This window comes from Pelobates fuscus, chromosome 3 (assembly GCF_036172605.1).
Source record: "Pelobates fuscus isolate aPelFus1 chromosome 3, aPelFus1.pri, whole genome shotgun sequence".
Taxonomy (NCBI): domain Eukaryota; kingdom Metazoa; phylum Chordata; class Amphibia; order Anura; family Pelobatidae; genus Pelobates; species Pelobates fuscus.
In genome coordinates this window covers 317,025,056-317,313,413 of record NC_086319.1, presented here as the reverse complement: position 1 = coordinate 317,313,413, position 288,358 = coordinate 317,025,056, and the positions used below count along the sequence as shown (strand labels likewise).

At 40.9% G+C, this 288,358-nt stretch overlaps 4 protein-coding genes and 4 non-coding genes across 11 annotated transcripts; 3 read left to right on the top strand and 5 right to left on the bottom strand.

The window, feature by feature from the left end:
- Nucleotides 1-81,514: 81,514 nt before the first annotated feature.
- On the bottom strand, nt 81,515-90,349 carry LOC134601184 (ras-related and estrogen-regulated growth inhibitor-like protein). Its single transcript, XM_063445639.1, has 4 exons — nt 90,082-90,349; nt 89,501-89,554; nt 85,710-85,786; nt 81,515-82,263 (listed from the first exon to the last, which is right to left on the bottom strand). Exons 1-4 carry the CDS (start codon nt 90,227-90,229, stop codon nt 81,835-81,837), a joined length of 708 nt encoding a protein of 235 aa, XP_063301709.1. The 5' UTR covers nt 90,230-90,349; the 3' UTR covers nt 81,515-81,834.
- Nucleotides 90,350-107,057: 16,708 nt separating this feature from the next.
- Nucleotides 107,058-150,521, top strand: KIF7 (kinesin family member 7). Of its 3 annotated transcripts, none has more exons than XM_063448900.1 (19): nt 107,058-107,137; nt 109,819-110,160; nt 113,776-113,976; nt 114,914-115,328; nt 116,658-117,201; nt 125,093-125,239; nt 129,375-129,578; nt 131,765-131,859; nt 132,006-132,130; nt 133,110-133,265; nt 140,761-140,963; nt 142,098-142,295; nt 142,748-142,873; nt 143,049-143,225; nt 145,290-145,505; nt 146,511-146,717; nt 146,990-147,188; nt 148,619-148,783; nt 148,892-150,521. In XM_063448900.1, exons 2-19 carry the CDS (start codon nt 109,836-109,838, stop codon nt 149,290-149,292), a joined length of 4,104 nt encoding a protein of 1,367 aa, XP_063304970.1. In that variant the 5' UTR covers nt 107,058-107,137; nt 109,819-109,835; the 3' UTR covers nt 149,293-150,521. The 3 variants fall into 3 exon arrangements, with proteins under 3 accessions (XP_063304970.1, XP_063304969.1, XP_063304968.1); XM_063448899.1 differs by having other exon boundaries at nt 131,717-131,859; XM_063448898.1 differs by having other exon boundaries at nt 131,654-131,859.
- A 5,926-nt stretch (nt 150,522-156,447) lies between these two features.
- TRNAR-ACG (transfer RNA arginine (anticodon ACG)) lies at nt 156,448-156,520 on the bottom strand. Its single transcript has one exon. It is a non-coding gene; the product is annotated as a tRNA-Arg (tRNA).
- A 427-nt stretch (nt 156,521-156,947) lies between these two features.
- Nucleotides 156,948-157,020, bottom strand: TRNAR-ACG (transfer RNA arginine (anticodon ACG)). The gene has a single exon. It is a non-coding gene; the product is annotated as a tRNA-Arg (tRNA).
- Nucleotides 157,021-157,362: 342 nt separating this feature from the next.
- Nucleotides 157,363-157,435, bottom strand: TRNAR-ACG (transfer RNA arginine (anticodon ACG)). Its single transcript has one exon. It is a non-coding gene; the product is annotated as a tRNA-Arg (tRNA).
- Nucleotides 157,436-160,199: 2,764 nt separating this feature from the next.
- FANCI (FA complementation group I) lies at nt 160,200-212,237 on the top strand. The gene is made up of 38 exons (XM_063448895.1): nt 160,200-160,301; nt 160,979-161,068; nt 165,612-165,684; nt 166,899-167,029; nt 168,191-168,344; nt 169,299-169,356; nt 169,502-169,543; nt 172,704-172,827; nt 173,921-174,006; nt 174,565-174,697; nt 175,628-175,720; nt 175,849-175,985; nt 176,573-176,753; nt 177,105-177,192; nt 184,843-184,973; nt 185,538-185,608; nt 185,764-185,878; nt 185,996-186,118; nt 186,330-186,398; nt 187,898-187,999; nt 188,975-189,154; nt 189,259-189,380; nt 191,254-191,418; nt 192,162-192,341; nt 193,111-193,277; nt 193,962-194,035; nt 196,835-196,951; nt 199,421-199,472; nt 200,145-200,272; nt 202,371-202,439; nt 203,361-203,454; nt 204,428-204,615; nt 204,993-205,049; nt 205,136-205,195; nt 205,628-205,702; nt 210,648-210,743; nt 210,840-210,953; nt 212,048-212,237. The coding sequence occupies exons 2-38, from the start codon at nt 160,985-160,987 to the stop codon at nt 212,105-212,107; spliced, it is 3,993 nt and encodes a 1,330-aa protein (XP_063304965.1). The 5' UTR covers nt 160,200-160,301; nt 160,979-160,984; the 3' UTR covers nt 212,108-212,237.
- A 5-nt stretch (nt 212,238-212,242) lies between these two features.
- On the bottom strand, nt 212,243-240,583 carry POLG (DNA polymerase gamma, catalytic subunit). Of its 2 annotated transcripts, none has more exons than XM_063448896.1 (23): nt 240,293-240,583; nt 238,967-239,579; nt 238,673-238,868; nt 237,377-237,544; nt 237,019-237,165; nt 234,217-234,296; nt 232,512-232,694; nt 231,164-231,312; nt 230,448-230,574; nt 230,119-230,343; nt 229,884-230,001; nt 229,717-229,803; nt 228,176-228,292; nt 222,760-222,920; nt 222,611-222,664; nt 220,520-220,637; nt 219,027-219,162; nt 218,156-218,402; nt 216,902-217,024; nt 215,954-216,119; nt 215,185-215,393; nt 213,000-213,160; nt 212,243-212,385 (listed from the first exon to the last, which is right to left on the bottom strand). In XM_063448896.1, exons 2-23 carry the CDS (start codon nt 239,545-239,547, stop codon nt 212,324-212,326), a joined length of 3,615 nt encoding a protein of 1,204 aa, XP_063304966.1. In that variant the 5' UTR covers nt 239,548-239,579; nt 240,293-240,583; the 3' UTR covers nt 212,243-212,323. The 2 variants fall into 2 exon arrangements, with proteins under 2 accessions (XP_063304966.1, XP_063304967.1); XM_063448897.1 differs by lacking the exon at nt 240,293-240,583 and adding an exon at nt 240,210-240,264.
- A 41-nt stretch (nt 240,584-240,624) lies between these two features.
- TRNAR-UCG (transfer RNA arginine (anticodon UCG)) lies at nt 240,625-240,697 on the top strand. The gene has a single exon. It is a non-coding gene; the product is annotated as a tRNA-Arg (tRNA).
- Nucleotides 240,698-288,358: the final 47,661 nt, after the last annotated feature.

Genomic DNA, 288,358 nt, shown 5'->3' with positions numbered 1-288,358 from the left:
TTCCTGCTTCGTTCTGAAGGGAGATAGCTGCAGCCTGCGGTGCTTATGGTGTCTGGTGGAGTGCTTGGAGTCCTCTGGAAGCGCTAGGAGCATCTTTCAACGGAGGTACCCAGTCGGGGTGCCAGGGGATCCGTTACAATTATATATTAACATCAAAAAACATTTAGAAAAAGTAAATATAAATATAACATTTCATCTAAGTGTATTTATATGTAATTCTATTATTTTATTACATATATATCAAAAGACCTGCCTGACAAAACAGGCAGAAATACCTGATAATTTAATTTGCAAGCTCCATACTTAACCCTGTAACTTTCCAAATCCCTATAAAAACCTGTACAGGGAGGGTGAGGGGGAGGGGGATGGGGTACTGTTATACTCGTGAGACGTCACGGAACACAAATTTGAGTGTTTCAAAACAGTAAAACCTATAATGAGGATTTTATCATGGGTGCGTTTTTTTGTATGAAAAATCCCCAAATATGAACCTTAACTTTGGCCAGGGATTGTGACTATTACAAAGCCTAGACATACCCCAGTTTGAGTACCCTGGATTGTCTACTTTTGCAAATAGTATGAGGATAATTCTCATTGCTTGGCTGCCATACGATCTCAATGGCAACATGGACCCAGCAAACCAATCTGGCAAATTTCAGTGTGTAAATCTGAAACTGGCAAGCTCCTTATTTGACTGTAACTTTCCAAAACAGCATAAAACCTGTACAAGAATTGGAACATCACAGCATACTAATGTGTGTGTGCTTTATTGCTGTAAAAGCTAACAATGTATGACATTCACAGTTAAAATGCCATGCAGAAGTTGGACAATAACAAAATGTCTTTATTTCTCATACTTTTTTTTAGATTGTATTTTAATATGTTTTATATATAAATATTTGATGATAAATAAAATCCCTATTTCTCCTGTACAAAATGATATATAAGTTTTGGTGCACCTAATGTGAAAGAGGTAATTTATGTTCGAACAAGCAAAAAGCTCAAATGCCGTTTTGTTTTGTTTTTGGTTTAGAACTCGGACAATTGCCTCTTACCTTAAGGGGTTAATAATTGCAATGTGTTGAATAGAAGATCATGCTCAGCCACGTTTCTCCCACTAGAGGTCAGTGCACATCAAAGTCTGAAATATGACATTTAAAAAAAAAAATGAGAGAGAAAAATCGTAACAGACGTAACAGAGTTCGGAATTTGCTTTGTTTCTGATAGCCAAAGTAGATAAAATATTAAATGGTTATCAATGTGACTCTAGTTAACAAACTTTCACTTCACATAGATTTTGGTCTGAAAGGTCAGCTGAATTGCAATGACAACTGTAGCCTTTTGGCATCCAAATTATAAACACAATGCTTGTGAATCAACCTGCCCTTTTCTCATTGTTATTATGTTAAAAGGGCACTTATCATAAGAACCACGAATTGGAATAAAATGTTATGTATACATTGTGCATGGAGAATCGAAATATAATATTTAGTAGAAAAGGTTATTAAAGGGTCACTCCACACCCCTAAGCAAAGTATTGCTAAATAACCTGCACCTTTTCTAGGATTTTGCTTTGACAAGAAATATTAATTTTGACTGTTTCTTTCACTTTTTTTGGAGCACATTCCATTTATTATTATTTCTGTCATTTTTTCTCTAGAAAGGTACCATATTCTCTATGGAGCAGTGGTGAACGGACAAGTTACAGAGCCCCGGGCAATATGAGATCAAGGATCCCCATTGCTTTGTCCACCCACATATATGCTCACATGTGCATCCTTGTGTTATAAGATTTCTCTGCACTGTTTTGTAATAGGTGAAAATTTAACCATATTACTCTAATAGAGGACATTCAATACGTCAGACCATTGTAATCTTGGTGAGAACCAACATTTATTTTACAGAGTATTGGCTGAATGTGATGGCCAATACGCAGGGCCGGATTAACATAGGGGCTGATGGAGCTGCAGCTCCAGGCCCAGGCCCATGGAATAGGCCCATTAGTTTAAAAAAAAAAAAAGAAAAAACATTTTTTTTTTTTTTTTTTTTACACACTACTCTTAGGGTTGCCAGGTATTTCTCATGCATTTCTTAGGGTTGGCAGGTATTTCTCAGGTATTTGAGGCTGCCTAGCCGGTGCCGGTATTGCAGTAATACCGGCAATACAAATGTCTGTCTCAGTATAAACATAGATTATTCTGCAATACCAGCGCCGGCCAGTAGGGGTCGCTGTTTGTGTGGCGAGAGGCAGTGATAAGAAGTTACGGCATCTCCCTCCCTGCCTCTCTCTACTCACTGATCCGCGGGGGAGCAGCTCTGCACAGAGAGTCCAGACAGCAGCTCCAAGACATGGGGACGCTGAGACACTGGGGAACCTGGGGACCCTGAGCATGGACGTCCGCAGGATTTTTTCCGGGGGTTGGGGGGGAGCATAATTGTAATGACATCCATGCTTGGCCCCTTTTTTACAGTGTCATGAAAGGGAAGGAGCATAGTCATTTTCACATAAAGCAAGGATGAATAGCGTTTTCACAACTATGGTGTCAGGAATATATGTTTGTATTCCTGACACTATAGTGTTCCTTTCATCAAATTACAGGAACATTCTGGTCACCATAACAACTTTATCTAAATGAAAATGCTGTGATGCAAGGAGGCCCCTGGGTGCTCTTTCTTTGAAGGGGTGAAACCGCTCTCAAATGGTTTACCCCCAAAGGCTTCCTTCAGCTCCAGATCTCCAGGTCGCTCAGTGGTATTCGACTTCTGAAACAGAGTGTCAGGAAGTGCAGATTGACGTTGGGCATGGGTGCCGCTTATTGGCTAGAGTGATCAGCTGACACTCTAAGCCAATTGCTAGTTCCCGATTCATAAAAAATGTTTTACGTTTTTATGAATGGGGAGCTACTGATTGGCTTAGAGTGCTAGCTGACCCATCTAGCCAATCAGCGGCACCCCTACCCAGCGGCCCTCTGTGTTTCCTGACACTCAGTACATAAAAGTGAACACATTAACACTGATATTTTTTTACCTGGGGAGATGAGAAGGTCCAAAGTTTCCCTGCCAGGCCCAGGTACCAACGCCTTATGATGTGGTGTCCAGAATGAAGTGCTCCAATCTCATTTTCTTCTCCTTCATTTAACACAGTCTTCTTTGTCTTCTGAGGTTTCTTCTGCTCCTTTACCTTTCTGCTAATTTCTGCTTATTTTGCGCCCTTCTGCTCCTTTCTCTTTCTGATCCTTTTCTGCTCCTTGATGGCTCTTCCTGCTCCTTGATGGCCCTTCCTGCTTCCTGCAGATCCTTCCTGCTTCTTTCTGCCCCTTCCTGCTCCTTGCAGACCCTTCCTGCTCCTTGCAGACCCTTCCTGCTCCTTGCAGACCCTTCCTGCTCCTTGCAGACCCTTTCTACTCCTTTCTGCCCCTTCCTACTCCTAGCAGACCCTTACTACTCCTTGCTGGCCCCTTTCAGACCCTTTCTACTCCTTGCTGACCCCTCCTGCTCCTTGCTGCCTCTTCCTACTCCATGCTGCCCCTTCCTGCTCCTTGCAGACCCTTCCTGCTCCTTGCAGACCCTTCCTGCTCCCTCTTCCTACTCCTTGCTGCCTCTTCCTACTCCTTGCTGCCTCTTCCTACTCCTTGCAGACCCTTCCTACTCCTTGGTGACCCCTCCTGCTCCTTGCAGACCATCCCTACCCCTTCCTGCTGCCCCTTCTTATTCCTTGCTGACCCCTCCTGCCTCTTGCAGACCCTTCCTACTCCTTGGTGACCCCTCCTGCTCCTTGCAGACCATCCCTACCCCTTCCTGCTGCCCCTTCTTATTCCTTGCTGACCCCTCCTGCCCCTTGCAGACCCTTTCTACTCCTTGCTGACCCCTCCTGCTCCTTGCTGCCTCTTCCTACTCCATGCTGCCCCTTCCTACTCCATGCTGCCCCTTCCTACTCCATGCTGCCCCTTGCTGACCCCTCCTGCCTCTTGCAGACCCTTTCTACTCCTTGCTGACCCCTCCTGCTCCTTGCTGCTCCTTCTACTTTACCCTCCTGCTCCTTGAAAACCTTTCGACCCCTTCCTGCTTCTTGCTGCCCCTTTCTATTCCTTGCTGACCCCTCCTGCCCCTTGCAGAACCTTTCTGCTCCTTCTACTTTACCTTCCTCTATGCGGTCTCCCCCACCCCCGATCCCTCACTTACCTGCTCTGTAGGCTGCCTCTGTGCTGCTCCCCTGCGGTTTCAGTCATGAGAGAGAGGCAGGGATAAGCTGTAGCTTCCTGCCTTTCTCCATTCACAGCGCCACCTACTGGCCAGCACTGGTATTGCACTGTATTCTCACACTAAAATGAAAAATAGCAGCACAAGCTGAAAAATCCAGGGGGGGGGGGGGCAAGTACCCTCCTTTACCCCCCCCCCCATTCGGACGCCCATGACCCTGAGACACTAGGGACACAGTGGCCCCATGTCTCTCAGTGGCCCCTAGTCTGTGTCCCCATGTCTCCCAGCCACTGTCGCTAGTGTCTCAGTGGCCCCATGTCTCCCAGTGTCCCCATGTCTCTAAGTGTCCCCTAGTGTCCTAGTGACATCAGGACACTGGGAGACATGAGGACACAGACTCTAAGGGACACTGGGAGACATGGGGATACAAACACTAGGGGACACTGGGAGACATGGGGACACTGAGAGGCATGGAGACATGGGGACACTGGGCGACTTTGAGACATAGGAGACATGGCAGTGTCCCCATGTCTCCCAGCCAGTGTCCCTAGTATCTCAGTATCCCCATGTGTTCCTGGTGTCTCTCAGTGTCTGTAGTGTGCCAGTGTCCCTAGTGTCTCAGTGTTCCCTAGACTCCCAAAGTCCCCTAGTCTCCCAATGTCTCTGTGTCTCCATGTCTCCTAGTGTCTCAGTGTCCCCTAGTATAAAAGAAAAAATCTCAGGCACTCACTGTGATAGATTTAGGCAGGTTTATTGGACACCGCAACGTTTCGTCCTGTACCCAGGTCTTTATCAAGTCTCCAATGTCCCCTATGTATCAGTGTCCCCTGTGTATCAGTGTCTCAGTGCCCCAGGTCTCTCAGTGCCCCATGTCTCTCAGTACCCCATGTCTCTCAGTACCCCATGTCTCTTAGTGCCCGTAGTGTCTCTGTGCCCGTAGTGTCTCTGTGCCCGTAGTGTCTCTGTGCCGTAGTGTCTCTGTGCCGTAGTATCTCAGTGTCCCCTAGTATAAAAGAAAAAAAATCTCAGGCACTCACTGTGATAGCTTTAAGCAGGCTTATTGGACACCGCAACATTTTGACCAGTACCCAGGTTTTTATCAAGTCTGCAGTGTCCTCTATATATCACAGTGTCTCAGTGCCCCATGTCTTCCCGTGTCCCCTCGTGTCTGTCACCCAGTGTCCCCAAGAGTCTCAGATTTCCCAGGTCTCCCAGTGTCCCCTAGTATCTGTGTCCCCATGTCTCCCAGTGTCCCAATGTCTCTCAGTGTCCCCTAGTGACATGGGGACACTGGGAGACACGAGGACACACACACTAAGGGACTGGGAGACATAGGGACACAGACATTCCCCCTTTTTGTGTATGTTCGCCCTTTCGGCCGTTCTGGTTATGTGATTTGTGTCAGTAGCCCACCCTTTTACCGCATCCATAGACTTCCTGCTTTACTGGACACTGCTGTTAGGGGGTATGGGTTTACTTGAAAGATGAAAGCATGAGATTAGCAAAGGGTATGTGTTTTCTCATAGCTGCATCCTATGAGTTTCCCTACAGCATCATCTCCATCAGATACATGACGCTTAGGAGGTAGGACTGTTTTTGTGTTTTTGGTCAATAAGATTTTGTAATTAGGCCCATCATAATTATCAGCACCAGGCCCACTGGGCTCTTAATCCGGCCCTGCCAATACGTAAGGCATCCAGGGGTGTATTTTAAAAAGAATACATTGACCTTTGTGACTTTACCTCCATCTCACCCTACACTTGAGTATCTACCTCCCTCCTATCCCTCATTGTTCCTCACTTATGTCTCTCCTTCAACCCCACTTATCTATATTTACACTCCATGTTCCCCTGATGTCCCTCCTTCCATACTATGCCTCCCACATGCTCTTCCTTCTATCCCATGTGTCCTGCACATCACCTGTCCCAGATATCAACATGACAAACAAGATTTTTTTTTGTCTAACACACTTATCATTAGTCCTCTCGAATAAATATGACTTTTTTTTTCCAGCAAACACTGTGAGAGAGAGGGGGAGACTGCCCCCACCTGCCCCTAAGGGCCTATCTATATATCTATGTATGTAAATGCATGTTGGCAATGGCAAACCTTCTTTTGAAATGTAAACTTGTTTGTTTTGTTCTGTGTTGTTTCCACCCTCTTTGATTAAATGCATCTCTATTAGAGGTGCTGATTGGCCCAGCTCCCTTGCCAATTTTAGCCAATCCAATGCTTTCTCCATGGGAATCGGCACTTCTGATGATGCCTCCAAGGGGATGGGGCCAGTGCCGGCAGACACGCACGGCGCTGGCAAAAAGGTTTTTCATGCTTTTAAGGGGCGTAAGGGGGGTCAAGCCACCTTAATGGTGGGTTTTGCACTATAGGGTCAGGAATACATGTTTGCGTTCCTGACCCTATAGTGTTCCTTTAACCACTTTACCCACATACCCAACATACTTTCACAGTCACTTGTGTGATGCGTAGCAAAATGTGTTGATATTCCTGATATCTTGTACAAATCAGTCAAATTATTTTTGTACAACCAAGTATTCACTTTATTAATACATATATCCCATGTTCCTCATATTGCTGCCTTGTTACTCAGGATTTCTGCAGAACTGCAGGTTTTGCAAGCTGAAAAGACAAAACTTAGAGCTGCTGCGGGGGGCGGGGCCCGACTGCAGAACAGAGCAGACGTGTGTTGCTGAAGCTCCTGCAGCCCCATACAAACTACGCTGAATCCCACTAAGCTGAACCTGTAACCCGATTCATTCTGGCTCCTAAGTGACTCGGGACACCGAGACCTACGGGATGACACCCTTCCCGAGGTTATACGCCAAGGTCCCGATCACTCAGCCACTGAGGCCTACACACGAGGCGGACATGGGGGAGACGGCCGCTCTCCCGTCATCCCGCAGCACTGAAAAGCACTGCTCAGACCACCGTCCCCCCCCCCTATGGACTGGCGGGGGTTATCCTGGTCCCCACCAAGCTGGCATGCAAAGTTACGCGGACTGCGCCTTACCACCCAGACTGGGCCTCTGAATATCCTGAACCCAGCAACATGGCGAATACTATATTCAGGCCTGTACTCACACTACCCCAGCCTACCAGTCTGGATTTAATTTTCCAAAAATTCTGGGCCCGTCTGGAGCAACACCTAATCGGGTCCTCCCCGGCTCACGGAGCGGGGACAGAGGAGAAAATGAGGAGGAAATGGAGGGTAAAGCCTGTTCTCCCACTCCCGCTACTACCAATGTATAACCACTCGGGCCGGAGGTCCCATGGAGACGTCCTCCGAAGCTTCAGCCACCACGGCGGAAGCCCGCCCGCCGCTGGCGGCGGCGGCGAAACACCGGGGCCACTCACGGCGCCCACACGGGGCAAGACCCGGCCCCACGTAGAAGACCAAGTCTGTGGCAAACAGAAGCAGACCCGACATGAGGCCTGGGGCTGGGGAGAAGCCCCCCCTTCCTCAAAACTACTCAGCACCATCCACTGCACCCACGCTCCGACAGCCACACGACCCGATGAAGGCATTGGCTGATGCGGTGACCTGAACACAGGCTTCGCACACACGACCGATCACTGGCATGGACTAACAAATGGAGAGAAACTACACTACTACGGATGAGTACTGCTTACTACCCGAGCGATCAGTGACTCTCAGTGACAGTATCATTTGACTCAAAGCTGTACCACTTCGAACACCATTTACTACACTGTGACCCATCTCCACACCTCAGATATACCCAACTCCTTTAGCTTAGAGTTGTATCTGCATATTAGCTAACCCTATGATGATCTAATACCAGCAGTTGCCGGGATCATAACGCCACATGTGTGCCTCCAGTCCATAATAATTCGCAGGGGACTATCCCCCCCATACTTGCTGCCTAATACATATTTGTGTGAAAGCTTAAACTACCCAACGCAAACCAATCTTATATCAAAGCTAGTTCCAGCCTGTATTACCTAGTTAGCCTGTTACCTAAGGACAAGCACACTGTTTAACTAACTTGTTTCAATAACGCTCTCTCTGATATAACTGACCTAGCCTGTTAATATATTAAAAAATGTGCACGTTTCTTGTAAGGCCTGCATGTTAAGCGGGAAGAAATGCCTGAGGATTGCTATTGGGGCACCTTAAGCCTGCTTGTACTATTATTATGCACCGCAAAAATAAAAAATTATAAAAAAACAAACAAACAAAAAAAAAACTTAGAGCTGCCCCTTAGAGCACATTACATGCAAAATATTATTTTATATACTAAACCTCAGTGTAAAGCAGTGGCGTACTAAGGGGGGGGCGGGGGGGGCGGCCCGCCCCGGGTGCCACTGACTAGGGGGGTGCCATGACATCCAGTGTCATGTGTCACCCCCCATCATTACGCTGCGGCGGCTGCGCACAGCCGCAGCACCTTTGCGCCCAGCGGGACTTAATTCAAGGAGAAGGGGGAGGAGTGTTGCGGGCCGCGACGTCGCGCAACATGATGACGTCGTGCGCAGCGCCGTCAGCCCGCCTTCACGGATATTCAGGCGGTCAAGGCATCATCAAAATGTGAGTAGTCATTTTATGTGATGGGGCTAAATTAATTAAAGGGGGGGGGGTGGATAATGGATTAATTAAAGAAGGGGAGGGAGGTTTAATTAAAGGGGTGAGGATTAATTAAGGGGGGTGTATTAATTAAGGGGGGGTGTATTAATTAATGGGGTGAGTATTAATTAAGGGGGTGTGGATTAATTAAGGGGGGTGTGAGGATTAATTAAGGGGGTGTATTAATTAAGGGGGGTGAGGATTAATTAAGGGGGGTGAGGATTAATTAAAGGGGGTGGATTAATTAAGGGGGGTGTATTAATTAATTAAGGGGGGTGTATTAATTGGGGTGAGTATTAATTAAGGGGGTGTATTAAGGGGGTGTGGATTAATTAAGGGGGGTGTGAGGATTAATTAAGGGGGTGTATTAATTAAGGGGGCTGTATTAATTAAGAGGGCTGTATTAATTAAGGGGGGAGTGAGGATTAATTAAGGGGGGAGTGAGGATTAATTAAGGGGGTGTATTAATTAAGGGGTGAGTGAGGATTAATTAAGGGGGGTGTATTAATTAATGGGGGTGAGTATTAATTAAGGGGGTGTGGATTAATTAAGGGGGGTGTGAGGATTAATTAAGGGGGTGTATTAATTAAGGGGTGAGTGAGGATTAATTAAGGGGGGTGTATTAATTAATGGGGGTATTAATTAAGGGGGTGTAGATTAATTAAGTTAAGGGGGTGTGAGGATTAATTAAGGGGGTGTATTAATTAAGGGGGCTGTGGATTAATTAAGGGGGCTGTATTAATTAAGGGGGGTGTGGATTAATTAAGGGGGGTGTATTAATTAAGGGGGGAGTGAGGATTAATTAAGGGATGTGTATTAATTTAGGGGGGTGTATTAATTAAGGGGAGTGAGGATTAATTAAGGGGGTGTATTAATTAAGGGGGGTGTATTAATTAATGGGGGTGAGTATTAATTAAGGGGGTGTATTAAGGGGGTGTGGATTAATTAAGGGGGGTGTGAGGATTAATTAAGGGGGTGTGGATTAATTAATGGGGGTGTATTAATTAAGGGGGAGTGAGGATTAATTAAGGGGGTGGATTAATTAAGGGGCAGTGAGGATTAATTAAGGGGGTGTATTAATTAAGGGGGGTGTGGATTAATTAAGGGGGGTGTATTAATTAAGGGAAAGTGAGGATTAATTAAGGGGAGTGAGGATTAATTAAAGGGGTGCATTAATTAATGGGGTGTATTAATTAAGGGGGGAGTATTAATTAAGGGGGGTGTATTAATTAAGGGGGAGTGAGGATTAATTAAGGGGGTGGATTAATTAAGGGGCAGTGAGGATTAATTAAGGGGGTGTATTAATTAAGGGGGGTGTGGATTAATTAAGGGGGGTGTATTAATTAAGGGAAAGTGAGGATTAATTAAGGGGAGTGAGGATTAATTAAAGGGGTGTATTAATTAATGGGGTGTATTAATTAAGGGGGGAGTATTAATTAAGGGGGGTGTATTAATTAAGGGGGGTGTATTAATTAAGGGGCAGTGAGGATTAATCAAGGGGTGTGTGTATTAATTGAGGGGGGTGTATTAATTAAGGGGGGTGTATTAATTAAGGGGGTGTGGATTAATTAAGGGGGGTGTATTAATTAACGGGGTGTATTAAAGGGTGTGTGGATTAATTAAGGGGGGTGTATTAATTAAGGGGGTGTGGATTAATTAAAGGGGGCTGTGGATAAAAGAATTAAAGGGGGAGGTTTAAATAATGCAGTATTCTATTTATTAAGGGAGGATGTGCACTGCAGATTTTTGTTTTTTGTTAATGGGGTGTGCAGGGTTTTTATAAGGGGGGTGTGCAGGTTTTTTGTTATTAAGAGGGGTTGTGCACGTTTTTGTTTTTTATTAAGGGGGTGTGCAGGGTTTTTTAAGGGGGTGTGCAGGATTTTTATGTGTAGGGAGTGAATGAAATTTATGTGATTGGGGTGCAGGGTTTTTATGTGTAGGGAGTGTATGACATTTATGTGATCGGGGTGCAGCGTTTTTATATGAAGGGCGAGACAAGGGGCTTTGTAGAAAGGGGCAGGGCAGGAGTTTTCTATAAGGTTCTCACCAGCCCCTTTCTACAAAAGCACTGGTCTTCCCCCTTCTACAAAACTGGCGCATTTTACAAATTTTACAAGCAGTTTACAAATGTGAGCAATAAATATTATTGAAAACATTGAAAAAAATGTGGGTGTTTTCTTACATTTTTATTATGGGGGGGGGGGGGGGGGTGCCACACTCAGGGTCCGCCCCGGGTGCCAAATGCTCTAGGTACGCCCCTGGTGTAAAGCACATATTTCGTTATGGTTTCCGATGGATGAATTTAGTAATCAGTAATGTATACCACTATGGAATATGTCAGATCTCCAATAATAAATAATATTATTAATAATAAATGAATAATAATAATAATCAGTGTTATGGTACCAATGCTTACAGTAGTTTCAATATCAGTAGTTTCTTTTGGTTTTCTCCAAGCGACAGCACTAAATATGTCTGCAGTTCTTCACCTGGTAATGAACCTACAATCAGTGTGTTGTGGAAAACAATTTGGACAATATTGTTCCCTTGAGTATGACTTTAGCTCTTTCACCTACTCTGCCTCCTTAAAGCCAGTTATAAAATCCTTAGCAATCTACTGAAGTGGTCATAACTAAACACAACAAAACAGAGTTTGTTCCAACAATCCATCTCACTTTTATCTGGTTCTAAATTTAAAAGGTGATTAATGGCAAGGAGTAAAAAAAAAATTAAAAAAAGAACAATCTGGCTGGAATGTGCAAAAGCTTAAAAAAAGTACACAAGTCAGAAAGAAAAATATCCAGAGGAAATGCCTATATGGAAAAAATAATAATTTATTCACAAGCTTGCAGAACTGTATTTTTTAGTGCGTTTCTACCAAAATATGCTTTTTGTTAACCAAATAATGACAGAGTGACTGTGGCCATTCACAAGTTGTTTTCATTTTGTTCAAGGCCAGATAGAAGCACTAGTTAATATGGCCTATTACATTACTTCAACTGCATTACAAGAAATCATTTGCATGACTTAAAGGGACACTATAGTCACCTGAACAACTTTAGCTTAATGAAGCAGTTTTGGTGTATAGAACATGCCCCTGCAGCCTCACTGCTCAATCCTCTGCCATTTAGGAGTTAAATCCCTTTGTTTATGAAACCTAGTCACACCTCCCTGCATGTGACTTGCACAGCCTTCCATAAACACTTCCTGTAAAGAGAGCCCTATTTAGGCTTTGTTTAATTAGGATTGATTAAAGTTCACCCGTATGTGATTAAAGTTCAATTTAGAGATTGAGATACAATTATTTAAGGTAAATTACATCTGTTTGAAAGTGAAACCAGTTTTTTGTTTCATGCAGGCTCTGTCAATCATAGCCAGGGAAGGTGTGGCTAGGGCTGCATAAACAGAAACAAAGTGATTTAACTCCTAAATGACAGTGAATTGAGCAGTGGAATTGCAGGGGAATGATCTATACACTAAAACTGCTTTATTTAGCTAAAGTAATTTAGGTGACTATAATGTCCTTTTAATACTCTTTTGCATTTTGCCTGTGGGTGTGTGGAGATTCTGATTAGCCAGCCAGATATGATCATGATTTTGATGTCAGCCAAGGAGGCAGATTGGGGGCAGGGCAGGAGTAAATGTAAGTTTAAAGGGGGCATGATGTCAAGATTCATAAATATGTAATAATAAGAAATTCATCATACCAAAGAGGTCTTAAAGAAACACTTCCAACCCCATAACAACATCTTCTTGAATAAGTTGTTATGAGGCAGGAATCTCTGGGCATCTGTCTCACCTACAGAGGTAATATTGCTTTCCAACGGTCACTCAACACATCTGCTACCTATCTTCCTTACTCTGGCTGCTACAGTATCAGGAATGTTTGTGGAAAGACCATTAATGGACTACATGTCAGCTGATGCCTTGGCCAATGAGTGGCTGCCTATTTAAAATAATAGTAACATTAAAATGAAAAGTCGATACGACTATAAGGAGAACATCTACCACAGGTAGATTCAGAAATGTGGTATATGGTTTCACCAGGAGCTTAAGATGGACAATTCAATTAGGGCTCTGTATGATTCCTATGTTTAAGTCACCCTGTGTTCATTGTGGGTGCCGGTTGTGTGTGTAATGTAGTTGTTTGGGGTCAAATGTTAGTGTGGTCTCCTATCTTGCTAATGCTTGCAATCAACTAGGTGGATTTGGCTGTGCAGCTTGTACAGCGCCACCTTTTGGTTGCAAGGATCTAGCAACAGCTATATGCACTACCTGAATAGCAAGCCTTGCTAATTTGCATATTGCGAATTCTGCAAGCAGGATAGATATTTCGTGTTAGTTATTGTCTTCCCCACCCCTTTATAAATACGTTATGTCATTATAAATTCCTGGATGTTTTCTCATATGATTTGGTTAATTGCATTTTTTTTTTAGTTTGTTACAGCAAGGTTGATATAATAAACATATGGGTTAGTCCCAAGTAAAATGTGGATTTATAGGGACCCAAATAACAGTCTTCGGACCTGTTTTATGGCTGCACAATCCCTCTAGCCCTGGGATAAATCAAAAGAGCCACAATTGCCTTTTGTAAAGGCAAAAGCTATAATCACCTTATAGGATACTTACCTGGAAGAAGGCAATGATTCCTCCTGATGGTAGACTAACAGCCTATTTTTCGGCAGCATGAGTGGCAGGTTCACACCACTGGTATACCCCCCTTTTACCTCACCCACCAGCTTCCAGCTTTTCACCAATATTGGGAGGCACCACAACTTAGGCCTTGTTTTTACAAGCTTTCTATATGATTCAATACTGTTAGAAAAACATTCAAATGATTTATTACAAAAATTCCCATAGATTTTAACCCCTTAAGGACACATGACATGTGTGACATGTCATGATTCCCTTTTATTCCAGAAGTTTGGTCCTTAAGGGGTTAAAGGTATCTTCTGTTGATAAATCATTTAGAAAGTTTTCTAACAGCATTGAATCATTTGAGAAGCTTATTAAATTGAGACCTTTGTAGGAACATCAAGCAAAGGAGAAAACTGCCTAAGAAAAACAAACCTGAGGACTAAAATACTTTAATTGTCAGCTGGGCACTATCACCAAGAAAACCAAGACAAGCTTGCACTTAAAACCTCTTATGGAACTTGAAATTGTGTCCGTGGGTACATGTAACAGGCAGAGAAGAGGGACAGGTGCAATATTTTTCAATAAGTGGAGAACACACAACAAATGTATTAAATGTGTCTTTAATACAAATGTATATTTAAAAAATTGGATATAAAAAATAAAAGTACATTTTATATTTTCCATACTTTCCATTTCCTTTTTACTTGTCTTTTCTACTTTTGGGTTTACTTTTAACTACAGATTTTGAAGGTACACTATAATCACCAGAACAAATACAGCTTATTGCATTTTTTCTGGTGAGTAGAATCATTCCCTTCAGCTTTTTGTTGTAAAATGAAGTCTTTACATTAGAGCCTAGTGATAACTCCACTGGCTATTCCTCAGATGACTGTTAGAGGTGCTTCCTGGGGCAGTGCTGCAGAGTAAGCAGCACGGCCATTTAGTCTCTCCGCCCTCTGCATGCAGACACTGAAATTTCCTCATAGAGATGCATTGATTTAATTCATCTCTATGAGGAGATGCTGATTGACCAGGGCTGTGTTTGACTTGTGCTGGCTCTGACCCTGATCTGCCTCCTTGAAAGTCTCAGCCAATCCTATGGAGAAGCATTGGGATTGGCTCAGAATAATACTTCTGATGATGTCAGCAAACAGAAGCAGTTCAGGGGCAGAACCTGCAGCTTCAGACTTGAATACAAGTAAGATTTTACTATATTTAAGGAGGCAAGGGGGGGCTAGATGGTGGTTTTAACACTATAGGGTCAGGAATACATGTTTGTGTTCCTGACCCTATAGTGGTCCTTTAACTATTTGATATATTTACTTTAAAATCTTTTCTTTTACATTTTTGATGATACCTACTTTATTATACTTTCATATCTATAGCACTTAGCTGCTTGTTATTTTTAACCACTTACAGCTATTAAGATGTTTACTAGATGTGACCAATCTCGTGTGCAATGGTAAAGGCCGAGCCCAAGCCAATAATAATTGGCTTGGCATGTGACCTGGCACGTGACCTGCAATTTTGTCCCCTTTACTTCAGTGCTGCATTCACCTCCTTGCCTCCTCCTGTTTGGAGGCTTCTCCACTCTGTATTAAGGCCCTCTTAAAGTAAAACTATTGGGCCAGGAACACAAACATGTTTTCCTGACCCTATAGTGTTCGAAACACCATCTAGTCCCCATGGTCCCCCTTACCCCATTCTCACCACTTCTAATGATGTCTGCCAAGGAGACAGATCAGGGACAGAGCCAGCAGCAGCTGGCTGCTCTTACATATGTGAGTACGGTTCCAATATTTATAGTTTACGCATATAACAAAGAGCACTATATTGTGTCTTTTTTTCTTTCATGTTTACATTTACACTGTTAAAGAGACTGTGACAAATTCACATTCCTCAGGAGGGCATTGTACAATCATACACTTGAAATAGTGAGTTTGAGAAGGAAGGTCCCTCCTCGTAATTGTATCTTCTATTTGTTATACCACTCACTTCAAATTTATAATGTCACATTATTGCATTTTCTTTTTTCCTCTGTCTATTATTGCATATCACTGAGCACCACCAAAGTTATTAATTAGATACACATATGCATAAGTAGGGATTATACCACTGCACGCTATTGAAACTGGAGCTGGTTTGAAGTTCTATAACATTTGAATGGGCATTCACACTTTTCTTGTTGTGTATTCTCCACCTATTGAAAAATATTGCACCATTGGTTCTCTTCTCTGTCTTTTTTAATATTTATATTGTATTGAAGGTTTTAACATTTTCTTCCATTACATAGCCATGTTGTTGATACAATGTGGTACATTTTAGCAATTGACGTAAGGTCACTCTTAGGTGTCTGTAGCGTACAGTGTAGCATATAATGGAATACATTGGTATAAACATTACAACGTTACGTTACATAAACATAATAAACATACTGGTCTGAGATGATAGTGGTCTAAAGGACAATTACTATAGCGCTTAGGCTTTAGCTCCTGAAGGGTCTAGATGGCCTCGATGTCGGTCCCTAAATGTGAAGCTACGTGGGCGTAGGCACTGTTTTAGAGGGGAATATCCCCCCACCTGGTTGTGGAGATCTGGCAGGGAACATCAGTCCGTCTAGAGTGTCTTAGCGATTTTGTTGGCGTGGAAAACTTCGGAAGTGGGCACACCGGGTGCAACTGTCAAAGGATTTCAAATCGTGTACAGAAGGAGAGGGGTTAGAGAAGGAAAACTGGGGGGGGAGGGGGAGGTGAAGGGCCAGTAGGTCCCCCTCCTTGTGTTGTGGCTGAGGAAGGCGCTAACCACTGCCATCATCAGGATTTGTTAAAGTCAACCATGGAGCCCACATTACCTGAAATTTCCTAGTTTTTACTGGGGTGTCAAGGGACATGCGCTCGTATACATAAAATTGATTAATTTTGTCTCTGCGTTGTGTGAGGGATGGGCATACTGGGGACTTCCAGTGTGTCGCAATCAAGTTTCGAGCTGCTAGTAGGGTAAGGGCTATCAGGTAATGGCAGGAGTGGTGTCTGGTAGTACCGAATATCAGCAGAAGGCAAGTAGAGAAATTCATTGGTCATCCCCAATTTCCCTAGTAATGATTGGACGTTGTTCCACAGTGGGCTATGTGGAGTAAGGTCCCTTCATCTACCATACATCTCCAGCATTTCGAGGACATAGATTGATATATTTTGTTTAGTTTGTGAGGTGTCATGTACCATCAGTAGAGGAGTTTCCTGTGTGCCTCAATGTGGGTATGGCATTTTGTCCACTTTGATAACCAGTTAAGTGCCCAAAGCCATGTGGCCTCCGGTAGCAATACTCCACTATCCCTCTCCCAATGAGACCTACAGCCCTGCTCTATAACAGAGGGGCAGGGCCTTTGGTTTTGTCGGGGTTGACAGTCATCTTTGCAGCACCAGCTGGGGATTCAAAGGCAGGTGATCTAATGTATTGGGGTAGCCTGTGCAAACGTGCGATGTCATGATACTTTTCACTTGTAAATAGAGAAAAGTGTCTCGGTCAGGGATGCCCCATGTTGTCTGCAATTCAGGAAATGTTTTCACTGTCTGCCCCTCTAGTAAGTGGCACATCTGTGTTAAACCCAATTTTTTCCAGTTGTCTAGAGATCCTGATACCGGAGAAACTGACGGAAGCCAAGCACAGAGAGATGGACACAGGTTTCTTCAGGAAGGAAGAGATTCTTTATTGGATCACCGATCGGGACTCAGAGGGACTAGCGTCACCAAAATACAGCAAAGTCTGAGTACTGAATACATAGAGTACATTCCTTATATAGCACTGTAGCTCCTCCCACAATTAACTACACCCACACATACCCTTAACCTATTTAATAAATAGAGTCTAAACTCATCCATCCGGTCTAACCACGTGGCTCATCTGATACAAAGGAGAGGGACGCGTAATTCCAGTTCTTACATTCCTGCACCTGGTCAGTACAGTGATAACAGTATCTTAGCTACGTGTAATTAACTAACTGATACTACAAACACATATACATACATATGCCTTGTGGCAATCTTAGCCTGCTAAACTTGTATTTTACTGGAATTACATCACATTCCCCCCTTTGATGCCTCTGATATTTCACAATTACTTGAGGCATCACTTAACCTTGGTTTGCATATACCTCAGGTTACCATGAACCAGACCAGACTTATCTTATGATGTGAATCTTTTAACACTCATCTTCCTGCATTGGTTCTCCTTGATCTAGAGCCTTATACTTATATATCGCCATTATCTGTGCAGCAGCCTTCCTCTCTGCTATACTTCCTATCAGGCTTTGCACAGACCTAACTACTAAGGGTATAAGACACGGTAGGAGTAGACACAACAGTAAAATCAGTAGGACTCCACCTACCACTGCCTTAAGCCCTCCAAACCACTCATACCAGCTACCAAACCAACTACTTGGATTGTACCCTTTCCATACCTGAGTAGGCACATGCACTAGTTTAACCATATGGTGTCAGGATCGGGACAGGGATCCAACACGCAGAGTACAAAGAGTGGAAAGGTACGTATACCGGGCCTTAGAATGGCCGGACTAACGTACCGAGAGTAAAGAATAGTCAGAGGCAAGCCGAGGTCGAGAGAACGAGAAGACAGATAAGCGAGAGACAAGCCGGGTCAAGGGATAACAGAGAAACAGGGTAGTACAACGAGCCGAGTCAAAACCAATAGAGCAAACTAGAATACCAGAGCACTGAGTGACTAGACAAGCTAGAACCACGACAGGGCAATGAGCTGAAGAAAGGAGTAAGCTTAAATACCCTGGCTCTGGATGGAAATCACGCCTCTGAGAAGTACCGATTGGATATCGGACACTTGAGTGACAGATTGCTCGTGCTAGCGTCATGACGTCACGTATTGAGCGTCCTGCTAGAAAAGGACGTGGATTCCTCGCGGCCGGTGTTTAAGTGACTGGATGAACCGCGAGGAACGGAGGAAACAGCTCGCCTGGATGGATACACCACCAAGTCTCTACCTCCCTTAGAGGTAGAGGCCTCAGGTACCCTGACAGTACCCCCCCTCTCAGATACGCCCACCGGGCGGAATGAACCGGGGCGAGATGGGAAGCGAAGGTGAAATGCTCTGCGAAGGCGAGAAGCATGGACGTCCTCCTGAGGTACCCAACTCCTCTCCTCAGGACCATAACCCTTCCAGTTGACCAGATATTGCAACTTTCCCCTTGAAATTCTGGAGTCAATGATGGAGTTGACCTCGTACTCCTCCCGACCCTCCACCTGAACAGGACGAGGCGAGGAGACTTTAGAGGAGAATTTGTTGCAAATGAGGGGTTTCAACAAGGAGACATGAAAAGAGTTAGGAATGCGTAAGGCAGGAGGCAGAGCAAGGCGATACGCAACCGGATTGATACGAGTGAGAACCCTGTAAGGGCCTATGTAACGAGGAGCAAATTTCATGGACGGAACTTTTAGGCGAATATTCTTAGTACTCAACCATACCCTATCCCCAGGAACAAAAACAGGAGCCGCTCTTCTATGTTTGTCAGCGTGTTTCTTGAACAGCGAGGAACTATGTAATAGAATTTGTCGAGTCTGGTCCCATAATTTCTTCAGGTTGGCGACATGATCATCAACCGACGGTATCCCCTGAGAAGAGGAAACCGAAGGAAAAATCGAAGGATGAAAGCCATAGTTCATGAAGAAAGGGCTAGAGCGAGTTGAATCGCAAACAAGGTTATTGTGTGCGAACTCCGCCCAAGGAATCAGACCGACCCAATCGTCCTGGTGTTCGGAAACAAAGCAACGCAGATACTGTTCGATCTTTTGATTAGTACGTTCAGCAGCTCCGTTAGACTGAGGGTGATAGGCAGAGGAAAAGTTCAATTTGATGCCCATTTGAGAACAAAAGGATCTCCAGAAACGTGAGACAAATTGAGAACCTCTATCAGAAACAATCTCTGAAGGAATCCCATGTAGACGAAAAACTTCTCTCGCAAAAATCTCCGCCAATTCAGGAGAAGTCGGAAGTTTGGGTAGTGGCACGAAATGGGCCATCTTAGTAAATCTATCCACCACCGTGAGGATAACAGTCTGTCTTTTGGAAGCAGGCAAATCAACGATAAAGTCAATGGACAAACAGGACCAAGGTTTCTCAGGAATGTCCAAGGGGTGTAACAGGCCACATGGGGATGCATGAGATAGTTTAGTCTTGGCACAAGTCTCACAAGCTGCAACGAACTCCTCAATATCCTTACGAAGTGAAGGCCACCAGAAATCCTTGGATATCAGAGAGTGCGTTTTGCGAATACCAGGATGACCAGCTATTTTACTCTCATGAAAACATTGTAAGAGCTCCAGTTGAAGTTCAGGGGGAACAAAGTTTCTTCCCTCAGGAGTGTTTCCGGGAGCTAGATGTTGTGATTTCAAGATCTGGTCAAGTAGCGGGGAATGAATTTTGAGACTGGTATTAGCAATAATATTGCATTTGGGTACAATGGAAGACAAAAGTGGTTCAACTGAAGCAGAGGGTTCATATTGGCGAGATAGCGCATCGGCTTTAGAATTCTTAGACCCAGGTCTGTAAGTCAGAACGTAATTGAAATGGGTAAGAAACAACGACCAACGAGCCTGCCTGGAGGACAGACGCTTGGCCTCTCCGATATAGGACAAGTTTTTGTGGTCTGTCAGGATGGTAACAGGATGTAATGTACCTTCCAATAAATGTCTCCATTCTTTCAAAGCCTTGATAACCGCTAGTAATTCTCTGTCACCAATGTCATACCTGCTTTCAGTACCGGTCAATTTTTTAGAGAAAAATCCACATGGATGTAATGGTTTATCAACACCCAACCTTTGAGATAGGACAGCACCTAAACCAGTCTCTGATGCGTCTACCTCGAGCAAAAATGGCAGAGAAGTGTCAGGGTGAACTAAAATTGGAGCGGAAGCGAAAAGCTCCTTGAGAGTCTTGAACGCAAGGAGAGCTTCAGTAGTCCAATTCTTAGTGTCAGCCCCCTGTTTGGTCATGTTAGTGATGGGTGCAATAATGGAAGAATAGCCCTTAATAAAGCGCCTATAATAATTGGAAAAACCAATAAATCTCTGTATGGCTTTAAGACCTGTGGGTAAAGGCCACTCTAGAATGGATTGGAGCTTATCCGGGTCCATCTTAAATCCCTCCCCAGAGATCACATAGCCGAGAAAGGTTACCTGGGTTTGATCAAAGCTACATTTCTCCAACTTGCAGTACAAGCCATGCTGGAGAAGCTTGTGCAAAACCCTCCTGACTTGTTTGTGATGAATCTCAATGTCACTAGAATGAATGAGTATATCATCTAGGTATACAATGACGCACTCTTGCTGAAATTCCCTAAGAACCTCATTAATCAGATCTTGGAATACTGCTGGCGCATTGCATAACCCAAAAGGCATGACAGTATATTCATAGTGGCCATATCGAGTATTGAATGCCGTCATCCACTCATGTCCCTGCTGGATTCTCACCAAGTTATATGCCCCTCTGAGGTCCAACTTGGTGAAAATTGTAGAGCCCTTCAAACGATCGAAGAGTTCGGTGATCAAGGGAATCGGGTAGGCATTTTTAATGGTTATCTTATTCAAGCCTCGGTAATCAATACAAGGTCTCAAAGAACCATCTTTCTTTTTAACAAAAAAAAATCCAGCCCCGGCAGGAGAGGAGGACCTCCTGATGAATCCCTTGTCTAAATTTTCGTGAATATATTCCTCTAGGACTGAGTTCTCCTTTATAGATAATGGGTATACATGACCTCTGGGAGGCATGGTACCAGGAAGTAGGTTAATTTTGCAATCAAAGGACCTGTGTGGGGGTAAGGTATCGGCTTTCTTTTTGTCAAATACTGCCTTTAAATCTAGATACTGAGACGGAATTTGTGTCTCTGTAGGATTGTCAGAGGTATTCGATGTATTAGTTAATCCAAGAGGTAAGACCTTCCGCAAGCATTTTTCTTGACAATTCTCTCCCCACGAAACTATCTCCCCTGATTCCCAATTAATAATAGGGTTGTGTCTCCTCAGCCAGGAGTACCCCAGAACTATGGGAATAGACGGAGAAGAAATGAGCATCAAGGATATATCCTCTTTATGCAGGATGCCAACAGTCAAGTTAATCGGTATGGTTTCATGAAAAATAACAGGCTCAAGTAACGGTCTACCATCGATGGCCTCAACAGCCAGAGGTGTCTCTTTTAACTGGGATGGAATAGCATGCTTGGCAGCAAAACCCTGATCTATAAAGCTCTCAGCAGCTCCAGAATCGATTAGTGCCATAGTCTTAACTACTCCCTTCTCCCACTTTAAAGAAACGGGTAACACAAGCCTGAGCTCCTTGTAGTTGTGAATAGAGGACAAAGTAGAAACACCCAAGGCCTGTCCTCTAGAGGAACTTAGGTGCGAGCGTTTCCCGAACGATTGGGACAATTTAGGCGTAAATGACCCCTGACTCCACAATACATACATAAACCCTCCCTTCTCCTGTACTGTCTCTCCCTTTCAGTGAGATGAGTACTGCCTATCTGCATAGGTTCAGGAATACGTAAGTCTTCGAACTCAGAGATTTGAAAGGTAGGCGCTAGTTTAAAGGAGGGTCTACGGGTCCTATCTCGAGTGTTCTGCCTCTCTCTTAAGCGTTCATCAATACGAGATATAAAAGAAATTAAATCCTCCAAATTTTCAGGGAGTTCTCTAGTAGCGACCTCGTCAAGAATTACATCTGATAACCCATTCAGAAACACATCTATATAAGCCTGTTCGTTCCACTTAACTTCTGCCGCCAAGGATCTGAACTCTAGTGCATAATCCACAAGTGTTCGATTGTCCTGTTTAAGGCGCAACATTAATCTAGCTGCATTGACCTTTCTGCCAGGAGGGTCAAAAGTTCTTCTAAACGCAGCTACAAAGGCATTATAATTATAGACGAGTGGATTATCATTCTCCCATAAAGGATTGGCCCATCTCAAAGCTTTTTCAATGAGCAGAGTAATAATAAATCCAACCTTTGCTCTATCTGTAGGATAAGAGCGGGGTTGTAGTTCGAAATGGATGCTAATCTGGTTTAGAAAGCCACGACACTTCTCCGGTGACCCGCCATAACGTACTGGTGGGGTAATACGGGAAGAAGCACCTACAGTGGCTACCTCTAGACCTGAGACTGCAGGAGAGATAGAAGGAGTACGTGTCTCCTCAGGTGGATTACTAGCACGAGACAAAAGTGCCTGTAGTGCCAAAGCCATCTGATCCATCCTATGTTCCATGGCGTCAAACCTGGGATCCGAAGAACCAAGCTGACTGTTTGTACCTGCAGGATCCATTGGCCCTGTCGTAATGTCAGGATCGGGACAGGGATCCAACACGCAGAGTACAAAGAGTGGAAAGGTACGTATACCGGGCCTTAGAATGGCCGGACTAACGTACCGAGAGTAAAGAATAGTCAGAGGCAAGCCGAGGTCGAGAGAACGAGAAGACAGATAAGCGAGAGACAAGCCGGGTCAAGGGATAACAGAGAAACAGGGTAGTACAACGAGCCGAGTCAAAACCAATAGAGCAAACTAGAATACCAGAGCACTGAGTGACTAGACAAGCTAGAACCACGACAGGGCAATGAGCTGAAGAAAGGAGTAAGCTTAAATACCCTGGCTCTGGATGGAAATCACGCCTCTGAGAAGTACCGATTGGATATCGGACACTTGAGTGACAGATTGCTCGTGCTAGCGTCATGACGTCACGTATTGAGCGTCCTGCTAGAAAAGGACGTGGATTCCTCGCGGCCGGTGTTTAAGTGACTGGATGAACCGCGAGGAACGGAGGAAACAGCTCGCCTGGATGGATACACCACCAAGTCTCTACCTCCCTTAGAGGTAGAGGCCTCAGGTACCCTGACATATGGCTAGTAAGCTCAGCTATTGCTTGCCCTTCGTCATCTATTTGAAGACAGCAATTGCTCAGGTTAAACTTCCCACATACACCTCCCTCTACTGCCAAAAGGTAATCCAAGGCTAATCTATTTTGGTACACTGCTGTCCTCATCCTGGTATTATGCTTCGCTAGAAGATTGAGTGCTTGTGAGGTCTCATTAGTAATAATCTCAACCACCGCCTGTAATCTTATAATACGGTTGAGCATATAAATTGGGGTTCTATAACCAAAGGTACCATCTTCTGCCCACGTGGCTGGCCCATAATAATCTATGATACGCTGGGGAGGCCATTCATTATCTTCCCAGGTGCCTATCTCTAAGGGTCCCCTTTTCTTCCTATGATTCACATCATACACTTTAACACCTAAAGTCTCACCTGTTTCAATCGGTAACAAGAAGAAGGATGGTTTGAGCATACCCAACACACATGCCCCTTCCCAGTCCTGTGGCAACTCCGAATAGGCTTTCTTACCACAGATCCAGTACAAATTTGCTGGGGCTCTCCAGGTAGATGTGATGGATAAATCAAACCACACATCCTTTAAACTGGCATATCTAGCAAACGGGTTAGATGGTTCTGAGACATTTGAAGCCGACCACCAAGTTGTATTTTTAGTATCATCATCATAAGCTTTTTGCCCTAGACAAGTTAATTCTCCTACAGAAGTATTATACATTATTCCTTTCCTTGCTATGCAAACATAACCTATGATGGAGGTCTTTAATCTCCACTCAGATTTACCTCTAACACTCAAATGATAATCGGCTTGTGTAGATATTAGTTGGTCAACTGCCTCAGAACCGGACATTACTTCCTTTGCTTCCCAAGGCCATTGGTCTCCCATGTTAGTACCTCCACACACATAGCAGTTGGTAACATTAAGACTACCGGCAATACTTTCAGCTAGGTCAATGAACAGGTTTTTAGCGTTATGGGGGATCTTATTATCTATACTCATCTCTTCATAAAAGGAATGGTATACTTGATGAGTCTGGGAGGATACCGTATCAGTCTCTATTCCTATAAACAATAATGTCCCAGGATCTAAACCCGTCCCGTATATCTGAAACCCAAATAAATTTCCATACTTATCTAGGAACTTGTCGGGGTTATTAATAAGTATATGGACTGGGTTGCATTCCATAGACTTACAATAAGGGCTAGTCGGCAACTTAGTCACTATCATGTCTTTATCTACTGTCTGTCCCCAAGTCGCCCACCCCACACAAGACCAATATGGACAAAAGTTATAGTCTTTATTTGGGCATCTAGGACTCACATATTTATTTTTACTACTGGGACAAATATATTTATCATTAGACCCATACGTCCTCTCCCATCTAAGATCCCCACATACATTCCACGGTTTTCTACCACTTGATATCGCCTTACATGCATCAAATAGCAGAACACCCGAAGAATGTACGGATTCTAACACCGTCTTATTAATTAGGGTCCCCTGAGGATCTCCATTCCTGAGAGTCAACCAAATTGTACGAGGTTGATACTCTGGACTGAAGCACTTAGGTTCTCCTACTCCTAAATGGCACACACTATAGTCTATATTTAGGTATCTACATCTTGATACCTCTCCTTTACATTCGTATTGTGAATGCCAAATTAGGGTTTGGGAAATATGGTTACCTGTTCTCGTAGTCTTAATGCATACCTCACAGCTAGGAGTGTCGGTACCTCTACCTTCCTGAATATAAAAACACATATAAATAAACACAATCAAAAGCACATCTTTCGCCGTCATCCTCAGTCTTCGTCCGTGCGATGGAACCTCAGCTTCCAGGATGTGAGGGCTGCAGGGAATGGAGTTCTGCTCGTCTTCACAGGTGTCCCTTCGAGACTTTCCTGGCTTATACACTATGTGTTGGTAAGCGGACAGGCTTTATTATGGCCTTCTCACTCACACCTGTAACAATAAAATTTGTAATCCACAATAATTCCTCGTTACTCCGACTGAGTAGTGCGTTTCAACCGGATCTTGCAGGGATTATCTGGATCTGCTGTAATTTGCCAAGAATCGACTGCTGCTGGTTTAACCCTGGAGTGATGTATCCACGGAGTTACTTCGGCTACTTTTATCGCGTATGAACTTATCCAGATAGGATTGGATGTTCTTCTTAGCCTTCTGCGGAATGTGATATTGTCTTAGGCTCACTGGATAAACCCCATGTTTCAGTTCAATTTTTATTGGTGGAATATTGCGGGCCAGTCCTGGTGGGTTGTTCTCTGCCCAAACTCCTGGTATGTTAAACAATGTCTCATCACTCCTAGGGTTTTGGCTAGTCAACACTGTATAAAGTCGCCACTCTTCTTCCTTTGGTACGGATAAAGTCATAATACCTGAAGGTCCATTAAACTTTAAGGATGTTGTTCCATTTGGTAGGAACGTAATCTGCGCTTGTAATTTTGATAGCATATCACGTCCCAGCAATTGGACTGGACATTCAGGCATATAAAGGAATTGGTGTTTTACTACGTGGCCTCCCAATGTACAGAGTCGACTTTTAAGAACCGGTTTTTCAGCACTTCTTCCAGTTGCTCCTATCACAGTAATAGTCCTTCCAGATGGAGGAGCAACTAGATTAGTCACCACTGAATGTTCAGCACCAGTGTCGATCATGAACGCACTCCTTTTCCCCCCTATTGATACATCGACCATAGGCTCCGCTCGACCAAGGGGGAAGGAGCCCGGTCGGTATCAATAGTCCTCCATGACAGTGTCAGCCAATCCTACAAAGTCCCTACCTTCTCTATCGCGGGACCTTTGCGCTGCTGGAATATACCTGTCTTCCCTAACACTTCCTCTGTTCCCATTACTCCCTCTATAACCATTACTCCCTCCGGGGCCTCCTCTACCTCTCGCTCTACCTCTAAAGTTTCCGTAGCCTGCCCTGGGTTGGTCTCTCTCGTACTGCTCTCTTTGCGGACATTCGTTCCTCCAATGCCCTTCTTCCTTGCAATACGCGCATTGATCCCTACTCAAAGGCTCCCTACTCCATCTATTATTGCCTCTATCTGGGCCCCGTTTATCTACGCCTGCGATCGCTACCGCTAGCATATCAGCCTTTTTACGCATCTTGCGCTCTTCCTCTTTCTTACTTTCTGTATCCCTGTTCATATAGACCTTATTTGCTACCTTCATTAGTTGGGTGATGGACATACCTGCAAACCCTTCTAACTTTTGTAGCTTGCGCTTAATATCTCCGTATGCTTGGCTGACAAAGGCGGAGTTAACCATTCGGGAATTGTCTGCGTCTTCCGGATTAAAGGGGGTATACAAGCGGTATGCCTCCAATAATCGGTCATAAAAGACACTGGGCGCTTCATCGCTTTTCTGGATCACCTCAACTGTCTTCGACATGTTAATGGCTTTCTTTCCTCCGGCTTTCATGCCAGCAATTATAGCGTCTCTATAGGCTCTGAGTTGAACCATATCAGCACCATTTACGTTCCAATCGGGATCGGTGTTGGGATAGTGTGTCGCGGCCCATGCTGCTGGATTGGCTTGGTTCAAAGCACGGGCTCTATCCTCTAATGCTTTAATGGCTGCTTGATTTATTCTTGTCCTTTCCTCATTGTTAAATAAAGTCATTAGTAACTGCTGGCAATCAGCCCATGTCGGATTATGCGTCTGTACTATTGAGGTGAACAGATCAGTCATAGCTTGTGGTTTCTCAGTATACGAGGAATTATGGGTCTTCCAGTTTAAAAGATCGGTTGTGGTAAATGGGACATATACGAAGACTGGGTCAGCGTGTGCCATTTGACCTGCGGCATCGATATAAGCTGACCCGGGATTCAGACGAAGAGGCATCTGATAGTGCTTTAATTGTTGGGCACCAGTCAACTGTCGGGTTTGGATGGGGCTACGTAGAGAGGCGTCAGTCATGGGTTCCGGTCGGGGAGAGATAGGGTATGGGGATGTGGGAGGTCGGTTTTGGGAAAAGGTCGTAAATAAAACACTTCGAGCCGAGCTAGATGAAGCTTGACCGGAAGTCTGAAGTGGCGCCAAATCAGGATATTCGTTTCTAATGGGGGTGGATTCTGGTTCCGGAAGGGGAGATTTAGTACGAGGGGGGGTGGATCCTGTACTGGAGGAGGAAGCGGAAGTGGATGAGGGTAATGAGGGGAGGGGTGCAGGACTTCCTGCGTTTGCGTCACTTCTTCTTAACGGAAAGTAAGGGGGCGGCAAAGGGATCTCGGACTCAGGGGGCGTGTCCAAAATGGGCCTAACACCAGTCCTAGTGGACGAGCAAGTCCTAGCTACCATGAGGCGACACTGCTCCTCGTGGCATGTCTGGAGCCATTTTGGCGAGTCATTTACGGCCTGTCTCCAACAGTCAATATAAGGAAACTGGCCGTAAAGTTCAGGCCTACCCGATACAGCCACGTGTAAGCGCTGTACCAGAGTTGGATCCAAACTGCCACGTGGCGGCCATGCCGCAACCAAAGTAGGCCACTCCCTAGTACACAAAGTGACCAAACGTACAGGAGACATCTTTACCCCAAAATCACAAACTTTGAATCCCTTTTTAAAATTCTTAACCATACATCCTAAGGGATCCGGAATCGTTGACTGCGACGCACCCATACTTAACAATGGAACGTCGTCGACAACGAATACTATACACGCGTACTATTCAACAGTCACACCCGTTTCCTCTGGCAACAGCACCACGTGGTACGGTTACCAAGTGAAACGTACACAATAACAATAAACACTCAGGGAATTCCCGTACACACACAGCTGTTACACCAGTCACTATATAATCAATATTATGCCCTTTGGCGTAACTATACAGTCACCCACGCTATAATTCTCTATATACGAATTACCCGTCTATAACACACCCCAGTAACATCGTCTTTTACAAATAGCGGTTACAGTACGGTTAGCATAGGTCAAAGCACAAGTTAAGGTCACAATACAATTATTAGTGGTTATGGTGTTAAACATGCAATGGACGACAATGATTAGTACTTATTATATAATGTCAGTAAATATACAGGGTTATGGTACCGTGCACTATAATACAGCAACACACTATTAACACTCTCGCTAGACGGCTGAGCTCGCGCTATCTAACAAGATATACACTTTACTAAAACAATCGTTAACACATTTACAATTCCCAACTAAACTATTGGCCAGTACCTTGAATGGACTACCTAAAACTATATACACCCGTTTTGGTTAGCCACACTGCCCAATCACCACATATATAGCGAGCTAGAGAACCGAATTTACACAGGCGCCTCTTAGTCGCACTATCAAAAGTCTAGTGGGTTCCAAATTTACACGCCTTCCCACTTAGCCCAGATAGGATGAGAACTAGCGAACCGAATTTACACAGGCGCCGCTTAGTCTCCCGGTCCCTCCGACCTAGCGAACGTAATATACACCCTAGAACGCTAGTCTAGACAAGACACCGGTGTCCGGCTAGGGCTATTTACACCAGGACCCCGCCTGACTAACCAAATCAAACGGTCTGACTAAAGAGCGTTCGATCGAGCGGTGCGCCTTCGCTCCTTCCCTCCGACAGAGGGGGCAGATACACAGATTCAAAACCCCTTTGGGCCTACCGCACAATCGGTATACCCCTAGTGGGTCCTGCCGTCTAAAACAGCAGTTGTCTTACCTCCTCGTTCCTGAACCTGAGTTCACACTCATCGACGGGGACACCCCAGCACTTCTCACGTAGAGGCCGATGATCTCCTGGACAACAGACCAGTGGCGCCGAGACGAAGGGAGGTCCACGCAGAAGTTCAGGGGTGCAGCCGTAGAGAACGTGGGCAAAGATAGACCGTCTCACGCCTCTGCCTCTCAGCTACCGTTGAACGATGAGCTTCCCGGCCAATGCACCAAATGATACCGGAGAAACTGACGGAAGCCAAGCACAGAGAGATGGACACAGGTTTCTTCAGGAAGGAAGAGATTCTTTATTGGATCACCGATCGGGACTCAGAGGGACTAGCGTCACCAAAATACAGCAAAGTCTGAGTACTGAATACATAGAGTACATTCCTTATATAGCACTGTAGCTCCTCCCACAATTAACTACACCCACACATACCCTTAACCTATTTAATAAATAGAGTCTAAACTCATCCATCCGGTCTAACCACGTGGCTCATCTGATACAAAGGAGAGGGACGCGTAATTCCAGTTCTTACATTCCTGCACCTGGTCAGTACAGTGATAACAGTATCTTAGCTACGTGTAATTAACTAACTGATACTACAAACACATATACATACATATGCCTTGTGGCAATCTTAGCCTGCTAAACTTGTATTTTACTGGAATTACATCACAATCCCACTGGGGATATGGTCTCTTCTCTGTCTTTTACATGTACCCACAGGCATAATTTCACATTCTATAGGAAGAAAGACCACTTGGCAACAAGAGAACATTTTGGACTGTGTCTCCTGCACCTATATATATTTTTTTACTCTAATATATTATCCACTTGCAACTAGGCACAATTTGTTGTATTTGTTTTATTGTGTATATCCTTTAGGGTATTAATGGAGTCCCCTCTCCCCAGTGTTTTCTACCATAGGTAATCTATTGTCTAATTATTTAGCACTTGTCCACTTTGTACTTGCTTGTTTTCTATACTTTTTTTGCATGCTTTTGTTACTAGCAGGAGTGTGATCACAAAATTCACACACACGGTTATTCAGTAAGTCAATATTTTTGTGAATGGAACAAGTATTTATATGTTCTGACCAATTAGCTGAACTGGTACGTCAGCTAAATTGGAGATCGTTTAAAAAAAAATAATAATCTGGCTGTTTTGCCCTAAAATGATCATTTTCCTTGCCAATACCTGGCAATTCTAGTTTAGTCAATATCCCTGCAATTGCGCCTGCTGATACAAATTAAATATCCTAATGTTCTTGAAGCTAATATAACTTTCACACAAACCTGGAACACAAATGTGCAGTAATCTGTTTTTCCCAGAGAAAACCAGCGTGCTAAATGTTGCTATGTTTGTTAAGCTATCACTACAAAACAGTCCTTGCAGGTCAACAGTTTGAAAAGTTGTTTTGTCAAAGTTGCCATGTTTCACAAAGAAGATTTGTAAAATGCACTTAAAATATCACAGCTGTGCAACTGGTTATCAAGAGCTGCTTGGGTTATAACTGGAGCTCTTTCAATGCAATTTGGTTTTAATGTAGAAAGTTGTATTTTATTGATAAGTGCTCTCATATACTTTTGTGGGTTCTAGTTGAACAACTATGAAATATGTTTTGATTTTGGCAACCTTTATTTAAAGGGAAACTCCAGTGCCAGGAAAACAATCCGTTTTCCTGGCACTGGAGGGTCCCTCTCCCTCCCTACCAATCCCCGGTTACTGAAGGGGTGAAAACCCCTTCAGTCACTTACCTGTCCCTCGCCGCTGTCTCCTCCTCCGCGACGCTCCTCCTCTGTATTGCGTCGGCATGCGCATTACGTCCCCCCTTAGGAAAGCATTAAAAACAAATTTCAATGCTTTCCTATGGGGTTTTGAGCGACGCTGGAGGTCCTCACACAGCGTAAGGACGTCCAGCGACGCTCTATTTCCTGTGCTATAGAGCAGGAAGTTCCCTCTAGTGGCTGTCTAATAGACAGCCACTAGAGGTGGAGTTAACCCTGCAAGGTAATTATTGCAGTTTATAAAAAAACTGCAATAATTACACTTGCAGGGTTAGGAGTAGTGGGAGTTGGCACCCAGACTACTCCAATGAGCAGAAGTGGTCTGGGTGCCTGGAGTGTCCCTTTAACCCCTTAAGGACACATGACATGTGTGACATGTCATGATTCTCTTTTATTCCAGAAGTTTGGTCCTTAGGGGTTAAATGAAAAAAAAAGAAATAAAAATACATTTAAAAAAAGAATAGGCAAAAGGGACATTCTTGGACCAAACACATTTTAAGCATTTTCTATATTTTAGCCTATTTAGTTGCATTTTTGCATGGTAAATGTTATAGTTTTTTTTTTTTTTTTTTTTTTTTAAACAAATGTTTTGCATCATTCTGCATCCTAGACCAGCCTCATCTTTCTCTCTTCCACCATTCTAATTATTTTACCTGCGCACAATCCATTTTCATTCCTCCCGTCTAACCTTCAGTGTCCTGGTTTTCTAGTGTGTAATTGAGCTAGTGAACTGAAAACTAAACTACAAGTCCCATAAACAACTGCCCCGCGCAGAATTGAGCCTCTGCAAAAAGAGCTATTCAGCTCCTCACCCCTTACATTTAAAGCCCTCTATGCAGTACTTGAGTTAAACATGTCCAAGGGTTCAGATTCCATAGATCAAAATGATTAGATCATTTTGGTCACAACTGGCTGCTAGAGTGAGCAAATCTGAAGGCTGGAGTTGTAATATGTGTGGCATTGCAGAAAAGGAAAGAACTTAAGAGAATTTCTATTTGTCACGGTACCCGACTCAAATCAGCATTGAGCTGCATCTAGCATTGACACTGTACGTTCCAATGAGCGTTTGATGTTCCAATGAGCGTTTGACGTTCCAATGAGCGTTTGAATCCTGGTACATAGAGACTTGCTACTTTGTTTGTTTCTGGCACAAATTCTGGAGCTGATCTCCATCCCAGGATATCCTTTTATATTCCTCAGGGTTTGCGTCAAAACACTGAGACGGACGTTTCTGCAAGTATTTGGAGACAATGTGCAATATGTTCTGGTGCCAAAATTGAAACTGACCTTGGCCTGTTCTTTTACTCTCCTTTACTAACTTGCTGGTGAATTATGCTTTTCTGGCTCTGCAATAAGTGTGGCCACCCCTAAGGATGAATAATACATTGCTATCCCATTTGATCTGTTTTTTGGGGGTAGAATTTTGACTAATATGTAGCTCTACGTGTTGGGTGTCTTGCCTCAACACGTTTTATCTTATATTATGGATTGGTTGCTCTTACATATTTTGTAATGCAGTATCTATACCAGGGGTAGGTAACATTCGGCACTCCTGATGTTGTGGATTACATCTCCCATAATACTCTTACATCAATAAAGCAGGCAATGCATCATGGGAAATATAGTCCACATCGTCTGGAGTGCTAAATGTTGCCTACCCCTACATTGTACAATGCAATTAAGAAAAATGTTGATTGAGCCTGGGGTGCCCCTCTTAGGGAATTTTCATCTGTAACTAATGAAGACAGACGGCTGCGTCACGCAGCTCTACGACCACAGAACATAAAGATTTCTCCCAAACCAGCATGAATATTACATTTAGTGTATGTAGGTGATTGGCAGATATAGGGGGGGGGGGGGCGTATAAACTCATTTCTATTGTGGTTGGCAATCAGTTAGCTTTGTGAGAAAAATCTGTATGTGTGTGGGATGTGCTAAATGCAACAAAGGCCACAATTTCATTAAGATTTTTTTTTTTAAAAGGAAAATTGTCTATATCTACCCTCCTGCCCACAGAAAAAGAATCATTTCTGAATCTGCTCAGCAGTTTCCCTCCTACCTAAGGAACGAGTCTGCTCCTTTCTTCTTAATACTTATTGTCCAAAGGCTACTTCAGGATATTAAGTATCACAAGCTGTACAATAGGCAATGATTTAAGATCCATTTATTACTTGAGTTATTTTTAAATCTATTTAAACTTATTACCCCGTGGTCTTTTCATGTTCTCCCTGTGCATCTCATAAATAGATCTGGCCTCTAAGATTTATTACAAATTTGTTTTCCCAAACAGAGGAGGAATTCTTAAGAAGACAAAGGAGAAATAGATTGGTGGATGTCTGAAGCAGTTATCTTCACATTCACATTTACTTTCTGGGACTGGCAGTCTTTCCAGCACTTAATAGATATCAGATGGCTGGAAAAAAAACTGCTTTTGTAATGGAATCTTTTTGAAATTTAAAAAAAATGAATAATTTTACCAGTATGGTTAAAATGAAACTAACAAAATGTAATCATAACAAACGCAAACATCTTTTCAATGCCTGCCGTAACTTTATATAAATGTGGGGACTAACTCCACAGATGTTTTATGAAACGTTACATATGAGCAAACAAAAAAAACATCTATAGACCAGACATCGGCAAAATACCCCAGACTGCAAGACAGGTCTCAAATTAAGATGGTCTCACCAGACCCAGAAAAGGACACCCAGTGCTATTCTATCTAATATATATATTTTTAAATAGTAAGTTGGTCCAAGGATAAATCAAATTGTCCATTTGGAGTCCAGAATGCTTTCTTCCCTTTTAGTAAATGATGGTCACAAGACTGAGACTTGTGTGGAGGATAACAAAAGAGTCATTTATTAGGTTAATGTTCTTAGTGTTGTATTAAAGAATCACTATAGTGTCAGGAAAACAAAGCGGTTTTCCTGACACTATAGTGCCCTGAGGGTGCCCCCACCCTCAGGGTCCCCCTCCCGTGGCTAACAGCTAACCTTAATCCATTGCCGGGCTCCCTCGGCGCTGGTGACCTCTCCTCCCCCGCCGACGTCAGCTCCCCCGTCTGACGTCAGCGGAGCGCATGCGCAGCAAGTGCCGCGCACGCATTCAAAGTGTCCATTGGAAAGCATTTCTCAATGCTTTTCCTATGGACCCTCTGCGCGATGGAGGCATAATATGCCTCCAGGTGCGCCTCTAGTGGCTGTCTGGCGGACAGCCACTAGAGGCTGGCTTAACCCCAAATGTAAACATAGCAGTTTCTCTGAAACTGCTATTTATGCATCTGAAGGGTTAAAACCTGGGGGACCTGGTTTCAGACCACTTCATTGAGCTGAAGTGGTCTGGGTGACTATAGTGTCCCTTTAAAGGTGAACTGACCATATTCTGGAATACTGTACACCATTGAATAAAACATTCCAAATGACCTATAACTTCTGTGTGATCATGTGATGTTCAATTTTCTTTCATGAAAATGTGATGCTCTCAAATTAAAAAAAAAAATTACATCACAACTCAGTTCAGACAAGGCAAAGTCTGGACAAACATTGCAAATGAAGAGTAGAAATAGAAACATTGTTTCATTTCTCCTCTTCTCTGTATTCTCTCTCAATGCTGACTGCCAGGTGCAAAGGACAAAGCATTTAACAATGATTGACAGGGAGCTAAGATTCAGGGTAAAGATCATTTCTGAACAAAAAGAAAAAGAGAATACACAAAAGACACTCACCACCTAATAATACACACACACAAAAAAAAAACGTACAAATGGTTTAATAAATATAAACAAAGTGCCAAGTAGATCTATTTCCCGGGTAATTTAGAAGTGGTGTAAATATAAGATTTCCTATCCAGTGGACGTATTTACAAGCCGACAGCAGAGGGGCTATACCTGTTGTCGTGATGCAGATTGGTGATGCGAATATTTTTATATTTCTCTTGTAAATAAATTAATATTTTTATTAAATATATTGGTTCTGAATGGTATTGTACCTATTTCTCTATTTGCCTGTACTATCTATACATGAAGGTATTATAAAGAAGTTCTGGACCAGACATATTATTATTATTATTGTTATAATAATTTTAATTTTATTATTATTATTTATTTAGCGTCAGCAAATTCCAGAGTGATGTACAGTGGGATACCCCTAAGGGGAGAAAGGCATTTTGAAATTTTGACATTTTGTAAGGACATAAGTCAATTCCTGTGTTTTGTACTATATTACGCTATCTCTGGTTTATTTTCATTATTATGTTTCCAGTGTCACTCATCCTCCAATCAGGTTTTTCTGGACTATGGGAATAGATGTATTTCACCTTTTTTTTTTATATTTATTAAGGAATTTGTAAGGATTTTTTTCTGTATAATTAGATAGAGCGTGTCTTTTTCAATTCTCTTTTCCCCTTTTTGTTCAGTTCTCTTAATTTGAAGTGTTGTTGGTGAGCTCATCCATTAGAGAATGGGACTTTAAGTGCGGTGTATATTGATAGTAACTTTGTTATATAATTGTGGTTTTCTACATTGGATTTTAAATTCACCCCTCACAAATACACATCTTTTCATTAAAGAGATATACATAGTATTGAGAAACTTGTTAAATGGCTGTTCACCTTTAAGATCTTTTAATTTTTTGTTATTTTTTCTGCAGCCTTCCAGCAAGCATATTTAGAAGTTGTAACTTACCCCATCTTTCAATTTCTAAATTCTGTTCTAAGGGTTTCACCAGATTCCCAGAAGTACAAAAAAACAAACAACAAAAAAAACAAGTTGTTCTGAATTCTACAAAGTCCTAATGATGTAATGTTTTGACAATTGTTCACTTCTAATACAGCGTTACCACGTGGGGTAGGATTGGACTGAAGCCCCACTGCTTAGTGAGGTATAAATCTGTCCCTACAAACAGCAGTTTATGCATTCCACACTATTCACTACAATATAAGGAAATTCTATATGTACCAAGTTTACAAGCCCTCTATATATAAGCCTGTATTCAAGGTGATAATCTTTACCGTAGACAGAACAAACTGTCTACGGGATTTGTAATATTATAGCGTTGCTCATTAATTCTGTAAAGTTCAAATGATTGAGCAAAGCCATGCTTGCAAACACTAAATGCTGTTTCGGTTTGTTTTTCTAACTGATTCAACCGTGAGCACTGTGGTTCCATAAAACATATTTCCCATTTCATTTCTTACATAAGAGCACTGCCAAGTAGTGTCTCATTCGGCCTATAACAGATCTCAAGTGTTTACATTACGAGAAAGGCTTTGCTATTACGTGATTGTAACACTCAGTGCTTTAAAAAATATTGAAAATATTTCGTGTTATTTTTACCACTTACTTTAATTCCTTTTAATTAACTCTTATACTCCCACAAAAGAACTAATAGGACTATGCTCTGTGGAAATGAGACCAAACGCGAAGAGCCACAGGCTGCACACCGTAGAAGAATAATCAGGTTATTTGTGGAATCAATGACCAAACAGAGATACAACATTTCAGCCGTGAGGCCTTAATCATATATACACGTTGTATCTCTGTTTTGTCCTTGATAACATTATAATCCCTATCTAATTATTCACCCTGGGACTCTTCACTTTTGGATTTATTTTGGAGGTTAGCATACCTCTACCAAGGAGCTCTGGAATCAGTGGCGGGTCCAGAAGCTAATCTCAGGAGGGGCACTGGCAGATCATTTTAAGAAACAATCCAGGCACAATAACCACTACAGCTCTCTGTAGTGGTTTTGGTGCCAGAATTTGCTGTGGTGCCCTCCCAGTGTAAGTAGTCAAACTGTTTAAAAAACAGTTTAATAACTTAATAACTTAATCGGGGTCTGCCGGGATAGGGGCAGTTGTGTGTATGTGTGTGAGGGGTGCAGTGTGTGTGAGGGTTGACAGGGTTGACGGACTGACAGCAGTCTGGACCCCATGGCAAAATAAGGTCTCAAGCCCTTTGAGGGCCTATATATATATGTGTGTGTGCTTGGATATATACCTTCATCCTTTGAATGTGTCCAAGGAGTGTGTTCATTGCTTTTGCACCCTCAGAGCCCCCCTCCCCTTCAGCCACTTAGCCACTTACCTCGCCAGCGCCGGGCTCCCTCTGTGCTGGGGAACTCTCCACCCCCTGCCGAAGTCAGCTCTGAATGTGCATGCGCGGCAAGAGCTGCGCACGCATTCAAACAGCTCATATGAAAGCATTGCTCAATGCTTTCCTATGGACATCCAGCGTCTTCTCACTGTGATTTTCACAGGGAGAGTCGTGGAAGCACCTCTAGCGGCTGTCAGTGAGACAGCCACTATAGGCTGGATTAACACTCAGTGAAACATAGCAGTTAATCTGAAACTGCTATGTTTTTAGCTGCAAGGTTAAAACTAGTGGGACCTGGCACCAAGACCACTTCATTGAGCTGAAGTGGTCTGGGTGCCTGTAGTGATCCTTCAAGCAGATGTTACATTCAAGTGTAGATGCATTTGCAGTTGTATAGTACCAACCTATACGCATGTGCAGATGTGTGAATTCATTATAGAGATGTTTAAGAATGTGAATGCAGTAGTGAATGAAGGGATGCATTTGTGTAGAGCATCATAGTTTATATAAGCAAGGGAGACACTTGTGTGTAGTGTCGAATGCAAAAGCATACATGTATGTTGTATGTGGGCTCAACACGGCAAAGCCTCTGAAAATGTGACTGAATATCCATCTAATACCAGCATATTAAAATACTGCTGCGTGTTATACATTGTCACTATTACTTATTTTATAGGTTGTTTTATTTAACATGTTGAGAGGTTCTAATTAATTAAAACTTTGATATAATATTTCAGCCTTGTACTTACTCACACTGTTTGAGATTTTTGGAATGAGCAAAAAGAACTGTGGGCTCACTTTTACATGTTCGGACAACAGAACCAGCATCTGCACTTCCATAATGTATAGATTAAATTGTATTTAGCCGTGAGCAGATTTATGAAATACAGACTCACATCAAATACTCTAGAAACAGTGATGTCAAGAACAGTCAGTCCAGTTTTATTAATAGTAAAGTACAAAACATAAAAATGTGCACAGAGTGAAGGAGGTGAAAACCTAGTTCCATTCTCTCAAACAAAACAGCAGGAAAATCTTTACGTTGTTTGTTTTTTGTTCATGCGCTGGTGGTCATTTTTTCAATATGGTCTATAATGACAGCCGCACATCAAGAATTTCCTTTGCCTAACTCTGGGGAATGCTTGCTGATTGTAGTACATGCTGTCCTGGGACTATGTGTCCCCTCCTGAAGCAGTAGCTTGTGTTTCAGTAACAGAACGTGGCTAATTACTTTCAAGATTCTGAGCATGTTATTTCTATGCTATTTTTTCCACAGTCAATCTGAGTACAGATAGATTCCTATCTTTTTAGCCTTTTTCCATCTGAGCATTAGGAAACCTAAGATTTCTTTTTTATGACCTGTTTGGGGAAAGGGACATCGGTCACAATTACATTTTTTTATTTTATTTATTTTTTAAATCTGCTAACAATATCTCCATTTCAAGGAGTAGCATTAACCCATTTAAGATTACATAAATGATTGCAGATAAGTGACCCTAACAAACAGGCTTTTCTTTATGGCCTCCTATGACAGATGCCACTACATATATCAGCGTATAACTGGGTTTATCACAGACAGAGCCGGGTTAACATAGGGGCTGATGGAGCTGCAGCTCCAGGCCCATGCTCATAAAATAGGCCCATTGATTTGAAAAAAATTAAAATCATGTTTTTAATTAATTTTTTTACACACTACTCTTCACATACTCTTGCTTATGATAATTTAAGAGGGATGTAGGGGAACACAACTTGTGTGGACTGACTGACAATGAAATTAGTTAAGGTAATGCTGACTTTGGTCTCTCTAACACTGTGGCATGTCCCCTTTCATCTAAACTGCATGATTGGCAGGCAACCTGACATGCATTCACGCCAGGCTGGCCTTCCAATTCTTTGGGCAGACATGCCCCCTTTTTGGGCATGTTTGCCCCTTTTGGCAGTTCTGGTTAAATGGTTTGCGTCAGTGGCCCACCCTCTTACCCTGCCCATTTACATCCTGCTTCACTGGACAGGAGGTATGGATTTACTTGAAAGATGAAAGCATAAATTAGAGAGAGATTAGCGTAGGGTATGTGTTTTCCTCCAGCACCATATCCATGACATTTGGTAGGTATAACTGCTTTAGGGTTTTCTGTCGATAAGATTCTGTAATTAGGCCCTTCATAATTGTCAGCACCAGGCCCAATGGGCTCTTAATCTGGTCCTGACCACTGCTAATGGCCATCTTAATTTGGGAAGAAACACAAGGAAACTGCTATTATCTTTAAAAAAAATTCTATTATTATTCTAAATTACTCGACAGAGACCGGGACCATGGGACAGACAGCCTGGGCGCCAATTTCACCTTTTTGCCCCTTGCTTTGTCCAAGCTACAGTGATTGGTGTTCTTTCCAAGCCCATTTTGGTGAATATCCTCACATTAAAATAAATATGAAAGCATTATTTAATAAACATTTTTTCAAAAAAAGAAGACCCAGAGCTGGATTAAGATTGTCCAAGGCCCTAGGCAGTGTGTCAGATTGGGACCCACTCCTGGATCCCTGTGCTCTTTTACTGTGAGTGCTGTGTGTGTTTGTGTGTGGTATATGAGTGATGTATGTGTGTATTGGGGGCTGAGTGTTGTATGTGTGAAAGTACAGTGAGGCAAGCTGCCAAACTGTTTTCAACAGTGCCGGAACTATCAGGGCTACCATGGTCTCTTTTGAGAATTATTGGAGTGTCACCTGTCATGGTGGTGGAGGCTAGAAAGAGGTCAAAACTTTTATTTAGTATACTGGCAATTTGGGAATATACTAAATGATCACAGAAAGCACTTTGCTTGAGGACCCAATGCTCAGAGAATGAGTCAGGATACTGCACCTCCGTTACCATGACCACACTGCATCATTAAATAAGCACCTGACCAGAAGAGCATTTCATGTGGTCTGTACCTGCTGCAGGTGTAGACCTCATGCTTCCCCAAGCATGTGACCACCAGGGATTATATCCCTCATTCCAGCAAGGTAAGCAAAAGGGGGGTTCAAAAAATGTTTTGTTGTTAAAATTTCACATGCACACACACCGTCACACCTACAAACAATCACAACCAGAGAGCCTCACAAACAATCACATTCGCCCAATTCCAAACTCAATCAAACTTAGCCAAACACCACAAACAATCACACTTCCATATACAATCAAATTCAGAAAACTGCGCACACAATCACAATCAGCCAGCCAGCCCTCACAAACAATCACATTCAGCCAGCCCCACACACAATCACATCCAACGAGCACAAACAACAAAATGTAAATAGGATCCAAGTGTACTCAAAGCACACAATAAAAAAAAATTGAGAGAGGTTTCTGAACGAAAAGTATGCATAATACAGGTACAGAGTATTTTAGACCAAATTATACATTGGGTGGAGGTCATAAAGCAATATATCAAACACTTTAATAATAGCTGTCCATGCTCAGGCAATCACCACAATTACACCCGCCTTACACACAACACTCAGGTGCATTTCTTACGAAGAACAAAGAGGGGCGATGACGGAAGCTCTTATTCTATTCTTGCACAGAGCATCAGTCGTTAATAGTTATGCATGATTCTTAAATGACTTCACTGTTTACCCTGGGAGGACACCAGAGCACCCCCAGCACCATAACCACTACAGCAGACTTTATGGTGTGTGGTATTATTATTGTTATTTATTAATCACCAACAAATTCCAAAGTATTGTACAATAGGTTTACTAACAGTCATGTAAATACAACAAGATAAGTTGGACGCACAGGAACAGAGGGTGTTGAGTGCCCTGCTCAAACAAGCTTACATTCTAGAGGGAGTGGGGTACAAGAGGTAAGGGTAGGATGTATTTCTTGTACGTGAAAAATTTAAGTTACTAGAATAGGGTACAGTGAATGGTTCGTTTTTTGAATGACACAGTTATAGGAGAGGAAGCAAAGTGGGCTACCAAGGTGTGAGGAGCAAAAGCTATTAACAGTTTAGTTGATGTTTTGAAAGAACTGAGTCTGGATGAGAAACTAACAGTGCAGGGAATGGAATTTCACTGGAAAGATGCAATCCCATAGAGGTCTTGAAGGTGGGCGTCAGAGGTGCGAGTATGAACAGAGAATAGATGCAGATATTCGGCACAGCGTAGGGGCCTGGGCAGGACGAACTAGTGTATTAGGGAGGATAGGTAGGTTGGAGTAGCATTGTGCAGAGATTTGTAAACAAGCACCAGAATTTTAAATTCAGCCCTAAATCTTATGTGAAGCCATTGTTAGGACTGACAGAGTGGGGAGACATAGAAGGTGCGTGCAGACAAGAAGATGAGCTTCGCCAAAACATTCATAGAAACATAGAATGTGACAGCAGATAAGAACCATTCGGCCCATCTAGTCTGCCCAGAACAGTAATTTCTCCCGCTGTGAACAGGATTCATTATAGACTGTAACGGAGCATGCTGGGAAACGCATAAGACCACTGAGAAGTGGATAGCAACAGTCAAGGCAAGAAAGGATAGCAGCATGGACCAGCACCTTGTGTCACATCCTGTTCCTGCTGCGGATCATTTCTGGCTATGGCTTCTGGTATCCAGTACTCTTTTTTCAATTCTTGTTTAGTTTTTCTTGTTTAATCTGGTTCTTTATTCCATGTCTGGTTTTCTTTATGCTGGGTTTTCTGTATTCCGTTCCTGGAATTCCCAGTCTCTTGGATTCCTTTAAATGTTTGTTTTATGTTGTCACACCCGTTCCTTTTCCATTAATCCTTTTGTTTCAGTTGGTTCCTGCCGGCAGTTGCTCCAAGTCCTCTGCCCCTTTCTTGCAGGTAAGTGCTGTGTGTGTTTTGTTATCGTTTATTAGGACCCACCGTAATTGGAGTACTTTGGCGCAGTGGTGGGCTGCATACATGTATGTCTAAATCTCCAATGTTTTACATATATAGTAATTAGTTTTGGCTACTCTTTTTTGCCTTATATATCTAGTCTTGTTTTATTTTGTATTCCCAGTCCATGTACAGTCCTGTCCTGTCCATGTTCTGTTAATGTTTCCCTTTTTTATTGTGCACATGTTCTGGGTTCTGCTTTCTATCCTTCTCCAGTTCTGGGTTCTCCTAGTTTTGTCTTGTTTTCTTGTTTGGTGCCTATTCTAGTCTTGCCTTGTTTCTAGTACTGGATACATACCTGCTGCAAAGCCTCACTATCCAGATCAAGGAGGTCTGCATATTTTTTCCTTGTTCCTGGGATCCACAGAAGCTGCATCAGGGCCCTGGTATGTGGTCACACAAACCTTGGTGCTCAACACCAGGGGGCGTATGGTTACCCTGCACCAGGCCCTGATTGTTCATTTCCACGAGGTTGACTCCGATCATCATCAGGCACACAGGGGTCTCGGTCTCCCCGTGACACTTTGGCTGCATCAGATGTTAGGGTGGATGCGAGCTATGTTTCTGAGATAGAAGCGACAGGATTTGGCAAGGACATGAAGGGTGAAGAAGAGGTTGAAGTCGAAAGTGAACACCAAGGCATTGAGCCTGCGATGTAGAGCTGATGGTAGGTACTTGGAGTGTTCCTTTAACTGTTAATCATTTAAGTTCCAGACTGAAGAGAAAATATTTACTTGAATATATATTGTCACCTAGCCTAATATTTAACATTAAAACTTGAGAATTCCATTGCTTGGAAAATCAGAAAATGCTCCAGGTTTCAGATTAATAAAGTAAAACTATTTGTACAAAATCTCTGTTTAAAATTTTCTTGTCATGGCGCATAAATGTTTAGCTAAAGTAAGAGATCAGAAAATTACATCTATACATCTATACATTGTGCTACTGAATTGCTTAAAAATTAATAGGTTTTTCAGTAAATGTAAAAACATAGGTTTCCTCCCATCATCTGTCAATCAATTCTCAACACACAGGGCTGTGTTGACAGCATAACTCTTTGCAGAGAACTAACTTAAAGGAACAGGGTATCATCATGGGGAGATGAGCCCTGCTTGGGGATGCATTTTCAAACAGGGGCATTTGTATGGGGGGCAGGAGGAAGGAAATGTGTTTATTAGTTTAGAACCCATGAACCGGTCTTATGGTGGCACTATCAATGCTAGAGATGAGGTTTTAGCTTAACGTTGAGGATACAATACATTAAAGAGAACCTGGTATGACCGATAAAATGGGCAGAAGTCTTGTCTTTCATTTCTCTCCCTTTTTCAGCCGCTAGTACTGTGATTGTCTGTACTATTGTTAACATAGCTCCAGCATATTCTTCAGCATTGCACAGTGGCCATATATGAAATAGTAATACATTACAAAACATGCCAGTTAACAGAGTCAGAGGCTGAATAGGGCCCTGTAGGCACCACAACCAAATTAACTGATTGAAGTAGTTGTGGTGTCTGGAGTACATGGCCACCCTGTCCACATCACTGCTAAATGATTTATTTACTGTTCAGCAAAGATGATTGGTCCCAGTACCCTGCAGTCCAGCCCCCAATTATGATATGGCGAAAGCAGAGCTATTCTTCCATCTCTAGTGCTATAGCAATTTATTTCAGGGATTTGGTCAGTGATTGGCTGGGAGTGATCAGCTGTCCGCCTAAGTTTATCACTACCTGCTACATCTATTATGACATGAGCTATACCTCCGCTATATTGTAAACAGTTTAGCAGTAATGCAGGACCCACAGACTCTAGGCACCATGACCACTTCAAACAGTTGACGTGGTTATGATACAGTGTCACTATAAACAATTGGTCACCACAAACTAGGTTATAGAAGTCTGTGTTGTCCCTGTAAACACAGCTCCCAAGTAGAAAAAAAAAGAAAATACATTGCCATCTGGTGGCAATTAAAGCACCCCACATTATCTAGTAGATGTTATACTATACGTTATGAACTCTTGTCCATTTATTTATTTGCATTTTTGTAGTTAAATATAACTTTTCTGTGGTTTCTCTATTTCAGTTGTTTCTTTCTGTCTTGTAATAAAAGAGCATTGAGAGTGCTGTGCACACAGGAAGAGTCTCTTTCAATCACTGCTATAGTAATGCTTTATATCTACACTTTTATTATTGTTTTTTTTTGCGATTGGGGAAATGCATGAGAAAGATGAATTATTTTTAGCCTGAAATAATGACAATAAAAAAGGGGAAAAAAGGGAAAGGAATTTTTTTCCACTGGTTTGAGAGCTTCACATGTCACCGACTCCCCCTTCCTCGGTCCCCAGTATACAGGAAATCAGTTGTACTCCCACAAACAATCAGGGATCGTTTGACAGTTCTATTTGCATCCTTGTAGAGAGCCTCACGTGTTACCAACCCCTAGAGGGGCCTGTGAATTCCATGTCTCCCCATACGGACTTCAAATTGCGTACATATCAACAGGAGACAGAGTCGCTGTAAAAATATCCATTAAAGTTAAGCAACCATTAACTGTGACTGATTATATAACCAGGAACCATCACATGCAGCCAAATCACTGTATGTTATTCACTAAACAGTTATTTATGCTGAAATGCGTCTTGATAACATAATTACAAAGTGTAGGTCAAAAGGTTTGGGTTGTAAAAAATAGTTGACGGAGAGATTTCATTCCAATGGTTCTATCTTTTATGGAATATTTCCCCTTCATTATAATCTGATCCTATAGCTCAAGCTCTGTTAAACATACATTACACGTATTGACACTCAGTATATATTACACAGAGCATCGGATCATACATATATTCAACACCCAGGCAGCACTATGCGAGCACATCATCGGACATGTTGACTATGTGCTGTGGGCATTAGGACCGTGCAGAGAGCACTTCAGCAGCATTTTGTGCATGGTCCACCCTGAGTAGGAACTTCTTGGAAGCGGTCAGCCTGCCATGCGTTCACACCAGGCTGACATGCAATTTTGCTGAGCAGTCCCATCTGCTTTCTAGATGGGAACACCTATTTTGGACATTGCCAGTGATCCAATTCAGGATTTTGCAATAATCACAATAGTTATATAGGTGTGGTACATTCACAATAGAAAAAACTTCAACACAAGCATACCATCGAGCTGGATCTACCTGTATGTGCTTCAAATCTTGCCCCAACATTTTGGCATCAAGTGATGCATGAATGGGAAAGCTGTACATCTCTGTAATGATGTAGTGATGTTGGTTTTGGGCACTGAAGATTTTGCTAAAATATTTGTGTGTAGGTAGAGGGGATTGTGTATGGGCATATACCAGTAACCCAACCGCTGATCCCCAACCACTTTGCTTGCCCGAAATAATCAACCATAGACTTACGTGGTGAAAATAGGCCACGGCTTTATTAAATCTTTAAGCTTTCAGCAAATCCTCAAATGTACACATGTACGTAGACGACACAGCAATCTATGCAAGCAAATCCGATTTACCGCAGCTTGAGGCTGTGCTCCAACACCAGTTCACAGAGGTAGAAAAGTGGATCACAAAAAAACAAACTCTTCCCAAACACTGACAAAACTGTCACAATGGTCTTTGAAACAGTACCTAAATTATACAAATTACAAAATTCCCATCTATGCATCAAAACAAGAACAAATAGCACACTGACCGCAGTCCACTCTTTCAAATACTTGGGTATGTTGTTAGACCCCAGTCTATCTTTTGGCCTTCACATAGCAAACTTACATCTACACTTTATCCACAACTAGGGGCCCTGTACAGAAACAAATGCTGCCTAAGCCCTACAGTAAAGGAAAATATTGTACAGCAAATGCTGATGCCAATCATTGATTATGGGGATGTAGTATATGCACCTGCACCACAAACCCAACTTAATAAACTAAATACATTGTATAACTCGTTCTGACGATTTGTGCTACAATGTAATTACATGACCCACCATTGTGACATGCAAAAATAACTAAATTGGCTGTCGCTGGAATCCAGACGCACCCTTCATCTTTCCAGCCTTGTGTTTAAGCTTTTCTGGGAAGCTCCCACCCTACCTGAGCAGAATGCTCTCCCCGGCTGTTCCCACCTCCTATAACCTCCCATCCAGTACCAGAACTTTATTTAGTCGACCTCAATACAAAAAGAAAGCAGCTCGATCCTCCTTTTCCTGCAGAGCACCGCAATTATGGAACGACCTCCCGCACACTTTCAAATCTTCCCCAAGCCTAGACTCCTTTAAGAGATCCCTCTCTACATATCTCAAAACAAAATGCACGTGTCATGGTTGATTATATATTTCCTACCTGTTCTATGTTAAATTTTGTATATGTTGTGTATTAATATTGTTTTTGTATGAATTGTACCCTATTGTATCAATGCAATGTTTTGTGCACCCAGGACATACTTGAAAACAAGAGAAATCTCAATGTATCCTTCCTGGTTTATATAAATACATATAAATAAATATTCTAAATATAAAATATGTAGAAATCTTTTGACTTCAACTTTATAACATAAACATCATATATACATAACTTACTCAGTAAATATATACGTCACTGAGTACCACCTTGCCAACCTAAAACAATCACTTGGGCAGCTGCCCTCCCCCCTCGTCCCAACCAGCACAAGGCCTTTTCTGGGCCTTCCATTCTCGTAATGCTAACCACTAGCCGATCATTTTGCTCAGTGGGCACATCTGTTATCTATACCTGTACCTGAGGTTAGGGGAGGGTCAGCCCTACCCATACACTTTCCACGGACTTGTGGTGCAACCCTCTGTTGACAAGGGCCATTTACCGCCACGCTGTGACAATAAAACTAGACACAAACAACAAATACAAAACAGAAAAAATGTTTTTTTTAAAAAGGGAAGGGAGGGCGGAAAGCTGTTACTAACTGATAATTAAGATTGCTGCTTAGCCTGCAAGATGCCCATCCTATTTATACTTGTAACGGAGCTCACTGTACCCCTGGTTGGGTACCTCTGCCAAGGACCGCTTCCTAGCTAGAACAGGGGACAAACCGCAGCACTTCTGCCTGAACCATACAGTCCAAAAACACGAACGGAGACTTTTACATTACATTTTATACGGTCCATAGTGTGGGCAGGAGGCTGCCAAGCATGCTCCTCCAGGAGCTCGTGGCAAACTCACTTGGAAAGGGGGGAGTTTGTCACAATACTGTCACACTCCTTTGCCCCTAGGCCTCGTCCCACCATTCTAAAGACCTCCTTACCATTCCATCTATACACTCCCCCTCACTACTCATGTAGTTGTGCACACAGAAGGAATGCACATAAATCACAATGAACACTATAGTACAAGGTGATGGTTATTGTCCTTTTATTGCCCCTATTTGATATTCTGCGCCTATTCTGACTCTTTTTTTTTTCTGGCATAACAGAAAGCCAGAAATAGACTAAATTTTGGTGCATAAAAAGGAATTTATATTAATAAATGGAACGCAGTCCACAAGAAGTAATTTAAAAATGTTGTTAAATTAGAAAAAAGGCACACATATATTAAATAGTGATAAAAAATGTCAGAATTGACAGTTTACAGCAGAAAACAATTTTTAAGTAAGGTGCAGATTAAATATTGACATTCTAATAAGTCTCCCGTTAGATGTGCGTTGAGGGTTGGGTGCATTTATGTTTTTTTAGGTTCCATTGGAAGCCACAATAGAGAATCCAGAGCTTGAGCACAGTAAGTGGGAATGACAGCCTGCACCTAAAGCTACTACAGTATTGACATTACAAGCAGTGCAGGATTTAAGATGATCTGCCTGTGAAATCCCAGGGGGTCATATATGATTGTCTGAATAGCAGGAAATATTATCCAGTAAAGGCCATTCGTTTGCATTTAGATGACTGTAGCTAGGAAGCAGTAGCTAAGGAAAGGAAATAGTAAGACGTAAAATCAGATAAGTCTAACATTTCAAATCAACATTACCACTAAGCCAAGTCAGAATATAGCCATAACCATTCACTTGGACTATTTGTCTTTGAGTTGGTATTTCCTCTTCAAAAGTAAATTTGGATTGTAAGAGCTTACTCTCTAGAAAAAGGGCTCAACTTAAACATGAATGTTATGATTTACTCTTGAAACGTTCAACATTATCTCATCTTTTACTGACACCACGAACCTCGCGGTATTCATCCTCTGCAGACACTCAAGGTGCTTCTCTGTTTATAGCTAAGTGAATGCGTGGTTTTAGAGCAGATCGTACAGATATGATATAATCCAGAAGCAAATACCTCGTAGGCATGGCAATAAAGTGACCAGGCTATTGTCGAACATACATAATATAAGTTATTTTACCTAATACCTCCACGAAGTAGAGTTTTTATTTTTTTTGCTTGGAAGTACAGAAAACACAATAATTAAATGAAAACGGAAAAACTAAATTAAAAGTATGGCTTAATCTGTAACAAATCGCTTAGAATATTTTTGAAAGGACCAATCCAAACACCATAACCACTACAGCTCGTAGCATTCCTTTAAATGCCATGTGGTTTAGACTAAATCAGACTAGAATATTGTGCTACACAATGTGGCCAACAAACATACAGAGTCCAGCATTGTCAGGGTACCTGTTGTCTCTACCTCAGAGGAGGTGAGATACTTAGACGTTCATCCTCTCAGAGGGGTTGACTCACTCGTTCCTCGCAGTTCTCTCGGCCGTTTACATGCCGGCCGCGAGGGATCCGCTTCCTTTTATGACGCGGCGCTCAGTAGCCGACGTCATGACGACAATCCGTTCCGACCTGTCAATCAAGCCCCGACCACGAATCAGGACTCGTCGGGGGCGTGATTACCTATCTAGAACCAGGGTATAAAGTAGGGCTTTATGCATTTGTTCTTTGCCCTGTCGTGGTTCTAGCTTGTCTAGTCACTCAGTGCTCTTGTTATCTATTTGTCTCTTTGGTTTTGACCCGGCTTGTTTGTTCTACCCTGCTTACCTCTATTACCCTTTGACTCGGCTTGTCTCTCGCTTATCTGCTCTCTCGTTCCCTCGACCTCGGCTTGTCTCTAGACCATTCTTTGCCTACTCCTTACGTTAGTCCGGCCATTCTAAGGTCCGGTATACGTACCTACCTCCTGTTTGTACTTTGCGTGTTGGATCCCTGTCCCGATCCTGACAAGCATGTACAGGGAGTGCAGAATTATTAGGCAAATTAGTATTTTGACCACATCATCCTCTTTATGCATGTTGTCTTACTCCAAGCTGTATAGGCTCGAAAGCCTACTACCAATTAAGCATATTAGGTGATGTGCATCTCTGTAATGAGAAGGGGTGTGGTCTAATGACATCAACACCCTATATCAGGTGTGCATAATTATTAGGCAACTTCCTTTCCTTTGGCAAAATGGGTCAAAAGAAGGACTTGACAGGCTCAGAAAAGTCAAAAATAGTGAGATATCTTGCAGAGGGATGCAGCACTCTTAAAATTGCAAAGCTTCTGAAGCGTGATCATCGAACAATCAAGCGTTTCATTCAAAATAGTCAACAGGGTCGCAAGAAGCGTGTGGAGAAACCAAGGCGCAAAATAACTGCCCATGAACTGAGAAAAGTCAAGCGTGCAGCTGCCAAGATGCCACTTGCCACCAGTTTGGCCATATTTCAGAGCTGCAACATCACTGGAGTGCCCAAAAGCACAAGCTGTGCAATACTCAGAGACATGGCCAAGGTAAGAAAGGCTGAAAGACGACCACCACTGAACAAGACACGTCAAGACTGGGCCAAGAAATATCTCAAGACTGATTTTTCTAAGGTTTTATGGACTGATGAAATGAGAGTAAGTCTTGATGGGCCAGATGGATGGATTGGTAAAGGGCAGAGAGCTCCAGTCCGACTCAGACGCCAGCAAGGTGGAGGTGGAGTACTGGTTTGGGCTGGTATCATCAAAGATGAGCTTGCGGGGCCTTTTCGGGTTGAGGATGGAATCAAGCTCAACTCCCAGTCCTACTGCCAGTTTCTGGAAGACACCTTCTTCAAGCAGTGGTACAGGAAGAAGTCTGCATCCTTCAAGAAAAACATGATTTTCATGCAGGACAATGCTCCATCACACGCGTCCAAGTACTCCACAGCGTGGCTGGCAAGAAAGGGTATAAAAGAAGAAAATCTAATGACATGGCCTCCTTGTTCACCTGATCTGAACCCCATTGAAAACCTGTGGCCCATCATCAAATGTGAGCTTCACAAGGAGGGAAAACAGTACACCTCTCTGAACAGTGTCTGGGAGGCTGTGGTTGCTGCTGCACGCAATGTTGATGGTGAACAGATCAAAACACTGACAGAATCCATTGATGGCAGGCTTTTGAGTGTCCTTGCAAAGAAAGGTGGCTATATTGGTGACTGATTTGTTTTTGTTATGTTTTTGAATGTCAGAAATGTATATTTGTGAATGTTGAGATGTTATATTGGTTTCACTGGTAAAAATAAATAATTGAAATGGGTATATATTTGTTTTTTGTTAAGTTGCCTAATAATTATGCACAGTAATAGTCACCTGCACACACAGATATCCCCCTAAAATAGCTATAACTAAAAACAAACTAAAAACTACTTCCAAAAATATTCAGCTTTGATATTAATGAGTTGTTTGGGTTCATTGAGAACATGGTTGTTGTTCAATAATAAAATTAATCCTCAAAAATACAACTTGCCTAATAATTCTGCACTCATATTCTGTATACATATTTCTAAAGAATGCTGCAAATCTCCAGAAGTGACTGTTGATTTCCTTGATTACTGGAGATAAACCAGGAATGACTGAAAGGTTCTAAGCGCACCCAGTAATCTGACTGGAAAACAGGTGGGCAAGTAGTACATTTTCAGATTTATCGGGATAACAAAGAAATTTGCAGACCGCAGATTTTCAAACACACCCGACATTCTATTCTAGCAAAATCTAAAAAAAGGTCAAATAAAAAAAAAAAAATAACCGACTAATGAAAATAAAATTAAGTCCGATTGCAAACAAAAATAGACAGAGAACAAAACAAAAAAAACATGCAAAAAAATGAATCCAGGGAGCAGGGCTTAACCGCGGGTCGGAGCGGACGCCATTACTCGCGGCTCCCGAGGCAAACGGCACAATCCACCTTAAATCAGGGGCCGACCCGACCATCCGACCCGCAGACCGACACCAGCACGACACAAGGAGCCGGTACATGCCATTTTTCCTGAATCCGGGCTGAAACGGCGGAAAACAAGGCTTGCGGCCTACCACCTACCCCCAGGCCTCAACCTCGAGGAGTGGCAGCACCCGTTCCAGATCCTGGACGCACGGACAAAGTCAGCCACAACCACCACGCCGGGGCACCTACCTGAAATGGGGAGGAGATCGCAAAGACCCCCATAGGGGATGCCAGGAGACTCCAGAGACATCGGCTCCATGCTTCAGAAGCAGGCCCAAAGCAAGATGGCGACGCCAGAAGCAGGAACAGCCACCAATACACCACAATCAACCACACAGGAGGAAACACAGCCCCAATTTGAACAACAGAGCTGTGAACAAGCAGCCACACCTTACCCTGACTTCTCCAATTTAGCCACCAAGCAAGACATTAAGGCACTACTAGCGGACTTCAGACAGATCTGGGCAGCAGATATAGCTGTGATACAGACAGATCTGCAGATGGTGACAGACAGGGTCCGCGCCACAGAAGACGACATCATAGATGTAAAACAAACAGTGTCCACTATGGGTGAAACACTCCAAGAAGTGCAGAAAGTCCAACAAACACTTTCCTTACAGCTTACTATGCTGGATGATCGCTCCAGACAAAACAACCTGAAGATCAGGGGGGTGCCCGAGACCATCTCAAAGGAGGAATTGCCCCACTATCTGAGGCGCCTGGTGACTTCACTAGTATCATCGACACAAGCCAAAAAAGTAACAATCGACAATATATTCCGCCTACCCAAATCATCCAGGGCCCCATCTCAGGCTGTCAGCGACATCCTTATCCACTGCACATCTGCTCAAGACAAGCGGACACTCCTAGCGGCACTACGAGACCGCACACCCTACCGGTTCGAGGGCTCGGACCTGTCATTTTTTCAAGATTTATCACGGCACACCCTGCACTGGAGGCTCACAATGGCTCCAGTGACAAGCCGACTCAGAAACGCCGGAATAGCGTACCAATGGACGTCACCAAGACTACTCAGAGTGCTCCACAGTGGGAACGCACACACCTTATCTTCAACAGAAGAAGCTCCAGCTCTATTTAGGAAACTGGGACTATCCGCACCGCCTGATGACCTAGCAAGCACCCACACTTGGGACCCGGCGACTGTAGTCCCCTTCACCCCGAGACGCCAACAGGAACCACGGAATGGAACTTGAAAGACTGCCAGACAAGGCCCACACACACAACCAAGGGCCGCATCCACACTACTTTGGCCCCAATACTACTGTTAAGAGTTATTACTTCAATTTGATCTGCTTACCTAGGCCAGCCTAAAACCAGGGTGGTCATGAGCCAGGAAACACAAGAGTGGGGTTTTACCCCCCCCCCCCCCACCTCCCTGCTTCCCCCATGGTTAGGGGAAAAACACGAGCCTAACTACTCGCACTCAGACACATAGGCCCCCAACGAGCCATACACCTGATTTCCAGCCACCACGGTAATACAATGCCGGTACATTTTTGTTCTATATACTGTACCAAGCCCATAGGCAGTGCTGTACCCTACTCTACCGTATCATACTCTATGCTACTATAATACTCTTAAGTATGGCACACTACACACAAACCACACTCCTGTAACCTCAAGAGCGACCATAGAGTTCTACCATATGCAAAGTTCGCCCAACAAGCTAGGCCATACAAATAACGCCCACTTGACTGATAGCCCCATACAGTACATCAAAAAGGTGGGCTGATAAGCGACGGTCCGGCCACACTTATATAAAAAACGTGCATTTCTTCTCATGTTACTTAAATGTTATAACCCACTTGATGATTCGCTTGTGTTTAACTACTTTACTTTTAACAACTTCACTGTTAGTACGCTAAACTTGTTGGTAATATTCTAGAACGTTACAAAAATATAAAAGGAGGCAGACACTCATAGGAGAGGTTGCACTATGTTAGCATGATCCCTATCTGTATGAAGAACGTACATCCCCTTCATTCTATTCTGTATCCCATTTAACATGTGCCTCAATAAAAGAAAGAATAACAAAAAAAAATTAAAAAATGAATCCATCTTCGTCCTGCGAGGGATTTCTGCAGACTAAGCTCTGATAGCGGGGAAAGACCTAACATAGGCTTTCTCATTCTACGTCAGGCTTTTCCCACTCTATGTAATATCAGTAAGAGCGCTCTGATAGGTTGGCTTACTAGCGAACCAATCAGAGCACTCTTACTGATATTACATAGTGTAGGAAAAGCCTGACGTAGAATGAGAAAGCCTATGTTAGGTCTTTCCCCGCTATCAGAGCTTAGTCTGCAGAAATTCCTCGCAGGACGAAGATGGATTCATTTTTTATTTTTTTTTTGTTATTCTTTCTTTTATTGAGGCACGTGTTAAATGGGATACAGAATAGAATGAAGGGGATGTACGTTCTTCATCCAGATAGGGATCATGCTAACATAGTGCAACCTCTCCTATGAGTGTCTGCCTCCTTTTATATTTTTGTAACGTTCTAGAATATTACCAACAAGTTTAGCGTACTAACAGTGAAGTAGTTACTCCCATGTGATGAAATAGCCTTTTAAAAGACTTTCTTCGCTATGAGAGCTCACTCTGTGGCGAGCTATTGCGAAGCGAAGGAGGAATCATTTTATTGCATTATGGTTTTTATTTTTTTTTATTCTGTCACGGTGCTCATGGAGACTGGCGCTGCTAAAGAGAAAAGGCAAGTAAAATATATTTTTTTATTCCCTGTAGGTTGGGACTGGGGACCTAAATGGCCACCAGGGAACTATAGCATTAGTGTTTCTTTACGGTGTCAATTACCAAACAATAGCCTGAATTACCTGAACATATCAAGCAGCTCTCTTACATGATGTTGTGATTTTCCAAGATTTCATATTTCAGCTAGATGATTTAATGCCCTCTTTCTGTTTTAAGATGTCAGCAGCTGTTTGGACTGGATTGATGATGCTAGGGCTGCATAAATAGTATTACAATAAACGTTATGCGTCTCGTCTGCTTTGGATTTCTCTCATGTAAATATTAAGGATAGTGAACTTCAAATGGAATCTCCAAGCCTTTTACTTCAAGATCGTATAAAGGGTGGAAATTTACCAGCACTGTGCACACTGCACACATATTTTCATTAAATCACCGCGCAATTGCTATCTACAGATGGATGGATGCAAGGCTAATTTTCCAGCTAGTTAAAATAAAATGGATGTGTGCAGTATTTGTAAAACATAGGTGTGTGGCTAAAATATACAGACAGGTTTCCTTGGCCCATCCCTGTGTTTAACGTTTGTATGCTACTCATGTCTGCCACCATTATTACTACTAAGCATTCACCAGTTTGCAAAATAAACAAACATAAAGTATATAATTTTCCTATTCGTTGCCATAGCAACTTCCCATAACTCTAAGAAAGATGGTGGAGTTACCATACCAATTCTACCAGGACACTATATACATTGCCATGGCAACTCCACCAAGACTCAATAAAACATGGTGTCAGGTATTACGGTATATCCTGGTGGGAACACAGAGTGCTTCATTTCTATGCCTTGTGACTTACAAAGGGCGGTAGTACTAACTACTTTTAGCTTGGACCTGAATCCTCCATTCATGGACTGGGCCCCTCGGCCGTGTTCACACTCTAAACTCCCCTTTTTTAAACCTCACATCAAATACCACGTAATACAATAATTCTTCAAAAGGAATTAAAGAGCTTTTAATTTTAAATGAAAATTGTACCATAAAATGAGATGAACCTTGATTGCTTTAATAAGGTATGTAGTAATTTCAACAACCATTCTTTTTGATGTATGCACGTATTAATAAAAATAGAAAATTAATTGCCAGATTCCCCAATGGAATGAATGGACACCACAATTACAGATAATTAACCAATTAACAAATGACTACAAGTATTTATCTTGGCTGTGGGACCATTAGTCATTAAAACTGGGAAGGAGAAAAAAACCTACGGTAAATAAATTTTATATATATATAATGTTCTAGTAGCCCACCTGTCGTCAGATTTCTAAAAGATTTGTCTAAATAGTACTATAAATTAAAATTGCAATTTGTTGGTATGCCTTGAGAACTGGGTTGAGATCCACTGCTGTAATTGCAGTTATTGTCTTGCTATGGTGTCCCCACTCTAAAACCAGCAACACACATAATATTTTATGTTATGATAGTCTCTTTAGTATAATTGTATTATCTTTAATGTACCTATTATAAAAGAGGTAGCTTCTGCTATGACTGCCTGAAGATTATACACATTGCATAATTCCCACACCAGCAGAAACTCATATATTGCCCCTCGTCTTAAAAAAATCAACATGTGAGTCAAATGTACAAGCTGTACTTTTATTGCAACTGTTAATCTAAGTTTTTAAGTAATACTGGTTTTATAAATAAAGGATTTCCAAAAAAATAAATGTGCGTCATTGTTAATAAAAGCCATCTCGTTAGAACGATCTGCAATCAGGACTGATCCTGTCTACAACAGTTCAGCCTTTAATTAGAGACACTTCTCCCTCCAGATAACAGGGAATTTATATTGTGAACTTCCTGATGTGCTAAAGCTTCAATTAATCACACAGGAAAAAATAAACCTTAATGCAACGGATTTATACAAAGTTCAAACGCACATCATTTTCTGCAAACAAGGGAATATACAGCTGTTCGATTTTTTTAACCCATGGAATGTAAACGGAAGAAAACAACAAAAGAGTTTGTGAAGGACAGAATTATCACAGTGTGTGGAACTGTGTTACCAGTGGGCTACCATGGTCAATGACTAATGTGTCAAAGGCATTTATATCTGATAGCTTTTCCTAACTCGTTATAAGTTTGATTGATTAGGGTAACATTCCAGTTAAAGGACCACTCTAGGCACCCAGACCACTTCAGCTTAATGAAGTGGTCTGGGTGCCAGGTCCAGCTAGGGTTAACTAATTGTTTTATAAACATAGCAGTTTCAGAGAAACTGCTATGTTTATCAATTAGTTAAGCCTTCCCCTATTTCCTCTAGTGGCTGTCTCATTGACAGCCGCTAGAGGCGCTTGCGTGATTCTCACTGTGAAAATCACAGTGAGAGCACGCCAGCGTCCATAGGAAAGCATTATGAATGCTTTCCTATGTGACCGGCTGAATGCGCGCGCAGCTCTTGCCGCGCGTGCGCATTCAGCCGACGGGGAGGAACGGAGGCGGAGAGGAGGAGGAGAGCTCCCCGCCCAGCGCTGGAAAAAGGTAAGTTTTTACCCCTTTCCCCTTTCCAGAGCCGGGCGGGAGGGGGTCCCTGAGGGTGGGGGCACCCTCAGGGCACTCTAGTGCCAGGAAAACGAGTATGCTTTCCTGGCACTAGAGTGGTCCTTTAATGTACAATACTATTAAGAAAATCCATGACTCCTTATACCCCTTAACTCATGTAGGCCACAAGAGTTGTCTTCCATAACCATTAATGAGGTAACCAAATGCTGTGGTCTAACTGCAAGTCCAATGATGCTTAACCATTGTTAAAGCTGACTAAGCATCATGGGGGCTGTAGTATAACCGGGGCCTCTCTTACACGAAAGTAAGAGAGAATCTGGAAAGGGAAGACAGAGTGTGCTGCTGGGACCCCTCTGCAGTGTGCAGGTAGCTGGGGCCCACATTGCACATATATATCGCGGAAATCGCTATATATATATATATATATATATATATATATATACGTGCAGAGAGGGAATGTGGGCCCGGACTCCCACAGGATTCCGGGTCCCCCAGGACCGCTGGGCTGAAGGTTGTCATGCCCTGACCTCCAAAAAGCGCTGTATCTCCCCTTTGTTTTTTCTTATAATCACATCCACACACACACACAGTCACAGACACACACAAATGCCATCACAGACATACAATCACACAAACACATATTTACTGGCATACACACACACAAATCAAATTCAAACACACACATTTACTAATTAAAAGGTCCACTCAGCCTCTCTACCTTGCTTTGGGGGGGCCGGAGTGGATCCTCTCCCTCGTGGCCAGTGGTTGTTGATGTGATAGGATTACTGTGGTCTTCTTGCACAGGTTCCTCACATGCCCAGTAGTGATGTTGAAGCCAAAATTTTAATGACCAATCACAAATACAAACTTAGTAGAGTACTTCTTTCAAAATCCCAAATGTGGATTTTCAATATGTTAAAAGGCCTGAACTTGTGGAGGCCTGAATTTGTGGGAGGAGTAAGTCCCCTACTTAAACTCCCAGCCCCTACTCACCTCTGCCGTTCAGCTGATTGTTTGGTCCCCATAGCAACCAGCACTTCCGGTTCCCGCCAGAATTTTTCTCGTGTTTCCAGCAGACAGACGTTCAGAACAAGCCCTCCGTCCGTTCGTAGCCTCCAAGCCGTTTTCCGGTCGAGGTACCCGGCTTCCGGTCTCAACACCGGCACGTACTCGTGAGTTAGGCGAAGGAAATAGCGTTCCGCTATTTTCCCGCCGTTCGGGCCTAAAAACGTGGGGGTAGGCTCCCTTTAAACGTAATCACACTATTACATGCTCGTTTAAACTAATCTACACTCGCACCGGTAATTTTTCTCATCGTTTACATATCGTTTACATATCGTTTACATATCGTTTACTTATCGTTTACATATCGTTTACATATCGTTTACATATTCATACGTTATTCACGACTTAGCTTATGATTCCATGTACACAATAATTTTACCGGTATACCCCTCTTTACATGCGGTCACCCAGGACCACCTTATGTCATTTATGTTAAGTACAAACACGACGCTCCTACACATATGCGATTAGATCTTATTTAAATAGGCTACTGTATGCATTTAGGTCTATTTTAAATAAATCTACATCAGGTTACTATTTAATACCTACTCGTCTGTTTAGTGTTATATATTTTACTCATTTTAATACCAGCCTTTTCGATTTTCTATCAATGTTAGACAGCAATATGCATTTTACTAACCTTAATACTCCCACTACTATTATAAAATATACGGCTCGCTACCCTAAATTTTCTGTAAAACGACACATATACTAATAAATACTTTGTCTAAACAGTAAATACACCCGGAACATTAAAACACATGTGCTAAAGCATTTCTCATATAATCACGCCGCCACATATTTTTGACTTTACAGAATACTTCGGTTTCTCACTTTCTGAGCTAAAGTTGATAGTTTCAAGGCCTTTTTCTTTACAGGAACAGGTACGGTATTTTATCACTCTTTGTCTTCACGGTCTAAGTAAAATTCATTTGAATATATAAAATTAAAATACAAAATTCATTACATACCATTGCACCTGTTGTTAACTATGTATATTTTGTTCAGTCAATCCTTAAGCTCCTGAATTTAACCTAGGCTTCCACCGGTCTACACTGGTAACCTACTACGTCCATACGAAATTTCTGTACGTCCTACCAAGGTATAGTCCTCTAATTTCTACTTACAAATCTTCATACAAGACCTCACGTAGTCTCATCATCTCCTTTCTGCTTTTTCAGAAGCTTACGCCCACGATACGTTAATCTCGTTATTTTATTTTTTCTATCCAGACATACGGTCATACGGCCTCCAGGCTCTGGATCATACACCAAATCCTGACCCGGTACTCAGCCATACCTTCAGGTACTTACGCCCTTCCCAAATACGTCCATTTTCCAACCCTAGGCCTCATTCAGCCTTCTCAAAAAATAGAAAAAAATCATCCCAATCAAACTCCATAAACATTCCAGATCCCTCAACGCAGGATCACGCATGCCGCCCCTATCAAAAAGAAAACAAATCATACGCCACCACGATACGTATAAATACATCAACATCTTTCTTAAATTCCCAGGATTCTTCAACGAGGACAGCTAGACGACAAGACTCACTACACTTAATCTGCCTAAAAGGTTCCAGAAACCATTTGCGTCCAGTTAAGGTTGGTATCCACACACCACTCCAGGCCACGCATTATACCCTTAGTATACAATCGAACTGGCTACAGGGTCTAGGCCTTACGCCTTAAGCTCACCCTATTAGTCCTAATCCTATCCTGCAAGGCCATCCATCCCCGCCCCACCTCAACACGGAGGTACGGCCCCACGCCCAAATCATAGTTAGAAGCCTCGCATGCCCTACTATAGGGCTCTAGTCAGGGCCTCACCCGTCACGGCCACACGTTTTGATCTTTCTTTACTGTCACCGAGAGGCCAACACCCCGCCACCACGTCTGTGGCAATCACGTCATAAGCCAAATCATAGGTAGAGCCTCTCACCGCCACTTGGCATTAGCAGGGCCTCACCTACCAAAACATTCAACAGTTAAACTCTTCGCTTCGGCATCTAGCATTACAGTCCAGTTCTTCCATTTACCTCACCCCCCACACACCCCAAACTTCCGTACTCCCTCACTAATGTATCTTCGCATAATCATTTCCTTTTTAGAATGTCCCAAGAACCCATGCCAACCGAAGAACTGACTGAAGATATACCATTCACGCCAACCAGACCCGAGTCTCCAAGCGATTCTCTCACCCTTTCAACCCCCACGTCCTTGAGAGCATGGACTATTCCCCAAATTACGGCCGAACTTAGGCTCAGGGGAATCCCCTTCCCGGCCACAGCCAGAAAGGCTGAACTTTATAGGCTACTGACCCACCAAGCCCCCGAGCCTAGGCCAGGCACTAGCTCTCAAGGACTACCACCAAGTTACAGCACGTCCAACCAGGATACCCTGGCAGAGATCTTGGCCAATCTTCAGGCCCTCAATAACAGACTATCCAAGGTGGAGAGCACCATCTCCTCCCCAGGTACTACTGCGGTAGTCCCAGCTCCTATCACGATAGTCCCAGCCCCTATCACGATAATCCCAGCTCCTATCACGGCTGTACCCATCATACCTACATGCCCTCCCATGCCCCCCCCCTAGCACCAGGCACAACCATTACACCATTTGAGTCACCAGCACACTCCGTCCCTGACTCTATCAAGAAAGATATCTTAGACGGGAAGGACGTGTGTCTGGTGTCTCTGCTCATAGCCTCCCAGGATGTTCTTGAGAACAAGGCCTTCAACTATGGCGACATTTCTGTGGTACTCAAGACGAGGGATCCCAGGCTTAATAAAAAATTATCAATCCCACAGTTTGTGATAGCCTTCGGGATATATAGAGATGTTATTTGCACAGTGTACCCCCACAGGAGAGAGGAGTTAGACCTTTATCTGCACAAGGTGGTGGATCTAGGCATCAAGTACGGGGGCTCCTCGTTCTATGACTACCACAAGTCAGTGTCAGCGAAGGCGGCGACCCATCTAAAACAGTTCAATATCAAAATGAACTGGGGTCAGATGGACACTGAATTGTTCTGTCGCCACTTCGCTGGACTCAGGCCCCCGGCTTGTGCCATATGCAACTCGACATCCCACATGGCGGACTTATGTCCAGTCGAAGCAGATCCCACCACCTCCACACCCACCTCTCACTCTTTCACACCTCACTCTACTTTCACCCCCTACAGCAAGTCATCAGGTGGTCTTCGGGATAAGCTAGGTAGGCCCATCTCCTTTCTAGGGAAGGCGCAGGTGTGCAATAACTTTAACGCAGGCTCCTGCAGTTTCAGCGCCTGTAGATTATTGCACATCTGCTCCATATGTTTCAGGGCACATACTAAGACCATGTGTCCAGCCAGGTTGTCACCAAACAAATGACTAACCGACATAAACATCGACAACCTGGTTTTTTATCTAAGGTCTCACCCTAGCAGGCATCTGGTAGATTATCTCACCACAGGGTTCACTAAAGGGTTTCTCACGGGTATAGTTGCCATTCCCCCAGGTACATTAGAATGCCCTAATCTACAGTCTGCACGTTTAGACCCAGTCTCCACAGACTCCCTCATTGCCTCAGAAATCACCAACGGGTTTATGATAGGCCCCTTCACCTCTTCACCATTTTCCTCCTGGCGCACTAACCCCATTGGCATCGCTACTCACAAATATTCTAATAAAAAACGTTTAATTATTGATTTATCGGCACCGCACTCCTCTTTTGTTCCTAGCATAAATGCACTCATTCCAGCAGACGAATTTTCACTTCAATACGTAACCATCGACGACGCCATACATTCCATAATTTCATCTGGTAACCGACCCTGGCTTAGCAAAACGGACATTACTAACGCTTTTAAATTACTACCCACGCACCCCTCACTCTGGCACTTACACGGTATTAAATGGCGTGATCTATACTACTTCTCTACACGACTCACTTTCGGTTCTCGTAGCAGCCCCAAACTGTTCGACATTTTCGCAGAGTCGTTGTGCTGGCTGCTCCTGAACATCACCAGGTGTCACTCCGTTATCCACTACCTCGACGACTTTTTACTTATAGAGCCAGGGTCAACATCACCCACATCAATCAAAAGCACTACTGCACTATTTGCCACACTTGGAGTCCCTTTGTCCCCAGCCAAAACTATAGGCCCCACTACCAAATTGACCTTTCTGGGGATAGAACTGGACTCGATTAACCTCAAAGCTAGCCTCCCTCACGACAAACTGACACGTTTGAGAGGGGAAATAGACTTGTTCCTGCGGAATGATGTTTGCACTAGGAAGGAACTTCAGTCCCTTCTCGGATCCCTGAACTTTGCCATGCGCATCATTCCGCAGGGAAGATCTTTCATATCCAGACTTCTTTGCCTGATGCACGGAGTTCCGGACTCTGTCACAGTTTCTTTGGACCCCCACGCCAAGGCTGACCAAGCTATGTGGGGGAAGTTTTTGAAAGACTGGAATGGAATCTCCATGTTTATTCCCCCTCTCTCCACCTCTTCACCCATCATCCACACAGACGCAGCAGCCAATACCGGTTTTGCAGCCATTTTCGGGAACCACTGGTTCAGGGGCCATTGGCCCACTGAGACGGATGCCTTGCCAGGATTCAGAGAGACCTCAGCTTTATTTGAAATCTATCCCATTGTGGCGGCCGCACACACCTGGGGTCATCTCTGGTCTGGCAAGGCAGTCAAATGCTACTCTGATAACTCGGCAGCTTGCGAAATCGTGAACAAAGGGCGATCATCTTCCCTAACCATCATGCGACTGATTCGCAAGCTGACCTGGTTGGCAGCATCCGGCCAGTTTCACTTAGTTTGTTTTCACATCCCGGGGATTCACAACACGACCGCTGACGCTCTTTCTCGTTCTCAATTTCAGGCATTTTCTCAGGCACTCCCAACGGCTCACCTACAACCATCCAGGACACCACGGTTCCACGAGCTAATCCTGGATTAAGCACACTCTTGAACCACGCTAGAGCACTCACTCACCAAGCATTATCACCAAACACGACTATCACTTACAATAGGGCACTTAATATATTTAATAAATTCACTGCAGAGTTCGGTCTACAAGGTGACTTCTCTATTCAAACCATGGTGGCTTTTGCCTCCTTTTGCCACCTACACCTAAAACTATCCCACAACACCATTAAACTCTATCTCACGGGGGTCCAGCACCACAGCCTCACCCTTTTCCCTAACAACACGCCTTTCCTTTCTTCATATCCCATCAAAAAGGTTTTGAAAGGTATAACTAAGGTTTCACCTCCACTCTCTACCATTAGATTACCTATAGATGGGCCTATCTTCAGGTCACTTAGCAATCTCCTTGACACAGCCCCATTCGACATCGGCACTAATACGGTGATTAAATCTGCTATATATCTCGCTTTCTACGGTTTTCTCAGACCTAGAGAGTTCACCGTAATTTGCCAAGGAGATATAAAGCTAAGTCTTAAAATATCACACCTCACTAAGATAGAGGATCACTACCAACTTTCGATCCCTACAACTAAAACCAACCAATCACTACATCCTACTATAATTCCTCTCTTCCCTACTGATAATGCCTGGTGTCCGGTAAAAGTATTAGATCACCTACGGTCATCTCTGCACGATCACCCACAGGACTCTCCGCTCTTAACACTACAAGGGCACCCGTTAACCACCGCTAAATTGATGGTTCATATCAGAATTTTGTTAGCTAAGCTCGGACACAACCCGACGACATTCTCTGGGCACTCCTTCCGTATAGGAGCCGCCTCTGCAGCCTCTAGCACTAACACACCGGTCCATATCATCAAGAGACTGGGACGGTGGAAATCCTCCATATATACGGCATATATTCCACAGCCAGAGAAAGAGCTTCGCCAAGCTTTTAGGAACTTGGTTTGATACCGGAGAAACTGACGGAAGCCAAGCACAGAGAGATGGACACAGGTTTCTTCAGGAAGGAAGAGATTCTTTATTGGATCACCGATCGGGACTCAGAGGGACTAATGTCACCAAAATACAGCAAGTTCTGAGCCCCGGACAATAGTGCAGGCTCCTTATATAGGCATATAACTCCTCCCATATTAAGCTCCACCCGCACATTCTCTTAACCAATCAACACAATAAGAATTAACTTCCTGTTTGACCGCATGGCTTGTCCAGCACAATGGAGGAGGGGGAATACTATATCCTGTATTCTTGCACATGCTCCGTACACTACTGATCGTATCTTGCCTCGTGCAACCAACTGATCGATACGTCAGCATATGCACGTACACATGCCACGTGGTAATCTCGGCCTACTAAATTTATTTTTACCGAGATTCCACCACATTCCCCCCTTTGATGCCTCTTGATATTTTACAATTACTTGAGGCATCACATAACCTTAGTTTTGCTTACACCGCAAGTTACCTTGAACCAGACCAGACTTATCTTATGATGTGAATCTTTTAACACTCATCTTCCTGCATTGGTTCTCTTTGATCTAGAGCCTTATACTTATATATCGCCATTATCTGTGCAGCAGCCTTCCTCTCTGCTATACTTCCTATCAGGCTTTGCACAGACCTAACTACTAAGGGTATAAGACACGGTAGGAGTAGACACAACAGTAAAATCAGTAGGACTCCACCTACCACTGCCTTAAGCCCTCCAAACCACTCATACCAGCTACCAAACCAACTACTTGGATTATACCCTTTCCATACCTGAGTAGGCACATGCGCTAGTTTAACCATATGGCTAGTAGGCTCAGCTATTGCTTGCCCTTCGTCGTCTATTTGAAGACAGCAATTGCTTAGGTTAAACTTCCCACATACACCTCCCTCTACTGCCAAAAGGTAATCCAAGGCTAATCTATTTTGGTAGACTGCTGTCCTCATCCTGGTGTTATGCTTCGCTAGAAGATTGAGCGCTTGTGATGTCTCATTTGTGATAATCTCAACCACCGCCTGTAATCTTATAATACGGTTGAGCATATAAATAGGGGTTCTATAACCAAAGGTACCATCCTCAGCCCACGTGGCTGGCCCATAATAGTCTATGATACGCTGGGGAGGCCATTCATTATCTTCCCAGGTGCCTATCTCTATGGGTCCCCTTTTCTTCCTATGATTCACATCATACACTTTAACACCTAAAGTCTCACCTGTTTCAATTGGTAACAAGAAGAAAGATGGTTTGAGCATACCCAACACACATGCCCCTTCCCAGTCCTGTGGCAACTCCGAATAGGCTTTCTTACCACAGATCCAGTACAAATTTGCTGGGGCTCTCCAGGTAGATGTGATGGATAAATCAAACCACACGTCCTTTAAATTGGCGTATCTAGCAAACGGGTTAGATGGTTCTGAGACATTTGAAGCCGACCACCAAGTTGTATTCTTTGTATCATCATCATAAGCTTTTTGCCCTAGACAAGTTAATTCTCCTACAGAAGTATTATACATTATTCCTTTCCTTGCTATGCAAACATAACCTATGATGGAGGTCTTTAATCTCCACTCAGATTTACCTCTAACACTCATATGATAATCGGCTTGTGTAGATATTAATTGGTCAACTGCCTCAGAACCGGACATTACCTCCTTTGCTTCCCAAGGCCATTGGTCTCCCATGTTAGTACCTCCACACACATAGCAGTTGGTAACATTAAGACTACCGGCAATACTTTCAGCTAGGTCAATGAACAGGTTCTTAGCGTTATGGGGGATCTTATTATCTATACTCATCTCTTCATAAAAGGAATGGTATACTTGATGAGTCTGGGAGGATACCGTATCAGTCTCTATTCCTATAAACAATAATGTCCCAGGATCTAAACCCGTCCCGTATATCTGAAACCCAAATAAATTTCCATACTTATCTAAGAACTTGTCGGGGTTATTAATAAGTATATGGATTGGGTTGCATTCCATAGACTTACAATATGGGCTAGTCGGCAACTTAGTCACTATCATGTCTTTATCTACTGTCTGTCCCCAAGTCGCCCACCCCACACAAGACCAATATGGGCAAAAGTTATAGTCTTTATTTGGGCATCTAGGACTTACATATTTATTTTTACTACTGGGACAAATATATTTATCATTAGACCCATACGTCCTCTCCCATCTAAGATCCCCACATACATTCCACGGTTTTCTACCACTCGATATTGCTTTACACGCATCAAATAGCAGAACACCCGAAGAATGTACGGATTCTAACACCGTCTTATTAATTAGGGTCCCCTGAGGATCTCCATTCCTGAGAGTCAACCAAATTGTACGAGGTTGATACTCCGGACTGAAGCACTTAGGTTCTCCTACTCCTAAATGGCACACACTATAGTCTATATTTAAGTATCTACATCTCGATACATCTCCTTTACACTCGTATTGTGAATGCCAAATTAGGGTTTGGGAAATATGGTTACCTGTTCTCGTAGTCTTAATGCATACCTCACAGCTAGGAGTGTCGGTACCTCTATCTTCCTGAATATAAAAACACATGTAAATAAACACAATCAAAAGCACATCTTTCGCCGTCATCCTCAGTCTTCGTCCGTGCGATGGAACCTCAGCTTCCAGGATGTGAGGGCTGCAGGGAATGGAGTTCTGCTCGTCTTCACAGGTGTCCCTTCGAGACTTTCCTGGCTTATACACTATGTGTTGGTAAGCGGACAGGCTTTATTATGGCCTTCTCACTCACACCTGTAACAATAAAATTTGTAATCCACAATAATTCCTCGTTACTCCGACTGAGTAGTGCGTTTCAACCGGATCTTGCAGGGATTCTCTGGATCTGCTATAACTTGCCAAGAATCGACTGCTGCTGGCTTAACCCTGGAGTGATGTATCCACGGAGTCACTTCGGCTACTTTTATCGCTGTAGGGGTAGACAAAAGAACAACATAAGGACCTCTCCACTTGGGCCCTAACGGTACATTATTCCACTCTTTAATCCACACTTGGTCTCCTGGATGATAACTATGAACAGGGGGATAAATATTCACAGGTAATCTATCTTGTACCCATTTCTGTACCTCCTCCATAGTCTTACCCAACTCTACAACCTGCTGCCGGGTAATTCCTTCTCCCAACTGACTCAAATCCCCCCTTAAGTTACCAAGTACGGGAGGTGGTCGCCCATACATAATTTCAAAAGGAGAGAGGCCCATCCTTCTGGTAGGGGTACTGCGGATTCGCAATAGAGCTATAGGTAAGAGAACGTTCCACTTAAGTTGGGTTTCCTGACACATTTTAGCCAACTGGTTCTTAATAGTTCTATTCATTCTCTCTACCTTACCAGAACTCTGGGGTCTATATGCAGTATGAAGCCTCCACTTTATACCAAGCATATGAGTCAGTTGTTGTAGGCACTGATGAACAAAAGCTGGACCATTGTCCGATCCTATAGAACAGGGTAGTCCATATCGGGGTATTATTTCTCGTAGCAGGAATTTCACAACTTCTCCTGCTTTCTCTGTACGAGTAGGACATGCTTCTACCCAGCCTGAATAGGTGCACACAATTACCAGCAGGTAACGATGTCCACCCGATTTAGGCATCACTGTAAAGTCTATTTGTAGATCGGACATGGGGAGTCCCCCCATAAACTGGACTCCTGGTGGCTTTACTGGTCCTTGTCTTGCATTATTCTTAGCACACGTTACACGTCTTCGTACAATGGCCTGAGTCAAGTTGGACAATCTTGGTATGTAGAAATGTTTTCTGAGAGATTCTTCAGTACTGTCTCTCCCAGAATGTGTCCCGTTGTGATAATTTTGGACAATTTCTACCGCTAGTGATGCTGGTATGACTATTCTTCCATCTTCTAGCTGATACCACTTATTCTCCAAATACTTTCCCGATTCAGTCTTTAACCACTCCTCTTCTTGAGCTGTATAAACTGGAGTCCATTGGGACAGTGGGGTTGGTATTAGAGCAGCTATATGCCCCACATACTCCTGTCTTCCTGATTCAGCAGCACGCTTAGCTGCACTATCTGCCATCCGATTTCCCTTGGTTACATCACCATCTCCTCTCAGATGCGCTCGACAATGTATGATACCGACTTCTTTCGGCTCCCACACTGCTTCCAATAGTTGTAGGATTTCGGCTGCGTATTTGATTTCTTTGCCTTCTGAATTCAGTAGTCCTCTTTCTTTATACAAAGCTCCGTGGGCATGAGTGGTTAAGAACGCATACTTAGAGTCCGTATAGATATTCACTCTTAAACCTTCAGCCAATTGTAACGCTCGTGTTAGTGCTATTAATTCTGCCTTTTGTGCTGATGTTCCTTTCGCCAGTGGCCGAGCTTCTATCACCTTGTCTATTGTTGTTACTGCATATCCTGCATAGCGGATCCCTTCTTTCACATAACTACTGCCGTCGGTATAATATTGAACATCGGGGTTCTGGATGGGAAAATCACGAAGATCTGGTCTACTTGAAAATACTTCATCCATTACTTCCAAACAATCATGTTGACTTTCAGTAGGTTGCGGCAAAAGGGTAGCTGGATTTAAGGTGTTTACAGTCTCTAAATGCACTCTTGGGTTTTCACACAACATTGCTTGATACTTGGTCATACGGCTGTTACTAAACCAATGATTTCCTTTGTAATCCAACAACGTCTGTACTGCATGTGGGACTCGTACATAAAGTTCTTGACCCAGAGTGAGTTTATCGGCTTCAGCTACTAGCAGGGCGGCTGCAGCTACGGCTCTTAGACAAGGTGGAAGTCCGCTGGCCACTGCATCCAGTTGCTTAGACATGTAGGCAACAGGTCTTTGCCATGATCCCAAGTACTGTGTCAATACTCCCACAGCCATTCTTCTTTGCTCGTGTACATATAAGTAGAATGGTCGTGTGTGATCAGGTAGACCTAATGCTGGGGCACTCATCAAAGCCTTCTTCACATCTTCAAATGCCGTTTGCTGTTCTTGGGTCCATAAGAAGGGGTCGTGCTCTGTACCTTTGATGGCTGCGTACAGAGGTTTTGCTAGTATCGCATAGCTGGGAATCCATATCCTACAGAAGCCTGCTGCCCCCAAGAATTCTCGCACTTGTCTTCTATTCTTGGGTATTGGTATTTGGCAGACAGCTTCTTTTCTCTCTGGCCCCATAATCCTTTGACCTTCAGAGATATGGAATCCCAGATACTTGACAGTTGGCAAACACAACTGAGCCTTCTTTCTGGACACCTTGTATCCTGCCTTCCAGAGAATGTGTAGTAGATCGTGCGTTGCTTGCTGACAGATTTCTTTTGTAACTGCTGCTATCAACAAGTCATCTACATATTGTAACAAGACACACTCTCCTGGGATGGACTCGAAATCCAATAGATCTTGACTTAGGGCTGAACCAAATAGGGTAGGTGAATTTTTAAACCCTTGGGGCAGTCTTGTCCAAGTCATCTGGCGTTTTGAGCCCGTTACAGCATTCTCCCATTGGAAAGCGAAAATACATTGACTTTCTGCGGCAATTCGGAGGCAAAAGAAGGCATCTTTGAGATCTAAGACTGTAAAGTAAGTAGCCCCGCCCGGAATTAAAGCAAGCAGGTTATATGGATTGGGTACAACTGGATGTATACTAACAACCGCATCATTGACTGCTCTCAAGTCCTGCACAGGTCGATACTCATCTGTACCGGGCTTTTGAACAGGCAGCAATGGGGTGTTCCAGGGGGAAGTACAGAATTTTAGGATACCATACCGTATGAACTTATCCAGATAGGATTGGATGTTCTTCTTAGCCTTCTGCGGGATGTGGTATTGTCTTAGGCTTACTGGATAAACCCCAAGTTTCAGTTCAATTTTTATAGGTGGAATATTGCGGGCCAGTCCTGGTGGGTTGTTCTCTGCCCAAACTCCTGGTATGTTAAATAATGTCTCATCACTCCTAGGGTTTTGGCTAGTCAACACTGTATAAAGTCGCCACTCTTCTTCCTTTGGTACGGATAAAGTCATAATACCTGAAGGTCCATTAAACTTTAAGGATGTTGTTCCATTTGGTAGGAACGTAATCTGCGCTTGTAATTTTGATAGCATATCACGTCCCAGCAATTGGACTGGACATTCAGGCATATAAAGGAATTGGTGTTTTACTACGTGGCCTCCCAATGTACAGAGTCGACTTTTAAGAACCGTTTTTTCAGCACTTCTTCCAGTTGCTCCTATCACAGTAATAGTCCTTCCAGATGGAGGAGCAACTAGATTAGTCACCACTGAATGTTCAGCACCAGTGTCGATCATGAACGCACTCCTTTTTCCCCCTATTGATACATCGACCATAGGCTCCGCTCGACCAAGGGGGATGGAGCCCGGTCGGTATCAATAATCCTCCATGACCGTGTCAGCCAATCCTACGAAGTCCCTACCTTCTCTATCGCGGGACCTTTGCGCTGCTGGAATATACCTGTCTTCCCTAACACTTCCTCTGTTCCCATTACTCCCTCTATAACCATTACTCCCTCCGGGGCCTCCTTTACCTCTCGCTCTGCCTCTAAAGTTTCCGTAGCCTGCCCTGGGTTGGTCTCTCTCGTACTGCTCTCTTTGCGGACATTCGTTCCTCCAATGCCCTTCTTCCTTGCAATACGCGCACTGATCCCTACTCAAAGGCTCCCTATTCCATCTATTATTGCCTCTATCTGGGCCCCGTTCATCTACGCCTGCGATCGCTACCGCTAGCATATCAGCCTTTTTACGCATCTTGCGCTCTTCCTCTTTCTTACTTTCTGTATCCCTGTTCATATAAACCTTATTAGCTACCTCCATTAGTTGGGTGATGGACATACCTGCAAACCCTTCTAATTTTTGTAGCTTGCGCTTAATATCTCATCATGCTTGGCTGACAAAGGCGGAGTTAACCATTCGGGAATTGTCTGCGTCTTCCGGATTAAAGGGGGTATACAAGCGGTATGCCTCCAATAATCGGTCATAAAAGACACTGGGCGCTTCATCGCTTTTCTGAATCACCTCAACTGTCTTCGACATGTTAATGGCTTTCTTTCCTCCTGCTTTCATGCCAGCAATTATAGCGTCTCTATAGGCTCTGAGTTGAACCATATCAGCACCATTTACGTTCCAATCGGGATCAGTGTTGGGATAGTGTGTAGCGGCCCATGCTGCTGGATTAGCTTGGTTCAAAGCACGGGCTCTATCTTCTAATGCTTTAATGGCTGCTTGATTTATTCTTGTCCTTTCCTCATTGTTAAATAAAGTCATTAATAACTGCTGGCAATCAGCCCATGTCGGATTATGCGTCTGTACTATTGAGGTGAACAGATCAGTCATGGCTTGTGGTTTCTCAGTATACGAGGAATTATGGGTCTTCCAGTTTAAAAGGTCGGTAGTGGTAAATGGGACATATACGAAGACTGGGTCAGCGTGTGCCATTTGACCTGCGGCATCGATATAAGCTGACCCGGGATTTAGGCGAAGAGGCATCTGATAGTGCTTTAATTGTTGGGCACCAGTCAACTGTCGGGTTTGGATGGGGCTACGTAGAGAGGCGTCAGTCATGGGTTCCGGTCGGGGAGAGATAGGGTATGGGGATGTGGGAGGTTGGTTTTGGGAAAAGGTCGTAAATAAAACACTTCGAGCCGAGCTAGATGAAGCTTGACCGGAAGTCTGAAGTGGCGCCAAATCAGGATATTCGTTTCTAATGGGGGTGGGTTCTGGTTCCGGAAGGGGAGATTTAGTACGAGGGGGGGTGGATCCTGTACTGGAGGAGGAAGCGGAAGTGGATGAGGGTAATGAGGGGAGGGGTGCAGGGCTTCCTGCGTTTGCGTCACTTCTTCTTAACGGAAAGTAAGGGGGCGGCAAAGGGATCTCGGACTCAGGGGGCGTGTCCAAAATGGGCCTAACACCAGTCCTAGTGGACGAACAAGTCCTAGCTACCATGAGGCGACACTGCTCCTCGTGGCATGTCTGGAGCCATTTTGGCGAGTCATTTACGGCCTGTCTCCAACAGTCAATATAAGGAAACTGGCCGTAAAGTTCAGGCCTACCTGATACAGCCACGTGTAAGCGCTGTACCAGAGTTAGATCCAAACTGCCACGTGGCGGCCATGCCGCAACCAAAGTAGGCCACTCCCTAGTGCACAAAGTAACTAAACGCACAGGAGACATCTTAACCCCAAAATCACAAGTTTTGAATCCCTTTTTAAAATTCTTCACCATACAACCTAAGGGATCCGGAATCGTTGACTGCGACGCACCCATACTTAACAATGGAACGTCGTCGACAACGAATACTATACACACGTACTATTCAACAATCACACCCGTTTCCTCTGGCAACAGCACCACGTGGTACGGTTACCAAGTGAAACGTACACAATAACACAATAAACACTCAGGGAATTCCCGTACACACACAGCTGTTACACCAGTCACTATATAATCAATATTATGCCCTTTGGCGTAACTATACAGTCACCCACGCTATAATTCTCTATATACGAATTACCCGTCTATAACACACCCCAGTAACATCGTCTTTTACAAATAGCGGTTACAGTACGGTTAGCATAGGTCAAAGCACAAGTTAAGGTCACAATACAATTATTAGTGGTTATGGTGTTAAACATGCAATGGACGACAATGATTAGTACTTATATACAGTGTCAGTAAATATACAGGGTTATGGTACCGTGCACTATAATACAGCAACACACTATTAACACTCTCGCTAGACGGCTGAGCTCGCGCTATCTAACAAGATATACACTTTACTAAAACAATCGTTAACACATTTACAATTCCCAACTAAACTATTGGCCAGTACCTTGAATGGACTACCTAAAACTATATACACCCGTTTTGGTTAGCCACACTGCCCAATCACCACATATATAGCGAGCTAGAGAACCGAATTTACACAGGCGCCTCTTAGTCGCACTATCAAAAGTCTAGTGGGTTCCAAATTTACACGCCTTCCCACTTAGCCCAGATAGGATGAGAACTAGCGAACCGAATTTACACAGGCGCCGCTTAGTCTCCCGGTCCCTCCGACCTAGCGAACGTAATATACACCCTAGAACGCTAGTCTAGACAAGACACCGGTGTCCGGCTAGGGCTATTTACACCAGGACCCCGCCTGACTAACCAAATCAAACGGTCTGACTAAAGAGCGTTCGATCGAGCGGTGCGCCTTCGCTCCTTCCCTCCGACAGAGGGGGCAGATACACAGATTCAAAACCCCTTTGGGCCTACCGCACAATCGGTATACCCCTAGTGGGTCCTGCCGTCTAAAACAGCAGTTGTCTTACCTCCTCGTTCCTGAACCTGAGTTCACACTCATCGACGGGGACACCCCAGCACTTCTCACGTAGAGGCCGATGATCTCCTGGACAACAGACCAGTGGCGCCGAGACGAAGGGAGGTCCACGCAGAAGTTCAGGGGTGCAGCCGTAGAGAACGTGGGCAAAGATAGACCGTCTCACGCCTCTGCCTCTCAGCTACCGTTGAACGATGAGCTTCCCGGCCAATGCACCAAATGATACCGGAGAAACTGACGGAAGCCAAGCACAGAGAGATGGACACAGGTTTCTTCAGGAAGGAAGAGATTCTTTATTGGATCACCGATCGGGACTCAGAGGGACTAATGTCACCAAAATACAGCAAGTTCTGAGCCCCGGACAATAGTGCAGGCTCCTTATATAGGCATATAACTCCTCCCATATTAAGCTCCACCCGCACATTCTCTTAACCAATCAACACAATAAGAATTAACTTCCTGTTTGACCGCATGGCTTGTCCAGCACAATGGAGGAGGGGGAATACTATATCCTGTATTCTTGCACATGCTCCGTACACTACTGATCGTATCTTGCCTCGTGCAACCAACTGATCGATACGTCAGCATATGCACGTACACATGCCACGTGGTAATCTCGGCCTACTAAATTTATTTTTACCGAGATTCCACCACAGGTTTTGTAAAAAAAATGCAATAAAGTGTGTATTTCTCAAATTTATCTTTTGCCCTCTTTTATTTACAGGCCCACTCGTACGTTGGTTTTTCGGCACACCACAACCAACTTTGCTCACAGTTACTATTCATTACGTATTTAAATTCCGAGCACAAATATATATATATATATATATATATATTGTTTTTTTATTAAGGACCATTTAAGATCAAGCAGTTTGACAATAGTTTCTGAAAGGAGAATTCCTGCAAGCAGATACAAACTGGTCCTGGAGCCATTGTGGAAACATTGGATACTTCCAAGATGAAGATGATCTCGGAGAGATGTTCTTTTATAAACTGTTTTTCCATCCACAATGGAATTATCATCCATCTACGATTTGCAGAATAGAAAAAAAAATGTAAAAATCAACTGCATATTAAAAATAAAGAGGCACCAGTCTCTTGGCAGCATCGCCATGCAGCATTAGGGTAAACATACAGTCAGAATGCAGAGCAGAAAGCATTGTAAATAAACAAGGCTGTTACATAACAAAGGTTATTAATTCACAAATGGGTAAAACTTTGCATACGTATACACACAGTTGGATTTTACACATGCCAGACCTAAAAGTCCTGTCGAGACAGAGCAAGTTTCCAGCTTAAAGGTAGATAAACATTACTATCATGGCGAGCATTTGTTGATTTTGTTGAGGTTTAAAGAACCAGATTTAACAACTCATTGTCACGGCAACTATGAGCCCGAAAGTAAAACAGATTTTTTTTTCCCCCAAAAGCCTTTGTACTATAGGCCTATATTTACAAATTCTGCTGGAGCTGCTTTTTTGAATTTATAAGGAACTGTCAAAATGCCTGTTGAATCCAGTAGGACTGAGGCATTCTTTTCACGGTGTGGTTCTGCAATAATGAAATGAAAAGCAAACAAAGTTCCGTGCTTCCACATGTAGGACTGAGGTTTTCACGTGCGAGAAATGATATACAAATCTGTGTACAATTCAGACACGAGATTAAAGAGAAATGATAGCAACACTAGATGTTCCCGTATTAAAGATTATTTTATGACATTTTCAGATATGTATGTAAATATTTCCATAGCATGACACAACTTGAAATATTTGAAATTACTGTGTTTTGGGAGACAATTATCCAAAACCCATAAACCAGTGTTGCGCTCAAAATATACTTAGCATACATTGATCAAAGAAAATCTGTAAAAAAAATTGTAAAAAAACACAATCTAGTGCAGATTATCCTTATTATAATACAGTGTGCTTCATATACATATATGAGGGTCACACTCACATTAACCAGAGCCTTATCAAGCCTGGATCTGGATGAGAACGGCTCCACTTGAGAGGGAATAACTCCCACAATGCTCAGGCTTGAAGACTTTAATTCCCAAAAGATGGCACTTTTAGTGTGAAATAGCTGCAGGGATAACCATACTATGCCATTGGGGTTTCCTGGTTCTGTCATCCCTGCAGCCGTTCTCACCCAGATCCAGGGTTGATAGGGCTCTGGTTAATGTGAGTGTGACCCTCATATATGTATATGACGCACAGTGTATTATAATAAGGATAATCTGCACTAGATTGTGGTTTTTTTTCAATGTATGCTAAGTATATTTTAAGCGCAACACTGGTTTATGGTTTTTGGATTATTTTGTCACTTTAGGTGATTGCAGCTTATTTTCTCAAGCACAATTTATTTATTTTTTAAGCGCTATCCACTTTTTGGTTATTATAGTGTTGTTGAGATAATTATGTTCCTATCTGGGAACTTTTTCAGTTCTTTTTGCCTGGATATTTCCTTGAGGAGACAGTAAGGGTTGTAACGGACCGTTTCAGCATAAAAGGGGAAAAATCCGTTTAGGCGATAATCCCCTTTTCTAGAGACAGGCACAGCTACTGCAGAACACCAAACTCCCGATCTGGATACGAAATAACACTCCGAACTGGAACAGCTGAACAAGAAAAGCATACAATCCGCTTACACTCTTGGCAGTCAGCTTACAATCCAATTCCCCCCAAGAACGAGACGACACTTCATTTTGAGGGTTAAGCAGGAACTCAAGACTGGGACACCCAGTCTGGCTTTTATTACCAACAAGTACATACAGGACACTCCCAGGGGGAGGATGAAATTAACCAATCACATGGATGTACCTCCCACACATTTCCTCCCCTTAGATTAACACTTAACACAATTATACTGTACACCTTTTTCCCCAATTCCTGGATGTACCCCAAATACATATGCTACACCTCCAAAACAGGTATCCCCTGATAGCCCTTATTCAGGGGGACAACATATGCAAGAATCAGCCCATTCGGATAAATGGTTCAGGAGTTATGGAACTTTAAAGTATTGACCGACCGCATGGGTAAAGTATCCGAAATCAGTTCCATGCATTTTGGCCCTGCGGTCGGTCACAAACAAGGGAATGAAAACAGACGAATTGCCTGTGTTATAGAGCCTGGAGAGGGTTTGAATGAATTCCCTTGTTTGTGGGGTTCTTTCTACCGAACGGGGGGTCATTCGGTAGTTTCCATACGAATTTCTGGAAGTATGGAGGTCTCAGCGGTGTTTGCCTAGTCAAGTGTCCGATTTCAGTTCCAGACACTCGACGGCAAAACACCGCTGTTCGGTAGTTAAAGATGGCCGCCGCCACGTGTTTGTTTCCCGAATGGCGGCCACCCAGAGGACAAAGACCACACTGCACTGATTGCCAATTACCCGTTTGCAACATTGTTGCAAACGGTAATTGGAGGCACACTCAGTCCTGGGTGGTCTGGTTGTTCGGTAGTTTCCTCAATATAATGAATGGAGTGATTCTACCGAACAATCAGACGAATACTGCATATATATATAACCCAGGTTAACTGCATACATAAATACATACATGACATTAAAGTATTAAAGGCAGGATTACTGTAATACGCTCCACAGTCTTAAAGGTACAGTATCCCAAAAGTCACCATAGATCCACGGATGGCCCTTAAAGGCCCAGTAGCAGTAATATACATTATTACCTGCCCAAATATAGTCTTTAAAGTGTAATGTGTCCAGGGGCCATAGTCAGCGGGCAGGAGGCTAGCAGCCAGGCTTCTCCAGCCCACAGTGGCGAAGTTGGTTTCGCCACAATTCTCCCCTTTACCAATTAGACTAACAGGGTATCTGACCTCCTGCCGGTCAGTGCCCTGGTTAGTCCAGCAACCCACCCACAGAACAGAAGTAGTAGAGCAGCCCACCCATAATAAACAGTTACCACACCTGGGTGAGGGAGAATTTTGTCCAAGTTCAGGTGCCTCCCCACGGCGGGGTGAGAGACTGATAGGCTGCCTTGGTGGGTTGCTGAGGGGGCAGAGACCAGCGGTACTCTGTCCTGTTGCCAGCACTACCACGGGAGTAGTCTGGTGGGAGCCTGGCTGCTGGAGACCGACTGTCTCCCCTTTAGATATATCGCTCTGTGGCTGGGGGACAGGACCGACCGTCCCTACCCCTGGGGCTGTAAGTGCAGAGACTACGGTCCCATCTGCACCGATGTGGGGCTTAACATCTCCCCTTGGTGGGTTAGGCTGCCGCTGGAGAGAGGGTGTAACAAGCTCCTTTCTCTGGACGGTAAACTGCCGCTGGGGAGGGGGGTTAGCAGGCTCCTCTCCCTGCCACTCTCTCTGCTGGTGGAAAGGGGGACCAGCTGTCTCCCCTTTCATTCTCTTGTCCGGCTGCTGGGGTGCGAGACTGACTGTCTCTGCTCCCTGCAGGACACACTGCCGCTGGGGAGGATGGACGACACCATCAGCTCCCTGGGATAGACACTGCCGCTGGGGAGGATGGACGACACCATCAGCTCCCTGGGGCACACACTGCCGCTGGGGAGGGAGGACGCTGCTCTCCTCTCCCTTCGCTTCACACTGCCTTCTTGGCATCTCACTTTGCTGCTGGGGGGCAGGAACAACAACCTCTGCCCCCTGTAACTCAGCCTGCCGCTGGGGAGGAAGGACTGCACCTTCGGCTCCCTTGGACACACACGGCTGCTGGGGAGGATGGACGACACCATCAGCTCCCTGGGGCACACATTGCCGCTGGGGAGGGAGGACGCTGCTCTCCTCTCCCTTCCCTTCACACTGCCTTCTTGGCATATCACTTTGCTGCTGGGGGGCAGGAACAACAACCTCTGCCCCCTGTAACTCAGCCTGCCGCTGGGGAGGAAGGACTGCACCTTCGGCTCCCTTGGACACACACGGCTGCTGGGGAGGATGGACGACACCATCAGCTCCCTGGGGCACACATTGCCGCTGGGGAGGGAGGACGCTGCTCTCCTCTCCCTTCACTTCACACTGCCTTCTTGGCATCTCACTTTGCTGCTGGGGGGCAGGAACAACAACCTCTGCCCCCTGTAACTCAGCCTGCCGCTGGGGAGGAAGGACTGCACCTTCGGCTCCCTTGGACACACACGGCTGCTGGGGAGGATGGACGACACCATCAGCTCCCTGGGGCACACATTGCCGCTGGGGAGGGAGGACGCTGCTCTCCTCTCCCTTCACTTCACACTGCCTTCTTGGCATCTCACTTTGCTGCTGGGGGGCAGGAACAACAACCTCTGCCCCCTGTAACTCAGCCTGCCGCTGGGGAGGAAGGACTGCACCTTCGGCTCCCTTGGACACACACGGCTGCTGGGGAGGATGGACGACACCATCAGCTCCCTGGGCCACACATTGCCGCTGGGGAGGGAGGTCTGCAAACCCCCTGGCCCACTCTGATTCCCGCGGCAAGTACTCTTGCACTGCTTTCTTCACACACTGTATTAGCTCCTCTGAGAGGTTGGGTCCGCATATAGCCAGCACCGCGGTGACCTCTCTGTCATACGCCTCTTGAGTGTAGCTGGGTGCCATGCTTGCTCTGCTGCAGTTGGTTCCTTGTAGATAGGGGCGCTGTACGGGTACTGGCGTTGCCCTCACTTTGTAATCCAGGAATGGTGTTGTCTGTAGCTGTCCCTCTGGTTGTAGGAACGATCCCGCCGCTTGCCACCAATTGTAACGGACCGTTTCAGCATAAAAGGGGAAAAATCCGTTTAGGCGATAATCCCCTTTTCTAGAGACAGGCACAGCTACTGCAGAACACCAAACTCCCGATCTGGATACGAAATAACACTCCGAACTGGAACAGCTGAACAAGAAAAGCATACAATCCGCTTACACTCTTGGCAGTCAGCTTACAATCCAATTCCCCCCAAGAACGAGACGACACTTCATTTTGAGGGTTAAGCAGGAACTCAAGACTGGGACACCCAGTCTGGCTTTTATTACCAACAAGTACATACAGGACACTCCCAGGGGGAGGATGAAATTAACCAATCACATGGATGTACCTCCCACACATTTCCTCCCCTTAGATTAACACTTAACACAATTATACTGTACACCTTTTTCCCCAATTCCTGGATGTACCCCCAAATACATATGCTACACCTTCCCTTGTTTGTGGGGTTCTTTCTACCGAACGGGGGGTCATTCGGTAGTTTCCATACGAATTTCTGGAAGTATGGAGGTCTCAGCGGTGTTTGCCTAGTCAAGTGTCCGATTTCAGTTCCAGACACTCGACGGCAAAACACCGCTGTTCGGTAGTTAAAGATGGCCGCCGCCACTTGTTTGTTTCCCGAATGGCGGCCACCCAGAGGACAAAGACCACACTGCACTGATTGCCAATTACCCGTTTGCAACATTGTTGCAAACGGTAATTGGAGGCACACTCAGTCCTGGGTGGTCTGGTTGTTCGGTAGTTTCCTCAATATAATGAATGGAGTGATTCTACCGAACAATCAGACGAATACTGCATATATATATAACCCAGGTTAACTGCATACATAAATACATACATGACATTAAAGTATTAAAGGCAGGATTACTGTAATACGCTCCACAGTCTTAAAGGTACAGTATCCCAAAAGTCACCATAGATCCACGGATGGCCCTTAAAGGCCCAGTAGCAGTAATATACATTATTACCTGCCCAAATATAGTCTTTAAAGTGTAATGTGTCCAGGGGCCATAGTCAGCGGGCAGGAGGCTAGCAGCCAGACTTCTCCAGCCCACAGTGGCGAAGTTGGTTTCGCCACAAGGGTGTTGTCCCAGAATAAACAAGGGGCATAAAAAGGGGTGAGACAAGAGAGAAAGGGTCAGTTTCACCAATGAAATGTCTAAGCTAGCAGACTCTACGTGAGAGTAGGTGGTGCTACTCTCCTCTAAGAATTGTTTCATCTGGAGCCTAAACCTACATGATGTAGAGCATACCTTACTGATGGTCCTACTGAGCCCTTTCAAAACAGGTGCAAAACAGCCCAAAACAGGGACCGCTTGCCTGATAAAGCTAGTGCACCATTTAAAACATTTTCACTACAAAAATATGTATGCATTGTGTATATTTGTGTATATTTGTGCCTCAGTGCCGGCCCCTAGACAATGTCCTGCCTGGATCCAAGGATGAAATGCTGCCCCCCGCCAAAAAAACAAGCCCATATGTTTATGCAATGGTAGTGTCTCTGTGTGTGTGTGCTGGGGATAAAATGTGTGTCTGTTTGATTACTGGGGATCAAGTGTTTGTCTAACTGTGTGCTGGGGATGATATGTGTCTGTTGTGGATGAAGTGTGTCTGTGTGCACTGGGGATGAAGGGTGTGTCTGTACTAGGGATGTAGTATGTATCTGTGTGTGCTGGGGATGTAGCGTGTGTCTGTGTGTGCACTGCAGCCAATACACTTACCTATGCACTGTGTCTGTGTACATGCATGTGTGTCAGTGTTTGTATCTGTGTGTCTGTATCTCTGTCAGTGATTGTATCGGTTTGTCTATGTATCTGCATGTGTGGCAGTGTTTGTATCTGTGTGTCTGTATATCTCCATGTGTATCAGTGTGTCTGTGCATCTGCATGTGTTTCACTGACATACATGCAGATATTGACATACATACAGATGTACACACACACACACACTGATACGCATGCAGATACACATACATACATACAGATGTACACACACACGCACACGCACACTGATACGCATGCAGATACACAGACATACACACACATACTACACACAAACACACATAGATACACACATTTAAAAAATTAAACCACCTAGCAATTTCTTACATTCTGCTGGCTGTGGTTGGTGGGAGTTGGGGGCCTGCTTTCCTCCTCTGGCCCCATCCTTGCGGCTCCCTCCTCCCGCACAGCTTGGTCTCGGTGTGTGAGCTGGGAGTAAGAGGCTGTCACTTCCTCCCAGCTATCCCTGCCAATAGGACGGGGCCCGGCCACGCTGGTAAAGCGCTGCAGCACACGACCGGTCCCCTCCTTGCATATGTCCATCGGGTGGCCCTTAGGGCATGGGCCACCTGATGGACTTTAACACAGGTTCCCAACCCGTGCGGTGCACTTGCACCGTCGCCATGGGTTGGGAACTCTTGTTTTAGATGATGACATTTTGCCGCCCCTGTCAGTGTGCTGCCTGAAGCTGTGGCTCCAACGTGGTCTATGGACGGGCCGCCGTGTTGTGCCTAAGACATGGACTATAATGTGGAAGAAACAGTAGTGCACAAGTCCAAGGTTAGTTAAAATGAGGTATACCGTCAATAAAAAGGAATAAATACAAGCACTAAGTCAAGCTAGCAGAACATCATATGACAAAGATACGTATTACAGGAATTTACTGAGAACATTTATTTTTCTACAGAATAACTCGTACATACAACTTTAATACAGACGTGTTTATGTCATTATTTACAGATGCACCCCAAAAAAGCTCACTAAGCAAAACAACTACGTTTGCTCATGTTTAGTGGAGGGACATAAAACAACTTACAAATATACAAGCAAATATGTACATATTTTACATTAATGTACACGCTACATCACAATGGAAATGAAAGTGCAGAAGGGATTGCACGGTACATTGGAAAATTAAGAGCAAACATTCTCCTTTCTTGTTGATTAGAAAATACAAACTGTGATTGTTTTGCAGAAATAATTTTAGTAGTCATGTATAGGACAAAGATGTTACAGTGTGCGGTCACTTTGGAGGTAATGGCACATTCTAAAACAAAACATCTTTAATTTTATTTACATTTTTCACTTGCATTGAGTGCAAGGAATACATAGGTATTTTATTTTAATATGGAACCACCTTAACCCCTTAAGGACACATGACATGTGTGACATGTCATGATTCCCTTTTATTCCAAAAGTGTGGTGCTTAAGGGGTTAAAGGAATACTATAGTGTCAGGAACACAATCACTGGTCAAAACAGAACAATGAAAATGGAAACATTTTACAATAATAAAGCACTTGTGGCAGTTTTTAAGTGGAATCACAAAAATGTATTTAACTAATGCACCCCGAAAGAAGAACTTCAATGATCAGTGTAGTGAACTGAAGACTATACAGACACAGGTATCTAGGTGTAGCACTATATACATATCCAAATGGCATAGAAGTCTATCCACATAGACAGAATTTTGCAATATAAAGTCACAGATCCCAGATGTTAAACTTGTGTTTCGCATCAACAATGGCAAGCCAATTTTATTTAGATATTAGAGAGAGTCTGTTCTTCTCCTGGCAAACACAGCTGACATGCTCTTTACGATACCTCGTATTCCTGTTCCTCTCTTTGTAACAAGCTTTGACTCTTTAATCTTGTCCACCAAGCCATGGAAAACCATCAAAACACCATGATAAGCTTCGGCTGCTGAAACCTCATAAAAGTCGCAGTCCATAGACAGGGCCAGAAGCCTCCCTTCCTCGCTTGATACATTGCGTAAGTGATGCAGATCACGCTTGTTGCCTACAATCACAATAGGTAGCTTCTCTGGACCTATACAGTCTTTGGCAGCCTTGATAAGCTGAATTGTTTGACAGATGACATTGAAACTTGCTCTGTCACAGATACTGTACACAAGAACAAATCCATCGGCCCACTGGATACGTTTTTCTTCTTCTGCGCAATTTTCATCTGTCGGATCCTAGACAACACAAGAATAGCAAGTGAGAAGCTGAAAAACCTAATTCTGCAATTATACTTTTATTTTCTTAAAATGGCCAAAGACAGGCATTTTCAGTTGAGGAGGTGAGACAAAAGGGAGAACATCAAATTAATTTATGACCTATAGAAAACATATATGTTAACGGACAGTATAATTTAGAACAGTGGATCCCAACTTTTTTTATCTTGCGTACCCCTTTTTATCTTGCGTACCCCTTTTTATTGGCAGACCATTTACATAAATTGTACCCCCTATATTAGCAAAATGTTATTAATAATAATGTTGTTTTTTCAAATGTATACATTTTAATCTGCCCCATCTCCCCTGTTTCTCCTCTTCCACAGGCTTTTCCCCTGTTTCTCCTCTGCCCCAGGCTCCCACTGCTTCTCCAGACTCTTGCTGCTTTTCACTTTGCAGATAGACACACACACAAAAACACACAGATACAAACACTGACAAACATACATACAAATACACACACAAAATCACAGATACAAACACTGACACAAAAGCAAACACGGATACATATACACACTGATATAGACTAATATACAGACACACTGATCCAAAAAAATTACACTCACAGAGATACAGATACACACACACAGATATAAACACACTGACACACATAGCGATACATTGATAGGTACATACAAACAATGACACACAGGAACAAACATTGACACATGCAAATGCACAGAAACACATACAGTTGCACAGACAAACTGATACACACATGCATGGTCACACACATACATATACACACACTGACACATACAGATACATGCATGCTGATTCACATATTGACACAAACACTGCCACACATGCAGATGCACACACTGACATATATATATATATATATATATATATATATATATATATATATATATATATATAACACACACACATATACACTGACACACATACAGATACACACTACATACAGACACCCAAAACACACATAAAGTTTAAAGTTCAAGTCTCCAGTTTCCTACCTTTGTGGTACTGAGGGGGGAAGGGGTGGCTTCCACTGGCTGGGGCTGTTTGGAGTTGGAGGCTTGCTCCTCTCCTGTGCTGGCCCCCGACCCCTGGCTGTATCTATATCAGCTGGGAAGAAGTAACTGGCTCTCACTTCCTGCCAGCGGACTAGAAGGGGGCCAGTCGAGATGCTAATGCACTGCAGTACACTACTGATCTTGAGATCACATTCTCCCTTTCATCCCAAAAGCATATTTTTCTTTTCATTTACCATATCATTCATACAAATAGATTTTTAAGCACGTTCTGATACAGGTGTATAGTTCTCAGAAGCAAAGTTAACAACAGTCCTGAAATTTACAATACATAAAAAACATCATAAAGGACAACTGTCGCCTTAAAGCATTTTTTAAATATAATTCATTAAGTAAATTTTAAAGGAAATAGTTTAGTTGTTTTTTTGTTTGTTTTTTTTAAAGGAAGTTTATGTAAACAAAAGTAGGAAAAACGTATCCCCACCTTCAGTATCGGAAAGGATCTTTCAGCCATATAGATATACCTTGGGTCAGACAATGTTTGAAAACAGTAATTTAATCTCTAAGGGGTTCTCTGCTTCACTCCCTGCATAGGAGCAGGAAAGTCTATACAGGCCCATGGTTTTCAAGAGTTATCATAAAATGACCTTTATAAACAATACATTTTTAGTTGTAAGTGCAGCTGTACTACCGCCGGTGTGGCTACACCAGGCCCTGCTGGCATTGGGGGCCCATCTGGTAGTCAATAAACGAAGAGCAAACCTGAGAGGCAGGTCTGAGAAGGGCCCTGGTTGGGTGCTGCAGCCCTTTAACAATGTGACCAGTTTCCTATAGTATCGGCAGTGCTGGGAGGAAGTGACTACTTGTCACTTCCTCCCAGCTTGCAGACCCCAGGGGCCTAAGGAGGCACAGAGGAGAAAGAGCAAACAGAGATCCTGGACAGCCTCAGGTTCCCTTCAGTCTCAGCCAGATCCCACTGGAGCCCAGGGAAGGCACCCTCCTGCACCCAAAAGGTACAGAAGCAAAGGAATGGCTAAAAATATTTAAATTGCATAGTATTGTGTATGTATAGGTATATGTAACTGTGGGTGTCTGTGTGTGTGTATATATATGTCTGTATCTCAGTGAGAATGTGTATCTGTGGACATGTACATACATTCCAGCATTCAAACATCAACACAACCCTTATAGTACTGACCCCTCTTCTAAACAGGTGTGCGTGGTCCACCTTACAAATAGGTAAATGTCCACAAAAGAGGCTAAACAGATCAGTATCTCATTCACTCACAATGCTCTCTCTTCAGTACTTTTGAATATCCTGCATCACACCTCTGAATGTCAAAGCACAATAAATTTGTGTAACCAGGAACTAAATGTTTTAAAGTTTGTGTAACCACAAACTAAATACAGCATTGTATTCTAATAGATACAGAAGGATATAAATATAGACAATAATAAAAATACAATATGCTTATAGGACAGCAGCTTAAAACCTTTATCTTGAAAAAAGTAGTTTTCTTTGGAACTAGCAAAGTCAGTGATTATGGCTAAATAGATGTATTAACACTAATGTGACAATTTATGCAGTCAGTGGTTAAGTATGTAATTTGGGCAGCTCTTAGAGAAAAAATACACTCATGTTATATAACTGATTGTATCAATTATGTTCTTATTTCCTCGTCAATGCTCGCACGAACATACATGCTGGGTGTTGCATAAAAGCTGTTCCTTTTTAAATAGAACGACAAAATACAAGTCCCAGCTTGCATTGTATGCAGGTATACATCAGTTTCTTTAAGGAAGGAAAATGTTATTTTGCTATCCAAAGTAAGAAGAAGTGATGCAATGGTGGTATGCAGAATAGACAGGGGCCTTATTAGATGTGAACAACTTTCGCCTTTCCAGCAACCAAAGCTGATTTCATGTTTCAATGTTGGCTTTGAGGATGCAATAATTACAATGTATGCAAATTATGGCCAGACCAAGATACACATTTTACAACACATACAGTGAGTTAATGATATGATAGTGTTTTGTTCATTTTAGAATGTGTTTGTCATGTTAAATCATGCTGTGTAGCTCAACCTATGTTCACCTTAGAACAGATACAGACTTACGATTGCAAAAAGTATCTTGCTTTGTGGTTCTTGTGTGTACATAAACTAAATATAGCACAAGATTTTAGTAATTGACACAAGCAGACCCAATTTAAGCATGCGTGGGATGGGAATAAGGCTATCCTAACTATAACATAAGGCCAGGGACTAATGAAAGTATTTAGAAAATCGGGCAGACTAGATGGGCCGAATGGTTCTTTCTTATCTGCCGTCACATTCTATGTTTCTATCAAACAGTATGTTAATCAAAAGCCTTGGTCTTTAAAATTTGGTAATTATGTAAAGAAACACTCACCTTTAAATATGGATAATCCCAAATATTAAATAGTACTTCCTTTCCATCAACAGTTACATTATGGCTATATATAGATTCTGCAAGAAAAAAAGTAGTAGAGTAGTCAGACTTAGTCGCAATTTCTTGTTGCATCAAAATCAGCACAGCCAACCACCTAAAAAGTATAGGAACATTTCAGGCACCAAAACAACTTCATCTAAACTAAGTTGTGATGGTGCCAGGTGGCCTCTGGAGGCACTTAACACAGTTAAAGTGTTCTCGAACAGTGCTCCAGAGGCCTCTTGGCACCATCACAACTTAATTTAGATTAGGTTGTTTTGGTGCCTGGATTGTCCATTTAAGGAAGCCCCTTATCTAAACTAACAATTAATTATGGGGCTTATTCGTTAAACAGTGAGTTGCTATGAATTTGCAGAATTTGGAGATCTTTTCAAAGTCAGCTTTTTAAATATTCATTTTCACACGAAGACTCACAATTGAGTGAATATATCCCTATGTAAATAAGTGGTTAGCCCAAAAATAAATAAATAATAAATAACATTTTAAAAAAAGTGTGTGGTTCTTGCTTTTATAAACTTAACAGTGAAACACATGTGTAATATTTGTCAACATGTTGTGGTCCCATCCAAGAATTTAGCTGCATCACAGGCCACATCTGCTTTTGATCACTTTAAAAGACTGGCTTTATTTCATTAGGATGGCTGTCGGTTTCCATTTGGAACCTGGATAAATTATGTTATCTTCCAGTGCCCAAGTTAATTAGATATCATCTTTAAATTGCATGAGCTTCATTGTCTAAAAATAGCGGTATTATGACATGAATATCAAACGCCATGAATGATGGGTACAATTAATTTAACACTATGATGTCAGTAATGGTTTCTGGCAATGGTACAGTAACAATTCCAAAACTTTATTGTATATCATGTTACTATGATGCTGCAAATAATTTATACATCGGCTCTAACTGAGGTTAATTCAGTAAACACCAAATTCTAGTCAAAGCGCCACTGACATGGTTTTTTCTTTCTTTCAGTTTTCCTTTCTTTATGCTTCTTGTATCCTAATTGTTATACTCCTTCATTGTCACATGCTTTTATTTCTAATAACTATATTTCCTTTATTGAAACGGATTTCAATACCAGGACTCCTCCATTTTGTTCTTATCTGCCCTTGAAGTCTGCAGTTTGTTCTTCTGTGGCATTCTTTTGACTAATGGATTGTGAGTTAATTAGCTTAGCAACAGAAATGAAACTTTATATCAGCTCTGCCCATTTAAGAAAAATTTGTAATACCAAATCTGGATTTTTGTATACATTTTTAAATAGTGAATAAACCTCTATTTCTGACAATGAAGGTAGTGGGTATTGTTCTGAGCATGGAAACGTGGATAATAGGATTAAATACACACGCGCTCTGAACATCGGTTATATAGACCACATTATCATGAACAGTTGGGCTATACACAGAGAAGAAACTAAATTCAAACAGATATTAACAATGCTTGTAAGGCTCAAAATGCAATCTTTTGTGAGCGCTTCAAAAGTATTCACTTAAGGCGGCTTCTGTTATGATTTTTGTTCCCTTTCATCCACATGTGAACCCGCAAAAACAGATTCATCATACTGACAGACAGAAGGCCATTTAGACAAAAGTAAGAAAGAACCGTGGGTGTATACTTTTCCAGCACCATACCAGGAAATACTATGGAATCATATAACCGCTATACATTTCATAGTCCCTTTACAGTAACAGGGAAGACACGTTGGTTTAAACATTAATTTTAAACAAAAATTCCCTTAGACTCTAACAGGGTTTTTCAATAAAGTAAGGAATTTAGTGAATTTCATATTTAAGGCCAAATTAGAAAAAGTCTCCAAGTCAGCTGTGCTTCCAGTTGTGCTACTTTTGCCCTAAATTGGGAATTGACTTTGAATTCTTTGCGTTTCTCATTGTAGTGAATAACCCTGTAAGGTTTCAGTCAGATAAGTGAAAGCCCCTAAAAAACTGCAAAGTCTGGTTACAATACTCTTCAAAAATGATCGTTCTAGAGTGAGGCCTACTCACTAAAAATGTTGGTATACACTACCCTACATAAAACCTATACCTTCTAAGCAACAGCACTTTAAGATTCCAGAATTTAACCAGCTCCTAAGCGTAGCTTAAAGGGACACTATAGGCACCCAGACCACTTCAGTTTATTAACCCCTTAAAGGACCACTCTAGTGCCAGGAAAGCATACTCGTTTTCCTGGCACTAGAGTGCCCTGAGGGTGGCCCCACCCTCAGGGACCCACTCCCGCCCGGCTCTGGAAAGGGGAAAGGGGTAAAAACTTACCTTTTTCCAGCGCTGGGCGGGGAGCTCTCCTCCTCCTCTCCGCCTCCATTCCTTCCCCGTCGGCTGAATGCGCACGCGCGGCAAGAGCTGCGCGCGCATTCAGCCTGTCACATAGGAAAGCATTCATAATGCTTTCCTATGGACGCTTGCGTGCTCTCACTGTGATTTTCACAGTGAGAATCACGCAAGCGCCTCTAGCGGCTGTCAGTGAGACAGCCACTAGAGGATTAGGGGGAAGGCTTAACTAATTGATAAACATAGCAGTTTCTCTGAAACTGCTATGTTTATAAAACAATTAGTTAACCCTAGCTGGACCTGGCACCCAGACCACTTCATTAAGCTGAAGTGGCCTGGGTGCCTAGAGTGGTCCTTTAAGGACCAAACTTCTGGAATAAAATGGAATCATGACATGTCACACATGTCGTGTGTCCTTAAGGGGTTAAAGTGGTCTGGATGCTGTGTCCTTGTCTCACTTAGTCCTGCAATGTAAATCACTGCAGTTTTTGAGAAACTGCAATAAATCCATTGCAGTACCTAGACTGCCTCAAGTGGTGGCCTACCAGACAGCCACTAGAGGCGCTTCCAGGATTTCACTAGACTTTAGGTCGCCTAACTGACACTGGAGATCCTCACACTCTGCATGAGGACGTCCAACATCAGTGAAATCCCCATAGAAAAGAATTGATCCAATGCGCATTAGGCCCCCACCCTCGGATGAGACGGAGCACTGACCCAGCGCCGAGGGACATCAACGCTGGAATCAGGTAAGTGTAAAAATTGTTTTTTTTTTTACCCTTTCTGTGCCGAGTGAGAGAGTGGGAAGAGAGAACTATAGGCACTATAGTATGCCTTTAGTACAACTACCACATGGATAATTGGTCAAATTCCAAATAAAAGTAGATGTTTTATAATTTTAGTAACTGTACATTTATCCCCGCAGTATTGCTTCTGAAATGTTCCTGTGTAAAACAGAGGCAAGTGTGTGAAAATCTGCACATTATTTTAATAATATTATGATTGCATTAGTCATAATACAACTAACTAATACATACGGTGCATTTTTTGCATTGGATTTTCCCCAGAAGAACCAAAGTAAATAACGATCTTTTGGGACATATTCACTGAAAGAGAGTTGTGGTGTCTTGGGAACTGACTTGCAAAACATTAATAAAAATAGAATAAAAATAAGAATTTTGCAGAATTAGAGATTATGCTTCAAACTGGCTGTCTTTCCTTATTGCATAAATGCAGTATTTGATCCCCGACATGTGTAACCCCACTGTAATTGCAGAATAAATGATGTCTAACTAAATCAACAGAGAAATGAAGCCATACAGTCTCCCTGTGCTGCTGGGCTGATGTGACTCAACCCACAGTATAACATAGCTGGAGAGACCATGTTATGTATAATAGCAATTTGACTGCAAATTACATTATATTTTGTTTATACTCACCAAGTTCCCCGTATTCGCCAATAAACCGTCTGGTTAAAAAGCGAACAGTTAAAGCTGAAAAAGAAGGTAAAAAAAAAAGGTTAAAAAAATGTTGCAAAGCAAGCTATGCAACGATGAGATCAACAAGTGTTGGCAGCAATTTGAATCATTTCTATAATTATCACCATACAGTAACAAAAATCCTCCTGTCCAGCCAAGACAGCCAAGTACATAGTACACATAGCAGTCCCATTTCTTTTGCATTATGCATACCATAATATTTTACAACTCACACCATGCTCAGCCAGACTGAGGAAAGTAGCTTTAGTATTGAGAAAATGCCTATATGATAAATGTCTGGCAATATATTAAATACCTACAATTATTATCACAATCAGTTAAATAGCACCCACATAGTCAGAAGTCATGCACAATGGGATGGATGACTGCAATACAGGAATATTTGGCCAGGGTTTTATAGGTGTATGTATTAATGTGTGCTGGCTATTTCAAACAACATCTTTTTTGTATCAAAGCTGGATTTTTACATAGTTACAGTATAGAGGCATAAACATTTTGGGGAAGGGTAAATGATCACTCACCTGATTTACCTACCCCATCTGCACCAAGGACCAAAATATTAGCTTCCATTTTTAGTGCAGTGGGTCCAGTCATCTCTGCTGGACCTGTAGAAGGCTGATGTTCAGGGCTTAGGCTGAGAGATCTCCGGAGAGGAATTTTTAGAACCATTTGCAGAGATCAGACCTACAGCAATCCTGTGCAGGTCCTGCCCCCGTGTGTGCTCTCTGTGAATGAGCCCTTACACAGTCGCTCAGCACAGGCATTTCAACAGAGCATACCATTCTGCGTTAGGCATGGGGTCCAGCTACAGTGAAAAAGGGAGGGGTGGAAAGAGGTTTGAGCTATTCCTGCTGTAAAAGTCATCTAAGGTCTGAATAAAAACACAAGAAAGGAATAAAGGAAGCAAAACACGAACAAGAAAATTAATATAAAATATTTTAATTGGTATCATCCACAACTGTATTGACATCTTGCCATACTTTGCTACATTCGGCAGAGCACTGCTGTTACATTTTTTTTTTTTTTGTCAATCTTTCTTTTATTGAGACATGCAGAATACAGGGTACAGTATAAAGAAGGGAGATTGCATTTTTGTACAGAGTGGGAGCAAGACAACATAAGAAAGCATCTCCTTTGAGTGTCGGTCTCATTTTATATTAATAGAGTGAAGTACATTTATGATAACAAGTTAAACGGTCAGTAATGAAACATTAGCTGGTCGTCGTATTCGCTGGTAGATCAGAAGTATTATTACTTTTTCATTTATATGGTGTTTAGCTCAGGTTATGTCTAATGCGATAGTGTTTATGCATCTCTTGTCTCACTAGTTGGTCACGATTGGAGTATGTGTTCTGTATTACAGAATGTGCACAAAATATGACTGCTGTTACATTTAGACATAAGAGATCTGTAATTTTGTTTCGAAGAATTTGTCTTTACTAATCAAGAACTAAATTAAAGATTTTTTTTTTTAAATGTACTAATGAGTGAAAAAATGTTATATCAGGATATCAGGATTTCGATAGTTTTGTTGCCTACCATCAGGTAGAAGTAGTCAACATGGGTCACTACAGAGATAACCATACCACAAACAGAACTGAGAAAAAATAGAGATAGAATATACAGAGTTGGGCACAGCACAGCGTACACAGGGTTAAAATATCAAGATATTGATAGACCCCTTTTTACTTTTGCAGCTGGCAATATAATTAATCTGCAGTGGTAATATCGAGCCAAGAGGTAACTGACAGGGTTAACAGAATCGACAATCATTACAGATTAAAACAGATTGAAATCAGAAGCAGATCAGTCCTCAGAGTCACAGCCTCAGTTCTGTAGCGGTACTTACCCTTTCCAGGGACCGGCCGGGGTCCTCTGTTCAAGCCGCGCGCGGTCCTGCTGCTGCACGAGCCGCGCGCGGCTCATCCGACGGCTGCAACAGGAGGGCGGGCAGTGACCGCGAGAAGTCTCCTAAATTGCCTCCTAACCGTTTGCTTCTCCCTGTTTCTTTGCATATGGGAGAGAGTTGCATAGCTGAGCACATACAAGCCCTGGTTGACTCCGGGGCAGCTGAAAATTTCATAGACTCTGGTTTTGTTAAGAAAAACAAAATTTCCATCAGAGAGAAGGAGATACCCTTGGTCGTTGAGGCCATAGATGGCAGACCATTAAGTTCTCCAGTTGTTACTCATGAAACTGTACCGTTACACATGTATACAGGGGTTTTACACTTTGAAACCATTCTGTTCCAGGTCATCACCTCCCCCTCTTCACACCTCGTGTTGGGGTACCCATGGTTACGTGCTCACAATCCTATTTTCGACTGGGAGTCAGGGCAAATAAAATCATGGAGCGAAGTCTGCCATGAGTCTTGTACTATGGAAGTCACCCCTTTGAATTCTATTAATGTTCCTACTACTCCTCCTTTGTCTACTGTTATACCCCCTCAGTACTTATTTCTCAAGACTGTCTTCGATAAAAGGGAGGCTGACAAATAACCGCCTCACAGACCCTACGATTGTGCTATCGATTTATTGCCTGGCACTATACCTCCAAAGGGCAAGGTGTACCCTTTATCTGTTCAAGAAAATCGTGTCATGGAGGAGTATATTAAGGAATCACTAGAAAAGGGGTTTATTAGGAGATCCTCTTCTCTGGCTGGAGCGGGGTTCTTCTTTGTATCGAAGAAAGAAGGTGATTTAAGACCGTGTATCGATTATAGAGGTCTAAATAAAATCACCATCAAAAATGCATACCCTATACCTTTAATCACGGAATTATTTGACAGGCTCAAACATGCTACTGTATTCACTAAATTGGATCTTAGAGGTGCATACAATTTAATACGTATTAAGAAAGACCACGAATGGAAGACGGCATTCAACACTAGATCTGGCCATTACGAGTATACTGTTATGCCATTTGGTCTATGTAATGCCCCAGCAGTATTTCAAGAATTTATTAATGACGTCTTAAGAGACTTTATTCACACATTTGTAATTGTGTACTTGGATGACATATTAATATATTCTACAGATTTACACACTCATCACAGACATGTTACAACAGTTCTGAAGACCCTTCTTGCTAATGGTCTTTATTGTAAACTGGAAAAATGTCTATTTGACCAATCCGAAGTCCAGTTTTTGGGGTATTTGATTTCCGCTAAAGGTTTTTGTATGGATCCCCAGAAGCTTTCTGCTGTATTAGAATGGCCTCTACCACAAGGTTTGAAAGCCATTCAGCGTTTTCTTGGTTTCTCTAACTATTATAGACGCTTTATTAAAGGTTTTTCCTCTATTGTAGCGCCCATCACCCGTATGACAAAAAAGGATGGCAATACTCGTGTCTGGTCTCCCGAGGCACTTCAGGCTTTTTAATTTCTTAAGATTACGTTCGCCTCTGCACCTATTTTACAGCATCCTGTCCCCTCATTGCCCTATATTCTTGAAGTTGATGCTTCCGATATCGGGGTAGGTGCTGTCTTATCCCAAAGAGAGTCGCCTGAAAAGCCATTGCATCCTTGTGGCTTCTTTTCTAAACAAATGTCCAAAGCAGAAAAGAATTATGATGTGGGTAATCGCGAACTCCTTGCTATTATTTTAGCACTTAAAGAATGGAGACATTTGTTAGACGGAACGAAGGATCCCATCCTCATATTTATGGATCACAAGAACCTATCCTACCTTAGTGAGGCTAAAAGATTGTCTTCTAGGCAGGTTAGGTGGTCACTGTTTTTGTCTCATTTCAATTATATTATCACCTATCGGCCATGTGATCGCTACACTAAAGCAGACTCTCTGTCCAGACAGTTCGAAACTGCTGACAAACAGGAGATTGATGTTACTCCTGTCATTCCCCCAGACAGGATAATAGCTACTACTATTTTGTCTATTTCCTCGTCCCTCTTGCAGGCCATGCAAGCGAAACAAAGCTTGGCACCTAGCGAGAGGCCTACTGATAAACTATTCGTTGATGTTCCCGAGAGACGGGATATTCTGTCATTGTATCATGACACTAAGACTGCTGGACATCCTGGTATTTCCAAAACGGTGTCAGCTGTTTCTCTGTATTTTTGGTGGGATTCCTTACGCAAGGATGTCACCGACTATATAGGTGCTTGTACTACTTGTGCCTGTATGAAATCTTCTCGTAAAGTTCCTTGTGGGCTGTTGCATCCGTTACCCGTTCCCGAGAGACCTTGGTCTAACCTGTCCATGGATTTTATTGTTGAATTACCCCCTTCGAATGGTAACACAGTTATCCTAATGATAGTAGATCGGTTTTCCAAGATGGTTCACTTTGTGTCTCTTCGCAAGCTGCCCACGTCTAGGGAATTGGCACTTATCTTGGCTAGAGAGGTGTTGCATGGCATTCCCGGATCTATTGTGTCCGATAGGGGTAGCCAATTTATTTCCAGGTTCTGGAAAGCCTTTTGTTCGGAAATGGGTATTACTCTCTCATTTTCTCCCACATACCACCCCCAGTCTAATGGAGCTGCTGAACGTGCCAATCAATTTCTGGAGCAGTACCTTCGTTGTTTCGTATCCCACCATCAGAACAATTGGTCTGACCTTCTTCCTTGGGCTGAGTTTGCTCGGAATAACGCTACTCATGATTCTTCCGGCAAAAGTCCTTTTTACGTTGTCTATGGCCAGCATCCCGTTGTTCTTCCGGCTGCTTTCTTCTCACAGGGCATGCCAGTTCTGGATGAGCATTTGGCTGGTTTACGTAATACTTGGGAGCAGGTTCAGCGTTCTTTGGTGGATTCTGCTGCTCGCCAGAAGGTGCAGGCTGACAAGCATCGCAGGCCGGCTCCTTCTTATGTTGTGGGGGACAGGGTTTTGCTTTCCACGCAAAATATTTGCCTCCGGGTGCCTTCTATGAAACTGGCTCCCCGCTTTATTGGTCCTTATCGTATTTTGCATAAGGTTAATCCTGTTTCATATGCCTTGGGTCTTCCTAAGAATCTGCATATTCCTAATGTCTTTCACACTTCGTTGTTGAAGCCTTACGTACGCAATCGCTATACCCGGCATACTCCTCCTCCCCCTCCTGTCTCTGTGGAGGGTCATGAGGAGTTTGAAGTTTCTGCCGTTCTTGACTCTCGTTTCCTTAGAGGTCGACTTCAGTACTTGGTGCATTGGAAGGGCTATGGGCCTGAGGAGCACAGTTGGATTTCCGCTGACGCTGTTCACGCTCCTCGCCTTGTGGCCTGGCCCTCCTCACCCGGAGGACGTGTCCTGGGGGGTGTACTGTAGCGGTACTTACCCTTTCCAGGGGCCGGCCGGGGTCCTCTGTTCAAGCCGCGTGCGGTCCTGCGGCTCATCCGACGGCTGCAACAGGAGGGCGGGCAGTGACCGCGAGAAGCGGTCACATGTCCCACCTGACTAAGAGAGCGCTGCGGGTCTCGGGCGTGCTCTTAAAGGAACGGTGGGAGCCTAAATTGGCAAAGGCCTCCCATTGGTCCCTGTCATGCCACACTCCACATACACTTACCTTTTGGGGGCATGGATGTGACAGGGACCATTTAAAATAGATGTTAAGGCATATATACTCACCTTTTTCCCTTAGCTCGTTGCCCTATCGTGGTTTCTGTTTCAGTTCCCTTTAGCGCTTGTTGTGTTCAGTTGTGTTCCTTCGTACTTGACCGTGGCTTTGTTTCTGACTACATTATCTCTTTATCCTTATCTGTCCTGTTTGCCGGCTTGCTGTTTACTGTGTACCAGACTCCAGCTAGTCCTAGTTTTACGCTGTCTCTTTGTGCCCTTGACCTCGGATCGCTCCTGACTTTGTACTCCTACATATACGTCGAGTCCGGCCATTCTAAGGTCCGGTAGACGTATCTCGCCTCTGTGTTGTCTTCTGTTGAGTTGAATCCTGCGTGTTGGGGTATATTTTCGTTACAAGTTCGAGGCTTCACAACGTTTCAACAAGCCACAACATACGTGTCTCAGACCTCAGAGTGACTGGGCACTTTAAATAAGCTGGTAGGTATGTGGAGTATGAGTATGAGTTATTAAACCTATTTGTGGCAGTGCTCATTTATAGGTATCTCAAAGATCAGAGCCTTCTGCAAGTATATATATATTTAAAAGAACACTACAGTCACACTTCATCTCATTTAAGTGGCATGCATGCAGTGGTCCTGTATGTTTGACCCTGCAAGGTGAAACATTGCCGTTTTGCAAAAAGAGCAATATTAAAATTGATTATCATACTAACAGCCATTAGAGGCACTTCAACTGCAGTGACCGAGTAAAACATGGACAAGTGATGCAGCAGCTCATGTGCATTAACCTACACATCAGGTCCCCAATACTCATCTATGAGGAACATTGGATTGGGCCATTGCCAGGAGAGGCAATATCTCCTCGATGACATCGCAGGAGGTGGATAGATGAGCAGTGCTGAGGGAGTCTCAATGCTGGAGAAAGGTGATTAAAAATCTTTTTAAAATTATTTTATGGCAAAGTAGTGGGGGACTCTCTAGACAGTGACGCTATAGCATTAGCAATACAGGTTTGTATTCCTAACTCTATCGTGTTCCTTTAATGAGAGCTGGGGCAGAAGTCTCTCAAACAAGAACCAAATAGTGATGCTGAGAGAGCCAATCAAATAGCTGAGCATTTTGGTAAAGGTTGTTCTTAAACATTTGGAATTGAAAAGTAAGACATAATTTTCTTAGGGTTATGTCTAAAGTGCTGTGTCGCTGGAAATCCGTCACAAATCGTTTGTTATGGTTTGGCAGGTCTGAAATTGGGAGAGTGGTAGGCAGGGAGAGGACAGTGGGAAGGCATTTTAGTGGCGCAAGTAGCATCACCTGTGTATCTCGAAAATTGGCTGCCCATATGCTGAACACTGCTGAAGCCCTTGAATGTGACTTTTTAAAGGGAAACTGGTACTGTCACCACTTACCTGGCCCTCCGCTCCCCTGCCGCGATCTGAGTCAGTACAGATGTGGTTGTTACACTCTCTCCTGCCATGCCTCTACTCTACTCTTTGATGTTTTTCTATCCAAAGCAGAGCAAACCTCTTCCATGACACCGACATGCTAGCTTTGCTGCCAGTGTACCAGCTTCTGAACACAGTGACATCACGTCACATCACTCCATTCCTAAACAACTAAGCCAGTGCTAGCAACACCGGGCCGGCTAGGGGGTTGTCATAGCAACCACAGCAAATGCTCTGTGGTTGCTAAGGATGGAGAGCAGAGTGACTTTTCTGCTTTTCCTGTCTCCAAATTCCTCAGCATTTAGTGTCTGCCCAGGAATTAAGAGACAGATATTTTTTTTTCTCCAGAGGTATACAATGTAACTAAAAATGGAAGTTCTTTTTCAAAGAGTTAAAGTAGTTTTGACCTTGATAGGTTCCCTTTAAGGGACAATCTACGCAAGATCATTTAATCTTAATGAAGCGATTTTGGAACATAGATGCTTCCCCTGTAGCCTTTCAAATAAAAAGTGTTGTTACTGAGAAACAGCATATGTTATGTTTTCACGCTTAGTGGTAGCGGTCAGACAGACAGACAGACAGACAGCTAAAGCCCTCTAACACACGTAGAATAAATGAACACTCCAAGCACCCTAACCCCTACAGTGTGCTGTACTGGTTCTGGTGCTAAGGGAGCCATGGCACACACACCCTCTTGTGTACATTGTTCTTTAGAGAAATCAGCTGATGCTATCATCACTTGAGGGCATGGCTCAGGACCAGTGGAGTACACACAATCCATGGGGCCCCGGTGCGAAACTAATCTGTGGCCCTCCCTCACCCGATATGCCCCCCCAGACACATACATTCAGACACAGACATACAGACAGACACACATACACTCATACAGAGACACATACACACACATACAGACAGACAGATACATAGAGACAGACACACACATACACACACCCCTGACAGACAGATACATACATACAGACACACACACACACAGTCTGTCTGTATGTATGTATGTGTCTGCATGTGTGTGTGTGCGTCTCTGTATGTATGTGTCTGTATGTTTGAGTCTCTCTCTTTATGTATGTGTCTGTATGATACAGACACATACATACAGAGACACACACATACATATACAAAATGTTTAAGTCACCCTCCTGTTTCCTACCTTTTGCAGGAGGGTGACTTTCCCTGGGGTCCAGTGGTGGCTCAGCCTGATGTGAGTCAGAGTTCCCACTCTGAATCCCTCCTTCTTCCTCCCGCGCGGCTCTCTGATAGCTGGGAGGAGTGACCGGGGCATTCACTTCCTCCCAGCTCTGTCTGATGTCATCACAGGGGGCAGATTGTGCTGTTAAAGCGCTGCAGCGCTGACCAGGCCCCATGAAAATCCATATCCATCGGGTGGCCCTAACAGCATGGGCCACCTGATGGGCTCCTTCATGTGCGTCCCTGACGGTTTGCCGCGCGGGCCGGGGCCGCAAAACATGGCGGCGGGTACCCGTTCGCAGCTGCGACCCCTGCGAACGCAGTATGTACGCCAGTGCTCAGAAAAGCTAACAGAAGGTCCTAGTAGGTGCTTTTGGCTCTCCTGCAGGCTGCAGAGAGGTGGGGAGCGACTCCTGGCACTGATCACTCTAAGCTTATGATCTAAGCTCTGTACCTCCCGGATTAAATCAGAGCAAAGAGCTTACAGTTCCTCTTGAGGCAGGGAATGGTGCTAGGCAGGCCTCAGGTAAAAAAAAAATCAAACAATTGGCTATCTAATTACTTACACAAGGGAGGCACCAAGGCTCTCCTGGTATTGTAGCCATTAGAGTGTGCTCACATGGTAATTGTACTTGGAGTGTTCCTTCAAGGGCAAAAATAACCAATGAGGAAAAAGACTCCAATTCGGATATAGTTAGAACTTGGCTATTTTTACTTACATTTTTCATTTCTGTTTCCAATTCACTCTAATCCATGGTTTAGTGAATACATTTCCCAAATGTTTCCCCTGGGTCCCAACTCCCCAGATCATTTATGATTAATTTCGAAATAATTGTGAAATAGTGAGGGATATGGAACAAGTAAACTATAATGAGGAGAAACAGTTAGATGGAAAAGTAAATACAATTTAATTTGTGTTTTAAATTATCCCTGTTAATAGTGATTTAATGTGTTCTTACTGCCTGGAATTGTCAGCCTGGAGTGGATTCATATTGATCTATTCGAGAAAGTATTGCCACAGATTTTCTAGTAGCTTTGACGGATTTTACTGCTATGCAAGAAAGAAATAACATATTAAAGTGGAAATATTGGATGCAATAATTGGCTTGGGAGAGACTTAAAGGTTAAAGGAAAACCCCAGACCACTAAAGCACTTCAGCTTACTGTTTTTTTGTGTGAAGAATATGTCCCCTTTTTAATTTTTAAAAAGTGCAGATTGCAATAGCAATTGGAACTTATATAAATTAAGCTTGTTGCACCCCCTGGCTTTCAAGCTGGCAATAGGTCATTTTGCTTCCTGGTAGCTCAGTGGAGGTACACTCAAGAGAATCAGCAGTTGCCCAGAGCACCTGCCTTGCAAAGACTTATCATTGAGCTGCATTGGGAAGTCTGTGATTAGGCAGGCACATAAGGACTGGGCTGAGGAGAAGGGGGAGGCAGCAGACAAGAGATATGCAGCTTTTGCAAACTGTTTGTAGATATACCCTCAATTAAAAAAAATACATGCATGTTTTCATTGGGGGTATATATACTAAACAGTGTTTTACAGAAAAATATATATTTTTTATTTTGATAGTGAAGTATCCTTGTAAGCCACTCTATTTTGACTAAAAAATAAATAAATGAAAATAAAACACGGTTATTTAAACTGTATCTTAAAAACCTTTAGAAAATTTCATTAAATTGTGAATTAATTTCTAGCAAGGTTTGGTGTACAGGAGGAGCACGTACTGATGATTTGTTCCAAATCAAAATTGTCCAAATTCATCAATATTTAGCAATTTAGAAGCGTCCAGATTTCCAAATCGCTAAAAAACACAAAATGACAACAAATGAAAACAAAAGCATCTGCATCAAATCGAAACTATTCCTTTATGATTCAGTCATTTTGATAAGGATTGCAAGTTAGAGATGAAAGAATAACATTCTTAAAAGGGCTTTTCTTCATTTTAATCTTTCAGCTGTTTGGTAGATAACTCTTTTATTTGGAATCCTTAAAGGGACACTCCAGGCACCCAGACCACTTCTGCCCATTGGAGTGGTGTGGGTGCCATCTCCCACTAGCCTTAACCCTGCAACTGTAATTATTGCAGTTTCCGCCCGCTGACGTTGATGGGGGAGGAGAGCAGGCGGAGCCTGACCCAGCACCGAGGGACATCGGCACTGGACTCCGGTAAGTCACTGAAGGGGTTTTAACCCCTTTAGCAACTTGGGATGGGGGGTGGGAGGGTGAGGGGCACCACAGGGTCCTGCAGCGCCTGGTCTTGAAGAATCCCTTTAAATGTAGCAATCCCAAGTAAGGATTACAAATTAGGGTGTTATCTACTAAAAAGCTGAACAGGAAAAATTAGGAAAGGGTTTGGGTGTCTATCGTGTTTCTACAAAAGTGCAATGTTTTACATTGTATTGTTAAAATGCCAGGATCACTCTCAATGATTTGGTCTGGGTGTCTTTAGTGAATCTTTAATGTGCTTTATATACAACTAGAAAAGTGGGCTCATTTGCAATTATTTTATTATCATTCCAACTTTTAAGAATTTTTTTTTGATTTTTAACACAGTACTCCACTATTTTTGCCTTTGTGCGAATTTACAGATTTTTAATTCTCCATCTTTTACTACAAATTATTGTTTAGTAAATAAATCCCACCATTTCCTTTTAAATTCAGAAATGACTTTTATTTGTTTCATTATACATAGCTGCCCCTGTTGTTTTGTTGACTACTTTCCAACATGCTGTGAGCACTTTGTACCATTTTATTGGGCTTCACCAGAAGTGCTGTGAAATGTTATAGAGTGATAGGGCAATCAGCCATTAATGGTTAACTGTTAACCTTGCTAAACTATATATTTGACACAATTTGGTCTCCTCTGAACGTTTCTGAAAATCTACCCAAAATTGTAAAACAAAATGCATTTTACTTATAAAAATACCAAAAGTAGGATGGTGGGATAGGACCCACAATTACATAATTACATGATGGATGGGACATGATAGAGTCCATGGCAAAGGATACAATTAGTAAAGGGTAACAAAATAATTTTGACAGACAACAGACACATATACTAAGGTTTTAAAAATTCCACCCCTCCGGAAGCTAGGGGGAGTGATGTTAGCGGATGTGGATCAGTTTGAGGGGAAACGTAGCCTTGACGCTGGAGTAGAGGAACATTTATGCTTTATTTTATAGAATTTTTTTTCTTTTAAACATTGACCAGCACAGTAAGGGTTGCCCTAAAACACAGTTTTTTGGTTGGTGTAACCCCATAATCCTTTTAAAAATAAAATAGTTGTATTGTAGCGTTTAGAGAAGAAAATAGACAAAATTATAGGTGTAGAACTACATAGAAAAATTAAATATCAACATTATAAAATTCTGCATCATAAAATAACTTTACAAAATCATATATTTTCAATAAAATGATAGAAAGATAGAGACTAGAAAATATCGGTAAATGACAAAAAAATAAAAATAAAGCAAAAATAGATTTTAAAATTTAAAAAACAACAAAAGAGTGAATTCAACCAAAGATATAGTAAAGCAAAAGAAATAAGATATGAGAATGGAAAAATAAAAGAAAGGAAAAAAGTGTGGAGGATGAAGCAATGGGAATCAGATTTTATAACACATGTCCTTAGGGGGGTGTTGAATAGGTGTGTGCCAGGGCAGCCATATTTTGCTATATTAGATTATTTTTAGGATTGCTGTTTAATAGTACAATCTTAGCCTCTGGTTCTCATACAAAACCACAGACATCACTGATGAGTTGGAAAACTGAAGCCAAGAACAGTTTAATTAAATTACACTCCCACCAAGTAAAGTAGTATGTTTCAATATTGCCACATCCTCTCCAAAGAGCAAAACGTGATGAATAAATACTGCTAAGGTTTTGAGTTTTTCTAACAGTATTGAATCATTTGGAAACCTTATTGAATCCAGGCCATAGTATGATCGGTAATAACACCATCTTTAGTAACAACTGATCAGATTATTTACAACTCCCTAGTAATCCCCCTAGCAAAGCATACATTGGTGCATATTTTTTAGAATACTGAGTGTCTCTATTTGAAGTTAGTCTATGGTTGGAGAAGAGACCTGGAATTTAAATGAATCAGTCAGCAATGTAAACATTTCACGGCCAACTACTACATTTAGATCTGAATACTTAATTTGGTTCAATTTATTAGCCGAAAAGTTTGGAAAGTGTCTTATTGTCACATATAGGTTGGGTAGCGATGTATTGGAGCTGGTCAGGCTAAGAGAACATCATAGACATGTGCAATTCGTTTTGTTCCGAATGTACATTCGGACGAATTTTGTGAAATTCGGACACTTCTGATTGCCCGAAATGCCGAATTTCCGAAGTGCGGTAGTTCAGAAGTGCCGAACTGAATTGCTGAAGGACCGGAGAGGAGCGTGGCCACGCTACACAGGGAAGGGGAGGTGAGAACGGGGGGGGGGGTGGGGGGAAGTCCACTAAGGAAGGGGTGGTGGTGAGGAGAATGTAGGGGGGGAGAGACCACGAAGGGAGGGGGTGGTGGAGAGACCACGGAGGGAGGGGTGGTGGAGAGACCACTAGGGGAGGGGGTGAGGAGAGAACACTAAGGGAGTGTGGGGGTAGAGCAGAGACCACTAGGGGAGGAGGGGGGGTGAGAAGAGACCACTAGGGGAGGGTTGGGGGAGAGAACACTAATGGAAATGGAGGGAAGAGGGGAGAGACAACTAATGGACAGGGGCAGGAGAGGAGAGATGACTAATAGAAAGGGGGGGAGGAGAGACCATTGGTGGGGCAGAGGAGAGCAGATACCACTAATGGGGAGACGGGGAGAGGAGAGACCACTAATGGAAAGTAGAGGAGAAGAGGAGAGACCACTAAGGGAGAGGGGGAGGAGAGTAGAGACCACTAAGAGACAGGGGAGGAGAGGAGAGACCACTAAGGGGCAGGAGAGAGCTCTAAGGGACGGAAGGGAGAGCTCTATAGAACAGGGGGCAGGACAGGGAGCTCTTTCACACTATGCACACACGCACAATGCATCCCTATACATACACAGAAACACACAATGCATCCATTACACACACGCAATGCAACCCTTACACACAAAGACAATGCATCCTTTGCATTCATACACATAAACACTCAATGCATCCCTTACGCACACATGCAAACACACACTGCTTCTCTTACACACACACACAGAAACACAATGCATATCTTACACACACTCAATGCACCCCTTACAGACACAGAAACACACCTTGCATCCCTTATGCATGCAAACACAGATTCACACAATGCATCCCTTACACACAACCAGAAACACACAGTACATCCCTTATACACAAACACACTGCTTCCACTACACACAAACACACTGCATCACCTACACAAACCGGTATCCCTATACACTACATTCCATAAGCACACACATTAGATTCTCTACAATAACATATAACATATCCCCTACACACTCCACTCCCTGTGAGCGAACTCATGAGTGGAACATGTCGATGGACTTATGGGTGGGCCTTATGGGCATACTCACTGTCAGGCCCTGGGGCCCAGACCTTGAGCTGTGTAAGAGGCCCCCAAAAATGGAGCTGCTTCCCGTTCTCCCAGAACATTGAATTTACGATCTGCTAAAGACTTACGTCTATCTTCTGTCCGTACTCCCACCTCTGATGCTCGCCTTCAAGACCTCTCGAGGGCTGCACCGTTCCTGTGGAACTTGCTTCCCTACTCCGTTAGATGCTCACCCAGTCTCCACTCCTTCAAAAAATCATTAAAACCCCACTTCCTCATAAAAGCGTATCAATTGAACTGTAAATAGCTCCAGACTGATTCCTCTTTTGCATATTGTCATTAGTCTAATACTATCCTCACCTTTTTGTGTCACTTTACCCCACTCCCTCTACCATGTAAGCTCATTGAGCAGGGCCCTCAACCCCTCTGTTCCTATGTGTCCAACTTGTCTGGTTACAACTACAGGTCTGTTCGTCCACCCATTGTAAAGCGCTGCGGAATTTGATGGTGCTATATAAATAATAACAATAATAATAATAATACATGTTATATCACTGACTGGAGCCCTACACAGGTGATATCACTTATTGGATCTATATACTGGTTATATAATTTATTGGAGCTCTGCACACATTATATCACTTACTGGAGCTCTGCACAGGTTATATCGCTTATTAGAGCTCTACACAGGTTATACAGGGCTGCCATCAGAAATTTTGGGGCCCCTGACAAAGCACAAGGTCTGGGCCCCCCACCCCCTCCCTCCCGGGCCCGCCCATGCCCTACCTAGTCCGCTGACAATGATGCGGGACTGAATGTGGTGTGTATAGTGGAAGTGAATTAGAATGTGTGTAATGGATGTAGTGTTTGTGTGCATTAGATACTGTTTGTGCAGTGAATGCAGAGTGTGTGTTTGTGTAGCGGATGCAGTGTGTATAGTGAACGCAGTGTGTTTGAGTAGTGGATGTAGTGTGTGTACAGTGATGTAGTGTGTGTTTGTGTAGTGGATGTAGTGTTTGTATTAGATGAAATGTGTTTAGTGGATGCAGTGTCTGTAGTGGATGTAGTGTGTGTATTAGACGCAGTGTCTGTGTATAGTGAATGCAGAATGTTTCAATTTGTGGTGGATGTAGTGTGTGTACTGTGAATACAGGATGTTTGTGTAGTGGATGCTGTGTGTACAGTTAATGCAGAGTGTGTGTCAGTATAGTAAATCCAGAGTGTGTGCATAGTTTAGTGAATGCAGAGTGTGTGTTAGTGTGTAATGAATGCAGAGTGTGTGTTAGTGTGTAATGAATGCAGAGTGTGTGTTGGTGTGTAATGAATGCAGAGTGTGTGTTGGTGTGTAATGAATGCAGAGTGTGTGTTGGTGTGTAATGAATGCAGAGTGTGTGTTGGTGTGTAATGAATGCAGAGTGTGTGTTGGTGTGTAATGAATGCAGAGTGTGTGTTGGTGTGTAATGAATGCAGAGTGTGTGTTGGTGTGTAATGAATGCAGAGTGTGTGTTGGTGTGTAATGAATGCAGAGTGTGTGTTGGTGTGTAATGAATGCAGAGTGTGTGTTGGTGTGTAATGAATGCAGAGTGTGTGTTGGTGTGTAATGAATGCAGAGTGTGTGTTGGTGTGTAATGAATGCAGAGTGTGTGTTGGTGTGTAATGAATGCAGAGTGTGTGTTGGTGTGTAATGAATGCAGAGTGTGTGTTAGTGTGTAATGAATGCAGAGTGTGTGTTAGTGTGTAATGAATGCAGAGTGTGTGTTAGTGTGTAATGAATGCAGAGTGTGTGTTAGTGTGTAGTGAATGCAGAGTGTGCCAGTGTAATGAATGTAGTGTATGTGTTAGTGCAGTGAATGCAGAGTGTGTGTAAATGTGTAGTGAATGCAGAGTGTGTGTAAATGTGTGTGTAAATGTGTAGTGAATGCAGAGTGTGTGTAAATGTGTGTGTTAATGTGTAGTGAATGCAGAGTGTGTGTTAATGTGTAGTGAATGCAGAGTGTGTGTTAATGGGTAGTGAATGCAGAGTGTGTGTTAATGGGTAGTGAATGCAGAGTGTGTGTTAGTGGGTAGTGAATGCAGAGTGTGTGTTAGTGGGTAGTGAATGCAGAGTGTGTGTTAGTGGGTAGTGAATGCAGAGTGTGTGTTAGTGGGTAGTGAATGCAGAGAGTGTGTTAGTGGGTAGTGAATGCAGAGAGTGTGTTGTGTCAGTGTATGCAGAGAGTGTGTTGTGTCAGTGTATGCAGAGAGTGTGTTGTGTCAGTGTATGCAGAGAGTGTGTTGTGTCAGTGTATGTAGTGTGTGTGTTGTGTCAGTGCATGTAGTGTGTGTGTTGTGTCAGTGCATGTAGTGTGTGTGTGTAAATGTGCAATCTGGGGCGTGGGGGAGGGGGGGCATTTTAACATAATTAAAAAAAAATGTTTCTCCCCCTCCCTGCGTACCTTTGTCCAGGGAGGGGGGAGATTTCATCCCTGGTGGTCCGGTGGGGGGCCCCCCGGCTTCCCTGTTACCGCAGAGGGGGCCCAGGCAGCACACCGCTTCTCCTCTTCTCTCCTCCAATAACTCTCGCGAGACCCGCGGAGCGTTGCTATGGCAACCGGGTCTCGCGAGAGTTATTAGCAGAGACGAGAATAGAAGAGGCTGTGTGCTGCCTGGGCCCCCTCTGTGGTAACAGGGAGCCGGGGGCCCGCGGCTGCACACATAGATCGCGATATTCGCTATCTATGTGTGCAGAGAGGAAAAGTGGGGCCCAGGACTGCCAGAGCAGTCCGGGCCCCCCAGGGCCGCCGGGCCCGTGACAACCGTCATGGTTGTCACCCCCTGATGGCGGCCCTGAGGTTATATCACCTACTAGAGCTATATACATGTAATTTAATGTATTAGAGCTCTACATATATATTCATTTATTAGAGCTCTACACATATTTTTACTTTTTAGAATTCTGCACACATTTAATTTATTTGAGCTCTACACACATTTAATCTAGAGCTCTATGCAGGTTATATTACGTATTAGAGCTCTACACATGTAATTTGTTTTATTCACGCTATTTTGGCCTTAAATTTTAAATTCGCTTTATTGAATAATCTTGGCAGGCTGCAATTTTCAGGGTTATTTACTAAAGTGATAATTCAGAATTATTTTTAAATTTAGGACCAGAGTAGCCAAGCTGAAAGCATAGTTAACTTTTTTTCCCCAGATTGGCTATTTTGACTATTTTGTCTGTTTACAATTCACCACAATGGTTTACTCACCAACAGGGTTATGTACTAAAATGAGAGTTGTCTGGAATTCCATATTTAAGATCAAAGTACTCAACTGGAATAATTCTCCACGTCACCTATTCGTCTACTTTGGCCTTAATTTTGTAATTCACCTTCAATTCCTGACAATTCTCACTTTAGTACTAAGTTATTAATTAAACTGTGAATTGAATAGTGGAGTTGCAAAAATTCTCTAAAACAGCAACGCTTCTAGTTTGGTCTGAAATTCGAATTTCTCTTTGAATTCTCACTTTAGTGAATAACCTTGTAAAATGAAAATATTTTCCAATATGTGTTTTTCAATTCCCCCACTATTTTCTGAGTAGTGAATACATACTCCTGGCTGGTTCTCTTGGTCAGAACTCTTGCCAGAGGTATATTTTATGTAGAAGTAATTTTAAAAAAGTAAGGTAAAGCGTTATAGTTGCAATAATAAACTTTGTAATATTTGTAAGTTTACACACAAAAAAAAAATAGTCTCTGTATACTAGTTGTAGGAACCTAATACGCCGGGCAGTGAAAGTTCAGGTCTGTGTTTCCGCCCGGACCCTCCTGTGATTGCACACAGACTGCTGGGAGCGCTGCAGAGTTTGTTGTGCCCGAAAAGAAAGAGATGAGATGCTCCCATGGACCCGAGTGATGTGAGCTATTGTTAATGGAGGGGATATACTCCTATTCAGGGGTGCTCATTAGGTTTTGTATGCTGGGAAGAAGGGGATATGCAGTGGGTTTTGCAGTTATTTTTCTGATAGGTTTTAGTGGCTGAAGTTTTCAACTTTGCAAAGTTTATGAGAGCATGTTCCAGCAAATAAATGTAAATAATATATGCAAATAAATGCAAGGGGCATGCTTTATATTGGTCACTAATTCAGAATCCAGCATGGTCACCCTAATCCTAGTTTAGTGCAGGGACAGGCAGCTTTAGCACTCCTGGTTTGTTTGTGAACTCTATAGGACAACTAGTTTTTAAACATTTGGGGTGCCAGAGTTAGCCATCACTGCTGCTGTGACAAACAGATCAGAACTATTTTGCCCACATTTGTTTTTGCATCAGAGCTGAAAATAACACTATAAACAACGATAACATTATAATCACTAATGTAAATGGATAAACACATACAAGAATAGAACTACATATTATATAAATAACAAATACTGGGGAGTGGAAACTGTGTTCCTTCCAGATTACAGATTAAGTGAAAAAGAGTAAAATAAAATTTTAAATAATTTAACATGTTGCCTGCATACCTATGTCTCTAACATGTGAGTTTTCTGAAAGCGGTGCAAAAATGTAAAAGGGGAGTTGACGTCAGGGAGAAGATGCCTGCTGGTTCCACTGTTTTTCTATGGTGATTGCCTCACATTCTAGTACTTTTCAGAATATAAACATACAAAATTAAACCCTGAGCTCAAACTCACACTACTCCTGGGCGGCAGCATTGACTATAGTTCACATCAGCCCCAATACATACAATAAAAAAAAGTTACTTGCACACTATCCTAAACACCTAAAACTGGAGGTTATTTTATTTGTAGTATCACTCTATTGGCCATTAATGTGTAAGCTCACCTGCTAAATCTCTTAGGTGAGTCCTACTCTAACAATTCACCTTGCTTCTTTATCCTAAAAGGCAAAACCTCTGAGACAGAGAGTTTTTTTTTTTTTTTTACCACTACCCACTCATTAACACTTAAAAGGGAACACATGGGGTGGGCGGCAGCACCGTAACATGGCTGTGTAACACACAAGCGAATATAAAATTAGGTCTTGAGCTCAAACTCCCACATTTTAGAACATGCTTTAAAAAAATGTATTAAAAAAAAATAAAAAAAATCACAAACTAATTGATCATTTGGGCACTTCATTAGCTCACTTCTAACAAAAAACAAATATTCCTAATTTTAAATGCACTAAATCAAGCATCTCAAACTTTTGCCCCCAAGTGTGGCCTGAGATTCCTGCACTAAACCAATACTGCCTCTCAAGTTAACTCCCTTCTGCCTCATTGTGGCTGTAGGCACTGTATTAATTTGAAAATACTCCTACACTAGTAAATGGCTGTTTAGGAAATACACATTTATGCACCCACTGTATTCTGCATTACCACAACTTACTTTGCCTTCTCACTAGAAAACCAAAACCTCAACCCCTTTTCTTTAACTCGGTCAAAATCTGTACATTTTGTGAGTAGATTCATGGTGTTTAAACCAAATTATCACCCTTCCATCTGCATGACATAACAGAAATTGATCATTGTCATGCATAGTATTTTGTCTAGTTTTGGTGTACCTGTGCCCATTGCAGTCTGTTCCCTATCCTTGGCTGACAGGTGAAAATGTATGTGGGTTTCTGCTGCTTTGGCTAATCCACAGCAAGGTTTGACATGTGGCATAACGACATAGTGTTCATCAGAGCGCTGTTCTAATGCATGTTTATTTCAGTATCAATCACTTTGCCAACCTGTCTTGTCATTCTCCTCTGATCTCTAATTTACTAGTCATTTCTCTTCACAGAACTGCTACTCACATTTCTTCACTATTCTCCGTAATCTCTATGGCTTAGTGTTGGTCAAAATTCCAAACGATAAGCAGTTTCGGAGATGCTGAAACCACATCACCTGGCAAATAAAATTACTAAATACCATACCATTTTGAAGTAGGAAATGAAAAGCCTAATTTCATATCCCAAAAGAAATATTTAAAACATACTTGAGCTAAATACAATATCTTAGCATGTATCATAGTATACATATATAAAATATGCTTATTATACTCTGTGCCCTAAATAGTTTCTTTTGTCCTTTCGTAGGTAAGGTCATAGAGATCACTTTATAATGGATCATATTTATTACTTTATTTTTTTCATTTCATTCTCACACTGGGTACATTAAGCTCAATGGGCAAAGTCTGACGTTTATAATAATCAGATCGTTATTGCGGAGATAATTTTGTCAATATATTTAGATCACTTTTGAAGACTTTGCACATATGAACTAGACTGATGTGGGAGGTTTGGTGCATTAGACATATGGTTTCTATCGATTACTCAACTTTCAAAAGGTTTGTCATCCTAATTGTAATATTAAATTATTTGAAAAAGTGTTGGCATCTGTAATGAAACCCCTCATAGTTTGTCTTTGCCCATAGCTTAAGAGTTGGAGTTTCCTTTAACCCCTTAAGGACACATGACATGTGTGACATGTCATGATTCCCTTTTATTCCAGAAGTTTGGTCCTTAAGGGGTTAAAGACTAGTCATATAAATAATTTATTGTTGTACATGCAATGTTTACATGACCAAAACATTTTTACCTACTTCACAGTACCAACCCTTGGCCTGATGGGTCCAAAGGTACAGCAACCGAGGTCTGAGGAGACCACCGTGCGTGTGGCTATTAGGGTTCGGCCCTTGTTGCCAAAGGAAGTACTTCATGGACAGCAGACCTGTGTATGGACAGATGAAGATCAGAAGAAACTGACTTTGGGCACAAACAAACATTTCCTGTTTCAGGATGTGCTGGATGGCACTTGTGACCAGGAGGCAGTGTACAGCTTGTGTGTGCAACCTCTGCTTGAAGCTTTCTTTCAAGGCTTCAATGCAACTGTGGTTGCCTATGGTCAGACTGGCTCAGGAAAGACCTACACCATTGGGGAAGCAAGTATATGTAAGTGTTTGTGAAGTGTTTATATGACTGTAGCAGGTGTCTTTTGTAGCATGTCGTTTTTAAAATTTGATTTTGTGAATATTAGCTTTGACAAACACCACACCTAAAATGTGAAGATTATGTGTATTAGTTTTCATTCTTTTTTTTTTAAATTCTTTATTTTATTTGTGCATATGGTTGACAGGTAGAATTGCGTCGCCACAATAGCTGGCGCAAACAGTTTTAAACATATGAGTACATTAGTGTGGCATCAAGAACTGTGCACATTTTTTATAAAACAAAATTAAGAAACAGAGTTTATCCGAAATGGATTAGGTATGCTTATCTGATTGTATAATCAAGATTCAAACTTTCCCATTGGTAGAGTATATCAGACAAGAGTGATGTCTTCTAAACCACAAGCCAGGTTCGTGCATCTAAACATTAGGACATGTATATATTCTAACCTTAACAAGCTTTAACATATTTAGGTACAGGAGTAAGTGCTCTGCTTAGCCATAAGTGTGACTGTGAGGTGGAAGGGGTGAGCACATGTGATGTAGGGATTCTGCATGGTATAGCTTTGCCCCATTTCTATAGTAAGTAAGCTAACAGACATTCACAGACTATGCTGACCTGCCAGGACTATCATACAGGTGATATGAATAGGTTGCTGCAAAACAGGCTAGTTATGTAAAATCGAGCTAGGGCTACTACTGTGGTTGCCCCTAAGTAAGACTGCTGCATAACAGGCAGGAATTACAGGGATTAATAACAAAGGAATGCCCTGTATCCAGACTACAGAAAAGTATAACATCTATTGGACATGCTAAACTAGCAGAGCCAGCGTGCCTAGCAGGGTGGTGCATAGCTGAACATAGATAAACGAGAAGTAAATTATATTAATATGTCCCATGGATTCGGTTGTGAGAAGAGTGACAGTATAAGAGGCAAGTAACGCTGCCAGAGGTCAGCCGATGCCTGTGGTGTCTATCTGCTCGTGTTGGGTGTAAGAGTCCAGCAACTCCATAGCGGGGAAGGTGCAGTGTAGAGCTTCTCTCCAGCCTGGTGTCGGCAAGTATGCCCGTTTAGCAGTGGTGCTGATCTGGCTCCGGTTGTCCTTCCAGCATGGAGGAGGTTGTATTGTGGTGATGCCGCCGCCTGCGGGTTCCTCGCTGGTGGCGTGATCGATGTTGCAGGGTCTTGCTCCTTTTTGCCCGTGGTCTAGGGGTTCTGGTTGTCGGAGGTGCACGTGTGCGTTTGGGGTTAAGGCCCTGGGTAGGCCCACTCTCCGGTACCTCTTTTGCCGCTGGGAGCTGAGATGCCCTTATTGCATGTCTCTCCTCCAGAGAGGCCCAGAAGTGGGCAAATATTTGTTCCAGTTTCCTCAGGGTCTGTTGGATGCTGACAGAGTGCTTTCTCTCGGGCAGAATGGGTTCAGTGCCACGAGGTGGGGTTGCAGCCGCCATCTTGAAAGCGGGATCTGCACGCCTGGCAGGATCGGGTGCAGTGTCCTCATTTCTGGGTGTGGTTTGTAGCTGGCCTGTGGGGACCGGGATAACCCCCACCGGTCCAGAGGGGGGGGGGAACGGGTCAGCAGAGGCATGTCAGTGCGGTGCTGTATGCCGTGCGGGAGAGCGGCAGCCTCGCCCGCCCGGCAAATTCTCCAGGCCTCGCCGGGACCTCCGTTATAAGTAGGTTGTGGCTGAGAGTCTCGAGTGTCAGGGTGCCCCGGCAGGCTCCTGGCTGAGTTTCGTTGCATATTTCGCCGTTTTGGCTTGCTGGGACGCAGTGTTGTCGCTTATTTCTCCAGTTTAGCGTGGAGCTCTCTTGAAACGCGTCCAGCCGCCATAAAGCTCAGGCCCCGCCCCCCAGTTTTCATTCTTTTTAAATTAAAAAATCGTTGTCATAGACAGTGCCAGGTCTGTTGATGGAATTGAAGTCATCCAATGAAATTGCATTGAGTGTTGTTAATGATTTTGGGGCACAAATTCTTGCTCCTGAACCTGCTGAAAAATATGAGTGCCCTTCCACACACATGCGCATTGTTTCTGGTTTTAAACTTTTTTTTTTTATTTTGAGGGACACTAGTCACCAGAACAACTACAGTAGAATCATTGTGTTTTCAGATAAAAGGCAGTGTTTACATTACAGCCCAGGGATACCTCCACTGGCCACTCCTCAGAGGGCTACTAGAAGTGCTTCTTAGAGCAGTGCTACACAGAGTGCAGCACTGCTATTCAGTGTCTCCACCCTCTGCATTGAGACACTTCACTTTCCTCATAGAGATGCATTGATTCAATGCATCTCTCTGAGGAGATGCTGATTGGCCAGGGCGGTGTTTTTCTTGTGCTGGTTCTGCCCCTGATCTACCTCCTTGGTAATATCAGCTCATCCAATGCTTTCTTAAGGGAAAGCACTGTGATTGGCTTTGATCAACACTTGTGATGATGTCAACCAAGCAGGCAGATCAGGGGCAGAGCCAGCAGCAGACTGGAATAAAGGTAATATTGTACTGTATTTAAGGAGGAAAAGGGGAGGGGAGCGTGCAGGGGGGCTAGATTGTGGTTTTAACACTATAGGATCAAGAATACATGTTGTTTTTGTTCCTGATCCTATAGTGTTCCTTTAACTTAAAGGGACACTCCAGGCACCCAGACCACTTCTGCTCATTGGAGTGGTCTGGGTGCCAACTCCCACTACCCTTAACCCCGCAAGTGTAATTATTGCAGTTTTTCATAAACTGCAATATTTACATTGCAGGGTTAACTCCACCTCTAGTGGCTGTCTATTAGACAGCCACTAGAGGTCACTTCCTGGGTTCTAGCACAGGTTTCCTGTGCTAGAGCGTCGCTGGACGTCCTCACGCTGTGTGAGGACCTCCAGCGTCGCTCAAAACCCCATAGGAAAGCATTGAAATGATTTTTCAATGCTTTCCTATGGGGAGACGTAATGCGCATGCGCGGCATTTCCGCGCATGCGCATTAGGTCTCCTCGGCCGGTGAGCGAGATTAGTCTCGCCCACCGGCCGACGTAATCATTAGGAGGAGCGTCGCGCAGGCGGAGACAGCGGCGAGGGACATCGCCGCTGTTCCAGGTAAGTGACTGAAGGGGTTTTCACCCCTTCAGTAACCGGGGATTGGTGGGTGGGAGGGAGAGGGACCCTCCAGTGCCAGAAAAACGGATCGTTTTTCTGGCACTGGAGTTTCCCTTTAATTGTGTGGTAACATATGCAGTAGAGGTCATTTGTATCAAATGTCTTTCATGTCTTAGCAAAACGGAGTAAACGTTTTTAAATACCTCCTTAATATATTTCACTCCAAGAAAAACTAGATATTCTTGCAGCATTTATAGTGATGGGGAGTGTATTAGAGGAAAATATAAATAAATGCATCTTTACAGCACTTCTCCGGATGCTCTGGGCATTATTAAAAAAATGCCAGGGTGCATGTAGGTTCAGTCATTCCTTTATGGTGCCATAAATGTGAATGCAGCCTCACAGGGCCATTCGCCAAGCATTGTGGGGTCAATGATTACATCAGCGAGGAGTGTTTCTTAACTAGCTAAATATTTAGTAAATTAAAGTGTTAAAAAAACTATTTTTATAGTCTAATTTCTTTTCCACTGTTCTTTTAGCTTCCATCTCTGAAGATGAGCAAGGAATTATTCCTCGTGCTATGGCTGAAATTTTCAAGCTTGTTGATGAAAATGATCTTATTGACTACACTATACGTGTTTCATACCTGGAAGTGTACAAGGAGGAATTCAAAGATCTTCTTGAAATGCAAACATCCAGTAAGGACATTCTCATACGGGAGGATGATAAGGGAAATATTGGTAAGAATTCTGATATCTGACTTTTTTCGTGTGATGATTTATTTATTTGTAAAATATATATTGAGGTTTTTCTCCTTTTTAGGTGTATATTGGAATGCGTATACACATACATTGTTATATATATATAATAGAAATCACAGAAGCAGTTTTTTTTTCAGGGACTTTAGATCGGTGGCAGATTTAATATTCTCTGGAAGGTTATACCATGTATGTGGAGTATGAAAGCTGCTCTGCTGGCTTATTTTTTTTGATTTGTGTTGAATCGAGAAAATATGGAGTGAAGGCAGCATAAATGAATATATTGCTCAAGTAGCATGGTTCCAGATAAGTGGTCATGTTATGAACCCATTTGCCAGTGTAGTTGTTTCAGATTATCACAATATAGGGTACTGTATTTACATTGGATAACAAAATGAAATGTTGAGTTTGGTGAGATATCTTTGTGGTGCAGATACGCTTATATCTAATGCACAGTCTATTTTTCTGATGATGTTATCCAAACAGGCTTTCTTCAGTACAAAGAGCCAAGTTTGGAATAAAGTTTGGAAGAATGTTTCTCAGTGTAGATGAGTAGAAGACACTGTTTGCAGTGGACACGAATGTCTACCCAATTGCTTATGGACACATTTTTCTAGGTCTTTTGATAGTACCGGGGATAGAGATATTAGTCTGTTTTTGGACATGAACTTGGTATCACTATTTCTATTTAAAGGAACAACTCATCCAGAGTTTAGGTAGCTATCAAGAGAAGAGGGATTCTTTAACTAAGAAAAATTTGATGGGTTTTGCTGAGCTTCGGTAACATGTCTGGAAGCTGGTCAGGGCTAGCATTTGATTTAATTCTAAGATTTTGGGTATGATGTCATATATTGTTATTATGAGACCTGGATTAAATGTGTCTGTCTGTCTGATGTACTGTTCTGTATTTCTATTGCAGTGCTGTATGGTGTAAAGGAAACTGAAGTGGAGGGACTGGATGAGGTGCTCAGTCTTCTGGAAATGGGAAATACAGCTAAACACACTGGAGCCACTCAAGTTAATGCCCGTTCAAGCCGTTCACATACAATCTTCACTGTCACTATGGAACAGAGGAGGGTTGTTGGGCGTTTTACGAGAATGGCTACTGGGGATGATAATTATTTAGAAATTGGCCAAGTTCTGTCCTCCAAATTCCACTTTGTAGATCTGGCAGGTTCTGAACGAGTATTGAAAACAGGCAACACTGGAGAGAGACTAAAAGAAAGCATTCAAATTAACTCAGGCCTGCTGGCCCTTGGTAATGTAATCAGTGCCTTAGGAGACCCAAAACGGAAGAGTACCCACATCCCTTACAGAGACTCAAAGATCACAAGGTATCAAGCTATTGAACATGTGCTATAATGTTGTAGCATCTATTTTCTTTTGTAAATGTTTTGTATTTCTAGTTAATTAAATTACTCTTTAAAGAAGGGCTCAAAATATCCAGTAGCCATTGGCAAGGGAAAAGGTATCCCTGGCGAGTCTAAATCTTATCCCTAGGGAGTGTGCCATGGATCCTCAATGCAGGCAGTGGCAAGGCCTGGCTAATGACGTAGGACTTGCAATGTTAATCCCTTCTTTAAAGTATACAGAAATTTTGAGTTGGCAATGTAAGGTGTGGCATAACATTTAATCTATACATTGTCATGATGAACTGTGGTGTGTTTAACTGTGGCTGTGACTAATTTACTGCTGGACAGGAGTTTATTGGGTAAGAAAAGAAAACCATGAAATTACAGGCTCCTGATTAGTGTAACCTCTTCCTGGTCTTGAAGGGATATGACAGCTGCAAAACTTACGAGAATTATGGTTTAAGCAACTTAAAAAGATGGGTTTGTTTTTTGTTTTTTAAATTAAAAGAAAAGTAAAATAAATTTTACTCCAACACTTTGTAAATAAACTTTTTTTAAATTTACAATGCCCTATTTGGCATTAGTAATTACAGCCCCATCCCCCTTCCTATAAACCTGTAAAATAAGACTTAACTTACCTGGGACCCAGTGCCGGGCAAAGCTCCCCCCGCTACTACTTCCCATATCCATGGTCCAGTCAAATACTAGATAGTGCCTGCAATGGAAGATTGCTTATCCTTTCTTCTACCAAGCCGTCCCTCTATTGTCGGAACAGTTTCGTTTTTTTTTTTTTTAAATCCCCACTTATTTCCTCCCTTGCCAGCTCAGTGCATGCGCTCTTAGCTGGCGAAAGGGTTCAATCACATGCTTCTCTGTGGAGACTGTGAGTTGACCTTGCTTGACTGTTCTGATATCACAAAGAGGCGCTGGGAGCGTCACCTGGTTCTTGATTCCAGGTAAGTATTAACTTTATTTTAAACATATTTTTAGTTAAGGGAGTGGGGGGACCTAATGTATAATGCCCCATATGACCACTGAAAGACAGAGAATGGGAAAAAAAGAGTTGGAGTAACCCATTAATCATCTCATTACTCTGTTGAAAGTGAGAAGCCCTGAAATGAAGCTATATGTTAATGGGTTGTGGCTTCTTTTGCTAAAGTCATGCATCTGCATGCAACATATATATACAGCAATATTTAGATCTGTGTTTACATTTCACTATAATTTCAATTTAATTTACCAGTTACATTCCAGCTGTAGTAGGTATGCCTTCCTAGTATTTGTCTTTTTAACTCTTTCAGTGTTTTGTAGGATATTGAAGGATTCTCTTGGTGGAAATGCAAAGACGGTTATGATTGCTTGCATAAGCCCATCAGCAGCTGACTTTGATGAAACTTTAAACACTCTGAACTATGCAAGTCGTGCTCAGAATATTAAAAACAAAGCTACTGTCAACTGTAATAAAGAAGCAGAGTGTGTGGAAAACCTGCAGCTACAAATTAAATCTCTCCAGCGTGCCCTAGAACAAAGGCACCGATCAGAAACCCGAATACTAAACAGATCTGATGCTCCAAAGTCTCTGTCCCGACGTCCTATGGAGGACCATGTGACCCGTTTACTAGCAGAATGTGCACATTATAGAACATGCACGGACACTGGTTATATCCTTTTTATGGAACTCCTGTCAGAAGGATGCCTATCTCCCTCCCAAGTCCTGAGGGCTAAGGATTGGATGTGTTCAGTAGAAGAGGAAAGGAGTGAAGTGACCTCAGCCTCAGGTCTGGACAGTGGGATTGAAAGTTCCACTGTTGAGGAAGCCACAAAGGACCCAGCCAGGAGACAAACAAAGAGCAAGGTAATGGCTGAATGTTTATGTGGCCAACAGGCATATTTATACAGTCATTACATATAATATAGGCAGTTGGAGCTCTTTGCAGCTCGTTTTATTGAGTGTATTATGAGGAATATATTAAAGAATATTAGGAGGCAATTCTTCAAGTTTTTTTTTTTTTTTTTTTTTAGTTCTTTATTTTTGTTGTGCAGTTTATTACATATTATTGACATACGCCACAACAGCGTGTTTGTGGATGCACATACGTTTGACAGTGGCATGAGACATTGCACATTTTTTTTTTTTTAAATTCTTTATTTTTGGCAGTGCAGCAGTACTTACAACATTTGTCAGTGACAGAAATAAAGTACATCATGATTATACATTAGTCAGCGTTGTTACATACAAAGGGTTAAAGCATACTGTACTGTTGTTTTATAAGTAAAGTAACATATATAACATTCATGAACAGAGCAATTACACATCTCAGTTTGCATGACTGAACATCCCAGAATGACAGCGCTATGCCTCCCCCATCTGGGCAGGAGGGGGGACGTCACCTCTGTTCGAGGTGCCGGTCAAGCTTGAGAGGTTGTTGGTTTGATGTCTACGCTTCTAATATAAGTACCATTGTCAAAATATAGGTTGGCTGTGGGCAACCATGTCGGATTATCCATTTTAGCCCTAGGGATGTGTGTCGTAGGCCGATTAGGGTGAGTCTAGCGTGGGTCTGAAGAACAAGGGCTCTTGTGGCTCATTGAGTACACTAGTGGTATGCTAGGGCCAGGACCTCTATGGCCTGCTGTGGTGAGTGGCCGCCTATTAGTGTAACTTATCAGGATGTTTAAGTGTAGGGGTTGCATAATTGTAGCTCCCCTGGGTGTAAGTATAGTAATGCTTGGGGGGTTCCGTCTCCCTCTTCTATTGCTATTGTGTCGGTTATCTTTATGGTAAACTGCTAAGGGTAGGATGCTACGAAGCTTTATGTAGCTTTATGGAAATATCCAGCGTGTAATGGGGGAGACAAGGCTGTTTGTAAGTGACAGCGTTAACCAATACTTATAGATCAATGTACCCTCACCAAGATAGCTACACTAATTTGTACTATCCGGACAGCTGCTTGGAGACCTTCCTAATCTGCTGTACTCACTTTCTTAGCCATGTAGATATTTAAACCGCGTGTAGCAGAGTACGACAGTGGGATTTCACGTGAGCTCCTAATGTAATCAAGGGAGATAAACTCCTGCAAAAGGTAGCCTTGTTTTTGTTTTGCAGCAGGCTGAATGAAACAATGCATGTGCAGTAAATCATCAATTAAAGGCATAAGATAGCAACATGTACCCTGACATAGGATGGTAATCTGTACCCTAAGTGAAACAGCAGGTATAGTATAGCGTGTGTTAGAGATCAGAAGTAATTTATCGAACAATACACGTGCAGAGTATCGGCAATGAAAGATATAAGATGGTAGTATGTCCCCTAAGTGAAACGACAGGTATGGTATCACGTGTAATAGAGATCAGAATTAAATTATCGAACAATGCATGTGCAGGATATCGGTAAGGAGAGACATCAGAATTAAATTATAGAACAATGTATGTGCAGGATATCGGCAGTTAAAGACATAGGATGGTAATATGTACCCTAAGTGAAACAACAGGTATGGTATCACATGTATTAGTGATCTGATTTAAATTATCGAACAATGCATGTGCAGGATATTGGCAATGAAAGACATCAGAATTAAATTATAGAGCAATGTATGTGCAGGATGCCGGCAGTTAAAGACATAGGATGGTAATATGTACCCGAAGCGAAACATCAGGTATGGTATCACGTGTGATATAGATCAGAATTAGGTTATAGGAGTTGTCAAATTAATCACATGCTAGTTGGCAAGCCATGTAACCTGGTCTGACACTTTGATAAAACGGTATATAACATTTCAGACATTGAAAATTAGAATGCAAAATCAAGGAACGTTTATGCAATTTAAAGGTCAGTCTCATTAGAGGATACCTGATGAACTGAGCTGCGGAATTGGCTAATAATGAACTATTACACTGGCTGAGAGGCCACGCTCCAGATCAGTGGGAAGCAGTCCTTGGTTAGTCAGTGTGGTTCAAGCAGTCGTTCAGTGGTGTGATGGTACCGCCTGATGGACAGCCGGTGTGGTCACCGCGGTCTGCCGGTAAGTTAAGGCGAGTTTTGGTCTCTGCTCTGGTGTGGTCCGCTCTGGCCGGGTGTCAGGTTGGTCTCCTCCGCCGTCATTCCTTTCGGTTGCAGCATTGTGACTGGTAGTCCCAGCGTGTTAAAAACCTTGGTTGGGTCTTCCCCTGCTGACAAGGCCAGTACAGATTCGCCGTGGGGTATTACCAGTGTTCCGGACGCTCCCCATCTGTACCGGATTCCGTGGTCTCTGAGGGCTCTTGTGATCGGTTGAAATCTGCGGCGTTCCGCTAACACCGAGAATGGTAAGTCATCAAAAAGTTTTATATGACTGTTGTCCACAGCCACCGTGTCCTGGTTTCTGGAGGGGGCAGGAGGGCCGTCTTGACCGAGATGTCTCGTGTGATCACGATGGTATCTCTTGGGGCGTCTGCCGGGGCTGTAGGGGCTTTCCGGATTCGAAACGCCGATATCAGGGGCTGTGCTCCGTTCACCGCCTGCACCCCCAATGCTCCGGCTACTTTGGTTGCAAAGTTCATCAAGGCCTCCTGGTTCACAGACTCTGGAATGCCTCGAAGCCTGATATTTCTCTTGCGGTGCCTGGCCTCCAGAGACGTGACCGTGTTAGTAAGTATTTGAATCTGCAGGGACATGGCCTGTATTTGGGTTTGGGACTCTGCTATTAAGCCGTCTCGTTCCATCCCTCTGGATTCCACCTCATCTACGCGGCGGGTCAGGGTAGTGATTTCAGTCTGAACCCCTGCGAGGTCCGCTTTCCACACCGCCCGTAGGTCTAATAAAAGTTGCTTGATGTCCCCCTTAGTGGACGGGGAGGCATCCGTATCGGAGTCTGCCCTCTGATGCACTTCATTCAATGCTTTCGGAGCCCCAATATCTTCTTCCTCCATGGAGTCTTCTGAGGTGCTGGAGCCTCGTGCTGTGGCGGGGGGCATCTTGATCTGGGCCTGTGGCCGCGGCCCGTCAAAGGACCGTCGAATATCGGTCTGACCAAAGCCTTCTGTGTGGGACAGCTTACGGTGTTTGCGCCCCATCCTTATGTTGGAGGTAGAGGCGGCTATTTGTCGTCGATTTCACTCTTTTTCGTGGCTTTTTTGTCGTTTTTGCGGTCTGTGTAGCAGGAGCTCTGCACAGGCACGTCTAGTCGGTTGCTCAGCTGGCCACGCCCCCGACATTGCACATTTTTATATAGTTATAACAGGCTTTGGCTAAACAGAGAAATCGTTATATTATAGTAAGGTGATCACCGCTTTATGGTGCTAGGTTGGCATTATGGTTTGCAATATAACAATAGCCGGGCAATCAGCACATTTTTGTTTTTTATGTTACATGGAGATATCAGGCTTCTAGGCATCATTTTTATGGCATAACAGGCTAGGCTAGACAATTCTTCAAGTTTTGAACCAAAACAAAACTTAGAATTTGAGCTATGTGTTTACTCAACCATAATTTACCTCTTTCATATTAAAGGGACACTATAGCTACAAAAATAACTTTCAATAAATGAAAAAGCAGTTTTGTATATATCTCATGCTCATGCAATCTCACTGCTCTTAGTTTTTTTTTTCCTCAGTGCTTTCATAAACTACATAAAGAAAAATAGGAACAATTTTTTTTATTTTTTTTTTATGCATAGTAGTCAAGTTGACAAAATTTTACAATAAGTGGGGCTTAAAGCAAGGCTCTGTTTTAGTTACCAATCAGATGTACCCACAATCCGTCATAAAATTAATCCCACATAAGGGCAAACAGCAGACATGATGGACAGAGGAGAACAAAATGGCTGCATCCAAATACTGATGGAAGAAAAGATAATCTAGATAAAGGAAAGTGGCAAGGAGCGGAATATAATCATCGTGGCGGAGCTCCAATACTCGACCAGAGTATTTCCACCAAAGCCTTTCTTCTTTTCCCGCAGAGTATTCAGTGATAAATCGCAGTCCATCCAAACATCAGTTGAGACTTGACGAAGGGTTTAAAGGAATACTTTATACACAGAATCCCTGTAGGGGATCATTAACTCAAACAATGCAGATCTCACCTCTGTGTCTGGGAGATAACAATCGCTATATCTATGGCCCAGTATCGCTAATCTAAATAACTTCCAGAAAACGGGGGGCCTTAACAGAATATCCCCCAAAACATACTTTTTACCCTACATACAAAGTATCCCTGGATTGCTCGTCCCTAGTGCCCTAACTGGTACAAAAGTGCCTTCATACCATGTACAATGTAGAATTACTTCCCGGTTAAAGTTATAACCAACCGCTGAACCGATCAGAAAAATAGTTCCATGTGGCCGGGCCCGAGTTGCCAGGTTTCGTCTGAGGATATACCCGACACAGATAGGAGACCAAGTAATCAGATTTCAGGGCGCTTGGTCTGGTAGTGTCTGTTAAGAGACGAGGGGGGGTGGGGAGAAAAGAAAAGAAAAAACATGACAGATCCACTTTAATAACAATTGTGCGCAGGCTATTATCCTGTTAATATTGACAATACATCTATGATTTGTGGATGCAAATTGAAATTTGAGTCCTTTTTTAATAAAGCAAACTATAGAGCAGTTACATCTTCAGTACCCACCAAAATTTACATGTCCAGATATATTTATTTTTACATTACATTGTCAGTGCCTACAGAGTCTTTACACAAACACACCAATTTTACACACTTCTGACTTTATACACACACACACACACGAAGGGGAAAACACACTTGGTACAGGTGACCTAATGGGTTCACAAAGTAAAGCTCATTTATTTGCAGAGCACTAGTTAGCAACACCGCACCCCTTCCATGGTGAAAATGAGGGGATTGGCACAATGAAGGGGTACTATCTCTGAAATCTCGAATGGTGTTCACAGATGCTTTTTATATAAATGGTATTTCACTTGCCATGTGCACCGTGTGTGCAGTGATGAGAGTAATTATTTTTAATCACTAATGATACTTCAGTTGCATGCATTTTGTTGTGGTGCTCCAGGTCAGGGAGTATTACAGGAATAACCTCTAACGTTTAGTTAAAAAACATGTATGATTAGAATAGCTGTTGAGAAAAAGTGCAAAATACATTCAGAGGTCTAATCCCCTTTCTGTCTTGTCAAGTGGTGCTTAAAGCGGCAATGTACACCCCTCCCCCTCCCACCCGCCTCCTTCTTGCAAAACTGGTATTTCGTAGAGAGAGAGAGAGAATAACAATCTCTGAAATCACAACCCAGTTGTGAGATATAGTAAGACAAAATAGGGACTACTTTTTCTCTGTATATTTCCTACACCTGAGAGGCGGCGGTAGCTAGGCCCAGTGTTTAGAAGTGTCAGTCCTTTTTATTATTGCTACTCCAAGCCTAGGCACATCTACCTGTCCAGGGTCAGTTGACATTAGGTGGACATCTTATATATCAGACGTATTGTCTGTATTTCTTCTTACTTACCCGTTCCCTTTATATATACCTTCGAGCTACCTTAAATATGTGCGTTTGTGGAGAGCATTAGGTTTTTTTGTTTTTTTTTATATTTTATAATATAATATTGTTGAAATAGCTGAGAGATCCTGGTAGGGTCCAAAACAATCTCCTTCCTCATTTCATTGAGACAGTCACCAAAACAACGTTAGCTTAATGAAGCAATTTCTGTGTATAGATCATGTACCTGAAGTTTTACTGCCATTTAGGAGTTAGATTACTTTTGTTTCTGTTAATGCAGCCCTGGCCACACCTCCTCTGACTGTGACGGACACAGCCTGCATGAAAACAAAATGCTTTCATTTTCAATCAGACTTTAACTTACTTTAAAAGTTTTTTTTTTACTGCTCTGTAAATTGAACTTTAATTACATACAGGGGTCCCTGCAAGACCAAGCAAGCTGTTAACAGAGCAGGAAATAAGAAGTTATAAATCAAGCAGAATTGGCAATAAAGGACTGTAAACATAAGAAGACTCTTTACAAGAAGTGCTTAGAAAGGCACATGCAGGAAGGTGTGACTAGGGCTGCATAAGCAAAGTGATCTAACTGCTATATAGCAGAGGATTGAGCAGTGAGGCTGCAGGGGCATGATTTATACGCAATAACTGCTTCATTAAGTTACAGTTGTTTTGGTGACTAGTGTCCCTTTAAATATTACTTTTGCGCGCATGTGTCTTTAACTTTTGACTAAATTGACTAGAAGCTTTCCTCATTTGTTACTCACTGTGTAATATTTATTATGTTGTAATACCAAGAAAGCATTGTAAAGGATTAAAGTTTTATGTATCTAAGGTACAAGAGACGGTCTCTGTAGCTGTCTCCACTGTTATATCTTATAAAGACAATCAGGCCTTAGTGAGCATAAGGTCAGTTCACTGTTACGATGAGCTTGGAGGTGTGTATTTTGAAGAGACTCCTGTTTTCAAAATATACGTAAGTGGTGCATCCTCCTGTGTTTAAGGAACGACTCATAGGGTCATTGTGAATACAAAACCATTTGTTGGGGAGAATCAACCTAATTTGTCTGATGAAGTATTCAGAGGATCAATTTAAAAGGGCTCTTCTTTTTGGAGTCAAGAGAGCTGAAAAGTCCTTAAACAGAAATGGTTTATAATTCTGATATTTCAAGCAACGAGCATTGGAAATATGCTGCCATGATTTTCGTTTTATTTGCAAACAAGAATGCACATGATGATGACTGCTTGTGGTTTAGGATTAGGAGCAGTTGGCCCCATACATAACCTGTGCAGTTCTATTGGCAAATACTCCTGTAGAAATCCAAAGGCATGCTGCAAATAGTCCAACATTAGGTTTTGTTGGGCAGGTCTTTTGGTGGTTTCTGGCAAGCCTACCAAACCGTAATAATTTGTTTTTCATTACTAATGTCTTCCAACCTCTCCAAGAGAGACAATATAAGGTTCTACTTGTTTATTTTATGTTGGATGCATGCAGGAAAGTTCACCTCCTACGGTCAGGGATTCTCTCCTACATATGTCATAGATTGCACCTGACCAACCTATTATATCCTGGACTTTACTACTTACGCTTTGGTTTTCTCACATTTTATTAGAATTGAAAAACAAGGCAACAGTTTTTTCCATTACCCTAAGGAATGCAAGGATTTTGTTTGGAACATGGTCTTGTACACTTCTTCTATGTATGTAACATATGCACTGTGTAATCTCCTTGTGTGACAATGCTTCGTGACAGGTTTGGTCACCGTCCTTATGATGTCTGATGGTGCTGTGGTGTAAATGCTTTTGGCAGTGTTTTTGTGAAAAATTGTGCATGAAACCTGCAGTATTGGGAAAATAATGAAATCAAAGCACACTTTGTCTGTAAAGCTCTGTACCCATTTCAGCTGGATACCCAGTGTTCATAGGCTGAACACGTATGGTGGTCATATTCCTGAGAGATTTTATTTTTGTTATAATTACAATTTTTGTATACTCACGTGTATTGCATGTCACATAACTAGAAAAATGTATTATATTGTAAAGGAATAATTTGAGTCCAACTCTGCAAATGATTAGCTTGTGAAATGTCAAACATCTGTGATATATTATGTGATCCAATAGATATGCCTTTGTAAAGGAACCAAGTGGAAATACTGACTAAGGGCTATATTTAAATGGCACGTCTCTTAGAGTGAAACATATGGAAGAATGCATCTTTAACCAAATCAAATCAATGGTTGTAGTATTGTTCAGCTTTTGATAGTAACATGTGTTTTGTTTTCTTTTTTCTTTGTCCCCCTATATTTAAGGGAGTACTTAGATTTGAAAATGACTGTGATACAGATAAGACAGACAAATGTATTGAGGACCTACGGAGTCAAATCCAGCGCCTAGAAGATGAGAACAGGGACTTTCTTGCAGCTTTAGAAGATGCCATGGAACAATACAAATTACAGGTGCTAGTTATTCCCACTTTTATTCTGAATAACACTGTACTGCATTGGTAAGCTCATTGTAATGTGTCCAGAGTTTGACTACTGCTTTTACATTTGAAGAGGGAGTGGTGTCCAATTTGTTTTGTGCACATATCTTGGCTAACAGAAGGCAATCACTGTCAACCTTAACACTATCTTGAAATATTGTAAATAGAACTATAACCTTTACAGCGTGCTGTAGTGGTTATGGTGCCATGGAGCCCCACCCCTCAATGTAAGTAGACACAACTGTTTTCTATCAGTTTGACTTCTCACCTCGGTTTCCGTTGAACTCCTGTCCCTTCCAGTCTGAGAACCGGAATTTAAAATGGGTTTTTAACACTATTGTGTCAGGGATCCCCTTTTCTATTCCTGACACCATAGTGTTTCTTTAAAGTGTTTATTTATTTATTTTTTGAAGAGAATACAATTTCAAGTATACATTGTGCTAGCAAAATGGACAATATTTGATGATTTTGGGGCTTTGTTGCTGGTTTAGCTGTAAAGACTCTGCACTTGCAACAGTGGTTGTGGAATCCTGACATGTCACTTGGAGGAGAGGTAGCTGCTTGGGCAGCTATTATAATTTCTGCAACAAATTCTGCAGAGCTGTACAATGGGTGGTCTAACAAACACATAATGGTAACTGTCAGGGTGGCGGTCCGGTGCCCGGGACCCAGACACTATCCGGGCGGCGGTGCAAGACCGGGACCCAGTATGCCTGATGTTCAGAGTAGGAGTCACAGTGTGGAGGTGGATTAGCAGGGTCTGGTGCAGGGTAAACGCACACCCCCTGGTGTTGAGCACCAGTGTTTGTGCAGCCACATACCAAGACCCTGAATCAGCTTCAGCGGATACCAGGAACTAGGAGCTTGGAAATTAAGCAGACCTCCCAGGAGCTGAATAGGGAGGCTCTGCAGCAAGATTGTATCCAGTACTAGAAACAAGGCAAGACTAGAGATAGGCACCAAACATGAAAACAAGACAGAACTAATAGAACTGTGTGATTGATGGGCTATTTTGGGTATCTGCTAGTATACCTATAATAGAGTGCAAATATTGCTACAAACAGCAACCAGACGGAATACTCCAAAGGCAATTTATTCACTTACAAAGATTGTACAAAATAAAATAAAATTATAAAAACAATATAAGTAAAAGATGCTGGTCCTACGCGTTTCTTCCTTATACAAACAGGACTTCCTCAGGGACCTCTTTCAATAATCATCAAATAACAGGTACATGAAATAAAACAGCTGTACATGGACTGGGTATACAAACTAAAACAAGACAAGATAACACAGGCAAAACAAGAGGAGAAATAACCAAGTACTACATATGGAAATCATGGGGATTTAGTCACACTATATGATCATACATTGAATAAGCCTGCCAACAACGCCAATGTACCCCATATCTGGCAGGTCCTACACTGCCTAATGTATGCTAAAACATCCTAAGTAGACATATATAGCACTTACCTGCAAGAAAGGGCAGAAGCTTTGAGCAGCTGCCTGCAGGACTCTGAAACAGAAAGGAATGATGGAAAACAAACGGGTGTGGCAACATAAAACAAACATTTAAAGGAAACCTGGAGACTGGGAAATCCAGGGACGAACTATAGGAATGAACCCAGAAATCCCAGTATAAAGAAAACCAGACATAGACTAGAAAACCAAAAAACCAAGGAAAACTAAACAAGAATAGCAAAAAGAGTACTGGATACCAGAAGCCATTGCCAGACATCTCCACAGAACAGAGCAGGATGTGACAGTAACCAGACAAGTTGGACGCATAGGACTAGAGGGGTTAAAGGCCCTACTCAATGAACTTACATGCTAGAGGGAGTGGGGTATAGTGACACAAGGTAAGGGTAGGAGTAGAAAATTAGTCTGGTAGAATAGTATTCACTGAAGACTTAGTGTTTTGATGACAGTTGCAGGAGAGAAATTAGGGTGCAGGGGTGAAAGGGGGGTGGAACTATTAGTTTAATTGATATGCTGTCCTGAAGAAGTGAGTTTTGAATGATTTTTTTAAGGAGTTGAGACTGAGTGAATGTCTATTCTGTCACTTTGAGGTTGCCATTCTGCCTGTTGAAGCAGTAGTATTTAGGCAAATTATATCTTGTATTGTACATGTTTACATATGCTATAAAGGGACACTCTACTGTTCAATTACCAAATCAATAAAAATCAATGTTGGCCCATGGTGTAAAAAAAGAGCTCACCATCCGGCTGCGCCGAAACCAGCTATTCCTCTACATCACCCACATGCTGGGGCACACCCAGAAAGGTCTCCTTCACAAAGGAGTTGGGACCCCAAGTCCCGTAATCAGAATGGAATTCTTCTGCTTGCCACTCATTGAGAAACGATAGTGATGGTGGGACCTCCTGCTCCTTGTCTGAGGAAGCGTCATACGTTTGAAGGTTTACAGGCCGTGTACGTTTTCCCTTATCTAGGTGAGCCTTACCCTTAGAAGGTTTTGATTTTTGACCCTTGGCCTTTCCAGTGGCGTTAAGCAGGGGGGCCTTGCTCCTTGGAAGAGGAGTCAGACTCCTCCGAGACGTCTCTCTGTTGGGAGCGTTTAGCTTGCACTTTGGTTGCGTCTTGAGTTGCTGGGACGCCTTGGCTGAGACCTTCTCCACAGAAGCGGCAACTGCCGCGTTGATTACTGCATGGAGGTCTGAGGGCATCTGAGTCTTCCATTATTAACACCCAGTATACTTGGGGAGCACCCAATAGATTTGTGAGTAAATAGGCAATTTGGTAGTAGGGACTGCTAGGGGTTATGGTGGTCAAGTATGCGACTCATAGTAATGTATGTAGAGGCAATGCTGGGGGTCACCCAGGTAAAAGGAGGCTGCAAGCACAGCTCCACTGGGCAGCAGTATTATATGGGGTGTTAACCCGTGCCGGGTTACTAGGAATGAACCTAACCAAATGAACCACCCCTAGGTTAATACTAACCTTGACAGGTCCCTGTAGCAGGCAAAGTGAACAGAATTGCGCGAGGCGTGATCCAAAGTGGCAGCAGAAAAAGCCTGCTAAGTGTGTTAGAGGGAAGTCTGTTGAACGGTCGCTTGAAATAAAGCGAACAGAGACAGAACAGAAAAAATGAACACAGAAAACTTGCGAACGAGTACGTTCGCGAAACGAACAACCCAAAGGGAAAACTGACGAACGCTGAAGATATGTGTTCGGGAGTAGAACGGTTGATTGAAGGACGAAAAACAGGCGTACACGAACGCACAAACATGTGCGAACACCTTATAGAGAATACAAACCTCTGAACGCGCATAGATGTATGCGTGCGGTAGATTGAAAAGGAGAGAATAGGTGAACGTGAGCACACGTTAAAAGCGTGCGAACGCAGAAGCCTGACAGATGGGAAATCTCCACAGCGCCCCACGCTCTCCCAGCGGAGAGCGTGTGGCAGAGGGAGAGTGCTTGTGGAGTGGCGAGTGTAGCCACAAGGAGAACATTTTATGAGAGGGGATCACCCTCTAATAATGAAATAAGCATCATGTATTGACATAAACTGTAAGATAAACAAAAAACTGACCTAAGCAGTAAAAATATCTGCAGTAGGCTGAGTTTATGAGAGGTTCTCACCCTCTTATAATGAAATCAGTACCATGTACTGACATAAACTGTAAGATAAACAAAAAATTGATAGGGAATAAAAGAGGATAAAGTAGGTACACAAACATCCCAAGTCTATAGCCTACAAAACAAAAAAACAGTAACTAGTATCCCCACTATCAGATAAAACCCTACATAAATACATATACAGTAAGAAAAGAAAGAAATAAATCAAGTAAATATGTAAAATTAAGTAAATAAAACAAGACAAGCCAACAAAGTGTAGACACAATATTCTGACCTGACTTGTGATGGAGCAGCAAAGAAAGAGGAAGTGACTCAGTTGAAGGCGTATCTTATACTCTCTGCCTGTCTCTGATTGGTTCCTTTTTTTCCCCTCTATATGTCTTTGCTAATATGGAGTAGTAAAGGAAGATTATGCAAAATATGAAGCCTCCTGTCATGTGATAAAATTATGGATATAGACTTGCAATATATGTAAGGCTTATATAAAGATATCTTACTCTCTTTCTAGAGTGACAAGCTGCAAGAACAGCAAGATGAAATCACTAAGTTACAGGCCTGCCTGAAGCGGTTAGGGCCTGGCCTTCCTGTGTCTGCTCTTTTAGAAGATGTTCATTTGCAGCTTGGAGGAAGACCAAATACTGCACCTCTTATTAAAAAATCTTCACTTATTACTTCTCAGAACCAATCTAAACTCTCATCTATGACTAAAAAGGTATTTATAGAATATGCTTATTTTTATTACAAGGGTTATTTACTAAATCAAGAATTGAAAGTAAATTTTAAATTTAGAGCCAGAGTAGCAGAAATGAAAGATAGCTGAAGCTATTTTGAACTTAAATATGAAATTCACTTTGAATTCTCACTTTGGTAAATATCCTTTTGTTTTAGTTAGACTCACACAGCCTTGGTACCTAGAAAATGTGCCTGGGGTGCCTGCATCTGTGAGTTGTAAGCTCTCAGCTTTGAGCTAAACCCAGCAATGCAGAGCTTAGATATAAAAAAAAAATATATATATATATATACACTGAACAAAATTATAAACGCAACACTTTTGTTTTTGCCCCCATTTTTCATGAGCTGAACTGAAAGATCAAAGACTTTTTCTATGTACACAAAAGGCCTATTCACAAAACTGTCTAAATCTGTGTTGGTGAGCACTTCTACTTTGCCGAGATAATCCATCCATCACACAGCACAATACCACAGATGTTTTGAGGTAGCGTGCAAATGGCATGCTGACTGCAGGAATGTCCACCAGAGCTGTTGCCCGTGAATTGAATGTTAATTTCTCTACCATAAGCCGTCTCTAAAGGCGTTTCAGATAAATTGGCAGTACATCCAACCGGCCTCACAACCGCAGACCACGTGTAACCACACCAGCCCAGGACCTCCACATCCAGCATCTTCACCTCCAAGATCATCTGAGACCAGCCACCTGGACGGCTGCTGCAACAATCTGTTTCCATAACCAAAGAATATCTGCACAAACTGTCATAAACCCTCTCAGTGAAGCTCATCTGCATGCTCGTCGTCCTCATCGGGGTCTCGACCTGACTGTAGTTTGTCGTCGTAACGGACTTGAGTAGGCAAATGCTCACATTCGATGCCACCTGGCACTTTGGAGAGGTGTTCTCTTCAGGGTAGCAGATAGCAGACAGCGTGTATGGCGTTGTGTGGGTGAATGGTTTGCTGATGTCAATGTTGTGGATCGAGTGGCCCATGGTGGTGGTGGGGTTATGGTATGTGCAGGCTTATGTTATGTACAACGAACACAGGTGCATTTTATATATGGCATTTTGAATGCACAGAGATACCATGACGAGATCCTGAGGCCCATTGTTGTGCCATTCATCCACGACCATCACCTCATGTTGCAGCATGATAAAACACGGCCCCATGTTGCAAGGATCTGTACACAATTCCTGGAAGCTGAAAACATCCCAGTTCTTGCATGGCCAGCATACTGACCGGACATGTCACCAATTGAGCATGTTTGGGATGCTCTGGATCGGCGTATACGACAGCGTGTTCCAGGTCATGCCAATATCCAGCAACTTCGCACAACCATTGAAGAGGAGTGGACCAACATTCCACAGGCCACAATCAACAACCTAATCAACTCTATGTGAAGGAGATGTGCTGCACTATGTAAGGCAAATGGTGGTTTTCGGACCCTCCACACTCCCCTTCCTGATCCATCCAATAGAGTAAAACTGCACATTTTAGAGTGGCCTTTCTTAAGGCACACCTGTGCAATAATCATGCTGTCTAATCAGCATCTTGATATGCCACACCTGTGAGGTGGATGGATTATCTCAGCAAAGGAGAAGTGCTCACTAACACAGATTTAGACAGATTTGTGAACAATACTTGAGAGAAATAGACCTTTTATGTACATAGAAAAAGTCTTAGATCTTTGAGTTCAGCTCATGAAAAATGGGGGGGAAAACAAAAGTGTTGAGTTTATAATTTTGTTCAGTGTATATAACATATATATTTTTAAAAAATGTGGCAAACTCATCCATACACATAATGGTTGTGTGGCTTGCATAACACCACAGACATAATTCACACATACAATCCATACAGACCTTGCACATACGCAACACACAGCCAATATATACACACACAACCATACATGCAGAATTCTCCAACATATATAAACGTTGCTTTAAAGTATTACATTGGCACAGCACTGCAAAAAGGTTGCCTACCCCTGGTCTAAAGTATTGATTGTTACTTTAAAGTTTCCCAGTTTAATATTTAACATTAATTTTTTCAAAGCAGTTTTCCAGCAGTATTAGCCCTTTATCGAAAGAGTTTACTGAGAGCTTTCACTTTGGTACCCAGAATCTGTTCTCCAGCTTGGCAGAGGCTGATACTGTCCTTTCCCGACAGTTTAGTGAAGATTCTGTGGAGGATTCTGATGAAGAACAGAGATGGGGTAATGAGCATTGTGAAAAGGAAATGGAGAAGCCCCTCAATTTCCAAATGTAAGTAAAAAGAAGCATTGCAATATCAATTTTATAAAAGACTCACACTTTGATTGTTTGGACTAAATGCGGTACTTTGAAATTGAAGTACATTTTTGAAGCAATTTGGCAATAAAGCAAAACATTTTTTTTTTAATTAAATTTAGACTTAAAATAAAGACCAAGGCGGAAATCAACCCTGTATCTGATAGAATTCTTAAAAACTGTACTGGGTTGGCACAGGACAGTGAGGTTGAAGAGGTGCCACTGGAAGACGGGGACATGAATGAATGTAAGTGGACATTTACATGCATGAGATGTTACATTCAGAATTTTTCAAGGAACATTTTTCTGCTTACCTGAAGCTGTCTCTTGCGACCACCACCATCATCTTCCTGAGACCTCTTTCAGCTCCTGACACTTAATTTGTCACTAGCCACGTCACTACTTTAATCTCTTGCACATAAAACATAGAGTGGGAGTCTCCATAGAATACATCTTGTGATGAGCAAGACCACGCCTGATTCCCACAGTGCTGCCGGGATTTGTCAATCTCACACTTGCCCATAAGACAAAGTCGTCCAATCAGTAGGAGTATTTTATCATGTCTTTATTATATACTTATATAAAATGGTATGTTATTTTAAAGAATTATTAAGTAATGAGAAGGAAAAATTAACCAGGGGAAAAAAACATGTATTTAGCAATGAGTTTAAAATTCTACTATTTTTGGGCAGCGGCAGTTTAATATTCTATTCATATTCAGTGTATAAATAAAACAAAATAAAAAAAGTCTAGATGCATATTATCCTAAGCCCATGTTTTTAGAGCTAATGCAGTGCTGATTAAAGAGTAAGTACTCCTGCCAATGCCATTTCAGATCTAGTAGGTAAGTCCTAAACTAGCAATTCAACATTTCAGTGTAACGGCAGAATCACTAGCGAGACAGAAGTAAGTATTCTCATGAATCCCTACACAAATAAAGACTAAACAGGGAACATAAAGGAGAGACAGCAACACTGTAAGACAGGCTGTGTAATATGATCGCAGATTAGAACACATTTGAACTCGAACTACTCTAGGGCAACAGCAGTGACTTTAGTATTCATCCCTAATATATAAACAAAACCACCTGCCACCAAGTATGACATATCGGTGAAGCAGACCCATTTGCTTGAGACAGAGTTACGTAAATTTAAATGTAATCATTTTTATTAAGCATCTGGTGTATTGTTTCTCTAATCTCTCTAATACCTAATGGATGCTTGCAGCACCCTACAGGAGGAGAGCACATGATTTGGTACAAGAAGGCTGTTCCCTTGGAAAGGACTCTAAGTGGACACTGCGCCAAGCACAGCAAAAGATTCGAGAATTGGCCATCAACATCCGCATGAAGGAGGAACTCATTAAGGAGCTTGTTAAAACTGGTGAGCCTACAGTATTGTCCTACTAAGGGTACCATTTGATATAGACCATAGCAACACATCACAAATAGTTTACATTGTTTCTGTGCAACTAAAGCATTTATTACAGCAAAGTGAAACAAATACAGTTAGTGAGTCCTGCAGAATGCTTCTGTGCCAGAAAAACGTGATTGATCTGCCAGTTAACATCCTCATGTAGGAGTAGTGAGAGCAATCCGTGATACAGATGACTAATTGCTCTCTATCTTAGCATGAGCGTCTTTCGGGCTTGTTGTCATTCCCTTCTTCAAGACGTAAGCAATCCTGACATTTATGACAGATCAATTTAATTGAGTAAACATAGATCCACACGTGGTATGGCAATGACTTTGTAAAAGATGCACAAGTTTCTCTGGATGGTTTTAACGTTGGCTGAAAAACCCTGCTTTGCTAGAAATTGGTAAGCTGGAAACTCTGCTCACTTGGAAACTCCAAATTCGCAGTCGAATCTCTGACCACAATGTACAATAATAAACCGTTTGCAATCAGACTGGTGCACATGTGGTTTGGGATTGCATGTTTATTTTTCATGCATAGTGTAAGGACTGAGCAATAGGTCAGCAATAGGTTAAAATCACAGTTACAGACTTGTTTCTGAAAAGTTCTTATAGCGAGAGGGATCTCTGGTGATAGAGGATATGTGTGAAGGCACAGTAGCTGAAGTCTGCAGCCTTGATGCAATAAAGTTGAAGCAACATAATTTTGGGGTGTCCAGTTTCAAATGGTTTGTATAATGATATTATGGGGAGTTGACTGGCTATAAACCAGTCTATGAATACCAGTCTTTGAATTAATTTAATTTTGGACTGGGTAGAGCTATCTAGTAAGTTGATATAAGGGCCAACTTCAAATGCATTTCTTGATAGAAAGCCCATGGGAGTAGTTTAAGCAGCTTTAATGCTTTTTCCATGAGCGTCTCATGGATTAATGTTGGAAATATGTTATCCACCGTGAAAAGCCGATTGTGTGACTGTGTGGTCCAAGCTAGGTCTAATTTTTGAAATAAAATGAATTTATGCCGTAAGATAAAGTAGTGGGTAATCTACAGAATGGTCCCAGTCTTCCAAGCTGAAGTGTGGCAGGATAGTGCCTGTCAAACTACATGTTTGTAGGTATGCAAAGAAAGAAAGGGAACATCAAGGTCAGGAATTTTGTGTTTAATTTGCTAAAATGTGAGAACTGGTTTATTGCTTTGATCCGGGAAATCATGTATACTGGTTTGACCTGCGGTTGTCCAAGAACAGTATGGATATTGGGCTTCCCCATTCTGAAAGGTTACATAATAAGGGAATAAATCTGGTTTATTGCCACTGGAGTCCTAGGAGCTGTCTCAGCAATTTTCACTTTTTAATAATAGATGCTGCTAAATGATTTTCGCGCACCTCCTCTGGGAGGGAGGCGTATGGGGTGTGTAGCAACTGAGAGAGCGCCACACCGAGACAAAGTTGTGCTTCTATTTGTACTGCTGTAAATTGTCCCAATTTGTACTTTTTTATTTATTTTTATGCAGTGCAAAGCGTGTCGATTGTGTGCTGCTAAAGTGTAAAGTTTTACACTTGGAATATTTAAACCCAGGTTACACATGGTTTGAGATAATTTAAGCATTGCGATTCTTGGACGTTTACTTTTTCCATCTGTAAGTAATGTAAGAACTTTAGAGAGTGGTTCTTCCGAAAAGAGACAAAGGGAGTTGTGCCTATCAGATAATACGTTAATTAAAAATTTGCATGTTAATTAAAAAGTCGCATGTAAGAACAGCTCCCACGATTTTCAGACCTTTTGGCTCACAAATGCTGCAAAACCCCCCCCATATGACACTGAAAAGCAACAGTTTAATGCATGGTGGGGTGCTGGTTCCGAAGTTCGGCCCGAAACTTGTCTCACGGTCCCTTGCGTGGAAATCATAACACTCTATGATTGGGGCCTATGCAGGTGGTGTGTGGGGTGGACGGCCGCTGCCCTGCTATCCTGCCTGCAACAAGCTAGACCCTTAGAACTTTGGAGGCACCGGCCCTGTTCCCCCCCCTTTGGACCGGTGGGGGTCATCGTGGTCCACCCTGGTACCCTGCTGTCGGCCAGGACGGTTGGTGGACTCGCCTGCATCGCAAGATGGCTGCTGAGCCTGCCACACAACACAGGCAGGCGCTGGAGATGGCAGTCGATGTCTTCTGCACACAACTGGGCGATCCTACCCGAGAGAAACATACCAATCAAATGGCCCAGATCAGAACGCAACTATGGACGTTGCAGCTCCCATCTCCAGCGAGCCGCTGGCTGAAGTAATCCTCACAACTGGGTTATACCTCTTCCTCTGCTGACCTCAGCCAACTTATTACCAGTGGAGACTCTGCTCCGGCATGAAATGGGCTGATAACCCTCCACCGCAGCATCAAGCGACGACCTACACCCGGAGTGGACTTGTGCCTGACACCCAGGGATGTATTTACCACAAGGCAAACAAGGCATTTGCCTAGGGCGGCACTTTCAGGGGGGGCGCCAAATGCCACCCCAAGCTCCCAGACAAATGCCTTGTTTGCCTCGTGTTCTGAGGCTTTCCACCTTATTGTGAGTGAATGTAGCTGCCAGTGTGTGTCTGTGAGTGAGGGAAAGTGTGCGTCTTTCAGTGAGAATGGGTGTACCTGTGAGTGTGTGTCAGTGTGTGTATGTCATTTTATGTGTATCTGAGAGTGTGTGCCTGTCAGTGAGTGGGTGTGTTAGTGTGTGTCTGTCAGTGAAAGTGTGTGTAGGTTAAACAGTGTGTGCCAATGACTGTATATCAGTGCATGTATCAATGAGGGCATGTGTCTGTCAGTCAAAAAAGTGGCCTTGACACGAATTAGGTGGGGGGCAAATTTAGATTTTGGGGGTGCCTGAATTTAGTTGTGCCTAGGGCAGCACAAATCCAAAATACACCACTGCTGACACCCTCTGCCTCAAGCTAGCGGTACAAAAATTGCTCACACTGAGGGGACAGATCCGAGGCTGCATCTTGGGACTGTGGTGGGGGTGAGATCCATACCTGACACCTGGGAGTGTATCCTAACAGATCTTTAATGTGGCCCATATTTTCCCTCCAGATATTACCCTGTCTCGGGCTGACTGTGGGGTTCAGAGGTCTATCCTTCATATGGCATGCTGTTAACAGTCTTTTCTTTAAGTTTTTGTTTTTCTTTCTATGCCATATTGTTCAACATGTTTTATTTGCCTGTTTTATCCTATTATGACCTACAACTAACCATGTCTAACAGCTCTCTATAAGTAATGCTCAGATCTTAGACATGACTTTCTAGCATACTTTAATATAAAAAAAAATGTGCAGTCTATCTGAATGTCACTGTTCCAAAAGCCTGTTTTATCTATATACGTGAACGCTGTTGTGGCTTACCAAGCTTTCTGTTATCAATAGCACACCATAAATAAAGAATTAAAAAAAAAAAAAAAAATAGAAAAATCTAAGTCAGCTATGCTTCAGTTCAGCTACTCTGGCTTTAAATATGAAATTAACTTTGAAATCTCACCTTAGTGAGTAACCCTGGTTAGGTTTCTAGTGTCCATTTAGTTCATATTGTGCTGCTTGCACCATTCTTGCCACACTCTCACATAAAGAAAGCTTATTTCCTTTCTCCATGGATTGCACATGCCTTGTCTGCAGTTTTCCCGATACCAATACACAGCACGGTTCACTAAACCGTGAACTGGGCTGTGTATAACATGGCAGCAGTGACGGTATGAGTGCTATCAGTTTGTCGAGAAGTTCCAATCATTCTTTACTCATAAACACCTACTGGACAGAGTATTTTGGGATAAGGTCAGTCCCCACAGACCAGAATGATGTTCTGCTAACTGGAGCATCTCAAACTGGTGTGGGAGAGATTTTCCTACAGACAGTCACTAAGCAGTGTACAGACGGACTTTAAAAAGTATTTGTTTTTTATTTATTTACTTTTGCCAATATTTTAAAGCATTATCCATTTAATGCTTTAAAAAAATGATATGCTAAAATTTTAGGCAAACAAGCCCTTTAATTACAAAAGCAATGATACATCGAAAGAGAACAACACAGCAAGAGGGAGTTCTATGGATTCGGTATTTGTGTGCAATTCTATCAGTGACTACTTTGAATACTTTTTATACATGCATAACCTTTATGTGCCCACTTTACTTTCTCCGTTTACACTATAGGTCACCCATGTCATCTTGCCTCCCTTGTTTCCTTCCCAGTTCAGCTATGTCCAGTTATTCATTGTTATTGTGATCAGTCATTTTTTACCCTCTCCTCTCCTAGTTCAGCCATGTGTCAGTCTCCCTCTCTGTGTGCTCCCATGAATCATTTTGTTTGTGAGTCATGTGTTTTGTCTTTTCCTTTTTGCTCTACATGCAGTTTTTAAAATTAATAAAGCTACTTTTTTTAAATTAGGAATTGTGTGATATTGAAGGGACTAACAAATGGACAAATTTAATCAGATTCTTGATTTTCTTTACTTAAAGGGACACTATAATCACAAGAACAACAACCGCTTATTGAATTTGTTCTGGTGAGTAGAATCATTCCCTTCAGGCCTTTTGCTATAAACCATGTATTTTCACAGAAAATGCAGTGTTTACATTACAGTCTAGGAACACCTCCACTGGCCAATCATCAGATACTACTAGAGGCGCTTCCTGGGGCAGTGCTGCACAGTTTTTCAATGCATCCCTGGGATGAAATGCTGATTGGCCAGGGCTGTATTTGGCTTGTGCTGGCTCTGCCCCTGATCTGCCTCATTGATAGGCTCAACCAATGCAATGCTTTCCTGTAGGAAAGCATTGATTTTGGCTCAGACCACAACTTCTAATGACGTCAGCCAAGTACATAGATCAGGGGCAGAGACAGCAGACTGGAATAAAGGTAAGATTTTACTATATTTAATGGGGTAAGGGGAGGGGCACAGGGGATTTTGATGGTAATTTTAACACAATAAGGTCAGTAATACATGTTTGTGTTCCTGACCCTATAGGGTTCCTTTAACTGTACTATGGTACTCTCCAACCACATTAACCACTGTAGTGGTAACCTGATTTATCGTACCAGGAGCTTTCTGGGACACTCCAGGAATAATTTGTCAAACTGTTTTAGAACAATTTTTGTTTTTGTAAATATGTTTTTATTATTTGCGAAGATTGTTTAAGTATAACATTGAGACTCGCAGGTCTCCACAATTATAGTGTGTATACGATTCGACAGTATGCATCGTGTACAGACAGAAGGGATATCTGAATATTTGCAGGTAAAGTGGTTCGCAGGCCCAGGTATATTTCGGACTCGCAGGTCCTCATTGGCGTTGCTGGGCAAGCATTACCATGCGGATGTGATGGAGTTTACTGGGTCATATTTCGTTACTAGTATTGTATTTAATAAAATATTCACTCGTTTATCTATGCATTGCGCTTCGGGTCGAAGTCTCTACCTGATCTATTAATGCAAGAAATAGTTTCCGTGTGTCGACAAGCTGATTGTATGGGAGATGCCCTAGTCTCTTTCTTGCTTATTTGCTTGGCTATAGGTGTCATCGCTAATCCTCATGACAGAGCCTGCGGTTCGCGTGGATCCTTTGTCGTGCCCTTCATGTTGCTGTTGCTGGTGTTGTCGATTCTCGTGTGTAGGTTTCTATACTGCGTTATAGGTGTGTGCATCATTAATATCTTGAGTAGAGTATGGTGTAGGTCTAATTAATGTTCAATCGTATGCTTTGTATGTGTTTTTCCCCTCCAGCTACTCTCCTGGTGACGGTATATGCAGCAAGGCATATCTCGTGTTCTCTATGGATCGGATAGCCTCCCACGTCACCTTTGAACTGGGTGCTTATTCTTTTTCGGAGGTTAGCATGTCATATGTCTGGTGGTGTGTCTCTCCGTCCCCACCCCCATTCCACTGGGCCCCCAGGATCTGTTAGTCTAATGGATGTGAGGATAGGAGGGATGTGAACAGGGTTTAGGTATAATGAGAGGGTGCAGAGAGTGATCTGTATTAAAGGGAAATTCCAGTGCCAGGAAAGCAATCCGTTTTCCTGGCACTGGAGGGTCCCTCTTCCTCCCACCCAGCAATCCCCACTTTTTTTACCCCTTCAGTCACTTACCTGAGGCAGTGGCGATGTCCCTCATCGCTGCCTCCTCCTCCGCGCCGCTCCTCCCTGTGATTCCATCGGCCGGTGGGCGAGACTGATCCCGCCCACCGGCTGAGGAGACCTAATGCGCATGCGCATTAGCGCTCCCCATAGGAAAGCATTGAAAAAGATTTTCAATGCTTTCCTATGGGGGAAATGAGCGACGTTGGAGGTCCTCACACAGCGTGACGACGTCCAGCGACGCTCTAGCAAGGAAAATCCTTGCTATAAATCAGGAAGTGACCTCTCGTGGCTGTGTAGTAGACAGCCACTACAGGTGGAGTTAACCCTGCAAGGTAATTATTGCAGAGCAGAAGTGGTCTGGGTGCCTGGAGTGTCCCTTTAAGCGGGGTTCGTGTTTGCTGTTGCCCCGTTAGTGGCTTCGAGAGTGCCCTCGTCTTGCCTGTAACAGGTTATATATAGGAACCATACATCTCTGTATGTTCCGCGTCCTGTCAGGGAGGCATGTATTTCTTCTGCTCCCTGGATGTCTTCAACTCTGTGGATCCATTCTTTTTTAGTTGGTGTTTCACTTTTTTTCCAGTGTTGTTTTAGAACAATTTGACAACTTACATGGGTCCAGCATTCAGTCTTCTCCTGCAGGAGAAGTTGGATGTCTTCATTGGGCTAAACAGGTTCGATACAGCACTTATCTAGCACTCTCAGACAATTAACACGGCCCTGCTTAGCTCAGTGGTGCTAACTGGATTCCAAAGAGGATATGGAAGCAGGACTATGGCCACAAGAGCCAGGCAAGTTCTCAAACACTTTCAAAAGAATTTGCCTGGGCAGTTCTTGGACCATACCTATGACAACAGTTTGTGTTGGTTATGATGCTTGGCATTAACTTTATAAGGCTCTTAAATATTTTATCCTTATGGATAAATGCTTTTGATGCATTGGTTGTCAATCCTGATACAGTGGGACAAATCGTCAGCAGGAACAGGCGCTTCACACTTGTTGCCAGCAATAAATTGTGTACTGTGGCACTACTACTCCTCAACTATTTTGATACTGGGGAAGATTCTGGTAAATTGTGATTAATGTACTCTTTCAAATTTTTAGTGAAGAATGACCAAGTGAATGTACTACTTGCTAAAACAGTAGATTTGGCATTCCACACCTCATTCTTGAATGGCTTACAAAGATTAAACAAATGCATTCTATGCCATAATGTGGATGCGATATGTATAAACTGATGAAAATGTGTGATTGTTTTGGTATCGAGTTTGATCTTAAAAAGTGAAAATCTTCGACAGGTGTACATATGTGGTTAGGCATGGTTTACAGATGTGGCTCGCTATGTTTTGTTACAGGAAGGGAGGCTCAAACCATGAATAAACAATACTGCCTGAAAATCTCTGAGCTGGAGAACGAAGTTGAACAAGTGAGAGTGGAAGTCAATGAAAGCCAAAAGCAGCTGCAGGAGCTGGAGGGGAAGGAGTCCCGTGATCCTGTAGAAAAGTGCAAGCTTCAGGAATACCGCAAGAAGATAGCAGCTGCAGAGAGCAAAGTGCAGGTCCGAGGGTTTCTCTTTTATATAGTAATGTTACCAGAAAAGCAATGCATTTATTTATGTATCTATGTCTTTATTCTTCTATTCTTTAATGGAGAAGATGCATTTGTAGTCTGTTAAATTATTTGTCTGAGGAATAGTTACCATATTCTATGTGTTTAGTGATATCTAGTTAGCAGAAATGCCCAGCTATAACACTAAAATACCATACCTCCCAATGTTGGAGGTATGGGAACTCAGATAGGAGTGAATTGGTCAAAAGGAAAGGCAATGATGGACAAATTCGGAATGCCAGACAATGAACATGGGATATTGAGACAGAACCCTGAATTTGGGATTGTTCCACCACCCTAACACATTGCATGCCTCCCAGAACAGTTGGGGGGCATGCAATGCTTTAAGATAATTATTGACAATCTCTGTTTCAGGCTTCTGCTTAAAGGGACACTCACACAGCATGCCCTTTTATCTTCCTTACATAGTTTATGTTGCCTATACTACTGTTCTACTGTCTCGCTAAAACTGAGTGAACTATATCGCAAGCCCACCTACTACACCGTGGCAATAGAAATAGGATCTACACAATTTAAGAACGTTTCAAGGGCACTGTCTCTTCATCCATGTCATATTTAGAGCCTTAATTTACTTCTCTGTATTAGACCTAAGTGACTATCTCTGAACCCCATTGAGTGCAATTTAAGCTAAATACTCAATGGCTTAATATGGCACTAGCCTACTGTGCATTGAAGAACAGCATAAATTTAGGTGTCAGTATATATATATTTATTTATTCATTTATTTATTTAGTTTTATCCCAGTATGTATGGCATCTCGCATAGTTTGGGTGTGGTAAACTAAAAAAAATTCAATGTGAGATCAAAGGATGTGTTTTAGAAGACCACTGGTTGTGTTATTAATTTTCTTTCATGCAATATTCTGCTATATATGTTAAATGGCTTAAACAACTAAACTGAAAGGAAGCTGCATTGTGTAGGCTGGTTTACTGCTTCGTTGGTTACTTGATTACTTTCCGTTGTAGAAATAATTGAGATGAAACCAAATACACAGGTATTTACTTTTCCACATTTCTTTACGTTTGAAGCAGCTTCCTAAATATATCTCTTTTTATCGCTGTAGGTGCTAAAAGAAAAGAAGCAGGCCACAGAGAAGTTAGCTGCACTCTCTTCACAGAACGAGAGGCGAGTCCAAGATCTTGAGAAGAACATAATACAAATGAAGCAACAACAGGGTCATCTGCAAAAGAAACTGAAAGAGGAGACTGAGCAGAATCGCCGCTTAGAGACTGAAATGCAGAAGCGGAAGCACAGGGTCAAAGTGAGTCTGAGACTTTCTTTTACCTGTGCATGCTTAAACTAAGATCATTTCAATAGAAATAGTCCCGTTATATCTGTTATATCTGTCCTTGGTTTCTTTGTCCTGCTTTGTTGTTTTTACTATTTGTAAAAGATAAATTGTTGCAGCTCATGTTGTCTCCTGTGTTCTTTGTTTTCCAAAAACTTTCAGTCATAAAAAAACAGGGCTTCTGCATATGTGCCATGGAACCGTTGTATTTTATTATAACTTGCTGTGAGCTGATACTTAGGCTTTTGAGAAAATATTTAAAGAACAAGGGTGCAGAGACCCTTCCTGGATTTGTAAATGACACCCTAAAGGATGTTACTTATTTTGCCCATGAGTAACTGTGGTGCATCGTATTAACTGGAAAGATAATCGTTTTTTTGTCTTCTGCAGTGTATTTAAACACTAATACAAGTTCTTGTTTTTAGGAACTCGAGCTTAAACATGAACAGCAACAAAAGATTTTGAGGATCAAAACAGAGGAGATTGCTGCTTTCCAGAGGAAGAGGCGAAGTGGCAGTAATGGTTCAGTTATAAGCATGGAGCAGCAGCAAGTATGTTGGATGGGTTCTAAGGTTCCTAGTAAATAAGAGGAGGAACAACTAACGAAGTGTTAGTAAACAGGAAAAGCCGATATTTGTTAATTGGCGAAAGATTTGAGTGTGCAAACCTAAGTCATTACCCAGCAAAAATAATGATTTTGATCCTTGTGTTTTATTCCTATGTTAGAAAATTGAAGACCAGAAGAAGTGGCTGGATAGCGAGATTGATAAAGTGCTGGAGCAACGCCGTGCTTTAGATGAGTTAGAAGAAGAACTTAAGAAAAGAGAGGGCATATTGATTAAGAAGGAGGCGCTTCTTCAGGAGAAGAATGACTTGGAGTTCAAAAGGCTTCGATCCAGCCAGGTGAGCCATGTTTGAAATCAAAAACACTTCAATCATACTTTTTAGTAAGATGTTTTTCAATATGTTTATCTTTGTAGTTCATGTTTTAAGGACAATTGATTTTAACTGTTTTTTTGACTCTTGGAGGTTTTGTTAAAGTAGCTCTGCCATTCATTAAATGTGTTGTGAATGTGATGTGAAGAATGTGTCTTTGACCTAATTGTCCATTTGATGAATACTTCGCAATTTAGATTCCTGATAACATAGGTTAAAAGTCACTGCTCTAAACCATATTCACACCATTTCATAATAGTAGTTTGTGTTTGTTAAAGGAACACTTCAAACACCTAAAACAAGCCTGTTAAACTCAAAGGGCCAAATAAACAAGCTTTAAGTTTATGTGGGCCGCAAAAAAACAAAAACTTTAGTTTTCATAGAAACTTAGGTGTTTTTTTTAAAAAATTCTTTATTTTTCAAGTTTAGGTGGGGTATAGGGTACAGAATAAAGGTAGGGGTAGGGTAGGGTAGTATTCAAATCTAATACATTACAGTTTCATTGAGTTTCAGTCACTAAATCGTTGTGGTTGTCAGCGAGACCGCACGTTAGTATTCTGGGTTGAGTGGTATGTTTTTCCTTCATATACGTCTCGGGTAGTGGAAGTCTCTTGGTCATGGGTCTTGTCATCCTTGTAAGTGTGTACGTGCTTGGTTCCTGTAGTATTGTGATCGTCAGGTTTGTGTTCCCTTCGGTTCTGCGTAGACCTGGGGTTTGGTTTGGTGTGTTTGTTTTGTGAATTGGTGTGGTCGGTGGGGGAGCGTTGATGGTCTCAATCTATGGTTGGTTACCATTTTTGAATTGTTGTTGTGGGTCATTTCCCGTGTGGTGGAGGTCGATTCTTCTTTTTATACTCGCGGTTGTTTTCTCATGTGTATCTCTGGTGTTAGTGGTCATGTTGTACAAGGTATGGTATTTTATCTATTTGTTGGATGTTTTCTCTATTCTCTTGGTTGTGCTTTCACTTGTGTGATTGGTTTTGGGGAGGGGATCTGTAGAGGGTTAGGGGAATTGGGGACAGGTGAGTGTTGCCCCAGTGTGTTATGGGTAAAGGATATTTTTTTGGGGGGGGGAAGGGAGGGGACAAATCGCGTCACGTCCCCGGGTCCTCCATTCATAGTGCTGGTATGGTAGTGTTGTGTTGTATCGTGTAGTAGGGCTGACAATTGATCAATTTCCATAGTTTCTTGTGTTTTGGTGATCATCCTGGTTAGTTGAGGTGTATTCTGCTATTGTACGTCTGGTGGCCAGCGCTAGTCTAGCCACCAGAGAAACTTAGGTTTATTTAGAAAAGCACAGTATAAAAAAATGTTGCCTAACTGACACTGGACGTCCTCACGCTCGTAGGGCTTCAAAGTAAACAAAAGAGCAAATTTATTTTAAGGAGACGTGTATTTGCATATAACCAATGTTTCAGTCCAACTACTTAGACATATTAAGAAAGGTTTGGTAATGGGACTGAAATGGTGAATGTATGCTGTTGCACAGCTGTAAAAAACAAATTACGTTATCTTGTTGATTTTGAAGTATTATGAGTGTGTTCTTCACTTTGGCTGCGATCATCAAACTTGATAATCTCAGCCAATTCAATGCTTTCCCATAGGAAATAGCTGTGCATGTGTGTTAAAAAGCTTTGTGGTCAATACTTTGTGGTCAATGAGCATCAGCACCTCCATGCAGACCCAATCTAATACACTGCCCTCTCCCCTCATTCTAATTCATTGTCCCCAAATTGAATATACTGGCCCCTCCACCTATTCTAATACACTGCCCCTTAATCTAATACACTGCCCCCTTTGTGATTACACAGCCACAGAATGGTTGGGCTGAGAATGAAGTGGAGGGCTCAGAAAGGCTACAAACAAGTGATCTCCAGCTTTTGCAAACTGTTTTATATGCTCCCATTGAAAAAAATGAATAATTAAATGCATGCGTGTTTTCATTTGGAGCATGTCTACAAAATAGTGATTATTTATTTGTATTTGGGCAGTGGAGTGTTCCTTTAATGTAACTACTACTTTTTGTACTAGGCTCTAAATAATGATATTGTAAGAGTTTCCAGTCGCATTGAAGATTTGGAGAAGGAACTATATGAGAAGAATGGGCAACTTCGGGAGGGCAGTGCCAACGACCAGCAGCGTATACGAGATGAGATCAATAACCTCAGACAAGAGAAAGATCTCCTGTTAAAGCAACGAGTGGATATAGATGACAAGCTTAGACAAGGGAATCTTCTTTCTGCAGAGGTAAACACATTGAATCACTATTATAGATGCTTTTAATATCCTGTTCAAGAAAAATAATGATGATTTTTTTCAGTTTGTTATATGTTATTTCTGCTTTGTTACTTGACTCCTTCACATTTGGCTGTTGCTCATATTGATACAGTTTCCTTTTGGTTTGTCTTCACATTTCTTTGTTTGTCATGGAACACTAGACCTTTCTTTAAAAGGTCCATTATTTAGATATCCTAATTATCTGATGTTACATATGTCCAGTTGACTCCGAACATATCATCAAAGAGGCCACTTTGTTAAAGAACGGTCACCTTATTCTTTTACTGGACACCTCCATCTTGGCTCTGTGTCAATCATTGTCATAAACTCAGTCTTTTACACCAGGCAGTAAGCATAGCGAAAACATACAGAGAAGAGGACAATTCAAACAATGTTTCTAGTTCTTTTTTTTTTTCGCTTGCAATGTTTGTCCTGGCTTTGCATTGTCTGTACTGATGCTAATCTGATGCTGATCTTGAGTGTACGTTGAAAAGTAAATCGAACATGTCTTGAAAAAATCCAAAACAAAGTTGAGCTAATGTACCAATTCTTGAAACACTCCAAAATGAGAGGGGGTAGCCTCTAATAAAGTAACTAGATAAGGCATAAAGACAGAACCAAGAATGTTTCGGAAGGATTTAGTGACAAGAGACATACGTGACCCAAAGTTTGCCAGATTATAAAACTTAACCTAATCTGGCAAACTTTGGTTCAGTTATGTCTCTTGTCACTAACTCCCTCTAAAACTTTCTTGCTACTGTCTTTTTGCTTTGTCTGTCTTGAAAAAAAGGTTAACAAAAGTTATAGAGGATTTTCAGTGTTCTATCCAGAGGTGTAAATTCCAGAGAAGGGCCAATTTCCCTTTAAAGTTCCCTTTTATCCTTGTATTGTAATTTGTTGTTCTTTGGCTTTTATACATGTATGCATAGCGCACTTGATACACATTTTTGACATTTTTCAATTCATGCTCCTCAGGAAGAAAGGATTCTCTTCCAGTTAGATGAAGCAATAGAGGCTCTGGATGCTGCAATTGAGTACAAGAATGAGTCCATCACTCGCCGACAGAGAGTCTTACGGGCCTCTGCTAGCCTTCTCTCTCAGTGTGAAATGAACCTTATGGCCAAGCTGAGCTACCTCTCCTCTTCTGAGACACGAGCTCTCCTTTGTAAATATTTTGACAAGGTAAATAAAATACACAGTCTCATTATATTGTCTATTAAATAGTGCAAAGTTTGTAACAAATGTAAACTCAGTTTGTGATGATTGTGGACATGAGAGAACTACTTTGGGTTTACTTGAACTTCTCAAGCTAAATTTTGCTAGCTAGGGGGTGGGTAGGTTTTTAGTGTGATCACCAGCTTCTTGACTATTAACAGTTATGGGTGTTTGTTAGTTATTTTTCCTTCTCTTAAATGGTATCGGTTTTTGTGTAAGCTTTGCTGTTCTCTTTGCAGGTGGTTACACTGCGCGAGGAGGAGCACAAACTGCAGATTTCATTCTCTGAGTTGGAAATGAAGTTGGAGGAGCAGCAGCACCTTGTATACTGGCTGGAGGTTGCACTGGAGCGCCAGAGGCTAGAAATGGATCGTCAACTCACCCTGCAACAAAAAGAACATGAGCGAAATGTCCAACTACTGCTAAAACAATGTCAAGGTAAAATGCAAGCTTTGTCATCTTTCGTTCGCTTGTGTCTCTATGTATTTCTGTGACATAACATTTAACTTTAAAGTATAGTTATTCCTTTTACATATATGTTTATAATGTGGAGTAAAATCAAGAAGTTTGCAATGTAGCATTGTGTTTAACGCTACTTTTGTTACTTGAAATAAAAATGTATACATTTTCAAAGTATAGGCTTTATTGTGCGGTTTAAAAGGCAAAGTTCAAGTCAATGTATCAGTCCCTGAACTAGGCATCTTCATGACCAGGCAGGGCAGGTGCTCTGCGCAATTCCCTTCCTCTAGATTGATTTTTCCCCCACTAAGTTAAACAATCAGGAAGTAACCTAACCGGTTTATAAATGGACCAATTTCTATTGATATCTTCACTTTTTGTAGTTGAAAGAGAACATAATCTAAACACATAAAGCACTTCAGCTGTGTAGTGTCCCTTTAAGTAATAAGTTGCACAGACACTTTTGTTTCCTGTGGGCAGGATATGCATTCCAGTTTTTCAATCACTAACATTTGCCTTCACTGCTCCTTTGCTACAGTGATGGCCAATATAAATAATTTTAAATGTTTGACATGCATCTTTCTTTCACTTTTGATCCTTATCTAGATTAATTACTCTCTTGTTGATTCCTCAATGCGTAGATTTTAAATGACTTCAAAAATATTTGTTTTCCCAATCCATTTCCTGTAATTTATCTCAAGTATTATTTTTTCCTATTCATGCCCAGTCTGATACATTTCTGCAGACTTTAAAAATGCATATTTATTTATTTCCATTTGTTGTACTTCTAATTGGCAATGAAAAGATATATTACAATTGTAGTTAAATTGGATTTGTGTTAGCCAAATTTGAGTGGATAGCCAACTGGAACATTTTATAGGTACTTGATTTAAATTTAGGGCTTATTTCACACTGGTATAATACTAATTTTAGAGTTTTATAAGACCAATCATGCATGTGCAAATCAAATACATACAGTTTGTTTTAAAACTGCTAATAAACCAACCCATTATACAGCGCTACAGAACTTGTTGGTGCTTTATAAATAATAATAATAATAAGTGTAATTTTGTTATAGAAATTGTAGTGCATTTACTTGAGTAATGTCATGGCTTTAGCAGTGCTCAGATCTTACATACTCCCATGAGCATATCTAAAATTATTCTGTGACTATGGTAGTGTACTTTGCCACTTCATGTTTCGATTACTGCCGCCATGTATTGTGTGTAATGAATCTTGATGTGTGAATTGTGTCACAACAGATTAAATGATTACCCTATATGAGACTTCAGAGATACAGTAGTTGTTTTTTTAAAAAAAATAAAATTAAATTTTTTGTCAGTGACTTCCCAGGGCAATTTCTTAACTCTTTTTCCCCCCGATTTCTCTCTTCCTCTATTTTATTTTAGACCAAATAGGAGAGGGTCTGGCTGGAAGCAAGAGACAGTACGAGGTTACAATTCAAATGCTTCAGAAGGAACTTGGATGGTATATGTGGGCTCACCAGGAACTCAGTCAAAGATTAAGTAAATGTACTCTTTCTCCTGTGAACCCTACAGGGTTTCCTACCAAGGGTAAGTGCCCTCTCACGATTTTGATTTAATCAATTGCTCCATTATAGCCACCAAGCAGCCATTGTAGAATAAGACACCTTAATTTATTTGTGTTTTTATTATTTTAAGTGATTCCTGGAGATGGAAGACTTCTTCCCCCACCTGATAAACAGATGTCTTTAGTTGGGTCTTCAGAAGAAAGTGGTGTTGCCTCTGATATGAACAGTCAGATTTTGGCTCCTGATAGAATCCAAAAGCCCAGAGAGGACTTAATTCATCTCCCTTTACCACCCACATGGAGGCGCTCCTCTCTGCCTACGGACGAGCAGACTGGCCTTGACGAACTCCGTCACAAGGAGATTGTTACAGAAACTATCAGCAACAGAGTGATGCAGTTAAATGATGGCTTTAATCAAAGAGCAGCACTCTGCCTTCCGAAATCCCGAAGAGACCTCCGAAGATGTAATGTTAACGCTATGCCATTTATCTCTAATGTGGAAAAGATAGACGTACGGAAAAACCCATTGTAGAAATGCGTGGCAGTCTTTCTTTCCACTTTATATTTGTCCTGTTACAAATTGTGTTGTGGTTCTTGCAAACTTTCAGCACACCACTGTTTTGTTTACATGTTTTGTTTTATTTAAACTGTATTTTTCCATGTTCTTTTGTTTGAGATTAACAAGTGTAGATGGATAGTAAGGTATATAATTGACATCCCAAACTGGTAGAGGTACTTAGTGAGGATCACATAGAGCAAGTGTAGGAATCTAGACAATTGACCTAAAGATTTTTAGATATTCTCTGCCTTAACACTTACTTTACAGACAATTTTACATCCACTGCCATGTTGGTAAATAGCTGCAAGTATCAACAATTATGAGAGAGGTTTTCAGTTGTTGTGCTTCGTAACTACTTGAAAACAAACTCTTTACTCAATACAATACATTTGCTCTACTGTCAGAAAAAGAGATCAGAGCCACTGCAGTAAACTGTGTCACTGGTGAATAACATTTATTCATACTGCGGTGCAAGGGGTAATGGACACAGTGTTTTCCTCACTAAGGGGAGCAGGTTTAAAGCTGTTGATGAATAAGAAACGTGCCTGTATTGGGTCTGTCTCGTGTATTTACTCCTGGATTCTGTGCCTTTAACTTAATATATGCCGTAATGAACAGTCCAATAACACTAAATGCAAGCTACATGCTTTTGTTGGCTTGTACGGTCTTCCTCTGATGGATCATATTTCTATAGCTGCTTGTCAACTTTTAAAAAATAAATTGTAAAGAACACATTTAAACACTTTATGATGTAGCATTACCAGACATGGCTTTGAGTAATTTTGAAAGTTGTTATAGGGCTAATTAAACCTTTTTAAGATTTCCAGAGCCATAGCAAGGTATTCTATTACAGCTTCAATAAACAGGTAAGAAGCAGTGTATCATTCAGCTGTCCAACTTTCTTTATGCACCTTGTGTTGGAATACAAAAATGGTATCCCCCTCATCAGCTGGTGATCAGGCATATTGCATTCATATGGTTTCTCCAAGGCTTACTTAGAGTCTCAGCTATATCCTTTCCTAAATTTATTATAAAAGCAAAACTCCCATGATACTTTGCATTATCGTCTTTTCTATGTAACACCGTTGGCTCATCTATGCAGTAGCAACAGAACAGTTTACATGTGCACATTTAGTTATTACTATGTAAAAAGCTTCTTCTACCCTTTTGTAATATAGTTTTGTAAGGATTTTTTTTGCATTTTGTACTACATTAAACTATTTATCACATTGTTTTATATAATTTGAATGGAGTCTGCCTATTTTTTGTCGTGCTGTCTTTACTTGATATGGTTTGAGATCAAAATTAGTTGCAGGCACTTTAGGTTTGCAGCTGCTGGGGCGTAATTCCTTTCTTTAAACTCTAGAATAGATTGAATGATAGAAATAATTATGGAGAACAGGTCAAGACTTTATTTTTTATTTTTAAACTGTGTGGGCTCCCTCTTACTATTATTATTTTTCTTTATTAAAGGGGCACTATAGTCACCAAAACAACTTTAGTTTAATGAAGCAGTTTTAGTGTATGGGTCATGCCTTCTGAAGTTTCACTGCTCAATTCACTGCCATTTAGGTCACTGCCATTTAAATCACTTTTGTTTCTGTCCATGCAGCCCTAGCCCTACCCACCCCTGGCTATGATGACACAGCCTGCATGACAAAAATAAAAATGGTGTAACTTTCAATCAGATGTAACTTACTTTAAAATGTTTATCTCCTGCTCTGTAATATGAACTTTAATTACATACAGGAGGCTCCTTCAGGGTCTAGCAAGCTATTAAAAGAGCAGAAGATAAGAAATTCTACATTAAACAGAATGTGCAATAAAGGAAGTGTAAACATTAAATGTCTCTACATTAAAGGACCACTATAGGCACCCAGACCACTTCAGCTTAATGAAGTGGTCTGGGTGCCTGGCCCCTCTAGGATTAACCCTTTCTGCTGTAAACATAGCAGTTTCAGAGAAACTGCTATGTTTACCTTAATCCAGCCTCTAGTGGCAGTGCCCAGCACCAATCCTGTTTCAGGGAGACCTCGCCAAAGTCTTTTCAGAGGGGGGTGCCAGAAAGAATTTTAAATTTACAGCATCAGCATGATCACATGCTACTGAGGCATTTTAATGGCTTTCCTGACCGCTCTCCTCTCAGTCTGGGGCTTTGAAAACTCTTACATGGGGTTAGAAATTTGATTTATTCGCCTTTTTTCCAGAGCCATGTGGGATTCCTTGCGTCTGGCGCTACCCCCGATCAGCCTCTTTGGCTGACATCGTCATAATTAATGATCTCAGCCAATCACAATGTTTTCCATAGAAAGAACCATAAGAACTACATTAAGCTGTTGTTCTGGTGACTATAGTGTCCATTTTAAAAAAGAAAGACCCAGGAGGATTGAAACATTGACTTTATTATTATAATGGTTTGATGAAAATCCTATAGTGTGTCGATGGCATTCCTTTATTATTACTATTATTTTAATTGTAATACTATATCCAGGCAAGAGGCCTTGTCCTACAGCAGTTAAATTCTTAGCAGTGCATTGAAATATATCTTTTTGTGATATGATGCAATTGTAGGCCTTTATACAAAGAAAGGTGCCAGAAACAAATAATAGCTAAACCAGCATATGCAGTGCAACATCTGTAGTTCAAATCAAAGGAAGACTCCAGGCACCATAACTACTACTGCACACATTATGTCCAAAACAAAAGACTGCTCCTTCAGTAGGTACTAAACCGTGACGCTAATCTGAGAACATAATAGTACTACAGTGCACACATACAACTGACACCGTTGTAGAAAAACAAATCGCATTCCACAAAATATTACCAAAAATGTCAAGTTATGCAATTTGAACAGTTCATTCCAGGGTATGAAATAGAATATATACATTTTGGCTCTGTTTTGTTTTGTTGGCATTCACTGTGAAATGACAGCTCGTTATGCAATTTGAACAGTTCATTCCAGGGTATGAAATAGAATATATACATTTTGGCTCTGTTTTGTTTTGTTGGCATTCACTGTGAAATGACAGCTCGTTATGCAATTTGAACAGTTCATTCCAGGGTATGAAATAGAATATATACATTTTGGCTCTGTTTTGTTTTGTTGGCATTCACTGTGAAATGACAGCTCGTAGAGACCTTACGCAAAAAAAATATATATATATTTTTTTTTAATCCCGAACTATTTACAATATAATGGAAATACTGTATTGGTGGTGAGTGGGGAAAGAGTAGATCTCCACATGTAGAACTGCAACTTCCATAAAGCTTTCAAATTATAAGGTCTGGCAAAGCATCATGGTAGTTGTAGCTTTACTACATCTGGGAATTTAACCAAAATGCAGGTTCTAACAGTGCCACTATTCCTACCTTGCCACAGGGTTCCACTGTATCTTTCGGACAGTAGAATAATTTCAAGCGTTTACGTTGCAGGGATATAGGCTCCACTTTATATAATTTTAATAAAGAGATAATGAGGTTAGGCAGATAATCTTTTTCCTATCACCACCTCCCCGTAATTATCATTGGCTATGGCTGAGGGAGAGAGATAGGTGGTGGCACCAGCCAGTGGTGGATCCAGTGCCTGATCTCGGGAGGGGCACTTGCAGATTATTTAAAGAAATAATCCAGGCACAATAACCACTACAGCTCAGTGTAGTAGTTATGGCGCAGTAGTGCCAGGATCCCATCCCAGAGTAAGTAGTCAAACCGTTTAAGAACAGTTTGACAACTTACCTGGGGTCTGCTGGGATATAGGGCATATGAGCAGTAGTATGTGTTAGGGGTGAAGTGTGTGTGTGAAAGTTGCAGTGTGTGTGTGAGCGGTGAAGTGAGACTGCGTGTGTGGTGTGTAGTGTGTGTATGGAGGCAGTGTTTGTGGGGCAGTGTGTGTATGGGGGCAGTGTTTGTGGGGTAGTGTGTGCATGGGGGCAGTGTTTGTGGGGCGGTGTGCACTGTGTGTATGGGTGCAGTACTTGTGGGGTAGTGTGTGTATGGGGGCAGTGTGTATGGGTGTGCAGTGTGTCTACGGGGGGCAGTATGTGTAGTGTGTGTATTGGGGCAGTGTTTGTGGGGCAATGTGTGTAGTGTGTGTATGGGGGGCAGTGTTTGTATTTAATAAAATAAATAGACTTTATGTCCCCTTCCCTTCTTACCTTTACTGGGAGGAGGGGGGACATTTCTGGTTCCCTGGTGGTCCGGTGGGGAATCCCTGGCGGTTCCAGTGGTAGGAGTGAACTCTAGCCCGTGCTCCAGGGCTAGAGTTCACTCTCGCGAGATTTGGAGTGTTGCCGTGGTAACTGCAGCAATAATCCATGCTCGCGAGAGGAGGACCCGGAGGAGCTCCAGGTAAGAGCTCCCGGGTCCTCTCTCCCTCCCCTGCCAGTTGCCCGCACAGTGCCTGCGGACCGGGGAGGGAGACCTCTGATCTCCCTCCCCGGTCCGCAGGTACATTGCAGGGCTGGCGCTTGGACAATGCCAGTCCTGCATTAGCCGGCAGGGGAGAATCTCAGGTGGGGGCAATTACCCCGTTGCCCCCCCCCCCCCCCGGATCCGCCACTGGCACCAGCAGCAGGAAGGGGAAGACAGGCTGTAGTGAGCTGCACTCACTCCAACTGATATCAGCCAGCAGGACCCCAAGCATGCCACCCTCCTGCACACAAAAGGTGTGTCAGCAGGAAGGTTGCTGCAAATATAAAAAATTCTCACATGTGTGTATGTGTGTTAGATTCTGTGTATATGTCAGGGTGTATGTATCTGTGTGTTAATGTGTGTGTGTGTGAATTTCTGTGTAAGTATGTATGTATGTATTATTATTATTATTATTATTATTATTGCCATTTATATAGCGCCAACAGATTCCGTAGCGCTTTACAATATTTTGAGAGGGGGGGATGTAACAATAAATAAGACAATTACAAGAAAACTTACAGGAATAATAGGTTGAAGAGGACCCTGCTCAAATGAGCTTACAGTCTATAGGAGGTGGGGTATTAGAAACATTAGGATAGGAAATATCAAGTAGGAGTGAAGCAGAGCTGGAGGAGAGAGCAAAGCACTATCCCATAGGGACAGGTATGTAAGGGAGAGATTACTCTGGGAGGCCATACGCTTTCCTGAAGAGATGAGATTTAAGGCCCTTCTTAAATGATTGAAGACTAGGGGAGAGTCTGATGGCAGTAGGCAAGTTATTCCATAGGAGAGGAGCCGCCCGTGAGAAGTCCTGCAAGCGTGAGTTGGCCGTACGGGTGCGAGCAGCGGTCAGGAGGTGGTCGCGGGCAGAGCGGAGGGTCCGAGGAGGGGCATACCTCTGGATCAGTGAAGAGATATAAGAGGGGCTGGAATTGTTCAGTGCTTTAAATGTATGGGTTAGCACTTTGAATTGACTCCTATAGGATACAGGGAGCCAATGTAAGGACTGGCAGAGGGGCGAGGTGTGAGAGGACCGACTGGATAGGAAAATCAGTCTAGCTGCAGCATTCATTACAGACTGTAGCGGGGCAGTACGGCTTTTGGGGAGACCAATCAGGAGAGGGTTACAGTAATCCATGCGGGAAATTACTAGAGCATGGACAAGCTCCTTGGTAGCATCTTGCGTAAGAAAGGGGCGGATGCGGGCTATGTTTTTGAGTTGGAACCTACAGGACTTGGCAACAAACTGGATGTGAGACTCAAAGGTGAGACCAGAGTCAAGTATGACGCCAAGACAGCGCGCTTGTAGGGATGGACTTATGTGGATATCACTGACTTGAAGGGAGAGTGAGAGAGGAGGATCAGTATTAGGAGGAGGAAAGACAAGGAGTTCAGTTTTAGAGAGGTTAAGTTTGAGAAAGCGTGACGACATCCATGGCAGTTTCAGACGCATAAACTTGACACACCATGGCAATCAGCTTTAGATACATAAATTTGGCATATCATGGCACACCATGGCAGTTGATTGCCATGGTGAGCCAGTTTTATGTATCTAAAGCTGATTGCCACAGTGTGCTAGTTTTATGTATCTAAAGCTGATTGCCACAGTGTGCCAGTTTTATGTATCTAAAGCTGATTGTCATGGTGTGCCAGTTTTATGTATCTAAAGCTGATTGCCACAGTGTGCCAGTTTTATGTATCTAAAGCTGATTGCCACAGTATGCCAGTTTTATGTATCTAAAGCTGATTGCCACAGTGTGCCAGTTTTATGTATCTAAAGCTGACTGCCACAGTGTGCTAGTTTTATGTATCTAAAGCTAATTGTCATGGTATGCCAGTTTTATGTATCTAAAGCTGATTGCCACTGTATGCCAGTTTTATGTATCTAAAGCTGATTGCCATGATGTGCCAAGTTTATTAATTTTTAAAATATGCATTACAAGCGAGTGGGTCACGATAAGTTACCGTTTTCAAAAGTGGGTCTCGGTCCATAAAAGTTTGGGAAGCCCTGTCTTATGGCAAAACACAAAATTGCCCATGTCAAAATAAATACAAAAGAAAATCTAAGGAAGAGAAGAGTGTTTCAATGCAAAAAATGCCTTCAATAACACAAAAAAACACTGAAAATCGACTGTAAAATGCACTCCCTTCAGTTGCTCTGTGTCCACCCTGTTGATAGAATTGGATTGTCTGCAGACAGGGGTCACAGAGATCAAATGTAAAACAAGAGATGGGACAGAGCTGAGTTGATTAAAGGCATGGGTCGCAGAGACCAGACATAAAGCAAAATAATAATAAAATAAAAAAAAAATAAATAAATATAAAAAACAAACATAGTTATGTCCATCAAAACACTAACACCACCTTTATATCAAACAGTAATCCAGCACTATGCAGAAATAACATAGCTCATATTTAACCATGTAAGACACCCTTCAAAGTTATAGGCTAGCCGCTAGAGTTACCAATAATATGCATGAACATCCATATGTATCATTAAGCCTTAATGATTAAGGCATATAAAAAAACAAAAAATATAATAGGATACAAAACAAATTGAAATTAAAAAGAATTAACAATAATATTTTTTTCTCTATATTATTCTGTTGGATGGCAAGATGAATTTGGGACGGAATTTTTTGTCATTTTTATTAGATATTTTAACAAAGTTGTCTTTCCTTCAATTGTTGCCTTATTTTAAAGATAAAAAAAACAAGTCGAGCCAGCCAGGAGTCGAACCTAGAATCTTCTGATCCGTAGTCAGACGCGTTATCCATTGCGCCACTGGCCCTACTATTGCTCAGATTTCAAGCAATGTCATCACTACTTGAAGACGTCCCCTCTTAATTTCATATTTGTTTAAACTGAAGGGGGGTAATTTCATAAATGACATAATACATTTAAAACATAGAGGATAAATAAACAATAATCAAGTCAAACCTCTTTCATTGCAGTGCTGATATTTAGGGTGAAATTACAGAGCTGGAGCCACAGCTTCAATGTGTTAGCTTTTTAAATTTTATTTACAATGTACGAAATCCTAAAGTTGCCAAGAGGATAATAAGAGGATAATTGTATTTCTAATACGTCCAAACGCTGCAGTGTTGATTTTTAGGATGAAATTACACAGTTTGAGACAAAGTTCCATTGTGTCTGCTTTTTTATTTTATTTACATAGTACGTCAAAGTTCCCAAAATTAGATAAGTATAAAATATAACGAGCCAGCCAGGAGTCGAACCTAGAATCTTCTGATCCGTAGTCAGACGCGTTATCCATTGCGCCACTGGCCCGTACATGTTGAGCTATTTCTGATACATTATGTGAGCCTTTTAATCGTTGTACCTTATATAGCACACGTGTGGAGCAAATGGTGATAGATTTTGGCCAGAAAAGTTCATTATATCCAAACATATGTATCTGACTTCTTACTTTTGACAATTTCATTCTAAATCTCTTGCGGTTCACTTTATTGTACCAGAACAGGTAGTGCTTTTACTTATTCATATGATGGAAAAATTACTTTGATCTACATAACGAGTTCAAAAGCTATTTCAACGTTTAAATTGATATATTTAGTTTATCAAAGTAAGAGGTAAATAAAAAAAAGGGAAGAGGAAAAAAAAAAAAACAGACGAGCCAGCCAGGAGTCGAACCTAGAATCTTCTGATCCGTAGTCAGACGCGTTATCCATTGCGCCACTGGCCCCTCATATGAGTCAGGCAAGACCCCAAGGAACAAGACACAAGTTGTCAGAATGCTAAAGCCACTTTTTTACTAGAAATTCTGTGAATTCCATTTAATGTATATTGCCAGGCAGGTTGTATATATCCTGTGACCCCATTTAATGTATATTGCCAGGCAGGTTGTATATATCCTGTGACCCCATTTAATGTATATTGACAGGAAGGTTGTATATATCCTGTGACTCCATTTAATGTATATTGACAGGCAGGTTGTATATATCCTGTGACCCCATTTAATGTATATTGGCAGGCAGGTTCTATATATCCTGTGACTCCATTTAATGTATATTGGCAGGCAGGTTGTATATATCCTGTGACTCCATTTAATGTATATTGCCAGGCAGGTTGTATATTTCCTGTGACTCAATTTAATGTATATTGCCAGGCAGGTTGTATATATCCTGTGACCTCATTTAATGTATATTGCCAGGCAGGTTGTATATATCCTGTGACTCCATTTAATGTATATTGCCAGGAAGGTTGTATATATCCTGTGACTCCATTTAATGTATATTGACAGGAAGGTTGTATATATCCTGTGACTCCATTTAATGTATATTGCCAGGCAGGTTGTATATATCCTGTGACTCCATTTAATGTATATTGCCAGGCAGGTTGTATATTTCCTGTGACTCAATTTAATGTATATTGCCAGGCAGGTTGTATATATCCTGTGACCTCATTTAATGTATATTGCCAGGCAGGTTGTATATATCCTGTGACTCCATTTAATGTATATTGACAGGAAGGTTGTATATATCCTGTGACTCCATTTAATGTATATTGACAGGAAGGTTGTATATATCCTGTGACTCCATTTAATGTATATTGCCAGGCAGGTTGTATATATCCTGTGACCCCATTTAATGTATATTGCCAGGCAGGTTGTATATATCCTGTGACCCCATTTAATGTATATTGCCAGGCAGGTTGTATATATCCTGTGACCTCATTTAATGTATATTGCCAGGCAGGTTGTATATATCCTGTGACTCCATTTAATGTATATTGACAGGAAGGTTGTATATATCCTGTGACTCCATTTAATGTATATTGCCAGGCAGGTTGTATATATCCTGTGACCCCATTTAATGTATATTGCCAGGCAGGTTGTATATATCCTGTGACCCCATTTAATGTATATTGCCAGGCAGGTTGTATATATCCTGTGACCCCATTTAATGTATATTGCCAGGCAGGTTGTATATATCCTGTGACCCCATTTAATGTATATTGCCAGGCAGGTTGTATATATCCTGTGACCCCATTTAATGTATATTGCCAGGCAGGTTGTATATATCCTGTGACCTCATTTAATGTATATTGCCAGGCAGGTTGTATATATCCTGTGACTCCATTTAATGTATATTGACAGGAAGGTTGTATATATCCTGTGACTCCATTTAATGTATATTGCCAGGCAGGTTGTATATATCCTGTGACCCCATTTAATGTATATTGCCAGGCAGGTTGTATATATCCTGTGACCCCATTTAATGTATATTGCCAGGCAGGTTGTATATATCCTGTGACCTCATTTAATGTATATTGCCAGGCAGGTTGTATATATCCTGTGACTCCATTTAATGTATATTGACAGGAAGGTTGTATATATCCTGTGACTCCATTTAATGTATATTGCCAGGCAGGTTGTATATATCCTGTGACCCCATTTAATGTATATTGCCAGGCAGGTTGTATATATCCTGTGACCCCATTTAATGTATATTGCCAGGCAGGTTGTATATATCCTGTGACCCCATTTAATGTATATTGCCAGGCAGGTTGTATATATCCTGTGACCCCATTTAATGTATATTGCCAGGCAGGTTGTATATATCCTGTGACCCCATTTAATGTATATTGCCAGGCAGGTTGTATATATCCTGTGACCTCATTTAATGTATATTGCCAGGCAGGTTGTATATATCCTGTGACCCCATTTAATGTATATTGACAGGCAGGTTGTATATATCCTGTGACTCCATTTAATGTATATTGGCAGGCAGGTTGTATATATCCTGTGACTCCATTTAATGTATATTGGCAGGCAGGTTGTATATATCCTGTGACTCCATTTAATGTATATTGCCAGGCAGGTTGTATATTTCCTGTGACTCAATTTAATGTATATTGACAGGAAGGTTGTATATATCCTGTGACTCCATTTAATGTATATTGACAGGAAGGTTGTATATATCCTGTGACTCCATTTAATGTATATTGACAGGCAGGTTGTATATATCCTGTGACTCCATTTAATGTATATTGGGAGGCAGGTTGTATATATCCTGTGACTCCATTTAATGTATATTGGCAGGCAGGTTGTATATATCCTGTGACTCCATTTAATGTATATTGCCAGGCAGGTTGTATATATCCTGTGACCCCATTTAATGTATATTGGCAGGCAGGTTGTATATATCCTGTGACTCCATTTAATGTATATTGACAGGCAGGTTGTATATATCCTGTGACTCCATTTAATGTATATTGGGAGGCAGGTTGTATATATCCTGTGACTCCATTTAATGTATATTGGCAGGCAGGTTGTATATATCCTGTGACTCCATGTCATGTATATTATGAATCTATTTTAATGTACTGTCTCCCAGAGCTTTGCTGGGCTGAAGCTGAGAGATCACGTGACTTAGAGCAGGGGCGTTTGATTGACACGATCCCTGGCCGTTGCCAAGGGTGACGGAAGTGACGCGCAGCGCGGGAGATTCGGAGCAGGAGGTGTCAGGCGGGAGCTCGGGACCGGGATATCGGGAGTTGGGGCCGTCACTAGACAGAGAACCCGGACCGCACGGAGCTCACCCGATACTGTATGATTGACACGGGCCCTGTCTGCCATTGCTGTAACCCTTTGGAGGGGGGGGGGGTCATTATTTATTATATAATAATAAACTATAGAGTCATACAATGGCCCCCACTGCACTCATATTGCACGTTACTATGGTAACCGGGGGGGCAGAGCTCTCTCCTCTCTCCCCCCCCTCCATGCACTGGGAGCTGGTTATGGGGTATCCTGGACTCAGGGTAAAGAGGTTCTGCAGCAGCCTCTCCCCTCATAGTGTGTCAGATGGTTACAGTGTAACCAGCCCTGGTAATATAATACATTATACAGCATGTCCCAGTGACATGGGATTAAAGTAAATGTTAATTACTGCACTGGTTCTCCTGCGGTGAAATTATGGGCGTTTCACTGCTAGAATATAGAATGTACAGAAACAATATACATGTGGAAAGGACCCAGATAGTAATGTGAAAATGTTACATTACGCAACACATTCCATTGAAAGTACTTTTATTTAATTTATTAAACTGGCAGATCAAGGACAACGTGAACTGGATTAATGTCTGGTTTGCAAAACTGCAAATAATTTAAAACATGATCAGTGCACTCATATTTTATGCCCATGTTTATTTTTTTATTTTTTGTTATTTTTATACAGTACTAATATTAGTTTAATATCCAACACTATTTTTCTTTCATCATTAGTTAACCATGGATCAGAAGATCTTTTCATTAGCAGCAGACGATAAACCAGAAGGGCTTCAGCAATGTCTTAAGAGCATTAAAGACACTGAGGTGAGCAGATGCTGAAAATATTTTTTCGATATATAGTGCATACAGAAATTATTCTATCCTATTCATTTTTTTTAATGTTGCATCCTTATGCTAAAATTGTTAAGATTATATTTTTTTCACATCATCCTATACTCAGAATCTCATAATGACAAAGGGAAAATTGATTTCCGAAAACATTTGCAAGTTTATTAAAAAGAATAAAACTAAAATATCACATTGGCATAAGTATTCAGATTCTGACATGACACTATGCTATGACACTTGAGATTTAGCTCAGATGCATCACATTTCTTTGGAACATTTTGGTTTGGATGGTTTTTACAATTTGATTAGAGTCCACCTAGAGTCCACCTGTGCCATATACAACTGATTTGACACACCTGTCCATATAAGGCCTCACAGCTGTGAATGCATATCAGAGCAAAAACCAAGCCATGAGGTCAAATGAAATGTCTGCAGAGCTCATAGATAGGTTGTATCAAGGCACAGATCTGTGAAAAGCTACAAAATAAATGTCTCAATTGAAGGGTCACAAGAGCACTGTGGCCTCTATAATTCTTAAGTGGAAGAAGTTTGAAGCAACCAGGAGTGTTACTCAAGTTGTCTGCCTGGCCAAACTTAGCAATTGGATGTTAAAATATTATCCAGAGGTGTTTTCAATAGTGTTAGTCTAGTTTGAATGAATAAAGTTTTCCCCCGCCTCTTCCCCTTAAGCATGGAGCTCTGAACTGCTATACACGTGTGTGATATTGTTCCTCTGCCGTTACACATAATATCCTGTTATCCTACCCTTTGAAATGCAGCTGGCAACAAGGCCCTGGAGAAGGGCCTTGGTAAAAGGGATGACCAAGAACCCAATGGTCAGAGATCATATGTGGAGGAATGAGAGACTTGCAGAAGGATAAACATCACTGCAGCATTACACTGATCTGGCCTTTATGGTAGGCTGGTCAGATATTTTATTTATTTTATTTATAAAATATTTTACCAGGAAAGATACATTGGGATTTCTCTAGTTTTCAAGAGAAAAAACACTTGAAATTCAGCTTACAATTTGCAATAATCGTCATGAGGACACTCAGGGTGTGAGAAACAAGTTTCTCTGGTCTGATGAATCAGAGATTGAACTGTTTTACCACAATTCAAAATATGTCTGGAGGAAACCAGGCACCGTTAATTACCTGTGCAATACAATCCCAACAGTGAAGCATGGTGTTGGTAGCATCATGCTTTGGCTGAGGTTTTCAGTATCAGGCATTAGGAGACTTGTCAGGGTTGAGGGAAAGCTGAACGCTGCAAAATGCAGAGATCTACTTAATGCAAATCTTGTCCAGAGCGCTCAGGACCTTTCACCTTGCAACAAGACGATGACCCTAAGCAAACAGCCAAGACATCACAAGGCTGGCTTAGGGACAACTCTGTGAACGTCATTGAGTGGTCCATCCAGAGCCTGGACTCAATCTGACATTTTTGGAGAGACCTGAAAATTGCTGTCCACTGATAGTCCACACAATGCCTGACAGAGCTTCAGAGAACCTGCAGAGATGAATGGTAGAAACTATCTAAACCATGTTTGGAAAGCTTGTCGCATCATGCCAAAAAAGTTGAAGCACCTTTGGCAGCAATTATGGCCTCAAGTCCAAGTACTGTGTTAAGGGTCTGAGTAATTATGTCAATGTGATATTTAATTTGTTTTCTGTTTAATATATTTACAGTGGTGTCAAATCTGCTTTTTCTTTTGTCATTGTAGGGTACTGAGTGCAAATTGATGTGACAAAAGTTTTTAATTTTAAACAATTTTAGCATGAGGCTGCAACATAAGAAATTGAAAGAGCCTGAGTGCACTGTATACCTGACTTACAGGGTGACAGCAAATCCTAAATATGAAACTGTGAATATGACAGACAAATCAATAAAGTTTGGGTTTGAAAGAATCGCTCCAGTGACAGCTGCTGTTTTGCCAATATTGCCTAGCGCAGACACAGAACCTTAAAGGACCACTCTAGTGCCAGGAAAACATACTCGTTTTCCTGGCACTAGAGTGCCCTGAGGGTGCCCCCACCCTCAGGGACCCACTCCCGCCGGGCTCTGGGGGGAGGAAGGGGTTAAACTTACCTCTTTCTCCGGCGCCGGGCGGGGAGCTTTCCTCCTCCTCCTCTTCTCCTCGCGACGTCATCAGCTGAATGCGCATGCGCGGCAGGAGCCGCGCTCGCATTCAGCCGGTCGCATAGGAAAGCATTCATAATGCTTTCCTATGGACGCTTGCGTGCTCTCACTGTGATTTTCACAGTGAGAAGCACGCAAGCGCCTCTAGCGGCTGTCAATGAGACAGCCACTAGAGGCTCTGGAGGCTGGCTTAACCCTCAGTATAAACATAGCAGTTTCTCTGAAACTGCTATGTTTATAAAAAAAAAAGGGTAAAAGCTAGCTGGACCTGGCACCCAGACCACTTCATTAAGCTGAAGTGGTCTGGGTGCCTAGAGTGGTCCTTTAAAGGATCTCTGGCATTAAAATAAATATGTCTATTTTAACACTGGTGGTTTATATTATTGGAATACTGTAATAGTAGCAGTTAAATTTACCTTTATTCCAGCGTTAGGACAGAATACCCATGGTAAAGCCGAAAATGAAAACCTTTAATTTTCAACAGTCTTAAGGAGGAAGTCCCTTTGGTAGCTATCAGCTTGACAGCCATTAAAGGACTACTTCAGCTCAATAAAGTGGTCTGGGTGCCAGGTCCCCCTAGTATTAACCCTGCAGTCCTGAACCGTCATAACGGAAATATTTACCTACCCGATCGCTGCTGTTCCCCCCGCTGGCGATCGGCGTTGCTCCCGGTCTGGGGGAATTAGACCTCTGCGAATTAGGCCCCTGCGGCCATGTGATAGCTCTAACAGAGCGGTCACATGGCCGCAATAGGCGTCTGTTAATCTGCCTGAACTGACAGGAAGTCCCCCTGCTGGTAAAAAAAAGATTAAAAAAAAAGTTTTAATAAAGCAATCTATGTAAAAATAAGTAAATATATATATATATATATATATATATTGTCAAACTAAGTGTATTTGTACAATAATATATACCTATATTAATATAAAAATACACTTTTAATTAAATTACACAAGTGTGTGTGTATGTGTGTGTATATATATATATATATATATATATATATATATGCAAATTATAAAATATAGAAATAAGTAAATAAAAATAAATAAAATATAAAAATTAAAAATAATTAAATATGTAATTTTATTCTAACTGTATTTTGATAGTAATATATTTATATCAAAATACACTTAGAATGACATTTTATATATATATATATATATATATATATATATATATATATATGTATGTGCAAGTAGATGAAGAGAGATTTTTTTTCAACGAGTTTTATATGTGGTTAAAGAGATCAACGTTTCGACCCAAGAGGTCTTTGTCAAGATGTGCATACAAGTGAGTGAATTGTTTATGTAAGGCATAAATTATTACAGAGTAATCACTTACCCAGTGCAGGTGTGACACCCAAGATCCGTGTTCTAACGCTGTGTTGTGCTCTAGTGATCATTTAATTTATTTTTTCCATCGGCTCCGTGGTGAAAAGGTGGAAGTTCCTAGCGCAAACCTCTCTTTTATGCTTCCAAAACCAGTCTGTCAAGAAATGTATCAACTGAATGTTGAAAGTAAGGTGGCTGGCCTTGCCAACCTTGTTTTAACTCAATTGATTGTATTCTGTCATTACTACACACATAACGATTTGCGGTTTGAACTATGCTGTGAGGTTTATTCACGAAACACTGTCTTGCAGGGAATTGGAACTGAATTGCAAACTTTATATAAACATTGCTGGTTTATAAACATTCTCCCACTCCACTGTAATCACAGACAGGTTGTTATTTTTCAATTCTGTATTATATAAAGATGTTTACATCCAACCATTTTTTGGGGGGTAAGGGTCCTAATTTATTTATTTTTATCTTTGCCATATATGCAAATCATTAGGGGATACATTGGAAACATTATGGACTTACTGAAAAATTATTGCACCTGAAACTCATGAATGAAGTGATCAATGAAAATGCATTTTTTAAAAAAAAATCTTCTATATAAAACCTATACAAATATATATATATATATATATATATATATATATATATATATATATATATATAAATAAATGAAAAAGAGATGCACTCACAGGTCTTGATAGATAAAAAATCTGTATTTTATTCTCCAAACAGGGTACACATTGTCAGATCGGACAATGTGTACCCTGTTTGGAGAATAAAATACCGATTTTTTTTTTTATCTATCAAGACCTGTGAGTGCATCTCTTTTTCATTTATTTATATATTACAACGTGGGATAGCACCTAGGCATTTACACTAACCAATTTTTTGTTTTGGAAAGGGTGAGTGCCAAGATGCATACTTTTTTTATATATATATATATATATATATATATATATATATATATATATATATATATATATATATATATATTTTTATTTGATTTTTGTTAACATGTATCCTTTTTTCCCCAGCTTGTTAATATAATCACAAAACATGCAGTTAAAGGAAAAGAGGCTGGGACGCTATTGCGCGGCATTTTTAAAGGTAAATGTACACCAATTAAGAAATAGCTTGTTTAATTTCCTTAATTTGCTATCCACATTAGGACATTCCACGCCGTAGAAAAAATAGTGTATTTTAACGCCGTTAGAACAGCATGGAACATCCTGTAGTTCTGATGCGAACAGGATTAAGCCCCCACTTGCACCGGGGAGTCCCAAGTATCAATCGATAGTGATCAGCAGGGACAGCATGCAGCAGCTGCAGCATGAGAGGGGAATCAAAGAGCGCCCTGTACGGTGCGAGCTGGAAAATCGCTTCGCTGATGTCAGTACTTATGTCAGCAGAGGGAATTCCTCTGAGTTAGTTTAGGGTTCAAGTTGGTGTAGGGTAATGCTGAGTAAGGGATAATGTAGGATTGCTATAGGTTTAGTGTTAATTACCAAAATTAATTTTGTTTCTAAACATATGTTGCATTTAACGATCTATTATGCAAATCTATTTCAATGTGTTATGTGTTTACATAACTGCCTTCTAACACTTCTGCTGGCAGTCACTCAGACAGCCACTAAAGTTGCTTCCTGGGTCAGTACTGCACAGAGTGCAGTACTGCCGGTCAGCATCTCCACCCTCTGCATGGAGACGCTGAACTTTCCCTATAGAGATGCATTAATTCAATGCTTCTGTATGAGGAGGTGCTGACTGGCGCAGTGTAGTGTTTTGCTCCCCATGCGCAATAGCCTCCCAATAATTTCCTGTGGGAAAGCATTGAATTGGCTGAGATTGTCAAATTTGTTGATCTCAGCGAACGAGGTGGGACGGGGCCAGCAGCGTCGAGACTGCGACCGCGCTGGAATAAAGGTGAGTAAAATCATCTTTTCAAAGTAAGAAAAGTAGGGATGGGTGCCTAAACTGTTAATTTAAAACTATGTCTGGAATACATATTTGTACCATTAAATTACAGTGGAACAAGCACACAGCACACATTCTAAGTTTTCTTTTGGTTCCAAAGTTAGACCATTGCCTCCGTCCTTAAGGGTGAAAAGTAAATCCCCCCCCCCCCCCCCCCTCCCCATCCCACAAAAACACACATACAAAAACTATTTTCACTAAGTTAGACTTTTCTTTCTTGGCCTTCAGATTGATTCTCATCGCAGGTGTACTAATCAGTTTTTTTTTTTTCGTGTAGTGTTTGTTTACTGTATGGGCAGCTGGTGTACTGGAAATGTATTTGTGGACAACATCTGTTTGCTTTTCAGGGTCCCCATGTTCTCAGGATGTAGCTGTTCACCGGAGACTTGTGGTTTACAAACACTGCATACAACTTGTGGAGTCCGGAGATTTGCAACCAGAAGTTGCTTCTGAGATTGTGGGATTATTAATGCTGGAGGTGTGCTTTAAACTAAAATATCCAGGAAAGGTCTACTGGTGTTCAAATGTGTGTCTGTATTGCAAGATATCATTTATAAAAGTGGCTCTAATAGAAAAGTAGAGCAATCAACGATTTGAATCAGTGGGGCGATTCTATTGATTTCTGTGGCCATTGATGAACTCTTTAGATCGAACTTTGTCATGCTTTTTTATTTGCATCACTTTTACAAAATGTACTCTCTCACTCTGGTGCTATAGTATATATTGGACTTAATGCCATCAATTTCAGCTCACACAGAATTTATTTAAAGAGGGACACAGTACTTACTATAAAAACTTAGTCTAATTGAACTTGTTACACTGCCAACAGTCGATTCCCCCTTGTCTTTGTCCCCAAAACATTTTATTTTAATAGTTAAAAGGCTTGGAAGCAAACTTCAAGCACGCCTTAAGCCCTCTGGATAGGAGAGCCGGGACTGTAACCCATATGACGTCCCATGCATGTGAGCAGTACCGTCTTGGAAAGTCACTGCATTCAGTGATTCTCTATGACAAGAGAATCATTGATGGATTGCGACAAACTTCATGCATGCGACTACAGTTCTCAAAACTCCTCTATGGTCTGTGCTGAACATCACAATTGCAGTGTTCCAGTGATTCCCAATGAGGCGTAATATAGCTCATTGAGAAGGGGAAAGGCAGATGTACGCCAGCATATAGCCCATCTGTCGCTTCTGTTGGCTCACTGGAGTTAACTGAAGCAGACGTTTTCTATGTGACATGCTCCAAGCTGAAGTGTTTTATATGCGTGGAGTGTTCGTTTTAGTGAGATTTGTTACTCATACATGTCCTAATTCTGTCTGAGATTAGTTGGAGTTAAGGTTCCCAGCAACAGTTATTTCAGTAAAATTGTGGCAGCTGCCATCCGAGCGCTCCCAGACAATTTGTGGTGTTTTGTTTGGATAAAATAGGAAAGTGTTAATGCTGCACAATCATTGCTGAGGAAAGAAGGTGATGGGTAGATCCCTGGTTTATTTTCATATGTTCTTAAATAGCTTCACATTAAACTGTGGGGCATTGCCAGTGACTCTAGATAAAATATCGAACTGCTACAGGAAGCTGTAGTGGCTAGATGACCTTTAGGATATTTTGTTGCATTTTTATGCTTTTCCTTTTTCAGGTGCATCAGTTACCAGGAGCTTCCCTAATAGAACTGGCTAATTTGTTTGTTGATGCTGTGAAAGGCGGTAATTTTTCGAATGGAAAATCTCTAGATTTTTTTCCTACTGTGCTCACAGCTCTATCTTCAAAGGAAAGTCTATCATATGGAAAAGGTAAATTATCTGTCTGTAATTAATTGTAAAGTAATGGTAACGCCTCATACCCTTTTGCAACAGTTTTTGGCCTCTTACCTGGGTCCCTGTTGGGCAGCCAGACCTCTATCCTGCCAGGTGACGTGTGCCTGGCTTTTGCAGAGCTGTATAATAGCACCTCAGTGACACTGCAGGTGGAGACACTCCAAAGCAGTTAAGTGCTGTGTACGCAGTGTTTTCAAGTGAAAGCTACACCTACAACAGACTCTAAGCTCCACGGCCACTTTAATTCACTGAAGCAGTCATAGAACTTGGAGTAAACCTTTATAGTTAAACTCCAGTTCCCTAGAGCACTTCAGCTTGTTGACGTTCTTATATGTGAAAAATGTGTCTTGATAAAATAAAATATTTTTTTTTTCAAAAGTGCAGATTTCAGTAGAAATTGGCACTTTTATAAATTAACCTATTTAGTAGGGATGTGCAAAAAATTTGGCTCGGGACTTCGGCTCTTCCCTACCTCTAACCCTACCTCTACCCCTGTCATCATTCACGTAATTTTCCCTCCTTCTCTTGTTTTGATACTTTTTTCCAAAATCTGAAACACTTCCAAAGTTCGGCGGTTTGCTTTGGCGGTTCGGAAATTCCACGAATTGCACATGTCTTCTATTTAGTCCTATTACTTCCCAATTGTTTAGCTCAGTGGTGCTATATTCAAGAGGCAGACAATTGCTCAAAGTACCTATCTAGAAAACACTTTTCATTGAGCTGCACTGAGAAGTCTATGGATAAGAAAATGCATAACTAAACCATCAGGAGTATATCTACTAAACAGTAAATCTCTTTGTTTCACCAGACAGTTGTATTTCTAACATATTAATTACAATGTAATTTTATTTTACGAGTGAGTGTTCTATATTGCAATATAAATAATTTGACTCCCATGTATTGTAATCTATTAATTCTCTACTTTTTCAGGTGAACTTACTGGAAATGAATATAAAAAGCAGCTTATAAACAGCCTATGTTCTAGTAGGTAGGTGGTGTTAGTTAAATTTAACAGTAAAAATATGCTATGGCTTTTACTTTTTCTTACACTTCTTTATGATCTTTATTTTACAATTTTTATATGTGCTAAAATGTATAACAAACTACCAATAATTGTATTTCACTTTTTGTAGGTGGGACCCACAGTGTGTAATTCACCTTACTTGTATGTTCCGGTATGTATGTTTTGAAAGCTGCTTTTTGTTTTTGGTATATTGTATTGCAGTCGACCTATGTTTGTTCTTGGAAGTTTACCAAGGATTTATAATTCAGGAAGAGAACTGATGAGTACCTGTAGTGGTGATTTTATGTTTTTGTGTTTGTTTCTTTTTTTGCATCTTGACAAGGATAAATGAGAACGCCATCTATGTGCAATCTCTTTTACATTTACGGGGTTATTTACTAAAAACCTGATTTTCATCTGGATGGACAAAATCTGATGAAAATGACAGAATTCCGCAATGGCCATTCTCATACTAAAGCCAAATCTGATTTAAAAATCCGAGGAGGCGAGGGGATTGAGAAGTCGTAGCCACCCGGAGGGGAGGAGGTGGCTGAAAGTGGACATGACACTCTTTGTGGTGGGCCTAATTAATTAAACAATAGAGGGGCATACTATTGTCATGTCCACTCCCCCTACCTTTATTACGCCCTCCCAGCTGAATATTATAATTCGGGCCCCCCCACCGCCAGTGAGTGAGGGCCAGGGGGAGGACATTTGGTCTTCCCACTGTATTTTATATTAACCCCACCCAATGGACATTTACTTAACAAATAACCCTCACACCGTTTAGGGGTTTTAATTATTTTTGCACTGGCTGCTTTAATTGCCAGTGGGGAAATAGTTTGGTTGAAGGCTGAAATCAGGACATTGTTAAATAGGGTGCATAGTTACCGTATTTTATTTTATTTTTTTCAAATTATTTAGGGTGTGCATGGATGGTACATGATTGCCATACATATTGTTAAGCAAGATAAATCGTTATAGACATGTCATAGGTGAGGTGAACAAAACAATAGAGCTTATTGTGCCAATTTTATGTTAATTATACACACAGTGCTACTGCTGGATTTAAGAAGATTAACAGGGTGAAATTTGAGATTAAGCACTGGTTGCATAAACCGAATTAGATTAATGGCCCTATGCCCAGGAGTACATGCATATGAACAATGCCCTTGTATGAGAAATTAAGACCACCAAGCTATGCCAAGATTGGGTTTACATTTCTAACCTCTATGTTGGTTGCCAGTGAGGGGACACATAAAATGCAAATTGAAATTAGAATCCAATTCAAATCAAGAAAGGAGAAAATTTAATTGAAGCGAATAGCCTGAATGTTCTCATACCGGGTGAAAACAGTTCTCTCAGCCTATGCCTGTGATGGTCAGACTGACCTGTGTTGGTCCTTCACTAGTGTCGCCCAGGAGCGGTACAGAGGTGAGTGCTTGATTGCTGGAGGCTGGGATAACCCCCACCGGCCTAAAGGGGGGGGTGGATTGGGTACAAGGCTCACACTATCCACACGTATAAAAGCCTTTGTCACCCCAGATGTGGAGACCGGCTGCTTCTCCCGCCAAGGCAGCAGCAGGCCGCAGTACAATATAGGCCGCAGCTGCCGGTTGGCAAAAATGGTGGGTTTATAGTCAACTACTAGGTCACTTTGGCAATACAGGATAAGATTTTCAGTGTGAAGATTCTGTGTTGGGGTATTTGCCCCATTTAAAACACTTTTAAATCGAGTTTTGGCAGGAGCTCAATCTTTCTCTGACCTTCCAGGATGGCATCCAAGCCCCGCCCCAGTTACCATATTTTTTGAGAATATAGGAGGCAGTTTTTTACCCCTAAATTTGGTGTTAAAAAACTCCCTGCATCAAATATGCCGAATGCAGCCTATATTCTGTGTACATCAAGTGAATATTGCTGTATACACATCCGCAATCAGAACCGGTAAGGGAGATTAAAGATTTACCTCTCCAGACCATTGTATGCCTCTGTAGTTGGAGAGGGATCCTTCCACTGGGTCCTCTCCACTCGCGAGTTAAGCCTTCGGCAATGCTGCGACTCGCGATACCTGCTTGCAACTGGCAGAGGTGCAAGCTGTAGTTTCACAGTACCACCGGACCATTAGGGAATACAGTGCCTCCCTCCGTGGCCAGAGGAAGGGAGAACTAACATAATAATTAAATAAATCATAAAACAATAAAAATAAAATATTTTATAACTGTAATTTTTTAAATTAATAAAGCTTCTCTTCTAACCTCCCCAGATCACAGCCTATCCCTCACCACAATGTTATACACACACTGCATCCACTATACACACTGCATGCAGTAAACACACACTGCATTACTGATGCACACACACACTGATTGCACTTAACACACCAACACTGCATCCACAAAGCACACATTACATCCCCCACACAGAGAAATATAAAACATATGCCAGTATGTTTTATATTTCTCTAACCCTGCTGGGTTTAAACCCATTTTGTTGATAGCTTGTAAACATATCATATAGGCTTGACAAGGACCTACAGCATGTGTGTCAAACTTTTAGGTCTAGTTTCCTTTGCTATTCATTAACTCAAAAGAAAGCATTTTCCCAGATATGTGGTAATCTTTGCGAACACCCTGCACAAAGTAAAAATTTACCTGTCCACAGTAAATAGATTGCATGCATGGAACCATTTCTTTATTATGAATGCTAGGCAATAGTATGTATTTGAGTAAACATCACCAAATTGACTTCCAGTTCTTGATGACCTGACTGCCTTTTTATATAATTTACCACCAAATCCATCCAACCTGAGAATGACTTTAGTTCCAACATTACTTACAAAAACACCCGACATGGTTGGGACAGTGGTCTGTCCACACTGTTCTTCAGATCCAGTGAACAAGCTGACAGAAGTTTGGCTCGTACTCCGCTTATATATTTTCCAAGCCTCCTGCCATTTTGCAGCTTGTGGCCTGCACCCAATCTCCCAACAACAGAGCCGTTGCCAATATCCGCTTTGCTACTTGGCAAATTCTGCCCAGCAACTGATTACCTCCTAACCAAACTTTCTCACTTCTTGATCCCACTATTAACCCTATCGCTGCCACAATACATATATGCCACAGTGCATAATGCCTGTTGAATTTATTAAATTCTATGTGTCGTCTTGCTCAGAAATGCTTTAGACTTGAGAAAGGGAGGTTCTCCCGAAAGCTTGTCATTAAAAAAAATTCTGTTAGTCCAATAAAAAAGGTATTGCAAGATATGAAGTTTATCTATTTTTTTTACATCTATGAATATACAGTATTTTTATTTAATATTAATTTATTTTTCAGTGATGTTCCACTGAGCACAGAAGAACTGCAGTTTGTTGTGGAAAAAGTACTAAGAATGCTGTCCAAGTTAGACCTTCAGGAAATGCCTCCATTGGTTTACCAACTGCTTCTGCTTTCAGCCAAGGTAAGGGGTGGGTGGAGAGATTTTTATATATATAAATATCAATATATAGTGTATGTGTCTTCATAGCCATGATATTTTTATTGCCATTAGTCCATTAGTATAGCTACTTAGTAATGAAGTATAGAAGTTTCTTTTAATACAATTTTTATTGGACTAGCAGAAATGGGTAGTGACCATTCCATTCAGGACGTAAAAAATAAAGCACTCAAAGAGAACTTCAAAAGGGAACCATTTAGGTGGAAAATTACTAAAGAGTAAATGTTGATTGAGGTTTCTTAACATACTACATAATTTTTATATGAGCTCCTTCTCATCAAACCAGTATATATTTTTTAAAAACTACGCCATCACTCGTCACTGTAAGGATTCTGAAAATTGTAGCACGTGGGTAAAAGTCCCGGTGCTGCAGTCAAGGATTATTGGACCACTCCACACCCATAAAGAACTACAGGATCCCATGTTAATCCAGTTTATAAAAGTGCTGATTTCAATGAGAAAAATGCAGATTTCAGTTTTAGAATTAAGTTATGGAAAATCTGCCTGTTTGTTAATAAAATAGCCATGGAGATTTCCTTCCTCCTCTCGTACGCTCCCCTGAGCTAACCGAAGTGCGCTCAACTTGAGCATGTCTGCCTTCTGCCCACAGACCTCAGACCAATGTATCGGCTCCTCCAGTGCTTCCGTTAACCTCGGACCAAACGTGTGTGCAAATATTATCTATGTGTGGATGTATAGGAAGTTCTGGGTCCTTTCAGAAATACTTGATTTTTCAAAGCGACAGACTTGAGTAATTATAATGGGAGTTTACTGTAAGCTTGCCCCTATTTTCAGAGTACCCCATTTTTGGCAGGTACACCTCTCGATATAAAACTAATGACCGCTCTAATGAGACATTATTAAACCACACAACTTTCAGACTTGTGCCTATTATAATGTCTTTAGAAAACCCTCTATGGTGTTATTTTCCCATAATACATGGTTCACTGTTGTCCATCCTTTACACAGAAGATTGTGGAGAGAATTGTCAATTTATTGAAAGGTCGTATTACTTCACTTTGCCTGTCCTGCTAACTATTTTCGGTTTAACCTACAGGGATGCAAAAAAAATATATTGGAAGGAATAGTCACATGTTTCAACGACTTGGATCAGAAGCAAGCAGAGGAGCAGAAGAATGCACAGTATGTTATGCTACCTGTATTAATTGCCACTGGAGTCAGATGAATATTATCTCTCCTACTGTTTTCAAATGACACGTGTACAATGCTACAGAAACCTCTTGTAAATCTTGTAATAGTGTGCCTATTATAAAAACAGGGAAGTATCATTTACATGTCACACTGTTCAGTATTTAGCTACATTTTATGAACAGGTGAAATCTGAAAGTAATAACTCTTACTTACAAGGTTGGAATAAGCGACAAAGAATAAAACCTGATATTCTAATTTAATTTAATTGTTCTATTGTTATATTGTACCAGTGTGTGCTTTCTAAAATTCAGTTGCAGTTGCAACATAAGTTTCAAGTAGGCAATTTGTGGTGATCTTTGACACTATAAGTGTAATGATCAGTGCCTCTGCAGAAGGTTGTGAGTTCTCACATACATACCAGCCTTTTTGTATGTGTGAATATAGAATGTTATTTTCTGTTTTAAAAGTGCTACATTTATATTGGGGTTCTAATTATTGGTTAGTATAAAAAATGTAATCTGTACAATTATTTCACTGAACTCTTTTCAGATGCTTAGATTTGGAAGAAGCAACAATCCCACCAGATCAACTGCGCCATGTGGAGGGCACCATCATTTTACACATTGTCTTTGCTATCAAGCTGGATCAAGAATTGGGCAGAGAGCTAGTAAAATATTTAAAGGTATAATGCAAAATGTTATATTTTCAGATATGAGAATCCAGCATGAGAATGGAAATTTCCTTTGTGCACACTGGTATTCTCAGTGTGTAATATTTATGCCTTTCCTCCTTTAAATGCAACCACGAGCATCTGGACTGCACTTGGGAGCAATATTCCTTTTCTGATGACCATAATGATATATGGTCTATTCACTGAACCATGAATTGGAAACCAAATTGTAAAATTTAGGGCAAAATAGGCAATTTGGAACACCCCCCCCACCCTAATTTAGTTATAGTTACATGGATTTTCCATTCTTTTATAGTACAGTCGATTTAAAATATTATCCAATGCTGCTGTCCTTATACTTCCTTATACGCCCTACAGGTACCTTTCGATTTAGATACATAGCCATGTGTATATATATAGCAACAAACAGCCTCCTCCACACCACATAGCAAAGCAAAAAGCTTTCCTGAGCATTTCTGCACTTATTCTAACAAAAACCTGCTTCAGCACCAGTGCATATCTATTTTAACTATAAAGCTTCCTAGGTTCCAGTGCCATATATAGTCTAACATAGAGCTTCCTGCGTGCTATTGTGCAAATTCTAACATAAAGCTCATTCATGGACCTATCTAGATTAAACAAATATCACAAATTAATTTTTTTCTGTGACTGAAAACAGATGTTAATGACCCTATATTGCATATGTACTGCAGCATTATCTTATATTAGCTCTTTTAAAATCCATAGATACCACATCTTGATTTTATATTTCCATAACAGGCCATAACAAGCCACCTAGAGTATTTGAAATATCATGTTTCTTATGAAATGGTCACTAATATTTTTAGTTTGTGAATAGTTGTTGTTTTGCACGTGTTTAATGTTTTAGCAAATCTTTTTCCAACACACCAAACCTCACAGTACATGGTTGTTTTGTAACAGGCTGGTCAACAAGGAGACACGAGCAAGATCCTTTGCCCTTTCAGTGCTGCTTTGTTGCTGTCTGTGTCAAGAATTCATAGATTTGAGGATCAGGTACTTTTCAGTGCAATCTGACTTTTCCTTGTTCTGTAGTGGAACTTCAGGCCTTGGATTATGCCATTTTTAAAACATCTGTATTAAGCCATATCGTGAAATGTTTTGTTTTTTATGGTAAATTTCAGGTGTTTGATTTTCTAAAAACAACTGTTTTGAAAGCGTATAAAGATCAGCAAGTTCAGCAAGGGTCAAAGTTTCTACAGGATTTGGTTCCTCAGCCAAACGGTGTGTCTTCAACATTTCTGGAAACCGTGAAAAACAGGTAAAGATACACCCAGCTCAAAACATATTTTTTTTTGATAGATGAAAATGAGGTTAATCATTGTCAAAATGCACATGTTCATTGTTTATTTTTTTTCAAATAATCAGAAGAGAAGTTTTAATTCCTGACAATTTAATTGTATTAAAATAACAAGATAAAGCAGCAGTAACCTTTTAACTCATTTACTATATAGACCTTTTAAGATATTTTTGCTTATTTTGCAACTATTTAAAATTCTGAAGTACTTAAGGGGTTAACAGTGCCCCCGTTTTGTATTATTTTATAAAAGTGCAGGTTTTGAAGTTGCACCCTGATTGACAGCAGGGAATATGTTCATAAAGAAACATTTGATTCACTGCTACTCTGTGAGAAGCATTCTCTTAGCTCACTATGGTAATTTTATTTTGGCTGCTGGTCTCGGCACCTTTGGTGGGTGGTTATTCTTGTTGGCAAAACAGGCAGCACTAAGGAATTGTATAGCTTTACTGTACCATGGAAGTAATGGAATTGTTTGAGAAGTATCTGCATTTGTAAATGCATGTGTCAAGTAACATTTAATTTATAATTGTGTTGATTTATCTTTTCAGTGGTTACGGATGGGATCATGTTACTCAGGGTCTTTTAGAACTTGGTTTTCTTTTGATGGATTCATGTGGACCAAAGGGGATTGCAGGGGCAAAATTGACAGAAACTATTGCAGTTCCTTTAAAATCACCCACACAGCAAGCATGCCAACTAGGATCAAAGATCTTACTGGAGACTTTCAAGGTGAAGTGTTTAAAGAGCAACTCTTTTTTTTTTTTTTTTTTTATTAATTTTAAGGAGGACACTCTACTAGCTATGACTTTTTAAAGTAAGGGTTTATTTACATAAATTACAAGGCTGTATTGTTTCTTCTTGGCACGCAGTAAGTGTTGTAATATTCTATAATTCCCTTACCAGAGTAAGAGAGTTTATGCTATAAGCACTTATGGGCTTCTTGTTTGCAACAATTTAGATTTGAAACTCTTTAATTTTTACTCTCTAAAAAGTTGTGGAAATTTGCAGCTAAACAAAGTTTATAATCATTGACTCACTAACCCTCATGACTTATATTAATTGTTCTATATTTTTTGTCAGGTCCATGAGCCAATAAGAAGTGAAATTTTGGAGCAAGTCTTGAATCGAGTCGTTACCAAAGCAGCTACTCCCATTGGTCACTTTATAGGTAACCTAGTTTTACATTCTTCATTCTTTGATATCTTTAATATTCATGTCATTCACAAATGAAGGTGTTTGTGACAAGGTTGCTTCTGTGAATCAATATATTATTGACTATATTTGTGCTAACCCAATCTATGAAGTTAGCACAAGGTTATTAATATAATATATTTTCAAGGTAAGGAATAAAAAGGAGAGAAATGTTTTTTTCTCCTCACTAGAAGAGAATTAATATGGTTGTTTGATATTTACCTGATGTTCCCTTCCCCTGCACAAAGCTTTTCTTGAATGCACTTGGTTCAGTTAAACTAAACAAGGTCTCATGCCATATCACAAGCTACATGTGTGTTGTGTGAGTGTGCCGAATCTGTAGCTTAAATTCAAATGCTGCCATAGCAGAAGTATAAACTAGAAACTACATGCTAAAATAAAAATGAGCTTCATTCATTTGCTAGCACAGTATAGATTAAATTTAAATGCAGCAGGCATTCCCAATTACAACTCTGGCACACCAAGCTGACCAGATATCTCAAAAAATGTTCCAGAAATGCTGAATGCTGTTGGAGAAAGTCTCACTGTGCACCTGACTTCCTCCACTATAAATTTATGCTGCGCTCCTTCACTCTGGCTTTTTCCTCTGCAAAAATAAATTACTTCAACAACCTCCTAAGTACACTGTCCCATCAACCCAAATGCCTATTTCACACTTTTAACCCCTTAAGGACCAAACTTCTGGAATAAAAGGGAATCATGACATGTCACACATGTCATGTGTCCTTAAGGGGTTAATGCCCTCCTCGCCCTGTTGCTCCCCCTCCTCGCCCTGTTGCTCCCCCTCCTACCACCCTGGCCGCCTCAAACTTTGCAACTCACTTCACTGAAAAGATTTCTACAATCAGGAAAGAGATCTCTAACCTCTCTCCCCCCCCTTCCAATACATCACCCAACCCCACTCACTCTACTGTTCTACTCTGCTTTGTTCCTCCGCCTCACCACCTGTTCCCTCGATCCTATTCCCTCGTATCCCCTTTGTACAGTGCTACGGAATCTGATGGCTCTATATAAATAATAAAATAATAATAATCTCATCCGCACTTTGTCTCCTTCTCTTGCTCTGCCTCTCACTAAAATTTTGAATCTCTCCCTCTCCTCTGGCACATTTTCTCTACCCTTCAAACATGCAACCGTAACCCCGATTCTGAAAAAGCTTAACCTTGACCCTAATTCCCCGTACAACTACCACCCTATCTCGCTACTGCCGTTTGTCTCCAAGATCCTTGAGAGAGTTGTGTATGCGAGATTGACAGACTTCCTCAAATACAACTCTCTGCTTGACCCGCTTCAGTCTGGATTCCGCGCTCGTCACTCTGCTGAAACAGCTGTTACCAAAGTATCCGACTATTTAATCGTTGCTAAATCTCGCGGCCATTACTCTATCCTAATTCTCCTTGATCGTTCTGCTGCCTTTGACACTGTTGATCATCAACAGCTTCTTTTCATTCTTCATAAACCCGGTCTACGAGATACTGCTCTCTCCTGGTGCTCCTCCTACCTCTCCCAGTGCTTTTACAGTGTTTCTTTCTCTGGCTCTGGCTCTTCTCCCCAACCTCTCTCTGTTGGCGTTCCCCAAGGTTCTGTCCTTGGTCCCTTACTGTTCTCCATCTATATTTCCTCCCTTAGTAAACTCATCAGCTCCTTTTGGCTTCCATTATCATTTATATGCAAATGACACGCAAATCTACCTGTCCTCTCCTGATCTCTCTTTGACCATTTTGACTCGGGTCTGACTGCTTCTTCACGTTTCCAACTGGATGGCTGCTCACTTCCTTAAACTCAACTTGTCCAAAACAGAACTTCTGGTCTTTCCTCCACCAAGTGTTGCTACTCCCATGTCTGTCTCCCTCCAATTCAGCGGAGCCACCATCACCTCTACCTTGCTGGCTCGCTGCTTAGGTGTTCTCTTTGACTCCGACTTTTCACCCCTCATGTCCAGTCGATCACCAAATCCTGCAGCTTCCATCTCAAAAACATAGCTCGGATCTGCCACTATTTAACACCAGACGCAGCTACGGTGCTGGTCCATGCCATTGTTCTTTCTTGCCTTGACTACTTCTTAGTTGTCTTGAGTGTTCCCAAATTATACCACACAATCTATAATGAATGCGGCAGCAAGACTCCTTTTCCTGTCCGCTTGCATCTCCCACGCCTCCCCCTCTGTCAGTCCCTACATTGGCTTCCTGTTGGATATAGGGCTCAATTTAAGATTCTGTTGCTTGCTTACAAGTCCCTACATAATGCTGCTCCAACCTACCTGTCCTTCCTACTACACAAGTATGTCCCATTGAGGCCCCTGCGCCCTGCCGAAGATCTACATCTATCCATTGTCCGTACTCCCACATCTGATGCTCGCCTCCAAAACTTCTCCGGGGCTGCACCTTGTCTGTGGAACTCCCTTCCCTTTTCCGTTAGACTTTCACCTAGTCTCCACTCATTCAAAAAAATGTTGAAATCACACTTCTTCAGGAAAGCATATAATTTCATCTGTTAGCAGATTTTCATTCCCCCGCTCCCCCCCTCCATGACTCCTCTCCCGCAACGGTCAAAAATAAGTTACCAGTGAATACTTTTCTAGCAACCTATTTCATTACCCCTACTTATATCCTTTATGTCACTATACCCCACTCCCTCTAGCATGTAAGCTTGTTGAGCAGGCCCTAAATCCCTCTCTTCCTGTGCGTGCATTTTTCTGGTTAGTCCACTCATTGTACAGTGCTACGGAATTTGGTGGCGCTATATAAATAATACAATAATTATAATTATATTTTAAACGGATTTTAATTAACTGTGTTTAATGCAAATGGTATACTTCAACATAAAGTAATAGAACACCTGTACAGAATTTCTTATTCTGTGTACAATTTCAGATGAAAGACTCTTTATAGTAAGGGATTGCTGACCTTTTAAGATTACTGTAGTATACTTATTACAAGTAACTTTGTGTCACATAAATTGCAGTGTTGACCTAGACCATGTTGACACCCACTGAATGCTTGTATATAACAAACAAACATATAGGGGATCGATTAGATTTTCAGCCTTCTTGTAGTGGAGTCCAGGTGGAGACGAATGTACTCTTGTGACCACTCCAAATAAGGTTTTAAACCAGTGAACCAGCTTAAGCATTGTGCCACCTAATAAAAAGTTTTATGTATGACAGAAGTCTATTAAAGCACCACAAGAGAAACGTTGAGGTTTCATAACTCACCCTTCTGTTACCATCAGCAGATTGTCTAGTTCAGTGGTTCCCAACCTTTTTTCACTTGAGTACCCCTTGGCAGCCAATTTCCATAAATTGTACCCCTCCTAACAGTGAAATGTTTGTCATTAATATAGTTGCTGTTATTTCAAATGTGGATGTTTCCCTCTGACCAATCTCCCATTTTGTTTCTCTTTCACAGGCTCCTCCTGCTTCTCTTCTGCCCCAAGTAAGTATATGTATGTGTAATATATGTATATTGCACATACATATACGCACACACAGACAATCATGCAGATACAGATACAAAAACTGACACACTACAGATGCACAGACAAACCGATACAAACACTGACACGTACAGATACATGCACTGACACAGATGTATAAATACACAGACACAGATGCAAATTCACAGACACAGATGCAGACATACACAGATATGTGAACACACAGATACAGACACACACTGATACATGCAGATACACATATACAATCACTGACACACATACAGATACACATGCTGACACATGCTGATACAGACACACTGTAGCTGCATGTATGTTAGTATATCTGTATCTGCATGAGTCAGTGTTTATATCTGTGTCTGCATGTGTGACAATGTTTGTATCTCTGTGTCTGTATCTGTGTGTGTCTGTGTATCTGCATGTATATCAGTGTGCCTGCATGTTTATCAAACACTAGCAAACATACATATACATACACACACTGACACATGGGAAAACAAGGGTCTGGCTGCACTCACCTAAACATGCTTAAATGGGGTGCTGCTGGGGGCCAATAAGTAGAGTAAAAATAGAAATCCAGCGCACTCACTTATCTACTAAACAGCTAATTTGACTAGTTTTATTAAAAACACCTAATCTAGGCAAAAAATAATGGGGGTTTAGTTACATTATATGATCATACATTGCATAAGCCTGCCACAAACGTCAATGTACCCCATCTTTGGCAGGTCCTACTCTCACTGCCAACTGTCTACTAAATGAACTACTCACTTGGGGAAATCCTTCCATCTCGAGTTCTCTGAAGTACAAGGCTTAAATAGGGTCCTGAGATGAGACACCTGTGACAGGGGGCGGTGCAAAACCAAGGAGCTGGCTAGACTCCTAAATATATATGGGAAAACAAGGGACTGGCTGCACTCACCTAAACATGCTTAAATGGGGTGCTGCTGGGGGCCAATAAGTAGAGTAAAAATAGACTGACACATGTACAGGCATACAGATACTGACACACATGCAAACACTAACAAATACAGTTGCACAATCACACTAATGCACACACTGACTCGCATGCAGATATACATACTGACACATACAGATACACACTAACACGCATACAGATGTACTGACACACATGCAGATATACACACACACACACACACACACACACACTCTGATACAGACATTGGCACACACGCAGTTGCACCGACACACTGATATGCTCACTGATACACATGCTGATATACAGATATGCACACTGACACATACAAACATTGTCATATACAGACCTACTGACACACTTGCAGATGCACAGATACAATCATTGCTACACACATACAGACACCCAAATCACACACATACAGGTCACAATTTTAGCCACCCTGCAGTTTCTTACCTTTTAGGTGCTGAAGGGTGGCTTTTTCTGGTTGTGGATGGTGGGAGTTGGGGACTTGCTCTCCGGGTCTGGCCCCCCTCACGAATCGCTGTCCTCCCCCGCGGCTTGGTCTGAGTCTGAGTGAGCTGGGAGAAAGTGACAGGCTATCTGCAGTTTAAAAGAGGCCCAGTCGTACTATTATAAAATAAATTATACGTACACTAGGTAGAGTTTCTCACATCAAATCTTAAGGCTATAAATGCAATGGGTACATTTTGTCCCGGTGAGTGGGGATGAAAAGAAAGACAAAATACTAGTTCAATATAGTCGGAAAAAAGTATTGGATCTATTGATACATAAGTGGCACACTCACAAAGGAAGAGCCAGTAATTACTAGGCTCAATGTGTAAGCTGGATAGGATTTATGGGGTCCTATTCCCTCTTCTATATTTGCTGGAAACTGCTTCCTTTGATTGTAGTTATAAATCCACCAAAATTCGTTTGTAGTGAATTAGATGCTTTATTTTTCAAAAAGTGCAATAAAAAAATAAAAACAAGCAAAGTCTCTCTGTAGCAAAACACGTTTCACCTCTCCTGGAGGCTTCTTCAGTTGCTGTATCAAAGTCTATGGTTCTTTAATTGGCGTCAACAGGAGTTTCCTGTTTCGTCTGTGTAGAAGGAAGTGAGGTATGTGCACGTGTGACGTATTTCCGGCGCTGTGCGTCTTTTCTGGAATGCAACACAGTGACGTGCACCTGCACTGGTACGCATCGCCGCTACTCTTGGAATGCAACGTTGCGCTCCACCATTCAGACACACGTCTCCCTCTCTCGCGGCCGTTTCCCACAGTCTTCAAGCTCATAATCGCGCTCACTTCCCGTCCATGTCACATGGGCGGAGAAAGAGCGTAAAAGAGAGAACCTAGACATAATAAAAACAAGAACAATATGTTATATGTATGCAATAAAAGATTCTTAAAGTAGAATACATTCTTAATCAACCTAAAGACCAATTTAAAATATCCAATGTGGTGAATAGAGTATGGATAGAAATACAAATAAAACACCAATTTTCTTGACTTATATCTATATATTATTATTATTATTGATATTTATATAGTGCCAGCATATTCCGTAGTGCTTTAGAATATTATCAAAGGGGGAGATTTAACAATAAATGAGACAATTACAAAAAACGGAACAATAGGGTGAAAAGGGCCCTGCTTTAACGATATATGGGTAATAATTCATTGAAAGGTTATGTTACAGTGGCTGACCAGATGTCAATTAAAGTTAATTAGTAGTACATCCTAATTGACATTCTTTACAATTGTAAATATATATGCTAAAATTTCTTTACAGGAGGAAATCTAATATATTAAAACATCAAAACACCCTATTTTCCTACTGTTATGCCCATAAATTGATAAAACACCGTGGGATAGTTGTTCCCACTTGTGGATTAATGCTCTATCGAAAAATAGGTCAAGTGTTGTTACTTTACAACTATTTAAAAAAACAAAAAACTTGGCAATAAAATTTCTACTAAAATGGCAGATTACAAAATCTGAATTTAAACCATATGGGATCAGAGTGTTAAAATTAAATATGAATTTAATTTCCTCTGTGACTAATTTTTTGACATAGTCTCCTCCTCTCTAGTCTCTTTTTACTTCCTTTATAGAGCAAAAAAATAAACCTTCCAGATTCTGGTTATGTACCATTTTAAAATGATGTAGAATGCTGTGGGTCTCTACACCTTTTATAATGTTCCTCACGTGTTCTGCAATTCTAACTCTCAATTCCTCACGTGTTTTGCAATTCTAACTCTCAATTCCTCACGTGTTCTGCAATTCTAACTCTCAATTCCTCACGTGTTCTGCAATTCTAACTCTCAATTCCTCACGTGTTTTGCAATTCTAACTCTCAATTCCTCACATGTTTTGCAATTCTAACTCTCAATTCCTCACGTGTTCTGCAATTCTAACTCTCAATTCCTCACGTGTTCTGCAATTCTAACTCTCAATTCCTCACGTGTTCTGCAATTCTAACTCTCAATTCCTCACGTGTTCTGCAATTCTAACTCTCAATTCCTCACGTGTTTTGCAATTCTAACTCTCAATTCCTCACGTGTTTTGCAATTCTAACTCTCAATTCCTCACGTGTTCTGCAATTCTAACTCTCAATTCCTCACGTGTTCTGCAATTCTAACTCAATTCCTCACGTGTTCTGCAATTCTAACTCTCAATTCCTCACACGTTCTGCAATTCTAACTCTCAATTCCTCACGTGTTCTGCAATTCTAACCCTCAAATTATTCTTTTCTAATTTCGCACTTTTATAAAGCACTATTACACAGATCCGAACCTGCAGAGCCGCCATTACCAATTTATTTATTTGTACACCTGGGGGTGCACATACCATGTGTTGGGAACCCTGATCTAGTACAAACACCATTGCTGGTAATTTAAACCTTTCCTAGGAAATGTATACTGGTCTGTTATTAACAGCAACAATTAAATACAGCATATACCCCAAATATCCAAAGATATTGGAGTTTGTTTTCTTATTATTGCTTCTACGGAACACCATGTAGGATGGCAGCATATGTGTTTCATATCCTACTGATGCCTATTCATAGGCTGGGTCTTGAGTAGACTGTAGGTAGTAGTAAGTTTCTTGTGTCTAGTGTCTGCAGTATTAAACCTATGCACCCCATTAGTCTTTGTTTTGGTAGAGCATACTTCGTTTGGCAAGTAACACATTGATATGTGGATTTACAGATCTGCTTTCAGACATTGTTGTTTCTGCGCCACTGATTCTTCAGAATTCATCATCTAAAGTTACTGAAGCATTTGATCACCTGGGCTATCTACCTCTTAAAACTGTACAGGGCCTGTTGAAAGCTGTTCAGGTAATAATGTAACAAGTGTATGGATTTCAGACATTGCAATGGATATTTCAAAGTTCTAATCTGTTACTGATTTATTGCTGCACACACGTTGTCAATATCCACTATCCACTCATCTAATTCTTATACTGTAGTTTCGTTATATATTTAAAAAAAAAAAATGCAACTTGTTGGAAACTTGCCATGAGAAATATGGAAGGAACTCTAATACTGATGATCTCCTGGCTAATCCAATGCTACTGTATAAGTATTGTCTTCCGTTCTGTGCTTGGTCACAAAGTAATAAGGAAGCGCACCCCCCCCACCTCCCCTAAGCAGGCTAAAGCAGGCTGTGACTTTACTGAAGATAGGGGGTCACATTTAACTTTAATTTAGCAAAGTAAGTGTGAAAGGGTTTTTAGAGACTGTATAAATAATACTTTCTTAATGCTGTTTAAAAATGCATTATGTTGTATGGCATATCACATATGCCTTTCTATAATTTCATGCACAGCTTTTTCATTTTCATGTTTATTGAAGTTGTGTTTCGGAAGCTATGATCTGAGAATACCATTCATTCTTTCACAGCCCCTCCTTAAAATCAGTATGTCTATAAGGGATTCACTCATTCTCGTACTTAGAAAAGCAATGTTTTCAAGGTAAGAATGCTGATCCCCCTCATCCAATTTTTCTACAAACACTGTCCATGAATTAATTAGTCTTCACTCTTTTTCTACTACCTGTTTGAAGTTTTTTGAAGCTATTTTAAGATTTTGCAAAAGTAACAATTTAACTTTCTCTTGTGTGCTGGCAGTCAGATAGATGCACGCAAATCAGCTGTTGCTGGATTCCTGCTTCTATTAAAGAATTTTAAGGTCCTTGGGAGTTTGTCGTCCTCGCAGTGCAGCCAAGCCATCGGTGCCAGCCAGGTAATTACTATTGGTATTATTGTGATTCACTATTTAATATTCCGCGTTAACATAGCAGACCCTGTCTGTATGCAGTCATCCTTTCTTCCATTCTTCATTGTATTTCATATTTCACAGGTACTAGTTGATGTTCATACACGCTATAACTCTGCCGCTAATGAGGCCTTTTGCCTGGAAATTCTGGGTAGCCTGAGGAGATGTTTAAGTCAGCAAGCTGACGTGAGGCTTATGCTTTATGAGGTTAGTAATGTATGTTTTCATGTCTCTTATTTCTTCAGAGCATTAATATGCTAAGGATATTCCAGTGTGATAAACAGTGTGCTAACAAACTCTGGATCCCACGACCTAGAAAATAATCAACACTGCAAAACATTGAATCCTTCATTTATTAGTAAACAACATAATAAGGAAAATAAATCTTTGTTTAGTTTTGTTCTGTTTGTATTATTAGGGATTCTATGATGTTCTGCGCCGCAATTCCCAGCTCTCAAGCTCCATTATGCAGACTCTATTGTCACAGGTACGGCAACTACACGCAAGGGACGTAGTTGGATAACTTTGTTATTGGTAAGTTGCTGGCTTAGCACAGCAACTGAGGAATTATGCTCTATTGCAGGTATTAATTTCCTGTCCTGTGCTAGTAAGCTGTTGCTTTCCTTAGAATAGCTGAGGTATTAGCCTGCGGTCACTATTTATACTCTCCTTTGGGCCATAGTAGTCTTCTATTTACCTTGTAACATACAGCACAAGTACCTTGTTATCTTTGGCCATATGATTACTTCTGGCAATATTAGAACCAGTTTCCACCATTACCATTGGTCTCCCATATTTGCTATCTCTCATTTTGTCTATTTCATAGAAACATAGAATGTGACGGCAGATAAGAACCATTCGGCCCATCTAGTCTGCCCAGTTTTCTAAATACTTTCATTAGTCCCTGGCCTTATCTTATAGTTAGGATAGCCTTATGCCTATCCCACGCATGCTTAAACTCCTTTACTGTGTTAACCTCTACCACTTCAGCTGGAAGGCTATTCCATGCATCCACTACCCTCTCAGTAAAGTAATACTTCCTGATGTTATTTTTAAACCTTTGTCCCTCTAATTTAAGACTATGTCCTCTTGTTGTGGTAGTTTTTCTTAGTTTAAATATAGTCTCCTCCTTTACTGTGTTGATTCCCTTTATGTATTTAAATGTTTCTATCATATCCCCCCTGTCTCGTCTTTCCTCCAAGCTATACATGTTAAGATCCTTTAACCTTTCCTGGTTAGTTTTATCCTGCAATCCATGAACCGATTTAGTAGCCCTTCTTTGAACTCTCTCTAAGGTATCAATATCCTTCTGAAGATACGGTCTCCAGTACTGCGTACAATACTCCAAGTGAGGTCTCACCAGTGTTCTGTACAATGGCATGAGCACTTCCCTTTTTCTACTGCTAATACCTCTCCCTATACAACCAAGCATTCTGCTAGCATTTCCTGCTGCTCTATTACATTGTCTGCCTACCTTTAAGTCATCAGAAATAATCACCCCTAAATCCCTTTCCTCAGATGTTGAGGTTAGTGTATCTGAGGCACAACTTAATAGAGCCTGATTAGATACACATTTACTGATTGTAGTCTTAGCCAGTCCTTAGCTACCCCCGTACACTATTTGATATTTTATTTTAAGCTGTATACAACATTTACCAACTTTTGGAACCTAGTGTTTCACCATTTTGTAGTTGTCTAATCTACATGCTCATGATAGACTGGTGCTATCCTCTCTGATTCTTTTTCACCGGACCTGCTGGTCAAGTGAAAAAGCTGTTTAGCTTAGTCTGTTAATTTGCATGTTCTCACTGGTGGTGAACTGAAGACAAACTATAGGTTTCATGTAGTGAATTATCCACTCTTGCTCCCCCATCCCCCATTTGTTTTTATTTTTTCCCTTTTTTTATGTAACATAGACTTATGTTGTGACATAACTTACAGTGCAAACATTCTCAGTCCCCTTTTTTAATTTCTTGTTCTGTACAGTTAAAGCGTTATTATGAACCAGAGCCCGATCTGTTGCCTCCTGTGAAGCTCGAAGGTTGCATCACTGCTCATGGAGAGCAGATATTTTTGCAAGAACCTCTGGTACGTTTCACATAATATCCCCAATTTTTTTTGTTTGATTTTAGTCTGTTAGTACACTTAATACTTGAAATTTGGTGCCAAAAATGAACACTGCACAGAGGGAAGGGTCAAAAGAGGCTTTAACTAAAACCATTAAATTTTAGTCGTGTCCACTAAAATCAGCTGGAGATTTAGTGGACTAAAACTAAAACAATTCAGATGACTAAAATGGCGCTTTAGTCAAAAGACTGTGACTAAGACTAAATTGAAATTTGATGCCAAAATTAACACTGGTTGGTTCATAAAAAAGCACAGGTCAAGGAGATCAAAAGATCATTGAAATGTCTGTATTTTTTGCAATGCAACATTTGTGCTCCCTTGCAGCTTTGCATAGTGCAGCGAGTCAGAGCCATTAGTGTAGTATGGAACATCGTGTCCGATTATATTTTAATATCAAAGTAGAAAATTATATTCAGGCAGCAACTGAAAAGAAAGGAAAATTAATATCAAAAAGTAGTGAACCAAGGGAAGGTCGGATTACAGTGTAATGAAAGAGGATAGATGTGGGGACTGCAAAAGGCTACATAATCTCCATGTTTTTGTAGTGCATATTATTATTGTCATTTTTATAGTGCCAACTTAATCCGTATCGCTTTACAATGTTATAAAGGGGCGAGATAAACAACAAATGAGACAAATTATTACCAGGAATACTAGGTTGATGAGGACCCTGTTTAAATGGCAACACTTGATGTTGTGGGATGAAAATGAAAAGCACTTATATGGGTATATAGCATTTATTTTCTGCAGGAGTTAAAATAGTTACATATAATTCCACAGTAACAGCTGTAATTAATTGATTTCTCTCCAGCAACAACTGAATGCTTCATATTGGCATAAGGGTGTTTCATTCAATATTTACCATTAATTAATATGTCCTGCCAATCCTACTTGAAATGATTGACACCTGAACAAAGTTTCTGTTCTTGCCATCAGGCCCACTTGCTCTGCTGTATTCATCATTGCCTCAGCTGGTACAGGAGCAGTTTACAGCAGCAGAAAAACGGAGAAGATGAGGATGATGATGATGAAATGGGATGTCAACAAGACCTTGATGATATACTGATTTCCATTACTAGGAGAATGATTAAATGTGATTTAGAGGACTTTGAATTGGTGATCCTCTCTTTTTCCCTTTTATTTTAAAACATTTTTGTGGCTCGTATGTAGAACATTTGTCCCAAAATTATGCTAAATAATCTTTGCTTTCTTTAATATAGGATAAGTCTGCAGACTTCTCCTTATCATCTGGAGTCGGAGTAAAGAACAATATTTATGCTGTTCTGGTGATGGGACTTTGTGAAGTCCTGATTGAATATAACTTCACCGTGGCAAATTTTAGGTAAGAATCTGACTGCACTAAACTTTTACTCTACAATCAAATTTTATAAAGCAGGGGTGGGCAAACGATTTTGTAGACATGCAGCTTCCATGATTTGCCATTCTGATGGCTGGGGATGTGATGAGAAAGTATCATAGCAGTTGTAGTCCTACATCATCTGGGTATTTACCATTTGCCCAGCAATACTTTAAGGGAACTCTCCAGGCACTTGGAAAAATAAAGTGCCCATCTTAATAGGTTTACTCCCATTAGTCTTTTATATCCCACAAATCTCCTGCTCTAAACCTACATTGAAAAGTTTGTTAGTTGCACATGTGCTATTCAAATGAGGTGAACATTCTCATTCATTGAATTAAGTCAGTGAGGAAACTCTTACTTTAGTGAGTTGAGGTACTTGATAGCAGATTACAACGAATTGCACATATTTGATGGACACCGGACTTTACACTGGAGATCAGTGATTCAGCACCTTTGTGTCATAATACACAACCAATAAATTCACATAGCACTGAATGAGAGGTGAGGAATTAACTGTGCTATCACTAATCTTTTATGCATATGATGTGTTATCTTTAAACAACAAACGTGCATAGGCATTTTCTAAACAGCTCTGCATGAATGCGTGTAGAAGTAAGAGGTCTTGTAGAATGAAAAGGGTGTGGTAAAAAAGATAGGCTTTAGATGAGAAGGGCACTGAGCATTTATTGTTTTGCAAAAACTATGGAAAAATTGATCATGCAAAAAAATACAGCATATTATTGAGACCAAAATCGATAAGATTTTATGTTGATGTCTGTAGTGCCACTTTTTACCCCATAAGGACGGTGGAAATTGTCCAACTTCTGAACCAAAAGAAAACCTAGAATTTGTGCTGGGGTCTCTGGTGTTTAGACCGGGATCACCCCCACTGGTCCAAAGGGGGGTAGACAGGGCTGTGCTAGGGTTTAGCAGTAGTCCAGTATCTGGTAAGCTTGGAGCATGGCCGCCTCTCCCGTCAGTTACCCACCGCGTTAAGTCTCACCGCGTTCTCTTAGAAGTCTGTTGCGGCAGTATAACGTTAAATAGAGCTCCGGGGGACATTAATCATAAAGAAATCCGTGACAATGTTAGGAGCTCTTGTAGAATGCGTCTGACTGCCATACAGGCCAGGCCCCACCCCCTTTCCCCCAGTGTTTTTAAGGGTTTCTCTTATTGTGTATTGTGTTGGTTTTCTTTCTACAGAAAGGGCTTTCTTTTTATATTTTATTTCAGGATTGGGAAAACGGTAGATCACCAGATGTTGTAGAACTGCAACTTGCAGGCTAAGTTGACGTTCTAGAACATCTGGGGATCTACTGTTTGCCCCAACCTTTCCTATATGTATACCTAAACCTAACATTAACATATACTGCATCTGTCAGTTTGGGACCACTAAATATGCATGGATTAAATACTTATCACACCAAAATATTAGTTCATTGTGTCCTAATGTTGTTAAAGCTCACTCTGTGAAAGAACCATATGGAACGTCCTAATGTCCTATCATTACTAAATGCATATATAATGTAATTTGTACATAATGCCTTATTCTGATGTGACCCTTGAAATACACCAGATCAGTGTGAAAAAGATGGTTTTAGAATTAGTAAATGGAATATTTGGAATTGTTTATGTACAATGCATGGAAAACTGTTTTAAAATGTAAATTCTCTTCCATTTTCCTAAAAATACAATTGGCATTGAATAACTGTTAGACACGTACATACATAGATTCTGTGAGCTTGATTATTCTATAGACAGTAGCATGTGTCCTGCTTTACTTTGAAAGCACCATGCTTCTCATTTTCACTCTGCTCTTTGTAATCCCAAGAAATGTTTCCTACTTTATCTCTAGCAAAAGCAAGTTTGAAGACATTCTTGGCTTGTTCAAATGCTACACCAAGCTGTCTGATATCTTAAAGGAGAAAGCAGGAAAAGGCAGATCAGCTGGGAATAATAAAATGTCCAGAAGTCTTGTTTCAATGCATTTTGTTTGCACACTTTTAACATCGTTATTCAGGTAAAGTATACATTATCAAATTTATACTTTAGAATACTGTATGATTAGATCTCGTCTTTAACTGAGATGCTTGTGAATAGATGAATTAATGCATGATGCATTGTTTTAAATTATCCTTGTTTAAAAAAGTAAATCTAGTCATTGGGGAACCCGCACTTGCTAGTGGTAAGTGAACATTTTGAGCCCTGCTGTAATTCACTCCTGATGATAACTAGAGCAGATGATGTTAAATATCAATTAAAAAATAAAGCATGTCCCTACTTACAATGTATACAAAACACTCAGTTTGTACCGTACGCACCACTTATTATGCCACATTTCTTTCTAGATGCATAAAGTACAAAAAGGTTTAGGCAATCCAAAGTTCAGAAATTGCATTTATTGAAGTTACATTGGGCTTCAATAAATTGCCATTTCTCAACTTTGGAGTGCCTAGACCTTCTTGTACTTGCATACTGTCATTGTGACCTGGTGCTTGGTCCTGGTTTGGTTGCACCCTGGCTCAGAGTGATGGGATGGAGTGCAGTTCCTTATTGTTTTTTTCTCCAAAACATTTTTTATTGTGAATGCATGACATGAACAACATCAGCAACTTAGAAGCAGTCTTGACAGTTAGAAAGAGACATTCAATCACTTATATTCACTATTTTGTAGTTTCCTCAACATAAACCAGAATAAAACAAAATAAGATTTACAAAACAAAATAGGTTCCTTATTGTTTTTTGAAAAATATTTCTTTTTAGAGACAGCACCCGAAGTCACGAGGAAGCTTTGAGTGTTCTTCGAGCAAACCTAGACTTCATGCGGTACTCTGTTTGTGTTGCTTTGCAAAAACTTCAACAGATTGAAGAAACTAGAGTCACAGATGGACCCGATGGTCAGAACAGTGAAAAAATGTTCCAGTGCATCTGTGAAATAACTCGGTAATGGCCATTAAAGGCTCCTTAGAGTATGTTCCTTTCATTCTCTTCTTTCTATTTCTGTTCTTTACATTCTCTCATTTTATCGCCTTTTGGCTCCCTGCATTCTCTTCTTTCTCTTTTTGACGGTTTTGGTCAGGCTAAACCTTGAGTGTAGGGGTGTGTGTATTGATTTTCTCACCTCTCCGGTTAGTATATATTTTTTCTATTCCTCATTCTCGAGTCTTCTACTAGAGGCCTGGGAATCTGAGGGATTTGCGCAGTATCTTAGCTAGAACTGCACTCTGGACATGGATCTCAGATGTCCTACCTGGAATCTGCTGAAGCCACTCCCCCAACTTGGAGTTTACAGCCCTGAGCGCTCCTATCACAACTGGGACTACTACTGCCTTCACTTTCCAAATCCTTTCTAGCTCCTCTTTCAGTCCTTGGTATTTGGCAACCATCTCAAGTGCTTTCTTCCTGATGTTATAGTCACTGGTTATTGCAACATCCACCATCACTTCTGTTCCTTGTCTACAACCACAATGTTGTTGAAATGGAATATAGCCCTGTCATTCTCAACTACCCATTGGGACTTCTCCTTTCTAGACGGAGGCAGGTCCAGCCCATATTCTGTGCATATATTTCGGTACACAATCTCACCAACTTGGTTGTGCCTATCGGTTTATGCTGTCCCTGCTAACATCTTCACATTGGAGGCGTGGTCAAGAGATTGATCAAATTTCATGCATGTATCAGTTAAACAATAATTATATCCATTTGTATCTAGGGTACTTTTGTGGCGGTACACCTCAATTCCAACTTCAACAGAGGATTCCGGGAAAAAGGACAAAGGGAAAAACATATCATTGCTGTGTCTTGAGGGTTTGTTAAAAGCATTTAACACCATCCAGCAACATTATCGACCCAAAATATCACAGTTTTTTGCTGCTCTGGGTAAGCACTTTTCAGAGCATACGTATTCTCCAAATTCTTATGTTACAAATGTTTAGACCTCTATTTCTCCAGTGATCACATCTAAACACAGGGGTGTCCAAATTGCCCCTCTTACATTTATAGATAATGAGTACACTTGGGCTTTTTAGTTAATAGTTAAATGGCTGGTAAGCTTTATGTTAACAATAAAAATATGATTTCTTCATGGAAGGCAATCTACTATCACGCTCTTATAATAAATAGTTAGAAAGCCCCGGTTCTCTTTTTTCCACTTTGCTAAATGAGTAATGTGAACTGTGGTGTCCATTGCAAACTTTGCAACGGATTAGACTGTTTCACTTAATGACACAATGTACTGAATGAAGTATGTGTGTCAATTATGCTTATTAATACAATTCTAAACGTCACATTGATGGAGCCTGGAAATGTGACCGATTCACACCATATCACATCACATGTTTGATTCCATGGCAAATGTTTCAGGAAATGTAGTATTTCTTATTTGCTCAGATTATAGTGATAAGAATACACAGTGTTAATTTCATTGTATTTACACTAATTGCTATAGACCTCTAATACCCGAATACACACCCAATTGTCTGAAAGTCTAGAAAATAGAGACGGCAAGTTTAAGTCTCCGAAACACAATTTTTATGTTTTCTTTTTAATCTTGATCTGTCTCAGATGATGATGACAATGAAGATTCTCTGGAAAGTAATGTCACGGAGAGGGTTGCTTCTCGTATTAAGCAGTTTCAAGTAAGTGTCTGAATTATATTGTCTCTACTGGTAGCCTGTGAAGCAATAGTTCAGTTAAGGTGAAAGATAATGGATGCTATTGGGTAAAAAACAATTGTGGGATCTTGTTCCCTTCTAACAGCATGCAATCAGTTTTATGTAAACACTACTCCTTTATACTTAAGCAGGGGTAACCTTCATTTGGTTACTAGTAAAAGAGTGCATAGGTTCTTTTCTAAGCTACACATTCTCAAGGACTGCAAAGAAATTAAACCCCTAAAGTGACACTCCACTGTCCAAATATAACATTTAAAAAAACACTTTAAAAAAAAAAAAAAAAATGTATTTTAATAAATTTAGAATAGCATATACATCTTTTCCAATATATTCGATTAAGTATAAAGCGTGTGCATATTAACGTCATAATGGGTATGTTAACAGTAAAGGGTAAAACAATAGGGATCTGTGGCCAGATGTTGGTCAGTCTTTGTTGACTTATGTTGATACCTGGTGGCATAGTCCCGTGGACCATTGTGTCATAGTGTGTCGCAAAGGGGTCTTTTTACTCCTTCTGTCTCTGTGTGGTCCCCGTTACTTGTCGGGTCTAGACCTAGCAGCCTTGGGTAGTGGAGTCAGCCTCTTTATTGTGTTACTGGACGGCGCACTGTGCTGATTTTTGTTGGTGCTCTCCGGTTCCCCTTGATTCTTTGTCAGAGGTGGTGTCCTCCGGTTGCCCTTGATTCTTTGTAAGAGGTGGTGTCCCTTGCTGTGGCACGTTTGTCAAGCCGGCCTTTTGTAGGAAGGTCTCCAGGTCATCCTCCGAAGTGAGCGTGTGTCTCTCTCCCTCAATTTCTGTGAGGAGGGACCCCTCTGTGCCCCAGCTGTACCTGATATTGGCGTCTCTTAGTTTCCTGGCTATAGGTGCCAGTTGTCTTTTCTCCACGAGGACGGAGAATGGTGTGTCTGGGTATATAGCTACCCTGTGGCCCTCGATTGATACTGTCCCCAGTTCTCTGGATTTAGTCATTATGGCAGATCTCACGGAGATGTCCCGGGTCAGCACAATAACATCTCTGGGTGCTGCAGCAGACTTCCGTACTCTAAACGCCAAAGTGATCTGAGGTAGGTCAGGTTTGTCTGTAATGCCCTTGGCTGTCAGGAGGGTGTGAGCATAGGGTAGGAGCTGTGTGTTGTCGACCTCTTCTGGGATGCCTCTGAGGCGTAAGTTTTTCCGCCTGTATCTGACCTCCATTGTGGTAATTGTGCGTCTCATTTGTTTTACCTGTGAGGTAAGGTCTTGTATTTCACGGCCTGAGGTCTGGAGCTTTTCATCTCTGGAGGTTTCTCTTGTTTCTAGGCTGTTGACTTTCTGCCGTACCTCCTCCACCTCTGTCTGCACTTTCTGTAGGTCGTCCCTCCAGACCTGTCTCATCTCCATCAGGAGCCTTTTTATGTCGCCTTTTGTGGCAGGTGCTTCGTCTTCCTCAGACTCCGTGGTGTAGGATCAAGGAGAGGGCAGTGAGTCTTCCTCTTCCTGGGAGGCTTCAGATGCATAGGGCGTGCCACGGCCTCAGGCGCCATCTTAGCTCTCTGTGAGGTCGCAGGCCTCTCGAAAGCTAGTCTGATATCTGGCTGTTGGGGCTTGGTCGGACCTTGGTGCCTCTTGTTTTTCTTCCCCATTCTCTCTGCTTGGGGGGTGTCTGTCTATCGGGTGGAATTTCCACGATTTCGTGGTGTTTTCCGTGTTTTTGCTCTGGGTCTGAGCAGAGCTCCGTGGGAAGACGTCCGCTCAGTTTCGCTGTTGGCCACGCCCCCCCCCCCCCCAAAAAAAAACAAAACACTATTTATTAGTTATACTCTTAATGCATTATTTTCATCAAGTGTGTATGTAAAAACAGCTGGCAAGAGCTGCATCTTTTCTGCATCTTTTGATGCAGAATTCTTCCCTAGCAAAGACTTTTTGTGGCTAACCATTCACATATGTCCAAATGCAGCTCAATGAGAAGTCTGTGCAAGGCAGCTGCCCTGAGCCATTTTCTGGCTTTCAGAGTTTAGTTCCATTGAGCGAAACTACCAGTAAATAACAGTACCAGGTCTCTGACAGCTGGGGGGTGGGGTGTGTAACATTTCTAGTGAAATCTGCACTTTTTGTAAAATGAAGAAAGAGGACACGCTGCACACGTCAAGTGCTTTAAGGGTCTGAAGTTTCCCTTTGACTAAGATGGGGACAAGTACCTGTAACATGTAAATTTTCATTTTTGTCTTTAATTATTGTGTACTGTGGTTCACTTATTTTTTTATAGTGACACTGTTGTAGCTACCAGTGTATGAAATAATTGTGTGTTTATCCCCCCCTAAAAGCAGCAAATAGGGCATATTTGAAGGACTATGCACTATCAAAGTATGAACCCATGATCCTTGCAAGGTAGCTATGCCTTTTGTTAAGCATAGACAAAAATAGGGATTACTCTGTATTAGTATATTTTTGGATTGGGTTGGAATTTCACTGAAATTCCAAAACAGTAAATGTGAGTATTCCATATAAGATTTTATCTTTATGAAATACTCATTTTGGGACAGGGTTACATGGCCGTTTTAAATTTGTTGCACATGTTGTGTACCTTTTGAATCTCAACTAATTTCTTTTATCAATAAACCCACTGTAAACCCACTATGTTTTTCAGTGTATTGGCTTTTGGGTACTTGTGAATCTTCATTTGCTTTCTGACATCCTAATATTCATTGCCGTGCGTGAGTGGCTGAGATGTATTTGCAGTGAGTACTTTGATTTACTGTAGCCAATCGATTACTTTTACACAGAGATCTCTTATTAATCAACTCAGCGGTGAAGAGGATGATTTTAACAGCAAAGAAGCTCTTCTCTTGGTCAGCACGCTGTCTGCATTATCTAGACTGCTGGACTCTGCCTCTGCCCAGGTAAGAAATATAGGTAATGCAATACGTTTGTTTCTGTAGGAGAAAATGTCTGCAAGTATTAAATTGTTAAACAAAAAACCCTCTTTACAGAGGTGATGGGTGAAACTATTCAGTGCCTAAAATACAAAGCAGCTCAAACACATAAAGTGGAATACCCTTATTTTCACAATAAATTAACAATATATAGAAATGTAATGTAAAATACACCACCTAGTGGAGCGCTAATACTAATACAAGTATTTTATTGTATTGTATTTGTATTAGCGCTCCACTAGGTGGTGTATTTTACACTACATTTCTATATAAAGTATTAAATTGTATTTTTCTGATCTGAAATATTGATGATTCATGTGTGTTTTACTTTTTATTACTTTTACTTTTTTATATAATGATATATAGAAAATATAATTCATGACTGTTTTTTTATTTTTATAGTCAAAAGGTTATATATACTGTTTATTACTTTTACTACTTTTTCCGATTTTTTTCATATTTTCTTGTGCAACTTGGTATATTGTTTGCCATGTATTAATGTTTAATGTTTTTTTTTTTGTTCTTTTCTTAAAGGAGCACTATAGTGCCTGGAAAACAAACCCGTTTTCCTGGCACTATAGGGTTATTAGGCCCCACCCCCCTTGTGGCCTTTCCCCCGCTGGGCTGAAGGGGTTAGAACCCCTTCAGCCACTTACCTTAATCCAGCGCCGGGCTCCCTCGGCGCTGGTGACCTCTCCTCCCCTGCCGATGTCAGCTCCCGAGTGGAGCCGAATGCGCATGCGCGGCCAGAGCTACGTGTGCATTCAAACCGTCTATAGGAAAGCCTTACTCAATGCTTTCCTATGGGGATCTGAACTCACACTGCGTGAGTTCAATGCAATTTTCACACTGAGAATCGCAGAAGCGGCCTCTAGTGGTTGTTAGCGAGACAGCCACTAGAGACTGGATTAACCCTGCAATGTAAACATATTAGTTTCTCTGAAACTGCTATGTTTTCAGCTGCAAGGTTAAAACAAGGGGGGCCTGGCACTTCAGACCACTTCATTGTGCTTTTTCTCTTGCCAATTTTATTTTTGCACAGAAAGCATGGCAACATACTCAAAGAGTGAATATACATTATTCACACAGTATTTTTTTGTCAATTGTGTACATTCTCTGAGTTGTTTAAAAAGCTGTTGTTATATACAAAGAGGAAAGGCAACACTTTTCACACTATCTTAAAAAACACATTTTCTAGTAAATTAGAATAGAGTTTAAAAAATGCCAAAAAAACAGATGTGGATCCATGTCTAGTCCCTAACACTCTAAAGAACCACCAACTGAAAGAGTGGGATAGAAAAAAAACACTCACTCAAAAGTGAATGGGATTCAATCTCACTCTAGAAGATTACCTTCTAAAGTAAACGTAACAAAGAAAATGGTAATAACCTTTATTAAACTAAAATTAAGCAAAGAAAATAAATATATAATAGGTATAAAGCTTACCCTGGATAGAAACACCATAGAAAGTTGTGTTAGTGAAAATCACATAAAGGTGAGGAATTAAAAACCTGGGGATATGTTCCTTAATCTCATAGAAGATGATATATATATTGTATGTGCACATACGTAGAAAGTCCGCTAAAATAAATAGTAGTAAGGCCTCTAAAGAGGACCAAGTAAGACTATAGGGACATCTGATATGTGGACCAATATATAAGAGAAACGGAACATAAGTACAGACTGCTCCGTACAAAAGCTGAAAATTAAATAAACCAAGTCGTGCTAAAACGGTAAAATCCGTAAGTAATATATATAGTTGGGATCGTGGTACCTAGCGATAGTAGAAATGCCAATATGGTACTGGAGTTAAACTGTGGTCATTATAAATAGTGCCTCAATAGAGTATATCAAGATAGCTCACTGGTGGAAAACGAAGAAGCACAAACGGGTGTAGTGCTATGTAGCCGACCCTGCTGTACAGACTCTCTGGGAGGCTATATGTCTCGTTTGGCAATATAAACTATAGGGGAAATCCAATAGTGATATATCCCCTAGTGAGAGACTAAAAGATACATAAAATCCACAGCGGTATATAACATCAGTACCTCAAATCAAAAAAGCCCCCTCCGAAATTAGTAACTTTAGAGGAAAGGAGACAATATCCTAGAAAACCCTGGGCTTACTATCTAGCCCACAGGCAGGCCATAGATACTAAACTGCTGCTTCAAGGCAGCCTAGCAAATCCCTATAAGCTTATGTAAGCACATACTTGGAAAAAATAAATAAATAAATAATGAAATGCTCTGGCTAGTCCAACATCACCACTCCTATCTCATATTCACTCTAAAGAACCAACCACCTATCAACTTTAGGTTAAATGTTTCTGACATTTCACTCTCCAGTTCTCCACCAAATCTCCCACAATAGAACTGTTATTGTGAATACATTTATTTGTGGATTTATTGTTCATTGTATTCACTTTCTTTGATCTAGTTTGTACAGATGTTGTCTTGGACAGTCAAAGTATGCAAAGAGAGCAATTTCGGTAAGGTTGAACGTCTTTTAATGTTGGCTCATATACATTTAGCAATTTGTATTAAAGGTGATAGTCTAATTTGTTTGTTTTTGATTTCTACATACTCCAATGTTTGTTTTACATGACTGTCACACAAACAGGAAAACATTTCAAAAATTGCTTGTGTCCTTAAGTGTATGTCCAGCTTCTGAAGCTTTGTCCTTAAGGGGTTAAAGTGGAACTGACACCCAGACAATTTGGGTGGCAGTTTGTTTTTAATAGATAACATTATATTCTATATCCATAATGCACATATGGCATTGCTACAAAATGTGTATATTTATCTATACTTACCTAATAATTTCATCTTGGCTTCAGTTGTAGACTATGCACACACATTTATGTATCCACCATGCCAATGATATCTGACTGTAATAACCTATATTCTAGTACACTGTACATATTATATCACATTATGTGTAAAGTGAACTATAGCAATTTTAGCTACACAAGTCCTTTCTTAGTTATGCTGTGTTTTTAAACTATGTAGGCAAATGCAATACAATAACCCTGCTTGAATTACTTATGTTCAAATCAACTTCACCACAGTACATAGCTGGCTTATAGGTCATCACTTGGCTGTAGTAACAAAGGATAAATGCTTTACAAATAACCTTACTCTTTTTATTTTGTATTATACAGAGGATGTCCAGCTTTGTAAAGGTCTAATGAATTTTATGTTTAGCCTCCATGCCCTCTACAAGAGTCCAGTGAGTGTGCTTCGTGAACTCTGCCAGGATATTCATGGGCACCTTGGGGATATTGATCCGGTAGGGGTGCACTTGATGCATTTATGAGTTTACATTTTGTGTCCAGTCATTTGTTCAAAAAAACAAAGACAAACACATCAATAAACATGCAAAATTGTTCGCTGCTTATGTACTTAAAGTTTTCATAAACATTATTTATGTTATCAAAGTAATGTTCAGTTTCTCTCTTATATTTATCTGTAATTGTATCTAAATTGTGATGGAAATATTAAGGTCTATTATCTATCTGCTATCTGGGAAAGCCAACATTAAAAAGAATTTAAACCAATCTATGTAGGAATATCCCCAGTCACCATCTTGTTGCTTATTCCTGCAGATTATACTTTTATATTTGTTAAGACAGTAAGAAGTGTATTGTGTGAGGCACACAAAGATGGCTACTTTTTTGTATTTATAGATGGGAAATGTGGCAATTTGTTTCTTGATATGTAATGAAAAATAGATGCAGTAATATACAAACAAAATAAAAGTATTTTTTATTTAATTTCCTTTTTCTTATACCGTATTTATTCGAGTATAACGCGCACACGTGTATAACGCACACCCCTAATTTTCGATTAAAAATCGGTATAAAATTTTATACCGATTTTTAATCTAAAATTAGGGTGCTTGTTATACTCGAATAAATAATACCGACCGCCGGGCTCATTACAAGCCCGGCGGTCCTGGGGGGGTGGGCAGCAAGCGTTTACTCACCTCCGTGCAGCTCCTCCAGCTTCCCAGTGTAAATCTCGCGAGACCCGCGGCCAGCTCTGACGACGTCAGAGCGTCAGAGCTGGCCGCGGGTCTCGCGAGATTTACACTGGGAAGCTGGAGGAGCTGCACGGAGGTGAGTAAACGCTTGCTGCCCACCCCCCCTGGACCGCCGGGCTTGTAATGAGCCCGGCGGTCCTGGAAGGTATATTTATTCGAGTATAACGCGCACCCTTAATTTTAAATTAAAAATCGGTTAAAAAAAATGCGCGTTATACTCGAATAAATACGGTAGTTCCATTAATGGAACACTCCATTGAAAAGGTCTTTATTTAACAATTTAGTAGATGTACCCCAAAAGAGAACATACATGTAATTTTTTTTTCTTCATATTCATATGAAAAAAAAAAACCCTTGCAACAGCTGCATGTCTTTGCAAGCTCTTTCCTTCTTTCCAACTATTGAGGAGCCGTGAAGCGCACATATGTGTTCATGGCTTTCCTATGCTTGTCAATGAGCTATAATACAAGTCAATGAGAAGGCGCTAAAACAACACCACTACTGATCATATCCTGGTGTCAGCTTGAATTTGATTTTGTGGGGAGCTGGTGTTTGCTAATGAACAGCTGGATGTAATATTTCATGTTTAACTTCTCAAGCTTATCCGTCTTTAACCCTGTACATCCTTCAGTTATCTTCTTCCTGTTTCCCGTGACTCTTAAATTACCCTAAAATGAGACCTTCACACTCTAAGTATGCAGTGCTTAGTTTTTCAATGTATGACCAAAATCTACACTCAAAGCTATCTTGTACCTGTTACATGATTGTTCTATGTCTATGCATCGCTGCTACTATTGCTGTACAAGTCTGTATTTACACCTTGTGTCTCAATAAAAAAGTGACAACAAAATAAAAAATGAGAAGGGGCTAAGGCTGGCGTGATCAAGCATAGTTCACCTACCACTTTCCTTAGCTCTAATGAATATAGAAGAAAACCTCTCTGGCTGTCTTCCCCCCAATTATAAATGTGCCAATTGCTATTGAAATCATCACTTTTTTAAACTGTCACATTTATGACACACTCCAGACAGAGAATTTCGGCAACATCAAGTGCTTCAAGCGTTTGGAGTGTTCCTTTACAATGAGATGGCCATGTATGAACAGAACACCTGTCTTCTTCTTGATGATGCATATGGCTTTTTAACTTTGGTAACAATTTCAGGACATAGTTTGTTTTAGTATTTATTATATCTGCTCCAAACTCACACAGACAACAAAAAGGATTTACAGGCACCTGTCAAACACAATATACTTTTTATTAACTCACATAATAAGATACTGTAAAAATAAACTGGTGCTATAAACCTTCCTAATTAAATCCTGTAATGTATTGGTATTTCAACAGGATATAGAAGTGGAGACACAATCACATTTTGCAATTGTTAATAAGAAGACTGCAGCCCCTACTGTCACTGTAAGTATCAGCTCATAAAGAGCCACGTAAAAAATGCCTTATAGAAAGAGATTGACCTGTTTCTGACTCTCTCTTCCCTCTGGTTCTCTATTATTCTAATCATGTATATAAACTACTGATGAGAAACATGGTACTGATCAGTTACTAACATTGACATATTTGTTAAAAATGGTAACCTATATATTTCATGTTAAAAACATAATGCAGTTAATACCAGTGTGTACTAGCTCAATTGCCTATTTCAGGGGTAGGAAAACTTCTGATAGTGCTGTTCTGAATGAAAGTTTTGAAGTCCATTAGTAAATTGGCTTTATTTTTTATGGTAATGTTTGTGGTGGCTGCTCTGTGAGTTTTGATGTGTTTTATGGGTTATGTTCATGTATGTGGCTTTTTTTTTTTGGTAGTGTGTGTTTGGAGTCTGTTTTTTTTGGTGGTGTTTTTATATATGTAAAATCTTTGTAGTATATGTGTACTGGGTATGTGTACCGGGTGAGTTTATGTGTACTGCCTGTTATGTATGTGTGTGGGGTGCCTTTAGTACTTGTATGTGTGTCCCTCTGTAGATTGTATGTGTGGGAGGTGTTTGCAGGGATCTTTATTAATGCAGGAAATATCATCTCTAAGGGAAACAAAGTTTTTTAAGTTGTTTTATGTCTCACTCCCTCTTGCCACCGAGGTGGGCATGAATCCTAGTTGTTACTGAATGTTGCAGCTTGTGTTCATCTTCTGTGCATGCAAACCACTCATAATGGCGAGATCACATTATCTCCCGATCTGGCCTATTTGGGTTTCACAGCCTTGTGTTTCATGCAAAGGCACCTCGACCAATAGTACTTGGATTTGCATTTATTGCCTCATATTTCATGGCAACATCTCATTGATTAGTCTGATGAATTGGATGACCTTCATTTTTATACACAGCTGCTGGTTTTAGGTCAAGCTGCAAAAGTGCTGGATGAGGTGGAATGGTTAATCACAAAACTGAAAGGACAGCTCGGTTCAGAAAAGATGGTCTGTAAGTGCAGGAACAGATTTTGACTTATACTATGGATCTTGGAGTACTGTTTTTTCCTTCTTTTAAAAATAAATAAAAATATAGATATATACACGCACATTTGAGAAAAGAAAGGACCACTGGTTACACAATATATGTAGAGTGTCCTTGGGGATTACTGGCAATCTATAAGGGGAATAACCTAATTGAGTACTTAGAAAATTAGAGAAAGGGAGACACATGAAGTGTGAATCCTATTACATTACCATTTATTTTAAATCACTTATCAAGAATAGAACATAGTACTTTATTATTAAAAAAAACAAAAATAAAAAATACACACAAAAAACAACAGTGTAAAGTGTCACACCAAAGTTATTAAGTATAAAAAAATAACCATGTGGTTCATGAACCGGTTTATAGGATGTTTCTTTCAATTTCTTTAGTGTTTACCTCAGTTGCAAATCTGCAATATAGCAATTCAGTATATCCATTCAATGCAAATGATACAATATTGCTGAAGTGAATAACACTTATATTCTATATAGAAGCAAATCCTATTTTTAATAGAAAACTCTCAAATCAATTTAAATATAGCTTAAGTAGTTGTAATTAGATAAATTTGGAGGGCTAGAAATGTACACACATATACATAGTGGTCTCCCTAAAAAAAAAATGAAATAGCCATTAAGCTTACCTGCAGTCCAGTGCTGAGACACTTTCCTCACTGCAGGTCTATTCTACTATAAACACTTTAATTCTGATGATCAGTCCCCAGTTAGAAGCCTGAAGGACATACTGTGCATGTGTATCCCCTCTATTGTTTTATTAGAGTGCTCATTTAATGTTTTATTGACTATATAAAATTATAAAATTAGAATTCTATTTTTAGGTGCAATAGAGTTGGTTTCAGAAATGTTACCATTTATGTTGACCTCATACTTGGACATATAAAGTACTTGTCATATTTTTGTAAAGAGTATTTCTGTTTTAGCGGATGGTGCCTCTCAGACAGTAAATCCCAGAGAACCGGTTGAAAAGGCCATTATTCTTCAGTTGGGAACATTACTGACTGCGTGTCATGAGTTGGTCCAGACTGCTCTGCCCTTTGGAAGCTGTACTGATACGTTGCTGAAGGAGCTGGCAAAGATGTACACCATCTTAACATCTCTCATCAAATATGTGAGTGGTGCCGTTTATATAGTGAAATGAACTGCAGATTTTCTTGTAAAAAGAGAATTTTGGTTTTCTCACCTTGGCTAGTAGATTGCTCAATGAGAAAATGGTTTAGAACTTCTACAAATTCTGCAGAGAAACAGGACCTTCTGTATATATATATATTTTTTTTTAGTACATGATTTGGTTAAAACCTTGCTACTTGAAATAGCTCTGTATAAACAGCAAGTTTAAATCGGTATGCGTGGCACATACCATACGTACCAGTACACCAGTGATTCTAATCAGCATTTTGATTGTGACAAAAGGATTTTGCTTATACTGTGTCTCAAAACATTTCTCTCCTATACAATGCTTCCATGCCTGTTTGTTTTTCTTTTTAGTATTTGCAAGTTTACAGCACTCATTCAGGGTCTATTCCACCTCGCTTGGAAAAGCTGGTAAGTTCATCAATGCTGTATTAATAAAAACATGTTTTTTTCATCTTGGCAATTGAAAATATTACTCTGCTGTTTAATTTTGGCAGGTTAAACTTTCAGGGTCTCATCTGACACCGCAGTGCTATGCCTTCATCACATATGTACAGGTAAGCATACCTTTCAATACTCACAATTCAAGTGTATGTTCTATTTTTTATGGGCAATATCTGCCCTTTTTTGTTTGTTAATTTATGAAGTATTGAGTGTTTATTCTCTGTGAAAATATTTGCTAGATTGTCTAAAGGGAAAAAAAAAATCACATGTACAGGTAAAACCTGCATTGTAAAATATACCATTTAACAACATATACAATGTGTCTCTCTGATTGTAGTGGATTGGAGAAAAATAATCACTTTACTCGAAATTTAGTTTTTAACGCTTTTGCCTTTATCATTTAGGAGTAAAGATAGTTATATAAGAATGAAATAGAATGCATAGTTATATTAGAATTTGTTATATTAGAATGAATGAATGAAATAAATAAAAAGCAGCTAATTGTTTTTTCTCCATTTTCTTTTTACATAAATAAACACTTGCAGAATAGCCAGAATGAAAGTTTGAGCGCTGCTGGAGAAAAGAAGAAAAAGAAGGAAGATGCCACTGCTGTCACTACGGTATACGTCTTAGATGGGGTTTGCCGTAAATCACTGTGAGGGAAAATTTACATTGCCCATGATCGGGAACACAGCAGTTGTTAAAATAGCAAAATAGACAAACCATGTGGGCTCAACACACAGGTTGCCTTACTAGTTGGGCCATCCTCCAAATCACATCTTTTTTTGACACCTTCACTAAAATGAACTTGCTGTGACACATACATACACAATAAGAATACTAATCAGATTAGCTGAGCCACGTCACCTGCAAAGTGATTTCAGAATTCTTACACTTGCCAACAGCATCACTTCAACGCATCAACCGTTTCCTATATACATTGCTTATTTACTAAACAGCACATCGCTTATTTACCTTCTAGTACAAATGGATGTAGGAACTATTTCAAATTCTTCTCAAGTAGACTCCGCACCTATTTCTCATTTTATTTTTTAAAAGACTGGCTGGATATGTGGCACATCCATCCATAATGGAGAGACAGCATTTGAAATATGCAAAACAAACAAAAATGATTATCCATTGTTTACTGTAAAAAATCAGCAACCAGAGCAGGATTACATTTTTCTGCCAATAATGGTCCTCCCTTTGGTTTCAGTGGAAGCTCTGTGTGGCTAGCCCTCTATCCAGCAGATGAAACTACTCAAAGTTGTACATGCTAACTTAAATAAAACAATGAAGGATCCTGTGGCGAAAGTAACCCCGCCACGGGCTCTTGGAGGGGCCTGCTGGTCAGCCTCTTGCCAAAAGACTATGGGCCCTTTAACCCCTTAAAGACACATGACATGTGTGACATGTCATGATTCCCTTTTATTCCAGAAGTTTGGTCCTTAAGGGGTTAAAAACGTATGTACTTTTGTACTCCAGAAAGAGAGACAGACCGTTGGCTCTAATTCCCTACAACTGTTTTGGGCATAAGTCCATGTGCACGGTCGGTCAAAACTATGACTTTCATGGAAATCCCAAACCCCTGAACCGATTTGGGTGATTTTTGAATATGTTGGTCCCCCAGATTGGGGCTACTGGGGGATGTTTTCATGATTTTGAGTGGTTTCCATTTGTTTTGTGGGTACTTTCAGGAGGTTGTTAAAAAGTATATTTGTGTAAAAGTATATTCTGTGCCTGGAGATAATTGAGTTTAGTACAGTTCCTGACTCAATTATCTCCCAGGCACAGGGGGGAGGGATTATCTCGTTTTGTGTGGGAGTGTCCTGGACCTGAGAGCCAATGTGATCATGTGTATGTTTTTGCTGTAGTCTACTCTCAGAATACCTGGAATATGTAGAATTCCCCAGAAACTCCTTGCATGGGGACCTACATATAAGTCCAGTTGTGGCTGCCATTAAACGAGCTCCTCTTCACCCTCAACATGCTTGTCTCGTGTGTGGAGGGAACAGCTATATTAACTCTAAGGATCACTATATACTCCCTTGGATTACAACACTTGCTCTTGTAAGAGCAGCCTGCTTTTCTCTCTGGACTAGGAGAGGTCTACCCACTGGAAGCTGGATCCTGGTCTATGGTCCAGGGTGCGTGGAGGAGAGCGAGACCCCAACCAAGCTGTAACACTGGATATGCACACAAAGGATGTGGAAATGATGGCGCTATATAATTGCAAAGTTGTTAGAATAAATATCAGCTGCTATATACACTCTGTGGGTACTCCTTTTAACCCACCACACATAAAAGATCACCAAAAACAGAAAAACTTTAGATTTAGTAGGTGTTTATACCCCTTAAACCCTCAGTTTTCACGAGTGTAGCGCTAGGTTTAAATATGAAAATGAGTGAATACGTGTATACAGTGCTTAAAGGCACTTACCCTCTATATCACACTTGTATTTTCATGTACATATAAAAAGAAATAGAAAATACACAAATAATAGCGCAGTATATCGAAGAAATGTCCCAAAAATTATGTGAGTTATAAGTTTAAATAAACTCACATTTTTTAGAGCCTTTTACAGTTGTAAGGCTCTAAACTTCCAGACGTCTGTGTCTTTTTGGGTAGATCACACGACCCCTCTCTCAAGGCAAAATGCGTATGTTCCTCTCCACATCATACGAAAAAAGACACAGATAATCCAATCTAAGTGTAGTATTTTAGATACTGATTATATCAATATAAATAAAATACAAGAGTGCTCACATTGTTTAGAGCCTTTTGATAACTGGCTCTAAGTGTATAAGCCTAGTGTCAGTTTATGGGGTGACACTGCCCCTCTCTGGAATCACTTGCGCAAGATACAGTTGAAATTACAAGTATAAAAAATATATTTATTTTTACAGAGAAAAGTAATTTTTAAAATGTATACAAACTATTAACTAGAAAATAAAAAACTTTAAAACCATATAAGAACAGTACAAATGTATTTAGTGGTCTAAATATAGGTCCACTATTAGCCAAAACGCGTTTCACCGAAAAACGGCTTCCTCAGTCAGCTTCAAAGTATCCTCTGTATTCCCTCTCTTTTAAATCCTCAATTACCCGCCAATTTTTCGTTCTCCAATTCGGTATACTTGCTGTGACGCGGCCAGATATCGTCGCGTCACTTCCTGTTTGTTCGTACTACATGTCCCATGATTCTCTGCGGATTTCAACGTCACTTCCGGTGGGTTCCGATATCGTTATGGGTAATATAGTCCTAAACCTCGCCACAATCAAGTCCTTGTCTGGGTCCATAATCATATAGCGAAATTACGGAAAAATAGAAAAAGAACAAGGGGAGGTGTATCGATGTTCAATGTCAGTATGTAAAATAAAAACAAATAAAATAAAAACAAATAAAAAATACATAAATATAGGCATATGGTCTGTGTTTTATTCTACAATTTAATTGAGAGAGGGGTCGTGTGATCTACCCAAAAAGACACAGATGTCTGGAAGTTTAGAGCCTTACAACTGTAAAAGGCTCTAAGAAAATGTGAGTTTATTTAAACTTATAACTCACATAATAATTTTTGGGACATTTCTTCGATATACTGCGCTATTATTTGTATATTTTCTATTTCTTTTTATATGTACATGAAAATACAAGTGTGATATAGAGGGTAAGTGCCTTTAAGCACTGTATACACGTATTCACTCATTTTTATATTTAAACCTAGCACTACACTCGTGAAAACTGAGGGTTTAAAGGGTATAAACACATGCTAAATCTAAAGTTTTTCTGTTGTTTTTGGCAAGCTGTAACACGGTCTGTGGGGTTTACGGTGGTTATAGTGTCTGGTGGAGTGATAAGGAGTACTCGGAAGTACTAGGAGGCAGAAATTGGCGGAGGCACCCAGTCGGGGTTCCAGGCGGTCCGTCACAGATCCTGTATGTCATTTTTACATCTTTGTGAAATTTACTGGAATACTCAATATAGTGTGAATACCCTCCCCAACCCTCCTCTTCAAAAGAAAAATCCATTAAAATACCACTTTTAGTGTGCAGATCCCTCCACCCCCCTCTACTTAATGTGCGGTGACTTTAGTAATTTTCAGATTAACCCATTAATGATGTTTGCATGTTCCATGCCATCCTACACAGAGCTGGCTTAAATGCCTGTAGGACAGCATGGGTTGCCCTGCACATTTGGTTTGTGCAGGGTTCCCCAGGCATCAATGGATGTCTGCTGTGGTCCCAGACTTTTTGATGAGTTACTTTCAGCTGTGTAAGTCAGAACTGCAAGCACCTCTTTAAATAGGCATTTAAATACCTTTTGTAAAGATCATGGTGTGAGCAGGGTTAAATCCCTGCTCAGATCACTAGCCCAAGGTATCAATGGATATCTGGGGCCATTTTCTAGGTGCACTATGAGCTCGATACAGCCCTTTAACTCCATTCATAAAACCGCAGCTGGCTGACTGTCCTTAGACGTATATTTTCTAGGTTGCAGGCTGCTTTGCCGACTGTGACCTTAGCTGGGCTTTGCCAGCATCATCTCTGTGTAATCGGCTGGGAAAGAGGGCTTCATTTATGACACTGAGTGTAATCATGAAATGGCCAGTAGACACAGACCACTATCTACTGTGTTAAAGGACCACTATAGGCACCCAGACCACTTCAGCTCAATGAAGTGGTCTGGGTGCCAGGTCCATCTAGGTTTAGCCCTTTTTGCTGTAAACATAGCAGTGGGTTAATCCAGCCTCTAGTGGCTGTCTCATTGACAGCCGCTAGAGGCGCATGCGCATTCAGCCGGTGACGGCGAAAAGGAGGAGGAGAGTTCCCCGTGCCGAGGGAAAACAGGTAAGATTTTACCCCTTCCACCTCCTGGAGCCCGGCGGGTGGGGGGGACCTACAGACCCTATAGTGCCAGGAAAACGATTATGTTTTCCTGGCACTATAGTGGTCCTTTAAATAGTAAAAGCTATTTTTTTGTATTGGCATTGATATTAGCACTGGGTTACAGCTAGGGTAGTGTTAAGATTAGTTTTAGGGGTAAGAATAGGGTAGAGTTAGAGTTGGGGTAATGTAAGGGTTAATGCTGTTTAGGGATAATGTAAGGTTGTTAGGAATATGGTTAGTGTAAGGGATATGGTTGATATAGCGTTAGTGTTGGGGGATTGGTATAGGGTTAGTGTTCACTATCAAAATTTTATATAATTTCCTAGACATATTAGGCATTTAACTATCAGGAATGGTATATGAATCTATTAAGTTGCACTGGATGTGTAATAGTTTATTAGAAGCAAAAACTTTAAAAATGTAAAAAATGGGGGAGGTGCATTTTTTCTTCACATACATGGTGTGTGTGTGTGTGTGTACACATACATACAGAATACTAAATGAAAGCCCTTTGGGGTCACATGAAGAGAAACCCTTAATTTACGATGGAACAAACCTAGAGCTCAAATTCAAGAGTTTGTTTTGATTCAGAATGTGGACAACTGACTCACTCCTTAACAGAAAATAAATCTGTGTATATATCATCAATGTTTAACTAAGCTTTCTTTGTTTCCTAGGCTAAAATCCTTCGGGACACCAAACCAATCCCCAACTTGATTTTTGCAATTGAACAGTATGAAAAATTCCTCATCCATTTGTCTAAAAAGTCCAAGGTATATTTATAGTTTCATTCATTTTGCAATGTACGGGTTATGGGCACTAACTTTCCATTTTTTACAGTCTTGCTTGGATTTCTCTTCCATCTTCAGGTAAATTTGATGCAGTATATGAAGCTCAGCACCTCAAGAGATTTTAGAATCAATGCATCTGCCTTACAAGAAAAGGAGCCGGAGGACGAAGAGAATGAACTAAACCCTGAACAGGTACATTTTTTGTAATCTAGGGTCTCTTAAGCATCTGCAAAATAACTTACATCTCATGTTTGTTAGAGATCTCTCCAGGCGTTGCCTGTATTTATTTAATACTCATACTGTGTAACATTTAAATATCACAAGGCAAATAGAAAACTCATATTCACAGTCCTAAATGATTGTTTCTGCAACATTTCACAATAGCTTGCAAAACATGGCACTGCATTTCTTGGGTACCATGGCAACATTCTGCTAATTTTAGTTTGGGCCTAAAATATAGGCAAGTGTGGAATGCTTGCAAGAGGTTTTAAAAAAAATAAAAAAAATTGGTATCTTATAAATAAATCTCAGAATATGCATTGCAAATTCATTGCAGTTGAAAGATATCAGAAGATAAAGTAGGGACTATGACTTTTTTTTTTTTGGGCAAATATTGATGCTTCCACCTGCTTCATGTTGCAAGTGAAAGGCGTCTGTTTGTGCAATGCCTGCCATAGTTTGTATGCTAATGTAGGTATAAATATACACCAGTAAAGCAGGACACGGTAGAACAAGAAGATATAGAGGATGGAGAACTTCTGGTAAATATCTCTCTTCCATCTCGTTGCCACCAGACAATAGGAACTGTCAACGGTCAAGCTGACAGTACAACCTTAATTTTTGTTTGAGTTTTTAATCTATAAAACAAAACCAAAGTCACATTATGAAGCCCTATCAATGTGCGGCTTTATTTCATTTAGATCCCAAAGAGCTGATTTGTGCCAAGATATTAGAGGTACATTGTTTTGTAAATCTTGAGTGATGCTGCAGTTTGTGTACATTTACCATAGCAGTTAATAGAATCAGTCAGAGCTGGTGTATTTTTTATTTGCTTCACGAAATGCAGATATTACATGCCATAATATTGGAGAATGCACGTAGTTGCTTATTTTTCATTTTAAATATTTTCCAATGTATCATTTTTATTGAAAGGCAAATTGGTGGAACTACAGCATGATGTAACAGAACATTCACACAATGTACATGAATTAATAGGCACAATATATAAGACAATACTGGCTGTCATACCTAATTTTTTTTATTTTTTTTTTTTATTTTTTTTTTAGTCTGTAGCAGAGGAGGTTGAAAGTCAAGAACCCAAAAAGAAGAGAAGAAAAAGGAAGTAGTTTGAAGTATATCCACCCAATTCCACAGCACTAAGTGTATACTTTTTGAAGTTATAAATGTTATTTACATGGATTCTAGAATTGAATCATTTTGTATATTCTTTTACTTCTGAACGAAGGTGAAGAAGGGATTACTCTTAATGGCTTTGACCGGTTTTGATGGATGGACAACTCCATGGGAGTCAAGAATGATCCAGGCTTCAAGATCTTGTTTTGTTACCCTTTTGACAGTATACCCTTGGTTATTTTAATTATCTTATAGATATCCAATGCTTCACCTGCAAAAAAAAAAGCTATTTTTAAATATGATTTGAATGTATTCTATTAAGAGCTGTAGATTACGATGTACAGCCATACATATGTGAAACTGGTTTTCCCATTTTCTGAAAAAGTGCAATGTAAATATCTATTGTGAAGATGTACACATACGAATGTTGCTGTGTCATTTTGTCCTTTCTCAGCATAGCTTTGACAAACAGTTTGGACTATTTCAGAAAGATACAACACATCTAAAAAAATTTACAGTAAGCCAATGTATAGCATGTTTTACAGTGTTTGTATCCCTGACATTATGAAATATTTGTCACTCCCTGTAAAGGGCACTTTGTTTGGTGTCTTCACACATCATGTCTTACATTAGATATCGAGGTAGGGATCTTAAGGCAATACAATACATTTGTGAGAAGGCACACATTGCATTATTTGAGTCCCACAAAATTAGGGTCCAAGGCTGTGCATGTCTGAGCTTCTCCCACAACGGGTACTTACGGGGAGGAGGGATGGGTAATACAGTGGGTCAGTGTGAGCATGTTATATGTAATTAGCGCCAAACAATGTTTTCTGTGTTTGTGTGAACGGGGGTAGAGCCCCAGTCCTATGGAGTTGCTCATACCTTGGGGAATTCCATATCGCTTTTCAATGCCACTCGGATTTGAAGGAGTAACACAATCCATGGAGACTTCCTTTCTCAAACACTGATCAATGTCTACCGCACTGAAAAAAGCCACAGATTGTGGCAAATCCTGCATGCCCAGTTTATAAGCAAACATACACCTGGGAAAAGCAGAAATATTCAGATGTTTCATGTGAAGTGACAAGGCAGAACGGTGACTAAATGAAAAACTAATTTGTAGAATGGAATGTGAATAAACCTAACATGAGGCAAGTAAGACAAAAGCCAACATTCTCGAAATGGTTCAAAGACCATTGTACTTTTATCAAACAAGTGTTCCTATATAATTCCATACAGGTTTTTTCACTAAATATTAAATTGGTGAACTAAGGAGCATCACAAAAACATGCCAAATTGCAGAAAACCAGAATATTCAATGATCTGAGTTAACGCATTACTTCAAATCACTATCGTGTCCATAGTGGTTGAAGTGGTCATGCTAGTAGAAGTATGTATGTGAGTTACTGTTGTTTGTGGGCTGGGGCTAGTTGCACCCCCAGCCCATGGAACCATGTTCTGGACTGCCTAATGTCAATTTTGTGCATACTTTGCATCTGTCTTTAGCGCACTTCCAACAGATGTGCTAGCCATCCCCTCCCACGTTTATCTATTTATTTTTTAAAGCCTCCCAGGCTCAGAGCAATCAAAACAGTCCAATCACAGGCTTCTCTGAGAAGCTTGTGATTGGACTGTTCAAGGCCCATGTGACCTCTGAGGGAGACATGGAACTAAGCACCAGAAGCTATGCCTGGTACTGGATTCCAGGTATGTCATATCTCTTTGCAGCTTATTCTGCAAACCGAGAAGGTGGACTTTATTCATAGTGCCAATAGGGCATTTTACATTAAAAAGGTTTCCCCCTACCCTAAAGGTTTAGAATAATCCTTTAATGTGTATTAATAGCCTTATGACCCAAGGAGAAATCTAATTGCCACTTAGTAGTGAAGACACAATTTCTTTCCCAATTTGTGGCAAAACTAGAAAATCACTCGATGTTCTGCCCTCTTTTGGATCAGCAATAGTAATAAAGATATGTGAAAAATTGAATCTGAATTTTGTTTTCAGCATATATTAATATGTACTGTTTGAGGATACCTTATCTCTGTCTAAAACACACCAATATCATCACATATAGTAGATATGAGGGGGAAATTTTTGAAAAATACTCTGCTTATGTATATTTAAAGAGCACTATGGTATTTTGGTAATGCGGCTTCCTAAAATTAACACGGTAATGCAAATATCTGTAATTGATGTATTACCCACATATTGTAAATACTTTTTTGAATACACTATTTGTACCATAAAACTATATTTAGTCCAGCTCCATCCAAAATACATTAGGACTGATGCAGTCTGTCCAATTCAATGCTTCTGTTTCCTGATACTGAACACAAATTTAATTGATGTTCCAAAGTCTTAGGGATGAAGAACCAATAGTTGGCTGTCTTGGACAAATGTAAACATGTCTCACACTTTCCAAGTAAAGAGGCAACATCTACACACCAAAACTCTTATATTAAGAGAGTGCATTCCCTTTAACATATTTAGGTGTTAAATACAAGTTTTAATAATATTATAAACAAGAATTTTTTTTATACACTAACCCTCAAACAAACATACTCCCACGTTAAAGTAATACTATGGCGTTAAGAATACAAACTTATTCATAATGCTATTGTATTCTGTAGCAGTTTAGGTGTCCGAGTTTTACTTACCCCTTTCTCCATCAGGAGCAGCATTTGACTTGGTTCCCAACAAGAACACATGCCTCTAGTCACTGCCAGGAAGACCATCACTAGAGGTTTATAAACCATAAATGGAACTATAGTAGTTCTAAAAAAAAACGCTATCAGTTTAATTCTCTCAAGTGACAATTCAAAGTTAATTTCAAGCAAAGTCAAAGGAGCTGAACTGGAAGAACAGACGAGTTAGATATTTATTTTGACCTTAAACTTGAAATTCTCTTGAATTTTCCCTTTAGTGAATAACCCTGTAAGTTTAACATTGCAGGGTCAAATTACAGAGCCATGCCGTTCGTGGCGCTTTAACAAACTAGCTGATGATCAGTGAGACTTCTTAAAAGATATACAGAGTACAGTGGAAGTGCATGTTTACCATTTACCTCGTTAAAAGGTTTGTTATCTGCAAAGCCAATGCTCCTCGGTAACGGTCTTCACTCTGCACCAGGTAACGCACCTCATCATGGATACTGATGCAGAAACGTCCATCAATGTCATACTCCTCGAAAAGCCACTTCATGGCAACCAGCATCAAATGCAAGTAATCAACAGCCGAGCTCTGTACGGCCCAGTTCACTCTGCTTGTTATAAACTGAGTGAACACAAAAACAAAGGTTTGCATCTGCAAAAGTAGTGTGTAAATACAATAAATACGAACTAACAAATGTGCAATCTATTTTTTTTTGTTACTAAAATCTTTTGTCACAATTTCCACTCTTATGCTTGGGTGATCTAAAAGGACTATCTTTAGCAAAAGCGACTGAGGGTGAAGTGAACAAGCACAGCCAGAAGGAGCTGTGCCGATTCCAATACCAGTCAGCACTACCAACTAGAGATTTTTTTTATTTTTTTTAAAATTACATTATATACCTCCAATGTGAGGAGCTGGGGAGAGGCTCTTATCTGAGGTCCATTCAGATGATACATGTAAATGGCATGGGAAATGAAAGGTGTAATGAGGAGGGTGTATAAATGAGATGGGCTAATTTACACCATGAATCCAAAATAACACTTAGAAAAGTATTAACCTGAGCTGATAGCAGTAAGTTTAAACAAATAATACTATACTACTAATCACGAAGAACACAGATGTAATTGTAAAAGTGTCTACCTTATTATTACTTTAGACAAGGCACACAGAATTGATCATACCTCTCCTTTTACAGCGGACGGTTCTAATGCTCTGCTTATATAGCATCCAAGGACAGGTGTCCTGGGGGAAGAACTCATAGCAATGCTCTCCAGCTTATTAAACATTTCAGATTCTGTACCCCCAGTCCATATCTTCCGCTTTACTAAGTCCCACTTCCTTCTAGACCTGCAGCAATATTTATTTTCGAACATACATTAGTTTCCTAAAACCGGTGTCCTGTTCACACAACAAGTGGTGACATCAGAAAAGATATAGGTTTGCATCAGTAAGAGAGGAATATTAAAATTATTATTAAAAACATTTGTTTATTTATTTTTTTCCTTTTTATGGAATTAGCAAGTACTTTTGAAGTTCTACATTATTTATTTTCTCTGACTTGTCTCACAGATTCGATATTTGATCACATACAGGGTTGCTTACTAAACATCAAAGCCTAGGGAACTGGCATCTAATGGCCACAATGGTGTATTGGGGGGGGGGGGGGGGGATCTCTTTAATTTTCTATGTACTGTGAACATAAGAATCTTACTAGAGAAAAAGTTACTGAAAAATTACTTATGGGGCAAAAGCTCTAAGTAAAGGAAAATATGTTAACTGGGCTGGAACAGAAAGTGGGTTGTAACTTGAAAAGTCAAAAGTTTGTGGCAAAGTTAATTTTTACATGCACACAAAAAGTTAAGTATTTTTTCAAAATGTAGTGGTACTTTAAATAATCAATTACATTCCATGCTTCACATCCAAAAGCTTTTTGCTTCTGGAAAATGCATCTAGCGTTTCTGAAAAGGTAATTATCAAGGCATATTACTTGGTTATTAAGACATTTGTCTCAGGACAGGTTTGGCAGGAAGAGAAAACAAAAAGCTGGAGTGTTTTTTGTTGTTTTATCAGTAAAGCACACTTTATAAATAGGGAGACCATCTCCTTTGGAGATCTTTTTCTCATCTTACTTCATTGATGCCTCTCTTTGTATTTTGCGCACATCCTGCAAGCTCACAGAATTCTCCTCTCCTCTATAGACTTTAATTCCAAGCTCTTCCACCAGCCATTCTCCTTCTTCAGACAGAACGTACCTGGATATAATGTAACATTTAGATGCTTAATAAAAACAGATACCCGAGATCAGTGGTTCCTCAAACACCCCCCACCCCCCACCCCCCCCCAAAAAAAAACATGTTTCTCAGGATCCCTATTGGAACCAATATTGAACGATTGTTGTTCCTTGAGGACTTGGTTGGAAAACTGCTGTCTTATGTTATGTAATAATGCCCATAATATAACTCATGTATCTGCCAAGTACGGGGTTTTAATGTTAATCAAGAGTTCATTAATAATAGACTACTTAACTGGTGCTCATTAGCATTCAAAACTGTTTGCATTACGCTTTTTTTTAATAGTTTTTTAAGGTGTGCCTTTTAATTATAAATTTATGTTCCCATCAGGAACATCTATTTTTTTCTAACAATCACTAATTACAGCCAGTGTTAAAGGTGGGTGTTTTCATGATTCTCACAGGGCTGTTTAACAGAGGAATGAAATATGTGCATCCTTGAAATATGGAAAGGGAATCTTTTTCTTTTGTATCTCTGATTTGCCTGATATGACACCAAGTCCTGTAAGACTTGATTTTTTTTTATTGTTAGTTGGATGGCATAAAGTTGGACTTTTATCTTCTTGCTGCACCTCTGCAAATAGCTGTGGCTATTCTTTGTGTAAGCTTTAATCCACGTAACGTGAAAAGCATAATACGTAGAGAAGAAGTGGACGTAGCATGTGTCGATACTGTCAGGAATAGAGTGATAGCGGACCACAAAACACAACACTCTAGACTTTATATCTACATTACCAACATTGTTTTTAATACTTTATTGCCAAGTATTGGTCAAAATCATTCAATCCAATAGCTGCTATAGTCAATTACAAGGTTTGTCAACAGTAACTATGGTAAAGCAAATAGATATATCTCAAAATACTACCTTCTACGTTTTGTGTGTTCTGAAAATGACATTATCAAGATGAATAAGGATTCATGAGATGAACAAACATTCATTTTGTTAAGGTTTCCCAGTCCTCTCCAACCGTCTTTAACAAAGTGGATTATTAATAACCCATTCAAATTTGCTGCTCAGTCTGTGATACAGGCTACGATTAAAATAAAAACCAAAAACTGCGCACAACCAGGAATGAGGTCCTGTTACACTCACCTTCGTATTCCTTTTGTCACTGCATACATCTGCTTTGCTTTTTCTGCTGCCTGTTCTTGAGTAAGACGATGATTAAACTGCATTAACAAGCGCTCTGCAAAAGCCTGCCCAGCACCATAAATACGACCATAATTGAATACTTTTGCATGCTCCCGACTTATTCCAACAGTGGAGGCAGTCTTGCTGTGCAGGTCAGTACCACTGCTCTTCTTGCCCTGCAGTGTCATCCAACCAAAAGCTGTGCAACCTGGAAACATAATCAGACAGGGGTCTAGTCCATTCTACATTCTAGAATGTTCACATTTATTTAAACTATACTGCACCACAGATCACAGATGTATGCCGACAGAATTACAGTTTCTAATGGCAGAGTAACATCATCAGCATTATGTGGTTATATAGGTAACAATCATTGCCTTCCTGCCAAAAAAAAAAGGTTCTGAATTCTGTTTCATATATATATATATAGATAGATATAGATAAATATATATAGCATGCTGTTATGTAATGATGTGCATTCAGTGTGAGTGAATGTGTGTTCTGTAGTATACTATACTTCTACACACACACACATTTATATATATTATTTTATTTTTATTTTTTTAAGTGAATGTCTCACAAGAAATGAAAATATTTCCAATTACCAACAAAATTGAAAATGTTACAAGGTAATAACAGTTTAACAGTGAATAGACCTCTAAAAAAGGCAATTAGGTGCTTTATTCACTAAACTGAGTTAGCATAAAGCATTTGAATAACATTTAATTAACCTCTCACTTATTTTATTTTATCTCAGCAGTTTAAAAAAATTCTATTTGTAAAATATAAAAGAAGATGCATTGCTAAAATGTGCCTTGCAGCTGCTTTATACCATGAAGTCCTGCAAAGTGAGCCTCTCCAAGGATCGCCGCTATCCACAGCTCCTGGGAATCTACATCCGCTCCGATCATATGATAACCAGGAGGTACCTGGACCATAGCTTTTAATTCACTGCCCACACGGTCCGTCTGAAAAACAGTAAAAGGAAAACCAGCACTGATTGTAAACAAAGCTGTAAGTCACTTTTAGGACACAAACTGCAGAAACACATTTAATAGGACTCAAACCCCCAGAGAAGGAGAAACATACATACTTCATTCTCAATTCTATACATAGTTTTCAGCTTATTTGTGTGTTCTTAATGTCTTCACAAGACCAAAAGAGTAACCCAGTTTGGATCTCTTTGCCAACAGTGTACACATCCGGGCTGTATCACAATGACAAGGTCCATGATGGGGCTGAGAGAATCACCTGGTGCACGGATATCCAATATACAGATCCCAAACTGGAACACCGATTTTTTTTTTTTTAATAGAAAGCACCATGGAAGTTGTAGTCATACAACAACTAAAGGTCTACCTTCCAAACTCCCCTGATCTAGGGTTTATGGTCTCTCCTGTAGAGTGGATACATCTGGCCTTTGGTTGCTCGACAGTCCATGTCGGTGTAACCAGTTGACCTTGTAATGCCATTGGTACAGCACAGATGAGATAAACTTGTTTAAAACCTTTGGAGTGGAATTTACCCAAAGGCCAAGTTGTTTATTAAGCTTTCTATACGTTCTCTGTGTATATCATTCTGTTTTCACCTACTAGTAAAGTTCTGTGGGGTCAAATGACATCCAGATTGTTGGATTGCATGCAGTGAAACAAACTATTACAATTGTAGTAAAACACTGGCAATGCAGCCGAGAATTACTTTACCGATGATACTCAGTCAGAGCAAATAAGTGAAGTAGCAAAAGTTTAATTGCAACAATGTTACACTACATGTAACCCTTATTTATAGCGGCACTAACACTACCTGGGGACACTGCAGAATTTACAAAAATCCCCGGGGTTGACATCACCACTGGAGTTCTACTTACCTGAGCCAGTCCCTCGTGGGTAAGGCAATCTTATTCAAGTGGGTCTTCTTTCACTCCAGCAGCCAACGTCACGCTGTACTCTCGGGATTTCGCAGGAGTACAGCATTAAATTCTATGGAGGATCCCATGAGACAGTGGGACCCTCCATAGACAGAGACCATTCCTTGCAACCGTCACTTATGACGGCTTGAGGGATTGACACTTGTAAATGGCGGTAGCTCCGCCCACTATCTAGACATGTCAGGGGTAGGAAATATACAGAGACAAAGTAGTCCCTACTTTGTCTTAGTATATATCTTGACTGGGTTGGAATTCCAACACAGTCAAAATTAGTATTTCATAAAGATTATATTGGGTGTTTCATGCTGCTTTAAGTAGGACACCACATGGAGTTTGCCACTTCAGAGAAGACATAACAAACCACATTAACATTACATACAGATACAATGATCACTTACACGTGCATTGCTGGCCGTTAGCCATGTGGGCTCCACAGCTCGGCGTGTGATTGTTCCAGCTGTGACCACCTGAGGCAGGATGGCTCCATACTTATTGTCTTCATCAAATTCAGGGTTCCTGGGATTAGATAATATTATTTATAATAAATTCATTTTTTAACACATTCAAGCATAGAATCAAAAATGAGTAGAGGTTATTAAGAATATTCAGGCAGTTCAAAACTTGCTCTCTAAACCCATTGACATATTAGCACCAATAAGACATGTAACACAAAGCCAAAATGCAGGCTTTTTTTTCACAAAGCAGTCCTCTATCCATAATTAAAACTGTAACTGGGAACAGTGGTGGATCAAAGTTGGTGGCTTTCTTCCTTTAACAACCCATTCCTTCCTCAATTGAAGGGAGTGAGATTTTGGTTATGATGAGGGGACTAGTTTAGCAAAGACATCTATTGGAGATTTATATTTAATGTCCTTCTTTTAATTTGTTCTGTAATGATGATCAGTGTTTTTATGTTTGGTATATAGTGATGTGTTATTTAAAGTTAAATCTTCTTTATGGCTGATCTTAGATCAACGGCAGGCATTTCTCCAGCCACAGTGCCTACTCCTTTACCCCAAAATGAACCATATATGGTCCAAGCTGACAGAGTAGTGAGAAAAAAACCCTAGTAATTGATAAAAAAAAAAAAAAGGCCAGCAAATACCCAAACATATCTACACATAGGATTTTGAATGAAACCTATAATCTTGCATTAAAATGAATAATAAAAGCATTATAAAATAGTAAAAGCCACGAACCCCTATGGAGAGTCCCATTTTTTTTCCTAATGGTTTGCTTGTCTGTTTTCAGCCAATAGGGGAAGTTCAGAGAAGTGGGAATGGTAAACGAGCATAAACACATGCAGTTCAGTTTCCAGCATGTGTCAGAATGTATTTTAGGCACTAATTAATCCCCAATAAATACAAAAGAAAAAAAGGTTACTTGTGCACTATTCCAATTCCCTATGCCCTTTTAAATAACTGGAGGTTTTGATGATCACTCCAACAGCCATTAAAGTGTAAGCTCACCTGCCATGTCAAGGCAAAACATCTTAGGTGAGTCCTACTCTAACAATTCACCTTGCAGTTTTTAGCTAAAAAGTAAAATATCTCATGAGACAAAGAGAGGTATTTTTCTAAACCCCTACAATTATCAATCCTTAACATCTGGTGGTGTGCACTGTAACACATGGCTGTGTAACTAATTCTGGGCAGCAGCAATGGCTATAGTACAATTTTTTCTGTATTTGCTTTTTTTCTTTTATCACACAGCCATGTTACAGTACTGCCGCTCACCCCATGTGTTCCCTATTTAGGGTTAATAAGTGTGCAGGGTTTAGAAAAATACCCCTCTGTGTCTCAGAGATTTTACCTTTTAGCTGAAGACAGCAAGAGGAATTGTTCATGTAGAGGTTTTACCTTGATGTGGCAGGTGAGCTTAGACTTGAGTGTGGTTGGAGTGAAACTAAAGTACATCCAGTTATTTGAATGTGCAATGGGGATTTAGGATAATGTGTAAGTAACTTTTTTTGGTTGTTTTTTATTATATGTATTTGGGCTGATATGTACTATAGTTATTGTTGCTGCCTAGGAGTAGTTGGAGTTTGAGCTCAGGGCTTTATTTTGTATACTAATCAATTCCCAAAAGAATCGGATGGAAGCTTAACAGACATAGATAGATTAATCATGTGACTATAATGGGGAGATTTAAAGTCTCCCAGGTATGTTTCATGCTCATTCTCAGACTGTGCCTTGTATTGACAACCATCAGGGTTATTCACTAAAATGAGAATTGCTGGAGATCTAAAGTGAATTTCAAATGTAAGGGCAAAATAGCTGAAATGAAGACATTCTCCAAGTTAGCTATACTTCCAGTTCAGCTACTTTGCCCTTAAATGTAAAATTCACTTTAAATTGCCAACAATTCTCTCTTTAGTGAATAACCCTGTATGGATCCTTTAAAACCCATGACATTCATTCCTTACATTAATCTCTATAGTGTAGTATCGTTCTACAATAGTAATAACCTCAGAGCCAACAGCAATCTACCTGATAATATTCCGCGGCAGCTCTCCCTTTTTCAGCCATACTACTTTCTGGGAGCTGTAATAACAAGAAAAAGTGACAATGGGCAGCTCTAACTTGTGACTGTTAAATCTCTGTACAAATGTACAATCTATGAAAAGAAATGATGTTACCTTACGCGTTTGTGAGCGTTTCTCCAGAATGATATCATCTTATTAATTTCTAGAGCCCGTGTTGCGCTGGTGTCCCCAGTATAAGCCTGCAAGGTGCCATCTTCCATCTTTGGAAGAAAATCCTTTGCAAAAGGACTGCCAACGTTATTTGTGATGCCATCCTATATAATGGGTAGGGGAAAGTAGTTCAATAAAAATATCCCTTACCTTTTATTTTCCTAGAGCTGCTGACATTTGTACAGCCAAGCTGTAGCAGCTGGAAGACCTTTCTCGGACCAGGAGACTATCAATCTGTTTCATAATCCCATAAACTTCTGTTTGGGAGATCCTAGTATACATGGGTTATCTCCCAGCCACAGTTCTACTCATCATAGAGGATGAGAGGACATGTTTGTAAGCTGAAAGCAGCTAAACCAGTTGCTATGAGTTTACATACAGTGCAGTTCAAGTGCAAACCAGTTATTTCTTGGTCAGGCAGGACTTCACTGCAGATGCTTCAAAACTTGGGTATTTGCAGTACATGAAAAAACTTCAAATACTATTTTTTTTTTTTTTTTTTTTTTAAACCAATAACTATAATACTGCATTAAAAAGAATGGTTGACAGACATTATAAATTCTTTCCATAAGTACTACACTAATTTATACAACCTTAATACATCAACTCCTGCCTCGGAGGATATCCAACATTTCTTGAGTACTAGGATCAAACAAACCCTCCCTTCAAGCGATATTGCTTACCTAGAGGAACCCATCACAATAGAAGAATTCACTAACACTGTCAAAACACTTCGATTGGGTAAAATCCCTGGTCCAGATGGTTACACTGGGAAATATTATAAAATACTTTCCCCAACATTAGCCCAACATTTCATAGAGGCATTCAACGTACGAAATTTAGCAACCACACTGCCCACCTCAGCTTTGGAGGCTAATATATCTTTAATTCCTAAATCAGGAAAAGACCCCTCACTCTGTGGAAACTACAGGCCGATTTCTTTAATTAACATCGACTTAAAAATTTTAACCAAAATACTAGCCACCAGACTAAAACCCTTTCTTACTCATACACCAGGACCAGGCGGGATTCATCCCCGCTAGAGAAGCTAAACACAACACAACGAAAATTATAAACATCATTCACTGGGCTCAAAAACACAAGGTTCGCAGTGCCTTGCTGACCATAGATGCGGAAAAGGCCTTTGATAGGGTTAGCTGGGGGCTGCTTACACATACAATGCAACACTTAGGCTTTGGCCCTCGTTGGTTGACTTGGTTATCTACCATCTACTCATTTCCGACAGCAAGAATTCGCATTAATGGCCAACTATCTCGCCCAGTCACAATTACAAATGGCACAAGACAGGGGTGCCCTCTCTCCCCTCTCTTGTCCGTCCTCGTCTTAGAGCCCTTCTTACAAGGGATCAGAGATAATCATCTCATTCAAGGAGTTCGAACCCCCTTACCACATTACCACACATCCTCACAGAAATGAAGATTTATGGTACGATTTCCAATTTCCAGGCCAACCTATCGAAATGTGAATTAATGCCAATCTGCTCCCCCTCCTCACACAATAAAACACTGCGGGAAAACTTTCATTTCTCTTGGGCCCCTCATTCAATTAAATACTTAGGAGTTCACATTCCATCAAACCTAAACAACCTCTTCGATCTAAACTTTCCTCCCCTAGTGAAATCCATTGACTTGGATCTGCAATCCTGGCAGAAACCCTGTTTTGGCTGGTTCTGTAGATCTAATATAATAAAGATGAATATCTTGCCGCGACTGTTATACCCGCTTCAAACATTACCCATCATGATACCTAACAAGTTCTTCAAAACAATCAGAACCTTAATTAACAACTTTATATGGACCAAAAAACATCCACGTTTAGCCCTCTCGACACTAAACAACACTAGGGATCAAGGAGGAATTAACCTCCCGGATCTTGAAACATACCACAAAGAAACCCACCTGGCCCGAATTTACGAATGGTCGCGACCTAACCCAAACCTCCACTGGGTGCAGATTGAAAATGCATCTTCGCCCATACCTTTACATTTAAGACCATGGCTATTCACAAACCCAGCTCAGCGTCAACTCACAATTGATAACCATCCCACAATTAGACCTACTCTTCAAATCTGGCAGAAGCTAACCAAAACATCATCAATTGCCCCTCACCCCTCCCCGCTATATCCTCTCACGCACAATCCAGATTTTCAAAGAGGGCAATCAGGGAGCACGTATGACCTCTACCATTCTGGCGAGGCCTTACAACTAAAAGATATCACCGACACCAACGATAACATAAAATCCTTAACTCATCTAATTCCCAACACCACCCCAACGGGCAACCAACGATTACACTATGCCCAACTGATCCATTTCCTTAAAAGTGCCAATCTCTTCCTTACAGAGAAAAGACCACTGACTGACTTTGAACAACTTTGTTCAGAACACACAATCACAAAGAAATTACTTTCTATCATGTATAGACTAATAAGGAAATCTAGAGATATATCTTTACCTGCTTGCACAAAACATTGGATGGATGAACTGCAAATAGACATACCTCACTCTGACTGGAAAAAATTTTTCATGATCGCACACAAATCCACCTCATCCACCGCTGCTCAAGAAAGTAATTATAAACGCATCACCTGTTGGCATTTCACCCCAGCTAAACTTAAAAAAATACATAATCTGACACAGACATGCTGGAGATGCAATCACGACCTAGCGCATCATGCCCACATTTGGTGGCTATGTCCACAGATAGCAACATTCTGGAAGAGGATTCAGGTCATAACACAGCTGATACTTGCTGCTACCATTCCGCTTACACCGCAACATTACTTATTCTCCTTAGCCCCTCCAGATATCGGAAAAAACAAAGCCTCACTGTTCAATTACTTAGTAATGGCGGCGTCACAACTCATTCCTATATACTGGAAGCAAGCGCAAATCCCTTCTATCAGAGAGTGGATTAGTAAAGTAGACGAGGTCAGACAAATGGAAGAAATAACCTATGCACAAACAAAAAAATTTCAAACCTTTACCAAAATCTGGAAACCTTGGCTGCACTTCCTGGCAACTAAAGGCATCGAATACTCTAAGCCTAAATCCGCTTGAATCTTTCACCTCCCAACCCTCTCCCCCCCCTATCACCCCCCCCCCCCCACCACGTAACTCATGTCGTTCAACATTCGAATGCCCACCTTAAATACAATCTCACGTCAATCTACTATCTCAGTTAGACTACACACACATTTAATGCAATGCTCGAATCTAACCTGTGATTTCGTACAAACGGTCTCATTGAATTACTTAATTATTCCCTGCCATAACTAGCAATACTGCAACAACTACGCCTACCCTCTCTGTCAGGCTATTTCCTATTAATTCTACCTGGTTGAATTTTAAATATTGTTTTATTTATTGGTTTTTAGTTGACCAACTTGAATAAATGTTGAGTAACTACCTTGCCATGACAGTTTATCAGTTAGCTTACTCACTTACTCTGTTTTGAAGCTTAATTATTTTGTCATCTACTGTTTTGTATACATTCCATGAAAGTATTTATTGTGAAACTCAATTTTTGGGTATTCTACTGTAATGTATGCAATATTTGGTAATGCATTCTGTGACACATCTTACTGTTCTATATTTCAATTTAAAAAAAAAAAAAAATCTTAAATTAAAAAAAAAAAAAAAAAAAAGAATGGTTGAAATTCAGACTGGAGTGTCCCTTTAAGTCTGACTGAGCATCATTAAAAATGGGACCCTGACGAAGGTGCATTACCTAAGCACCGAAACGCCCGTCGGGCGTTTTGTTATTATTTTTTTGCTGTTCTCACATGGGCACTTATTAGACACCTCGGGTGTAGAGCACCTTGATGATGCTCTGAACCACTACCTTTGATTTATTCTTTCTTTCCTTTTTTTTCCCTACTATGTCTGTTTAGCTAGTTTTACAGGGAGAGAGGCTTTATAAAGTAACTGTCAGTGCATTTGGCACTGACTTTTGATTTTGTTCTATATTTCTCTCTCTGTATACTGCTTTATTTCCTCCTGCATTACTAGTAACCCTGGTATACTATTATTTGATTCGAGTCTCTTTTTTGGACTCCTGTCAACCGGAAGGGGGGCTGGGGACCTATATGATACCACCTATTTTAGGTTCACAGCTTTCTATATGCAATAGAGGACCGTTTGGCTGTGGGGCTATAATTAGGGGTATGGATACTTTTATTTAGCATTGTCTCATTAAAGGTTTTTTTATTTTTCTCTCCCTGTATCCCATATATACCTCTGCACTTGGATCTTAGTGCATGTGTGCCCTATTGCAGTTCTGCTACATAGTAGGGATTAGATCCTTTGTTAATATTTTGTCTTTTGCAGTACTTACCTCTCTATTTTTGGGCCATTGAGCCAACCAGCTTCTATATAGATTTCTTTATTTTCCAGCTGGCTATACCAATATCCAGGGGATGCATGGGGTCTCATAACTTGTTTGAGTTTGAGACCCTTTAGCACCCTTTTTTTCTTGTTTTGCATACTCAGTTTAGGGGTTAAGCCCCTGGAGACCCCTGGAGTCTCCTTGCGGTACACAGGTTAGCGTGTCCAGATTGTGACCGTCCCCGTTAGGGCCCAGGTTTTCAGTCTGTTCCCCGCTACCTGTTTTTTGTTCTTCTTGTCTACTTTGTCTTATTTGTAATTGCCAATTCTTGGTAAAAGGTTGAGTCAAGACTGCTATTTCCCATTAGCTATCTCCTGCGACTGCTGATGGGAACAGGCATCATTTTGCGCAATGTGTAATAGATGCCTATAGCACCTCACTGCTTTTGCTTAAAGGGTTACTCCAAACATCCCACGGTAGTCATTAGAATGAGGGAAAAACCCTGGCCTTTTTATCTGGACCTGGCTGGCTGCCTGGTCTCCTGTTAAGCTCGGTTTTACATCAGGCTTCTGCAGAGTTGTAGAAGCGGGATATCGTTCCTGATGTTCATTCACTGTCTAAAAGCATCAGCTGACCTCTCTCAGAAAATGATTTAATGAGTTAATAACCCCTTCTTTCACTTCCCTGGGTCCAGCACTGATGTCCCACTGGCTCATCTCCGCTCACGCTCCTCCCCTGCCGGCTGCTAGCTGGAGAGATCTAATGCGCATGCGCAGCAATGCCACACTCGCTTTAGGATCTCCCCATAGGGAGACCACCACTAGAGGAGGACTTAACCCTGCAAGGTAATTATTGCAGTTTATAAAAACTGCAATAATTACATGCTCAGGGTTAAGGGTGATGGGAGCTGGCACCCAGACCACTTCAATGGGCTGAAGTGGTCTGGGTGCCTCTACAGTGTCCCTTAAAGAACAATGTTCATCATGCAAATTGAATTCACTTCCCAACTCACTTTGTGCGGCAGTCTGTAGAACCAGCAGCCTGATACATTGACGTCATTACATGGTCCATTTCCATGGTGATTAGCAGGTGAGTCTTCGATCTCTGAAACTACTTCACCAGGTAGCTTCTGGAACAATTAAATTATACGGGACTGTACGTAAATATAGACACAAATAATATGATGACAAATACTTGGATCTCATAACCTGCTAATTAGCATCAATCTTGAAACTTTATTGTATGCTTTGTGCATCTTCTTGAGTACCAGCTGGTTCTTTAGATTTAATCATTTTTTGTTAAAAATTTGCATGTGGTATTGGCCTGTACAACCTGTGCTGAAAGCAGCGTTACCAACAGTACACAATTCCTAAATATCCCCTAATGGACACTCACCACCATTAGATTTATTAATAAACAGATGGGGATTATAAAAGTTATACAACTTCTAAGTCTACTTTTTTTGAAGACTGAAATCATTTAAAAAAAAAATGTGAATCTTATCTCTGAAATATGCCACTGAGATGCAGATTTAAGCTCAAAGTGTCAGCCAACTATATTCTATTCTATACTTTAATAATTCTTTTTAAGGGTGTGGGGGGAAGGGGTTCAACATGTGCAATAATAGATTAAGATACACTCTAAGCTGGAATTGATTCCAACTTTGCAATGAACTAGATAGACTTGCAACTTTCTGCAGTGAATTCTCCCGTATAAAATTAATTATTACCAAATTATTGCCCTTCTTTGATTTTCAAGGGCCGTGCTAAGCATATCCCATATAACCCTGCCCAGTAAAATGTAAATCAGCACTTGGCAATCTAAGCGAATACCATAACCATCGTGCTGCATCGCTCCATTCAGAGTTTGTAATGCAAAGTCAATTCATCCACATATTATATACACAAGAGGGACCTTTTGTGTGCGTATATGAACTGGGGATATAAAAACACCTCATTATGTAAGGGTAAAAAAAAAAAAAGAGGGTTGGAGTATAACATCATAATTAACCTTTATCATTAAATCCCCCCTTTTTTTTGTAAACTGTTTTCTATGGTCTATTTTCAAAGTTATTATGATACAACGTTTCCTAAAGAAAACAAACAAACAAACAAACATGTGTGATAGTATACATTATAACAAATATTAACTGGGGAAAATGACCAATACATTTATCCGGTTTTACAAAGAACAGTATATATTTACAAAAAAAGTATTTAAAAAAAAAAAAAAGAAAGGTTACAGATATCCTGATATTCTGGTCAGTAAGATGACAATGTAATATTAGGCAGGAGGGAAGAGGTGGGACTCTCAGTGGTAAGTTTGAGCTTCTACGGCTCTTCAGGAAATAGAAATCCACAGCAACATACTTATGAAGGCTTTTTCCATATCCCACTATATGAAAATGGAGTAACCAGACAGCAGTAGGACTCTTTTTAATAAAAAGAACCTAGTATTTCAATCTGTCAGCATCATCACAAGGCTTTTCTGGCCCTTCACCCCAAACATTACTAACACAAACCTTTACGCTCTATGTTATAGAGAAGAACTCACTGATATAGTGTTGTTTCTTTTCCTCACTGTGCTGGTTGTTGATGCTTCAGAGGCAAGGTCCATTTCTATTCGACTTAATTCCTCCACCTAGGATGTATAATGGTGCACATAAAATAACTACAAACAAACAATTTCAGAGAATCGGTGTGACTTTTTAAACACTCTACCTTTTGCCAGATGGTCTGGTCTTCTGTCAGCATAAAATCATCCTGTAGGGAGGCCTCCTGTGACAAGTTCATATTCTCTTTACCTTTATTGTATTCCATGCAAACGGTTTCAATAACTCTTGGGAGGTGGAGAGGAAAAGAAAAATGATTGGTCAAGATAGACTTGGTGAAGGCAACCCCCAGGAAAAAGATAAACAGACCAAAACCAAACACCATGCATACAAATGTCACATACCTGTAAGGACACGGAATAGCCTCTTCATCTTCTGGACTGGCCAAAAGGTTGTCCTTCCTTCCAGGAACAAGATAACCCCAGCCATATTTTTCTGAGTAGTACAGAGGGTAGCCATCCCACGTCAAACGCATTAACTTAGGTGTTAACCTCATTTGAAGGCTAATAAGTCCTGGACCTGGCACCCATTCAGGATCATCCAGTTTAGGGCAAAGTTTACGGTACCATCTAAAATTTGGAAACACATGTTTAATAGGAACAAACATAATTTTATTAAAACACGGAGTATATCACATTTTTGTTTTGTAAACTTTATTAAAGTTATCTCTTACCCCGGATGACCAGGCAAGTGCTGCGTTCTTTTTGGTAAGGAAGGTAAAGTCTTGTTTTTGAGATTTTCTAAGTACATCTTACTGATTGGAGGCTGGGACTCCTGTTCTTCAGTAGGTGGTCCAGGATCTATGATAACAAATTACAATGAAAAAGACAATATTTCATGCATTTGAAAAGCCAAGTGTTATAGTTATATTGTAATCTGTTTTTAAATTAAAAATAAATAAAAATTACTTCATAATGTCTTTTCTAGTGCCCTCGTACAAAAAATATTTACAAATGATATTTATATTGACTAGAATTTCCATATTCTAACTCTGACAAACATAATAGATGCTCCAGATTAAGCATCCTAGTTTGTTTTCCACATTCCTGTCTAATGAAGGAGGAGCATCTGTAGGTCAATGTACAAATTGCTTTACAGATCTATAACCGATCCTTAAAACATTATTGCCATTTCCATATATAATGCAATTCAAGCTTATGGCATTCATTAAAGAGGAATCAGAGGAAGTGGCTGAGATTATTTCAGGCATTCCTAATGGCTGCAGACACCTATGGGGTTTGCAGCAAACAAAAAGCATTCAAACCTCTTTTCAGTTAAGCTTATCTGCTGTCAAATAATCAATGTAAAAGTTACCTTAAAGTGGTAGGTGGCAGATCAGAAGGGCAATTCATGAATATTACATGCTGATTTCTGATATGTCCAGCTTACCTTCATGTAGATCTGATAGGAGATTATTTCCTAATGCAATTTCTAAACCTTCTTGTGCTTCTTTTTGCTTTTTACTGACTTTTGTTTTCTTCTGCTTGAATTCTTGAGTGTCCCACTCCAAATCCCAAAGCCATGGATCTTCTTTGTATCTGAGAAAATAATAAACTTGTAAGCATGAAAGTAGCATGTTTATAAAAGGATACCACGGATACATGCATTTCATTATTCCTTCATCTTACTCATCTGATTTCAATTCTATATACTACAGGAATTCACTTCATGTCTAACACATATCATTTATTTTCAATAGAACTGTGTTACACAAACAGTGGACCATTTCAGTATGTTTTAATGGGCAATATATAACCCTGCAAGTGAATGTGATTTCAATTAAACTCTGAAAGTTAAGTTGGAACTTAAAAATAACTATGACATTTCTTGCTTCCGAGGCTGTAGGATGCTACTTACACTGTATGGTGGACTTGCCCCCTGGTTAAACCCTTTATGGATACCATAATTCATTCAACGGTCGCAATGTTGATGAGCACACTTATCTCCAGACCCTGTTGGATTTCCCTAGTCCTCACTGGTGTTCCAGCATTACCAGTTCCTCTCAATATATTTCTAAGTGTGAATTTCTTGATGTGGTTAACTAACCTCTTCCTAGAATGCCCATCTAAATGGTAGATATAGGTTCTACAGCATTTATACCTTCTTTGAATGTTTTTGCTGTGCTGATTTGGTTCATGTATGACTTGTGTATTCCCCCACTACATGTATACCCGTTTCTTCATTAGTTAACCACAATTATAATGATACCCTTTGGTCACTCTCCTCAACAACACTATCACCTGACCCAGCCGAGGTTGACTCGAAAAAAAATAAAAAAAAGCTACTATATTCTGAGGATTTAAAAACGTACAGCTACTATAAATGAAACTACTGAGGTTTTACTCAAAATCTGTCCCTCTGGCTGGAAGTGCTTGTGCCACTGGTGATGCCTTTTGATGTTGTGAGTATGTGAGACAGTAGGCTCCTCTATGAATTGCTCAAATACACAGCATACCATATACATTTGTTCATTTTCCTTTTCTCTTCTTATCCTCCTACCCCCTTTTTCTTAATTGTATTATATCATCTTCTCTCTATTTTGAGATTTACATTTTTACCATCTCATGTTGCACACATATTATCATGCACTGCTATGTTCTGAAATGTTAAATAAACACTTCAAATTCAAAAAACATTGGAGATAAAATAAATGATGAGAAGAGGATGGAATATGCAGAATTAGGAAATTCCATTCACTAACAGCATAAAACAACATTCAGTAATGGGTTTAACATACGCATCTGCATTAAGAAACTGGCAGGCATCATTGGCTAAGTTCATTAAGGACTTCTTCATTTCTTTCTGGAGCTCTTCATAGGTGCTCTGGGCTTCATCCAAATATCGCTCCCAGTTCTGATTAACAGGTAAATAGGAAACACCCATTTCTAACATCCCTGCTAAGGTCACGGGATGAGGGCACCTGAAGAAAAATAAATAAAATTCCAGCATTTTAGATTTTACTGTCATTATTCATGGATTTAATGGTTGGTTTCTCTTGTCCCATAGAACATTGCATAAAATTGCGTAAAACTTTACACACAAATATATGAAACTAGTAAGGAGCTATTTGTACATATACTTTATTGTCCCTACCCTGCCTATTATATTGAAAGATACATTCTTTGAAATAAATAAAAATAAATAAAAATAAAAAAAATAAAATTTTGACATGATCACCCTCTTTGCAGTTTACATAAAAATTCTACATTAGTGTTTTCTGGCTGATGTACAAAGAGTACACTATGGTGGTTTAGAGTTAATCTGCAGAAAACAAGAACTCTTTTCCCCTTTCCACTAACAGTGCCAATGAAAGACATCCCTTTGTGGTCTCTCACCCCCCCACTGTCTCTTTATAAACTCTTCCCCTATTTATAGCTTCTTCCTCCCCCCGTACAGATTGTGGTTTCTCTACTCAAGCTTACCTTCCTCGTGTAGCGAGGTGGAGCCGCGGACCATAGTTCGGCACACTTCCTGTCAGATGGGTTAGAGGTTACTGAAGCTCCTCTACCGCGGTCCACAGCTCGACCATGCTACATGATGTGACCAGGGGAAAGCGCTGTGCTCTGCAAAATAAGAGTTTCCAGCAGTCCATATACCCTCTGTGCTGCTTTAGCTAATAAGGAATTAGCTTGAGCAGCAATGAACAGATGTGATTTGTAGAATTTGTAGAAAGCTGACTGCTTTCAGCCTATTAAAACTCCAACTCACAGTATGAATGGGTATGACTAAAATGAAGTGTGTAATCTCTGCCTTAGCCACACCTCCAAAAAGGCCCAGACTGTGGGTAGCCAGAGACTCTTGTTTAGTGCCAACTTATCTAAAATAGGTTAATACTGAATGGAGGTTCAGTGCCAGTGGACACAAAACACTATAATCAATTTGTGTCTCTTTAAGCGTATGAATAAGATATCTCCAGGAAGGAGATGGTTCCGTTTAAGTATTTCATTGGAAATACTAAAGGGACATTATCGGAACTGTAACTGCTTCAACTCACCAGACACTACAACCAATTCAATGAGATTCAATGGTTACAGTGCCTACAGTGTCCCTTTAAAAGGGGAATGATATATGGCTACAACAATGCTTCCTGGCTGCTACTGGTAGGCATAAAAAGGAAGATATTGACAGACGCTACAATAGAAAAAAAAAAGTGATATTAGTGTGTTACAAAGTATGAAATTACAAATGGCCATTATTAAGTGTAGTACAACGAACCCTCTTCTCTGTATTGCTTGAATTAAGCATGTGCAAATGTATAAAACTGAGAATAAATAATAAGAAGCAAAGTATGTGTTATCAATTCCACAAACAAAAATATTGCACAGAAAAAAACAGAACAGAAAAGAAGTAAAGATTACTTTTCTATTAGAATAGGCCATAATTGCTCTCTAATTAAAGGACGTGCATCTGCTGCCAAAATCCAAATACGTAGGTCACTTTACCTCTCCATAAATAAGGGGAACACTTCCAGAAACACCTCATGTGTTGCTTTGACATCAAGGGCACAGTATTTCATGAGTTCCTTTAATCACAAAACAAACCATAATCATTAAGAGACAATGGAATTCTAATACTTGCAGTAGTGCTACACAATATTATATAAGTACATCTTAGAGTAACAGATGGTCTTTTGAAGGCACTTAAAATTCTAAATGCTGACACCTAAACCATACCGAAAAATCTAGACTAATAAAGCTAAGCTGTGACTAAAGCCGAGCTGGAAAATTTTAGCAAATCAGATATTTTACCAACTAATTTGTAATTTGGTTTTCAAGTCCATATAGATAAAATAGATAGTTTTATCTATTTTTTTGTCCCCTTTGAACCTATTATAGTTCCTATTGTTCCCAGTATTTTTTTTAATTTTTTTTTGGGGACAGATCCCCTATTCTTATCTTTAAGAACTACCTCGTTTTCTTTGCCGGATCTTATTAAAGTCCAACATCCTCTTAAAAAGCCTGGCTGTGATGTCTTCTCACTGCCTTTACCTGTCCTTCCTCTCTCCCTCCTCTCTAATTTTGCTCATGCCCACTCTCATGCCCCCAAGAAAGAGCTTAGCTCACGAGATTAGAGAGAGTATTGACTAAATGGAAAGATGACTATTGTTGGAATGGAAAATAATATTTGACAAATTAAAGGAACACTATAGTCACCTAAATTACTTTAGCTAAATAAAGCAGTTTTAGTGTATAGATTATTCCCTGCAATTTCACTGCTCAATTCACTGTCATTTAGGAGTTAAATCACTTTGTTTCTGTTTATGCAGCCCTAGCCACACCTCCCCTGGCTATGATTGACAGAGCCTGCATGAAAAAAAAAAACTGGTTTCACTTTCAAACAGATGTAATTTACCTTAAATAATTGTATCTCAATCTCTAAATTGAACTTTAATCACATACAGGAGGCTCTTGCAGGGTCTAGCAAGCTATTAACATAGCAGGGCATAAGAAAATCTTAATTAAACAGAACTTGCAATAAAGAAAGCCTAAATAAGGCTCTCTTTACAGGAAGTGTTGATGGAAGGCTGTGCAAGTCACATGCAGGGAGGTGTGACTAGGGTTCATAAACAAAGGGATTTAACTCCTAAATGGCAGAGGATTGAGCAACAATCTACAACTACATCTCATTGAAGTGGTCTGGGTGCAGTGTCCCTGTCCCACTGAGCCCTGCAATGTAAAACATTGCAGTTTCAGAGAAAATGCAATGTTTACATGGCAGTGCCAAGATTGCCTCTAGTGGCTGTCTGCCAGACAGCCACTAGAGGCGTTTCCTGCTGTTTCACAAAATGTGACCCTTTAACTGCCACAGGGGAATGCAGAGGGGCACCATAGTGTTTATTGCCTACACTTGCCATGCCTACCTTAGAATGGATACTGATCTATCCAGTGTCCTAAGCACAGCTCTGTTGCGCAAGCACAAATAAAAAATTGATGACGTGTCCTTGATAAATGGCAATGTGTCCGAAATGTATATTTTTTTTAAAAAAAAAAGTATAATTAAATTAAAATAAAAGGTGATAATCATCTTAATTGGCTCCTTATAACCCATTGATTTGAACCAATAAACAGGCTTTGTGGCAGACAACAAATGCTATCGGCTGAAATGTAATCAAGGCCTTTATTAGCCATGCTTCTCACACAAAAAAATATGCCAGCCACTTAACTCCAGAATTCCTAAGTAAGTTAAATCACACAGACATAAAACTGGTTTCATTCCCTCTCCTCCTTATCCTGCAGTGAGGAGAGAGCGGAGATGCAACATAATATCCCTTACGACTGACAGACAGCGTGTGGTTTATGCATGTACAATAACACGAATAATTTATAGAAGCCCCCTACTTGTTCTTGCATCATATCAACTAACAGTACAAAAATGAAATAACATAACTTCATCTTTCTGCACAGAGTTAGTATACTGCAAATAAGAGAAAGGAAACCCCACAATCTATTTCTGCTACAATGACACCCTGTACCCCAGTCCAAGGGAGTTGCTCTAGGGAGAATATTTTGATTAGGCTCAATATCTGTGTCCCCATAGCATCCTTACAGCAACCTATTCTACACCAGAGTTTAAAGGGATTCTCTAGTGCCAGGAAAACAAACCCGTTTTCTTGGCACTGTAGAATCTTGGAGTGTTCCCCCCCCCCCCCCTTCTCGCTCCCCCATCCCATGTTGCTGAAGGGGTTAAAAGCCCTTCAGACACTTATCTGAATCCAGCACCGCCGTCCCTCGGTGCTGGGTCAGGCTCCACTCACGCTCCTCCCCTGACGAAATCCGCTAGCGGGGGAGACCTAATGCGCATGTGCGGCAATGGCCGCGCGCATTAGACCTCCCCATAGGAAATAATTATTCAGTGCTTTCCTGTGAGGATTCCGGCGATGCTGGAGGTCCTCAAGCATAGCGTGAGGACATCCAGCGTCGTTTAGACGACCAAAAGTCGTCTAAGAAGCCAGAAGTCCCTCTAGACAGCCACTAGAGGAGGACTTTACCCTGCAAGGTAATTATTGCAGTTTATAAAAACTGCAATAATTACATGCTCAGGGTTAAGGGTGATGGGAGTTGGCATCCAGACCACTTCAATGGGCTAAAGTGCCTACAGTGTCCCTTTAACCCCTTAAGGACCATACTTCTGGAATAAAAGGGAATCATGACATGTCACACATGTCATGTGTCCTTAAGGGGTTAACAAAGCATTTTGTGCAACTATCAATGAGCGAAAAAGAACTTCTAAATTTATTTATTTACCTGGAACTCTAATCGAATATCTTTTATGCTTCCCTTCACAAAAAGATTCCGGGCCTCCTTCTCCAGTGGTGGACCACCAACATAAAGGGCATGAACATCAGCAAGGTTGTTAATGCTGCTAATATTTACCCATTCCCAGGAACTGATCTGGAACAAAAAGCAGTAACACAATAGTCAGTGCTATGGAAATATCTCTACCAGAACGGTAACAAAACGTTTCGAACTATGGGCCACAGCAGACTGTGTTATTATCAATTAGACCATGAAACAATACTTTATACTCAAAAACATCAAGAAGAATTTAATGAAAAAGAAAAAAATCTTTCAACTCAAAATGTTCCGTTCATGACATACTTACTGCAGGGCCATCAGACTTCCTCTGATTTTTCTGGATATGTTGCTTTACCTCCTGTACTCCCCTCTTTTTACCATATTTACTGGCCATCCACAGACTCCGCTGAAAACCAGTTAGGCCAGATATGGTCATGTGCATGCTCATAGTATCCATAAAACGCATTTTTGAGCCCTGCCAAGAATTTAAACAGTAAATGAGAATTATTTACATTGCAAGACATGAACATAACTATGAACATAGCCAAATACACAGACATTGACAATAAGAACATCAATATAAATCTAAAACTATAAATAGCAATCCCAGATTTTTCTTTAATAATAAATAAATGAAAAATATAATGCTGCCAATTCGAGTAAAATTAGTTAAACCCAAACTTAATATATCCTGTATGTGTTGTGAGATAGCTAGCTCTGAACATATAAGATGTTATATGCCGCTGTGCATATATCCAACGTACCAGAATACTAAATTCTAATACTATAATTGATATGAAAACATGAAAAATACTTGACTCAAGCAAATTATATCTGCCATTGTTTTGTATGTCAAACAGGGTTATTTATTAGCAATACAAACCTATACTCCTGATGCTATAGTGTTGATCTCCCTACTAATATTAAGGTTTACTCCATAATCTAGTTTGCTATTAAAAATAATAAAACTGAGCTTTTTACTTACTTTTTTCTAGTGGCAAGGGAGCCTCTCCGTCAGAGGAGGTATGGTCTCCTCCATTAAGTCCCTATCCAATGCTACTCATAGAGGAACCAATAGAAGAAGTTTGAATGCTGCATACAGATTTTTACTCAGTCAGTGCAGCAGAAAAACACCAGTAGTGGCTAATATACTGACAGCTACTAGAGGTGGGCTTAACCCTGCAATGTAAACATTGCAGTTTAAAAAAGAAAAAAAGCAAAGCAAAAAAAAAAAAAAAAAACTACCTGCAATGTATGCAGGGTTAAAAGGACAGGAACATTGACATGAAGTGGTCTGGGTGACTATAGTGACCCTCAAAGTGTGAATTATTGGTACGTCAAAAAACAATGTAAAAATGTTTAACTTAAATAGCTGAAGTGGAAGAATCCACCTGCACTCCCTTCCCTCCCCAAAAAAACTAATCTCAACGTCAGCTATGTTTTCCGTTTGGCTATTGTTGCCTGAAATTTAAAATTTACTTTGAAATCTGACAATTTATACTTTAGTGAATAACCTTCTGAATGTTATTTCAAATGTTTATTTTGATTCCATATGAGGATAGTATATGTTCCAAGAGGAGTCACACAGATAACATGTTCTTACTTTGATAAGATATTGTTCTTTAATATGTGCGCGATCAAAGCTGACATTGTGTCCTACAACCAGCCTCTCCGTCCAGTTATGTTTGACACTGCAGTTGGCATTTGTTGATGTCTCCAGAGGGATGAGATCTGACAGAGAAAGCTGGTTAGACCATGTGTATCGATCCTCTATTAACCTTCTGCTGCACCAAGAGTACCTGAAAAAACCACAAAAAAAAAACACACGTAATCTGATTCTTTCATGTAATGAAGTAAAAAGACAGAACCATAACCACCATCACTGTGAATGTCTTACCAACACTGAGGAGAAACAGCTACAGCCAGCGTTGGACACTGACCCTCAGACATGCAAATTTCCACATCAAAGACCAATGCTCTTTCATCTGGGAAGTCCACCAACTCTCTCCGTCCATCTGTTGTATACTTGGTCCATCCAGCTTGCCAGGCCCACTCAGTTGGCATGTCTGGTATTTGACACTGCAAAAGTTCATTAGCTGCCTCCAAGTATGGAAAACTTTGCTTCTGAGCCAAAATCTGAAAGTGCTCCTCAATATTGTTTCCATACATGGTGGGCAGTTTTAGTTCTACATCATTGACAGTAGAGGTTCCTTGGCCCCAAAGGTCATGGGTCTTCAAGTGGTTTATGCCCTTTTGAATATTTTCTTCACAATACTCGTATTGCTTACCCCTAAATATCTGCTCATGTAACCCTTTAGAAAGCATCTGTATATTCAACGGATTCATGCGCCTCTGCTGTGTTTTTGGATCAGGGGATTCTGATTGTAACGGTGACACCAAGGTGCTTTTGTGGCATCTCCAAGCTCTTATTTTCCATGGGCGTAAGAGCAAAGTGGTTCTCCTCAGCAACAATTCCATTGTAAATATTCTCCAGAGCTCCTCAGCAAGTGCTTAAAACAAGCATTAAAAAAAAAAAAAAAAAAAAAGGATTATGTAACTATAAAAAAGAAAAACATTTATGAAAACAACTAATATACAGCATGTGCAAGATTTACAACTTTTTCTTGTTTAATACAAACACTCTGGTGTATATCAAATTATATTTAAAGGTTAATGGGGTACTGTTAACATACCAGGGGTCGACACAACAATGTGGGGGTATATTCACCAAACACTAAACCTAAATTACATTTAGTCTTAGAGACAAACTAATTAATGTTTAAGTTTGGTTTTAATTCAATAATATTCCGTGTTTAGTGCATAAACCCCGTCTATTAGTTTTGTGACCTAAACTCCAGCATGTAGCCTTAATTTTCCACTGGAATTGTAATTCCCTACTATTAAGAATCTAGTAAATGAACCCCAATTATGATTTTTTTAAAAAAAATGTATAACATTATAGCACATAATATTTGATGAGTAGCTTGATTACTAAAGACAAAGTATAGTAACACATTTTTGTTAATGCACAATACTTAAATAGTATTGTTACTTAAATAAATTGTTCAATATTAGAAGATATTTAATCTCTGGTTAAATCTAACTAAATTGAGTATTCCTCTATTAAATCTTCTATTTACTATGATCACTCCATGTGGTAAGAAGGTCACATCCTGCAGTAATGGCTAAAGCAGATATCTATTTTAATTTTTTAATATATTACCTTGCACTGAGTGCCTGTGATATGTGAATAATAATTACCCCTCACTATTACTGCACAGCTGGAAGAAATGTGGCTCCAGTCACCGCTGCGGCCTAAAAGCCGGGGACTCGATTTATGTGTGCCCCAGCCAAGGCGAGGGGAGGCGGGCAGACTGAGAGCCGTGCAGGCATCGTGATTGATGTCGGAAGAAGTCGGGCGAGCTTTACCGCGGTTGATAAGTAACGCGAGTTAAATCGTGAAGCCCCACGTGTAACACAATACATATGAACCACTTCCATAAACACAGAGGAGGGACGCTGTTATAAGCCAGTTAGACAACATTTCTGATAGCAGGCCGCGTGGCCTAATGGATAAGGCGTCTGACTTCGGATCAGAAGATTGCAGGTTCGAGTCCTGCCGCGGTCGTTTTTCTTTCTTTATTTCTAAAAAAAATAAATAAATATGTAGTCTTTTTTTTAAACCTCACTTGTTATGTTTGTGTATTTCAAACGTATTTTCAAACGTGTTATCTACACATATAATGGGTGAAATGTTGGCTTACATTTACAGCCCAACTAAAACCATCTGCAGGTTTATTCACTATACAGTGAGTTGAAAGCCAACAGCAAATTCATATCTGTATGGTAACATTTAGGCTAAAATAGTTCAGCTGAGACTGCAGGATTTTACACTGATCTTATGGCACATTTGCAATAAGAGGTATTGACGGAGCATTGTGAAGAGACGACACACACCTTCCAAGTTCCAATCCCACATTTTGCAAAAAATCTGGTCCTGCATGAGATGCAGTAGAAGCTACTTTAGCCCAAATGTTACAATTTGTTTTTCACTTCACTACCTGTGGCAGATACCGCCAAGTACACTGTTCAAAACTCATTAAAAAGACTATAACACTCCTCTGGCTCCCTGTTCCCTCTCCCCTCCATGAGTTCTGTGAGCACCAACCCCAGCCTCTACAACGAGCCATAGCATCCCAATCTCATCACTGGACTTTTCTGTATTTCTCCTGGAACTCTGGCTCAGCCGCAAACAGCACACCAGTTCGGTCATATTTGCCCATGGTTCTCATTTCCTAATATCCTATAAGAGTGCTTTTTGTAGGGGAGTTACAGTCCATCAAGGGGAACAATCGCTATTTCCCCAGGGGGAACCGCCTTGCCTTGGCCCACCAGAGACCCAATTAAAACACCGGTATGTGATTCCAAATGCCTGGAACTAATTTTGTCTATGACTGTTCTAGTGGCCGGTGTAAACTTTGACGGGGTGGCATTTCCTCAAACTTTCACGGATCAGGGCGCCTTTTGGCCAGATTGAGCGCTCCAACAAGAGCTATGTATAACATGTCAGGGTTCAGAGTTGTTTTCTATCAGTTTTTGTGTTTTTTCTGTATTAGGCTCTCAGTATCCAGACTCAATTATCTCCCAGACACAGAGATGACATGTATGTGATTAATAGACACCCCATGCTGGAGCTCTGTGCATAAAAGGCTGCAATGAAAATAGTTGTTCTTCCCAGCATCATGTGTTATCTGTCTGGGGAATGGAGTTACAATTCCTAAAGGGTTCCTGTTCCAGCTGAGAGGAGAATCTAGTGGAGGTATCCAGTCGGGATACAAGGGTTCACCACACTACCATTCAATATTGAGAGATTAAAGCCCTAATGCAGGCCACCCAACAGTCCAAATTCTGGGGACTGCTTTGTTTCCCTGGTGTCCCACATCTGGGGTAAACCAGGGAACTAAAGCAGACACTGAAATTCCCCCATCTGATTGTTGGGAGGTATGCTATTGTTTGAACTGTAGGGAATTTAATGTAAATTTCAATTATTTTTATATTGACAATTTTTATTGAGAATGAGTAAAGTGTACCAAGATATGACCAACACAATTATATCAGGTGATCAAAACACATCCATTTTGGGCAGCACATAAGATGTTTGTACAAAATATAACACATATTTACTCTCATTTCTCATCTGTTATTAGATTTTTCATACGTCAGGAAGGGATCTAGAAAAAAAATAGGGAAGGGAAGAGAGGGCAAAGCACAATAGTTAAAAACAAAATGGATAAATTAGCATGAATATAAATGCATCTCTACAATTGCACCTTCCTGGAGAGCAATTGGTTTTCCAAGTATTTCTAAAAACATAATGTGTGTCTCACCGCTGTTTTATGTAACAAATCATACTCAAAAGCAGAACACAAAGGGGTTCGGAAAGAAAGAGCGAAAGAAAAAGGTAGGGGACAAGAGCAAAAATGACAGTAGAAGCCCCTTCAGATCCACCCAGTATGGCGCACCATGTTCCTTCCATCTCTCATGCCGGAGAAGTCACCACATGGGCATACTGGAAGCTAGGACAGCAAAACTCGAAAGTCCTCCAATGGGAAGGTCACTATCCAGTGCGTCCAAATGCTGCGCACATCTGCTCCCTCCCAGATGCAGTAAAAATCACCTCCTCCAGAGCACGTAGTTCCTCTATGTGCAAATGCCAAATGTCTAGAGGGGTTAATGGACCCCTTCCAGTACAGAGGGATGAGCCTCTTAAGAACGTTCAGAATGTGAACTTGACATTTTGTATGCCACCACAGGAGTAGTCGTGTGGTGTAGGAAAAAGTGTGCCAGTTCAAAAGGTGGTGGCTTGTCAAATAATTTAGATAGGATGGAATGGATTTGAAAGTGTGTATGATCTCACCAGATGTTTGGTCCTCATGAATGAAAGAACCCAGGTGAGGCTTCAATCACATGGCCAGCATTTTTGCAAAAAGCTTTATTCACAGTTCAGGAGGGAAACTGGGCGATAGTTTGCACAGTGCTCTATGTCTTTGCCCTCTTTGGGGATTATAGTGATGTTAGATGACAAAGTTTGCCCTGGCATGGAAGTCCCCTACCTGAATTGCATTGGACAATGCAACGAAGTGCGGGTAAACTGTGGAAGCAAATTGTTTGTAGTATTACAATGTCAGTCCATCAGGTCCTGGACTCTTGCCTGTCTGAGTAGTCTTGACTGCTAGGACCAGTTCTTCCTCAGTAAGAGGGTCTTCTAGGAGTTGTGTGTCTGTACCGGAAAGTTTGCGTTGTGTGTATGTCTGGAGGTAGTCGTAAGTTGTCTGAGTCAAAGACATTCTAACCGTATGGTGAGGGAGCACATAGAGGCAAGTAGTATGACTGAATTACCTCTGCAATTTTGTCTGGCTTGTAACAGACACAATTATTTGTGTTTCGCATTTTGCCAATGTACGTGGACATTCTGTGCTTAGCAATCATTATGACTAATAGTGACTAACCACATTTATCAGCATTTGTGCTAAAAAAAAAAGGTCTTTGATCTGGTGAGGGCTCAATTACACGCTATATTAATCAAACCAGAGAGTTCTCTCTGTAGTGTCATGAGGTTCTGGAGATGGGCATTGTCATGAAGTTATGGAGATGGGCATTGTCAAATATCTGTTAGTGGGCAAGTTAAAGCTCTGCAATCTAATAATGTAGCATTTGTATGCCTGCTCCACTGCTTTCTCAAGTGCAGAGCATTTAGATATAAAATCTCATTACACATTTATGCTCCTTCCAAACTACAAAAGGCAAGTCCCCCATAGTCATTGTCTTGGAAGTACTGTGTCAATGTAGTTTCAGAAAGGAGAGCACCATTGAGCCTTCAATGCATGCTATTGGGTATTTAGCAGGGAGATGTTTGATCATCAGTATAGGTGCATGGACAGGCTAACCCCGATTTGAACTTGTTGCAGTTTAGACAGTGATAGTGAGACATGAAAGACTCGTCTACAGTCAACTAGTCTATGTCATGATACTGATTTGGTCCCCTTTGCTAGTTGTGCGCGTTGAATGCTCTGTTTGGCCTGCTTCCATTTAGAAACTTGAATGCTGCCTGCTCATAAGGCGCATCCTTAAATACAGAATGTTATCGGACTGTCACTTCTAATTAGAAAGTGTTCATGTCACCTGGGCTACCACAATCAAAGTGTGAATTGCTAACTTGAGGCTGAAATGGCTGATCTAGAAAAAAATCTCTAATTTAGCTATAATCTTGATTTTGCTATTCACATTTCAATTTACTACCATTCCGAGTTAATTAAATAAACCTATTTTATGAAAGACTCTGCCAAAAGCACCAAAAGCATTTTCTTCCCAGTTTAGGTTACAGCAAGTTCTACTGAATATTTTCCAAGACACCTGCTGTCATCTGTTTAGGTTTGTCAGATCCTGGAAACTCAATATTTTTTCATACTTATGGGCAGCACATAAGATGTTCTGCCCTGTAGTCTGGTTGAAAATATAGTAAGGGATAAAACAAAACAAAAAAAGACTCCAGCACTGGAAATAAAAAGCAATGGCCTATAAAACCACAAGTATTCACATCAAAGAAATACTCGAGCATTTATTACAATATGCCTTTCACTTTATGGCTTACTGCCAAGTAATGAGGAAGCTGCACGAGGAGTTGTAGTCAGTTTTGGAGCACTTTACCCTCACACCCTCCTGTCTGATTTGTGCCAGTTCTGGTTGGAAGAAGCACTTTCAGTTGGGGCAATTTATATCTCACAACCGATCATATCTGGGAGACTTCACAAAGCTAAAAACGCTGAAGAGGGATTTCTCTCTAGCACTTTTGCGAAGCGGAACACATATTTAAATAGTGGAATATACAGAATATTTGTTTCTAGAACATTTTACACATTAAAGGCACTTTCACAATAACACTCCTCCTAACATTTCAAATGGAATGGCACGGCTGTTCTGTTCTAATAACGATTTATATACCGGTAACTAAAATGTAATTTAAAACAAGGACAATGTACTTTATTTACAAAGACTGATTTCTCAACACATTTAGTGTAGTTTAAAGACACATTAATGTATTATTGCCGTGGAGCTCTGGTATACATTCAGATACACCAACAAATTGGAGCTCCTAGAAAAGTGGGATATTAGAAGAGATAAGAGGGACAGAGGAATTTGGGCCCAAAATAGCGACTGTCCCTCCTAAATACGGACACTCGGGATGCAATAAGGCAAATGTATTCTTGTTACTAAATATACATTGAATTCACTTGACAGAATGTAAGTCTTTTCACCAAAAATGAGACTATGCTTTGCCAGGCTGATAATTTTATAGACATGTAATAGACATGTAGAACAAGTGCAGTTAGCTTTGTAGAAAAGGTCTGTCAGGCATAGTATGAATTGTTCCAAATATATATTATCTAAAATAGTGCTAGTCAAACATTGAACAAAAGTACAAATATAATGAATGCACACATTGCTTACACTGTAATTCTGCTAAACAATCTAGTCTATACATTTGCTAGATAATCTCTACACAATTTTATATGAATTTAGTAGATCATTAATGTGGATCTTTAAATCAGTGTTAGACCCTATGAGCAGTTTAACCCCTTAAGGACCAAACTTCTGGAATAAAAGGGAATCATGACATGTCACACATGTCATGTGTCCTTAAGGGGTTAAACGATCCAGCACTGTCATCTTGTGACCAAAGTAGGTATGATATCAGGAAAATCCTTTACCTAAAGCCACACTCAGCTTGATAAAGTGCTTTATATGTCCGGAGCTTGTCACGATTGTGGCAGCTTGTAAAAGTGCTGATTTCAATATAAATCATCACTTTTATAACTGGGGCAGAAACACCTTTTGTTTTCTTCCGCTTAGAAGGCTTGTGCCTGTTTTCCCTACTTCTCATTAAGCTGTATTACTGTGATTACTTGTGTGTGTGTGCTGGCAGCTCCAGCAAAGAGACTTATTGAGAAGTCTATGACTGATGTATTACCCAGCACAGACTGAAAATTTAATTTAAGAATAAATGGGAAGGGCTCTCAAGGGCTGCAAACAAGAGATCTGCAGCTTTTAAAGCTGTTTTTAGATATACTCTCAATTAAACAAAAAAATAATAATATAATATACAGGTATAAATACATGCATGTTTTTATTAAGGGTAGATCTACTAATTGGTGATTTACAAAATGGGCAATTACATTTTTCATTTAAAAGGGACATTCCAAGGACTATAGCTACCCACAGCTACTCCTTCCCCCCAGTTCATGATTGCCCCAGCTACCCCAGATTGCATCTGCCCCACTCTGCCTCTCCAGTTAATATTTGCCCCAATATTGTCCTCTCTTCAGATGTGTCAAACCAATCTCACTTTTTACACAGTTTGTGTTTGTTCCAGTCCTCTCCACAGTTTGTGTCTCAACACAGTCTTATATCAAATAAGTGTTACAGACATATATAAAACCATTTGTACATATATAAACACAGACATATATAAAACCATTTGTACATACATAGACATAGAAATATATAAAACCATTTGCACACAAATAAACTCTGTTCAAGCAGTACAGCGCTGAGTTGCCACCTATGTTCCCAGGCCACATCTCCATTGTCCCTCTCCTGTCTCATTTAAAAAATAAGCACAAAAAAATGCATTTAAAAGTGTGTTGCAGAATGCCCCCCATGCATGCATTGTAGCCCCATTACACATGCTATGTGTATTCTCAGACCTAGAGAGCTGTAGTGGTAATGGTTTGTGGAGTGTTCCTTTATATGTACAGTCCCATCATAATAAACTATTTAGATTTTAAACCGTAAATTCCTCCTTGTAATATTTGGGCTGCAATGTCCAAATAATGATTGACATCCTAGACAAACAAGACATTTCCACGTTGACAACTAACTAATTAATCAGTTCTAAAATATTTTTTAATCTCCGCAGGTTACGTATAAATTACTATAATTTAAGAAAATTGTATAAAGGGACCATCACTAAACCAATGCAAGCAAATAAATTTTTGCTATTCAGAGGGTGTGGTTTAAAGTTGGTCAGATTGTAGAATATTTGTATGTATCCATATGTGCTGAAATAAATTATATACACTATATCCTTTTCATTCTGTGTAAATTTTCCTTTATAGTCTGCAAAAATATTACCAAGTATGATGACCAGTACCAGTACTTACATGGAACAAAATTATAATCACAACACTTTTGTTTTTGCCCCCATTTTTCATGAGCTGAACTCAAAGATCTAAGACTTTTTCAATGTGCACAAAAGGCATATATCTCTCAAATATTGTTCACAAATCTGTCTAAATCTGTGTTAGTGAGCACTTCTCCTTTGCCAAGATAATGCATCCACCTCACAGGTGTGGCATATCACGATGCTGATTAGACAGCATGATTATTGCACAGGTGTGCCTTAGGCTGGCCACAATAAAAGGCCACTCTAAAATGTGCAGTTTTATCACACAGCACAATGCCACAGATGTCGCAAGTTTTGAGGGAGCGTGCAAGTGGCATGCTGACTGCAGGAATGTCCACCAGAGCTGTTGCCCGTGAATTGAATGTTAATTTCTCTATCAGAAGATGTCTCCAAAGGCGTTTTTAAAGAATTTGGCAGTACATGCAACCGACCTCACAACCGCAGACCATGTGTAACCACACCAGCCCAGGACATCCACATCCAGCATCTTCACCTCCAAGATCGTCTGAGACCAGCCACCTGGACAGCTGCTGCAACAATTGGTTTGCATAACCAGAATTTCTGCACAAACTGTCAAAAACCGTCTCAGGGAAGCTCATCTGTATGCTCTTCATCCTCATCGGGGTCTCGACATGACTGCAGTTCATCGTCGTAACCTACTTGAGTGGGCAAATGCTCACATTTGATGGCATCTGGCACTTTGGAGAGGTGTTCTCTTTATGGATGAATCACGGTTTTCACTGATGGCAGACAGAGTGTATGGCATTGTGTGGGTGAGCGGTTTGCTGATGTCAATGTTGTGGATCGAGTGGCCCATAGTGGCAATGGGGTTATTGTATGGGCAGGCGTATGTTATGGACAACGAACACAGGTGCATTTTATTGATGGCATTTTGAATGCACAGAGATACCGTGATGAGATCCTGAGGCGCATTGATGTGCCATTCATCCATGACCATCTCCTTATGTTGCAGCATGATAATGTACAGCCTCCATGTTGCAAGGATCTGAACACAATTCCTGGAAGCTGAAAACATCCCAGTCCTTGCATGGCCACCATACTCACCGGACATGTCACCCATTGAACATGTTTGGCATGCTCTGGATCGGTGTATACAAGCGTGTTCCAGGTCCTGCCAATATCCAGCAACTTTGCAGAGCCATTGAAGAGGAGTTGACCAAAATTCACAGGCCACAATCAACAACCTGATCAACTCTATGTGAAGAAGATGTGTTGCACTGCGTGAGGCAAATGGTGATCACACCAGATACTGACTGGTTTTCAGAGCCCCTCCCCCGGATCTTCCTAATACAGTAAAACTGCACATTTTAGAGTGGCCTTTTATTGTGGCCAGCCTAAGGCACACCTGTGCAATAATCATGCTGTCTAATCAGCATCTTGATATGCCACACCTGTGAGGTGGATGGATTATCTCGGCAAATGAGAAGTGCTCACTAACACAGATTTAGACAGATTTCTGAACAATATTCGAGGGAAATTTTGTGTACATAGAAACAGTCTTAGATCTTTCCGTTCAGCTCATGAAAAATGGGGGGAAAAACAAAAGAGCGCATATCAAAAGCATATTTAAGTAGAACCCGATGGATCAACATTATACATCCCTGAGGTAGTCCTGATAGGACGAAACGCGTAAGACTTGTTATTTTGTTTTATCTCGGTTTTATTAATGTTTGTTTTATTGTATCTTCCATTCTGGGAGATTTTTCCTGCTACTTGCTGGAGTCCTGGATACCACTTTTATGTGGAGAAATGTTGATTGTCATTGGACATCTTGTAAGTCTGGAGATTGTTCATCGCTATACCGTTCCAACCTTTTTAAGAGGGAGATACGCCGGATTTTGCATCCATCTAGTTAGTTTTCCATCATCCCCTTCCCCCACCGCCGTGCTGATTATACTGCACTATATTCTTCTTTTTTCCCCAGATACATTTACCAATTGTATTTCAGCATTCATATACAGGTTGTTCTATTTTATTATTCCCTTTTTGGTGATATTTATACGTTTTCTCCTTTTTGGTTTTGTTTTGTAACTTTTTTTAGAAAAAACAAAAGTGTAGCGTTTATAATTTTGTTCAGTGTAGATGAATATTGTAGATATTCCATGGTTGAAAAATAGTCCAGTCCAGTGTTGCAGAGAGCCGCAGAAATGTACTAGTATAATATGGGTGTTCACGCCTGCTACTGTCATGATTAGCTCAGCTTTCTGAGACTCAGGGAGTGACACCCGTCAGACCAATAGTTAAATATAAAACCATTAGAAAATGTATTGTCTACTTAAATTGTTGGTTTTCTAGGGCATTCCTGACACCATAACTATTACAGTGTCCCAAAGTGGTTATGGTGCTTGGAGTGTTCATTTGAAGGCCTAATGTAAGCAACATAACAACTACTACAGCTTGCATTAGTGTTTTTTTGCCCAACATGTCCTGGTCCATCCCTCTGATTAACATCAAATAATTTAGGAACAGTTTGATAAATAGGACGGCTATTTCTGGCCAAGAGTAACAGTTCCCATCTCAACCACATTTGTAAGGCTAAATTAACACATTTGGTTTATCACGGCCAATTTTGTCCAACATACACAATAAATTTTTGTTGAGTGTGCTGCACTAACCCACATCCAACTCTCTCATCAATCACTGTCACTCAGGTTTTATAAAAAAGTGAGGGCAGTCCTAGAGCTCTGATTTGTGTCAAACCATTTAAACCAGGGGATGGAGCCAGGGCTCTCTAGGCACTTTATCCAGCACAGCAAGATCTCCTGGTTATGTTGCTTACAGACAGTGCCCTTTTAATTAGCTTAGAGAAGATAATGCCTATTTGGGGAGCCTGCTCTTTTCCAGCGTGGAATTTCTGACGCGATCCAGGTCCTCCTGTCCGTTCTGTGATCAGATTTTTCAAGTGACTGGCGGAGCTGCTGTAAAGTCTTTAGAAGCTGCCAGTTCTGATGAAGAAGCTCAAAGTGAGTCTTCTGAGCTTCCATCTGTTGCTTCTCAGCTTGGTCTAACTCCAACTGTGCACTTCTAAATTCCTTTTCCAATGTCTGCAACCTGAATATCAATAAAGCAATAAATCAGGCATTAGTGTGGGAGAAAAATTACTGGCACAGGCTGTTAAGGTGCTCTTGGCATGATGCCTTGTTCTGCTGTCAAAGCATTGTAAATGGTTACTTCTGATGACAATATTTGTAAGTCAACATTTCTAAAGTGAGTATGACAGCACTATGTAGTGGCAGAATGCTTGGAACAATACAATTAAACAATGTAAATAGGAAAGCTTGACTGGGAGAGCAGCAGATCGGCCACTGTTTACATACCAAAGGACCACCAATCCATTCTATGTGCAGGTGGCTTCCTGATGCCTCTGATGAGAACTGTATTAATAAAGAGGAACTGACAGTTCTCTGCACATTATACCATTAAAGGACCACTAAAGTCACCAAGGTCACTCCATCTCAATGAAGTGGTCTGGGTGCATTGGTTTTGTCATTTTAACTATGGAATGTCAAATATTGCAGTTTTTTTAAGAAGCTGTAATGTTTACATTGCATGATTAAATCCACCTGTAATGGCTGTCATACTAACAGACACTAGAGGCGCTTTAAGAATAATAAAAAATAAATAAAAGCTGCGCCAATAAAAGAGTAAATAAATAGTCCAAATAAGAGAAAGTCCAAGTAAAATAAGTAAAGTCTTAGCTGGATAAATCTTCTTTAGGTAGAATAGTCTATATAATACTGGATGGGAAACGATGTCCTCGTCGTCCTTCCACAGGTAAATCCAATAATATGAAAAGATAAAAACAAATTTCCAAAATAGTGTAATATATTCACTAAAGTGTGACAAATTGAGTAAGAAAAGTATAGCACTCACATTTGGTAGAGCTATAGCTAGCTCTAGTGTGGAACGCGTACAGCGGTTTAGAACCCCGCTTGTAGGATATGCAGCAGCTTATTCTTTTCTTCAGAGGAAAAATGCCACTCAAAGAGATAAAAAGACACAACCAATAGTGTTCTCTGTATAAAATAATAAATATATAAAATAAAAGAATAAAATGGTACTCACAAGTGTGGAGCAGGCTGACTGCTCCTTGATGATAGCGTAGGTGGAATAATCCCCACCAAGGATTGCTTGGAGTCCCAGGGAGAGAAATGCCAGGTGAAGGATAAAGTGTATGTAAAGATTATTGGCACAAACGAAAAAAAGTAACCAAAAAAATCTTTAATATATAAAATACACAATTAAGAGAGAACACTATTGGTTGTGTCTTTTTATCTTTTTGAGTGGCATTTTTCCTCTGAAGAAAAGAATAAGCTGCTGCATATCCTACAAGCGGGGATCTAAACCGCTGTACGCGTTCCACACTAGAGCTAGCTATAGCTCTACCAAATGTGAGTGCTATACTTTTCTTACTCAATTTGTCACACTTTAGTGAATATATTACACTATTTTGGAAATTTGTTTTTATCTTTTCATATTATTGGATTTACATGTGGAAGGACGACGAGGACATCGTTCCCCATCCAGTATTATATAGACTATTCTACCTAAAGAAGATTTATCCAGCTAAGACTTTACTTATTTTATTTGGACTCTTATTTGGACTATTTATTTACTCTTTTATTGGCGCAGCTTTTATTTATTTTTTATTATTCTTATTGTGTTTTAAGGGTTTTGAGGGATTCCCTTTTAAAGTTTCTGCCTTGTTCTGGTTTTAAGCGCTAACCCTTTTCCTCTATTTTTTTTACTAGAGGTGCTTTCCCTGCAATGACTGAATAAAAACTCAGTCATGTGGAAGCCCCCATAGAAAATCATTGATTATTTTTTTCCCATGGGAAAGCTTGGACGTGTTGACAGCACTCACCATGTATGCACACCGGGTCCCCAATATGCATTGGACCAATGACAGAGGAAGCCATGGCTCCTCCAAGACATTGCTAGCGGAGGAGAGGTCAGCACTGCAGTTTGTTTTTTGTTTTGTTTGCACACACTGTAGGAAGGGGGGATATATCTAACTAGGGACAAGGTCACTAAAGTTACAAGTGTAAAAGATACAATATTTGTGGCGTCTTAGCGTTTCTTTAAATAAAACATAAAAAATTAACTATAATATAAATATATTTATATAACAAGATACGAAAGAGGGCAAGATAACACGATAAAAAGAGGGCACTCACTGGAGTTTTTTTTTTTATCTGTGAATACATCAAAATGCGGATCGTCAACATTTCAAAACTGAACCTTTCTCTCTCTCACTATATATATATATTCCTAGATATTCTCCTATAATGTATTTTAGAGTTTAAGCAATTCAAATCAGAATGTGATTCAATTTTGGTACAACTAGGGCACACATTGCATTGAGTGAGAGAAGAATCTGACACCTTGTTTGTGATTGCTTTGTCTCTCTGTATGTGCTCTCTAAGCTCAATGGCAGTGACATAGGGCAAAGCTTATAACAATAATTGAGAATGAACCAAGATGGAGACACTCAGTTCCACGGTTGAGCTAAATGCAGCAGTTTGGGTTTTTGCATTTTATATTATATTTCAGACCTCATCAAAGAAACATTTCTAAAATACAGCGATTATATTAAAACATAGCATTCTAAATCCTCGGAAGTGACCCTTTACCTACTAATGCCAGTCCATGTTACAGATATTTCATCTTATGTAGAATAGAACCTCAGGTTAATGGGATCTAAAAGTGGAGTACCTGTTTATCTTGCACAAACTTACAATAGCTTTTATTAAAGGGACACTATAGTCATCAAAACTACTTTAGCTTAATGAAGTAGATTTGGTGTATAGATCATGCTCCTGCAGTCTCAGTGCTCAATTCTCTGTCATTTAGGAGTTCAATCACTTTGTTTATACAGCTCTAAGCACACCTCCCTGCATGTGACTTACACAGCCTTCCTAAACACTTACTATAAAGAGTCATCTAATGTCTAAACTGCCTTTATTGCAAATTCTGTTTAATTTAGAATGTCTTATCTACTGCTCTATTAATAGCTTGCTAGACCCTGCAGGAGCCTCCCGTATGTAATTGAAGTTCAATTTTTAAAGTAAAGTTACATCTGATTGAAAATGAAAGCATTTTGTTTTCATGCAGGCTGTGTAAGTCACAACCAGGGGAGGTGTGGCTAGGGCTGCATAAACAGAAACAAAAGTGATCTATTCCCTAAATGGCAGTGAATTGAACTGTAAAACTTCAGAGGCATGATCTATACACAAAAACTGCTTCATTAAGCAAAAGTTGTTTTGGTGACTATAGTATTCCTTTAATAAATGTTTTCAACAACATTTTCGCACAAGTCATTATTCTACAGTTAAAATATGTTTTGAACGGGTTACCTACTAGGTGATGTCCGTTCTGTTTGCTCCCCGACCTGACTGTGTTACTGCATACAGTGTTTATATTACCTTGTAAGATAAATGCGTGTCAGGTTCTCGATAGCTGCATTCAATGTCAGAGCTTCCTGCCGGTAACCTCGCCTTAATTCATCTTCTACAAGTTGCACCTTGTTCTGCAAGCTATCAGAAAGTCTCTCTTTTTTTGTTGTTCCCAGTAGTTCTGTGAAAGGACACATCCATAAAATATGTTAGAAAATACGATTACAAAGTTTTGTCGAGAATATTTTCATCACATTTAAAGGACAAAAGCAATATAACATTGAGCTGACAGCAATATTTTTGTTTTATGTTGGGCTACAGGTCAGTGCAGGCAAGATCTGAGAGATGTAAGTTAGACATCATGTGTAACACGATGTTTATATCTACAAAACAAATAACAGACAGTTAGACAGACACGGACATATAGTAGTGTAACAATTGAAACTTGTATTAATAGTGTAGATTTTACCTGCATCGTGATGGCTGAAATCAACCAGCAGTTTTCTTTGGTGAGATTTCATTTTATGCACTAAACAAAATTAAACTTATTATTATTATTAAAATATATACTTATTTAATTCTGAGTGTTTTATTTTTAGAATGGAAGATGCCTGGCAGGGCTGGCCTTAGGCATTTGGGCGCCCTGTGCAAAAAAATCTTCACAGCGCCCCCCCCCCTTCCCGTCCCCCCCTCCTTACCCCTTCCCACACACACACACGCAGACAGTCACACACACGCAGACAGTCACACACACGCGTAGACAGTCACACACACACACACACACACAGGCAAACAGACACACACACACACACACAGTCAGACACACACTCACTAACAGACAAACACACTCACAGACACACACTAACAGACAGACACACACACACTAACATACACACAGACACACACTAACAGACACACACTAACATACACACACACACTAACAGACACAGACACACACTAACATACACACTAACATACACACACACACTAACATACACACTAACATACACACACATACTAACATACACACACTAACAGACACAGACACACACTAACATACACACACACACACACACACAGACACACACCCCCCCCCGCCCCCGCCTCCTTACCTTTGGGAATGCTGGGGGGGGGTCTCTTCCTCCCTGGTGGTCCAGTGGCTGCTGGGCGGTCGGGCGGCGCTGGCGGGCGGGCGGCTGGCGAGGGAGCACTTCCTCTGAGCTGTATGCTCAGCTCCCTCGCGCGCTGCAGAGTGAGGCTGGGAGCCGGAATATGACGTCATATTCCGGCTCCACCTCCCAGCCACACTGTGCGGCGCGCGAGGGAGCTGAGCATACAGCTCAGAGGAAGTGCTCCCTCGCCAGCCGCCCGCCAGCGCCGCCCGACCGCCCAGCAGCCAGGCATGTCTGTTAGCCGCAAGGCTAACAAGACATTTGCCTTGGGCATTTGGGGGCGGCTTTTTTTGCCGCCCCCTGGAAAATGCCGCCCAAGGCAAATGTCTTGTTAGCATTGCGGCTAACAGACATGCCGTGTGAGCTATGCGGCCGCAGGGCGCCCCCTGCACCATGGCGCCCTGTGCGGCCGCACAGCTCGCACACCCCTAAGGCCGGCCCTGATGCCTGGTTATTTAAAGTGGATCTGTCACTTACTGGGGGTCTTCGCATATTTCGCACAGACCCCCGTAAGTGATAGATCCGGTGTGGGTCCGGTGGTCGCGGAGCGCAGGGGAAGCTTAGTATTACTCACCTCATGCAGCCCCTCGTGGCTGCTGCCATCTTTGCCTTGCTGGTCCGTATCAGTGATGTACTATTGCGCATGCGCGAGAGTACAACTCACTCTAGAGAGAATCTCATGTTCTTGCTTGATCAATGCCCGAATACCACAGCCGGTACTTGTGACAGCCGCTACTTGTGACAGCTGCTGAGATTGGACAAAAGCTGACGGCTGAGCTCCGTGTTTTGTCGAATTTTGTCAACCTCAGGCTTGTCTATAAGACAAAGTATTCCCTACTTTGTCTTATATCATCTTTGGATTGTGTCGGAATTTCAGTGAAATCCTAACACAGCCTTGATCAGTATTTCATAAATAACATATCTTTATAAAATACTGTAAAGTGACAAACCCGCTTATATTTTCAATTCCAAAACGCTTTGCAAATGTTCACATATAACCAATATGTAGGATTCAGCAGTCCTGTCGAAGCCATTGCAGGTAATGATATAACTTGAACAAAGCTAAGTATTCTGTGATTCATATATAGGCTCTCAACAGTTTTATTATTTACTTAAAAGGTTATCCAACCAAAAAACAGTGTTTTAGGTAACCCTTGCAAATCTGGTATTACAAAAAAACAATAACCGACCTCTGTTCAAGTGCCAAGGCCAAAACTGATCTTCCCTCAGTGAAGTCACGCCTCCACTCTCATGAGTAGAGGGATGTCAGAGAGGGTGGGCTGAGGGAGTACTTAAACGACACGAGAAGGGGGTGCTGACATTGGCAGTCGGTCGCAAGCATGCTGTGCATGCTGATGACACATGCCAACTATGCACAGAATTTACATTAGCCAGTCCAGAACTCTGCGGTGGAGTAACAGATTTGTTGAAATCTGTATGTGCTGCGTTTTGGTAAATTGTCCCACATACAGGTTTCAGGCACCATGACCACTTCAAATCACTGAAGTGGTTATGGTGCTTGTAGTCACCCTTTAACATGAATTGTGAAGAACTGGCCAAAGATATTGGACATTTTATGCCAAAACAAAAACCAAAATAAATTACAAACATTCGCTATCTCAGTTTACTTGGTTATATAGTCTTGAAATTTGTAATTCCCTTGTCAATTCTCACACCACTGAGCAATGCTATAGAGCTGATCTAGAACATTTCTAAAAGCCCTCCTGATGCCATTGGTTTCGTTAATAATTACAGCCAAACAGGAAATTTGTGCAATTTAGAGGAATTATGAGAACATAGGCACATTACCAAGAGTCAAAGTAGATGCACTGAATATCAAACCTATTAATAAAGGACATTTTTTTATAGTTACAAACTTGCCCATATGTAAGATTGGCACAAAACACAAACAGTGTAAACAGCCCTTGTAAAGACACATACAGACCAGAAAAAAACCCAAAATAGCTGCACACATTTATATAAAAGAAATAGCTTTTTTTTTTACACTTATATAGGGCACTGTGCTTGTTACACTGTTACCATGGTTACCAGTGAAAATAACCTGTAATATAATGCTAATTTTATCACTACACACACTTTGATCAAGATCATACAAAACAATTATCATATAGAACTTGTGAGATCTCATATATGTATTTTATTAGTAGTTTTGTTAAAACTTAGGGATTTATTCACTAAACAAGGATTTGTAGTAAATTAAAATCCAAATTGTAATGTTTCGGCTGTCTCTCCAGGTGAGTTGTAGCATTTTTAAAATTCAAATTAGCTATTGTTACCTATATTTTGCAATTCAGAGTTAAATTTACCACAATCTGACATAATGACTAAACCCCCTCTGTAGCTCTTTACTGATAAACATTCATTTTACATAGTATCATATTATAAGTTATATCAGAATGAAATACTTGTAATGGTACTTACACTGCAAGGAAGCTGAATGTCTGTGTGTTGGGCAACGTGAATGGGAACGGCCCTTGTTGCTAGGCTTCTTCAGGTTACACAACAAAGGTTTCAAAGAACAGGTTAGGCACTCAAACAAACTAACTTGAATAGGTAACAGTGCAAGGAGGTCCTATGTGACTGTGGAATTAGAGGCAATGTGGGATCTTCAAAAGCTAAAATTTTTCTGTATAAAAAATAAAGAAAAAAATACTGTTAGAATGCTTTATTTTATGGTGTCAGAGGTTGACCAGCGGCCAACAGTAAAAAAAACCTAATATTCAGGTCACAATAGATAGATGATAGATGAGCAGCCACTGACTAGTATTAATACCCTTTCCCTTAGTCAGGAATGGGGTATATGTAAAATATGAGGGACCTGCCCCTTGTCTCACCCTAAACCCTACAATAATGCCTGGGAAATCAGGGGAGTTTATCAATATACAGTTGAACAGCTTACCCAACTGTTAATGACCTTTATCCCATTAGTGGTGGGATGGGGATCATTAATTAATAGCAGGGCAGGACCCATTAGGTATATCTTCCTACCCTATACCCGTGGTTAGCAGGTGTAGGGTAAAAAAAAAATAAGCGAGTTGGTACTCATGGCTGCCAATTTGTAAATAACTGAAATCCTCGTAGCAGTTTGATGGGGATAGAAAAAAAGGAATATGGGGGATTCTTCCTATAGCACGTGGATAATAAAATAAATGAGTGTTGCTTCACTGCCAATAGGTTGCTTTCAAACACCTGTTGGCATTGTGTGGTGGAGGGAGGTACCTTGCTTCATATTTGCTCTCCTCGGCTTTTCCCACCTCCTATTACCTCAGATCCAGTACCAGCACTTTATTTAGTCTACCTCAATACAAAAAGAAAGCGGCCCGATCCTCCTACTCCTACAGAGCGCCGCAATTGTGGAACGACCTCCCGCACACTTTAAAATCTTCCCCAAGCCTAGAGTCCTTTAACCCCTTAAGGACACATGACATGTGTGACATGTCACGATTCCCTTTTATTCCAGAAGTTTGATCCTTAAGGGGTTAAGAGATCCCTCTCTACATACCTCAAAACAGTATGCACGTCATGGGTGATTATATATTTCCTACCTGTTCTATGGTAAATTTTTTATATATTGTGTATTAATATTGTTTTTGCATTTTATTGTACCCTAATGTATCAATGCAATGTTTTGTGGATCCAGGACATACTTGAAAACGAGAGAAATCTCAATGTATCTTTCCTGGTAAAATATTTTATAAATAAAATATTTGGTGGCACTGCTAAAAGATCCAGAATTTCTGGCAAAAACAAGTGACTGATGAACTCTACCTTCCAACCAGAGTTTCTCCATCAGACTTACAAATAATCTGTAATTCCCCAACTCCTGGACTCAGTGATGTTGCTGACACATGTTTAGGAAGCAGCGGACATCACCACCCCTATCTTTGTGGGTGATGTGGGTGATGTGGGTCGAGGAGGCCAGACAGATGGATTACTTGAGCGTTCGAGGCCTGCGTGGAGGCCTCCAGCACTCAAGTTATCCATCTGTCTGGAGGCTTGCGGGAGGCAGTGGTTCTACTGGCAGAAGTTTTTATCCAGGGCAGATTTTCACACATATGCACAACCAGGAGCTAATGTGGTGGTGGTGGGGGGGGGGGGGGGAGGGGGGGAAGCGGGATAACTAATCTGGTGGTTTAGCACATATGCAAGTATGGCCGCAAACTGCTGCCCCAACGTTCACTGTGCTATTTATTTTTCTCCTCTCCCCTCCTATCCCTCTTTCCTTTCCCCTTCTCTCAAATCCTTTTTATCTTGCCTCTTTTTTTTCTCTTTCTCTCCCCTGTCTCTTTGTCCCTTCTGTCTCTTACTGGAAAAGGGTCTTCACAATTCTGATTTAGACAGCCTTTTAATCTATGTTGTACCACAAATTTTAATATCTGTGAGGAAAGTATGATGTAGATTAACTATGTGGAGGTAGTATTGATACACAACATCCATCAGCGTCTTCCAATGTACGTTTCCTATATGTTACATTCCTTATTATTGTAACTTGATTTGCTATTTTGTATGCACTGGTCACTGCACCTTTAAACAATTATTGACCTAAAATAAGTGAGTGGGCAATAACCAACCAGTTTACTTTTCCATGTCTGTAGTGGTGGGATGCGGATATAAATACACAAATAGGAGTAACATGCCTGTGGTTCCCATTTTATGGCTTTATGGCTGGAGAGTTGTAGATTTAATGACTATATGCGGGGAATCTAATAGAATTCCATAACACAAGACGAGATCCACAGTTCCCTGTTCCCTGGCAAACTTACAGAAATATTTGAATTACCACAATAATGAATGTCAGAGGCGTTTTAGGGTGGCATTGGAGGATGAAGCCCTGGATGTTGGATTCTTTAGCCCTGGATCTTTACAGAGAAAAAATAATTACCCCCTTGGGTCCTAGGCAGGTTATTAGCTTGGGATTTTCTCATTCAGTCTTAGTATAAGGAGGATAAATGGGCTCAAGCTGGGACAAATATTTTCACAGTGCCTGGGCCCCTGTATAGTCTTTGGGTACTAGGCAGCGGCCTTAGGCCTCCTTATGTTTCAAAGGATGAAGGGACACAATGAAAGCCACTACAAACATCTCTGTAATAATGTTGTGTACCTATGAATGCAGAACCAATGTACTGTCACTATAAAGACACTCAAAATTTAGATGTTAGTGTTTTGCCTGTATTACTGTTGGTGAATCCTCAAAATTAAATCTGTGACACTTTTTTTTACCTGCTTAACCTGTGCCCTGCCATCAGCATTAAGGTTTACAGACAGGGCCTGTCTTACTACCACATTTTTAATTGAGGTCACAAGTACTGTATTTATTTTCCTGGCTTTTAAAAAATATCATTACTAATATAACAGACAGTTGTGTGCAGCCATCTCTAAGTTCAGTATTTGCATGTTACCTCACTTGATGTGTCTTGCTGGACATTTTTCTATTCTTGGTACAGTTATGTTTCTTTCTTTAAACCTCTGCTTAAGCTGTGACTAAATGCATAAAATACAGAAAATGTTCAATTACTTGTTTTATCAACCACCAGGTGGCAGTCTTAACCTATTTTTGGCTAGTAGACCAATCACAAACTGATTACCTCTTTCAGAATCAAAGTGAAAGAAACTTTCAATAATCAGAAAAAAAGAAAAAAGAAAAAGCTGATTGGGAAATAATATAAAAAATCAAAGGCCAGGGTGTGGAGAACCTTTGCATTACAATTTAACTTCTCTGAAAAGTAGTAAATGATTATCCTCTAAAAAATGATTACAACCAAAACCTCTCGTGACTCAAGAAAATTGTGATAAGCGTTGATATGTCTGAGGATGTCCTTGAGTTGTTGAGCACAATATTCAGTAGTATAGAGCTCTGGATGATTATAGTAATAGTTAATAAGAATAATTTTACAGCCTATCATGAAATCAAAAGTGCAGTACAATGATTTTATAATCACTTCAGGGAAGCCATCACTGGAGGCCATTTGGAAGCCATTTTGTTTTCAGTCAATAACTGAATAGGAAACTTAATGTTACAGTTGTTGCAGCTAAAGAAACCATTGATACTTTCTTCATCACTTGAATTTCTGATTACTAGTATATTCAATAACATTTGTTTCTATTTAGCTTCCATGTATCTAATAGAAAGTTTGCACGGGGCAGATGAGTGTCTGTCTGTCCGTCCGTCCGTCCGTCTGTTCGCCCGTCTGTCTGTGGATATATCTATCCATCCATCCATCTATCCATCCATCCATCTATCCATCTAAACTTTATGGATGAACTGAGAAACTCTGCTAAAAATATCAAATATAAAATCTTTACAGCCAGGTGATTTTGTGCATAGATGCTGTCCCATTTCTTGAAATTCATTGCTGTTTCTGAAAAATGAAAATGTTAACATTTAATCTCTAGCGACTGTCAGATAGTCACTAGAGGTACTTCCTCCTCACGTCTTTCACTTTTCAAAAGGCTTTATCAGGGTTATTTACAAAAGTGAGGAGTCAAGGTGAATTTAAAGTTGATTTCAAATTTAACCCCTTAAGGACCGGCCTGTTTTTGCGATGTTGTACGTTAAGGACGAGAGCAGTTTTAACACTTTTGTGGTGTTTGTGTTTAGCTGTAATTATCCGCTCTCTCATTTACGATTCCCATACAAGTTATATATTGTTTTTTTCAGGACAAGAAGGGCTTTCTTTACATACCATTATTTGTATTATGTCATATATTGTATTTTAAAAAAATAATAAAATATGGTGAAAATTTTTTAAAAAAACATGTTTTTGGACTTTTACTTGAAAAAATATTTTACTTATCTACAAAAGCTAATGAAAAAAACTGCTAAATAGATTCAAAATGCTGTCCCGAGTTTAAAAACACCCAGTGTTTACATGCTTTATTGCTTTTTTTTTGCAAGTTATAGGTCTATAAATACAAGTAGGAAATTGCTGTTTCAATATATATATATTTTAAATGTATCAATAGTGACATTGTAACACCGTTATCTGTCATAAATCCCCGAAACACACCTAACATGTACATATTTTTTTTAAAGTAGACAACCCAGGGTATTCAAAATGGGGTATGTCCAGTCTTTTTTAGAAGCCACCTAGTCACAAACACTGGCCAAAGTTAGCATTTATATTTGTTTGTGTGTTAAAAATGCAAAAAACGCTAACTTTGGCCGGTGTTTGTGACTAAGTGGCTACTAAAAAAGGCTGAACATACCCCATTTGCAATACCTTGGGTTGTCTTCTTTTGCAAATGGTATGCCATCATGGGGCTAATTCTCAAGCCTTATATTTGACCCTGTAACTTTCACAAACACTATAAAACCTCTACATGTGGGGTACTGTTATACTCAGGAGACTTCGCTGAACACAAATATTAGTGTATCAGAACAGTAAAATGTATCACAGCAATAATATCCTCAGTGAAAGTGCTGTTTGTGTGTGAAAAATGCAAAAAACTTCACTTTCACTGACAATATCATCGCTGTGATATGTTTTACTGTTTTGAAACACTAATATTTATGTTCAGCGAAGTCTCCCGAGTAAAACAGTACCCCCATGTACAGGTTTTAGGGTGTCATAGAAAGTTACAGGGTTAAACACAGTGCTAGCAAATTAAATTATCTGGACTTTCGGCCTGGGTTGGCAGGCAGGTCCCTCAAATTGCAATCATTAAAATTACTTAATTAGGTAAAAATATTACTTAAATACGCACGTAGAATTTTAATATATATACATATTTATATATTTGACGTCTACATATATATTTATGAAATTATTTATGTAATTATGTATATGGACATATGTATATTTCGTATTATTTTTATGTATTTATTTATACATATATATATATCATTACATTCTAAGTGTATTTTGATATACATATATATATATCAATATCAAAATACTGTTAGAATAAAATTGCATATATATATATATATAATTTTTTTAATTATTAAAAATTATTTTTATTTTTTGTTATTTATTTTTATTAACATATTATTTGTATTTTATAATAATATATATATATATACCACATATATATTGTTATTATATATATTGTATATATTCGTGTGTAATTTAAATATAAGTGTATTTTTATATAAAAATACACTTAGTATGACATTATATATATGATACATATACATATATTATATATAGATATAATACATGTATATATATTATATATAGATATTATTATTTTTTTTACACTGATTGCTTTATTTTGTAACTTTATTTTTTATTTTCCACTTGCAGGGAGACTGCCTGTCAGCACAGACAGTCCCCCTGCAGGCAGACACATGGACACCTATTGCGGTCATGTGATCGAGTGATCACGTGGCCGTGGGGTCTTGATCTGCCGAGGGGAGACTGCCTGGGCAGACAGGCAGTCCCCCTGGACCGGGAGGAGCGATGATCGCCGCCGTGGGACCGACGGCGATCAGGTAAGTAGCGGTCCTGAAGGGGTTAAGGCCAAAATAGCTAAAGTAAAAGCGTCGCTGACTGGGATACTGTGTCTAGTTTGGCTATATTGTCCTTAAAGGGAAGTTATAGTCAACAAAGCAACTTTAGATTAATGAAGCAGTTGTGGGGTATAGATCATGCCATTGAAGTTTCACTGCTATATTATCTGCCATTTAGGAGATAAATCACGTTTGTTTCTGTTTATGCAACCCTAGCCACACCCACTTGGCTTTGACTGACACATCCTGCATGGGAAAATAAATGATTTCACTTTCAATCAGTATGTAACGAACTCCAAAAGTTTTTATCTCCTGCTTTGTAAATTGAACTTTAATCACACATAGGAGGTTCATGCAGGGTAGAACAAGCTATTAACAGAGCAGGAAATAATAAAGTATAAATTAAACAGAATTTGCAATAAAGTGGCCACTTGGAGGTGTCCCTAGGGGTAATGTAAACACTGCCTTTTCTCTGAAAAGGCAGTGTTTGCATAAAAATGTCTGAAGGCAATGATTATACTCACCAGAACAACTACATTAAGCTGTAGTTGTTCAGGTGACTATAGTGTAAAACAAAACATACAGACCCATTCATGTACAAATACAGATGAACAGACATTAAAATGCACCATCACACGCAGATGAACATCATGTACAAATACACATATACACAAAATCATGCACTTAGATTAGTAAACAGCAGACACACTCAGGCACAGACACAAACAAGTTGCAACAATGTACATCTAATGCATCTATTTAAAGTAAAATGACTACCTTTTAACTGTGTCAAACAATAACTGACAACCTCTAAGCAAAATCTACATTTCTAGCACATTTAGGACAGTGACAAGACGCTCTGCTGTACTAAATAACAGGCTGAATAGAGTTTGTCAGGTTCTGTGTGCGTCTATATTGGTAACAGAAAAAATGTATTGCACTCACAGCTTGGAATCTGACAGTACGCCCACACCTGTAATTTTAAATACACTTTCCCAAAAATTTAGATCTATTTTTAGTGTGTGATAATAATGAGAAATTATGAGTGGCAGATTTAATGGGAAAAATTGGATTTTTGTAATGTTGAAGGACATTCAAACCTGGTGTTAACTTGGTTGGCAGAAGGCAGTGTTCTTTTCAAGGCAAATAATTCAGCACTTAAATAATTAAGGTTTTTAATTTAAAAATAAATAAATAAATAAATAAATTGTAGTTTTTCTAAACAAGCCTGGAAGATGTTTTTTTTTTAAATCCAATTTGAAACATTGTCCATATTGTTTATGTGCTACGCTTCATATTATAGTAATGACACACCAATAGATCACAGTGAATATTAAAACTCTTCTCAGATTTTCCATGCATTTGATGGCAGTGAAAGAGAATTGCATGCAAGGAGCACATGCATTTGACACAGTAAGTGATAGTGAACACAAACTATGTCATTTCTCAGTGAAACAGCGAATCTGAGGACCATCGGTGCCCTTTAGAGTCCCATATTTTAAAGGGGCAGCTTGCATACATAACCACTACAAGTCAATGTGCTTCAGACGTGACACCTGCATGGTCCACTACACAGGGGGCTGTCTGTGCGCCTGCCATGCTGCTTGACTCCAAACTCGCAAAGTTGGGGTGTATGCTCTTAGCTTCAAAACTATTCCAAATAAAATACATGCCCAGCAAACTCTGTAAACCGCGATACACACGTCACATGTTTGGCTAGTCACCATGCAAAGAGCATGATAAATATGTATGTGGAAAACTGAAATACTGAAAAGTTGTAGGTGACCTCAGACAAGTGCTCTCATGGGAACTCAGTTCTCTTACCATGATTTCAGAGGGAGCTGAGTTCCCACACTTACTGTGACAGGGAGGGGCTGCTTACAATGCAAAGAAGCAAATGAAGAAGTGTACCATAGCTTTTAAATCTCAAGTATTCTGTAATTAATTCAGGGCTTCCCTCTTCACACAAGGCTGACATAATTTGAGAGACTGATGCCCTTATTGGAGTAGGCTGGCCCATTTACAAGTAGCTGCAGTATACTGTGGCATATGAGAGAATATAATATTGTGTGTTTTTTTTTTATAAATAGATTTTTAGATTTTGTTATTTGACTATAAAAACCCCCAATTACATTTTGTTCTACCCACAATACATTCACAAGAGTTGGGGGATCTCTATATTGTAAAACAGAGGTTTCCAACCTGTGGTACTTGTACCCCTGAGGGAACAAACAGGGCTGCCATCAGAATTTTTTTGACCCTTGACACAGCTCAAGGTCTGGGCCCCCGGGGACCCGCCCCTAAGTCTTCCCACAGGGCCTGTCCTGAGTCCGTCAACAAGGATGAAGTGTGCGTGTGCACTGAATGTGGTTTGTGTATAGTGGATGTAGAATGTGTGTAGTGGATGCGGTATGTGTGTCATGGATGCAGTGTGTGTAGTGGATGCAGATTGTACGTTTTGTGTAATGTTTGTATGCATTAGATGCAGAGTGTCTGTTTGTGTAGTGAATGTAGGTGTATAGTGAATGCAGAGTGTGTTTGTATAGTGGATTTATTGTGTGAATAGTGAATGCAGAGTGTGTGCTTTTGTAGTGGATGTAGTGTGTGCATAGTGAATGCAGAGTATGTAAAGTGAATGTAGTGTGTGTGTGTAGTGAATGCAGAATGTGTAACGTGAATGTATAGTGACTGCAGAGTGTGTATAGTTATTCAGAGCATGTACAGTGAATGTAGAGTGTGTTTGTATATAATGAATGTAGTGAGGTTTTTTATGGAATGTAGTGTGTGTGTAGTTAGTGCAGAGTGTATAGAATGAATGTAGTTTGTTTGTAGTAAATGCAGAGTGTGTATAGTGGATGTAGTGTGTTTGTAGTGAGTGCAGAGTGTGTTTAGTGAATCTAGTGTATTTGTAGTGAGTGCAAACTGTGTTTAGTGAATGCAGTGTGTTTGTAGTGAGTGCAAAGTGTGTTTAGTGAATGTAGTGTGTTTGCAGCAAATGCAGAGTGTGTTTAGTTAATGTAGTGTGTTTGTATTGAGTGCAGAAAGTGTATAGTGAATGTAGTTAGTGTATACTGAATGTTGTTTAGTTGAGGTGCCCTCTAGGCATGCTGAGAATCCCTGAAGAAGTCCAGCATTTTAAAACGGACGAAACGCGTTGGATTTTATTCCCTGTGGACTTTTATTTTATATTGTTTATTTTATGTATTGTTGTAATTCTACTACTGCTCCGAGACCCCCACTGTGGAACTTTGGATTTTCAAACACCAGGAGGTCCATAATTATTTGGAGACATGCCCTTTTTTTACTACTAAAGTGTAAGTGCGACCAATAAAACGTGTTATACTATTTTATAACGTGCTTCACTATATTTTGATTCTTTATTTTGCATATCTGGTTGGAAGACACTGCTCCTCATTTTCGTCAAAGTACCCCTGAGTGGGTGAAAGGCTTGATTCTCTCATTTGTTTGTGAGTGTATCTATATCACATATATTTAGACCCAAAATTTTATATTTTTTACGCTATGTTAGCTATTTGATTTGTTTATACAGAGCACATGCCTGGAGAATCTGCCTAATACAGGTTATTCTATTTGTATATTAATATATACTCTACGTATTCTGGGTGGGTTCCACTTTTTTATATATGCTGAGGGAGAGACTCACCAATTTTCATTTCGGACCTTTTCATTCTATAGATATTGATGAAGAGTATGATTTTAAGTAATTAAATTAAAAGTTAAAGGGTCACTGTAGGCACTTTAACAACTTCAAGCCCTATGAGTACGAGAGCCGTGAATCTTACTTCCCGGTTCTCATACCGTAGCATTCCATGACGCCAAGAGCAGAATAATTCTCTATGGAAGAATTGTAGGCGCATCGGATTATTGGATTGGCCCGTCATCTTGGACGCATGCTTCCGGGATGAGGCAACCCAAGAATGAGGTTGCGGCAGCGCCGAGCGTGACTCAGCACTGGAGTAAATGTGAATGATTTGTTTATTTATTTATTTGTACAGATGGTGGGTGGGGGGAGATGATAAAGGGCATCACGACTATAGTGTTACGAATGCAGATATGTATTCCCAATGTTACTGTGTTCTTTTAAGTTTGACATGGGATTACTAGCCTACTCTCTTCGTTTTTCTGATAAATCCCTGCAGAGGTTACCACCCATTCCATTGCCTCCTCCCCTCTCATTTATTATCACAGTAGCTCCACTTTCTGTATCCTTACTTTGAAAGTATCAATTGTAGATTATGCTAACGTAGTGTACCTATAATCTTAATTTTAATAATGACAGGAGACGATAATTTTGCATAACTTTCTTTACTTTATGCCTCCAGCAGCACAAGTCAATCAGAAAAAACTTTAAACCAATCAGTAACAGGCATCACATCCATATATAAAGCCCTGACAGACACATGACTTCCTCTTTCTTTGATGCAAAAAACAGTCTATTATAACGTCAGGGAATTCAAATAACAATCCTGAGTAACGTGTAGAACATAACTTGGAACGAGACTTGAAACCTTCCAGCTTTATCTTGATCTTTATCTTTATGATGGTTACTCTGAAAAGAACAGAAATACGTGAAAGGTGATGGAACCCAACTGATGTCCACATTAAATCCAGTACTATATGTATCTATATTTATATTAAGTTAATATACTGAAACATTAAACAACCATAGTATACTTAATAATCAACACGGATCTAACACATGTCAACCAGATAAGCATCCCATAAATATACTGAAATACCAAAACCTTATAATTACCCTGTGAAAATGACAACTAGAAAATTAGAATTTCCCAGAGTATAGGGAGGGAAACAGGGAGGGAAAATACTCGCCTCCTGTCATTATTAAAATTAAGATTATAGGTACACTACGTTAGCATAATCTACAATTTTATCACATGACAGGAGGCTTCATATTTTGCATTTTTAAAGCTGTGGTATGAGCGAGAAGGATGCGTGTGTGGATTGACGAAAATAAATATACGGAAGTTGTCTCGCCGTGTCCAATTCGCCGCCTGTAAAATATAGAGGCCCACCTGTGAAGGCCTGAGAAGCAGCCGCGCCTCGAACCGATTGAGTACTCAAAACACGTCTCCACCCCCGCTAGCGATAACAACCAATGAACCCATCTAGGTGGTGTTCATGGTAACTGGCTTGTATGGTTGTTATAAGACCAGCAGATATCCTGAATGTGGCAATCTAAGTGTTGTCGTGATCTCCGTATAACAAAATACCGCTATAACTGTACAAAGACTGGGGAACCGGGTAAGATACTGACGCGAATAAGATTTAGTTCTACGAGACACCGTAGAAATCATTCCTTCTGGTGATACCGAAAAGACCGTCTACGTTGAACTCCAGTACATCTGATACCTGACGAAAAAACCTAAAAGTAACTTGACTACAGCTGACGGAGGGATAGGTTTGTGTTATCTGACTAGTTCCAAAAGATTCAACATCGAGGAGATAGGGGTAATAAAAGGATTGGAGTCCCTTTCCATACACCAGCGAACTCCAGGTGTTCCATGCGGATAAGTTATTTCGGTGAATACCTGTTGTCCATGAGTCCCATAATAGGTCTCTAGTTGGTTGCGATAGTCCCTTGACATACCAGTCTCCCTTGGAAGACACCAATCCACCAACTCCAGATGCTCCTGCATTATCAATAGATGATGTTCTCCTTTTGGATCTGCCCGAAGGCAAGTTAAAACTGAAGAAGCCGAGGATGATCCCAATTAAGGACAATCATTCTGGGTGTCATGCTTGACTCCTTTACCTCGGTAATGAGTACTATCGAAGTCTTTGCTATTATGATCCCAATTTCAGAGGTGTGCCCGGATCTCAGGCAGTGAGCTTTCAGCCGATGTCTGGCCCGGTAGTGAAGTGGTCCTGGGCAATAGTCAAAGGATTATGGTGCCTTTCCGCCGTACCCGTCGCATTTTCTTACGAATTGTCGCTATCGATGATGTGGGAAGGTGTAATCTGCCCAAGGTGGAATCTATTCCGAAGTAGAGGAACAGAGTCACTCGGAACTGGGATCGAACCGACTCCTCTCTGTTCACTATGAATCCCAACGATTCCCGAAACTGTAACATAAATCTTGTTTTGTGAACGTAGTCTGGAATTGGACTTGCAAAAGGTCAGTAAGTCGTCTAGGTATGCGACAGCGGATACCCTTTGCTCTTCAGTGCGCCATGACCGGCTTCAGAAACTTCATGAGGCACCATGTGAACCAGTAGGTAAGTGTCCTTCAAATCCAACATTGCGAACCCCTTTCGAGGAGTAGGTCCCCTAGGAGATGGATACCTTCCTTCTTGAGTTGTCGGTATGCCCCAAAACCATTGGGTTGGCATAGGTTGATGACTGGGCGTTAGTCTCCTGTCTTCTTCCTTATTACCAAACCGTTTCTGAGATAAATGTTTCTCCAAACGATAGTCCGTCCGCCTGAGGTCCTCGCTCTTTCGTCCCTAACTTCAATGGTTTAAAATCCATCTTTAATTGGGCTGCTTTGCGCCGTTCTGTGCCCCTGTCTGCCTTGCGTTCCCCAACCTACATATTGCCCTTTGCACCCATTCCCTCACATCGTGAGCTTCTAGAGGTGAGTCTTGGGTGGGGTCAGTTCCGCAGAATTTTTACTCGGGGCTGATCATGTCCAGTATTTCATCCTAACTAGTTTTGAGTCCTTCTCCTACATCTTTACGTGGACCCCGGCCTGATCGGGACATACATATCATCACAGTGATACCGAGCTCCCTGGTGAGGACTATCTTGTTCGGTCATAGAGGGCATGGGCATTCCATCCTGAGCTTGTCTTGGACTTCTTTTCCCCGAAGCCGGAAGTGGGCAAGTGTGCCCGGTGCTCCGGTAAACCCCATTCGGATGACCCTGGGTATCGGATGGAGCGTGAGTCAAACGAGAGTGTCCAGTGTGCCAAAGAAAACCTTTCTTGCTAGGCGGGTCTTTTCACTTTACCTCTTCAGTTGGAGACTCTTCTGCTCTCCATTCTCTCATGATCTCATGATCAGAGAAGGGGGAGGGATGAAGTCTTCGTCCCCTGATGATGGAGCCTGAGATGATTAATGGACAGGACGTTCTGAGAGATGGTTCCGCTAAGTCGGGGTGTTCTCTTTCCCCTTTGGGGGAGCCGCGTTGGAGCCCTTCCAATGGTGTTTAGATAAGGTGTCCGACCTAACGTTGTCGGTATCTCTCGCTTCCATTGGTGTTGGTGCCGTTGCACCCGCTCTGTCGTATGGGTTGTTAGCCAGCATATTGGAGAGGACTTCTTCCCCTGGAGCTACCCTGGCGGTCTTAATCCTGGCCTGAAAATCGGTCGGGGATACTGAGGGAAGTCCGAGCTGTTGGTTCACACCCTTCTGTCTGTGGGGGACAGGATCATACAACAGTACACTTATTGCCACTCAGTGGGCCTCCGTGTATGACTGGGGTCACCCAGAATTTTGATCAATCAGTACCACTTAGAGATTTCCTGGGAGTGGTCTGAGGAGGGGGTCACCCTCAATAAGACTGGGATGAGCGGTCAGTAATGTCGGGACGTAGCCCGTATATGGGGAGGTATGGTAGCCTCCAAATTATCCAAGGGGTCATTCTTATTGGATATAGTACTGTGGAGATTTGGCAGCACCGTGAGCTCTCCTTCCTGGTTCTGTCGACATGCATGTATCCAGTGTGTTCTGGTCTGTGTATACAGTAACAGATCGTACTCTGTGGTTATGAGCCTGTCCTAGGGCGTGGGGGTTAACCCCAGTATATATATGTCACTAGTACCGGAATAGGATTCACTTGGGGTTCGCCCAGCGCAGGGGGTTCACCCCAGTATATGTATGTCAGTAGGACAGGAACCAGATTCGCTTGGGGGTCACCCAGCGTAGGGGGTTCACCCCAGTATATGTATATCACTAGGACAGGGACCAGATTCGCTATGGGTACATCCATTGTAAGGGGGGTCACCCCTGTACTACAATGTCCTTGGACAGGTGTCTGCCACGCTTGGGCTTCACGCAGCGTAAGGGGGGTCACCCCTGTTAATCACTCCGTTATGCGCCTCCACTACTATGTCCTGGGAGGTGTATCCCTGTGGGGAAGGAGTGTATCCAGTGGTTGTGAGGTCTAGTGGGAGTAGGGAGCTGGGTAAATTAGTGTCTCTATTTAATCTCCCTGCCCCCAGATAGAGTAATGCATCCACTATATGCCCACAGCAGGGGACGGTCCATTCATAATCCTCTAGATGTACAAGAAAACTTCAACATGACATTTGTATATAACATTATAAAGCAAACTGCCAGCAGACATGATTACTGCATTCAACTATATGCACAGAGCAGGGATCAGTCCTACATACGTGGACACTCCATGCATAATCCTCCAGCAAAGGTACCTGTAATACTTTATTCCACCTGCCAGTGCTATGTAACAGGATTGATTTCAGCAGTGAACATTCCATACATAATCTCCCAGAAAAGGACTTGGAGAACTTTATTTCACAGGAAACTTATTTTAGACAGTACAGATCAGGCTGCCAGTTCGTGGGAATCACGAACTGGCTAAAACAAAATGGCCGACGTGAATCTCGCGAGAGCCGCGAGATTCAAGATGGCCGACGTTCGCACGCCCGCCGGTGCAGTACTGTGTCCCCCCGGTACCCCCAACCCCCAGAGACCTGCCCTGAAGTCCTGGCACCAGAGCAAACCAAACGCGATCGCGGTAAAACACTGTGATCCGCGCGAGACTAAAGCAGAGAACGTGATAAAACAAAGTGCCAGCAGAGACAAGTCTAATATAAAAACAGAAAAGCAACAGCAAATATCAGGGTAGAAAGACAAAGCTAATCCCCACAAAGTAGAAGGAACTTAGCAAATATCAGGGTAGAAAGACAAAGCTAATACCAATGTAAAGGCAACTAGCAAATTATCAGGGTAGAAAAGCAAATCTAATACCAAAATGTAAAAGCAACTTAGCAAATTATCAGGGGAGAGAAGGGAGGGGGTAGCAGGGGACAAATACCAAACCATAAATATTCAAATATAATGATAAATGTAATATAAATTAAAAACTGTTTGGAGCAAAATACTCTGACCTGTGCTTTGGCTGGTAAGCCGCAAAGAAAGAGGAAGTCATGTGTCTGTCAGGGCTTTATATATGGATGTGATGCCTGTTACTGATTGGTTTAAAGTTTTTTCTGATTGACTTGTGCTGCTGGAGGCATAAAGTAAAGAAAGTTATGCAAAATATGAAGCCTCCTGTCATGTGATAAAATTTGTACCAAAACTTGCACATTGAGAGACAGTGTAATTAATGTGAGCTTTGTAAGTCCACAAACACTGCAGTAAAGGTCGAAGAAAGGATCACTACATCTGACAGCCTCCAGCAGTGGTTCTCAAGCCTTTTTGGGCCAAGATACAATTCAATGAGAAACATGTTTATTACCACACTTACAGGATTATTTACTACAGTAAGAATTCAAAGTGAACTTTCAAATTTAAGGACAGAGTAGCTCAATTGAAAGCGTAGCTGACTAAGATAATTTTACCAGTTTGGCTTTTTTTACCCTTATATATGAAATTCACTTTAAATAACCCTGCTTAGGTGGTTTATTAAAGGACCACTATAGTGCCAGGAAAACATACTCGTTTTCCTGGCACTATAGTGCCCTGAGGGTGCCCCCACCCTCAGGGACCCCCTCCCGCCGGGCTCTGGAGAGAGGAAGGGGTTAAACACTTACCTTTCTCCAGCGCCGGGCTGGATTAACCCTCAGTATAAACATAGCAGTTTCTCTGAAACTGCTATGTTTATTTAAAAAAAAGGGTTAATCCTAGAGGGACCAGGCACCCAGACCACTTCATTAAGCTGAAGTGGTCTGGGTGCCTAGAGTGGTCCTTTAATGTCTTATTTACTAGCCTTTCTATACTGTAAAACACAAGCTAATACAATGTAAAACACAAGCTCACAGTTCACCTGGGATTTGTTTGTCGGTAAAATGTAGAATGGGATAAATTCACAACAGAGGCCAATAACAGAGTAGTACATTCTGGCCTAATTTTCCAATTTTACTGTCTCTACACCACATATCACAGTACCTCCATAATCCTATACACTGACCTACCAAATAAAAAGACTAACCACACACACCACTCTATGCAGTTATGCATACCCTTCTCCCTAGGTACACTTGAATCAAGGTGGTTTATTAATTACACAGTGAATTGTAACCAACCTGAAACTGAATTCAGGGCCGGCCTGGGAATTAAAAGCAGCCCTGGAAAAAAATATTTACCAGCCCCATTAATGCGTCGCGCCAGCATAGTGTGCAGATACAGAGTTAGAAAAGAGAACTTAAAATTAAAAATTATTACTCCAACGTAAAAAAAAAAGCACTCATAGGCTTCAAAATAAACAAAAGTGCTAATTTATTTTAAGCAGACGTGCCTTTGCATGTAATCAATGTTTCAGTCCAACTACCATGACATATTAAGGGAAGGGAAGCTTGGTAATGGGACTGAAATGGTGAATGTATGTAGGGCACAACTGTAAAAAAATTGACGTTCTCTTGTTTATTTTGAAGTCCTGTGGGTGCGCTCTTTACTTTAAATATGTTATTGTGCTGGAGTATGCACCTAGCAACAAGACTCGGACAATATCTGCTCATTACATATGGTACATATTAATGACATTTCTCTGTGTATTATGCATATATAAATGTACATTAATATATGTGTAAATATAATAGGCATAATTATATATATATATATATATATATATATATATATCTAATACACACATTAATAATATACATGTCATATATCAGTGGCGGATCCAGAGCCTGATCCCAGGAGGGGCACTTGTAGATTATTTAAATAAAAAATCCATGTACAATAACCACTACTCTGTGTAGTGGTTATGGTGCAAGGAGTGCCTGGACCCCCTCACAGAGTAAGTAATCAAACCGTTTAAGAACTGTTTGACAACTTACCTGGGGTCTGCTGGGATATGGGGCTGCAGTAGGGTATAGGAGCAGTGGTGCAATGTGTGAGGGGTGCAGTGTGTGTGTGTGTGTGGGGGGGGGTTGTAGTGTGTGAATGCGTAGGGTGTGTGGGTAAATGTGTGTATGGGGGGCTGTGAATGTGTGTGTGTGTGTGGGGCTGTGTATGTGTGTGGGAGGCAATGTGTGCATGGGGGCAGTGTGTGAATGTGTATGGTGTGTGTGTGGGGGCAGTGTGTCTATGGGGCTAGAGTTCACTCTCAACACTGCGACCACCAGGAATTCATGGTGGTCGCAGTGGTGAGATTGAACTCTAGCCCATAGCTCCAGGGCTAGAGTTCACTCTCGTGAGAGCCGGAGCATTGCCGTGGTAACCGCGGCAACGCTCTGTGCTCGTGCGAGAAGGATGCAGAGGAGCCGGCTGCCCGCACGGTGCCTGTGGAACGGGGAGGGAGATCGGCTGGCAGTGGAGAGCCTCGTGGGGGGTGGGGGGGTGGGGGAGGGAGTCTCCCTCTCCTTCCCAGTCTCTCTCTTCCCCCCTCTCTCCCCCTCCCCTTGTGTGTCTCTCTCCTTTCTCCCTCTGTCTCTTTCTCCCCCCTTTCCCTGTGTTTCTCTCTCCCCCACATCTCTCTTCCCCTCTGTCTCTTTCTCCCCCCTTTCCCTGTGTTTCTCTCTCCCCCACATCTCTCTCCCCCACATCTCTCTTCCCCTCTGTCTCTTTCTCCACCCATTCCCTGTGTTTCTCTCTCCCCCACATCTCTCTTCCCCTCTGTCTCTCTCTCCCCCACATCTCTCTTCCCTTCTGTCTCTTTCTCACCCTTTCCCTGTGTCTCTCTCTCCCCCACATCTCTCTTCCCCTATGTCTCTCTCTCCCCCTTCCTCTCTCTCCCCCTCTGTCTCTTTCTCCCCCTTTCCCTGTGTGTCTCTCTCTCTCCCCCACATCTCTCTTCCCCTCTGTCTCTCTCTCTCCCCCACATCTCTCTTCCCCTCTGTCTCTCTCTCACCCACATCTCTCTTCCCCTCTGTCTTTTTCTCCCCCTTTCCCTGTGTCTCTCTCTCTCCCCCACATATCTCTCCCCATCTGTCTCTCTCTCTTCCCAACATCTCTTTTCCCCTCTGTCTCTCTCTCCCCCACATTTCTCTTCCCCTCTGTCTCTCTCTCCCCCACATCTCTCTTCCCCTCTGTGTCTTTCTCTCCCCCTTCCTCTCTCTCTCCCCCTCTGTCTCTTTTTCCTCCCTCCACCATCTTTCTATTGCCCCTTTTTTTCCCTCTGTGTCTCTCTCTCCCCCTCTGTCTCTTTTTCCTCCCTCCACCATCTTTCTATTGCCCATTTTTCCCCTCTGTGTCTCTCTCACCCCCCTCTGTCTCTTTCCCCCATCCTATCCCTGTGCCCCTCTGTTTTATTTCCCCCCTCCCCTCCCATTTACCTGAGAGGAGTGAGTGGGGCTGGCCGCATTCCACGCTGGAGCCGCCGGACCGGGTGGCAGCCTCGCCGGTCCGGCGGCACTCCTGTCAGGCTGTCACTAATGCAGACTCGCTGGGGGCTGATGGAGGAGGGAGGAGCATGTTCCGCGAGGGAGCATGGTAGAGAGAGACATGCTCCTCCCTCCTCCATCAGCCCCCAGCGAGTCTGCATTAGTGACAGCCTGACAGGAGTGCCGCCGGACCGGCGAGGCTGCCACCCGGTCCGGCGGCTCCAGCATGGAATGCGGCCGCCGGCCGCCCCCCTTATAGTGTGTGCCACCGGACCGGCCACCCGGTGGCACATACATGCTCAGCCCAGCCCCAGGTTCCGCGGCCCACCGGGAAATTTCCTGGTATCTCGGTGGGCCAGTCCGGCCCTGACTGAATTGCTAATTATATGCTAAAGCTGTAAATATAGCGGAGTTAAAGAATTCTTCAAAATAAACTTTTGCTTTTTCTGCCGTAATTTTGGAGATTGTAATTTGAAGAATATTAGTGTTTACTGAATAAAGACACCATTTTTTTTCCATTTTGGGTGAATACTCTCAGGGTTATTAATTAAAGGGAATTCAAAGTGAATTTCAAATTTAACCTCGAAATAGCCAAACTGTAAAGATAATTGACTTGAAGTTTTTTTTCTACTTCAGCTATTTAGTTATTTAGTTCTACGTTTTGAAATCCACTTTGATTACCTGCCAATTGTCACTTTAGTGAATAACCTTTATTGCTATATTTATAATTAAAACAAAAACAATTTAATACCCTAAGAAATTGTAAGTGTAATTTCCTATTTTTCAGCCTCATGGTCCAAATCAACCCTAAGTTTCCTATCTATGTCCAAATATATTTTTTTATTCGGAAAGAAATTGGGCCATTTAGTATTGTATAATGATAATATATATATATATATATATAGTTGGTTATACATAGAACGTCTAGTAAAGGTGAAGCTTTGATAATGTGACTTAAAACGCCATTGAAAACATGTGTGGCTTTAATGTGAGAAGAGCTTAAATTTATTAAAGCCCACTTGAGCATGAGAAACATTAAACCTCTCTCCTCTTTACTCTGAATTTTGCCGGCTGCATTGCTCTTAAGCAATGGGATTCATGAGGACTGATTGTAAAAATTCATTAACAGCAGAGCGAAGAGGATATAAGAGGGCAATTGTGTATAATATCAGGGTTTTTGGTCATTTGAAGGTCAGGACGAAGTGTGGGAAAACTAGAGGTCAGGGCCATAGGGAAAAGGCTCTAAGGGATTAAGTACTACAAATTGGATGGGAGGGGACAAAGCAATTGACCACATCCAGCAAACTGCAAGTTCTCATGAGAGCAAGATCCATGCTGTCCATGTTTAAGTAGTCACTGGGCTTGGCCTTACTTATAATCCCTTGAGCTCTATGGACAAGAAGCATTAAAGAGCTTGACAAATTCTCATGTTAAAAATGGCGTACTCCCCCCAAGCTTACACACTCAGCTGTAAGAGGATGAGAAGAGGGAGAGAGACAAGGGTTTTAATCCTATCCTTAATAAGCAGGCAGGTGGGCTTAGATCATTCACATGCATTGAAAGGCCTACCACGGAGGACAAACTACTCAGATCACTTGCTACTTGGTTAAAATAGGAACTTGTGTGTCTGAGAACAAAGTGAGCGTGTGTCTCTCAGTGTACGTTTGTGCAAATGTGTGTGTCTTAGTGTTTGTATGTCTCAATGTGTGTGTGTGTCTCAGTGTATGTGTGTCTCAGTGCGTGTGTATCTCAGTGTGTATGTGTGTGTATCTCAGTGTGTATGTATGTGTGCCAAAGCTCCTTACGAATAAGCTCTGTACATTCTAATCAGATTAAATAAAGCCAATCACTTACAGCCCTTAAAGAGGGCATGAGGTCCCCAATCAGTACCGGGCATTGATGTTCACAAAGGGTCTAAATAACTCGGCAGGGGTTGGAACAAGCCTTGGTAGACAAATTGGACTCTGGGGGAAGGGGGGAAGGGAGGGTACACTCCCCACCTCTTCATTCTATGTAATTATGTCAATTTGCTAGCCAAATTGTTTGCTTGAGTGGACAGTAAGGCTAGCTCAGAGTTACACAGTTCTGTCCCTATTCATGTGCTAATGTGGGAAGGAGCATGGTTCGATGACTTGAACCAGCAGAATATCCATAGGACACAATACCAAAACCAAGAGTTTAATTAACCCTTTTATCACCTATTATTGAAAGGCACTGCCGAGGCTGGGTTCCTAGGAAAGAATAACGTTTCTTTAATCTTTGTCTTTTAACTCTTTCAGTTATGAATGGCACAGTGGAAAACCAATTATATAACACACAGCTCTCACTTTTTTATTGGAAGAAAAAACTCGGACGGAATCATTAGCAAGACCCTGTTTTATCTACGGGTTTTCGGAGTTCTTTTTCAAGTTAGAGAATGAAGTTTCATTTGTGGAAGAAAACTATATTAAGGAAAAAGAAATCAGATAAATGCCATTCTTTTGATGTGACAAGAAAACAACGTCTTATGGCAGACATTACAGCTGGCCACTGGTTCAAACTACATGAAAGAGGCCACACATCTGCCTCAACTATGATCAAATTGATTCTCAAAGATTTACAGATCAGTGAACCACAGCGATTTAACTATGATTTGTACAATGCAGAGAATTGCTACATGACCATCAGCATTTTGTTCTTGCAATTATTCACATGCCCCTCTTATTCATTGCAATTCCACAGTATTTTAAGAGTATTTCACTTTGAAATCTCACTTTTGTGAATAACCCTGAAAGTGAGTTATCACTCCCGAGTCAACTTCCTAGTTAAGACAATGTGGACTCAATTTTAGAAAACGTTGAATTCCGTGAGCTGAACACTCCGGGCACCAACACAACTTGCATGCATTGTATGGCTTTTGGACTAAATAGTTAGCTACATTTTTTCACCCCACATTTCGTGTTTTTAAAAAAAAAAAAAAAAAATGTTAGTGGTTTGCAGATTAATTCCTTCTTCCTCTGCACCTCCTTTTCATTCTAAAATACATGTTGATTACTGTATTTTCATACAACTCCCTTTATGTCATTCCAAGCCAATCTGCAATGTCCAGCAATACAATTGTACATGTCTTCAGGAAGCTCAGCAAATGTTTTTTTTTTTTTTTTTTTATGAAGGTGACAAGTGAATTAAGTGAAAACTTGGCTCTGGGTATAACTGAGAGTGTGCACGGAGAGCATTGAAATCATTGGCAATAAGCCTCTCCCTTAAACACGTTGTCTGCCACCACTGATGCCATCCACTGCTTGGCATTTAGCATTTTCCAACGTAGGGCTTAATTATAATTTTATCGGTAAATGGCAGCCACAAGCTGTCATATAGACAACAGACAGTAGCTTGTAACTATAAGTAAAACATTTTTGTTAAACATTATGCCATATACCCTCACCCTTATAAAGGGGGAGTGTTAGCATTCCATGAGACCCAGAAGGAAACCATAAATAAAAAAAATAATAGTTTAATATTGCTTTAAAAATATCATATGGGATATACACTGCATACCATCACACTCATATTTATGAGAGCCCTTAGAATATTAACTCTTTATTAATCTATACCAATTGTGCAGTATATTGAGCTCAGTATGGTAACCACATGGAGTAATAAAAATGTGCTCACCTTGCTAGGAGTCCAAGAGAACCTGGCTCCTGTTATACACAGCCTTGATGTTAATTTTGGGTGGCAACAACCCTCTTTGTACCTCAGGGACTTGAAGTAGCAGCCACAGAACATTCTGCAGATAGGCTTTATTTCAAGTATCCAAATAATCTTCTGTGGCTGCTACTTCAAATCTCTAAGTCCCTGAGATAATTATAGCCCCAACCCGCTGACCACAATGGGGAACTTGCCAAACCAACATTATTAATTAATGAATTGATTAGTAGGCCATCCCATGTTCTGTCATCTGAAGTCCCTACCCAATGCCCATAAGTGATAGACAGGGAGCACCTGTACTAGGTCCTCTGTGTATGTAACTAGAATATTGGCAGCATTAGCCCCACACTATTATTAGGTTGAATGTGATATTGAAGAGTTCTTATTTTATTGTGAGGTAGTGGCTATAAGCATGTGGACCCCTAGTTGCCCAAGAGGGGTGTATGAAAAACGTTTGTATAGTAATTTTTTTTTTTTAAACTTTGCACAAAGTTAATTGCACTTTGATAAATCTCCTTGGCAATGTTTGGTGGTTGAATAAAATACTTTATTGTTGTTTACTGAGGTGTTTATTTTTTTTTTTTTTATAAATCTTCATGCTCAAATTTACTCTAAAATGTATTGAGAATAAATGAGTGCTAATGTGGTTACTGCAATTTGTGCACATTATTAAGGTGACAGAATCTAAATCCATTTGTTTATGACCCCACAAACAACAAAAATAAGAAGTAATTAAATTAGAACTATTTAACCCCTTAAGGACCAGACTTCTGGAATAAAAGGGAATCATGACATGGCACACATGTCATGTGTCCTTAACCCCTTAAGGACACATGACATGTGTGACACGTCATGATTCCCTTTTATTCCTGAAGTTTGGTCCTTAAGGGGTTAAGGGGTTAAGGGGCATGTGGAGAATTCTCTGAGCTGTGTACTGTCTGTTGTTTCCATATGCCATATACCCTTAGGACTGGCACCATGCCAAGTTGGCATTTTACTAGCTGACTTACCTTTAATAATTTTCCAGAAATTTGCCATTATTAATTTTCCAGACAGAAAATTTGATGCACTAAGCCATAATTGATTAGAATATTGTAATCAGCTCTCAGCCAATCAGTGACTCCCTTTTCACAAAACTATCTTGCAAAGAAATTTATCTTTTGCAAGCCAGTTTAGTGAATGTAGAGTCTCTGATTGACTGAGAGCATCAACTGACTGCTCTCAGCCAATCAGCGGTAACCCTTCCTGGCAATCTCAAAATTCAGAAGCCGGAAGCCACCAAGGGAGGAGTGAAGACTAGCACTCGAGACAACTTGGGGATTAATCCATTTAAGAAAGGATTGAGGTAAGAGTGCCTCCAGCGGCCTCCTGGCACTAAAACAACTTAATTTAGATGCAGTTGTTTTGGTGCCTTCAGTGTCCCTTTAAATATCTTTAGTTTACAAAAAACAGTCCCTCAAAGGGGATATGATAGCATTATAAAATATATTTGGGGCTAATTTTATTCATAAACAGAGCTATACATAGGAGACAAGGTCAACCATTTAGACTGGAAGAAAGGAGATTTAGTCTAAGGCAAAGGAAAGGGTTCTTTAGTGTAAGAACAATAAGGATGTGGACTTCTCTGCCCGAGCAAGTGGTTTTATCAGACTCTGTACAGATGTCCAAACAGAAACTGGATGAATACTTACAAAAACATAATATTCAGGTATATCATATTTTATATGTGGGGTAACAGCTTCTTGATCCGAAGAGAGATCTGATTGCCATTCTGGGGTCTTGAAAGATTTTATCCCTAGCTTGTTGCACAAACTTGGAAAGCGCATTAAACTGTCTTATTTTACCTTCTTTTGGATCAACATCAAAAATTGATGTGAGAAAGGCTGAACTTGACAGAGACAAGTGTTTTTTCAAAAAACAACTAAAGTTGTGTAAAGCAGTAATAGAACACAAAATAAACAATCACATTTACCATTAGGCGAGCAATATTATCATGAAGGGAGCTATCATGATAGGTGCAATTCACCAAACACAAAAAATACTGTTACCAACAAGAATTATTCAGTGGAGCACTATATTCCTTAAAGGATCACTATAGGGTCAGGAACACAAACATGTATTCCTGACCCTATAGTGTTTAACCCACCATTTAGGTGGCTTTCTCCCTCTTAACCGCCTATAAAAGTATAAAACTCACCTTATTTCCAGCGCCACGCAGGTCCGCCGGCACTGGCTCTGCCTCCTTTGTGACATCGTCGAAATGACCAAATGCCATTTTGGCCAATCAGGACCTCCTCGTAGAGATGCATTCAGAGAATGGGGATGCTGAACGGCAGGGCTGGTTACTGTGCAGCCCTGAGCCAGGAAGCCCCTCCAGTGGCCATCTATGGAGTGGCCACTTGGAGGTGTCCCTAGGGAAAATGTAAACACTTCCTTTTCTCTGAAAAGGCAGAGTTTGCATTAAAATGCATGAAGGGAGCTATTATACTCACCACAACAACTACATTAGGCTGTAGTTGTTCTGGTGTTCTGGTGACTATAGTGTCCCTTTAATTTCCAGTGTGTGGAGATAAGAAGGTACACATAGAAACCATAGAACAGTTCATTATAAGGAAGGAAGGAAAATACATCTAGATTTATATAACCGTTTCCAATCTTTAGAGGTAACTGAAGGAGAAGAGGTTTTTTTGGACGAGCCAAATGAGAGAAAGAAACAAACACAACAAAGAATTGAGTCCACCCATATACACAAAAAAGGAGAAAATCCCCAGAGGAAGAGGTACCAGAAAAGTTCATACAACAAAGAAAACAGGGGAATACATTAAAGGGATCCTATAGTGCCAGGAAAATTGTTTTTCTGGCACTATAGGGTTAATAGGTCCCCCCTCCCTTGGAGCCCCCCTCCCGCAGGTCAGGAGGGCTTAAAACCCCTTCTAAACAGTAGAAGAAAATAAAATGAATAGGTGAGAGCTAACACTTAGAACAATAAAATACTCCCACTGCGGGATCTTGGGTAGTAAATATAAGCCACTAGATATCTGTAATAAAACATAGAATACAGATCATTGCAATATATTAATAAACTAATAAAAATGTAAGTCAACCGGTTAAACTCACATGATGCTGAGCCTATTTATAGCAGGCTCAGACTTTCAGGTCTCTTCAATAAATATAACCTCCAGATCACTGCTCCCAGGTTCTGCTTCCCTTCAAAGATCTTGATTCCAGACTTGGATGAAATGCAAAACTATTTATTGGGAAAAACACAAACAGTACAGGAGGTATAAAAGCAATAAAAAGTATACTGCTAACAAAGAAAAATAAGATAAAGCAGTATACAGAAAGCACAACGCGTTTCGACCGTTCAGTCAGTCTTTTTCAAGTGCATAAATTTGGCTTGATCCAGTCTTCATTTTATATCCGGATTGCATCTTTTTCCCATGCGTATTCAATTGTACTTCCGGGTTCAAAAGGTCATATTACGTCATCATTTCCGTTGACCGTGTTATGACGCTCGGCGGGATATCGTTGCACCTGACGTCATCGCGTGGTGATGTATTTGAGTCCATGAGCATGCAGATTCCATATTAAGTATTGGAAAAAGGTGAAACTCTGCCCTTAAGTACATAATGATAACGTTTCATGGAAAATGAGCCCATAAAACGTTATCATTATGCCGATGCCCACGCTCCTCCCCTAATATGCATGCACGGCGATGGCCGCACGCGCATTACACCTCCCCATAGGAAAGCATTATTCAATGCTTTCCTATGGGAAAAATCTGACACTGGAGGTCCGTGAGGACAGGGCCGGACTGGGAAAAAAATTAGGCCCGGGCATTTTTCAATCAGAGCGGCCCCCTAAGAAGGGGGCGGGGCCAGAGAGGGTGTGTTTTGTCATCACTAATGACAAGCACGCCCCCTCTCAAAGTGAGCATGTTAGTTCAATGCGCAGAGCCCCGCTGAAGAGCTCTGGCATTAGAAAAAGGCCCTGAATTTGTTCTGCGCAGCGCAAGCAAATTTAATAACATGCTTGCGCTGTGTTTGCTTTTAAATTGTCTCTGGTGTCTCCACAAGTGGGATACCAGAGGACAAAAGGGCCAGGAAAGTGCATGGTGCATATGTTTGGAGCCTGCTTGTGGGATTGCGTGTGTGTTTAGTGTGGTGTGATATTGTGTAAATAGGTCAATTTAATTTGTGTTTGTGGTGTAATATGTGTGGCTAGGCGCTGTAGAGAGTGTGTGTATAGGGGGCATAGTGTTATAGGGGATGTAGCGAGTGTGTGCATATGGGTTGTAGTGTGTGTGTATAGGTGAGGTAGGGGTTGTAGAGAGGGTGTGTTTAGAGAATGTTGTATGTGTTTGCTGACAAGGAATGTAGTGTGTGTATGTGGTGCAGTGTGTGTGTAGGAGATCTACTGTGTATAGGACCCAGAGTGTGTATAGGAGATTGTGTGTGTGTGTGTGTGTGTGTATAATATATATATATATTTGGACGTATTGTATGTCTGAGGGGCGCAGTGTGTGTATGTATGTAAGAGGGGTGCTGTGTGTGAGGGTGTTTTTATGTGCCGTCACATTCTAGGTTTCTAATTTTCTTTGTCTGTTAACTCACTGAGGGTTATTTTATATATATATATATATATATATATATATATATATATAAATATATATGTGTGGGAGTGTGCTGTATATGTGTGAGCGAGGGTGCTGTGTGTGTTTGGGTGCTGTGTGTGTCTGAGGGTGCTGTGTGTGTTTGAGGGTGCTGTGTGTGTCTGGGTGCTGTGTGTGTCTGGGTGCTGTGTGTGTCTGAGGGTGCTGTGTGTGTCTGAGCAGGCTGTGTGTGTCTGAGCAGGCTGTGTGTGTCTGAGGGGGCTGTGTGTGTCTGAGGGGGCTGTGTGTGTCTGGGTGCTGTGTGTGTCTGAGGGGGCTGTGTGTGTCTGGGGGTGAATGTATATTTTATTTAAATTGAAATTTTTTTTATTAATAAAAAAAAAAAAAAAGTTATATCCCCCCTCCTCCCTTCTTACCTTTAGCCTGGAAGGAGGGGGGTCCGTTCTGCCTGGTGGGAGGGGGGATCCGTTCTGCCTGGGGGGTGGGGGGGTTCCGTGCTGCCATCCTTCCCTGGTGGTCCAGTGGTGAGAGTGAACTTTAGCCTGTAGGCTAGAGTTCACTCTCGCGAGATCTGAGCGTTGCCGCGGTAACGCTCAGACCTCGCGAGAGGACCCGGCGGAGCTGCTGGCTAGAGCTCCGCCGGTCCTCTATTCTGCCTCCCTCCCTCACTCCCTCTCCTGCCGGCGGCCGCCTGTAACTGCCTCTGGGCCGGTGAGGGAGATCTTTGATCTCCCCACCGGCCCTTGGAGGCACAGAGCAGGGCCGGTGCTCGGGTAGCGCGCTGGCCCTGCAGGGGCTGGCAGGGGAGATCCTGTGATCTCCCCTGCCGGCCTCGGCCCCATGGCCATCGCGGCCCACCGGGCATTTGCCCGGTATGCCCGATGGCCAGTCCGGGCCTGCGTGAGGATGTCCAGCGTCAGATAACGGACCAAAAGTCAGTTTGGATTCCGGAAGCCCTCTAGTGGCTGTATGTTAGACAGACACAGAGGGCAGACTTAGAGCTGCAATGTAAACATTACAGTTCTCTGGAACTGCAATGTTTAACATTGCAGCACTATGTGCAAAATGGTCACAGCACCGGGACTACTTCAATTAGCTGAAGTGGTCTGGGTGCCTACAGTGTCCCTTTATCTCAATCCCATTTAAAGGGGTTTTGAATTTAAGTGTAAAACCCCTTATTAATGAACAGGTGAAAGTTCTGAACAAAGGCTTAATATTTGCCCCATATAAAAGTATGAATCATCTCTAAATGTATGTTGATTTAAATAAATTTAAAAGAAAATTATGCCTAAAACTTTTTTATGAAGTACCTTATAGAAAGAAAGATTAATGGTGCAGGATCATAAACAAACTAATCTAAGAGAAAAGTCAGCCTTTTGTCTACGAAATACGACATTGGACCAAATAATCTCATTTGAAACGGTAGTTATGTCAGAAATAAATAAGATTAGACATAAAGATTCTGGACAATTATATTATTGTTATACATATTTTTATTTGTGTTTGTTTACCTGGTAAAGTGTATGCATTATTTTTCTGGATTCCATGGAGAGGTGGTGTGGACCTTATCCACACCAAGCACAGTTACTGAGCCATTTTATAGGTTCAGCCTCTGTGAGTATATTACTACTCTGATATATTATGTTTTATATACAATATTATACAATTTTTCATTCACCTGAGGGGAGTGACTTCCTATACAGTATATAGTCAGATCGAGCTTATCTAGCTCTGGAATATGTGAGTGTTCCATTACATATATATTTAATTAACAAGTTTTAAGGTTTCACGCTATTTTCCATATTTTTATTTTTTTTAAACTTAGATACACTGAAAAACAGAATAACAGATAAGTGATACACATTTTCTTCTTACAACAAGGCAACAATGCTGCCTGTTTTCTTGACCTAATATTTGGCAGTCTACCATGTTCAGTGAGTCTATAAAGGGTCAATTATTGAATCCAAACAAGAGATTCTGGAGTTGTTGTTTGGAGGAGTTCACAATCGAGCATACAGGGTGCTCTTTAGGACATGATGCCTTTACAAGATTCAATGGGCCTGCCAGGACAAAATGTACTCTGAAGCTTTACAAAGGGCTTTTTGGGACACAATGCCCCTTTTTATGGCCTGAGGTATTGTGTTTTAATTCTCTGTATTGTCATTTTATTTTTAAACAGCATGTCTACACTGATTGAACTGTAGAACAAAAATATACATACTAATGTTTAACAGAAAGTGAATCAATGGAGAGAGGGCTTAACCACCGCACGTAGACAAACTCTACGGAACCTTCAAAGGGATGTTTGATAAAGCAGGAAATGCAAATGAATTCATGCTGGTTTTAAGTCCAATACGTCTCGTTTGGTTTTAGTCAACAGCAGCAGTACGTTTTACGCTTTCTTTGATGCCGCTTTGATATACATTTAGTGTTTGCTCCAACTGCAATTTGCTTACTGTAAGAGTGGAAGCGTTTCATACAGATCAATAACATACTATTCATTATTTTGCAATATTGCTGTTGATTTTGCATAGAGGTTAGATAAGAAAACAATCTACCATTTAAAGAAGGAATGTATATAGTGGTATTGTTTTAACCCTTATTACTGCATAGTGTATGTTCAACACATTGTTCTGTTCAGAAATGATAAACTCCCAATGGCAATCCATGTCTTCATCATATTGTAGACTTATGCCAGCAAGATGTTTGTGTGTGAGGGAAGAGACATATAATTACAATCTGGGGATCCTTGGAGCCATATATTGGTATTGATCACACAGTTCTAATCAGCATAGACATATCAGATTCTCAGGAGCTGTTACCTATAAATGTTTTCATCTTCTGGATCTTTACCTCGGTCCTGGGGCCCCCCCTCGAGGTCAGGCACTTTTTGATTTGGTGTATCACTGGGGTCTTTTGATATTAACCCTTTATGTTCGGTGCTCATTTTTTAAAGTTTTTTCTTTTTTAAGTATATTTTTTCTGTGTATTTAATTTGTATATATTTTCCACTCTGAGAGAGGTACACATACAGTGTTTGTCATTGTTTACTCTTATTGTTACATACCATCAACTTTTTACCAGAAGATTGCACAGAGATTCGCAACATTTAGTTGTTCGACCCTTTCTGTGTTCTCATTAAACTTTCCACTTTGGGCTGCAACATGCTGCTTCGGTATTAATTAAAACTGTTGCAGTTTTTTGCCATTTTGGGTAGTTTATGTTACTATTTTTGTAGGCAATAGATAAATTAGTGTGTCTTATACCCAGGTTATATTTATATTTTAGGGAAAAGTATTAATTCATTGTTTTAGTTGTTGTACTCCATCAGGTATATCTACTTTTTATCTATAGGAACGTTTCTGTTTTGTTTATTTAATTATATTTTTGGAGCGCACATACTTTACTTAGAATCTAATATGTCTATTTGCTTAAAGTCGCTTATTTGTATGTAGCTGCCCATCTTATTATTCATATTGGTTACCATCCTTTTCTTTATGTATCTAATCAGAGTAGAGCCAAATAATCTAATTGCTATGATGATTGGTCCTAAATGTGAATATAATTCAGAAGAATGTGCAGATTGCTCTTCAAGGAAGTATACATTTAATCATCATGTTGTTCCAGTGAAATCACCATTTAAAAAAAAAACCGATATTTTTTGTTGTGCTTTGCAAAAATCACAGAGTAACAAAGACATTGCAGAGCATAGCGTGAGAGACTGTCAACAAGTGGGCACTATGTCTTTGTGAGATACTGCACATTTTGTATAGTTATATAGAGAAATGGCAAAGCATGGTAAATAGTGGTCAAAAGGCATAACAGAAGCATAAATTACAACCAAACTCTACAGCACTGGAAATTTGTGAAGGACAACATCTGCAGCTGATGGTCAGCCAACACCACAGTTTGGTAAGTAGATAGAGTTCATCGCCATGTAATACACTGCGCCTCCTCCTGCCCCTCCAGATTGGTTAGGAAACGGTGGTTAGGAATTGTGATTGGGTTGTGAGTTGTGATTCTGCATCAGAGCCAATCTTCGAGCCCAGGCATAGGAGACAGCCACATCCATGTGTCCACGGGTCCCCCTGCAACATGCGGTGGACCGTGGGCCCACTGGAGCTTCAATTCATGGAGACTCCTTTGGATGTATGGACAGTGGGTCAGCAACACTTCCGAATAGACCCCTGACC

Bases quoted from the DNA above. Each gene is read 5' to 3' on its own strand.
- LOC134601184 (XM_063445639.1), bottom strand. From the start codon at position 90,229: ATGGTTCTAAAAATTCCTCTCCGGAGATCTCTCAGCCTAAGCCCTGAA. The intron at 85,787-89,500 runs GTGAGTATAAAC...TTTTTCTTGCAG, and splicing joins TGGCGAATACGGGGAACTTG to AATCTATATATAGCCATAAT. The intron at 82,264-85,709 runs GTGAGTGTTTCT...TGTGTTGTCTAG, and splicing joins GGGATTATCCATATTTAAAG to GATCCGACAGATGAAAATTG.
- KIF7 (XM_063448898.1), top strand. From the start codon at position 109,836: ATGGGTCCAAAGGTACAGCAACCGAGGTCTGAGGAGACCACCGTGCGT. The intron at 129,579-131,653 runs GTATTTATAGAA...TTTTCAAAGCAG, and splicing joins TCTCATCTATGACTAAAAAG to TTTTCCAGCAGTATTAGCCC. The intron at 147,189-148,618 runs GTAAAATGCAAG...ATTTTATTTTAG, and splicing joins ACTGCTAAAACAATGTCAAG to ACCAAATAGGAGAGGGTCTG.
- FANCI (XM_063448895.1), top strand. From the start codon at position 160,985: ATGGATCAGAAGATCTTTTCATTAGCAGCAGACGATAAACCAGAAGGG. The intron at 185,609-185,763 runs GTAAGAATGCTG...GTGTGCTGGCAG, and splicing joins AGAAAAGCAATGTTTTCAAG to TCAGATAGATGCACGCAAAT. The intron at 210,744-210,839 runs GTATATTTATAG...TTCCATCTTCAG, and splicing joins ATTTGTCTAAAAAGTCCAAG to GTAAATTTGATGCAGTATAT.
- POLG (XM_063448896.1), bottom strand. From the start codon at position 239,547: ATGGAATTGTTGCTGAGGAGAACCACTTTGCTCTTACGCCCATGGAAA. The intron at 219,163-220,519 runs GTAAGTGATCAT...ACTGTTTTTCAG, and splicing joins TAACGGCCAGCAATGCACGT to ACGGACCGTGTGGGCAGTGA. The intron at 218,403-219,026 runs GTATAAAGCAGC...TTATGTTTCCAG, and splicing joins TCACTTTGCAGGACTTCATG to GTTGCACAGCTTTTGGTTGG.